This window comes from Aedes aegypti, chromosome 2 (assembly GCF_002204515.2).
Source record: "Aedes aegypti strain LVP_AGWG chromosome 2, AaegL5.0 Primary Assembly, whole genome shotgun sequence".
NCBI classification, from domain to species: Eukaryota; Metazoa; Arthropoda; class Insecta; order Diptera; family Culicidae; genus Aedes; species Aedes aegypti.
The window spans coordinates 172,407,622-172,688,655 of NC_035108.1; the positions used below are offsets into that span (position 1 = coordinate 172,407,622).

Here is a 281,034-nt window from a genome sequence, read left to right on the forward strand (position 1 = left end):
GCACTATTCCTTGATGCCATAAGAGCTGCTGGAATTCAATGCTTCAAACGCACCATTTGAGTATCGTTCTTCAAACAAGGGTAGTGAGAATTAGTATCAAAACTTTCTAAAAAAATAAAAAGAAGGAAGTTCAAAAATTTTGAAATTATGGGCCCAGTTTCTCCATAATAGGATCGCCGTAAGCATGCACAAAAAGGTCCCTGCAAATCTTTTCTGCAAGCAGGGGTCAAGAAATCTCCAGATTCAAGTTTGTTTGTTAGAATTTTGCTGAGTATAAACATTGAAAGCATTAGCTATAGGTTTTATAATGCCATAAATGCATGCAAATTTAAGGACAATGAAGTATTAATTAAGGCAATGTCATCATGCAACGCTATATACCTGCCATCATTCGAATCAATTACCTTTTCTTTTAACCTTCCGTCAGTTGCTCAAAAAAAAAGTTACACCAGCGGTCGCATCGTGTACTGAGTACACGCGGAGCAATTTTGATTGTACATCCAAAGCTAGGCAAGATAGAATATGGATGTCTTCGACAAATTTCTTCAGTCCAACGGTACCAATTGGTCAGTGGACAGAGAACACTTTGGAAACATCCTCATCTTCCTGTGGCCATCTGATTGTGCCCCGGGGGAACCGATGTAGTGGACATTTCGCAATGCAACATCTCGTACACAAATATCTCAGGATCTAGATTTTTAGCAAGATGGTGTCTTCGGCAAAGTTGTTCAGTAGGTCAAGCGCTAACACGTGATAGGCTGCTTGTTTCGAAATTCTACCATCAGATGGTGCTAGTGAGCATTTAATTTTTCAAACACCGATATCTCAAGATCCTGATTACCTAGAAAGATGATGTCTTCGACGAAGTTGTTTATTAGGTCAAGGACTAACATATGATAAGCTACCTATCAAGAAAAACTGCAACAAGATGGCGCTAGTGAGCGTGCAATATTTTAATCACGAATATCTCAGGATCCCAATTTTTTAGAAAGTGTTCAGTAGTGTTTTCAGCAAAGTTGTTCAGTAGTTCAAGGGCTACCATGTGATGATCTTCTTGATTCGGAATTCTTTCAATAGATGGCGCTAGTGAGCATGATATTTTGCGAACACAGATATCTCAGGATCCAGGTTACCTATAAAGTTGACGTCTTCGACAAAAGTGTTAAATAGGTCAAGGTCTAACATGTAATATGCCACCCAACTTGAAATTCTACCATCATATGGCACTAGTGATCATGCTGTATTTTGATCGCGAATATCTTTAGATAATGATATTTTAGCAAGATGGTGTTTTCAGCAAAGATGTTTAGTAGATCAAGGACTATGCAGTTTGATTCAGAATTCTTCCACAAAACGAAATTTTCGAATTAAATTATTTCAGGATCCTGGTTAGGAAAATAAAATAAGATTATAAAGATGGTATCTTTGATGAAGTTTTTCTGTATACCATGGACCAACGAGTTAAGTGTAAAATATACCTATTCAAAATTCTTCCACATTTAATTCAAAAATTAGATTTCAATTACTTCCATTAGACTAGAGAAAGAGCTCCTGGTTTATTTTTTTTCAAATACAGAATCTCAAGTTCCCGATTATTTTAAAACTTGACGTCTTCATCAAATTTATTAGGTAAGGAAAGTGCTCACATGTTATTGGCAATTATATTTTGAATTATGTAACCCTGCGCCAGTGAGCATTTAATTTTCTGAACATCTTATGATACTGATCATTTGGGCTCATCAATACACGTTTTGTCAAATGTTAAAACATTACGCTACCAGTAAATTAATAGATAAGCACAAAATAAAATTAAACATATAGGGTTCATTCTACTTCAAATTCTAGATTCAAATTGAACAATATTATTTTTATATTTAGTAGAAAAGTAGGACGCAAACTTCTCGTTGTTGGTGATAATCAAAATTCGTTGCTGCACATCTCGTGAGAGCACACTCTCGCAGTACTGGTCGGGTTTGATATTGTGGCACGTCTTTTTCCTCCGGAAAATCAGCTTGAGAAATAGGCTTATGATTATCGCCGTGACCGATAAGTTCACTTACTGGTTGTTTACAAATAAATTCAAAGTGCTCTTTGTGCTAGTATAATCATAATATGGTTATACTAGCACAAAGAGCATTTTGAATTGATTTGTAAACAACACAGGCAATGACTATCACATTCGAGGTGATTTGAACAATGTGTAGTGTGCGTGCCATCCCGTGAGTCGCCATGAGAGACCGAGTTTCTCATATCACTTTGCACTAACACACATCCATCTTTGTTTTTGTTTAACAGCTTTCTGCCGCCCATAAGCCTCTGTACGTGCCATAAACTCTTTTGTTCTTTTAACTTTTACTGTGCGCCGTGTGTTGGAGCTGTCTCGCTCTCTCTCACGGGCAACTCGAAAACAGCGCGCACAGAAAAAGTCAAACGTTTTATAGCATGCATAGGCTCATTAGATATTTGATAGGCCTTTTCATTTTTTTTTTTTTCAAATGGAAGTTAAAATGAAAAGCCGCGTGCACTAAGTCTAGCACCAGATTTAAGGCTATTATTCGCATTATTGAAACCAATCAATGTGCTTGAAATATACTGTTTGAAAGCAGAAAAATACTACGTTTACTGCAGTATGCTATTGACAATTTTATCAGAAAATTCAGTTGAATTCACAGAATAGATGTTTTCTAGAAAACCGATTACGCCTTCATAATTATTTGATCGTTATTTTGTATTATTGTTTACCTTTTAGAACCACCGACACGTTCGGCATTTGCATAGAAGAACTATCATCAAAGACTCCAAGACCTTCGGAATCAGCTGATTTGAGACGTCTCGTGAAAAAGCCTATTGCTCAATTGTAACCACCATTGACAGTTCTTTTATTTCAGCACAGACAAAAAGGCGTCACATTCTCATAGGTGTCTATCGATCATTTTTTTAATGACCGATTCGTACATATGCAACCAACTGCAGGCTGCAATGATTTTGATCGTCATATTTTTAAATATAGTCAAACCTGTATTAGTCGATGTTCCATAGTTCGATATCGACTCATGAAACCATACTTAAAACAAAAAAAATCATAATTACTATAATGCTCTCTTTTATCAGCTTTCTAAAGAATATCTGTTCAATGAGTCGATGATCTTTTGAGTATCGACTGGAAATTTGACTGTCCTTGAAATTCTGAAGTATATTCTGATGGGATTTTCATGCTGAAGAGCACCGTTTTCGAATCAAACGGTTTATTACATGTTAAACATGCTTCAGTCTTGGACAGAATAAACAACTTAGTTGAAGACGTCATTTTCATGATTAAGCAATCACAATCCTAGATATTTGGGTTGAAAATTTAGCATACTCAGTGACACCATCTAGTGGAAGAATTCCCAAACAAGTGTGGCCCATCACAAGTTTGTACTTGACTTACTGAACTTTTGAGCCGAGAAGTTTATATTTGGATGTAATCGGGATCGTCAGATATAAGCAATCAAAATATGCATGCTGAATAGCGCCACCAGTTGAAAGAATTTTAAAACTTGGGGTTCATCTTAGAACAACCTCTCCGATGGGGTAATATTTCTTAGTAATGAAAATATCTCAGGATCATTTTTCTAAGCGATCAGGATCCAAAAATATCTGCGTTCAAAAAATGGCATCTTCTGCGTCGTTTTGTGGCAGAAATCGGAATCAAACGGCACATCACATTTTTAGTCCTTAATCCACTAAACATCTTTGCCGAAAACACCATCTTGCTAAAATATCGTTATCCTGAGATATTCGCAATCAAAATACGCAATCTGTTGGTAGAATTTCAAGTTGGGTGGCTTATTACATGCTAGACCTTGACCTATTCAACACTTTTGTCGAAGACGTCAACTTTATAGGTCAGGATCCTGAGATATCTGTGTCCGCAAAATATCACGCTCACTAGCGCCATCTATTGAAAGAATTCCGAATCAAGAAGATCATCACATGGTAACCCTTGAACTACTGAACAACTTTGCCAAAAACACAATCTTTCTAAAAAATTGGGATCCTGAGATATCCGTGATTAAAATATTGCCTGCTCACTAGCGCCATCTTGTGGCAGTTTTTCTTGTTAGGTAGCTTATCATATGTTAGTCCTTGACCTACTAAACAACTCGAAGACATCATCTTTCTAGGTAATCAGGATCTTGAGATATCGGTGTTTGAAAAATTAAATGCTCACTAGCACCATCTGATGGCAGAATTTCGAAACAAGCAGCCTATCACATGTTAGCCTTTGACCTACTGAACAACTTTGCCGAAGACACCATCTTGCTAAAAAATCTAGATCCTGAGATATTTGTGTACGAGATGTTGCATTGCGAAATGTCCACTACATCGGTTCCCCCGGAGCACAATCCGATGACCACAGGAAGATGAGGATGTTTCTAAAGTGTTTTCTGTCCACTGACCAATTGGTACCGTTGGACTGAAGAAATTTGTCTAAGCCATCCATATTCTATCTTGCCTAGCTTTGGATGTACAATCAAAATTGCTCCGCGTGTACTCAGTACACGATGCGACCGCTCGTGTGACGGGCCCGGTAAAAAAAAAGTTACACGAGCGGTCGCACTGGTGTACTGAGTACACGCCAAAAAACTTAGGTTAAAAACACGATGTTTTCGAATACTTTTCGTTGATTTTTTCGAAAAATTTCTTCTCTACAAGCAAGAAAAAGAGTAGATCTTGGAATAGGACCAACACCCGGATCAATTTGAAGGGATTTTCAACGTGTTTTTCGACTTTTCGCAAAGTGCGTGTACTCAGTACACTAGGGCGACCGACGGTGGGTTAATAAATCGTCTGTTCCTTCGAACTTTGTTGTCATAGTGCTTTATTTGAAAAATGTATCTTTACATTCATTAGCAAATTTTACAGGGCACTGTATGGATAATAGCGTGGGACAAAATTTAAATTCTCGCTCCAGTCCACTTTTTGGATTGCATTTGGGTCCCATAACAACTGTGCAAAATTTCAGCTCGATCGGTGAAACTATATTTTAGCGCCAGCCGTTCAAAGTTTGTATGGGATTTACTATGGGAAAACTTACTTTTGCAAAGAAAAATCGCCAGAGGTCGCCCATTGACCTCTATAAAAATTACGAACGCAGACCTCGATAGGTAATTTTACCATAAAGAATATTGCCGAAGACCGCGAATCAATCCGACACTTGTGAACAAAGTTATTCAATGAAATCGTATTGGCAAGGCGATGTTGATTAACACGTAAAGGAATAACAATAATAACAAAATTGGGCAAAATTTCCGAAAAGTATATGCTTAATAACTTTTTTCACAAGCATCGGATTGCGTTGCGGTCTTCGACAATGTTGTTCATCGTAAAAATACCTATAGTGTTCTGCATTCGGAATTTTTATAGAGGTCAATGGGTGACCTCTGGCGATTTTTCTTTGCAAAAGTAAGTTTTCCCATAGTAAATCCCATACAAACTTTGAACGGCTGGCGCTAAAATATAGTTTCACCGATCGAGCTGAAATTTTGCACAGTTGTTATGGGACCCAAATGCAATCCAAAAAGTGGACTGGAGCGAGAATCTAATTTTTTCATATAACCGTGTCCCAGGCTAATGGATAAGTTCCGATATTCTTGGTACTCCATGGACTCAATGGAATATAGACGTGAGAATATACAAGCATAAGCATGATAATAAATCTTCGAGCTGTTTAGTAGAATACCTATAAGTTGATGAATTTAGTACTATCCCATTTAAGTCGAGTCTAGTACACGACACTGAAGACGGCCTTACAGTTGAGGTCGAAATACGCGTATCTGTCAAAGGATACAAACTCTAGTGAAATTAAAGCATAAGCAGTTTTAAATTGATGGTATTTAATAATGGCATAGACTCTTAACCCTACTAATAACTATACGGAGTATTTGTACTGATGTTCATGGTCCTCCAAGGGCTCCATCGAATATAGGCCTCAAGATCTATGAGCGTAACCAGTGGTTCATTGACAGGTTTTAATTGTGACACAGACCCTTAGCCATTTACATAAGTAAACAGAGTATTGTTTTGTTTCGTACCTATGTTTCTATCCTATAAGGATTGATCACATGCTTTGTAATCTACATATATGTAGGTATATAAGCAATTGTTTATTGATAGTTTTGAATTATGGCATATATCTTCTCACTCGTCGTATACTGCGTTTGAATTTTATTTTAGCCCCTCACTATTTAAAAGAGTTGACGTTTATTATGCTTATTTGTACCGATGAAATTGGGTTGCCATCTTGGATTTCAAAATGGCGACGAACTTTGATTTTTGTCATCCCATTGTCGTGTCCGTTCTGATAGCATGGATTTTAAATAATTTACTTATCTTGGATTCAAAAATGGCACCTATTTTTGTCATCCCCTCGTCGTGCCGTTCCGAAAATACCCATATTGTATGTGTTTCCAACGATTTCTTCAAACCGGAATTCGCCATCTTGAATTTCAAAACATGGTCGGACATCGATTTTAGTCGTCACCTTGCCGTGCCCGTTTCAAAATACCCATACAACGATTTTATCAAACCAGAGGTCAGCGTTGCGAGAATTTCAAATTTTCATTTCTCAAACATGAGATTTTTGACGCTTGAGTTGTAACTCATGCATGCTCATTCGTTTACCTCATTGGCTTGTATTTCCATAGTTTTTGAACACAAAGCACATATTCTTTATTCTTCTACTAGAAATAGAACAAACCTTTCTAATGCAAATTATTACATTAGGATTTGCCAGATTTTCGATGGGTTTTATGATTGAATAATTTTTGACGGTGTAAGCGTGAGCGAATGAATGTGCATCAAAATCTCATGCGTGAGTTTTGCGAAAAAGATCTCAAATGAGTTTAGTCTCTCGGGAGAACTTCAATTTTTTTTAATGTGTTTAATACTCAATTAGTTTTCAAAGCACAAAAAAGATTGGTTGAATATTCTTGAAGTTAAGGTCAAATAAGGATGATTTTTTTAGTAGAATAAAGACAAATTTGATGTTCAACAAACTTTTTATTAGACTGGGCCAGCTTAGTATGGGAGAAAAATAAAGTTGTATGGTTCCACGGGGATTATTCCTTGGCAGAGTTTAAATCCTGAGAAAATTGAGAGAATCTCTCACGTATCGCTCTCTGTAACTATCATAACATGCTGCACATTATGAGAGACTGTTTATCGTATACTGCTACAACTTTGATCAGATTGAGGGGATAGTAGTGCATGATAAAACCCCTCTAAACATGTTCCATGCCTTGGGACACTATTGCTATTGGAAGTTCGTGGATTGTTTATCGTACCAGTAAAGAAAAACACCTACCCCCAACGGTAAACAAGTGAGAAAAATGGATTTTATCATCGCTCTCTTCTTGGGGCTCTCGCCCGCTGATTCCATTTATCAGACTTGTTACACCCAGACATCATGTGTACGCGCTTCATATTATGAGCTTGAAACCAGCTTGCCATGAGCGCACAAAACTAATCGCGCGCTTGGGCACGTGCTATGGTGAGACGCATTTTTTAGATCTCATGTAGCAGTGCACTAGCTCAAACGATCACATATGCACTGACTCATGCGCCGTCTCATGAGAAAATCTCAATGTGACAGTGCATTTGAGACTCGCAGGTGAAGGTTTTAAAAAGCAAAGAAAATAAATTGAACCATGGATTAAACTGCCCGTAGGCAGTTTGAAAGCACTAACGCGGTTCATCGAGGTTCAGATTCTAGCATTTGAATTGAAAAAGTTGGCTGGCCATCGAAGAAGCAAGGGCATAGACCGAAGCCGTATGCTTCCGCAGGGTTATTGTACTAGGCAAACATAACTGCATAAAAGTACTCCTAGTAAGCGAATGTGACGAGCCTCACGAGATGTCTCATGAGACTCGCTCACTAAGATATATTTTGTACGTATCTGCATCTCGTGTCTCATACAATCTGTGAGCTGTGCATATCGCAAATCGCATGGCACACTAGCTCATTTGGGTATACATGAGAAATACGACACTCTGGTTACACCTTGCGTGTGACGATCGTGGACCGCAACAGATTGTTTTTCTTTGCTTGCTTTGATCGTGCTTCATACTCAAATGAGAGCGAATCGTGCAATGCCTGTTCCTTGGGGTTAGAGGAAGCCTTTCTGAAAAAATCAGCTGGCGCATTTGAATTGAAATTATTATAGGATTTGCAGCTCAATCATATAGGAAACAGCATATCATCTACTGTTTGGTTCAGGAAAATTTTTAATCACGTTCAGTTGGACCCACAATGTCATAAACACTACTTGATATATTAGCGAACAATAATGTATAATATTGTCATGATTAAAAATGATCAAGTTGGTGTTTTAACTCTCTGAAGTACATCATGCAATAATGCTTTGTGTTTCTTAAACATAGCTTGGTGGTAGCCACTAAGCGCATCATAGCCACCTATAATGGTGGTCGAGCTGCGGCACAAGGCGCATGCATATGTGTGATGTACGGTAGTTCTGATCTAAGCCTAACTTTTAACAACTAAAATGTTATTGAAAATAAGCTTTAATCCAGATTCAATCTTCTGCAATTATGTTCATTAAAGTATCAACAAGTGTATTTGTCATACTGAGCTCAATTGAACGCGATCAACAATTATTGGGAATAAAACAGTAACATAAGGTCAATTTTCAATATATTTGAGACAAACATTCCATACAAACTTAAACTTGAATGTGCCAGCTGGCGAAGCAATCAATTAAGTTGGAATTTTGACACAGTTTTTTCCTTACCCTAAGGCTCATATCTAGGGGGTGCCCCATTGAGTTTTACAACTTTTTGTGGGGGCCGAAAAATTCATCATCAAATCGCTTACACCACGTCGAAATCTTAATATTTTTGGCTCAAACTTTGTGGTTTCTCTTTTTATGTGATTTGAATTTAGAAGGGCACACGTATTTTTGGTTTTGGAAAGTTTTGAAAAAAAGCGCACCTTAATAAGCACTATTACAACATGAATCTTAAATAATTTTATTTCCAAAAAATACACAGTTTCTAACCAGAGTATTAGTGGCTGTTTTCTTTAGCGATAACTCAAAAGAACAGCCTTTTTTAGAAATAAGAGAAAATTTATGATAAAATGCTTGCACCTATGGAACCAATAAGAACAACGTGAATCCAAGAAATGGTCGAAATTAGAGGCAAAATCTCTTATCATAAAATAGAAAGGTTATAACCACAAACAGATTAGCTTGAAAGAATAGATGGTATATTGAAGAAGGGAAGTTTTCATGCATCGTTGATATACACCAGCTCACATTAGAGACGCATACACATACGTTGCACCTTGGTCTTTCCAATATTGCAATACTAATCAAAATTTTGCCCTCACTATTGTTTTGTCTCTACCTTCTATAGAAGTTTATAAACTATTCGGGGTAATGGTTCATTCGAGTTAGTGGCGATCTGAGTAGTGGCATTCAGGGTAATGGGATGGAGCCTGAATTCTCAGTTGCAACGTTCTCCAACACAGTTCTTTATGTTATTTACCAATTAGTTCCTAAGCGGCCTCACAGGTTTTCAAATGGCTACGGGCTTGGAGAAATGGTTTCGGGACAACGCTGATGAACCATCGGAAAACTACCGAGTTTGTGTGATTGTTTTAGCTAAATCAGGAAACTTCCGCCGGGGTCTAACTAATAAACAGATAACCTACCATAAGTGGGCATCCGGTGAATGCAGCAGTTATTTGTGGAAAGACTGTTCACTGCATAGAACTTTGCACTTATACTATGAAATGGAATAGTTATGTTTGCACTAAACAATTGAAATAAGAGTGTGAAAACAAAGGATTTATTATTTTCATCGAGTAGAACATTTTTACGACCAGTTTAGACTAACAGATTCACAAATGTAGCGTAGGCTTGCATCGCATGGCACATCATTCCAAGCTACACCACCCCACCGACCAATCTCGAGACAGTTTTCAATTCCTCTTCCATTGTCTGGTTGTCCAGGTGAATAATTTAGGTATCCCGTCTTGTATCCGATAGGCTCATTGGTAGATATCCAAACAAAGTGTCCTTCATTCCCTAAGTCGGTGCCACCGATAAACCACGGTCCTTTTGAGTTACTTGACTTTGCAATGGTTTGCTCTATGAGCAGGCTATCCTCCTCAGATGTAATAGTAGCTAAGCGTTGACCAACGGCAAGACACTGTCTCCAAGCTTCGAAAAACGTTATCTGCTTGTTGTTGTGCACAAAATATTGCTTCTTCGATTTTGCTGGCGGCCATGTCTCTATGCAAGGTGATCCAAACGAGGAAACTGAAATGAGATTTGTATCTACTAGATTAATGAACATAACACTTGTGCATATTATTTCGTGCAATCATCCTCGTCAACAATAGGACAATATCAACTGTACTGTTACAAAATTGACAGTAGAGGTTCTTATAAAAAAACCTAACATACAGTATCGCCGACTGTTGATTGCATGATGAAACTTTAAATGTCCAACACGCTGTGAACTAGACTATCGAAATTCATACAATTTGAATTATGAAAGGTGGAAAGATTATTGCAAAACGAACGTTTTATGTTTTGTTTTAACATCACCTCACATCAAGGCGTCGATAGGCGCGTCGTGTATGCGCGGGCGTAACGATCGCAAGGTCCCTGGTTCGATTCCAGGTTGTTAGTTAGTTAGTTAGTGTTAGTGTAGTTACGGTATACTTCGTAGATTGCATACTAGCAACATTCATGTTTCTCTTTGATAATCTCATCCTGACTGCTTTCAGGAACAAAGCCGGGGAATAAACCTTGATCTAATCTTGAACAAGAATACCAAAAGCATGAATATAGCTATTCTCGGCCACGCCCATCTTTACCGTAACTTGGGATAGGTGAAGGAAATATTGATGTAGCATTTACTTAATAAATCTATAAATAAAACAAACGAATCGTTTCCGTAGCAGTTATTACGGTTTAACTATGCTCTTTTAAGCAACATTTAGAGAGTATCATAGAACAAACTTAAGGTCCTTGATTTGATTTCAGGTTGCCGAGAAAACATTTTTTGTTTTCAAATTTTGGTTTCATAAGGAAAAGCTATGAATTTCAAACCGATTTATTCTGGCGAATTTTCATAAGTGATTCCTATGTATTTTGATAGTCCATTCGCCTCAGTGAATGGCAGATGGCACTTAGATGCCGAAGGTTGCATATACTTATACGCCCGGTCATCCAATAGACACGACTTGTCGATTAGCACGACTTGTCGAGTCTAGTACACGACACTGAAGACGGCCTTACAGTTGAGGTTGAGTCAAAAGAACACATTTTTCTTAGTATAACACGATTTTATTGCGTTTTAATATCTTAATTTTGATGAAGTAAATTATTTTTTGCATTTTCTCGTAATAGACTGTTTTTAATCACGCTAATCAATAGTAGAACGCTAATTAGTAGTAGAACGCTAATGGCGTAGTTGTCACAAAACTGATTTCAATTTTTTTACCTTAAATTATGGTTTTACATTGTTTGTTCTATACCATGATGTTGTTTTGGTTCTTAAAATTAATCTGACACTTTGAGGCCCGGTACTCACGCTGTCAGTTCGTGGCAAACTAGATGTTGGTAACACGAACAGCAGCGACATTAGCATTCTTAGGTTGATGCTTCTACTCGCTAATCTGTCATGAAACGGCCTACTTACAGAGCGGGAATAGTCATTACGCAACCGAAACCAGTGCTGTAATGATTCATTACGCAACGCTTTCTCATTACGCAACTGTTTTGAGTTGCGTAATGAATAATAACAGAATAATTTTTCAGAAATTGTAAAATAATGATGAATGCGTTCCGATATCATTTCTGATACCTTCAAGTGGTCTTCTACGAAATTGCAAAAAATGTTGTACGTAACTCGTTGCAGAACTCGTTTTTTTACAGCACTCGTCGTAATTACGACTCGTGCTTTAAAAATCATCATTCTGCAACTTGTTCCGTAAACTACTAAAACAAGATTTCAATCCGTCGACTCAATGACGTTTCAATTTACATAATGACAGCTTTTCCCGAAGTAAAATTTGCGGAGGGGTGATTCAAACGCGATTTCCATACTAAATTCAAACGTGTTTTTGGAATAGTTACAAGGCACGAAAAATTGTGAAATTTTGGATTCTAGCTCAGTTTTTCAGAATATGTAAAATCAGGATACCCCTAAACAAGCCAATTAAATGGTTTTGTACTAAATTCGGTTTTTCATTTACCTTATCATTTTTGTGATGATTCCACCTAGCAGTGAGATAGATTTTCCCTTTTTTTATAAAGATAAACACTTTATTTCGATCTATTTTAATTTGAAAGGATATGAGTCATTTTTTGTGAAAGACCCTTTAAAACTACTTTTTTATTAGGGGAAGCTGGTCCAATTCGGACCCTGTTCTAAATCGGACCATCAAGCATTTCTCAATACTGGCGCTATTGTAAAGATCGCATGCACCGTCAGTCTACTAACCGTCTGGCTAGGATCTAACACAATACATTTGACGTAACTCAGATAATTCGTTTGATTTTTATATTAGTTTGTTGTTTTGAAGTGTTCTAGTGTGCTATCGGTTAGCATTATTTCCTAGCTTCTGTAATTGACAATAATTTTCCAATCTTTATGTTTTATTATATAATCAAATCCCCTAAGCCTAAGCTTTCATCTGACTATATGAATTTGATATGTCTATGCTCTGTTTGTGCTCAACCAGTTTGAAAATTTCAAAATATGTGTTGGTCCAATCCGGACCTTTTAATATGGTTCAATACGGACCTCCTGATTTTCAACGAGCAGTCAGTCTATTTCATAAGCTCCACCTCATGAAAGTCTTCTTGACTTGCTAGAAAATCACAGAAGTTGTAATATTGATTGATTATGCCCTTGTTTCCGTTGCTGTCAAGAAAACCTCTTTAAAAAATCTAAGAAATACAGCAGACCACCCAAAAAAAAAAAAGGGATCAGCTAGGGGGGCTGGGGGTAGTTTGCCCACGTTAAGGAGAACAGCATTTTTAGATGTGAAAAACATTATTTTATGATCTTTTTTAATTATGGTTGGATAAACAAACATGTTTTCTACCAAATATTAGTAACAGCTATCCATTTTAACTTTTCTGGGGTTTATAATTTAATTTTAAAAAAATGCTTGCTTAACTGCATATGTATTGTTTTGCGGGGTAAAACGCCCCGCTTGAGTTCGGCGTTAGCCATGCTGTAAACGAACGCACACAATCATGCTTGTATATGGGTTGCATACATCCGGGCGTTTGTTCAGATGTTATTGTTCAATAATAGTATACATGCTGATGCGAAAAATGTACATTTGTAAGGTTCCAATTTGTGCGTAACTTAAACGCGGCATTACGGTTGTTAGAATTTGAATTCAAACGGCTGTTTTGGTGTTATGAAATAGGGGTGGGCGTTTTGCCCCCAGAGTTGATTAAAGTTTAGGTCCTTCAATAAGCTTTTTGAGAGCAAATTTAACATATGTTTTGCACGTAATACAAACTATGACAGTGCACAAGTTGGCTCTCGGCAATAGTTTCAGAAATTTGGTTATTTATCGACCTAAAAAATGACATTGAAAGTCGCACAAAATTGCAACGAAAACAGCGAAAAACGTTTTTATACGATTTTATCGATTTGGTTGAGAAAAACACATAAAAATATATTGGGAAAAGCATTTTTATCCATTTTCTATGATCTAGGATGAAAAAAAACGTTCTAAAACACATCGTTCGTCCAAACCGATGGTGGCGCGTTTTGCCCCCTATGGGCATATTACCCCCAGTTCCCCTACAAACAATGTTTACGAGTGCTGAGAACAATACAATCAACTTTCCCTTACTCGATATAATGTGTTCTGAACTTGCAAATTGATAAGATCGATCAAATACTTATCGATTAGCTGTCAAACGATCCAATCCAAATGTCAGATCGTTCGATCCCTACCAAAAAGCGAACCTGATTATGGTGGCTATTAGTGCTCGTAAAAAGCTGGATAGCGTACTTTGACGCTAAAATGTATGTCGATACTTCTCCAACTTATTGTCCCGAGACTCATGCTGTCTTATTCTGTTTCCCGAATAAGTTTACCTTTCAAACCCGATATTTTCAAGACATGATTGGAATTTTACTATATTCTGAGCAAAAATGTTTTTTTCCAATGAATTTTGTCAATAACAATAAGAACTAAAAAAAAAAATGTGTTCTTTATCTCGATATCTCCCATACAAGATGATCAATTTAAAATCGAGTTAGGGAAAGTTTACTATACTCAATTTTGAACCAGGTTCGGATTTCACCCACGTTTTTTTATAATGAAACTCGCATTTTACTTGAGCTTGTTCTGTTTCGAACGAAATTGAAATTTTTCACGCATTGAGTTAATTTTTTATGCTTGCACTTATAGAAGAAGTTCAACAAGCTTTGAAACCAAACAAATCGGATTTATATTTTATTACTACCATAGCATAGAACGTTAAATATAGGGTGGTCCGAAGAGAGGAATCCTAACAGTTCAGTTCGAGATGTGGCGAAGAATCTGAATCTATCACAGAAAAAAATATTTAATTTTCAATGTGATGTAAATTGAAGTCTACTGTAAAAATAAATCAATTTTGTGTGTTGTTACAGTATCATGTAAATTTAAATTAATATACATTTAATTTTCAACTAAAACTGGTTGAGTATTACATGATCGTGTAAATTTAAAGTGAATTCGATTGAAAAATAATGGATTGGTCGTTGAAATTTGAAAATAAACTTAAATTTACAACATATTTTTAGCTGTGATCAATAACTTTCGAGAAGATGCGAAAACCTGTGAAGGACTACATCTGTACAAAAAAGCGCCTAATCGCGATGAACGGCAGAATACGGTAGGTAAAACACGTGCTCGGAAGCTCTACACTCTGAAATTGACGAAGCCATCTTGCCTCGTTATAGATGATAAGAAGCATATAAGCAGTTATGTCACTAGGGTAACAAGGGATAATCTGACTTTTGGTATATCTTAACTTTTGTAAAAAAGTTTAAATCTATCTCACTGCTAGTTGGAATCACCACAAAAATAATACTTTCATTGAGAAAGACTTCTACATAACGATACGTTACATGCTTCTAAAATCAATTTTACGGACGCAAAACAATTTAGATCACAAATTTAGGCCTTACTGTGCAGTGGACGGTTATGTTCTTTGAAGTAAGCACCACACTAGATAACCGACTAGCATACAACGCCCAGTGGCACAGCCAGAAAACCGTCCACACGAAAAGTTTATCGGGCTGAAGCGAGAATCGAATCCTCACTTCTTGGCACGATGCGGTCAAATGCCATGAAGCCCACAGATAGTGTTGTAAACTTTCGAAACTTTTTGGAGATGTTCGTTTCGTTGTCATGGTTGCAGTCATTTTCTCTGCATTCCTCCGCTACCGTCACCTCTTACAGACAGCACGAGCGGTAGAATGAACATCGAGAAACATGAAAAGCTATGAATTGAATGTCGTCTGACACGATGATATTTTCATAAATCACAAGTTTTGCATATAATTCAGACATATGCTATCAAAAACAACAAGAATAGTTTAATCTTGTTTGTTATGTCGATCCATAGCAGCTCTTATTATGAAATAAGATAGAAATGAGCAAAACCATGCCATTTCCTAGCGACATTCCTAGTGACATTTTTCTTCCGTATGTTCGTTGGATCGCAAGTGGTATGGATATTGAATAGAAGCGCTGCCAAATATTAATGAAAACGTATCGACAATCGTGTTTGCTTACAACACTTTGACTTGAGTTGACTTTGTTAAAATATCTTCTTTAGAAATTTACAACACTCACCAAATACACTTACCAGAATTTTCCTTGATCCATCTTTTATACTTCACAACATCTATGTACGCCGTATAGTCAGTTGAACTGCAAAGATTTTCATCCTGTTGTTTTGCCGCTGTAAACGATGTGATACCCACCAGATACCAATTTCCTTTCACGTTTCTAAAAAATCCACCACCACTGTCGCCATTACATGCATTGGTTCCGTTCCGGTAGCCAGCACAGAACATCTCATTGGTGATAGTAGATGAAAACACCGGAGGGTTACTGTTCACACATGTAGCTCTGGATACAATCGGCGCGTTTGCTGCTTTCAGAACATTGGATATTGCCTTTTTCTTGGTGAAACCCCAACCAACAATGTTACCAACAGCCCTGTCACTAGTAAGTGAAAATGTCGGTAGACATGCTGGCTGTACAAACTTCCCATACTGAACAGGCTCTTTGGTGATCATCAAAGCTATATCATTGTCATGTTTATCAGAGCTAAATCCGCTGTGAACGATTATTGAACTCAATTCTCTCTCGTGTTCAAATTCTGATTTGACATTCAGCAAATGTTTTCCAACTTTTATCACAAGTTCATCGATGTCTCGAGCTATGCCTAGTCCTGGCACTGTAACGCAATGTGCTGAAGTAATGACGACACTTTGTCCAACTAAAGTACCACCACAGATGTATTGTCGAACGGGAACCACCTGGTAGATCGCCGTATGCCACGGGTAATCCCCCGGCTGGACGTCGTACGCGTTTGTAATTAGAGAACGAGTTTTGTCTTGCCGTATTCCACACTGGAAGCACCAAACGTTGGCGTCGTTAAGAAGCAGAAGTGCGATAAGAGCGGTGCAAAAAGCCAATGAAGCGTTCATCTTCCACTTTCGAACTGATGCCGGTGAGTCAAATCAGTGTAGCATTTCACAAGCAAGATTATTTACTCTTTCGTTAATTGAGACGCAAGGGGATTTTTATATTTTTTCGTGCTGGAAATGTATTGTCAATTGAAGCAAACAGGCATACAAGAACAAGATACTTTACTGCCCATGTCGACGTTGCCACCAGCACTGTCGTTGCTTGGAAAATGCGTGTTTGTGTCCCAGCTGCATCTTGAATATTTCAATAATTTCGTTCAAACAATCTGTACATTCGAAATTCAAAAATTGACTGGGGAGACTTTTTCATTAATTTCTTACTTTTGTCATCTGCAAACGCATATATCATTTTTATCCAATCAGTGAGTTTGAAAAACGATTCTATGGATGAATTGACGTAAACACCACTGTCATAACAACCTGGTTTATACACTAAACTATCCGAATAAATACTAGGCAAACCAGGCATGTTTTCGGATAAGTTGGTGTATGTGCTCATGTCAATCTGTTTTCCTCTTATTATTCAAATATTTCAAAACAAACAAGAGCCGTTCGCATATCCAACGAATGTATTATTAGGATAAGAATGCATTTCGGTCATATTGGCACTTACGTCGACTATGCGAACATGGGCAGTCAACTCTCCAAAACACGATATAAAGGTATAGAACATATAATCAATCAATCGAATTGCGATTCCAGGGAGTATCGAGGTAGTCATAAACCCAACTTTTACTGTAGTTCATAATTCGACATCGTGATATGGAACACCGAGTTACGAAGAGTTCACTGTAAATTATTTAAATTTTAGAAACAACGAAGTGTGTGTAGACCTACGATTCACTGGATTTTTCTCCAGTAGATCCAGTACCCAAAAACGGTAAGAGCAAGAAAGTGCTTCTTGTTTAAGATATATGTGTAGTGGCGCAACGTCGAAGAGCGCTGCTGTGGGAGTTGTGAAGAACGCACCAGACATCGCCATCAAGTACATCCTTTGGAGATGGCCCAATTTTGATTGGATTGTTCTTACTTCGCCCTTTTGCCACCACACAAGACATCCATATGCCAATATTGGTCGAACAACTGTTGTGTAAATCCATTTGATATATTTGTGTTTGAGGCCCCAAGTTTTACCAAAGGGTCGCCGGCATTGACCGAAGGTCATGCAAGCTTTTTTGACTCTGAAATCAATGTGAGGTGTCCATTAAAGTTTGGAATCTAGAATGACTCCGACATACTTTACTTGATCAGTCACATTAATCTCAGTGCCAAAAAGACGTAAAGGTCGAATTCCATCGCGGTTTCGTCTTTCCGTAAAAAGAACAATTGATGTTTTATTTGGGTTAACCGAAAGGCCATATTGGTGACACCAACTCTCGACTACCTGAAGAGCACTATGCATCAGATCGAATAGGGTGCTTATGCACATACCAACTATCAGAGCAAGATAGTCGTCGGCAAATCCATAAGTTGGAAAACCGCAATTATTGAGTTGCCTCAATAGCGTATCTGCTACGAGATTCCACAAAAGTGGTAATAAGACTCCCCCTTGGGGGCATCCGCAAACACTCATTTTTTGAATTGCTGCTTGACGCAATGTCGAGAAGAGATGTCGGTTTTTGAGCATTTGATGAATCCAATTGGTAATCATTGTAGGTAGCCCATGGTTTCGTGCGGCTTCCAATATGGTATCGAAAGACACGTTATCAAAGGCACCCTCAATATCCAAGAAAACACCCAAGCAGGACTGCTTCTGAGCGAATACTTTCTCGATATCGTATACAACTTGGTGAAAAAGAGTCACAGTGGACTTTCCAGATTGGTAATCATGTTGATTCACATGTTTGCCAAATAAACATCACGAATGTGATGATCGATAATGCATTCCAGACATTTCAGAAGAAAAGAGGTCAGAATAATTGGTCTAAAACTCTTCGCTTCTTCATACGACGCACGTCCTCCTTTCGGGATAAACTCTACAGTAATATCACGCCAGGATCTGGGAATGTACCCGGTAGCAAAACTGCTTACAAGTAGCTTTTTCAAAACATATTTGATAAAGTCAAATCCCTTTTGGAGCAGAACAGGATAAATCCCATCCGCTCCTGGAGATTTGAAAGGAGCCAAACTATTAAGTGCCCATTGAATCGATTCAGTAGTTACGATACTGCGAGCTGAGGCCAGAGACTCGTAACTACATGAAAAGACATTTGGTTCATCCGTAGATGCTATGTCCACACATCCGGGGAAGTGCGTATTGATTAAACATCTAAAACTTCTTCATCGGAAGAAGTAAAGTCACCATTAGGTAAGCGAATTTCGTTCACTTGGAAATCCTTAGATTTTGCAAGGATTTTGTTCAGCCGACTGACTTCACTCAAACTGAATACATTTGTACAAAGGTTATTCCAGCCGGATCGTTCAGCAGAACGAAGAACCTTCTTGTAAGCCTTGTAAGCCAAAATATGCAAAGTATCTTAATTTCACATACTTTTGACATACAGAAAGTTTCATTAAATTCTGAAGGGGTGCTGCCAATCGCGTGTCGAGTTGACGTGAAATCCGTCAGCTGATGAATTGACATATTGTGTCAATTACGTATACTTCATATGGTACGTGAAAATAATGTTATTTGTACAAAATCTTGTTTTACGAAATGGATATTGAAAAAAATAACGAAAATCTGTTTATAATAGCAGGAAGAAAGACAAGAACAATTCAGCGAAACCCATTCAGATGACGAACAACACACTTATACGTATGTGCGACAATGATCGGACTGTTTTATCATTAATCAGCAAAATCTGAGTTTATGAGCCCCTTAAGATGAAGAAGCAAATTAAAACTGGTCTCTAGTTTCAGCCATGACGTGTGCTATTCTTTTCGCATGCCTCCATCAAAAATATTCAGATCTCCAACTGGTTTTCAGTCGTAGCAGGAATGGCATCGGGTGTGAACAGTTTGTTGAACAGCAGTTCGTGTGTGATTGTTTTGGGGTTTCTCGTTTTAATAAATTTGGCGCCAACCGAAACCAGCGTTAATGATGCATCTTGTGGAAAGAGAAAGATCAACCTGCAACAGTTGGTCACCCACGGGTACACAACCAATCCGGGAGAGTTCCCCTGGCACGCAGCGTTATATATGAAATCTGGTTTTCAAAAGTCTTACATATGTGGCGGGACGCTGGTAAATGAGCTCAGCATCGTCACAGCGACTCACTGCGTTGTGGATTCCAGCTCAGGGCATGTTGTCTCCCCGGAAAGCTTATACGTGCAGCTGGGAAAGTTCAAATTGAATTTGTACGCCGATACAGTACAAGAACACGCCGTCCTGCAAGTCATTACTCATGCAGAGTTCCAGCCGACGACGAGCAAATATGACGTAGCTGTATTGAAACTGGCGACTCAGGCCAAATTCACAGCTTATGTTCAACCAATCTGTGTGTTTCCTCAGCCAATGATAAGCTTTAACGACGGATCCGAAAAAGGAATCGTAGTTGGATGGGGTTACACTGAATATGACGCTGTAGCCGATGCCCTACAGGCTACATCGGTGCCACTGATTAGTTATACCAAGTGTTTGGAAAGTAATCCGGATTTGTTCGATAGAACTATTTACGATGGGATGTTTTGCGCAGGTTACACAAATGGTGAGTAAATATCAACAATGCGTAGATGACTCATCTTCAGTCAGTTTTGTTTATCAAATCACATGATAATGATTAATTGTCAGTATAAAAAAAATGCGTAGCTAACTAAATATAAATATAACGAATAGTGCGGCTTCTGAGACCCACAAAAGCCTCGAAATCTACCTAGCAGCACACACCAACCATGCTAAAGTATAAGTCCTCATACAATCACCTTCTGGATTTAAACTTCATGAGGAGCAAACCTTTCCTGTGGTACCTTGATTATCTGGCCAGAAAATTGACATTTGGAACATCAAGATCAACACCGTAAGGTTTTGTTCTTAGTTTATAGCTGGGAGGGAGAAACCAATACGAAATTTATGTACGTCAAGGTGAGCCGAGATTCTGCTGTCACGAACTGTCACTGTGAGCCCAGATCTAAATCAATGGACAAACATGATAAAAGCGCGTAATTGAATAAAACATATTTTTGCATTTTATCAAATGTGGCAAAAAATCGATTGAAAAACTATTCATGTTTATTCAAAAGTACTGTCACAATAGCTCCTTTTATCCCGATTGAATATAAAGTATTCAAATAGGGTCAATGTACCAATAGGGCGATTCAAATTTTAAAAATGTTCGAGAATCCATTATCCCATATGTTCCTTACAATCCTTACCATAAAAATAGTATTCTGTGACATTGTCAGCTTTCTAAGTGGTGATTTAAAGGTGGCCCAAAGACAATGTAGGTTTATATGGAAATTACTATGAAGAAATTTTGAGAAATGTTCCAAACACGCTAGTACTGTAATGTAAGTACCAACTTATTATCCTATAGTTAAAACTCATTCTTCAAATCTTAATAAAGGATGTTGCTGAAGAAACAAATCCATTTTGAGCTAAAATTGTTTGAGATTTTTGTACATGTTTTCAGGGCTTTAATCCCATATTAAGCTAGATAATAGCAAACTAACTCATGAATATCTCTTCTGCTATCGGTCGGATTGAACTTCTCTCTTCAGCAAATTTCTTAATTATATTTAAAGAATGAGTTTTTACTATGGGATAATAAGTTTTTAATTACATTACAGTTCTAGCGTGTTTGGAACATTTTTCAAAATTCCTCCATAGTAATTTCCATATAAACCTACATTGTCTTTGGGCCACCTTCAAATGACCACCTGAAGAGCTGAAAATTTCACAGAACACTATTTTTATGGTAAGGATGGTAAGGAACATATGGGAGATTGGATTCTCAAACATTTTAAAATTTTGAACCGCCCTAATGAACCAATAGTCGCATAGCTAAGAACAAATATTCGTATAAAATCAAAAATTAACGCTAGCGTCATAATTTTAACGTCATCTGCAAGCTTTTTTTCTTGGATTTGTGGGAAAAATATGAAAACTATTAAAACTCATATGTTCGTATTTTTATCGCTTGTGCCACTATAGGAACACATGTGCCTATGGTAGCACTATTTCTTATTTCTGTTCCTATATTAGCACTAGCATCACGGTGTTGGCAAAATACAAATCAAAATCGTATTTTAACAAAAAATTTATATTTTTCCTATGAAGAGTGGATAAAAAGCTCTCGTTTGCTGTAAAACAAGTTCCTAATTCATCAATTATTTCGTAAAATAAAAAATAGTTTCTCTCAGTAGTGCTACTATAGGAACGATAGGTTTACTATTGGCGCAAGGGAGCTCAAATTTTAATCAAAACTCATTTTTTCGATCATTTTTTGCACAAAATCAAGCTGTGTATTAATGGTACTTAGATAAAAAGCTCCTGACCTTCATGACAAAATATATTTTGAAACGATTTATTGCAAAACGGCCGTAAAAAGCCACTAGTGCGACTATAGGGGACTGTCTACTAAGGGAGCACCGACCCTACGCATCATTTTACTTTTTCCAATAAAAACGCAAATGAAATGCATAAAAAACTTTGGCCCTTTTTCCATTTTTGTCCAGAACGATCGAAGGAACACAACAAAAGAAAACTAGCGATTTTCATCAAGTCTGCTTTGATAGTCGTTGGCAAGGTGGAGTTTTCTTGCAATTCGAAATAATTTTGTGTCATATTTCGTGTGTAATATCGGTGCCTCCCTCCCAGGTTTATTGCACCGTGGGTATCATTCTCAACTTTTTCAATGTGTCCGTTCTAGTGGACAACATTGCCGAAGGGATGCAGAATGTCTTTGGCTACGCTGCACTTGATCGGAATATCCTCTTATGAAGCAGCTTTTTTCTATTAAGGTTGAAGATGTAATTTCTATTTAACTCTGCACATACTTAAGACTTTCGGAACTGGCTGAATTATGGGGCCTTACTTAGCCGAATGGTTGGAGTCCGCGGTCACAAAGCAAAGCCATGCTGAAGGTGTCTGGGTTCGATTCCCGGTCAGTCCAGGTTCTTTTCGTAATGGAAATTTCCTTAACTTCCCTGGGCATAGAGTATCATCGTATCTGCCACACGACAAACGAATGCGAACACTAGATTGAGAAGCAGGCTCTGTCCCAGTGAGGACGTTATGCCAAGAAGAAGAAGAACTGGCCAATGTTACTATAGATAATTGTATCTCTGTCACTGACATCTTTGATAATATACCTTATAAATGATGTAAACGATGTGACGAGCCACAAGGCACAGTTCCATCACTTGTTTGAATTGGCCACCACGAAACTCACGAAACCTTTTACGGAACCACTGGGTGACCAATGTAAAGAAATTAAAATGTTTTAAATGTTTTAAAATGATTGATTACCCAACTCAAAACAGTTGCGTAATGCGAAAGCGTTGCGTAATGAAACATTACAGCACTGGTTTCAGTTGCGTGATGACTATTCTCGCACTGCATACTTCAGTGCAGGAAAGTAGGCCGTTTCCTGACAGATTGACGTGATGAAAAACAGCCTAGTACGATGAGAAATTGCAAAAAAAAACTTATTCCGTCCCTTTCCCGTTATACAACAAATTGATAAACATCTTGATCTACTGATTTGCAAGAAATTTACTAAACTCTACATGTTGGAATTCCACTCGATTCTCTTTTTACACTGGTTTCATAGGCCTTGCTTGATGTTTAGAAATTCAAGCGAAAAACTTGTTTGCACGTGCAAAAATAGAATCGGTTGTGAATTGAAATATTTTAAATATAATGCATCATAAAGCAGGGAACAATTTCACCAAAATTAGTAGTATAATCTTCATTTCTTCAATAAAAATACTCTTCGTTGTTCTTGAAGTTGCAAACATTCGCTTTTTTGCATTCATTGTACAACATTTGCACGACACGGGGATTTGCAGTTTTTCTGGTTTTGCGTATAAAAGTTAAAACACCACGTCACTATATAGTCCCCTCGGCTATGCTCAGTGGAAAAGGGGATCTCCAGGGTCAGAATCAGGGAAATCGGTACAAGACACTCACTTATGTTCACAGGTCTACTTCCAGCAGAAACTCTCTCTTAGAGCATCCTCAGAAGTGTGCTCAGGATGGGTGGCATTCACAAACAACGTCTTAAGGGAAATGTACTCAAAGGCCACACTGCCAATTCAATTAAGATCTAACGCAAAGTGAGGGAGGTTTGAAGACTCCTTTCGAGTTCGGAAACGAAGCAAATCTAATTAGTGGTGAATTATTTAACTTTCTGAAAATCCTTTAAAACATTTTGCATTTACGTGTAACATTGTGTATTGAGTGTTTTTACATAAAGATTCGTGTATAATGACCATTTCTTATGATCTAGCTATAACGTGACGTCACATAGGTCTACTTGCGGTTTTTACTCATGCGTGGTGGACTTTTTGCGGACTAACGGCAGGTGGTCGGGGTGGATTTTGCAACGGCTAATGGCGTATCGGGGCGTCCTTGGTTGGTATTTCCATTGATAGGGCACCGGACCAGCAGGGGATCGGGTATTCCTACGTCGCTCGTGGTTGGCGGTCGAGGACCTGGCTTTTCGGAACTTCGGGTGGAGCTTTGGTTGGAATCGGCTTCCTATTCGACGCGGTTTTGCTCCGCCACTTCAATATCTTTCACCGAATCCCAAGATGGCTTCTCTGGTCAGGCATGCAAGGACCCAAGCTTGCCTTTGTTCTAAGGGAATAAAGATGGCGATCTTCCTCCGAACAAAGCTGATAAATACAAAGAAAAAGGCCCCTTTGTGGACCTACCACACTAATTAGTCACACTTCACGTATTACCGCATTTTCTCCAAAACCGCATTTTATATTAGTATTTAGGAATTAGTTTTAGATCATTTTAGACTAAATAATCTAAAAATGTGCATATCGTTACCTTTTTCTTGCTTTTAACTTCAACTTATTTTGTAGTGTTTCAGATGCGCTGGACCATGCTAGGTCACTCTACCCTAGATTAACACAATATAATTTTAGACATTTGACCACGCTTTTTCTACTAACGTTATTAACTACTTTTGAATAACTTCTTCAGAACTAACACTACTAACTTTAGACTTTAAGACTTTTAATGACACTAGATCTAAAATAAAGAACAAACAAATTATTAAAAAAAACTCACTACTAATATCACTTTTGCATGCGAATATTATAAATTTACAACCGCCGCGCACTTACTGCTCGCTTGTACGTTGAGTGCAGAATTAAACTGGCGAGAGTTAGCAAACCGAGATCGACCCTCTAATTCCCCTAAGAAAACGAGCGAACCCGAGTTTGCCGTATTTAAATATTTATTGTTTCTGCGAGTATCACCGCCCCTTGATCATGCCTCTGAGTTGCTGTTTCGGCTGAGTGTCTTTTACCGGCGTTCAAATCGCTGCCAACAGACTGCTAGTTTTGGTGAGTGATACCGCTGGAAGGGATGAGCCTGTGCATGCTATAAAACGTTTGACTTTTACTGTGCGCTCTGTTTTCAAGTTGCCTGTAAGATAGAGCGAGACAGCACCAACACACGGCGCACAGTAAAAGTCATGAGAACAAAAGAATTTATGGCACGTACAGAGGCTCATAGGGAGTGTATGTGTGAGAGACAGTTTGTCCAAAGACAAATTAAAGACCTCCATGTCCCTTGCAGTTGCCCAAAATTTTATGGCTCATAAGGTAATCTAGAATGCTGTGAAAAGTGTACTGCGATCTGTCAAACTTGGGTACCTTTTGCACTACCGAGGGACCGAATGCAGTACTAGAAGTGGTACCCAATCTGAGCCCGAGTGCGACGGACCTGGTTTGTCTCTCACGTTGAGCATAGTCCAGAGTCACATTAAGGAGTAATATTATTATATTTGTGATGGAGTCACAAACCAAAATCATGAAACCATCGGTTACAATTACGTTTAATCTTATACACGATAAAATTCACTTATTATTAGAAAAAAGAATCTCAGCTTTAGTCGAATAAGCTTTTTTGAATTTCACACCAGCCGATTTATAATTCCGTCAGCCGAATTGAAATAATTTTCGGAGACGAAAAAACGTGACATTAAATTTCAAACACAACCGTTCGCACTCGTGGCTTGCTGCGATCCTTAATTATATTGAAATTTTTAATCAAAAACTTCAAATCAAGATTTTTTGAGATTCCTCCTAGTGATTTTTTAAAAATCGGCCCAGAGGTGCAGAATGACCTCAGAAATCGAGCTCTGTGTTCAGTTTCGATGCTGGGTCTGGCCAAAGACCACAGTTTCACGAATCAAACATTTTTTTTTTGTATCGACAAAAGATCACAAGGCGTGGTCTGTAAACCCTATGAACGAAACTTTTTTTGAATACGATATTAAGAATGTTGGTTTATGTTGGATGTTTCTAAAAGCAGGACATCTAGAAAGTTTGAAGGTTTTTTTTTGATTAAAAAAAAAGGTATTCGGACATGAAAAAATTGAAAATTGAAATGTGTGTTCAAAAAGTAATAGATATTGAACGGGAAAGTCAGAAAAACGGGACTAAACAAAACTGTCTGTTCGTACGAAAATCATTAAGAGCAAAAACAACAAACCAATAAAAGGTTTGTTGTGCCCACAAGATTCAATTTTTTTTTTCTTTCCATACGCAAAATGTGATGTATATACCAGAGGAAGATTTCAGAGTTTATTGGTGCCAATGGGGCAATACTCCGAAAAAGTTCGGAAATCACTAATCTCCTGCGTTTTGTTCAAATTTGGGTGAAGGTCATTTTTTAAATTTACTTCTACTAGCGCCAACCAGAGGACGTATACAAATATACTCAAAAACTCTTTTATTTGTACTAATTACATCAATAGATAAAATCGTTTAATTGACGAGTTTCCTCGAATAAAAATCTGTTCTTCTGAATTGATTCGCAAATTTGGTTTCGATTCATATAGAATTATAGAATGATAGTCAGATCAATCCGTAGCAGCTGTCAGGTTTACTTTGTTATCAAAGATAATAAGCATGAGTGTACAGATAACTGCGCAATAAAATCGATACATTCGCATTGTGTGGTAACACAGCGTAACAAAAACGACATTTTTGCCTGTATCAAGGACCACATTATGTGTCTCGAGTAGATTTTGGGGTTGCTAAATCTGATGCCGTTCTCAGAAATGTTCCAGCACGTCACAATTTTTAGCTACAGGTCACCAAAGTTGTATGAAACACTGATTTAATTGATGTTTGCATGAAATTTTAAGTATGATTTATCAAGCTTTTTTGTGATCTAATCCACCAAGCACACAAAATAGGACTTTAGCTTTCATTTCAGATATAATTTGGGTGTAATTTCAGGATTGAATTTGGATTAAAACGAATTTTTCTACAAGCTTTCAGTCTCCATACAAAATTCATCGTTTCTCTTATATGGCAAAATACAATACTTTTCGAAACCATCACAAAATAGCTTTTGTGCATTGAAAGTATTATAAACTTTGTTCATAAGTATTGTTACACACATGAAGATTGAATTCTGTGGCAAATTAAGCAAATAAATTGCCAAACAAGATGGCGAACTTGCATGCAAGTTGGCTGAAATAGACAAATTTTGCATTTTCAACAGCAAATATCTCTTAAACTAGACGTGCTATGATATTTCTGAAAACGGCAATGGATTCAGAAAACCTTAATTATGTAAATAGCGGTATTTTGGTGCTTGAGATAAAATCGTGTTCTGCAGTGTAATTTTTACCATATAAAAATATCGCCTACACAATTGTACGCATAAGGACGTTTCACAACATCTTATACTTAAAACCTTACTCATTTGACCATAACGTGAAAGGGGATTTCATTATTCGTAAATTCTGGTTGTCTGGGTGAATTTGTCTTGAATAGTTCCCAAGAATTTTCTATCAATTGTATTTATATTGAAAATTTTGCAAGAAATTTTTTAAAGATTTTTTAATTTAATAATTTAATTGTTTAATTCAATAATTTGTTCAAGGACTTGGGACCAAATAGGGGATTTCCATAAAATACGTTGTGTTTTTTCTTTTTACTGCCGTGTTTTTTGTGCAATCAGAAAATTCTTCAATAATAACGAATATTAAGAGATGAGGTGCATGCTCTCAACACCTTTAAGCGGCGGTTCAAACGGTACTTTTGTGTAAAGTGGATTTTTGCGAAGTTCTAAGAATCAATTGAAATTTCCAAGCTGTATTAGCGCCCCGTAATAATATGACCTTTTTTACGCAGAGTTTAGCGAAACAAACCTTCATATCCTACTTCCTTGAACACATAACTTATGTTAAGGACAATCTTGGACTCTTGAGTTCATTTTCGTATTCAACATTAAAAAGACGTTCCTCTAAGAAGTACAAAAAGCTTTGTTCTATGGTTTCTCGAACAGCTTGAAAGGTTCGATAATTTATACGCAGAAATGATCGATTTTTCACTGATTTCTACACCTCCGGCAGACAACGTGTTGGTAACTACCGAATAAAACTGTTTTTACGGCGAAACGTGATGGTTTTCACCGGAATATTTGCGTTTGTTTGCTAGCGAAAAAAGATTCCAGCAACATTTACACGAACATAATTTTGTTTTTTTTTTCTAGATTTGCACTCATATTCATGAATAATATTTTCGTTTTCCGGGATTCGGTTCATTTTCAGTTCAGTTCATTTTCATAACATAAAAACACACTTTATTCCCAAAATCTTGATTTAGATTCCAGATTTTGAGAATGGAAACCCCCAACGGTGGTAATTGTAGTTGCGTTGACATGGTATTCCTACAAGATTGTGAGTGAAATGTTCTTCCAAGTGTTTGCATGGTCGACGTAGCCACCAACACTACCTATGCTGAAAAAATCGCATTCTTCCCAGCTGTATTCTTGAGTCTTTCAACAAATCGGTCGCATTATCTGTGCATTTGCTAAAGATTGACTGGGAGAGACTTTTCTTACGTTTGTCATTTGCAAACGTATACGTCGTTTTATCCGTCCAATCAGTGAGTTTTATGAACGATTATATGGATGGATTGACGTTAACACCAGGTCACAGTCATAGCAACCTGGTTTATATGCTCAACCACGGACTGCACGCCGCGGTTGCTAAGGTAAAATTTTCTAAGTGTTTGACGTTTCGTGGCCTTGTTGTTTACGGTTTGGACTTAGAAAATTTCTGTCCGCGTTGGTGAAGCAACTTAGCTATGCAACGCTTCCTGAGGGTTTTCCTGGGCACATCCACGTGTTCAATGATGTTGATCGGTCTCTATCAGGACAAACGAACGTGATATTTCGGCTACTGGTAATACAGGTAAAGTAGCGGAAAATCGTTCAAACCGCTGATTGGAAATGCTAAAAGTTCGGAAGCATCCACGCATTGTGCGTGGATAATTATAGAGAAGTGTGGTACTATTTACATGCTAAGTACCGACAGGATGAAACACGGTCTTATCAGTAAACTTTGCAATACCATATCTTTGCTGATAAGCGTTGAAGACCGATTGAAATTGTATGCAACCATGAATGAAGACCGTACACAAAATTTGCCCATCTCCCGCTTGTTCCATGTAAGTTAGTTATTCCGAAACTGGCTTTGGGGCCGAACTTTGACCATTAAGATGATTACAGTCTTCGGGAGAGTTGTACAGGACAGTGCTCGCTTCCTTTCAGGATATGTCATGGTAAGAAAAAATCACAACTACGTGGCACTTGATCATATGGATGCAACGTTCGTCCAACAGTCAAAAATCGTTGCACCAACATCACATTTTTTCACATACTTTGTATGATCTTGGGATATTGCTGGCTGCATTCCTGCATCCTGCCCGAGAGCCGAATGTAGCCCTCGAGGGCCAAGGATACAGTCCGCGGAATATTTTTGGATAAGGTTCATCAGTTTTTGAAAATAAAGGCAATGCATTGGATCATGTTAAATTTTTGAATTTAAGTTTAAGTAAAACAATGGTCTCTTATACTAATTAATAATATATGATAATAACATAGAGTTTTGCATATACAAAAACTAGTATATGCAAAATTCTATGTTATAATCATATATTATTAATTAGTATAAGAGACCATTGTTTAACTTAAACTTAAATTCAAAAATTTAACATGATCCAATGTAAAATACCTTGTGATATTTTGTCTAAGAAAACAAAAACAATTTTGGTTGAATAAAAATAACATTTAGCAAGGGTTACCAAAACAAAAATTAACAAAGAATTTCAGCAGTACATTGTACTCTTTCCATTCGTAGTAGAATGAACATGGTTGCTTATCCCTGATTAAAAGCAAAAATTTCAAAGAATATTAATAAAAAACATGATTACGGGCCTGAATACACACTCAATCTGTTCCGTAAAAATAACTGGGTTTTGGAACTACCGAAAAAGTCAGTACACCGTGAGCTAAACTATCCGAATAAACACTCTGCAAACCGGGTGTTTCTTCGGATAAGTTGGTGTATGTGCTCATGTCAATCCGTTTCCCTCTTATAGTTTAAATATTTCAGGACAAATAAGCATTGTTCCCAAAAAATATTTTAAAACTGTTATATGTCTCATATTTCAGGAACGAACGTTTGCAATGGCGATAGTGGCGGAGGGTTGTACATTACTCGAAACGGTGTTTGGTATCTGATTGGAATCGTTTCGTTCACTGCTGCCCGGGAAGAACAATCAAACTTGTGTAGCACCCATGACTACACGGGATTTACCAAGGTTTCAGCCTTCGAAGAGTTCATCGTGAAATCCTGTGGATTGGATGTGCCACCCCGAGTTGACGTGACCGATCATCCAGGTGGCAAAAGACAGAAATATATATACGCGTCGAATTTTGAACCACATGAAAAGATGAACTGGTTCCAGGCTGGGGACTATTGTCGATCGCTTGGGAAGCATTTGGTGGAAATTAAGTCCGCACAGGATAATGCCAAGGTTCAGGACATCGTACGATTGGGTGGTATGGTTCACATGTTGGTTTGATTGAATAGGAAATGATCACTTGTTTATTTTTTTTTCTGTAGGAATGGAGATAGATGTGAATGGAGGATCTAAGAACAAACAGTATTGGATCGGGGCTAACGATTTGGCAATGAATAGAGTGTTCAGGTGGCAATTCAGTGGGAAACGTGTAATGTTTACTCACTGGAGAAACAATGAACCTAACAATATGCACAATAATGAGCATTGCGTAGCGGTCATAGGAAATAAGCAAGCATATTGGTTGGATGCAAATTGCAGAGGGAAACGGCAGGTGCTTTGTGAATATTGGAAATAAATTTGACGATTGTTATTTTGAAGATTGATACTAGTTTTATTACACTCTGGCCGGCAACACAAATGAGAGTAAATCGATTTTACGCTCTGTTTCCTTAAGAATAGCTATTTTCTACCGAATTATCTTACCTCATTTATAATTTCCTATCATAATCTTTCGCGTAAAACTTAATCACTGGTCCAACGAATCGATCACTGCTTCAATGTAGAATCTCTTCATGCATAAATATTGTTTTTTTTACATTTTTACACAGCTTATTGACTTACAACTATTCTTCGATGTAACGCTTGTCGATGGTTTTAAGTTAAGTAATAAGAACATTCGCTTCTTATCGTATAAAGTTATGAACAGACTTGAATCTTTGAAATTGGCTCAGGTTCACGAATGAATACTTAAAATAAGGAAAACAAATGCTTCTGATAAGGAGGATGGTGATAAAAACGATGAGTAACAGATAAAGATTTACATATTGGGAGATTTACAAACAAGTTTCATATTTGGTATGTCCTACGCTGTCAACGTAAAAAGTATGAAACGTATCGAAATAGTGAATCACTATTAGTGATGGAAATAGTTGATGCTTATTTTCGGCTTCAAGCTACGAAGTGGGTGAATGTATTTATTTCAATCGTTTGCTCTTATTCTGATGATTTCGAGAACCTACCAATCAAAACAAATGCAAATGAAGGACATAAGAACGGCCAACCCGAAATGGTAATGGCACAATGTTGAGAAGGAAGACAAAAATAACGATTAGAGCAATAACAGCGTATTAACGAAACATATTTAAAATTGAAGATCGAAACTTTCTTCAGAATGAATTCCTTTGTAATCACCATATCCATCCATATCTGCAAGCCAGTGCGCCCTAAACTTCACAAATAAAGTACGTCTCGAAGCTGCACGGCGTATCGTTCCACTTGAGTCCTTTTCCGTCTCGATTCCACAGCTCCAGACAGTGTTCTTCTTCGCCATTTTCATATCGGAAGTTGTTGGGTTCACCCGCGTTCCAGTTGGTGAATGACAGTGGTCGTCCGTTAGAGATCCAGAAGAAGCTGCCTTCTTCGGCTAAATCCGTACCAGACGTCCAGAAGTGCTCAGCAGCTAGACCTAAAATTAAAAATTAACGATTTAGTACACGGCGAGTTAAAAGTAAAACTAAAACGTAACAATTTCTTATACCAAGTGTTGTTTTTGTAGATAAATTGCCAGATTATCCAATATAACCGGAAGGAACGGTCTGATCGAAGACCTTTAGATTAAATTTCTTACTGCTTCTTTAACATTGGAGTTTACAAGCCAATGAATTTCCATAGCTTGGGATTTATGCCCTGAAACATCCCGGATCGATCATCAAGATACATCCTTGGAATAAAATTGCTAGACATGAATTTAATGTAATTGTTGTGAAAATTCTTGGTGAAATTCTAGGACAAACATTTGAGTGATTTCTTAGAGGAGCCACTGAAAATAGTTCATATATAATCCATCTAGAAATTTCTTTGGAAACTCATAGAGAAACTACTGAAGGAATCCATCAACGAATTCTGAAGAAAATGATGAAAATCTAATGGGAAGATATTTGAGAAAAAAATATAAATCCCTGAAAAGTTTTCTGAAGGAATTATTAGATTATGTACAGAGAAAGCTCTGGAAATTTTCTGAGTTTAGTTTTCAGGCGAAGTCACTTGCGCATTTATGATAAAAAGATATTTAGAGATATTCCTGGAGCTAAGAGACAGATCAGGGCTGAAAATTTCTATAACAACGTAAAAGAAGAAGAAGAATTCCTGCGGAAACCAATGGAGGAATTCTTATACGAATTACTGAAGGAAATCTTTCAGGATATCCCGTATATATCCTGGCATTGATTATGGCGTGGCGAGAAAAAGCAGTGTTTTAGGTGAATAATAAATTATGTTTTCAACGCTAATCGAATCTATGGATGAATTGTTGGTTGCAGGAGAAGCTTTGCAGTAGTTTCTGGAATAATTCTAGAAAATATACTTGAAACATTGCTCCCTTTGGTATTAATACAAAAATCTCGGAAGGAATCCATATGGATATTTGTTGAGCAAACCCTGAAGATTTTTCTTAAGAATTCTCAAACAAACTTTTGTTGGAATTTTTAAAACTTCAAGGAGAAGCTTGAAAGAATTTTTAGATTGATTGTAAAATACACTCAGAAACTTTTGGAATAACACCCCAATTCGGACATTGCCTCTTTGCATAATATGAGCGCTTTATTGAATAAGAAAATAAAACTATATCCGCGATGTTTTATGTAAAAGTTATAGTAACTGAAAAAGGTTAAACTTCCCGTGAAAAAGATTGAACTATAGAACCAACAAAAATCCTTATGAAATTCCACGGAGGATCTAATAGAAGATTTCTTGGACATATGTTTGAAGGAATTAGTGGGATGAATACCTTAAATCAGCGGTTTTCATACCGTGCTCCACGAAGCACTTGTTGCTCCACGAAGTTTTGGAAGCTGCTCTGCGACAGTTTTTAAAATTTGTGCCAATGCCTTGATATCGACATTCTGCATAAGGGCTTATCCGCATTGATTGTTGCTCTCTTTGCAATATTGTAGAAAACTGTTTCACCATTCGTGACATGTTTTTGTGCTGTAAGAGATCACTACATCTTGCTCCATGAGCAAGAAATATTACGAATATCTTTAATTTGGCGAAAGAAAAAATCGATGGAGACAAATCCATTATGATAGTTAAGCACTTATGAGCAGAGTTGGGAAAAGTTCTGAGATTCACACTACAGTAGGCAAGCGTAGCGAATCACAGTCACCGGAGCCAGTGAAACTCACGCGTATCGCTGCTGTAGGCAAAATGCCTTGAAAATAGCAAAACACCCGTTGCTTAGGGCAACTCGAAACTACTGTAGAAAAATGCTCTATTTCCCGCTGCATTTCCCGCATTTGCAGCCTTCAATGACACTCCTGATTTAGAAAATTCATGTATCCAACATAGGCTACTTGATGAGATTCACAATTTTGAGCTACTGTATGGACCTTTGCACGGGTTCACTATTTGACGTTTTAGCGGTGCCATGTTATTTATGTGACCATGGCAACCAGTGAATTCGGCACCGCTCAAACGTCAAATTAGTGAACACGTGCATCGGTCCATAAGGAGAGCCACGTGATTTTCGCAAAAACTCAAGCCTACTACTATTACAATTCCTAGCATTGCTTATGAGGGTATATTGCTGGAATATCTGTTTAAGGAGCAAACAACTGATCTGTTTAAGGAGCAAAAAACTGATCGCGTTTAAAATTTGATCCGATCCGATTGATTTTTTCTCCAGATTTGTGCTCTTGAAATTTTAAGTGTTTTAAGTTCATTTTCACCAAATGATGTTCTCGATGAAATACAGTTAATACGAGTGTTTCACACACGGTGTGAACATCTAACATCGATATCTATTGAACTAGAAGGTGTGCGATATTGAAAGTTGAATTGAATTGAAAGATAAATTTGAATAAGTAAAGATTTGTAAAGTCTATTACACGACACTGTAGACGGCCTTACAGTTGAGCTTGAGCTTGATTGGCCGCCCGTGGTTGCTACTCCAGTTTCGCCAGATCAGCTGCACTTACACAAGGAATCAACCAGATGACTGCTTGAGATCAACAGGCACCCTCAGTGTATAAGTGCTGGTGATCTTCTATTCTATTTTTAGGCAACAATGGTACCTGCCACGTCAGAATGCAGACCAATGTGGGGAAGGGGAAGGAATTGATGATGCATTCAACTAGCTCCCACGGTTGACCGTATATACCACTGCGTCAACACCAGTTTATGCGGGAAGGGTTAAAGGGTGGGGTAATTTTTGTGACAGAGAGGCTTGCTGGTGTGGTTAGCAGACTGCCTAAGTATCAGGCGTAAAGGAAGGCATGCTTTAATGATCAACGAATGGAAGCGTAGGGGGAAACGGTTTATTTCTGTCCGTCTCGGGTTCTAGCAAATGCTATGAACTGTGATAGATACATCAACTGTGATATATTAAGAGTGATAGATAGAAGCAAGTGAAAGATATAACTACAAAGTACAAGGAATGGGACGGGCCTGGGATTGAACCCACGGCCTTCTGCTTATGAAGCAGAAGCGGTAACCATTAGACCACCAACCCCGTCTTACTGAAGACGGCCTTACAGTTGAGGTCGAAATACGGGTATCTGTCAAAGGATACAAACTCTAGTGGAATTAAATGGTATAGTACTAAATTCGGTTTTTTCATTTACTTAAATGTTTGTAGATCGTAGTAGACATGGAATAAACGGTGTCTTGTTTTGGTCGCGATTCTGACGAACAGACGAATTTTCTTTACGTGCATCCGACACTACATTTTGGCGACGAGGTGGATTGGTAAGTGTAGATGGCGTATGGTGGTTATGTTATTTTGGTGCAGAACTCAATGACAAACGACACATGGAAGAAGGTAGGTGCTAGTGCAGATGACAACACCAGCTCAATACTATAACCATCCATAACGGAACGGTAGGTGACCGTAAAACCGTCTCCGGTTTGATATAAATTTCTGGCTTTAGCAAAATCATTTTTCTTTCAAAGATTGCTTCCATTCTATAATCATTTTGGATAAAGTTGAGCAGCAACGGATGAAAACATCGAGCAAGCGTGTCATATTTTCAACCAAACAAAGGCTGCTATGATGTTTGGTGTAATTGGAAATGGCAAGTTTGCGTGGGGTGTGGTTAATGGATTTGAGGGATTTTGAGAAGGATATGCACGATGTAAAGCAAACAAAATATAATATGCATAATTTTCATACAATGTTAGAGAACCATCTTTGTCGTTAAGCTTTTCGTTCAAAAGCGAATGGGATATGGTATATTTTTCGTCATGATACAGATTTTGAATAACGGCAGCGTATCGTGTTGTTTTATATTGAACCAAACCTTTGGTAAAATTGTATGAAACATCAACAAAATATTCAAATCACGATAACTTTTTTTTTTTGCTTTCAGATATTGTCTCACCATTTTTACACATGTTCTCAAAAAACTATTCTTCTTTTCAGGATCTGTGTTGATTTTGAGCATTGCTCATCTGGATCCAAAGATATTCCAAAATTCTTTGGGAGACAGACGCGTAGCCATAACTCACTTAAATATCTCAAGGTACAGATTTTCTATCGTTTTCGGATATTCTATTTTCGGAACAATATAATAATCAGAGTATGTTTTGAAAATATGAAGGAATTTGGTGAAGCAGTATTTAAGTAATAAGCATTTATGTTTCTGGTACCACGTTCGCCAAATAATGGTCTTAAAAACTTCAAAAAACTTTATAACAAATAGTTAACAACTACCCAAAAGCTAAACATTACATATAGTTTGCAATTGGATTAAATGGACAAATTGATGTGAAGTGTTACGAAAAAGTTACACGTCTTCTCAGTGAGAATCGAACTCACGACTCCTTGATCTCTAGTTAGGGCGCGTTTCCCCTACGCCACGAGAGGACTCATGAACGCAGAAGTCAACCTGAATTCGAATTCAGCTCAATAATCACGTGGTCCTTTTCCGCAAAGTGCACCTCTTTCGGAAGAATTAGCTGCCCATCCAAACACAACGCTTTCTATATATATCCAATGCCTAGCCCGAGAGCGCATTATTTTTTAGGCATTGAAATAGCACACTACAATAGCAAATAGTTAACCATTTTTTCAGAGAAGCTCTTTATTACCTGACATTGTATAGCCCACATTTTTTTATATACATTGACTAAAATAAAATGGCTGCCGAAGAAATTTTATAGGGGAAGTGTCGGTCCCCCATGGAATATGGAATATTATATTTTCAAAACCAGATGACGACGGATCGTCAATATCGACACCGATTTTAAAAATATAAGATATTACTCAGAGCTTGTTAAAAAATGGGGCAAAAATATTGAGAAACCAAAAAGTTATTGCAATTTGATTAATATCTTGTGGTGAAAAATTGCAGCTGCTGGTAGATGGGTTGAGGATAATGGTTACTGATTATATTGATTTAGTCAGCGTTGTACAAAGGTAATTAGTTATTTATTCGCAATTCGGCCAAACAACCCTTTCGACCAAATAGCATTCGGCCAAACGCCATTCGGCGAAATTACCGAACACAAGTAAATCAATTATCCCATCCATCAAGATTAATTAAATTCAACTGCATTGTAATTGACATTCACGTATCACCCGTAGCAGAATACATTGCTTTCACGAAACACCTCCCTTATCTCCTTCTTGATAAACCCAAACCATCAGTGAACATTGCATTGAACATTACCATAGTCCTTGACATATTTCTCCAGACGATCGTTTTCCTCCTGTGACTGGATGCTGGCGAGTTGCATTCCATGGTATCGGCAGTACTGTAGGGCTTTGAACCAGTTAGCCTAGAAAGGAAAGGAAATGTAAGACCGTCGACCAATGTACTCAATGAATTTGAAGAATCCGTTGAGCAAAATTTAACAAACTAGTTTTGCCTTTACTACTTTCACTTACAGATGAAGAACATAGCATGAACTCGTATTACAGTGGAGCATAGCAGCAGACGACGAGTAACTTACCTTGAAGAAAATGCTAAGATAGTACCGCTTTTCGCCCAGTTTCAACAGTGGCATGGTCCATCTCGTGGGGACACTGGAATCTTCGACGCAGTTTGGACAATCTGAAAAAAGAGAGGAGGGCCCATCAAATGTGGATTCGTATGTTATGTTGCAAAATAATTGAACACATTCAATTCCATTATTGGATAATGCTGGATGTCTTGCTAAATATATCGCATTTGTACTCGTACGCATAGCCAAATGTGTTTGAGGGCATCAAAGTTCCAAAGGCGAGAAAATAAATTCACGGGTATGTTTGAATCGCGCAAGATTTGCCGATTATTTTTCAATAACAACAATAGATTGGTTTCACGCTGTGTGATTATCGCCGCCAGTAATGGTGGATTGTATTCAAATTTATCACCATATTGGTTCACAGTTTGCGGTTTGTAGCTTGGCAGTTGGCATTTAACGAATGATGTCTACTTTCTGAAGTGCCATCCAGTGCTGTCTGTACCTGAATTCGGGCTAAACTTTTATGACGTGAAGGTTGTCGAACGATATTTAAATTTAGTACCATGAATGACCAAATGTACCAAAGAAATTGAAAATGGTTTCTATATATGCCCTCTTCATCGTTTTGAATTGAGTCACGTGAATTGAGTTATATCAGCACGTGTAATCCAAAAAAAAATCCTGCCAGGGCCAAAAATCAAAAATTAAAGTTTCCTATCCAAGAGAATACGCATTAACCTTTCGTAAATCTGAAATGCATTATTTTTATTACTATTTAAAATACCTGAAGAGTTATAACTCAAATATAGACAGAAATACGATATTTTTCGAATTTCACTATTTTTTCAAGTGTTCTCTAACGAAGCCAAATAAAATTTCAAACAAAAACATCCTTTACACAATGAACTTGAACTCACCACTGCGAAAGATTTTGATAAAAACATATTTTACTAGTTATTTTTTTAACAAAAACAAAATGTAGGGTCTGTGCTGACCTGATAAGAATTGATTTTCTGAAATCAAAATGTCAAATGTTAACGATTATTAAATCAAACAAATTTATCGCAGATGCTGGTTGAAAAAGCCTATAGAAAAATATAAAAATATTTGATTGTTTGGAAAAGTACTATGATTTCCATTATCAAAGTCGTGCCCATACTTTCTGGGACACCCCATAAAACTTCAAGAAATAGGGTAAGGACTGTTTATTTCGTTCTTAATCGCTAATAGTTGGCGCCAGCGGCAAAAATTACACACAACAACCTTTCGAACATTCAGTTTCTCTCACTGGCCGCCGAGCAGCGTTTGTATTCCACTCATTGATCGCGCTACACTGGATTCTCAAATTTCTTAAACTTCCAACACAAGCGCATGGAAGAATGGTAGTCGAGAGCTGTCAAAACGTAGGAGAAATAATGAAAAACGTTAATTACTAGCAATTAGGAAACTGGATCGAAAAATTAGTAATTAGAAATTAAGCGTAATGTGAAAACTTAACTGTTAGTGTTTAGTTCATCTTCCATGGTGCTTTTTTTTGCTTCAGGATTTCGTTTTTACCACACCACTGAGAAAGAGCCATCTATTGCCTTTTCAATTTTGAATATCGCCCTATCCGCTCAATAACCATTACCATTTCGTGGTTTAATGACTACAGCTTGGCAAGCAGACGGCCATGGGTTCAATCCCAGGCCCCTTCGAAAAATTTTGTACAGTCACCCCCCAAAATTTTTCAGATGAATCAAATTCCAATCCAATGAGTCATTTTCCCGCATATTTACCCAAGCATTCATTAATGGATTACACTGCGGAACACGTTTTTATCTTAAGCACCAAAATACCGCTAGTCACTGAATTAAGAGTTGCTGTATCCATTGCCGTTTTCAAAAATATCAAAGCACGTCTAGTTTTTGAGATATTGACTGTTGAAAATGCAAATCTTGACTATTTCAGTCAACTTACATGCAAGTTTGTCAGCTTGTATGACAATTCATTCGCTCAATTTGCCACAGAATTCAAACTTCATGTGCATACAACTACCGAAAAGCTAAACATTACAACTAGAGATCGGGGAGTCGTGAGTTCGATTCTCACTGAGAAGACGTGTAACTTTTTCGCAAATCTTCACATCAATTTGTCCATCTAATCCAATTGCAAATTATATGTAATGTTTAGCTTTTCGGTAGTTGTTAAACTTCCACTCGGCTGGTTGGCCGTAAACCACGATTCATAATTAAAACAAGTATTCATGTGCATGGCAATTATTATAAAAAGTTCATAATACTTTCGATGCTCATAAGTCATTTTTTGGTGGTTTCGAAAAGTATTATAAAATATTGTACTTAGCATATAAGAGAAACGAAGAATATTGTATGAAGACTGCAAACATGTTGAAAAAAATTGATTTTATTTCAATTTAATCGTGCAATTTCAACCAAATTACATCTGAGTTGAAAGTTTAAGTAATATATTGAATGCTTGAGGTATTAGAATACAAAAACGTTTGATAAATCATACTTTAAATTTCATGTAAACATCAATGAAAACAGTATTTTAGACAACTTTGACGACCTATAGCTAAAAATTGTGACGTGCTGGATCATTTCTGAGAACGGCATCAGCTTCAGCAACCCCAAATCTCCAGACACATAATTTGATCCTTGAGACACGCAAAAATGTAATTATTGATACGCTGTGTCAATAAGGTCCTAAAGCCCTGTCCCAATTTTGGTGCCAAACGCTTAAGTTTAGGTCAAAAACATATGTTTACTCAATTTTCTAATGTTTTCCGATAGTTTAAGTCCAAAAAACATTTTTTTAAGTTTTTTTTTAACTTTGTCACACCCCTTGGTTTAAACTCAAATTTTGGGTGTATTTTGTTTTCCGTGTCCCTTTCAAAATGTCAGAAAGGAACAACCCCGGTGTTAAAAAGTTGAACCCCTGTGGCATTTTTGCCGACTAAGCAAACGTCAAACATGATCTCAAATGTCAAGGTTCATTTGTGGATCCATTTTTTGAATTAAAGTTTTAATATGATATATCCGTTATTTGAGCGAGAAAAAATGCTAAAGTAGTTGCAGTAACATGCTCTTTCGTGATATTAAATGAGAACAAGATTTCATTAAACATTTTAGGACCCTATTAAGGAACTACTCCAGCAGGTGAATTCCGGCGCACATTTTCTTCGAAGAGAAGAAATTTTCTTCCATAATCCGCCAGCAAGAAAATTTTCTTTTCTTCGAAGAAAATACGCGCCGGAATTCCCCTACAGGTATCACAAAAAAAGATGTCAAAACATTAGTACATCCACTATTGGTACATCTACCCTATTTTCTAGAAGTTCATTTTGATTCTCCCAAAAGTTTTTTTCAACGATTTTTTCAAAAGTTTCACAAAAATTCAAGCACAGGGTATCGAAATTTGGAAATTTCCAAAAGTTTCAAATAAAAAATATAACCAGAAGTACCTGAAGTATTGTAATCAAATCGAAAACATCTCGCATTCTTTTTTCCAGGATTTCCTCGAAATGTTGAAACATGAATTCCTCTAATACATTAGAACATAGTTGAGATTTTTACCGGACTTCATCCAATGTTTGTTTTGTTTTAATGGTTATATGTGATCTATAAGTATTTCAACGGTTCTCCGACATTACCCGGAAAACCATTACCCGGAATACAATTTACCGGAAGACCTTTACCCGGAAAACCATTTACCGGAATAAACTATTTACCGGAAAACCATTACCCGGAAGGACCGTTTACCGGAAAATTATATCTCCATTTCTAGACTTTTTTTCATCAATGGCCTTTTAACTGATTTACGGCCATTCAGGTCAGTATGTTGACTTAAAAATATTTAAAATGACCACCAACGATAACGTTCTTATTTCAGAATACATAAGCACCAGAGAGGAGTCTAAAATATCTTCATACTTGATCATGTCAATATGCGCCATCTTCATATATTTGCATTTCATAAATGATTCACCCTTCTTTTAAAAATAAGCTGTTCTTTCAACTTATCTTTCAGCTTGTCTAGGCTGAACTGGCTAAATTTGGCTACAACTATGTAATTTAACGTTTAATATACGATTATCAATTCTCCTAGTGTTCAAATGTAAATAAATAAGCAATAATTAGAATTTTTAATACTTTTCGCCCAATGTCATTTCGCCGAAGTCGTTTCTGCAAACGTCAATCAACCAATTTTAAATCCCCCGTGCATCCCTTTTTTTAGAATGACCCATTTCGGGTCATCTGATATTCACCCTTCTTTATTTGGTTGGCGGATCTTTCGAGTTCCACCGATCTAGGCATTTTTGGCAAAATATGTTTAGTCGAAAATGTCCAAATATCTTATTATTTTGATTGCTTATTGTTCTATCTTGTTTATTACACTGGCATTAAATTCGGGGTACAGACATTCAGAGTTATGTCATTCGGAGAAAAATAGCACAACCAATCAAATTCAAAGGAAAAGAAGATCTATTGAGGTTCCAAAGATGGACGTAACAATGGCGAATAGAGTCCCTATTCTCAATCACCAAGGCATTCTTAGTTTTCGTCTTGATTTTTTAGCTTTCACCAAACCATAAAGATGACATGAGAATTGAACTGTTGTATGTTGCTTCCCTCGCAAGATAAATGTTTTTTTATATGTTGATACAATAATAAAATTGGATTCTGATCTGTTTTAACGTAAGGGAATAAGAAATCATCATAAACCTAACAATTTTGAAATGCAGAGATGTTCCATTCACTCAAATGCAACCTACCTTATTTGTTAGGCTTTTTTCGATTTCGATTTATAATGATGGTACCTTCCAAGTGGTCTCGGACATGAAAGAAAATTAATAATCCTTTTCATTCTTTTTATCCTTGCCTGTAATGTTTAGTTTTATAGCCTAAATTTGAAGACATAGTTTTCCGATCTATATCAGGCGGTTCTTTTCTAATTAGGTCGCCAATAAAATTATATGTTCAATCAAATTTTGGTATCGTGATATTCGTTAATAATTTAAAGTTAACGTTGCGGCTAAGTGAAGCCACAGATAAGTGAAGCTATTCAGAAAAATCAAGCTGAAGTTGGTAAAATTGAATACTGCCGGTTCAAAATTATTTCTGGTTGACAAATTTGACAACGTTTCACAGCAAGAGTAATTACATACTTGTCAAACTATGAACGAATGCAAAAATGGTCGGTTGACATAGGCTCTCAGCTATTAACTGTAGTAATGCTCCTAGAACAGCTGAAAAGTAGGTTCTGTCCCAGTTGAGTCGTAACGCTGGCAAGAAGAACAACATATTTGGTCCATAGCTGTTTGCAGATGTCTTATGAAATAGTGTTTATGAAAACCGAGGGAGTCGAGAATGTCCATGGTTAGCGTGACATAATTTGTGCTGCGCATCAATGAAAGGTCGTCGAAAATAAGAGATTTGGCTTTCCGGGTAATGGTGCATTCCGGTAAATGGTATATTCCGGTAAATTGTTTTTCCGGGTAATGGTACATTCCGGTAAATGGTCTTCCGGTAAATTGCATTCCGGGTAATGGTTTTCCGGGTAATGGTATAGAATCATTTCAACAAAATATAACGCTGGCTGCTAAATTCAGCAAAATTATGCCGAGCAGTTGATCGAATCCTTCAGTGTGAATGGATAAACAGGTTTCTACTGAAATTCAGCATTTGATAAGTTGAAAATACCAACTTGGCATATTTCATCAAAATTTTACAAAAATGTGTGTAAAACACCACTAAAAAATATTAAATGCAGAATTGAAAGGAAATTTCTCAAATTATCACTTCTTGGATTCAATAAATTTCTGCAAGGAATATTCATAGAAACATTTCATGAAGAATTCATGAATTTTATGAAATTAAATGCAGAATTCAAAGGAAATTTCTCAGATTATCACTTCTTGTATTCAATAAATTTGTGCAAGGAATATTCATAGAAACATTTCATGAAGAATCCTTGGAGGTTTTCTTGAATGAATTTGTGAAGTATTTGAAAAAAATATATAAATACAATCTATGGATAAAATTTTTGGATGAATCTTTCGAATTATCCTCATAGGAATTCTAAGAAGAGCTTCTGAGAAAATTACTGTAAAGAGTTCTTATAGATATCCACCGATAAGCTCAAATATTAACCTCTGTAAGAATTTTGCTGATCTGAGAGTAATTCTTGGATTATGGTTGATGTTGATTTGGAATTCTTGAATGTATGCTAGAAATAAATTCTGAAAAAGAGTATTATAAGAATGTTTACATTTTTCTCTTTTTTTTTTTAAATTTAGATGTTATCTAAAAAAAAATGTTCCTAACAGTTGGAATAGAATTGATAGAATTCATGAACATGTTTGTGGCAAAATTACAGAAAAAAATACAAGGAGTACTCGACCAGTGGATTACAACAAAATTGCAGCACAGTTAAATAAAAATCTGGTACAAATAACAAATGTTTTATTTTTGATAGCAACACAACGAATTGTCAGAGAAAGCTACAACCCAATTGAAACAAATTCAGTTATAAAAACACATTGAGATATAATTTTGTTTAATTTTAAGCATGATGAGTTATATTTTTGTTTTAATTATAACACATTTTGTTTTAATCTTGTTTAATATAGAGCAAATTTTGTTATAATTTTTGTTATTTTAATTACTAACTAACCAAAATTATAACATATTTTGTTAGATAAACCGTGATAACTGCGTAACAAAATCCGTTATAACTCTGTTGTAATCCACTGGTCGGGTAATGTCTCAAGAAATATCTTGGTTATATAAAAATGTAATATAGTACATTCAATACAATTCTGCATAGATCTGAACGAATCCTGAGTGTGATTCTTGAAGGAATTCACGAGGAAATGTTAGCAGGAAGTTGTAGAGAAATTGAATATATCTTTTGAGAAATTATTGGGCCCAGTAGCCGTAGTGGTAAAGCGCAGCTATTCAGCAAAACCAAGCTGAGGGTCGTAAGTTGAAATCTTAACCGGTTCAGGAACAATAACTTGAGAAATATCTGGAGAAGTTTGCGAAGGTATCATTGCAAAAAATATTAGTATAGCATGCATGATTTATGCCTTATGTCCTAAAAGTTTCACATTTGATGAAATGAAACCAGACAAGAAATTAAAGCAAATCCTGAAGAAATCTCTACAAGAATCCAGACAAATTTTCCGGAGTAATTTATGACGGATGCTTTAGAGTTTAGACCATAAAGGAATGGAAACATTTTTTGGGATGCCAGCAGAAATTCGAAAGTTATTTCTGGATGAAATCATTGAAGAAATTGTATGAACTTGTCATATCCTGTGTCAATGCCTGGCCAGGGTAAAATTGTTCTACCAATTGAATTTCCGAATTTTTTTAAATTGGTAATTTTTCAAACCGTTAATGGACTTGGTTTTTTGATAAATTGAACCATTACCTACTCAGTTAGCCGTAGTGGTAAAGATAGACCAAACTGAGGATATAAGGTTTGAATCCCACGGTTCGAGGATCTTATCGTAAAGGAAATATTCTCGACTCCACAGGCCACAAAGTATCTTCATTCAACAACAGTGTACTTTTTATTTTGGTTGTGTGCACTAGCAGAAAGCTTATAATAAGAAGATCAGAAATATTTGCTCACTATTTCTTCAGTTTAAGGTGATTATAAAACGAAGCCAAACATTGAATTTTCAAGTGCAAGAGACTGGAGAATCTGACAACAGTTCGCGTTGAAAACCAATCAAATTGCATGCTTGTTGGTGGTGACCAATGGGATAGATTTTCAATTCGGCAATTGTGACGACCATCTATGGATTCCAAGATGTTTCACCTTAAAGCCAAAGTGTAATTTAAAATTTCATAAATTTTTGTTTGGCATTCACGGGTTCACCACCCTAATGACGAGAATTCTGTAATTACTATACATTACCGATTTATCCTCTAAAATCTGCTCAAGCATTCTAAACGTTTCAAAACTAACAAGGTGCTAATTACGGTCGAGCAAATTGGGAGGTAGGGTCCAACACATGCGTGTACCTTCATGGCTGGAAATCTCAGTAAAGCAGTTTGCCTAATTGTGGGTTGTATCTGTAGATTATGAGCAATGCGTTCGATCAGTACTCTAATGTTGACTTCACCTTGATTGATTGTCAGTAACCCACACGAGGGTAGAAATGTGTCGATTTAATTGTTCAGGCTGGACGCCAACCATGATACCGATCATGACCGTTTCAAGGATTGACCTTTTTGAGTAGCCACTTGATTGATTAATTGTACAAATAATTTTGTCTGAGGAACACCAGCTCACCAACTTCACGTTTGAACTGCAAGTCTGTGCCCTGTATAGACTTTCGATATGCTGACATAACACTTGAGGTGTCTAGTTGGTTTCTATGAGCTACACCCATTATGTTATTATATGGTGATACTGCTACTACATTCAAGATATTTTTGAAAAGTAACATTAGGAACATGCAAAGTATCTTGCTATACTTCATAGAAAGTGTTCACTATTAAAGCTGTCATTTTTTTCATTCGTTTTACGTATTATGATGAGTACGGAGAACACATATTCCAGACATCTTCTCTATGATCTTGCAGTGTGACTGCGTAACCAACTGATATATCAGTAAAGGATGACTTCGACCATTGGTTACATATGGCAATTAACGCATCCTTTAACCGTCGACTAATTAAAATTTAAATGTATTCATCCTAGCGGATTTAGTCGGCACACTTTTGGCATTGCTGTGCTTGATTATTCAAGAAAACTCACACCCATGGGCACATCTGATTTCTTTTTTGTCATCTGAATTTTAGTGGGTGCTTATGTCACCAAATGTGGCATGCCATTTTGGGTTTTTTATGGGTATCCACCGTTGTTGCAACCCAGAGGTAGCTATTTTTAGCGAACAAACTTTTGCCGAAATCTAAAATTAGCAGCTTGAAATCAGTCGTTTTCTTGCTCTTTGATTTTTTTAAATTCTTTCATAGCTTTTTTTTGTAGTAGACTTGCCCGATTTTTATGTCACGATAGGTTTTTCTGCGATATAACTTATCTATATAAATAAAAATGGAGTGGTGTTTGTATGTCACGAAATGGCTCAAGAACGGGTCAACGAATTGACGCAAGTTTTTCAATGTTGCCCTGCACAAGGGATGCGACGTGTTAGTGCGAAGAAAAAGTTCAGGAAAGTCTCCGGAATAATGGGGAAAACGGAAGAAGACTACGGTATCATTTTGTATGGGGGATTTCTTGACGTTTTCCAACAGCCTACTTGATGGCAAGACGAAGTTTGCCGGGTCCACTAGTTGATAATAATAAGCTTTTATGTAAGTAATATTTTTATCACCACTCAGATTTGTATTAATAACTGGAACCATTATGGATTACCACTTTTCAAACGTAGTAAGTAACCATAGGAACATTTTACTTATAATTAAAGCTCACATTTTGGTGTCTGAAAACACCATTTATACCTTTTTTAGTTATCAATTGGCATAATTCTGACGAGATTTTTGATTAATAAGCTGTTTGGAATTTCAGTCCAAGTAATAGAAATAAAAAGAATAAAAAACAATAGTGTTGAAAATGTTATCAACATAGTACATATGTATTGTTCAACGGTTTATGAACAAAAGGTCGAAAGACAAAAGGTCGAAAGACAAAAGGTCGAAAGACAAAAGGTTGAAAAGACAAAAGGTCGAAAAGACAAAAGGTCGAAAATTAGTGCTTGGGAAAAAATTGTTCCTACTTTGAAAAAAAAATTGACCTTTTGTCCCTTCTTTTAAGTTGTTCGACCTTCTGTCCTTTCGACCTTTTGTAATAAATTCTTGTTCAACACATAAAATTGGAATTCTGTAGCTAATTCAGAGTTGCTCGTTGTCGCTATCAACGCCTAAAATTTGCCGATTTCGACAGGCCGACTGCGATACAATTCGGATCATTTTGTATCCCATCAGATCATGCCGGTTATTCCATCACCAGTGCATTGATGGCGATAGATTATGGATATCACTGATGGGTTAAGTTTAGCCTTAAATTAAGCACATAAAATGGCAATTTATCAGTACGATATTTTTAACAGTGCTTCAGATAGATTGAAACTATATGTTGGTCACTGAAAAACAATAATAGCATGGTTAATTACCACGTGATCACTCATTCTACAATGATTATGATCTAGAGTGCGCTGTCGCATCACTGCCTTTGGTTGTCAAATCAAAGTGATATTGATAGCTCGCAAATGATATTGATAGTTTTAGAGCATCAGCCATCAACTGATATGATTGATATTTAGCAACTCTGAGCTAATTGAGGAAATAAATTGCCATACAAGCTGGAAAACTTGCATGCAAGTTCAATGAATTTGTCAAATTCTGCATTTTCAACATGAAATATCTTAATCACTGGACGTGCTATTGTATTTTTGAAAACGGCAATGAATTGCGTAATCCTTAACTAAACAAATAGTGTTATTTCGGTTCATGAGACAAAAACGTGTTCCGCAGTGTAATTGATTCCAAATTTTGCCACCAGACGCCGCTAGTGACCATGAAGGTAATATTTTGCGAATATCTCAGAATCCTAATCATTTAGAAAGATGGCTCCTTCAACAAACATGTTAACTAAGTTAAGGACTAATATTATTCGAGCCATGGAATTCGAGATTTTGTTACCAGGTGACGCTAGCATTAAACTATTGTTTTGAATATATCACAGTATTCTGGACATTTAGAGGAATGGCGTCATCGGAAAAGTATTTCAACATTTCAAAATCTATCATTATTCCAACAGAGAGATTCGAGATTTTACCACCATGTGGTGCTAGTGACTATCAAACTTTTGTTGTGCAAATATATCCGAATCTTGACTACTTAGAAATATACCGCCTTCGACAAACTTGTTAACTAAGCCAAGGACTATCATTGTTTGATCCATGGAATTCAAGATTTTGCCACCAGGTGACGCTAGTGAACATAAATCTTTTGTTTTGCGGATATCGCAGGAGCCTTTTTTCTTTCTTTATTAACGAAATTTTTAACCCTAGGCTAGTTCATCTCGGGACCATATACTTTGCGAAAATGTAAATGAAATCAACAAAGGAGCATTTTTTCAGAATATGTTGAAATTACACACATGGTGTTCGATTTTAACAGTCATCAACTCAATTTTGTGTTAACTGAACGGACCATGTAACCGCATTCAATCACCATCTAAATAGAATCAATCATCGTATGACCTTACGCACTCCTTCATACAATCGATCAGGCATACGTTTTATCTCACGATGGTCATCAAAGTCAGATACAAAAATAAACCTTCCGTCCGAAATTTAAATACCTAGTTATTCCACGCCACGATTGAACGAACACAGATCGACTATCATTTTAATGGCACTTCAATTGCCTCATTGCCATTGTCATTCAGCTAGTGAGCAAATAACTCTTTTCCGAGACCATCAGCAAACAGATCGAGATAATCTGGTGCCGAAAACGTAATTATTTGCTCTTTGCACTCCCGAAGAAGTCAAATGATGATGCGCGTCTCCATCGAATAGTGCGAGGTGGGGCAAAATCTTCTTTTCAAGATTATTGACTCCATTCAAAGCAAATGTTAAAAATGTTATGATTGTTTGTATACTATTCCAGTAAAATCTTTTAGCTCTAATAATTAAAGAAACCTCTTGCGGATCCGAACAGGAATAAAAAATAGTAGCACTTTTACCCCACGTTACTCTAATCTGATTCGGTTGAAAAAATTGACATTCGCATTCGGCAAACTGAAAGGTTTTTTTTCTGCAATTGGGAAGTCCCATAAGTCCTATAATGCGTGTCGATGCGGCGCCTTGGATAGCTGTTGTGCAATGTACCTGTCATCCGCCCGAAAAAGTTGGAGATCATATCCCTCCCGCGTGAAATGACGTTTGCCGAGCCTCAGTCAGTGCTCAGACCATAGCTCGTAGGTATACGTAAACTGGTTTGCGATATGTGCTCTGCGCATATTTTGGTCATCTTCAAAAGAAGTTGTGGGGCCACTGAAGCAGACCGATGATGTCTTTATGGGATCCACGTGAGCAATATAAATGTCAAGGAGGTGCAATTGTGTAATTAAAATCGTATTTTTGTGTGCCGCTCGAAGTGAACCGGCATATGCATATATAGCCGCCATGGGAGGGAACTGTGACATTAACACGGGGCAAGACCATGCAATAGGCATATGATACCTTCATGATGAAAAGAGTTTGAATTGTAATGATTAAATTATCTGATGGTGATAGTTTCATAAAGTTCAATTTAGGAAAATGCTATTTGAAATTAATTTGGAATATATCGCTTTTACCGCGTTCGGCAACTACATCGTGAAACTGTTGAACAATGTCTGCTTCACAAATACCGATGATTAGAATCCTTTTTGATATTAAGTGCTAGGTATTTCGGCTTGGTTTCGTACGGTAAAGAGTTGTAGATTGTTTTGAATTATATAATTATTTTGCGTTATGCGATGCTTATAAGTGCGCAGGTTCCCTATATGATGTCGAAGTTAGATAAAATCTTATTTACTTTGCTGAGCACAAGATAATGTCTGATGTACTAAGGAGTTTTCATTATACATCTACCTTTCTTATGCTTCAACTTTTTATTTATTGATTAAATCGTAATTGGTTTTCTGTGCATCGTGCAACTATTATTCTACAATGTTATGTGAAATTCAATTTTACAAAATGCTTGAAGACTTAAATCGTTTTTTAAATACTCCCAAGAAAAACAGTTCGTCAAAGTTAAGCAATATTTTTGTATAATTCAAATCCTCATTTTTATGAACAAATTGTATGTTGGTATCTTTTACTATTCAACTAAAGGTAGAGCTTCAAGAACATCAATATTATTACACCATTCTCTGACACTAGGTCATTTATCCGTTATGGCCAAATTTATTAATACACCACCTTTTTACTCCCAGCAAAAAAAGCAAATTAATTAGCTCATTACGCGTGAGTGAGATGGATAAATCATGGCTGAAATTATGAAAACAAAAAAAAAATCACGTGCTTGGTTGGGATTCAAACTCAGGACTCTTGTATGTTAGACGAGCGCTTAACTAACTAAGCTACCGAGCCACTTGGGATCCAATAACTTAAAAGGTTACAAGTTTGGAATTCAAATCCCTACAGATCACACAAACCTCTGCATGAGATGGATGGATATGAATTATAAAAAGGGTCTGCTTCATCGGTGGGGATTTTAATTCGAAATTGGTTACTTTCTAAGCTATTTAGAAGCTCGGTAGCTTAGTTGGTAAAGCACTCGTGTAGTATTCAAGAGTCCTGTGATCGAATCCCAGCCGAGCACGTGGATTTTTGTCCTAATTTCACCCATAACACAGCGTAACAAAAATGACAGTATTGAGTATCCCAAGGATCAAATTATGTGCCTCTGTTAGATTTTGAATTGCTGTGTCTGACGACACAAAAGATTTTTCAAAATGTGAAGGCATTCAAGATATCACGTATGACGAAATTGGGAACCACTATGGCCATAACTGGTACACCTACCCTACGCATATTTATCGAACTACAGCAAATAGCAGGCGTTTTTCTCCGAATATTTTGGTAGATATTTTCAGACTTATACATCATGAAATTAATACAGTGGGATTCCGTTTTTGGCAACAAAGACGAAATTTTCAATTGCCAAAAACGGAACCGTGCCAAAATCGGAACCCTTATTTTAAATTTTATTTTTCAACTTTTGGGGTCGAAAATACCATTAGAATATTATAACATCATCCTTATGGAACCATATGGCATCGAGACTTCAGAACGGTTCACTTCGAAGCAGTTTTCCGTAGGGCTGCACTATGCTATGCATTTATAGCGCCAGCATGTTAATAGTGGCAAACTTTCTACATACATACTTTTTACGCCTTAACATTTTAAAAGAGTTTTTAGAAGCTTTATGTACACTATTTGTATGAGTGGGCCATGTAAAATCAATGATCGCAAAAACAGAACATTTTCCTAAAACTGTGTAAGAATACGAAAAAATAAAATCTTTTAATGTATTCATACAAAGACGTATTTACAAAACAAAAGCGATTTTTTTGATTTTTTTTCATTTAATGAACATTGAAACCAGTTTAACCTTTCGGTTGTCACGTGAATTTTTGTAACGCGAATAGTCGCGCGTTGTACTTTGTACAACACGCTTGGTTTTGCGAATATCCCACGACCCTGACTACTTAGAAAGATGGCGTCTTCGGCAAAGTTGTTTAGTGGCTCAATGGCTTTTGTTGCTCAATCATTGATCGAGTTAGTAAGTTAGTTAATGCATAATTTTGCCATCAGGCGACGCTAGTGAGCATGAATCTTTTGTTTTGCAGGTCTCAAGATCTTGACCACTCAATAAGATGGCATCTTCGGCAAAGTTGTTCAGTGGCTCAAATTCTTTCTTTGTTTAATCCCTAAAGTTCGTGATTAGCTAAAATAATGATGGTCCTTGAGCTACGCATCAACTTTGTCGAAGTTGCCATCTTTCTAAAAGGTCAGGATCCTGAAGTATCAGCAAAACAAAAGTTTCATGCTCACTAGCGCCGCCTGATGGCAAAATTTTTAATCAACTAGCTGGGACAATGATAGTTTTTAACTTACTGAACAACTTTGCCGAAGATGCCTTCTTTCTAAATGATCAGGATCCTGAAATATCTGCTGAACAAAAGTAAATGCCCACTAGTGCCACCTAGCGGTCAAATTCCGAAATAATTGAGGTACCATCAGATAGCGCTACACCTCTAGAACAACTTTGATGAAGACACCATGTTTCGAAATTACCTGGATTTTGAGATATATCGATTTGAAATTGTGGTCTACACATTATTATGCGACTTCTAGGTACATTTGTTGATTTTACCGCATTATAAAGAGCCATACTGTAAACTGTTGAGTATTGTTCTTTAGAAGATTCTTGGGGAATACATTTTGGTTTGGTGTCGATAGATATCTTTGTTACAAAATCATAGCATATAAATCACAACTGTTCTACAAAGTACAACAGCGCGACAGCCCGAAGGTTAACTTTAAAGCTTTAGCGTAAAATTTTACAAAATTTGCTAAGTTTAGAATTCTTCCATTTATTCATTTTTCTGAAACAGTAAAGCATTTCATAATGAATGATTGACTGCAGTTAAAAGGGCAAACATAAACAACTACAATTCATGATGCATAAATTTGGCTCCTAATTTTGTAGAATACACAAATAAGCTGTTATCATTTCTACTTGAAATGAGTTTTAATTGAACTTGATATATGTTTTACACCTACCTTATGATATCAACGGAAATTTACAGGATTCTGTTATGAAACCTCAAGAGCCTGACAGTAATCTTTAAATGCTTGTAAGTAATCTACAGTAAAACTTCGGAACGCATTTTGCTATTAATATTGCTGGGATATTGCCGCAGTTTCAATGAAAATTTTCAAAAGTTTATAATTCTTATGTCACTAGCACTCCTCAAATTCTTCTGGAAACATTTTCAAAATCTACAAGATTTCACCAGAAATACTCAAAATACCATTGCAAATGAAAGGAATTATAGAAATTAACAGAATGCCCTAGAAATCTTAAGAGTTTATTAGGAATCACCAAATTTCGGATTTAATCTCCAATACCAATTATACATTCTAAGTATCCCGCAAGAAACCCTCAGTGTTCGCTTAGAATCTGCAGACATCCTCAAGAATCCATTAAAATTTGTGAGAAGTCCCTTAAGAATCAAGAATCTCGTAAGGATTCTCCAGAGTACAGTTAGGAAACTCATAGACTCAGCTCATAAGCAACATTTTGATTATGTTGAGACGTCTTAAAGAATCTCCAACAAAGAGGGAACGTAGCTCTAAATAGTGACACAGAAAGATTAATATACACACTAATACCACAAACAAAAAGTTAAAATACTCTCAATCGTTTTTATCGCACGCTTCAATGATATTATTGAGAATAAAGTGCAGTTTGGACTGTGTTCGCATTTGTTATGGTGCCGGTATTGAATGGCATATTGCAATTCTTAAGAAATAATATACAATATAGTAAAATACACGCTCTTTTATGGATTATATGAATTCTGCAATTTACTAGAATAACGCAATTTATTTAATGAAATTTCTTTTGACAAAAGATACAAATGCAACAAAATTGACATTTTGCTGCATTTGTATATATTACTGCGGTGTATGAAAACGCAATGTATATAACTTCATGATAATAAGAACAGTGAGCTAAAAGGACAAAAGGTGAGACAAAATTAATAGTTAATAACTCTGTGTGAGTCATAGACTTTTTGTTGCCATTATGTGCTTATGCTTTTTTCGAACAAGCTCTTCCAAATCTGAATAAAAGTGTTTTTTAAGTGTATCGCCTACTGGTAGACTCAAGTGGGCTGGTCACTCAGTATGAATGGCAAAGAGATTGGTCACTAGTTGAGATTCTGGTGGAGATTGAATTTGGGCTCATGGAACGTTGCGAATGCATGACCAATGACCATCCTGAAGTAAATAAGCGCGTACGGGAGCCCTTAGTAATTAATGAGATTTGGGGAAATATCGACGAAAATGGAGCTCTGAAATGTAATCGGTGCGTAGCTGACCTGCTATTCAGATAAATAGAGCCACAGGCACAATCATATTTACCAAAATATACAAATTTTAATAGTATTCAAAAATGTTGCCAAAAACGGATCCATTTTGTTGCCAAAATCGGGGGGTGCCAAAAATGGAGCATGCCAAAAACGGAGCATGCCAAAAATGGATCCCACTGTACACGTAAAATTATTTCCTTACAGCAGTGTTCTCAATTTTATCCATTGTCATTGTGCTTTGAGAGGTTTTCTGAAAATAAAGCATTTGTTTTTCTATTGGGCTTTCAATGTGACGTTGGGACTTAATAAGCAACTCTGTGAAGGCGTTGGTTATTCTTCATGACGTACTTCAAACCTAAAATTTCTACTCATATCAGTTGAATTTACATTTCAAATATTTTTCTCAAACAAAAACGGTGGAAGATGAGTTTACGTTAACTGGAAAATTTCAGCTCCAAAAATAACTTGGTATTCCTCAGCAAGCCTTTTTGAAAATAACGAATATAGATTGTCGAGTGTTCCAGCGAATTTCTAACAACCTCCAAAAATCAACCGTTCTAAACGTTGTTTCTTATTCATGTGAAATGCTGAAATTTAATTATTATGATGGCTTATTTATTATTATCACAACATTGTACAATATTAGTCGAATGATGTACAAAGAACTGATCGCGATTTTATTGGAGAAATAAAAACATATTGCATGTAAAGGTGTCCACTTCATAAAATGAACAGTCTTTATTTTGCTGAGCACAAGATGATGTCTATAATTGCTGAGCTCAACATAGTGTGAATCTCAGATGAAATGCCGTCTAAGCTCGAATCGTATGAATGAATATTTTAAGAACATTTATTTAAAGATTTATCCTCAAACCATCCATATCTTTTCGTTGGAATCTTTAAAAGAAATTTTTGAAAAATTTCTACTAGATACCGGAGATGAAGTAAAGAGAGAATTTTTGCCGGACCAATTGGCGATGATAAATTATGAATATTTTTCATTTCTTGCCTCAGAAAACCTAAATAGTAGGAGCAGCTTATAATCCATGTACAGTAGCTTGCGCCTTATTTTTCGAAAGATATTGAAACCGAAAGTTCTTGTGCTCTTTAAATTCAAATCACTTAAAATGTTTGAGCCAAAAATATTAAGATTTACTGGTCGAAAACGACCCTTAGTAACAATTTTTATTTTTTTTATGGAAGCTCCTCAAGGGACTAGTCAATAATTTTGTTTCCACAAAAATAAAATTTCGCACAAAAAAATAATTACAGAAAATTTTAGGTTATTGCTAGGTTATTTCAAATAAAAAGTTACAATGGATTGAATTTTGAAATGGGTCGCAAAAGACCCAAAATCCTTACTAAAGTTGATATGTCCACGATTATGTTTGCACAAATTTTAAAATTTTATCACCATTCTGAACTTATTTTATTTGGTGTTTTTGCAGAAGAATACAAAACTGTAATCTCATATAGAGTCAAATTGAAGCAAAAAAAAAATGACGATAACCGTGCTTCTTAGACTAAATTAAATATTTTTTCAATTGAGATCCATAATTATAACGTTTTTTATATTTTGCATTAATAAAATTTGATGATATAATAATTTTTCCTACCTCCTCGTGGTTCTGGCCGGGGTACGAGTAACCTTAATGAAGATCGGGTAACCAACCCCGGTGGGACCTCTGGTCATATGCTGACAGGGAAGGAAGGGTTTGCTTTTGTTTTTGCTTCTGCAAACCTGGAGCGTCTGTACTCCATGTTAGGAGCGGCTCACAACAGCGTCTGTTCCCTGTCAGGTCTGATCATCGTCCGAATGCCAGTAAAGGACTCTATGCTAAATTGCACACTATGGTCCTCCGAACATTTAGGGGGAATGGTCTTCCGGAAATCTAGAGGATTGATATCAGGCCCTGCAAGCCAACCGTAAAGAAATCAAGCAACGAATAATCAACGAGAGAATACGAACCGGGACAATCGGCAACGACCGACCACAGCGACGTAAAGGCACTAGCGATTGGAAGTTCGGTACGTGGAACTGTAAATCTATCAACTTCATCGGGAGCACACGCATACTCACCGACGTGCTGAAAGACCGCGGATTCGGCATCGTAGCGTTGTAGGAAGTAGGTTGGAAGGAATCAATGATGCGAACATTTAGAGGTAACCTACCATCTACCAGAGCTGCGGCAACACTCACGAGCTGGGAACAGCAAGTTGAGGCTCAAAGGCCAGTACTTTAACTTCAGCATCATAAACATGCACAGCCCTACTCCGGAAGCACTGATGATGATAAAGACGCTTTTTACGCGCAGCTCCAAAGCGAGTACGTCAGCTACCCAAGCCACGACGTCAAAATCATCATAGGAGATTTAAACGCTCATGTTGGCCAGGAGGAGGAGTTCAAACCGACGATTAGAAAGTTCAGCGCCCACCGGCTGACGAACAAAAACCGGCCTACGACTTATTGATTTCGCCGCCTCCAAGAATATGGCCATTTGTAGCACATACTTCCACAACAGCCTTCCATACCGATACACCTGGAGATCACCGCAGCATACGGAATCACAAATCGACCACGTTCTGATTGATGGACGGCATTATCCGAGCCGATGTTAGCGGCTATCGTGTTAACTCCATCGTTAACAACGTACAATACGGACGGCTGCCCCGGGATTACCTGCAGCGGCTCTAGCAACCGGATGTCGCAGCGGCATACGTGCAGCAACTCGAGGCTGCATTACCGGAGGAGGTTGAGCTAGATAAAGCCTCTCTTGAGGGCTGCTGGAAAACAGTGAAGCAACAATGCAGCTGAGAGCAACGTCGGGTACGTGGGACGGAGTCGACGGAATGATTGGTTCGACGAGGAATGTTGGCAGATTCTGGAAGAGAAGAATGCATCGTGGGCAGTCATGGTGCAGCAAGGGATTAAGGCAGAACGTGGAGCGATATAGACGGAAACGGCAACAGCAGATCCGGCTGGTTTGGGAGAAAAAACGCCGCCTGAAGGAGACGGAGTGCAAGGAGATGGATCAGTCTCAAGAAACACGTAAGTTCTATCAGAAGCTCGCGCATCCCGTAACGGTTTTGTCCCGCTATCCGAGATGTGCAAGGATAAGGATGGGAGCATTTTGACAGACGAGCGTGAGGTAATCGATTGGTGGAAGCAGCACTTCGACGAACACCGACGAGCAAAAGTTGGACTGGTGGTGAATGCGTCCAAGACAAAGTACATGCTAGCTGGTGGTGGTGGAGTATTGTGGCGTGAAATTATTGATTCAGTGTTATATGTTTAGATGTTAACTTAATAAGTGAGGTACCACGTAGGTGTAAGTTGTCGTTAATAAAAATAAACAAACAAACAAACAAAGCTTAAGTTAACCACCTTAAATGGCAGTTTTTATCGCATAATTTTGTTGTGCGTTCATAAGCGTTGTACTCCTCAAATGTAAACGAGAAAGCATCCAATAAGATGAAATAATGAGTGCAGTTTGTATTTACGACAGAAAATATTATTGAAAATCTATGCTTACGTCACATATAAAATTAATTATTTTTAAGAGTGCAGCAAACAAATTGATGGTATTTTTTTTGATCCGTCAAAATGATTCTTTCATTGGACACTTTTTTCAATATGATGTTAAAAAATGAAGTTTCACTTAGATATACCAAATAAATTTGCATAATTTTAAAGTACTTCTGTGTTGAGAACATTTTTCTGAATTTCTCAATCATTATCTGTCATACGATATACACATGCAAAAATGGTCAATTGGCAAAGACAGCTCTCAGTCAATAACTGTGGAAGGGCTGATAAGAACACTAAGCTGTGAATACCATGTAAAAGATTTAAAAGTAAACTTGTATTTAAGTTTTTTTGTTGTATCATTCACTATGACATCAATGCTTATATTTGGATATAAGATTCACATTATGACATCGTTTCAAGTGGATATGAGTAACTGATTTAAAAGAAGAATGATGTTTGAAATATGAATAACTGTTATAGGTGTATTAAACATCGGGAGCAAAAGCTTTAAAAGAGTCAATATTAGGATAGATTAACCTTTTCAATAAAATTTTGATTGCTTCACGGTTGCTTATTAACTAGGTACCTCCCTGCACTGGAATGGAACAAACAGCATTGAAGAATCTGCGACCTTTAAACGCTTTATCCGCTCCTTTCACTATAACCTACGCGTAGCGCTTCCTCTATCGCGAACAGAGTATCATCGTCGGCAGAGCAGGTTTAACATCCACACTCTGTATACTAGGTAAGCCAATTAACCGGGCATGATAGATTTGCCTGAGGCTGCAAAAATTTCGAACCTTGTTCACAGCCATCTGTCCGTCCATCCTCGGCAATCAACGACAACGGATTGCCCACACTATTCGACCTTCACCTTAATGCGTCTTCGCCACCGCTTCAGGGATGCAATGGCATCTGCCAAGTGGGGACTAAAGACATCATTCAAGTACAAGAAGATGGCCATGTTTGCCTCATGGGTTAAACAACGCGATAACGAGAGTTTATTCATGTTTATGTGCTTAATAAGCTCAATGGATAACAGAATGTAATGTACACATCCGGTGATAATGGCATTGATTCACATTGTCTTGACTTCGAAATTTGATGTTCGGTGGGAATCTACACGGCTGATGCTTCTGTTTCTGAAAAATATGTCTGTTGAATATCGTGTTTGACAAAATCCTAATTAGAGAAAATGATTATAACTTTATATTGTCAGTGAGTATCAATGATCATTCTGAAATACCATTCCACTGTTTTCTATTCCATTTTACTCCAGTGCCATTCATCAGCAGTTTGAGTAACATTTGTTTTTCACAAGCTTGATAGGTAGTACTTACATCAAAACACAAAGCTTTTGCTGTTATCCACCGTATGCATATATATGGTACTGGGTGGAACCACTAATGCGTGCAGTCATATCTTTCATCGAGTGATTCCTTCACGCTAGATTACCGGTGCCTACGTCTTAAGGTCTACTGCATCTCACAGAGGAATCCAAGCTAGGAAGGAAAAACAACACTTTGCTAAGATAGCAGGTTTTTCAGGGGGTGGGAAACCGACACCGGTCGCGGTTCAAGATTATGTTTCATAATGTTTGTTTGGGGTGCGATATGCGTTGTTTTCCTTCTGGGGATTTTCTTTCACGCATATCGAGACGTTGTACGGGTGTTGGACCGCGGTTCATGTTACATTTCAATGGACTGTGGAACAACGTTGATTGGCATCGAGTCAACCAAGGCTGGGACCCACCTTGAGGTGGTTCACTGCGGCTGCACGGTACATTATTGGTAATTTAACAACAATGACCTTAATTACCCCTAGAGTGAGTTGATTCAAACCGCGCCACAATGTGGAGTAAACGGTGTGACCGAACGAGCCGGATTGGAATGTTTCGTGCAAACAAAACATTGCCATTTGAGGGTGGATTGAAAAGCGGCAATGAATTAGGATCGTTCACACCTTCCATTTGGGCGAAGCGATCGTCCATCAAAGGGAAATGAGTGGAATATTTTAATTGGGCGGTACTCTATGTGTGCATGTTGCAAGAGCAGTCTAAGTGGGCTTCACCCGCTATTATCTACCCAAGGGGGATTAAATGTAGTGAGTATACGTTGCGCCTTTAGATCAGATGAAGTAAGCCAATAACCTCAAAATATTATAAAATACGAAAAATTGTACAGTTAACTCTCCCTTACTCGATATTCTGTATCTCAATATTTCCCCAAACTCGATGGAATGCGCGGTCACTTCAGTATAGCATACTTTGATCCCTCTGTAAGTCGATACCTCTCTAACTCGATATTCCCTAACTCGATGCGATCTGTTTTAGTTTCCTATGCAAGTTTACCTCTCTAACTCGATATTTCCATGAAAATTTTCGAATATTCTCAAAATGTTAACAAATTTCATAAATTTGATAATTATGATTGCCGTGATAGTAAAATGAAGGTTTACAAGTCATTTCAGGGTGATAAAAAATTGAATATTTGAAGACTATACAAAAAGTGTCACGTTGCTAAATGTACTAAAAATAAAGTTTCTATTATTCACATTTAATTTACTATTTTGAATGTACTTTGTCGAAATAATCAAAATTGCAAATATTAAAAAATTTGTGTTCTGTATCTCGATACCTCCCTAACTCGATGGTCCCTTCAATATCGAGTTAGGGAGAGATGACTGTAATATCAAGTTGGCCTACACCAGAGGCAGGTTTAAATAACCATAGTACTTTCAAATATTCTTATCGCATTTAAAATTGTTACATTCCATGACAATTCCGGGATAGAAATATAATTTCTGTTACAACATCATTTAACATATACACCTCGAAACTAAAAGAAGGTTTAAAAATATTTTAGAGCTGCATCCGTTTTTTTTCAAGAGTATCTCTCACTTAACGCTTCCTAACAATCATGATCCGCAGCACATCATGAGAACCTGTTTATCATCTTCTGCTACAGTTCTGATTATATTGGGGGTATAACAGTGCATGGTAAAACTCATGGGGATGTTTGGTCAATGTTTATCATATAAGTAAAATATAACATCTATTCCCAATGCTAGATATGCGAGAAACATAGGGATTATCATCGTTCTCTCTTTGGGGCTCTTATTTGCTGCCGTTATTTATCAAGCTTGTTACAACTTGCGAAACATTGCTCATCAGGGATCGATAAAGATTATAGCCTGGTCATCATTAAAAATGAGCATGTTCAAAAGTATAAACAAGACATGTGGTTAGATATGGTATTAATACTTTTCAGATGTACTGAAGTGTAATCTTACAATAAATTGAGTGTTCCCTTCAAATGTTATGAGTTGATGTTTTCAATTTCTCAAATATCTACTAGTATCATCGCCCCCTTTGTACACTTTCCGGCCCCCAAATTCAATTTTACAAGTTTTGCCCAATTTGGAAATCATCGCTCACAGAACATTTCACTGCGAATCATTATTGATGAACATTCCTTGGTAAAAGATGGGAAAATTTATATGCAAAATATTGAAAATTGTTTTAGACATTAACGCAATTACAATTTTCTCACACTTTAACTCGAATGAACACCACATTTTGAAAAAATATTTGTGGCAAAATATTTGAATGATTCAATATTCATTTTATTTAATTAATTTATTTGTTTATTATCGTCAATCAAAGTACACTACATGTTAACACTTAAATCTATATACTACTATATCGTACAGAGTTAAAGTATATTCTTAGGTTACTACGCGACATTGTTAAGTCAATTGTTTCGCAATGATGATTGTATAAACTCATCATTCAATTTAGAGGAGAAAATTTTGCATAATTAGTACGACGGTGATTAATAAAAAACAAGTTACGATTCCTCAATTGCCGGGAAGGAGTATAAAAATGTAAACTAGATGTGAGCCTTGAGGAACTCCTGATGTAACATGGATAGGATAAGATTTTTTACCATTATATCTCACTTTGTTGCCGATTTGTTAAAGACGACTGTATCCAGTTTAAAGATGGTTTATCAAATACTATTTTTTCTAACTTGAAAAGTAACATAGAGATGTCAATGCGGTCAAATGCTTTGCTGAAATCAGTATGCAGAGCCTCTACATAGTTACCATTGTCCATTGCATTCAAAGTATAATTGATGAATTTTAGTAAATTTGTAGAAGTGGAACGGCCTCTAAAAAATCCATGTTGTGCATTTGAAATTTTGCTCCTTAATTGCCCAAACAATTTTCTAATAACAATGGATTCAAAGAGCTTTGGAATACAGGAAATTATTGCAGTTCCACGATAATTACGAATATCAGTTTTCTTCCCTGATTTGTAAATAGGCACAAAGAATGATTTCTTCTAGATTTTAGGAAATTTGCCGGATTTTAGTGACATATTGAACAGTCAAACCAAAGGAGATGTTAATTCAACAGCAAGCTTCTTCATAAATACTGGAGGGATTTCATCAGGTCCTGCACTTTTTGTGGCATCCAATCCTTTCAAGCCTGATAAGATGTCTTGTAAACTTATCTGGTGTACACTAATGTCATTTGAGGGAGCAGGGAAGAATGAAAAATAATTTAGGTCCCGATCCTCTTCTGAAAATATCATATAAATTTCTTGGGAAAAGGAAAGTGTAAATCAAAAGAACCGTGTAAAATCGAAAGAAGGGAAAATATGTGTATAAAATAATATTTTTTCCAGCATATCTCGAAACGAGATCAAGTGTTGTACAAAAACGACTTTATGCCGGATGACCTACCACCCTCATTATGCCAAACGAACATTATGCCAAACGACTTTATGGCAAATGATTTTATGCCAAACGGCCGCAAGCCAAACGACTTTGCCAAACGGGGTACAATCCAGAAACATATATCGCGCATATATGCGCAAGTTTCCAGAAAAATCTAAAATTTAAGCCTATTGTGTACCCACATTTAAATCTAAGCTGAAGTTTGTTATGGTTCTAATGAACATACATACATTTTACAAAAGAGGTTAAAATACAAGCATAAAAAAGTAAAGGGACAAGCATGTTGTATATAATCCATAAAAAATCTGTAAAGAGTTCAATTTTCATCTTATCATCATGATATTCTGGATATATACTTTTTGAACATTATGCAAAAATACAAAAATAATTTTGAAATTTATAATGTAAGTCATTATTTTTAATTTGAGATTTCATCGTGTTTTTTTTATATATTTTCTAGTTAGAAACGTTCATGGAGTGTTTTCAATTACAATTTTGAATTTTTTTGGATAAATCAAAAATGAATTATGAATGTGAGGCAGTTATTTGACAATAAGATTCCAAAGCAGCTCTGAACTCCCTTATGCTTGCTGCATTCATTCAAAAATGTTCAAACCAAATCAAATAAATCAGATTTTTTAGCTTGAACTCGTTTTTTCAGGATTCTCTTAAAAAACCTTGGATTTCTCGACAATGATATGCAAGATAATTACGATGGAACCAATAATTTTAAAATATAAAAAAAAATCCATTTTGAAATTTAGGATGAGTTTCATCGAATTGTTTAACACTGTTATTATATGCTTATTTCTGGAATTTCTTTTTCAAATATATAAAGCTGTATAAATGCATAAAGCTTGATATTCGAGCTCGATATTGCTGCACTAATAAGCTGAACTAGACATTTACCTCCTATTGAAGAGCCAATATTCCACTTTACATTAGTCGAACTAACGTTTTGGCCCCTTCGCATTTCAGCTCATTTCAAATGTTTAACATGAACTTGATTGAGATTGAGACAAGTGTTGTATAAAATTCTATATTTATACATTATATGAACAATTGATCAAAAAGATCCTAAAATTAAAATTTGATATTAAATCGTGTACAACATATATGGATTCCCAAAAAATTCGCTATGTTATGTCAAGGACCAATATCAGGTTCTGGCCACATCCGGACACTCCGGAATCGCTTCCGACAGGGCCTCAGTGGGACACTTTTGTAATCCTACTCACTCATACCGTGCGACGGCTCAAAATTTATGATTTCTTTATCCTGATCATTATAGCTATAATGCCATGGACCAATATGAGGGTCTAACCACTTCCGGACACCCCAGAACCAGTTCCGATGGGGCCTTAGAAGGACATTTTTGTAATCCTTTTCACTCATATTGTGCGACGACCCAAAATTCATGATTGTTTATCCTGAACATCATAGATTTAATGCCATGGATCAATATGAGGTTCTGATAATATGCGATTTCTCCAGAAATAGTGCTGATAAGGCTTCATATGCAATCCTCCTTTGCAATCCTAACGATTCATGAAAGTTTCACTATGAAAACCATCCTTATTGAATCCATTGAAATAGCTTCGGATTCAAATCGATAAGTCTAATAGACATTTCTGGCAAACAAGTAACGAAGAAATTGAAGGGGAAATCGTAGGAGGTATTTCTGAAAGAATGTTATAAAGAATACTTTACTATGAGTCAAAAGGAAAATCATTTCAGGAGAAATTCACCAACAAATTTTTATGGGAACTTTTCTGCGGGTTACAATCAAAAATATATTTAAAATTTTGCCACAAATTGTTGTAATTTAGCTAAAAAATTTTCCAGCATTTATAATAAAATTATATAAATATTTACTAAACTTGACATTCCTGAGGTCCTGACAGAAGTATAATTGCAATCTTCTATTAATAAACCCTGTTATTGCTCTTAAAATGCTTGTTAAATAGAAAATAATACTGTAAACAACTAATTGCTTGATCTAAAATTTATATGAAAATTGAATCCAATTGTTATCAAAATCCTCCGATTTTTCCTCAAAACGAAACAAATTAATTCTACCACTGATTTCTTTATAAAGTCTGACAGATATTCCCTTCGGAGTCTCACCCTTAAATATCTATCATCAATGTCGCAAGCAACTGTAAACGCCTAAATCAACTAAAAAAAACAAAAAAACCTTCAAAAACTTTTTCATGCTTTTCATTGGCTCTCACCTATTTTACAATAAGTATCGGCTGACAATAATACAGGTATGTTCTGTTTTTTTCAGGATACAAAATCATGAATTTTGAGCCGTCAAACGATATGAGTGTATAGGATTACAAAAGTGTCCCTCTAAGGCCCAATCGGTTCTGGGGTATCCGGAAGTGGCCAGTACCACATATTGGTTCGTGGCATTAAATCTATGATGTTCAAGATAAAAAATCATGAATTTTGAGCCGTCGCACGATATGAGTGAGTAGGATTACTAAAAATGTCCCTATGAGGCCCGGCCGGAACCGATTCCGGGAAATCCGGAATTGGTCAGAATCTCATATTGGTTCATTGGATTATATCTTTGATGCTCAGGATGAACAATCATGAATTTTGAGTCGTCACACGGTACTGCTCTTTAAATTTCATAAAATGTCCTCTTTGGGTACATTCAGAAACCAGTGCCAAGTGACCGGCTTTCCGAAAAGGCCAAAATCAATCAGAAACAAGGTCATTTGACCTTCTGGCAACTTTTTACTAGAAAGTACACAACGAATAATTTCCTTATCGTCAATCATGGAAAATCGATGTGAACCATCACTTCCGGAACGAATATACCCCATTTGAATCCGGAAAAACTCCGGCACCAAGTGGCCAATTCCATTTCTTGTGAAACATAATGAATCTTGAAGAGTATGCGGTTTGTTAGTGACCATAAGATCCAAAATCGGTCTATAATTTGCCAAGTTATGATTTTTTTAAATTATTTTTTATTGAAAAGTCAGACGTTGGAGGTTTTAGAGTTAGTATTGGTCGAACACCAGCTCTTACAGGAAGTCTTACAGACTTGGAGTTGTGATAATTAACTTGGACTTGGAGTTGTGGATAATTCTAACAATGTATGATGGAAAAATAAACAAACAAACACTGTCGAATAGTCGAAAGTCTAGAAGAGCAAGCCTTCAGATTTGTTGAAACGAATCAAATGTGTTACACCTAAAAGTTGATGAGTGGTCGAATGTTCATGTCGGAATCCAAATTGTTCGTTGGCAAAAATTGAATTTTCGTTGATGTGCATCATCATTCGGTTCAAGATGATTATAGAAATGAATAGTTTTCAGATATTTCTGACGAGTTCTAGCAGTGCTCCTCAAATAATATCAGACAACGGTTCTCATAACACACCGTTTTAAAATTTTGGTCGATTCAATGCTGAGAAAACTAGCCATGTTTTTTAAGTGTTTTTTTTTCGAAAAATATCACAAACTTAAGTAAAAACTTAGTAATAAATTTCATAAATGTTTGTGTTTAAATACCTATGAGCTAAGAATAACTCATTGTCATTCTAATGCGCCATATGGAGTTTTAATTGGGCGTTTAATCAGAGATATGGACAAAACACTTTTGTTTGTTTTTAAATGGTTGATCCCAAACATTTGCTCGAGAGAGTATGTCTTGCATAAAAAAATTTATATAACTACTTCAACTTTTTATACACGTCTGCTGTACTTGATTCCGATGAGTCCATTAAAAAATATTGTCCCTGGTAAAGTGTTAAGCTCCCTTCCCTTACGTTTGGAAAATAACCGAGATTCGTTCAGTCATTTTTTTCGAATGACTCGTGGGTGCCAGCCCATGTCAAGTATTTATGGGCAGTTCATGTCAAAACTCAATTAACTAGAAAAATTATGAGCTATGTCAGGCTACGTCAACATCATGTTACGTATTTTAAAATATTGCCGCAATTCTTTGAAGTTAATATCACGATTAGTATAAACGTTAATAACAATTTATTAATTTTGAATAATTTACCACAAACCGCAACAATGAAATGTCATAAAATCTAATCTTTGACTTGAATACGCAACATAAACAACATAACAGGTACCCTTAAAACGTCAGTTCAACCTCTACTATGCTTTCTTTCTAATGATCATCGTCCACATAGTAGATGCCTCCACTTTAACCACGCACTAATGTGAAGGATCTCCATAAATTAAAGTTAATTTCGAATTCGTAAAATATCTTCATCATCATCAGCATCTCGACCCATAAGTCTCTTAAACGCGCTCACGCGAGTGCTTCGAATAATTTGGCCAGCATCTCTTTCTTTTTTCCCTGGCTGGCCCCCTTATTTCGATCAACCCAGTTCAGTATATTTACACTACTATTGGCTATCCGATTATCTCACACACCAACCGACAGGTTTTGATCGCATTTACGTAACATCGGCAACCGCGACGACGACGACGACGACGACGATCACGGCGATGCTAATAAAGTGGATCCCAGCGACCTCGACGATGGTTGGCATATGGCAGCAGGAACCGCTGTGGAGAGTCTCGCGTCCTCATCAATGTCACACATAGACACGGTGCTCCCACAGACTGTTTTTTTTTTGTAGATTAAACTGTGCTCACCATTCGTTCTCTATGACTAAATTGCATGTCAGGACCAAACAAGTAAGAAAACTTGGGCTCATTTCGTTCTTCAGTCCAAAAAATCAAAGGAAATAATTGATATACCTATAGGGTAGTTCCCGAGTAACACACATGTTATAATTGAGGCAGAATAACTCTTATATGACCAGATCTAGTTATATAAGAGTTATTCTGCATCAAATATAACACGTGTGCTACTAGGGTTGCATATTATTGCGGTATTCCCTATTAATGCGGTATAAGAATAAAACCCTCATTATTAATCGAAAACTCTTTTTTCTATGGATGTTATTGATGATAATGAAAGCTTATACTGTTCTCAAGCTGATCCAAAAAAATGATTTCAAAATTTAACAACTTCGATCAGTGGAAGAACAGTTTTGAGTGATAGATCAAAAAAAAACCCTATATGTTTAACCAGTCCCTCTATCTACGGAACGGATGACATAAGCGTGAATTTCTAGGTTTAAATTTAAAACAATGACATGCAGCAATTATATATGTTCATGATGAATAAAGTTACATGATAGTTGTTGAATTTTGAAGAAAAATTCAAATTGAAAATTGCTTTTTGCATATTATTGCGGTATCTGAAAATCACATTCAAAAATTCAAAATTTCTAAAGTTATACTAAATAAAAATGCTACCAACATTTTTTTAATATTATTATGATATTATTTTGTGACATTATTCTGGATCATTCATACATTTATTCATTCAAACGAAAGATTTCTGTATATTTTTGCTTTGTAGTTTACATGATAAACATAACATTTGTTTGATAAACATAATATTTAACCGAAAATTACGAGAACTGATTGAATATCGGTACACAAGCCAAAAATGCGTTGAACAACTAAGAAGCAAGATGATCGCAGGGAAGCAATCTTTTAAAATTGAATTGGATTGGCGAGAGTTAGTAGAAAATCAATTTAAAAGGCACTGAAATTGTAGAGAATACTCATGTCAACAATTTTATTCCAAATTTAGCGTAAGTGGTCTCAGTTGGAAAAACCTGGACTATTTACATTAATATTGTGCAGCTATGATGGAAGAGGAGACGAAATCAGCAAAAAATCATTCGATTCTGTTGATTTGTTTTCGAATCATGGCATAGAGTAAACAGCTTTCTTTGTAGATATGTCCAAAGTCACACAAACTTACAGTACTGTGCAGTGCCCAGGCCCGGATTTGGGGGGGTGCCAAGGGGGCTGGCTAAAACACAAAATATCGATCCTTTTATGACAGGCATACTTTACACCAGTCTTAAACTTAAGTTTGACGAAAAATACACACTAAATTTTCATCAAAAAATTGCTCAAAACCACGTTAATTTTAATATACTCAAAAATAGCAGTTTTTCGCAAAACTAAGTGGAAATGTAAAATTTTGGTGACAATTTTCACACGATCAGACAAATTTAACTAAATTTGAAGATATTATGTGGATTTTAGGCAATTTGCAATTTTTTCCGTGATTTTATACACGGGTCGAACTTTTGCCCCGCTGATTCGAACTTTTGCCCCACTATGGGCCAAAAATAGTTTCCAAGCATTATGCAAAAATTAATACACCTCAATGCATCCTTATGATAGGCCTAGAAACGCCTTTACATAAAATATTGAAAAAGATTTTATCATCTATTGGATCCATGCAACGAAAGTTTGACCAAAAATTACAATATTCACGTCGAAAAACAACAAATAGCCATAACGTTTCCAAATCTCAATCGATTTTTATGATATTTGGATTGAAAGTCTCTTACTTGAATAGCATTTGAACCATGATGTTTATAAGATTTGTTTTGAATTGAGCTAGAAATCTTAAAAAGAAACTCTTACCCCACTCGAACTTTTGCCCCACTTTACTCTATCCTGTGAAATAAATAACCAAATATGAACTCTAAACAACGAAAATACAGTGGATCAAACAAATTTACTGTAACACTGTGAAATACTAACACTCAATTTTGTAAAAGTTTATTTACAACTTCCCATCGTAATAGACTGGTTTTCATTCACTGTCATGAAACGGCCTACTTTCCTGCACTGAATCATGCAGTGCGGTAAAACGGTAACCAATATATTTTGGACCCTCTGGATCATTTTCCAACAAATTTCCCAGTTCAGTTCTTCAATTTGCGTAGTAGAATTGTTTTTTGACCTATTAAAATTATTTTGTACATGAGATTATTATTGAATTAAATTCCGAAATTCTAACTTCAATTCTGAAAATTCAGTTTATTTCGAACAACTTTTGCGGAATGATATTACAGTTTTCCATTAACAATAGTTAAACATGAATACCGGTATTCGAATGTGGGAAAAATGACCTCACATTAAAAATAATAAAAAATCAAAGCCCATGTACTTTGTTTTAATTCAACTAACACAGAATAAAATATTTAAATAATTCCGAGATGATTGCTTCGTACTAAGAACGGCAATTTAAGAATTATTTGAGATGTTATACCTGACGGCCACTAGCTATTATTTGAAGTAAGTAATCTACAGGTTGGCTTCAAGACAGGCTGTAAATAGAAATTCATAGGGTCCAAATCCATTGAGTTTGATGGACATTTCTCTTCCGTCATAAAGCTCGAAAAACAGATCTCCCTAAGACCAGTCAACATATTTTTATTGGTTTATCAAATATTTGAAATTGTAAATACATCAAACTTAAGAATATGATGGATCAAAATATTAAACCATGTTTGTACAGATTATTTGCGGGCACTCTGTATTTGAAATTAGAGTATATTATAATTAAAAGGTTTAACTCAACGCTCAACGCTCAGATAGCCGTAGCGGTAAACGCGCAGCTATTCAGCAAGACCAAGCTGAGGGTCGTGGGTTCGAATCCCACCGGTCGAGGATCTTTTCGGGTTGGAAATTTTCTCGACTTCCCAGGGCATAGAGTATCTTCGTATCTGCCACACGATATACGCATGCAAAAATGGTCATTGGCATAGTAAGCTCTCAGTTAATAACTATGGAAGTGCTCATAAGAACACTAAGCTGAGAAGCAGGCTCTGTCCCAGTGGGGACGTAACACCAGAAAGAAGAAGAACTCAACGCTTTATATTTTTTCTTTATAAAAACTCCTTTGAAATATTACAAATGACTAAACAAACAATTTTTCACTTTGTTCTGATTGTGAATTCTATCTAATAGTCTATATAAATAAAAATGGAATGGTGTTTGTATGTCACGAAATGGCTTAAGAACGGGTCAACGGATTTGAATGATTCTTTCTCAGTTTTGTTCGTCAAGGGTTCCGACGTGTTTGTGTGTATAAAAATCCCAGGATATTCACCGGGAAAGTTGAAAAAATGAGCTTGAATGAAACTGTCATTTTATATGGGACGATCGGAAACGTTTTTCTACAGCCTACTTGATGGCAAGACGAAGTTAATAAACAACCTTCTGCTTATCTCTAAATTACTCTGAATTTTTGGAGTTATACCAACAAAAGGGTGTAGCGCTTTCAAACAGGCGCAACCATTTTTCAAAATGTTGCGATAACAAGCAGCTCAGCCATAGAAAAAGACTGGTGAGCTAATATTCGATGGAGATTTTTTTTTTGAATATAACGATCTGGGAACAACCGCGATCGATGCTGTGTTATAATGATTGCCTTGCCGAAGGCGACACGAATTGCGCGAGCATGCGAGAAGACTAATACGCCTCGTACAGCTTTTTGGATACAACCAAAGTAGGTTGTAGGTCATTTAACCTAAAGTCGTTGGGAATGGGGTAAATCCTAATGAACATTTGGCATCATTTGACGAGAGTGACAGTAATTTTTCGATCATCATTACGAGTAATGATCATTTGCTCATAATGAAGCAAAATACTCGATTTCAGGATTGTCAACACTGAGGCGCTCGAGTGGAACCAAAGCTCTATTTTTGGCAAAATAATTTGATACTGTTTATGGTCCCATTGCCATGATATTGTTTTTGGAAAGCTGTTGGATTCTTGAGTGGAAGATGATTTCCTTGGTTTGTTCTTGAATTCAGAGGAACGTTTCAAGTTAAATTACGAAAGTTGTTTAAAAATCAATCAGGACATACGTTTGTTGGTCAAATCGCGTTCCCAACGGTGGCAATGTTTGTAAAATCTTCTGTGAATGCAATTCCTATGACTATTCAAATACTTCCTTCATCTCAAATTTTGTTTATGGCGTTATGCCAAGTACACTCAGCATCGTCGTAACCAAATTAATTCTTCTTCTTCTTCTTCTTTCTGGCGTTACGTCCCAACTGGGACAGAGCCTGCTTCTCAGATTAGTGTTCTTATGAGCACTTTCACAGTTATTAACTGAGAGCTTTCTTTGCCGATTGACCATTTTTGCATGTGTATATCGTGTGGCAGGTACGAAGATACTCTATGCCCTGGGAATCGAGAAAATTTCCTTTACGAAAAGATCCTCGACCAGCGGGATTTGAACCCACGACCCTCAGCATGGTCATGCTGAATAGCTGCGCGTTTACCGCTACGGCTATAGGGGCCCAGATACCAAATTAATTCAATGGAAGCATATTATCGTCGATCATCTGATCCAGATAAGACAGGATAGCAAGGATAATCACCGTGGTTGTTGTTACTGCTAAGCGCCTTTGGGGTTGCACTGCCTGTCGTTGGGAACAATCCGCACAACTGCATAATCAGGAACATAAGAAATACTTTAAATTGCCAAGATAGATCCATCTTGCTGGTTCACTGGATTAACTTATCACTTATATCTTCGAAAAGGGAGTACAGCTTAGCCACCTCCAAACAGAACACCACCGTTATTCCCCTCGATGAACACACCGAATTTTGAATTTTACGCGCGAAATGCTTTGCTATGAGCCGCTACGCGCCGAACCGATTACGCATGCTTTCGAGAGATCGTTAGTGATTGACTGTCAAAGCTCAACTAACTGTTGGGAGCGATCGTGAGTCCAGTGAGCATGCGGTGGCTTTTTTTCTGCACCAAAATGCGCTCTCTTACGTGCTCTTGGCCTCTCGCGATGACCAACTGGCCGCTTCTCTGTTATTGTGGGCTCCTACCCTGCCGATGTTTGCATAATCGACGTAAACGCTACCGACGTTTCAAACATAGCTTCGTTATTTGAAGGAACCATACTTCATGTTTTATTTTAAGTATTTGCAATCATACGCTGAATAATGCAGTTGGAATGCTGAAGCAGGCAATGGCGCTTATGTCGACTATGCAAACATGGGCAGCACATGTTTCCACTTAAGCGCACCGGACTGCAGAACTTTGAGCTTTTGAGATTTCTCTCCCATGCGCGCGGGACAGAAAACTGCAGCCGGTTTGTCTTTGGACCGAAGGAACATTGGTGCATCGTTTCGTTTTTCGCGATGATCGTACGCGTGAAGACTCTTCGTCGCGGTAAAAACAAAAAAAAAAACAAAGACGTAACAGCACTCTTTGAACATAGCGACGCGATGTTATATCCAGTCGACGGGGGTGAGTTTCAGGGTTGAATTACGGGAAGTTTCATAACATTTGCGGTATGCACTAGAGATGGCCGAGTTGCGGGATTAAGCGTTCGAAAATGCTTTGAAGAGTGTAGGTCGGATTTAGGTTAGGAAAACCCAACCCAAGTAACTATTGGTACTAACAATAAGCCTTAAATCAGCATTAGAAATGCATATATGCATTATAATCGCCTAGTAACAGCATTTCAAGTGCTTATAGCCCCTATTACTGCACCATTAATGCCCTCGGCGGGATTCAAACGAGCTGGGGTGTTCGCGAGATCTCTATGCAGTTCTGCATACCGTCCATAGTCGCTGTAGTCAGTTTTGTGAGCTTCTCTTCATAGATTTATAGAGTAAAATTTAGAAACAACAACAAAACTTCACCCCTGAGCAAGCACCCCGACCAGATGGCTCCCAAAGCATCCATCACCGTGTGCAAGTTTTTTCGTGAGTCTAAACTCGTTCAACTTGTTTGCATATGTCTCGCAGCAAGAACTGAACATTCCGAACAAGCGTCACTCTTCTCGTCGTTGTTAGCAATAAACGCTGTGAACGAAACAATCAATGCAAGCAGGGCACAAAAAAGTGTAACAAACACTATTATGTCCGCAAAACCTACCACCAGGGCAACCTTGACAAGTGCCAAGCATGCAGCATTCATCTTATTCACAAACGGACTCGAATAACTCGGTAAGGAATTAAGAAGGTATAAAAAAGTGCAGCATGAGGCACAACATATCATTAGCGTGCATTTATTTGCAAATAATTTTAGTAGAGGAGGACCATCCTGGAATGGAAGCAGAGAAAAATTATTTCAAAGCCTTGTGATTTCAAAGTTTTAACATATTGACGCATTATGATTTGTAAACGACATAGTCACTGGCACTGAATTTAGGAAGTATTTATAACAGTCGTTCCCAACCTTTCCAAAGTTTCGGCATCTTTGAAATTTTGCAAAGCTTTCAAAATTTATTTGGGCTTCGTAGCCGTGCGGTAAGCGGCGTCAGTCGTTTAGGCGTATTGTGCTACGGAGTGTGGGTTCGATTCCCGCCCCAGTTGGAGAAAACTTTTAGTCAAACGAAAAATTCTTCACTGGTCCACTGGTCGTTCCGTGTGTCCGTTGTCTAATGTAAGTAATGTTCAGTCTGTGCAGCCTATGGCTGAAGACGGTGTAAATTGTCTTTTGTCTTTTAAATTTATGCAAATGGAGAAATTGCTTGATTTCAATGCACAGGCTTATAGTGTTTAGTAGCAACTTGTATTCAGATTTTTTTTATTTAAAAAATAATGAGAATGCTTCGTAAGAAAATGTTTTCGTTGAAAATGTTATACTTCTTCTTGGCATATCGTCCTCACTAGAATAGAGCCTGCTTCTCAGCTTAGTGTTCTTACGAGCATTTCCACAGTTATTAACATGCGTATATCATGTGGCAGGTACGAAGATACTCTATGCCCTGGGAATCGAGAAAATTTCCTTTACGAAAAGATCCTCGACCAGCGGGATTCGAAACCACGACCCTCAGCATGGTCATGCTGAATAGCTGCGCGTTTACCGCTACGGCTTGTCAGTAATATTTTAGGTATTACGTTGACACATCGAACGATCTTGAAAGGAACTCGTGAAGAACCAAAGGAAGAGTCCACCATACACCTTGAAAGTAATTTCCCAAGAAAACGACACAAATTCAGCTGTTGATTATAATACGGGTCTATCGTCTATTAAACAAATCCTCAAAAAAAAAACTTGATTTGCGTTAAAGATGACGGGAATGCGTTAAATATTCGGTAAATATTCTGCTGATAGTTTCGAGACATATCCGTCAATGTATTACCATTGGTTTGAATGGAATCTGATAAAACTTCAAAGAGAAACGCCCTGAATTTTGCTTAGAATAAGCCAAGGAACTCTCAATTTGTTTATGAATGGCACCGTAGTTTCGTGATTTTTACAGTACAGCAATGCTGTCACAATGTTGAATCCAGTATACGGTTGGCGCTGTTTCGATGCTGCAATTGCAAAAAAATACCTTCTATGATCCATTACATCAAACATTCACTATTTAGGATTTTTAGGAAAAGCAGCAAAGAATTGAACTTAGCGTTCACTTATTACTGATAGAGTTTTAGAATTTCTTTGACAGCTTTGGATGAGAAGTTGATTTCGTTTTTTATTTATTAAAAAGTGTCAAGATCATTATCTATAAATAATATATAATTTCTTAACAGACGTGCTTTGCGGTCATGACAGATTTATAGCAGAAATGACATTTTTTGCGAGTCTTGAAGATCAAATTTTGTAGCTCTATTCAATTCTTTTAGGGTTGTAAAACAGTGGCATATTTTTGATTTAAATTGAAATTAAGAGTATATTAAAATTAATGTTACATATAAGATAAAATGGGGATTAAATTGCAAAATAAATCGATTTTTTACCATGGTTACAGTCTCCATGCAAAATTCTTTTTTTTTTCTCCCATATGTCAAAATACAATACTTTTCCTAATCATATAAAAACATTTTGTTTTACATAGGAAGTTTGAATTCTGTGACAAATTCAGCAAAAAAAATCTATATAAGCTGCTGAACTTGCATATAATTTGGATGAAATGGTCAAATATTGTATTTTGAACAGCCAATATCTGAAAAACATGATATGATATTTTTGACAATGGCAATGGATTCAGAAACTCCTAATTAAGTAAACAGCAATACTTGAGATAAAAACGTGTTCCGTAGTGGAACCTATAGATAACACTGCGGAACACGGTTTTGTCTCAAGCACAAAAATACCACTATTTATTAAATTAAGGTTTGCTGAATACATTTCCGTTTTCAAAAAATATCATTGCACGTTCAGTTTTTGAGATATAGACTGTTGAAAATGCAAGGTTTGGTTGTTTCAGTCAACTTGCATGCAAGTTTGCCAGCTTTTATGGTAATTTATTCGCTTAATTTGCCACAGAATTCAAACTTCATGTGTATAACAATTAATATCAACGAAGTTCATAATTCTTTCGATGCTCAAAAATTATTTTTTGATGGCCACGAAAAGTATTGGATTTTGCCATACAAGTGACTGCAAGCATGTAGGAAAAATCGATTTATAAATAATTTATTCGTGCAATTTTAACCTAATTTTATCTGGAATGCAAGTTAAAGTCATCTTTGCTTGCTTGGTAGAAAAGATCCCAAAGAAAAGTTTGATAAATCATACTTTAAATTTCATGTAAACATCAATGAAAACAGTGTTTCATGCAACTTTGGCGACCTTTAGCTAATAATTCTGATATGCTGAAACATTTTTAAGTAGTTTCTAAGTGGAAATTGGCAATTATACGACTTTATTAATGCAAAAGAATAAATTAAGCAATGAAGAATTGATAATGTAAAGTGCATCAGTAATGTGATGCAACTTTTGTAATACATTATTATCAGATCTTGGTCATTCTTGTATAAAAGCAATGTAACATTAAAAAAGTTGATATGCGGTATATTTCGTGCAATAATATAATGTTTCCGATAACTTTGGTAGTAGGGGCCCAGATAGCCGTAGCGGTAAACGCGCAGTTATTCAGCAAGACCAAGCTGAGGGTCGTGGGTTTGAATCCCACCGGTCGAGGATCTTTTCGGATTGGAAATTTTCTCGACTTCCCAGGGCATAGAGTATCTCCGTACCTGCCACACGATATACGTATGCAAAAATGGTCATTGCATAGTAAGCTCTCAGTTAATAACTGTGGAAATGTTCATAAGAACACTAAGCTGAGAAGCAGCTCTGTCCCAGTGGGGACGTAACGCCAGAAAGAAGAAGAACTTTGGTAGTATGGATTGGCATATGAACAGGAGAATCATCCAGGGACCCCCGAATTGTTGATGGTAATATACTTAAAAAAAAAAATTACATTATTCTAAAGCGAAGAAAAATCTACTGAATTTCTTATTTTGCACAACAGTAGTGGGAAAACCTCGCTTGTCGTACACAACATCAGTGTGGTGGAGGTTTAATCGTCCGGCTGTCGCTAGATCCAGCTTGTTGTTTGCGATAAGCGCAATTTTTCGACATCTCCGTTACAAAAAAAAAGTGATACAAAAAAGCGTCGTATCCTGGGAATTCGGTTTCTTCAATACGTATTTTCTGACTAATTCAGACAATACTTTTTCAAATGTTAAGCATAAAGTAGCAAATTAACTGCATTATGGTTTCCCATGTTATTGGAGGTTGCCCTGATCGAGGTGATGATGATTCATTACCTACAACTCGTATAATTTCCAAAAAAAATGTATGAAAAAATAGGCAAAATTACTAAAGGAAATTCTTATATAATATTTTTTTTTGGCTGAAACTACTAAGAAAAGTTAAAAAAATCGTTTTTTCTCGTTTCGGGCAATATATTCTTATTATTTTAAATAATTTCGCATGAATAAACTTATTGCTTGAATTCTAAAGTGTATATAGCCAAGAAAAAAAATACATTTTCAAGAATTTTAGTATAATTAAATTTGTCATGGAATATCGAAGAGTGGCGTCATATCCTTTGATACAAATCTCTTAGAAGTTAGTCAAATAATATTGTGAGATTTGTTCATACTTTCAAGGTGGATTCCTCATGGAGGACAACCATTCCTTCTATACTTCCTTTTATTCACAAATTGATTCTGTAATGTGTTGCCTGATTTAATTTAAAAAATACTTAACCTTTGAAAAGTTTTTTTTCCTTAGCAATTTCTCAGAAAATTCATTGATTCTGTCAAATTCTTTCATATCGTTTTTCCAAAAAAGATGGTAAAACTTTTACGCGAAGTTCATCAAAAGGCGTTTTGAAATATTTTCAAAACAAATCATAAAATGCGTCACAAATTCTCCAATTTTTTTCTGTTAATTCTACCTCAAATTCTTGGATTATCTACAAAAAGTGGAATATCTATTTCCTAAGAATCTTCAGAAGAAATTTATTGCGAAACTCTTGACGTACTTTTGCTTCCAAAATAAGCAGAATTCATAAAGAAATTTGTAGGGATCCTCTTTAAAATATTTCTTAAGAAAATTCGAATCATTTCTTACTTAAATATTAGGGGAACCTGGTCCAATTAGGACCCTGCTCTAATTCGGACCATCAAGCATTTCTCAATACTGGCGTAACTGTAAAGATCCGCTGTATCGTTTTTCTACACACCGTCTGGCTTGGATCTAACACAATAAATTTTACGCTTTTTAGTTAATTCCTTTGTCTTTTTTTATAGAAGTTTGTTGTTTTGAACTGCTCTAGTGTACTGTCGATTAGCATTATTTGCAAGCTTCTGTAAGCGACAATAATTCTTCAATCTTTGTGTATTATTTTATACTCGAATCAGCCAGGCCTAAGCTTTTATTTGACCATATGGTTTTGATATGCCTATGAACTGTTTGTGCTCAACTAGTTTGAAAATCACAAAATGTGTGTTGGTCCAATCTGGACCTTTTGATTTTCAACGATTACTCAGTCTATTCCAAGAGCTCCATCACGTGAAAGTCTTCTCGACTTATTAGAAAATCACAGAAGATGTAATACTGATCAATGTTGCCTCTGTTTCTGTTGCGGTCAAGAAAAAGTATTCGAAGCAATCTCAGAAATACGGTAGACCACTAGAAAATGAACAACTCAATAAATCAGTTACTTGAAAAACATCTCCATTAATATACCAATGTATCTCCAATACAGCTTTCCAAAACACTTTGACAACACAATAAAAAAACAAATCGTTAGCAATTGCTGAATGCGTAATCCCTTTAAGATTATCACATCACAACGATTTCAAATCACTAGTCTAGAGAGCAAACAGTGCTCTGAGCTGAATATTTGATCGATTTCCAACCAATTGATCAAACTTCAACGCGAACGGTTGCTAGGTGCTCTAGATCTGTGAGCTTGAGAATTTGATGTTTTACTTCATTTTATAATCACTTTAATAAAGCGTACTTTGGCCCCAAAATATAAGTCGATATTTCTCCAACTTGATGTCCCGAGACTTGAGGCTGTATCTGTGAGTTTTCCATACACCTTTTCAAACCAATATTTTCGTGCAAAGTTTCAATGTGTTGAAATTTTACTATATTCAAAGCCAATATGATTGTTTCGAATGTATTTTGTCAAAATATCAAACAGCTCCAAACTTTATAAATAAATGTGTTCTTTATATCGATATCTCCCATGCACGATGGTCCATTTAAAATCAAGTTGGGAGAGTTGACTGTACTCAATTTTGAATAAGTGTCAGATTTCACTCAAGTTATTTTTTTTAAATAAAATTCACATATTATTTGAACTAGTTCTGACTTGAATTAAATTGAAGTTTTTCACGCATTGAGTTTATTTTTATGATTGGACTTACAGAAGAAGTTCAATAAGCTTTGATACCAAACTTATCGCAGTTTTATTTTATAACTACCATAGTAAAATACGATAAAATATAAGCTGGTCCGAATAAGAACATGAGGGGTCCGAATTGGAACGGGGTTGGTCCAATTCGAACCTTCTGGAGAATTTTGTTCAAACATGTCTGGTCATGTCCTGGTAGGAGATATCACAAAACTATCTAAGAGAAAAATGTGAGTACAGAACCAGGCTTCCACGAAAACATGAAACTTGTTATGTCGTTCATCGTGCTGAAAAGATATGACCAAAAAACTGTTACTAGGTCCGAGTTGGATCACTTAAAATTTTTTTAATCATTCCATCCATGTTCTGCAATTTAATTCTTGTGCAATTCCAAGGCAGAATTACTGAAGGCTTTTTGGCTGAATTCTGGAGAATCCAAAAATTAAAGAAAGAATTGTAAGATTTCAAGAATATTTTCTAAAGAAGATTCTGATGGATCTGCCTTGGAAGTTTGCTTTTTTTAAGTCATTAGAGAAATTTCAATTATCCTGTAGTCGTGAATCTTTCTCTAGATTATAAATAATCACTTATCCTCATTGTTTCATTATCCATCTGTTGTTTCTACCTGCTTCAACTATTTTTTTCCTTTCTTCGCATGGCGCTTTCTTGAGCAACTTCGTACATAATATCTTATCAAACTCCAAAAAGCAACATTCTAAAGAATCTGAAGGAAACAAATATTCCAGAAGTTTTGAAAATTTACGGGATTCTTCTATTGTTTCTGATTTGAGAAAGTCCACAATATTAAAAATAATCCCTCAAATAAAGTTTTTTAATAACTTCGGCAAGTAGAAAAACTGGATTTTAGATAAATCTGTCCGCCAAACTAGCATGTAAATTTATGGTTTTCGAGAAACATTTTCTGATATACAAATACCTTCAGTAAATATTCCATCTGTTTAACATAAATCATTGTCCATCATAAGTGGCGAATAAAAATGAACAAGATTTTTTGTAGTTGATCCAAAAAATTCGCATCTCTTTTTTTTCTATGAGGTACATCGTCAAGAATTCGTTATAAAAGTTTCAAAAATTCTACTTCGAATTCTTAAATTTTTTTGACAAGAATTTAGTATTTTTTCCAAGTTCAATTTTAGCTTAAATTATCAAACAAAAAATGTTAGAAGTTTTTTTTCCAAAGCGCTATAAAGCTGATTTAAATTGGATATGGATTTAAAATAATTCGTATTGTTATTTGTGAAGAAAACACAAAATATTTAAGTATTCCTGGAGTGGTGTTTGAGCCAAATATAGAGATAAGAAAGACTTTTAAATATAATTTGTAGAAAAATTTGTGGAAAGTATCCTTATTTTGTGATCTTGAAGACATTTTTGGTGGGAATTGCTTGTACTATATCTTGGGGAAATATTCAGTCATTCCATAAAATCCCCAACCAAATAGTTAACGAATAACTGAAAGATATTTTAAACTAACAATTGGAATTTTGTACGTAGTTCACCTTCATGCAGACATTTTAAAAATTCGGAATTCTTTAAGACATTCTTTTAAGCAATTTAATACAGATTCTTCGAAAAATTGCATGGTAAGGAACGTAAAGAAACTTTAGGAAACATATGTTAAATAATAACTACTAATCCTAGAAATGATTTTCCGTGGGAATCCCCGGAGGAAATTAGTGAAAACTGTTAAAGGCGTTAGAGAATTCACTGGAAAAGTACGTAAATAATTATTAAAGAGAACCCTTATCAGGTATAAGTTCGTGAAAGAATTTCAAAGGGATAACATGTCGCGTTGGTCAAGTGAAAGTGAAAAAATTTCGCGATCCGTTAGTTGTGTTTGATCCTTCGACCTTGACGCTTGCTTCTGCGGGAGCGGGCGAAGAAAACAGGATCAAACATATCACGCGTCGTCCGCGTGGTGAAATTAAAAAGCGCCGCGGATCGTTATTAGTGTTTGATCTATTGATCACGACGTACAAAGCGATTATCGAATTATATCGTGAATCCGATTAGACGTGAAGACGTTATATCATGGATTGCATCACCAACCATTGGTGACTTCCAGATCTTTACCTTATCCCACTAATCCAATATCCTTTCCATGACAACTGTGGAGATGCAGAGGTATACTCGGTCTCTAGTCAACAACGGTTGTTTAACTAACATTCCTTCCCCCTGATGACCGTAAGGACGTGGCCGGCGCCGTTATTGACTTTTAAAGTTTGAGCTCTCGATTTGTGCACATTGAGAATGGTAAGCTAATCCCAAGCAAAATTCACTAGTTCCCTGTGCAACTTAGATTGTTCTGGTCAATCACGGTGTAGCAACTACGAATTGTACGGTCATTTATACTCATGTTCATACTCAAGACCACCATTAAAAATTTCGTAGAGGGTCAAATGTTGCAAATTTATAATATTTCTTTCATTTATTAACAGAAAATCTAAACTTTGTCTTAAGGACATGCTTTTGATTTTCAAACAAATTTTCAGGCCAGCCATGCGATACCTTTATGGACTAGCTGTTGTAATACCAGGGAGAAAGTTCTGCAAAAGATTCAAAATAATTTCCTTTAAATGATTCTTTAGCGTTATAAATTTAGGTTAAGTTTGGTTAAGCTAATCAACAGCGTCTTTTATCTTACGAGTAGGTGAAATCAACTCACCTGTAAAAAAATTGTACTGCTGCGGCATATGAAATGTAATATGTTGGTTACAAAATGTTATTAAAGCATAATTTAGTTTTACCAAGTTAGGATGATAGTGTTGTTGAACACAGAATACCTAGATACAAGACATTAATGTAATATTTGAAATAATACTATTAAAGAATTAAAAAAAATGTTAAAGGCCTTCTGAAAAAAAGGTCTCACCGAGATTCAACATGTTTTCTGTCAGTAATAACCATCATCGTAGTTGGTAGTTATTTTTTGTTTGAATAATTCTAAGCATTAAAATAATAAATGAACCTTTAGTGTGCAGTCCAGTTTCATGCCTAGGTAAGTATCTGTCCACTACCAGGGGTCTTATTTCGAATTTTCTGTGTGGGGATTCCGTTAACGAAAACCGAATCAAATCTAATGCACGACATTGAAATTGGTCTTACAGTTAAGGTAGAAAAACGCGTATCTGTCAAAGGATACAATCTCTAGTCGTAATCAATGCACATTGGTCCACAGAACGAAATTAAGGGGAATAAATTAATAACTTGAAAAATATAAGAGATAGGGTTTTGGTGTCTTCTAAACATTTGTTTGTCTGGTCAAGGCGCGTTATACGCAAAAGTGTCCTAAGCGCCAAATTTCATAGCATTCGAAATTCGCTCTCAAACTTGTTTATTTCAAAAGATAGCGCGACAAAATGTTCTACAATATTAAAGATTATAGAAAATATGAAAACTTCGTAGAACATCATTTTTTTCAATATCTGATAGTTTTAGAGATATAGGCCACTTTAGAACTTTATGGTCAAAAATCTGGTTTTACCTCAATACTAACGTAAATATCAATTTTTCAGGCCTACTATGTTCTGAAGAGTTTTAGATATGTGCAAAATACACATTTCTCGTGCATTGTCTAATCTAGTGAAATATTGGCAGGACTTCTTTTAAATTTGTTCGAATTCGTCGAGTTTTCCTTCCATTGACGGTATTTTATAGCAAAGAACGAATATTTCTGTAATTATTAACGATGTGAATAAAAATACCAATACTAAACTACTTGTTCATCTCAAGAATGATTCACTATTTATTTATGTATTAAAAATTGTTCGACTGTAATTGAATAAGAATCTCAAGAAGTTGAAAAATCTGTTTTCTAAGTAAAATTAAGGGATAATTCAAAACACATTTAAATATACTATCACCAAATTTTCTTAAAATGCACTTTAAGATATGCTTATTCAAGTAACGGGAAAAGTTTTTGATTTCACTTGCGCCATTTTGAAATGTTACGCTCAGAAAAGTGGGTGAAAAAACTGCAAAAACGCTTATATCTTTTCATATGAAAATTTTAGAGGTATGATGTCTTCAGAGAAAATGTGTATTTTGCTCATATCTAAAACTCTTCAGAACATAGTAGGCTTGAAAAATTGATATTTTCGTTAGTATTGAGGAAAAACCGATTTTTGATCAAAAAGTTCTAAAGTGACCTATATGTCTAAAACTATCAGATATAGAAAAAATGATGTTCTACGAAGTTTTCATATTTTCTATAATCTTCAATATTGTAGAACATTTTGTTGCGCTATCTTTTGAAATAAACAAGTTTGAGAGCGAATTTCGAATGCTATGAAATTTGGCGTTTAGGACACTTTTGCATATAACGCGCCATGACCAGACAAACAAATGTTCAGAAGACACCAAAACTCTATCTCTTATATTTTTCAAGTTATTAATTTATTCCACTTAATTTCGTTCTGTGGACCAATGTGCAATGGTACAGTACTAAATTCGATTTTAATTTACCTACTGGTAATCCACTAAACAGTTCAAAAATTAATATTTAGTATGTACCGTTAGTAATCAAAAAATAAAAATCGAGCACACTTATTTTTCATCATATTCTCCAGAGAAAATAAAATGTACATTGTAACACACTGTAGTAAATGAAAAAGACTTATAATCTACTTTAAAAGAAAAGAAACCGTTGAAGACTGTTTTCCGAAAGAAACCAACAAACCTTGCAGTAATTACCAAAATGACAATGTATGTATGTTTAGCAAATATTGAAGAGTCGACAAAAACTAAACATAGATTTTGTAATGAATCAGGCGCCTAAAGTACTTAAATTGTTCAGATTTTATAGTTATATGAAAAGCCTAATAGTTCAATGATAAGTATATTTTTCCGAACATATTCTGGCCTTAACTGTTGTTATCGTTTAGAATAAGAACATCAAATTCCTCAAAAGGCAATTCGACCGTGATGAAATGGAAGCATTCGGGTTGGTATCTTATAGCAGCAGTGTCACCTGCAACAAGTCGGCAAAACAGACCGAACCACTTCTTCTCCAAGCGCAGTCCAGCAGAGCGCTACATTCTTGAGGCCTTTAGAGAATCCATCCGTGATGAAGGAGGCCGGACTGCCTTTCGATGTATGCGCGCTCGAGATGACGTAAAAACCAACTGTAGGCATCGACTGAAAAGGAGATCGACCGTTTGCATTCATGCTGTTATATTTTTTCGATCACTCTCTTGCAGTTACTTTCAATTTCATTTACCTACTCTCAGGTGAAGGCGAGAGTCGTTTGTTTGTTACCGACGATCGTCGGCGGGACAGTCGGTGTCGAGTATCACAAAAATGGATACATGTAATTCAGATAACACAAAAAAAAAGATGAAGAGGAATGTATGCCAATCGTTTTGTCTGATGATACGAATGGAATCTGGGGGGTGTGAGCATGGATCGCAAATTGGTGGTTTACTGACCAACATTACGCATATCTAATGAAGTGGTTCGTATATTTTCTTGCGAAAGTTCACTCCCGTGATGTGAAGTGAAATTGGCGAATAATTGATTAATTATTCTGAAAAAATGGTGTACAATTAATCCTAAACCAACGAGCGTGACATCAATCAATTCCAATTGCGAATTTCACGAGCCACGATATTAGCCCTGTCGATTTAATTTCAATGCTGAAGAACTTGACGGACTGAACAATCTTCAATAGGATGAAATAAAACACAATCCGACGTAGCCAGGAATTTATTTTTAACGCACAATAACAACTCTGAGAATTGTGGAATCGGTTGAACAAACCCTGTTGGCATTTAGAAGAACTGGTTCAAGATGGAACGATCGGTTAATCCATCCGCTTGCAATAATTAATGGTGTCCCGGGGAGGGATGTTTTCGTCTCATCAGACAAGAAGATCTCGGAAACAAGATCGAGTCGTCGTCGTATGTGGTTTCCAAGCAGGTTGAAGTGATTGGGCTAAATGACTGCAAATGGAGAATCTGTTGAAACTTGGACATTGTTTAAACGAGCAATCAGGGCATTGAACTGAGCGCGTGGAACAGCACCTTATCCTTATAGTTACCTAACGTGATGAAATGAAGAAATACGGTATGACGTTTTTGTTTCGCACCATAAAAACGCTGTCCTATTTATATGAGCTTTTAAAACTCTGTTTATTATGCAATAAATCAAGATCTTGTTCGATAGATATTCGTTAAAACGGTATCTTTTATAGTGTACAACATATCATGCACAATTATGGCTTTAAAATCACATAGAGTAAGGTAGAGAAAAATGTGGTCTTAGTAAATGTTCCCAGAAATACTAAAATAGATGCTAAGAAAGTAATTTCTGGAAATGATTTTATAATCTACAGCTATAAATTTTGAGTTATCTCAGTTTTAAAATTTGATGTTAAGAACGTATATTTATTCACTACACTTTATTAATTTATGGAAGAGATTATTAGAGTATATTCAAGAAAAAAAACTACTAATTGAACTTTAACACTTCACTTCACTTTTGCAAAAGAAAAAATAAAATACTAAAAATCAATAGCTAGGCGAGCAAATACCTTCAAACTTTAATATGTTGCTTATTTTGATAGATAGGCGTATTTTGTCTGCGACTTACAGATTTCTTCAGTGTCGAACACTCGACATTTGACAGATTTGTTCTTAATCTGCGAAACTTAACAGATAATGATAATGTTCAATGAACGAATCAAGTATCTCAAAAGCTATGGGGCACGTAATGTATTCTCATACTCTATCTGATGGGTCATCCGCCTTGTAGCTTTTTCTATTAAATATTAAAACTTGTTCTTCAATTTTTCAACGATAGAATATTTTGAGTCAAGGATTTTTTGAAAGTTTAGACCATGCATTCAAACTCTGCGAAAGAATATATTAGATTCATTCAAGTTCAATAATATCGCACGGTTTGTCTTAACCAGACGATAATAAAAATTGAATGTACATCGGGTTTTTTTCTCGCTAGATTTCAGTATTTAGATTATTATTTCATAATTCATTTTCACTTTTAGTTTTTTTATACAAAAACTCATAAAAACTTCGTTTTTCGACCCATTTCACCCCATACAAAGTGTTTGAAAAATAATATAATATATTATTTTTCAAACACTTAATATTTTAAAAGCTTTCGATTATGAAAATATTGACCAAATACTGATCTTTAGCGAGAAAAAATCCGATGTACATTCGATTTTTATAATCTTCTGGTTCAGACATAGCAAGTATCGTGGTTCCATGTATACATCTGGCATCTGCATTGTAGCATTTCGGTGGAAATGCTGTCACTTTGTGTTGAATCATGGATAGGACAATTATTTGACAGTCCTACACAGCTAAAAATATGTTGTGAATTTGAGTTTATTTTCATGCACATATTTGGAGCATTAAAATAAACCTTAAACTCAACGACCAATCCATTATTTTTCAATTTCACTTTAAATTTACACGAATATTGAAGCGTATTTAGTTGAAAATTGAATGTATATTCATTTAAGTTTACGTGATGCTGTTACAACACAAGAACTTGATTTTTTTTAACAGTAGACTTTAGTTTACATCACATTGAATTTTTTTTCTGTGTACCGTAAAACGGGGTAACTTTGATAGTTTTTTCGAAGAAAACTTGAATATGTGTGCATGCTGTTTCGAAGAATTATTATTATTTATATTTTTAAAACAAGTACTGGCATCCTAGCTATCGATTGTAGTTGATAGATTGTCAGAAGATTTATTTTCAATGGATATATAATTTTTCATATAATCGAAAGTCGGTTTTCTGTATTGGGGTAACTTTGATAATGGAACAAAATTGAATGAATTACGGAACATTTATAGGGCATTGCATACCACTACGTGTTTAACGTTATATGGAAATTTCTGACTTAGATTACAATAATGATCCCAGTTTATGAAAATGCTTTTCGCTAAGAGATTTGAGACCATATTCAAGTTCTATGATAACCAGGCTATTAAAGATAAGTGACCAACTATTCAAAACTACATCAAATAGTGATTGTAGAACAGATTGTTTGTAAGCGTTTCGCTAAAATCATGTCATTTTTTGATATTCGTATATAAAGCCTCAAATGTTCTCGATTCAAATGAAAATAGCTCTTACGTGAAATGTCATAGTAATATTCTTTAGTTTTGAATTCGTTTTGCTTAACCGATTAACAGAAATTATGATATTTCGTTTAGTATGTTGTGGGTAACGCACTATCAAAGTTACCCCCGTTTTAAGGTACCCAGATGTTTTGTACGTAGGAAATATCCTACCTATATTGAAGACATTTAAAACAGTAGCGCGGGTAGTGGGATTGACCACTACCCGCGCTACTGTTTTAAATGTCTTCAATGATTTTCATAAGCTTTTTGTATATAATGTGAATATACGGTCGATATAAAACTAATGATTGCAGAAGTAACCTTGATACAAAAATTGGATATTCCGTTTAAAACTATATATGAATATAGATGTACAATTTGACGTATTTCTGTATTCCTACCAAAAATGGTAATCTGAGAATTAGAAAACTAAATAATAAATATTAAATGGACATTAAAAATTAGTTTATCCTATAAGGCAGCGGTTTTCATATCGTGCTCCGCGGAACACTTGCATTTTGAGCTTTAGAATGAAACATTAGACAAAAATGATCTTCTACAAAGTTGTTTGTATTAGTTAAGTCCTTTGTTTGATGTAATTGAAAATAAGGGTGGACCACATTTTCACAGAAATTGTGTAACTAACTTTCTTATTTGAAGAAATTATACTATACTTGCTTCAGCAAACTTGTAGACCATTCATTTTCAAGCAACTTAGCATTGAGCATTTCGCACAAATTCGTAGGTGGTACAGTCCTAGACCATTGTATGAGGGTTGCCTCCTTCCCGTCCGTTACCAAAGTCAGCAATTTGGGACTAATATCTTACTCTTAGACAAGATTGACGCATCCTTCAATAGCCGAGAGAGTGTCCTGGTCACGTCCTTGCGAAAGCTGGGGAATAGGAAAGGATGATTGATTGAACACCTACTTAAGAAAGATGCAGAAAACTCTACGACCTCTCATAAGTGTTACGGGATGTTGTGGAATTTTGATGGAAAGGGTAGTGTCATAGGATACGTTCGGTAAACTTCTGGCCAACAAATGGTTAATATTTACGCATTGTGATCATGCGTTGCTGATCAGAACAAACTCACCCAATTCATTTTTCAAAACTGCTATCCGTCACTCCTGAACAATAACGTGAGCCGTAAATTTCTGCTTATCAAAATGCACGCACCGCAGGAAAAATCGACAAAAACAACTGTAGCTTATAATCCATCCCGAATCGATCATCCACGAACCACATACAATTTTAGTATCAACACGTTTAACACACACCGGAGAAACGAGCTGCGCGGAACGAATTCGATTGCTGGAGCTAACACAGAGTACTCTCGAGTAAAACGCAAGCAAATCGAAGAAGAGTAAAACAATACTCCGCTAATATTTGAGAAAAAAACACACTTATCACTTTGAAAAACATATTCCCACAGGATATTTGCACGTGGCATAGCACCATCCGCCAAATCTACTTGTCACAAGCCGGAACGAAAAAAAAAAGCGGAACGAGGTAAACGTAACACAAACTTAAAAATGCAGCCGCCCACGCGCACGCCACCATTCAATTTCAAGCAACTTTGCCAAAAAAAGTTTTTTGTATTTGTTAAATTAATGTATTCAAAACTTTTTTCCTACGGTGACATAGGGTGGTCCGAACAAAACTGGTTTTCTGGCTTTAGCGTTTTCAATTCAAATATCTCATCAAAGTAGTCTATGAAAAACTTTTAGAGCTTTGAAAAAATCGTAATTTGGTGAGTGAAGAAACTCGCTATCTCCTTCCGTTTGGGAGTTATTGTTGCTTTTTGAGGGCATTCAAAAGACAAAATAAATTGGTATATTATATCAAAATATTACAGATGTGTTATTTTTGTAACTCATATAAAATGCCTTGTAAAACAAATGATTTTTATCACAAAAACATCAATAACTTTTGAACTAAAATAGATATCATCATTTGTTAAGTTCTAAAAGTCGTCCATAGACCACTTTGATGAAAAATCGGAAATAAGAAATCGATGGTTGCGACTAATATATCGAATTTTCATTTAAGATCACTGTTTTGTTCTTTAGAATTTGTGTTCTTGAAATTTTAGAAGTGGCTTCAACTCATCTTTACCTAGATGACGCAATCAAGTTTTTAACAATCTTATACACATGCCGTCCAAACCACGGTCATTGTTGAACTTTCGTGTACCACAGATATTTTTGCAGAATTGGGGTGTCTTGAATTTTATATGGGAAACAAACCTTCAAATTGAAGAAATAATATTTTCTCAGACATAATAATTTGAAACTTTCAAAGTGTAAAAGTTCTTAAAATACGTATCCCTTGTCGAAAAAAAAAATCACCGTGAAACAAAATTAAGAATATTTTACGAGTTTCATCAAAATTATGAATATTTTCGAGAGTTCTGAAGTTATGGTTAACCGGTTGTAGGACGTTCCCCAGAATGGGACATTCCCCAGAAAACCATTCCCCAGAATAGGACATTCCCCAGAATGGGTTTTATACGTTTGTAAAGAGTGGACAAAATGGTAGTTTAGTTTTTTTGACGTTAAAAAATGTACCTACTGAATTCCCAGAAGCTTCGAATTCCGGACACAGACGTCAATTCACCCAAAATATTATTTTGTCAAATTCATTATTATGGATCTCAAGCGAATCAAATCGGAATTGAGTTAAAAAATCTTTTGAACGGCGAGTGTTTGCTTCCTTTTTCTCAGGCAAACCATCTAAGCTGCCGTCCATAAATCACTTGGTCTTCTATGGAAGAAGGGGGCATTCAAATTTCAAAAAGTTTGTACGGTCAAAACATCACGAAGGGGGAAAGAGGTGGTTTTGTGGCTAAGTGGTTCATCGGCAGACCCAACCATAATCTTAGGAGGAAAATGCTGTTTAAAAATTTTCTTAATTGTTTCTTAATTAATTTCATAATTGTGCTACTGTCGTTTCCCTGAATATCATTTCCCTGAATGCCACCTCGCCGAATGACCCGTTTCCCCGAATAGGGATGCAATTCAAACAGGTGCAAGAATAGTCTTTAAGGACTGGGTGCTGAACTAGAATGAATAATTAACAATGAAAAGAAGAAGATAATATAGATTTGAACGTCATCCTCGACTAAATATATCTTGCCAAAAATGCCAATGATGGTGAAACTCGAAAGAACCGCCAATCAAGTAAAAGTAAAGAAGGGTGCATATTAGATGACCGGTTCATTACCACCTCGAAACACAAAAGTTATGATAATTATAAGAGCTAAAAACTTTTCGGAAACTAGGCTATTCGGGGAAACGGGTTGTTCGGGGCACTGGCATTCTGGGAACTGGCGTTCGGGAAAACGACATTTGGGAAACCAACATTCGAGGAAAAGTAGCTCAACCGTTTAACATAAGCTGTTCCTACATATGCCATACTGTGTTTTATGATCAAACTTGATCCAAGCTATTGTTTTTTTGTTTTCAAAGTTATTCTTCCTTCTTTTAAAATTGGCTGTTCTTTCTAATTGTACTTTCAAAGGGAGATTGGTGTAGTGTAATATGTCACAAAGTAAATTAATTAATTTCGGCTTTTATGGCATATTCTCCCTTCTTTTGAACATATGCTGTTCTTCCTAGGTTTATTGTCTAAATAATTAGGGATTGTACACATATTACGTCACGCTAAATAATAACTTTTTCGACGAGAAAATCGTCAAAAAATATAAAAATCTTCCAAATGGTTCGAATTACATTTCCGACCATAGGTGGTTAATTTTGAAGAATTTTTGATATAAAGATTCTCCATTCAATAAATGAAAGACTGCAACAAACCGAAAGTCCTACCGTTAAAAATAAAAAAAAAAAACAATACGAAAATGTTTTACCTATGAAAATTATGGTTTTCCTCGAATTTTCCAGTTAGATGCATTCACTATTTACTATTTACCATTTTCCTGGATTTGAACACCTTAAAGATCTCTTGTTATTTTTTTCTGGGGAATGTCCCATTCTGGGGAATGGTTTTCTGTGGAATGTCCCATTCTGAGGAATGGATTTCTGGGGAATGGCGTTCTGGGGAATGTCATACAATCGGTTAACCCACTCAGACACATTAATAAATGTTTAAAACAGAAAGAAACCACAACAGAAACTCTCTCAATTACTCGAACAAATAACAACATTCGGAAAATTCCCCTACCAATATAAATCCACCGTATTAGACCACAAAATTTGAAATAATTGACAAAAAACCAAACATAGGTTTATTTAGATGCATAATTGTTACAGTTTAACACTAAAATATAAAAGTTTGCTCACTCCAGTTAAGTAAATCTTTTTAGATTAGAAATTAACTTTGTATATTAAATCAAAGGTAATGAAAGATTAACCAGCATCAATCTTATTTCAAAATTGTTGTAGGAATTAAGGGGTCAATGTAAGCGTGTAGGGGGGCATTGTGGTGTAGTTGATGATTTTGATGATGCAGGTAACTTTGATAGTGCGAGACCTTCAAGTTACTAAACGAAATAACATAGTTTTGTTTAATCAGTAAAGTAAAAGTATTCGTGCATAAAGTATTAGTATGACACTTCATGTTAGAGTTATTTTCGAAACCGTAGCAAGCCATGCGCACGGATGGCAGCTTTTTGAATTTCCTGTCACGGTTTTTCTCGGTATCGCGTTATTTTAAATTCGGCTGGTGGTGCCATGCCACCCGGCACTAATTTCAAAATATCTGCTTCTTCTTCTTGGCATTAACGTCCCCACTGGGACAGAGCCGACTACTCAGCTTAGTGTTCTTATGAGCACTTCCACAGTTATTAACTGAGAACTTTCTTTACCTAAGTTGCCATTATCGCATTTGTATAATCGTGTGGTAAAAGTACAATGATACTCTATGCCCTGGGAGGTCAAGGAAATTTCCATTATGAAAAGACCCTGGACCGACCGGGAATCGAACCCAGACACCTTCAGCATGGCTTTGCTTTATAGCCGCAGACTCTAACCACTCGGCTAAGGAAGGCCCCTTATGTATAGTGAAGTGAAAATAATGGATAAAGTGGAAAATAGTGAATAGCAGAACGCCCGGTAAATAAGCAGTGCTATAATTTTGTTTTATTATCTGATATAGAATTGACCGAAAAACTAAACATTACATATATTTTGCAATTGGATTGAATGGAAAAATTGATGTGAAGTTTGCGAAAAAGTTACACGGCTTCTCGGCGAGAATAGAACACACGACTCCCTGTTCTCTAGATAGGGCGCGTAACCCCTACGCCACGAGAGGACTCATGGACGCAGAAGTTAACCTGAATTCGATTTCAGCTCAATAATCACGTGATCCTTTTTTCGCAAAGCGCACCTCTTTCGGAAGAATTAGATGCCCATCCAAACACAACGCTTCCTATTTATATCCAATGTCTAGCCCGAGAGCGCATTCTCACCGAGAAGACGTGTAACTTTTTCGCAAACTTCACATCAATTTGTCCATTTAAACCAATTGCAAAGTATAGGTAATGTTTAGTTTTTCGCTACTTGTTAAACTTCTATTGGGCTGGTTAGCCGAAAACCACGAATCATAATTAGTTAAAACAAGTAATATAGAATTGTTTAGAAGTCTCTATGGACGCAAGAGTTGTAAAGTGATGGACTAATTTGTCTAAAATAAAGTTGCTCGCGTGCTTTTTTTTCTTAAATTTGTTACCGTTTTTGCTTTTCTTCTTTTTTTTTTCTTAGCAACACTACGCATATGATACAATGCGTATTTTAGTTAAAACGCGCAGCACCGTGATTGCTTTGGTTTAGTTCTATCAATATTCAATACTTTATAAACGGACAGTAGTTTTTTTTTATATATATAATTCTTAAAATAATTTCGCAACAATACGATGACCCTAAAGGGATCGTTTCCGCTTTAATCTTACTACTGAGCAGAAAAAAGTCGTTTAATCTATTAGTACCACTCGAAACAAAATTATTCATAAGTAAGTAATAAATAACTTCCCATTTGATTGAACAACAAATGCCCTGGGTCCATCGCTGTTTTTTCAGGCGAATTCTGATGACCCAACTCCGTGGCACTTATGACGAGGGTGTCGCTGAGTCGGAGGCCTCTCGTTATGTAAGTGCTACATCAACATTTCCTTCCCCTATCAGTTACGGTAAAGATGGGCGTTGCCAGGAGTAGCGATATTTATGTTTTTAATATTCTTGTTTAGGACTGGATCAAGTTTTACACCCCGGCCTTGTTCCTGGAAGCAGTACGAATGAGATTATTAAAAATAATCATAAATGTTGATAGTATCCAATCTACGAAGTATACCGTGACTACGCTAACGCTAGTACTAGCGATCAGTGACATAAAATTGGAATTCTAACGATGGGTGCCGATGGCGGCCTGGTTTTAGCGAGAATTGCTCATATGTAGAATGTTAGATAGTCTCTTAGAATATTGAAAGTCATACAAAAAAGGGAACGTCCCTTCAAATAATGAACACTAATATGTCAGTGCGCATCGTACCTTCGTGCTGTGCGTACACGAATTCTCTCTGCTCTTGGAAGTTTTTGAAAACTACCTAAAGCAATAAAGCAGTACACTGATGCACTTCTAACATCTTAACCATGATCCGTGCTGGTTTTATACATACTAGAGTTACATATTTCTCAGGAGCACAAAAATGTACTGACGAGTCTCCCACCAAACCGTCTCTCAGCTCATCGGAATCCTAGTGTGCTGCGCTGGACGGAGGCTCACAAAAATTCTAAAAGCACGCGCTACGTGATGTGCTCTCGGGGAGACTCGTCTCATGCGCTGCTCGGCGCTACGGCTCGCCATCGGTATCCAAGTTGTGAAACAACTGCTTAGTAACGAAGAACCTCTACAACTATTTACGCCTTATTATGCAGGTGTCTAGATGGTCTACATGATATGGTCGAAGACTAGCGATCCAAGAATTACCTTTTCTATCCTCGTTGAAAAATATTGTCTTCACTTCAATTATTGCGCTGACTTTTAAACAGCACATGTGAAGGAGCGCATGAGACCGCAGTGAGACACAAGAAAAATGAGGCGCACCAAAAAAGGTCTCACAATGTACAGCGCGCCCGTGCGCTTGCAAGCAATGAGGCTCCTGCACCTAAGGATACAGCACGTGCACAGTAACTCTAATACATACCTTATTGTGTTTAGTTGAGTAAGGAATAAGTGTAAGTTTAATATTTTTTATGAAGCTATAGTAAAATTCTCTTTTCGCATACCAATTGAATGTGAACATGTTTTTTTTTATTTTGATGGCATTATTAGTTAAGCAAGTTTTTTTTTAATATCGCGTGATCGAAATAAAAAGCAGAAACTATTAGAAAGCAGTTATTTGCAGCGGAATGATGAAAAATTACAAACAGGGTAGTCTAGAGCTTATTATTATCTTATTTATATGCGTGTTAATGTTTTTTTTTTTTTTTGTTGCGAAGCGATACTTTTTCCATTGGATTTGTTTTTAGAGGCTTACTCACCTTGACGTGAAACGATACAGACTTACCATCCAGTCAATAAATGCATTTCTTTTTGAATCAAAATATTGTCACCCGATAATTAAATCGTTTCGTTTTATTCGTATAAAAATAAAAGACCTACAAAAATAGTGGCAATAATACGTAACATCTCTAAACTACATTGGTGCAACGACGATTGTAGTTGTACATAAGCATCCATCGTATATGTCGAGTATTTCCATATTTTGTCATACGTCTGTACGAAAATGCTCTCGTCCTCCAGTACTTCCATCTAAGTGTGTGGTTAGCACGCGTCCTATTTGTTTTGACTAAAGTTGAAATTGGCAGTTCAGCGAACTTATAATATTCTAATTGTTATTAACTCTGAAACAGATGGAAACAAAGAAAAAGTGAGAAATGAAAAGAGATGAAGACTCGTGATTTGGAAATCGAAAAGTACCCTAAAATTTGACTCTGGCTAGACCTGATCTAACGTGATCCGGCTCTGTTTGAGGCCGGTTGCTGCGCTGTATTACGTGTTGAGGATGGTTGTGAACGATACGCTGAATTCACCTGGATGTTGTCCGGAGACATAAACCTTTGATATGGACGCGCTGCTTGGTAGAATCGAAGTTGGAGGTGGTGTCGAGATAATTGGTAGAGCAGGTTCGGCAGCCGCTGAGAGCAGTTGATTTCGCCGTTCGCGTTCTTCTAGGAGTGGCAGCAGAAGACTCAGTTTGTTGGACAGGTCATCTGTTGTAGGCTGAATACGGATCGTAGAAGTGGTGGGAATTGTTAGAGTCTCTGTGATGAAGGAGGTCAAAACGGTAGGTGTGACATCTGTGTCGTAAACAGTTGTAAGAATTTCACGTCCTTGGAATGTAATAGGAAGAACGATGGACTTCGTTGCAGTTACTGTGGTAACAATTTCCTTAACATGAGTTTTGTATTCAGTGGCCGTAGTGACGACGAGCTGATATCGGTTGGGGTCCGGGATGAACTCGGTTGGACGTGGGGCTAGGTTAGGTTCTCCGACACCACCAAGGTTTCCAAGTAGTAGCTGAGACAGGAGAATGTTAGCCAATGGAGCATTGGAAAGAATTGCACTGTTGGGGTTATTGTTGCCTTTGGTCTGAATGAATGGGCTCGCTTCATAGATGGTAGTTGAGATTGTAGCCGAATAAGCTGTTTGACGACCCCGGAATGTATTTTGTGAAATTGACACTGTCGTAGTGGGTGTAGAGCTTAGAATGAACTTGGTAATTTCAAATTGACCATCCCTATTGAAAGAAGTGATTTCTTTGTTGAGCACGTGGACGGGCAATCCGTTCGGTCCTTGAGTGAGAGAAAAACACGACGTACAAATCTCTTCAATACTGGTGGTGGTAGTTTTGATTAGACTGATCTCTGTTTTGGAATTCGTAACCAACGAAACAGTAGTATCCGTAGGTAGATAGAAGGTTACGGTTAACGCAGGAGTACTAGGTTGCAGACTGGTACTGCCCAAACTGACAGACTTTTTTCGCCAATCAGATGAGGTGGTATGTCCAAAACGATTTCCTCTGTAATCCTCATCTTTATATGTTCGGTTGTTTCCTCCTCGTCTGGTATTTCCACGTGACGGAGCTTTATTGTTTCCTCCATAAGCCGATAGCGTAAAAGTAGGTCTTCGAGTATTAGCGTTGTAATTAGGTTTGTACGCAAGCGATTTCAAAGTATTAGCCCGATTTCTCGATCGCGCCGTATTCCTAGTTAAAGTGCTTTGGATGCCAACCGTTCTCGGGCGACTTGGCTTAATTTCATTGATTGAACTTTTGCTCTTTGATTGCTGCCTGTAGTCAGCATAATTGTCTCTCAAATTCTTAGCCATCCTCGGCGTGGTAGTGTAATCGATATAATCATCTGAGTAATAATATCTCGAATCGATCCGATTCGTAATCGTTTGCTCCCGTTGAGCAGTTCTCCGCCTGTTGGTGCGACTATTAATGGCCTGTCGCTTCTCCCTAGTCTTGGTGGGTCGTATTTCATCGGCCAGTGAATTTCCAGTGCTTTTCTTGTTGGCCTCTGTCAGCAGCCGAAGCTCGTTAGTAATTTCGCTCATAACGCTCACCTCCGGATCATCGAAATCGTTATCTAGAGCCGACAAGCCAAGCACGGATCCATAGTCCGCTAGAGGAAAGAAAAAGACAACGGATAGAGAAAAAGAACAGAATTAGGCTAGAGGTGACCATCAGATAGGGAAAGAGGAGGGGAAACTACAGGGCACAGTGTGTTAAATCAGAAGTGTGTCAGTGGGTATTCACGGTAGTTTTAGTCACTGTTCTTTGTACAAGGAATGAACTAACAGGGAAATAAATCATGCAGGTCTGTACAAAATTGTGTTGTGTTACTGACTGTTTTGTGTAGTAGTGTGTTAAGTGTGTAGTCTTTATTGTACAATTTTTTCTATACATTATAATACAATGGAGATGTCCTTCTCCCTAAGCGCATATAATATTCATATCTTCATCATTTGGAAAAAGGCCACGCAATGATAAATGAGCCCGACATCACTGTCAAGGGTTGAAGATTTGTTCATTTTTCTCATCCGTTGCTTGAAAAAGGTTAGAACGCCAACTTGAGTTATTAATAGATCGTGGTAAATTATCACACCACACGCTATGTCTGAACCAGACGATTATAAAAATCGAATGTACATCGGATTTTTTCTCGCTAGAGATCAGTGTTTGGTCTATATTTTCATAATCGGAAGGTTTTAAAATATTCTATCGGTGAAATTTTTTCCATACATTTTGTATGGGCTGAAATGCGTGGAAAACTTGATATTCATGGGATTTAGTATGAAAAATGGCTAAGAAGTGTAAAAAATCAAAATTTCACCGATGGAATATTTTAAAACTTTCCGATTATGAAAATATAACCCAAATACTAAACTCTAGCGAGAAAAAATCGGATGTACATTCGATTTTTATAATCGTCTGGTTCAGACATAGCGTGCACCACTGTTTCCTTTGCCAGTGACATACTTATAATGTTCGCCTTAAACTTCTTTCAATCATGATTGGATTAACATATTATGCACGTGCAGTAATCTCCTCCTTTGAATATACAGTGAAACCTCCACGAGTCGATATTGAAGGGACCATCGACTCCTGGAAATATCGAGCAATGGAACAGTAATCCTTTGAAAAGCTGCTTCTAGGGTCCATCATAGTAACCATGAAATTTTGTTTTTAGTTTGGTTCCATGAGTCGATATCAAGTCATGGAACATCGACTCATGGAGGTATCACTGTATTCTTATATTTTTAAGATTCTGTTTTATTGAGTAAATAATCATCAATTCTTATTCGCAATTCCCGAATTGGAACTTGAATTACACCAGAAGCATTTTGAATTAAATTGAATTGAAAGCAGAAGCACCAAAACGGGGTGGAGTATTCATAAATTCTGTACCAACTAGCGCCGATCACGCTTCTCAGTTATTTTTTTCCCTGACAATAAACTTTTTAATGCTTTTTTTAAATTTAGGTTCAGAAAAATTCTTTCGGTTTTTTTGTTTGATTTATTTTTATTTTGACTTAAATTTGGTAGTACACCCAAATTATGTTCTCTCTGTACCTCCGTGTATCTATAGAAACAAACCCAGTGTCGAAAAGCAAAAACACAGTGGTTTTTGTCGACGAAGTAGACGTCAAACATGATCACAAGTGTAAAGGTTGAAATTTGAACGCAATTTTTTAAATTAAAATTTAATTAAAAATTTAAAAATTTAATGTCATAGAGGATTGCTCCATTAGCTTTTCTAATGGTTAACGTTCAATCACTTTTTGTCTATTGTGTCCATAAATATTTTTTCAAGTTTTAAACGATGAAAATGATCTTTCAGCGGATCAAGTTTCAGTAGTAGTAGTAGTTTCAGTACATTGTGATTATTATGAGCAGTTGGTTGAAAATAAATCGGCATTGCAGGCTTTGAAACATTCCCAGCTCGTAGACGAATATTTGTAATTTTTCAGATTACAAACGGAACCGCCTTCCCCAGTGATCATTTCTAAGATTTTATTTGTAATCAAAGAAAACTAAAGAATTACTTCTCCAAGAATTTGCGTGCTCTCAGGGTCGTAAAATTCGGCTAAATGCTGAGCCAACTAAAATACTGTAGAATCTGTGGGTAATACATCAATCAGTCGTTAAAAATATCCCAATATACCTGCATGTATGTTTGACGAACATATCGTTCAAAGCCAGCAGTAAATTTATCAGTAGAAGTGAGAAATTTACGTTTCTATGAAACTTCTTGAGGCCCTACTTAAATGTAAGACACAAATCAAAAGACTACAACTGTTAATGCACCCTAAATATTGATGTTTGTAGATTACAGTTTTGAATTTTAAAGGGCCGTTAGGTCGAATGTCGTTAGACCGAAAGGGTCGTTAGGCCGAAATAACATTTGACCATTTAAGGCGAAAAACACTTACTACTATTTCAAATGGCTAACACATTCAGCAGTGGTTTTTCCTTCTTTTAAACAAAGTTTCTAAATTCTGAAAGTTTCTGATTTGAGATGCTATCCATATACTTTGCATTGTTATTCAACGCACTGAATCCACAAGTAGACTTGTTTTGTTTTTTAAAGATGCTGTATTCAGAAATGATAAACACAACTTAATGAGAAAAGAGAATACACGGCACCGTAAAACGTCAAGAAAGTGGACTTGCAATTTCATGCACTATCGTTCTTACTTGACTCAATCTCACCCCCATTTTAATGTTATAGAAAACGTATCGAAAAAGAAATGTGGAAAAATAAAATGAATTTCGGAAAATATGAGTGAAGTTTATTGAAAATTATTTCAACCGTCTATTATTACAACAATAGAGGTTAAAGTACTTGCGTGATATTTTGCACAAGAAAATTTGAATGTAGTAAATTTTCTCTAGTTTCAACATACAAATTTATTGATATGTTAAACATAAGCTCCTATTTCTAAAACTGTATAGGCCTTCTGTTTAGTGGTACTTGTTTGTTTACTGGATGTATTCGTAGAAATCAATATTTATCTCAAAATTCATTGAAAATCACGTCCAAATTACGGTGAAGACAAAATGAGAAATTAGGGGGAGCTAGAAAACTCTTTTATTTAACTGTACATCATAATCTCGAAGAGACTCGAAACTTCGAAAAGATTGGGAACCACTGTTCTAAAGATGAAAGTTTGCTCCTCATGATAGGAAACTAGAATGAACGGGATGCAATAAAAATAAGAGAATTTTGCCTCTTCATGCTTACAGCTTGCCAAATATAAAAGAGTGCATAAGAGATACTTCATTAGTTGACCATTTTAGAAATTATGAAATCTATTAATCATGAGTGCCAAACAATTTTTGGATAAATTGGTCATTTGGGAATATGGCGTTCTACCCAAACGACCAAAATGTAGGTGTAACGAAACTACCTATTGCGTTATGTGAAACTAATATGTGCAAAATTTCATGTATAAGATGTCACGAAAAAGGCCTTCTACATACAAAAGTGGAGGCGATATACGTGCATATATTTTGTGATAAAAAATGGCATACAATGCGAGTGTATAAATGTTCTACTGAACTAATCTGTGATGTTATGCGACTTAACACATGATAACAATTGTTGATTTGGCAGCTACTATAGATTAATTCCACTTACTTTGTACGAGTGTACGGGACAGAAAAAAAATGTACAAATGAGACCATAGAATTGCGTTTTATGTGAGGAAACTCATGAATCTGACGATTTTATCCACCGTGTTTAGCGCTTGTATGTAATTTGTACGAGTTATTACGTGAACTTTTATGCGACTTCCGGTTGTCAGGGTAAGAACTTATATTCAGGGAAAAGAAGTTATTTTTCAATAATAAGTACAGAATATCATCAATGACTGTCGGCTCCCATTCATCACTAGGTATAATATGCATTGCGAAATTGGCTTTATGCTGTTCATTTATTTAAATGAGCGTACGAAATTGCTTCACACTTCCTCATTGACCACAACTTCTGACTGGTAATTCGTTCTCCACTTTCATTTGTATAGAATATTAATTACACTCCCGATATTTATAAACCATTTGCCATGCAAATAAATGGATACTGATGCCACGTTATCGCACCATACACGTCAGCACGTTATCCTTTCAATTCCGGAATACTGCTGGGTGGCGGCAATGGCCAAAGGATTATCGATTGATAATGATGTGCTTGCCACATCAGATTATTTTAACACAAACAATTTGCTACTCAATGTGGAAGGCCATTGGCAGCCAATTTAGTCATTCGAATGAATTGTGATTTAAACTTCGTACTCTAATTGACGATTTAAGGTATGAGGGTGCTCGAATTTTCACATCATTTAACTAAGATAGTCTTAGCTATCAATAGATAATGAAGAAAATTATCGTGAAGCAACTTTTAAGGGAGAAATCTCTAAAACTTATTCAAACAGCCGTAAGTCAGAAGAGCAAACAAACTAAGTTTATCAAAACTACGTATTTTACAGACAAAATTCTACACATTCAATTTTGAACCAACACGATTTTCACTTCTATAATGTTTAATTTTCGGAATTTCAAAACGACGTAAGTATGATTTCCAACTTTCGCAACCTAACCACTACTTTCACTACTCTGTTAGGGCCATGTACTTATTTCCATCGTATTAAAGTTTTACCAGTGAGAACCTCTCTCTATTTTCCTCATTTACCAGTGAATGATTTTGAAACAAATCAATGCCAATCAATTATTTTCCAAGACGGCTTTCGTATTGTGCAATAAGATTTTGCAATAAAATGACACCACACTCAGATGATTAATTTTCTACGCCGGATATCACGCACACATTGATGCGCACAATTTCCACAAGTGGACTGGAGCGAGAATCTAAATTTTTCATATAACCGTGTCCCAGGCTAATGTGTATTGTAATGGGCGCGCGGCTCAGTCGATCTGAATTTTTGGGCGCATGATGCTTGCATGTAAATCAAACGATCAATATCAAACGATGATGAAATAGATTTCCAAATAAAGTTTTTATTTTTCTCAATTGTTTCTTCAAACCGTATGTAAGTTATTTACGTCGATTTGAAAAATTAATCGAGCAACTGCAAAAATAGGCAAAAATGGGCAGCAACGCAATGATTTGTGTTATGTGGAAATATGTGAATGTAACCAATTGGTCGGATCTACTTCTATTGAGAGTCTATTAACCAACTTTCACGATGCAATGAATAAATAGCTCGTTTAGTTACAACACCGCGCTTTCCTTCGCATAGACGCGGATGATGATAAAGTCATAAAAACTTTGACATTTTATGCATCATCAACGTCGGTTTCCGCTATATCTAAATTATTTGATGTAGAACACTTCACTCAATCAATGAAGCACTGATGAAGTGGGTGGAGCTGGCTGCTGCCGTCATACTGCGTTCAGTGACACTTGGCATTTAGTCGTTCCCGGAAGAGGGTGGTGGATGAGCGACCCGGATATGAGTGAGCCTGCAGGCGACACAGACAAATTGTTTGATTCTCTCCCTCCATGAGCAAGCAACTGGCAGATTTGGTAAATACGATAGGGGCTTTTTTGCCGGAATGTTTATAAAATTTGAAAAAGTAATTGGAAGATAATTGAAAGCCAGCACTGGTCGTCGGTCCCCAATTTGGCATTTGGCAATTTGGCAATTTGACACCGAAACTCGTTTGAAGAAATAGTAAATAACGATTTGAAATGCAGTAATACCCCGGCTTAAGAAGCATCTTTTAAAATGTACAATATTGTTATTAGAACAGAAGGCTTCCCAAAAAGAATAAATGCAATAAATTTGATGGTTGGTGTACTATACAATTCCAAAGTATTAAATAATAAGTAAAAATTCAGAACAAATTTTACAAGATCCTATTTTTTTCAATGCAATGTTCAATATATATCAATGACATGATTCAAAAGACATTTTCCTTAACACCCACTTATTCTGTGACAGGTTTACCCATAGCAACGTCATAACTGTTCCCATCAGCATGTCGTCAGTCATGAACTTGGGGTAAAGAACTAGTAGGACGCATCACGCGAAAGCAATTGTACGCATCGTCAAGTGCCGCTGGCTGCAACTTCGACCCTCATTCATAGCAATAATGGTGACTACCCGAGTTGGAATCGAGAATGGTAAAATAATTGAATTTCGATTGAGGACATAAACATACTAAGGATTTTTTTACATCTTCTTTCTGTCGTAACGTCCCCACTGGAACAGAGCATACTTCTCAGCTTAGTGTTCTTATGAGCACTTTCATAGTTATTAACTGAGAGCTTTCTTTGCCAATTGATCATTTTTGCATGTATATATCGTGTGGCTGGTCTTTCTTTCTCCCTTCTTGGCATTAACGTCCCCACTAGGACAAAGTCAGCTACTCAGCGTAGTGTTCTAAAAGCACTTACACAGTTATTAGCTGAGAGCTTTCATTGCCTAAGATGCCATTTTCGCATTAGTATATCGTGTGGCAGGTACGATGATACTCTATTCCCAGGGAAGTCAAGGAAATTTCCATTACGAAAAGACTGGACCGACCGGGAATCTAAACCAGACACCTTCAGCCAGTGTTGGGAAACTCGTGCTCACGAGTAAAAAAATACTCACTCTCGTACTCGTTTGCGAGTAATACTCACGCTGTGAGTCACTCATTCCTTACTCTAACTCACGCGAGAGTATGACGTCATAACTCACTGCGAGTATTACTCACGTAAAGAGTAATACTCGCAGTGAGTATGACGTCATTACTCTCGGTGAGTGAGCAAGTTACTCTTTGTGAGTATGGTGAGTAACCAATTTCCATAGCAAAATAAGATTGTACATAAGTATGTTCTATACTAGGTGGAAGACTGTAAATGTAAATAATTTAATGTGTTTACAGCTGTTGTCGACTTCAGTGTGTATTGTGATATGCAGTTTTATAGTATGGTTGTTTAAACTATACCGAATTCAGACCCAGTTTTTCAAAATGGATAAACAAGTTATAATGGCCAAAAGTCCGGTTGTGTTCAAATACTTTCCAGGCCAATTTATTTCGTTTAGTGGCATAAAATAAATACTGTAACTTTTTCTGAACGCGTTTATGCTATTGATATTCAAAGTTGAATTGAAATATTAGTAAAAATGGAATAAGGTACCGTGGGGCAAGTGGGTAATGGAATTCGTATAGTTAAGATTCTTCAAATTCTAAAGACTTTAAATTGAAATAAATGAGGTCGTCTTTATTTTTTAACTTAACTCCCACCAAATATAAACAGTATGCTAAAATTGATTTTTATGTAAAAATGAAAAAAAATACAGAAAAAGCTCATGCAAAATGTTACTTTTCACTTGCTTCACAAGTTTTTGAACAATAAATTGAAATTTAGTTATATTCACGATTTCTATTAACTTCAACATTAGTTAAGGCGTCTTGTTCCTTAGGTAAGAAACATGTAAACAAAGAAAATTTTATTCTTGTCAATTCAATTTTCTCCTGTTCAGTTTCGGCTCTGTAGAATTTTCACCGGTCGTTATTTGTTTCAAAGAAAGTCGGATATGACATAAGATAACTCTTCAAGAGAAATTATTTTTTGGAACGGAATCCTTCAATAGTGTTCGGATTATTTTTTGTGTGGATAGACCCATACCCCATTTTTATGTTTTGGACTAGCTTTACATTTACATTCCATGAGATTCCCGTGCGTTCTCTTTTATTGCAACTTTTCAATCAACGTTTTCCTTTCCAATCTCTTTTAGAGAAGTTTCATGATTGGTAATAGCTTTTATCGTTTTGAGTATTGTGTTTCTTGAATTTAAAGCACGTTCCGATTTTCTATGATAATTGCGAACCTTGTTTACTAATAGCTACCTAAAAAGAAAACACAAAATCAATCTCTAATGAGAAACTTTTTACTTGCCCCACGTGATTAGAAAGTTGATGGTGTTTTAATTTAGTTATTTTTATGTCTAGGTCGAATTAATCCCAAAACTTTTATTTTCAGTTTAAAACTGTCAGAGAGTACAACTTAGATGTGGTACAGAGAATTATCTTCTGCAACTTTTTTCTACTGAAGATATCAATACAAGATTGCACGCCACCAACTTGTAACGGAGTAATAGTTGACAGGTAGACAATCTTTCACTCTATTATGCAATAATGGTTGAAAAATCGCAGGAATCTCTTATCTATCGTAATGCTCTGAATGGCCTCAAAGGTTTACGCATGAGTTTGAAACGTGAATACATATATTCAGTAAAATATTCAAATTATTTTCACTTACCCCATTTACCCACTTGCCCCGCGGTACCTCACATAAATTTGGTTTGCGATTGGCATCTTGGCCATTTCATATGTAATTTCGCTTTGAATATTTTTAGCTAACCTTATGTAATTTTCAAGTTTGTTCTAGAAAACTTGTATGCAACGTTGCCGAATAAAGATTTCTGATCAGAAAAATGTTCGGAATTTATTATATTTTGCTTGGTTTCTATATAGATACTGAATGATAAGTTAATCCTCATTGAACCATTATACGGGCCTCTGATTATTGTTTGGTCATTAATGTTATGTGGTAATAGCAAGTTTGCATAATTTTTCAATATATAATTTTCAATAGCGCTGTTTAAGGAACAGACATTTAAAAATATATCATTTTCAACGTTTTATCTAGTCTCATAATGAATAAAAAATAAATTAAAAATAATTTTCTGAAATATTTTTTTAACTTCTTTTGTTCGATTCTATCTAAGACATGTGACACCTGACTTATTGTTAGATTTCTGCTCCTCTTTTATGATCTATGTGTTGTCAGAAAACCGAAAAAAAGTGAAAATTGAAAAGCTGGTGCTGAAGTTGTCGCACAAAATATTGCTGGCAACGCTGTTTGGCATACCAATCAGCGGCTTATTAGTTTTGGCACAAAACTCAGATACGTTTTGTCGAGTCTCTGTCTCAGGTTTTTATTATTGCAGTAGTGCTGCATATCGTAAAGTAGAGAATAAAAAAAATAGTGAATTGGCAAATAAATCAAGCTCATAGTTGATAAATGTGGAAATGCTCATATCATAAGTACACAAAGCTAAAAGCAGAATCTTTCCCAGTAGAGGTGTAACGTTAGAAGAAAAGAGCATTTACGATGCAACGTGCGCAGCGAAACACCAAACATAAATTACAGCTTGTGTTAAGAATTCATATTATAATAACGTTTTGCGTGCAACAAATAGTTTTCAGAATAAAATTTTCATGTTATCATTTGAATAAGGACACCCCAAGAATAGCCTTACTTATTACTTATTATTTATTTGAGCCATTCGCAAGCTTTTAGAATATTTACAATATTTCAAGTGAGTAAAATTACTCACGAGTGAGTAAATGTTAGTCGAAAACTCACTCACGAGTATGAGCTGTACAACTGAAACTCACGACTGAGTATACTCACGCGAGAGTTCAAGCTGTACAACTCATACTCGCGAGTGAGTTTGCAGTTTTCAATGAGTACTCACGAGTTTCCCAACACTGCCTTCAGCATGGCTTTGCTTTGTAGCCACGGACTCTTACCACTCGGCTAAGGCAGTGTGGCAGGAGTCCTAGGAATTTGAGAATATTTACTTTACGAAAAGATATTTTTTTTTATTAAGGCACTCCGTGCTCGTGGCCACTACTGTGCCGGAATCAGTTTTATCTGTATCTTCCTTACCGATACAGTTCTATTTTTAACTAATCTATATTTACATTTGCTTTCACTCTCTTCTGCTCTTTTGCTCTCACACCGAGCAGGTAGGAGAGTGCTCTGCTGTTGGTCCAATCGATTTCCATAAGCCATAGTCTGTTGCTCTTTTTGCGGTGGTTCGTTTTGCCGTTTTGCTCAGTCGTTTGAGGCTAGCTGCCTGCGAAGTGGGTCAATTTGTCTCAGTCACCATCTGATACTGACGGAGGATGGATGTGCTCCCCCATGCACGGTCCTCCGTGCGGCGTCTTCTGGTGGCTGGACGGTTTATTTTTTGGAGGGGCTGGGAATTGAATCCATGACCTTCCGCTTATGAAGCGAAAGCGTAACCTCTAGGCTACGGACCCCCCTACGAAAAGATATGCTAAGAATTATTTTTCGTTTTGTTTCAAACTTAACAACCAATGTTAACTAAAAACATAGTTTAAACGCTTTAAATTAAAATTTCATCTTATTATTCTGAAATCAAAGCTGATTTATACTTACAACGAAATAACTGCATTACTATCTGACGTAGCTATCACTATCTTACTATCTTCATTTTTTGAATTAAAGTCTCTTACTTGAATAGCAGGTGAATCACAATGACATTCATAAAATTAATTTTGATTTGGGCATAAAATCTAAAAAAACGACTTTATCTAACATGCATCTACATCGAGATGCCACTATATGTGGTTATCACTCAATCTAGCTTTCTTATTTTTGTCTAGTTTTTTTTAAACAATTTCTTATTATCGCATTTAACTGTTAGATTGTGCTCATAATAAAAATCGCACATATAACTGACAATTTAAAAATGAATTCATTCAAGTATCATTTCCTGCTCGGGAATGGCGACAACAAGAATTCTTTCCCATCCCCAATCGACGCGGCGTAAGGAATATAAAATTGAAAATTTTATTAATCATTAAATATACTTAATCAAATATTAACGTCCTTGACATTTTGGGCGTCCAACGAAGGTATGTATGTACATCCCAGACGCTCATTGCCGTCACATCATTCCAGCACTTTATGCGCCCCATAACTGGCGACGCCTCGGCGATAACTTTATTTTGATTTTATTCCATCGAAGCATTCGTAATATGGATGAAGCTCATTGAGAAACTGGAAATAAATTGTCCCATGGGAACAAATATGTCATGGTTTAACTGGTATAGGGAGCTTACTACGATGTTCCACTGTTTCATACGCCTTGATTACCAATTATAATAATTGTTTTGGATCAGTGTTAGGAAATCGCACTCAATATTAACCTGAAATATATGACAAAATGTGTTAATGAAGAAATATGCGTGAGTCTGGGTATGCAAAGAATATTGTATGTTTTTTTCTCTTAAGTAGAATCATATCAATAATCATGATGGGTCGTTCCATACGAAGTGACCTGAGAGAGACTCGCGAAGAGGAAAAATATCAATGTCATATGCAGTCCAGATTCCGCTGTCACGAAACGTCAAATGCAGCCCACCTTTTTAATGGTTGCAAAAGTGAAAAGTATTGTATTCACAATAAACTGTTATTAAAAACCTCAGTCGGTGGAGCAGTATTTTCCAAAGTTGCTGATAAGGGGTCATGCACAAATTACGTCACGCTCCAAGAGGAGGGGAGGTGGTCGAGCCAAGCGTGACAAGTCTTACAAATTTTTTGGAGGACTCATACAAAAAGTGTGGCAAAGGGGGGGGGGTCGAAAAAGTTGAAATTTTGCGTGACATAATTTGTGTACCATCCCTAAATCTAAACACAAGATTAGTTATTTCTAATGTCTGGTACGTTTGCTTTGCTGGCATGAAATTTCACTCAAAAGGCTATATATGATTTGGTGTAATGCAAACGCAATCATATTTTGCTGAGAGGTTCATTTTAAGGTTTCAACGCGTCCTCGCGAGTATCGTCTCAGGAAGTGACCACAAAAAATGAACAAACATGTAATCGACCATATCGCCTTTTGACCAAATGTGCTCTAAAAAGACAACTGTTTTGCTGATCGGATCCTCAATGTTATTCAGAATTCGACAAAAATACAAAATTTTGCACACTTTCTCAGACATTATATTCAAAACCATTATACGTACAGCAAACTCGTGCTGTCTTATTTTCAATTTTGATACTTAAAGTGAAGATACATCGAAGCCAAAGCTAACATTTTGAAGAGCACAAATCTGGCGAATCAGAAAGTCATATGCACTGCAAATTTGAATGGTCAGTCACCCCCAGCGAGTGACCAAGCTGTTCAGCTTTAATGGTTTGCTGATTCTTCAGTTGTGTACTCTTGAAAATTTCGATAAGGTTTCAATTAATCTTTGCCTTAAGGTGAAGATGAATCAAAGCCAAACCTCAAATTTTCAAGAGTACAAATCTGGAGAACCTGAAGAAATGATTCAGCGACCTTCTGCTGTGAAATCTATGCAAAGGAGTCGATCATAATACTTACGGATTCATGTACAAACTCTTATGAAGCATGTTGTATAAACTACTTTGTACTTAATTTGACTGTTCATTTGTCTCTTTTTCAAAGTCTGTACAATGTTTTAGCATATAATTTTAATAATACAAAATGGTCTTCAATTGTATGTGTACAAATTATTTTGAAACTTTGCAAAACTTCATTCCAATTAAAGCTTGGTATTTTTCATATGTTACACTGGATATGATATGAAGTGTCACTAGTGTCAGTTTGATGAGCTCGAATGTTTAGAGTGTATTAGTTGCCACGTTTGCCTTGTGTGGCGCTACAATCACAAAAAAGGGGGTCGCCAGAAATATATGAGAGTGACTCATATTGTTTATATAATATATTTGGATTGGAGTGTGAGTCTATCAACACTGATTAATGTTAGTTATTTTGAAGCCACCTGTTCTAGATGAATGTCGCTTCATCTTGAAAATGCTTTTATCATAACGTCGATCTTGCCGGATTGATTCCAACGTAAACAAAACAAAATAAGATTGAAAACACGTCTGTGATAATTTATTTCGTAGTGAGTTTTATTTGAAGTGATTTATTTGGATATAGTGCTCAAATCTTTAGTGTCGGGTGAGATTTACTGTGAAATGTGATGAGAAAGAAGTAAATTTGTCTGTGCCCCCTCTGAAAGCGGCAAATTTTTAGTTATTTAGCAATTGCTAAAATAAATCGCCAGGTGAAGAATTCAACATTTCTTGGTTTGATTGGGCAGTAATTGTGCTTTAAATTATATTCAGTCATTTAATCATCACACCATAGCATCTTATGAGCGAACTCATGGAGATAATATGATTTGAAAATAGTGGAATTGTGGCAACCGGAGTGAAATTGATATGGCGGAACCATAATTGATAGACTACCATCGACAAATGTTGTTTTGTCATCATAAATTCACAAATAAGGGCACACTGCATTTGTACCATGCCCACACAGTTACGGATCACCCACAGTGACGGATCACTTTGGCGTGCAACATCGGATAACTCGCTCAAAACATAAACGTTGACGTAAAACATATTTTTCTCATGTTATACTATTTGTCTTCTAGCATTTGTAAAGTTAAGCACAACATTCAACCGCTTAATAACGGTGTATTTGACAAATATTTAGTTGGTACCACACAGCTATCATTATATGGTCGTTTTCTGTATGAAGTGCCGTCAGCATTCATAAGCTCCCACAAGTGGTAAAATTCATATGTTATAGTATAAAACATGCTCGTTCGCTTCGATTTAGTGTGAATTCATCTTTAGAAAACAGTTTACTTGATTGTTGATTCTAAATACCAAATATTAGCACTTCTAACTAGTGATCCATAATATGGACCAGGAAATGATTGTTTACCACGGTTATGGATCACTTCCAAAGAATGTAGATTTCTACCATTTTAAGCATTGGATTCGATATTTTCAGCCAATAGCACTAAGGATAAAACTAATACAACATCAAGGTTGGTAAATTTCATTTTTTAGCAGACAAAAATGGGTGGAAAACTTGGTGTGGAGCGAAAACAGTTCATGCCTCAGTTACTACAATGCAGTATATCACAAAAAAGGACATTTTACCCTTGTTTCCAGCTCTAACAATGCTATTTTTTGCAGTAATATGTGACACATTGTTAACTTTCACCAAATCATGCAATACAGATGCATTGAGTTTGAAATCTCTTGATTTTGCGCACTGATCCGTAATAAGTCACAATTTGGTCCATAATATGAAAATTGATCCATAATATGGTTTTCAGAAACCAATGCAATTTTTAATTTTTATGTAATCCTATGTAAATATTACACTCAAAACAGTTTACTAACCGAAGTTCCAATTTAAAGCGATTCAATTCATGCTTTTCAATTACAATTTCACGTTTTCCATGTCATTTTATTGAATTTTATAGGTTGGACTCTACACTATTTGATCCATAACTGTGGTGTCATGGTAGATGTAAAATTCCCTTAAAAAATGTTGATTGAAGATGATTTAGCTTTTTTCCGCTGGTGATTAGGCAGCATTCAACAAAGTTTGCCGTTTGGGTATGCTTTTCTGAAGAATATACGCAAAAACAATGAAAACAGACATTAGTTTGTCGTTTCCCGTCAGGAATAAGTGTTTGCAATTCATCGCAATGCCTCTGAAGAGCCCAAATACTGATTTAAGAGGTATAAATAGGCAAAGTTATCAAGATTCAAGTGAAAGTCAATCAGTTTAAAAGCAGCTTTCATGACAACAAGGTGTATTACATCGATCTTTTATCATAACCGTCACAAATCAGTATCATTCAGCCACCACTAGCAGTTTGGTATGAGGTATTATATGCTGCAATAAAGCTGGTTTTGTGGCCACAAAATTTTAACTTTATAGTTTGTCTCTAAAAGGTTTAGAAAACAACTAAGAGCTGACTTACAAAATATCATCTTCTAGCAACTTTAAATGTCGCCTCTAGCTATCATAGCATTCACGTAACTATCATAAAACATTAAAAAATCCCCACGAATGCAAAATTGCTGTAGAATTGTTACTTAGGCTTAGTTTTCATGTCGTACTTGAAAAAATACTAATAAAAATCCAAGTAATTTCTGGCATGCTGTGAAAATTTTTATTTGAATCGCTCAATAAATAACTGAGAACTGGCCTGCTTAATTTGACCTTTTTGTATGGACGATTGGAAAAGTTGCAAATATATTGTCCAAACCTGTATATTCTAATTATCAGTCCAAAACAAAACAAAAAAATTTGAAAATAAAATTCCATAATTCTTACATATGACATAAAACATGTCAAATATATGATTTAAGCCATTTTAAAGAGGGTTCGAAGTTTGAACCGACATTTGTTTTAGACCGATCCACTCCAGTCTTATGGCCCAGACTACCCCCCCTGGTGGCAAATTAGACGAAATCCCATGGTTTTGCTTACATTCTTCAATTTATATCTTCTAAACGATTCTACCCCATTACCCCGAATGCCATTTCCCCAAATACCATCACCCTGAATGCCCTGAAATGCTACGAATGTAGCATTACCCTAAATTCCATCACCCCGAATGCTATTTCCACGAACATACTTACCCCAAACATAATTATCTTGACATGGGGGCCTTCCTTAGCCGAGTGGTTAGAGTCCGCGGCTACAAAGCAAAGCCAGGCTAAGGAAGGCTCATAAGAACACAAAGCTGAGAAGCAGGCTCTGTCTCAGTGAGGACGTTAATGCCAAGAAGATGAGGAAGAAGATGATGACATTGATGACATTTCTCCAAGATATTGGAATTCGGGATAATGCCATTCGAGGATATGGGTCGAACGGGGATTTGGTATTCGGGTTTATGGCATTCGAGATAATGGCATTCGGGGTAATGGTATTCGGGATGATGGGATTGAATCTTTCTAAACAATTAAACATAGAGAAACATGACCCTCATCACTATTGAAGAAAACCGTTGTTGAAAAAATGATGATCTGAAAACACTATTGTTAACTCTTTTCTTAAAATGTCTATTGTTTCAGTTCTTAATCAGCCCAGAATACTTTAATTTTGTATTGAGCAATTCATTATTCGTTGAAATCCGAATTTGCTTGGGATTGTGTGTTGGAAATTCGGACTTTTCGACCTCAATATTGTCGTAAAGAAATCCAAATCTTTGAAAAAAAAAAATACTCATTGGATGAAAAGTTGATTTGAAATTTTAAAATTTAAAACAGGCATGTTTGGCAACATTGTATCAAACAAAAATATTTCATTCAAAAGTGCAGCCAGTCATTTTTCTCCAGTAAACAAAATCATGTTTTTTTTTCAAATTTACTAACCCGGGAATGGTCTTCCATGCGCCGAGGGGTATTACGATAGGCATGAAAATTGGAATTATTGCATGTTTTGGGTAAATGAACATTTTACTGAAATTTTGTTGAAATCGGTAATGATCAATTAAACATTTGTACTATTTTTTAGCCATTTGGTAGCTATAGAACGACCCATTTTCATAATCTTGTCGTTATTGATGAAAAATCTAATTTGCCTTAACTTGAGATGGCAGTGTTGTCATATGTGCTATTTTTATTCCAGAACAAACATTGATTCTTTTACATTAATAGTTTAATTGTTATCAATTATTATTGACGAAAAGCGGTTCCTACATACATCAAGTGAATTAAGAAAAATTTGGTTGAAAGACGTTATGGTCGATTACTCGTGCTGTGAACATTTGACATGGAATGACCCTTATTCTGAAAACTTTATATCCACGCATTGTAAAAACCAGTTCCCTTCTGTTCAATAAACCAAGTGCAAATTAATATCAATTGATTGAAACAAGCATCTGTGAAGTAAAATAACCTGTTTTCTATTGATAAGTATGGCATGTGTAAAGTAACATACGTCAGTCAATCCAAACGCAGCCCTCTTATAGAAGTGTTGTCAATTAATGGACGACAAGACGACGTTCCGGGGTGGTCTGTTTTATAGCGTCTTATCCGTTCATTGGGTGTGACTTGGTTGGGGGCAAGTTGTGCAATAGATCGGAGGTAGGAATGTGTGCCTGGGTGTATGACTTGTCAGGTCCACTGCCAATGCCCATGCCGAGATATGAAGCGCTCTAGTTTAATACGCGATACGGAGAAGGTCGAACAGGAAGACAAACTAATGGACAAAAGGTAGTTAATGGGCGCAAAACATCTGCGGTGAATGAGCGCTTAAGTTCAAGGTCGCTGGAAAAGAGTTTACGGAAACTGGACCGGTTGTCGAGCCAGTGCACTGCCCGCCAATGGTAGAGATTGGCCGTAAAGACGCATTTCTCGCGGCGTTAAGTGCCAATTAAAGCAGGTGTTTTTGTGTAGATTTTCCCACGCGTATTTTCGTTTGATATAATGAAATTGCTCATCTATGCGGAAACCATTTGTCATCGAGATAATATGTGATTTTTTGGACCATGCTTACACATTTATCTCATGAAAAAAATAATTCCTGATAATAGATATGTTTATTACTTCTGCGGGTATTAATTACCTAAACATTTCACGATGGGGACATATCGGTTCAATTGCGGCCTTCCTTAGCCGAGTGGTTAGAGTCCGCGGCTACAAAGCAAAGCCATGCTGAAGGTGTCTGGGTTCGATTCTCGGTCGGTCCAGGATCTTTTCGTAATGGAAATTTCCTTAACTTCCCTGGACATAGAGTATAATCATACCTGTCAAACGATATACGAATGCGAAAATGGCAAGTTTGGCGAAGAAAGCTCTCAATTGATAAGAAGAAGAATATAGATTCAATTGAGGATGCATCTTCATTTGAATCAATCACCGATTAATGCTGACGTAGATTTAATCCACAATTCAACCCAACACAAATGGTGATTTCTTCTTCCCAATTGACGTTGCATTGTTCCGATCATCCATGAAATTTGCACCTGACTTTTGGTAACATTCATGATCAGCGCTTCATTTCGCAACTCGTGTTAAATGCCCCCTTATGCAAACCAATTTTCCATTGCAAAAGTTCAACACCCAAGTTGAAGCTCTGCACCGACTGGCACTGGAAGGTAATTTGTAGGTACAAGCACCTTGTGAGTTATTCAAGTGCGTGTCTTTGTGCGTTTAAGCCATCGTGGGCTACGCCGTAACAATGACGGGACGAAATATAAACGGCATATGGAAATAAATCTACGTTTTGAATTTTATTTTGAATATAACTACCATTTGGTCGCAAATTCCAAACATTACCTAACTTCAAGTATTTTTAAAACCCTCGATGTGAAAATTATTCAAGTAATTTACTCAACAAATCATTACTTTAAATAGAGTTTTCAGAACTTATGTCAAAACATTAAATATTTCTATTGCAAAGCCTAGTTGACAGAAAACGGAAATTTATATCACTTGAACCCAGACACCGTCCGCATAACTTTGCTATACAATCGTGGATGTTACATAAATCTAAGGAAGTGTAGTGATGCTGTTGCTTAATTTTCTGATTTTAAAAATTCGTGGTTTGGCTTATTTAAGGTGAAGATAAATTCACTTTAAGTAGATATTATTTGCACTTTTTAAAGATCGTCCATAAACCCAACAGTTCCATCCATGGTCCAAAGCATTGGAATGGCGGCATGCATCCGCCTACCGACATGCGTGGCAGCCATTGGGACAATCGTTCACAGCGAGCTGTTAAGTTGGACAACGTTTTTAGCAGTTCTTGCATGTTATCAATGCTTTTATTGGGTGGTTTCCATATTATTTTTCACACCAAGCCATTTCAGACGCATTTACACTGCAATCTATATGAATGTTCTTGCGTTGGGTCTAGAAAACTATCAACAGTGTACAAGAATATTTTGAACGATAAATATTGTATGCAATTCATTGTTCAATTAGCCCCAGTCATATCAACTGTCATCAAGTAAATTTGAGTATATGTTTACTTGAGAAGTTCAAACCACCGAATTCATGTTTCTCATACATTCATTTAAGCATTTGAATTGAAAACACTCGATGCAATCCTGGAAAAACTACGTACGTATTTCTCAGGCAATTAGTATTAGAAAGTAATTCCAAGATTCCGAAATCATTGCAATTATTGCATATCATTGACTTATACCGTTTAGTCTCAAATTCCGAACAAACTCATATTCCGAACACTTGGTTTTTGTATGAAGATTTGGTTGAAATGTTTCGCTGAAATATGTCACCAAATAACAAGGAAATGGTAGTCAATTGCAATTCAATTTTAACGTCTCCAATATAATTTATACCGTGGGAGTAGTGATGATTCTCTAGTTTGAGACTAGTAGAACAAGCTCAGACAAATTTATTTGCGATATTATTCATTCGAATACGATTTATTCGTGCTGTTCGGAATTTGCATCAAGGTGTTCGGAATATGAGACAGAAGTAGCACAGTGTTCGCCATTTGAATGAAAATGGTGTTTCATACTTTCACGTTAAAACAATACTAAAACTAATTAAACCAATATTATTATTGGTACACCCAACAGTTTACAGTAAGACTTTGCGAAGAAATGAAAATTTACACAAATATCAGCCAATTTATGCCAATCAGATGCATTTGAAGTCACTGTTGGCCTTAAGTGTTCGGAATATGAGTCAAAACGGTACTTGGATTTCACACGCATCGCTTTTAAGCACTCCCTTGAGAAATTTCCAAGAAAATCTGTAGGAGAATTACCGAAGATATTTTAAGAAATTCCTGGTGTAAGCTACTTAAAAGTCTCGAAAAAACTCACACAGAACTTCAGGCTACATAAAGAACTTAACGGAGATCTAAGTAACTTTAAAATTCCAAAAAAGCTCCAAGAAGCAGGTTTCAAGCTTAACAAGGATTCAGACATGAACCTTTTTGGGGAGAATTACAAATCATAAATCAATGGAATTTCATGAGCAGTTCCAAAGTTCAAAACAAGTTCCGCATGAGCATGTTCGAGTATATCAAGTAATTAAAATGTTTTGAAAGTCTTAAAGACGTTTGAAAGGGTCGTCCACAAGTTTGTCAACGTTCATTTCAGGTAGCATCACTGCTGAGCGCAAGTCATGATCACAGTTTTACGCTTCAACTAGTGCACTTTCACTTGAATGAATGATGCGGAGCAAAAAATGATGTTTTGAACCACTAATAGTAACTAATTAGACTGCTTAGAGTGCTACATATCAACTTCCAACAGCAATTAAGCTTCGAAATGCCGAACATCAAGTTACTGGGGTATTTTCTATTATTTTTTTTCCTAAAGTGAGCTGAATTCAAGGCCAGAGTTTGGCCATATAGTCTAGAATAATCAGAAGGTAAGTATTTTTTACACTGTACAATAGTTGTGACCCTCATACTCTGTGTTTTTTCACCATTCAGGTGTTCATCGTACTGCTGCTTTTACTTTTCGATTATCTCGTGTCCGTCCGTCAAGATGCTCTCATCCCTATCCCAGCACATTTCCCAGAACTACCGCATTCCTTAACCCATTAACGCACGAATTATTTCACATCCATAGTAATCACTTGATTCTTTTTTGAGTATCGCAATAAGATGAAATATGTGAAAACCGTTATTTGAATGTTAATCTGCGGTCACTTTTTTTCATAATACACAGTGGGTCATACGCACGCAAAATATTGACAAAAAAAGAGTTCAAATTAATTTCACAAATGTCCAAAGGTGGCATGGCGCATTAAAAAGTGACATGATATTGTGAAAAATAAAATGTAACAACATGTTGACATACATATAAATAACAAAACGAACCTAGTTTGAAAATTATGAAAACTACATCACAAATGATATTGAATGATGTTGAACAAGCAAATACACGTACATGTGCAAAACATACTAAATTGCACATACAAACATAAATACATACACACATATAGCCGTAGGAGTCGCATACTGCTCTTCTATTTTATTCCAGGCTCTTTAGTATCAAATTATTCCGTAATACATACTTATAAAACTTCCACAAAATGGTAATGCAATATTTATACGGAGAAAATACCACCATAGGATTCTCAAAGAATATCCACCGTATTGCCACAGAATTCCATTAGAATTTGCCCAGGATGCCTTCAGAAACCTCACGGAATTCCCATAGGAATTTCATAATTCCCGCAGTGTTTCTGCACAATTCCCACAGAATTCCTAAGGGTTTCGCACAACGTTCTCAGAGAATACTTACTTGATTCTTATGGGATTCATACACGATTCCCAAAGTAATTCCCCAGGATTCTAGAAATTCTGATTGTTTGCCACATAACTCTTCCCTGTGAGAATTCACGCCGGGTATTCTCAGAATTTCCAGATGGTATCCACAGGACATGCACAAGAATTTCAGAATTCTGAATGTATTTTCAAAACATGTGCTCACTATTTCCGCAGTATTTCCACACACAAGAAATCAAGCATTTATACTGGAATACCGGGATCCACACTGGAACCCCAAAATCCATACTAGAAATCCAGCATCTATGCTGTAATCCCACGATTAACACTGTAACCCATACTGGAATCAAAGCATCCACACTTAAAAACCAGGATCCACACTGGAATTGCAAACTCCATACTGGATTCCCTGGACCCATACTGGAATACCAGGATCCAAATTTGAATCCAAGGATGCATACTGAAATTCCAGAAGCTGTACTGGAATTCCAGGATCCATACTGAAATCCCAGTATTCAAACCGGAATACCGGAATCCGCATTGAAATACCGGAGTTCACACTGGAAACCCAGGATCGAAAATAAAAAAACAATATCCACAAAGAAATCGAAGGATTCCATAGGAATCCCAGGATTTACACCGGAAGCCTAGGATTCAACTTGGATTTCCATCATCCACACCGGAATCTGAATCATACTGTAATTTCAGGATCCACACTAGAAACCCATCAACCACACTGAAGTCCCAGAATTCACATTGGTTTACTAGTATTTTTACTGAAATTCTAGGATCCACTCTGGAATCCTAGAATTCATTCATGATTCCCACGATCCATACTGAAATCTAAGGATCCACACAGGGGCCTTCCTTAGCCGAGTGGTTAGAGTCCGCGGCTACAAAGCAAAACTATGCTGAAGGTGTCTGAGTTCGATTCCCGGTCGGTCCAGGATCTTTTCGTAATGGAAGCTTCCTTGACTTCCCTGTGCATAGAGTATCATCGTACCTGCCACATGATATGCGAATGCAAGAATTGCAACTTTGGCAAAAAAAAACTCTCAGTTAATAACTGTGGAAGTGTTGATAAGAACACTAAGCTGAGAAGCAGGCTCTGTCCTGGTGAGGATGTAATGTCAATATGAAGAAGAAGAAGAAGAAGGATTTACACTCTAATATCAGTATCTGCACTGGAATACCAGGTTCTATACTGTAAACGAGGATTCACACTGGAATCCCATAATACACACTAGAATCTAAAGATCTACACCAGTGGTCACCTAAGATCCCTGCCGAAATCTACTGAAATTCTGCGTTACCCATTACAATCCCAGGATCCACTTCAAAATCCCACGATCCACGCTAGAATCCCTGGATCTTTACGAGAATCCCAGGATCTACACTGGGAATACAAGTTCTACTGTTCTTACTTTGGTATCCCAGAATCCATATTGAAATCCCAAGAACCATACTTTAGTCCTAAGATTTATACTGTTTTCGAAGGATCCACACTGGAATACCAAAACTCAGGTTTCAATATCAGAATCCATAATTCCAGGATCCACACTGAAATTCCAAGATTAACACTTAAATCGATTTACACTGTTACCGAGGATCCACACTGAAATACCTAAATCCAGGCAGAAATCTCAGGATCCACACTGGTAATCCCAAGATCCACTCTTGAACCCATGGATCTACACGAGTATCTCAAGATCCGGACTGTAAGACTAGGATCCAAACTGGAATCCCAATACCCACACTGGAATCCAAGGATCTACACTGAAAACTCTCCACACTGTCATTCTACGATCCCCATCAGAGTCCCATGTTCCACTCTGCAATCCTTCGATCAATTCTACAATTCCAAAATTAACACTAGAATAAAGGGACCCATGCTGAAAAATCAGAATCCATACGAGAGTTCTTGGATCTGCACTGGTGTTCCAAGAAACACATTGGAAGTCTACGATCTATACTACAAACCCAGGATCCAAATTGTAATCAAAGGATTCACACTGCAATATCAGGGTTCACACAGGAGTTCCAGTTTTTGGTACGGTAAATGACTGAGTATTGCGTAACATTGGTACCTCGCGTACCTATAGGAATAAAATAGACCCCATTATGTAGTCCTTAGCCTCCCAGCAACTCCTATTCCTACCTCCTCGTGGTACTGGCCGGGGTACGAGTAGTCTTAGATCGAGTAATCAACCCCGATGGAAACTCTGGTCGTATGTTGACAGGGAAGAGGGGGTTTGCTTTTGCTTTTGCTTCTGCAAACCTGGAGCGTCTGTACTCCATGTTAGGAGCGGCTCACAACAGCGTCTGCTTCCCATGTCAGGGGCGGCTGATTATCGTACGAGAAGAACTCGAAGCTAAACTGCACACTATGGTCCTCCGAACATTAAGTGAGAATGGTCCTTTGAAAATCTAGGGGGTTGGTGTTAGGCCCTGCAAGCCAGCCTGAAAATAATTAAGCAACGAATAATCAACGAGAGATTACGAACTGGGACAATCGGTGGAGACCACAGCGACGTAAAGGAACTAGTGATTGGAAGCTCGGTACGTGAAACTGTAAATCACTCAACTTCATCGGGAGCACACGCATACTCGCCGACGTGCTAAAGGACCGCGGCTTCTGGATCGTAGCGTTACAGGAAGTGTGTTGAAAGGCATCAATAGTTCGAACGTTTAGAGGTAACCATACCATCTACCAGAGATACGGTGCGCAGCTCGAACGCGAGTACGACAGCTGCCCAAGCCGCGACGTCAAAATCGTGATGAATGAAAACGTCTTACGACTAATTGATTTCGCCGCACAAACCGTCCACGTTCTAATTGATGGACGACCTTTCTCCGACATTTTTGACGTCAGGACCTGTCGTGGCGCTAACATCGACTCTGACCACTATCTGGTAATGGTGACACTGCGCCCAAAATCCTCCGTCATTAACAACGTACGGTATCGACGGCCACCTCGCGGCTTAAACAACCGGATGACGCAACTGTGTACGCGCAGCTCCTCGAGGATGCATTACCGGAAGAGTGTGAGCTGGATGAAGCCTCTCTTGGGGACTGCTGGAGAACAGTGAAAGCAGCCATCAACGATGCAGCTAAGAGCAACGTCGGGTACGTGGGACGGAGTCAACGGAACGATTGGTTTGACGAGGAATGTAGGCAGATTCTGGAGGAGACGAATGCAGTGTAGGCGGTCATGCTGCAGCAAGGGACCCGGCAGAACGAGGAGCGTTATAGACGGAAACGGCAACAGCAGACCCGTCTTTTTCGGGAGAAAAAACGCCGCCTGGAAGAGACGAAGTGTGAGAAGATGGAACAGCTGTGCCAGTCTCAAGAAACACGCAAGTCCTATCAGAAGCTCAACGCATCCCGCAACGGCTTCGTGCCGCGAGACGAGATGTGCAGGGATACGGATGGGAACATTTAGACGAACGAGCGTGAGGTCATCGAAAGGTGGAAGCAGCATTTCGACAACGGATGATGCGTCAGTAATGCGGGCGATGGAAACCAACCAGCCCCCACTTTGAGGGAGGTTAGGGATGCCATTAACCCGCTCAAAAACAATAAATCTTCCGGTAAGAATGGTATCTGAGCTGCCCTCATGAAGATGGGCCCGGAGAGGCTGACAATTTGTCTGCATCGGCTGATAGGCACAATCTAAGAAACATAACAGCTACTGGAGGAGTGGAAGGAAGAGGTAATATGCACCATCTGCAAGAAAGGTGAAAAGTTAGATTGTGAGAACTTCCGAGCGATCACAATTCTAAATACGGCCTACAAAGTATTATCTCAGATTATCTTCCGTCGTCTGTCACCTGTAGTAAACAAGTTTGTGGGAATTTATCAAGCCGGCTTTGTTGAAGGTCGATCAAAAACGGACCAGATCTTTACTGTACGGTAAATTCTCCAAAAATGTCGTGAATACCAGGACCCATCGATTTCAAGGTGGCATACTACCACGTAGAGCTATGAAAATCTTGGATGAGAACAACATTCCCGGGAAGCTCACGAGACTTTTAAGAGCGACGATGGAAGGTGTGCAAAATTGTGTGAAGGTTTCAGGCGAACACGTTCGGATCCCGCCGGGGACAAGGACAAAGATGGACTTTAGTGCATGTTGTACAATATTGCGCTTGAAGGATTGTTATGCGGAGAGCCGGGCTTAACAGCCGGAGTACGATTTTTACGAGATCCAGTCAATTTGTTTGCTTCGCGGATGATATGGATATTGTCGGCCGAACATTTGAAAAGGTTGTAGACCTGTACAGTGTACACCCGCCTGAAACGCGAGGCAGCAAAAGTTGGACTGGTGGTGCATGCGTCCAAGACAAAGTACATGCTAGCTGGTGGGGCAGTGCGCGGCAGGGCTCGCCTAGGTAGTATTGTTACGATAGACGGGGATACGTTCGAGGTGGTCGACGAGTTCGTCTACCTTGGATCCATGCTAACGGCTGACAATTACGTGATGGAGACGCATCATCAGTGAAAGTCGGACCTACTATGGCCTCCACAAGAAACTGCTGTCAAATAGATTCACACCCGCACCAAATGTACCATGTACAAAATGCTCAAGTACTCTCCGGGCATGAAACGTGGACGAAGCTCAAGGAGGGTTTACAAGCACTTGAAGTCTTCGAACGTCGGGTGCTTAGGGCGATCTTTGGCGGTGTGCAGGAAAATGGTGTGTGGCGGCGAAGGATGAATCACGAGCTCGCCCAATTCTACAGCAAACCCAGTATCCAGAAGGTGGCCAAAGCTGGAAGGATACGATGGGCAGGGCATGTTGCAAGAATGCCGGACAGCAACTCTGCAATGATGGTGTTCGCGTCGGATCCGGTTGGTACAAGAAGGCGTGGAGCGCAGCGAGCTAGGTGGGCGGATGAAGTGCGCACGCATCGATTGGGGCAGAACCGAGGATGGAGAGATGCGGTCACGAACCGAGTATTGTGGGGTGAAATTATTGATTCAGTGTTATCTGTTTAGATGTTAACTAGAAAAATGCAAAAAAAATGAACGTAGTTAACGTTAAAAGCTAATCATAAAGTCGTTACTCGTTTATACGATGCTAAGTAAAATCGTTATATATTAAATACCACGCCATTTGGGACAAATTACAATTTAAGCCACATTATAGACTTTCAGTGAACTATGATGGTCCCTAGAAACAGCTTTCCAAAGGATTGCTGTTCCATGACTCGATATTTCCATGAGTCGATGGTCCCTTCAATATCGACTCATGAAGGTTTCACTGTAGTTTATTTTGAATGCAATACATTTCACTTTCTCAGCCATAGAAACGATGGGCCGTATTTGACGTTTCGTGACAGTGGAATCTGGGCTGCATATGACGTTGATATTTTTCCAATTCGCGAGTCTCTCTCAGTTTTGTTCTATTCTTAACGACAGATTCATCTTGGTACGTTTAGTAATGAATGCAGCTAAATTTAAATACTTTATAAACCAGATACTAATGTTTAGTAAATTAAGTTTGAAAAGCAACAGATGTATGAACAAAATTGATGGCTGAACATCCAAGTTCAGTGAAACTATTCTATAATTATGTAAAACACATTGAAACATTGAAACAATAAGTTATCTGTCTAACGAATAAAACAATGATAAATACCACATACCGGTTGATCATTAAGTTCTCACGCTAGCAATACCGCTAGGTACCGACCTGTGACCAATTTCAATCTGCAATCCTAATAACCATCGAAGTGATCGAATCAGCAAAAGTATTGAGAGGGAGCAAAACTGAAGACCGACATAATAGTGTGGAGCTTTAATTATTGATCGCCTCCCATTTTGAGCACCCAGGCTTCGCAAACAAAATTGTGTTGCTTGGATCGACTTCGACAGGAAAGAGCAGCGTGAGAAATAATGTCAAGCACCGCTAGAATACGCATCGACTAGAAGACGATTTTCATCGGAAATGGATGTCGTGAGCGGACTAAAACTCACTGACTATGATTTTAGTCAATAAAATAAGTGTAGATTTGTATTAAGATGCCAAAGATACGTTTTTAAATCGAAGATTAGATCAAATAATCACATGTTCAATATTGGTATAGGGGGATTAGGGGCATAATGAACATACGGGGCGAAATGGACACCCCCTCAATATCTATCTTCATCAAAAGTTCATACACTGCATGGAATCTGTATTGCATTTGAAATGTTTGACGGTATAAAAGTTTGTTTTTTGCTCCAATTTTCCTTCAAAATTTGACTTAAAGTTTTTTTCAGTTTCAAATTGGCATATAAGCAAGGCCGTGGAAGAATCTATATTTTGAGCAAAGTAACGAACCCAGAAAGGTTCTTTTTAGCTATTATGATAGAGGGAGAGCTCTTTTACATATAGGAACGATTAACTGTCATTAAATATATTAGAATCACTAAATGTCATGCAAGTGTTCATTTCGCCCCGATACCTTTTTACCAGCCTTGTTTTCGACCTAATTTTCTATCTCGCTTTTCTGATATATGATATGATTATTATCATCATGAACGAATGTAGCACGTCGTACTAACATCAAATTTGAAAACTAGCCGGGGGTAAATTAAAAACATTGCCATTGTATGGTCTTAAAACGAACATTTGCTTAACGTGTCCATTATGCCCCTATTTCCCCTAATTCCAACAATATATGAGATAGGTTCAATGTCTATGTGAATTGCAACCTAACAGCAGATGAGTCAAAACGTTGAACGTGCGTGCGACTTGTTAGGTTGAACGTGAACAAAATACCATATGATGTAATAGTTATTTTCATACTTAGATCATATTATGTGACAAAGTTATAAATACGACGAGAATTCCATCATTAAACCTCCAACATTTTCAATCAATAAGCAGTGGTTTTGCAACCGAAAGATTTATGCTTTTGCGCAAACCGACGCGAGCATAATCCGTTCGGTGCCTATTACAGGGGAATCAATCTGCACGTTGAGATCTAATGGAAGCGTCTGATGCATGGAAAAATCTGGTGAATATCGTATAAATTGCTCGGCATTTAAATGTAGCTATGCAATTACGGCGCAGAGCCAAAAGAGTCGGCTAGCTACCGGTTTTGTTGGTTGGTGAAAAGTGTATCAGGCCTCGAGAGAGAGAGAAAGATATGGTGAACACGAAAAGTGTGTGGAGGGCATCACTGATGAATAAGGGTCGTAATTCTCTTTGATCTCTAAACATCAATACGGCTAAAGTGATGTTTCCTTCGGTAGCTGTAAATAATTTGGGTACGTACCTGAGAGCTGGGATGCTGTGAAAAAACATAAGAGAAAATGGAAATATAATGTTAAAATTGCGTTGAATATGATTTGATGTTTCTTTAAAGTCTCTGTCAATTAAAGCGTTGTCAGAATCATGCAAAGTGAATTTTACAACCAGAATTTTCCTAAATTTAAACCTAGTTGTACCATATTTAAGTTACGTTAAAATTCAACACCTTCAAGATTGTTAGATAACCATGGTGAAACATTTTAAATAATAGACGTTAAGCCAGCAACAACAGAGCGGTGGAGAAACTGATAGGATCACAGTTGAGCTTCATAGCAAACCAGGAAGACGACCAGTGCAATATTTATGGTACACCAATTACATTAATTTAATAAACTCAAAAGTGCCTATAAAGTGCCTGCTGCATAGACGTTATACTACTTATTGGTCAATGGGTTAAAGCTGAGGTCGAGACAGAGTCAGATTACATTAAAGCGATTTTGCCGGTTGCTGTCAACTGATGGACCCCCGTCCGACCGTCATTCAAACGATGCCAATCTTGACAATCTACCGCAGAAATGCTATATTATAGTTAGCCTCGTCATAGGTTTTCATCTTTTCCTGTAACCACTGACCGAGAGCGAGGAAAAATGTCTCAATAGATTTTTCTAAGGCAGCATCAACCGTCGTCGTACTTTAGCAATGATTATGTGTCAGATTTTTCATCAATCAATCAACGTAATCGGAGAAGAAAATGATGATTGGTGGGAGCTTTTAATGTGCAGAGGTGGTCACATATGGGTTTATTGATTTTTTTTTTCAGCTGAACAAGGTTTCCTCAGATATTGACTTTTGAGCGTAATTGGTTTGAAATTAATGGTCAAACAGGCAGCAGCCGCGTTACATGTTTTGTCTAATGAAAAGCTAAAACAGATTCTTGTTCTCTGCAAAAAGCATTTTTTTAAATAAATTAGTTTTTTTTATTTTTACAATCAATTCTTTATGCCAAATACTATTGAATGCTTTTTCTATGTCTAGAAGCGCAAGACCAGTAAAATAGCCTTCAGATTCGTTGGAACGAATCAAATGTTATATGTAAAAGTATATGAGTGGTCTAATGTCCATGTCCAAGCTGTCCATTGGCAAAAATTGAATTTTCGTTGATGTGGACCATCACCCTGTTCAAAATAACCTTTTCAATAAGGTTGCTGATGGGGGAAAGTAAGTTGACAAGATAATAGCAAAAAGCTTCTGCAGGATTTTTGTCAGGTTTAACAATTGGTTCAAACTTGGCATTTTTCCATTTGTCAGAAAAATACGCCAACTGAAAACATTTATGTCATATTTCAAACAAGAATGATACGCTACTCTCTGCAAGTTTCTTGATGAGGATGTAAAAAATTCTATCATCACCAAGGGTTTTCATATTTTTGAATAAAAGTTCTTACTTCTTCCAAAGTCTTCCAAGAATAAAAAAAAACGTTCTTTTGATTGAGAATACTTTTTGAAGTCCTGAGTAACTTGATTTTCAATTGGATTAGTAAGTCCTAAATTGAAATTGTGATAGCTTTCAAACTATTGTAAATAGTTTTTGAGCTTTTTCGAAAATGGTTAGTAGTAATTTATTTTTATTTTTCAATGCCGGAAATGGCTCCTGAGGGTTTTCTTTAAATGTAAGATGATTTCCAAAAGGGCTTAGAGCCAAGGTCCAATTATGAAATTTTATTTTCAAAATTGTTGTTTCTTAAATGAGAAAAATGTTTTTTAATTTCTTTTTGCAGATTCTGCCATATAATTTTTATAGCAGGATCGCAAGTGCGTTGAAATTGCCTTCTCCTAACGTTTATAAAACGGATCAAGGAAGTTGCGAATTCAGAGATTCACCCTTCCTTTTGCTTGTAGTTGCAATCATGTTTAGTGACTAAACGAAAGAAGAAGAGACCTTCTGAGAGGTTTTTACCCAAGACGGTATCCAAGAAGGATTACTAGCTTTCGCTGACAAGTCCAACGAAAAATCGAAGGCACGTGTTCAAACAGCAACAACAGAATGATGAACTTCATTGATTCATACTTAATTTTTGTACTGATCAAGTAATTATTGAGTTGTGCTAATAACAAGCTCCACACCGATAAACTAACTCACATGCTTACCATTTGCCCCACATCAATGGCATGCAATTTCTGTGTTAGTTGTTCACTTTTCACCAGCACTATCCATTGAACATTCATCATTATTACCCAACATCCTCCTCCTCCTCCCATCATCAACGGTAATCAGTGTCCACTGAACCTGTACATTGCTGTTACACGAGATGATTACTTTCACTTTCCTCTATAGATGTTATTACACGGCGTGTGCTGCTTGTCTTCAACTTGTTAAGTAAAATCATATAAATTGAACTGAACCTTAGTCACCTCTTCCTCCCTCTGTGCAATACCTGGGGAAACCCACACACGATGTGCTCCCACACAAATGAACTATTGCTCAAGCATAAGCAACTACGCCCATGGCTCACAGAGGTCCAGTTATCTACAAATCTGGCGAAAACCCCATTCCCAAACATGTCAATAGTTAAAAAGAAAGTCAAACATTCATCTACAATATCAGATGGTTCATTTTAACATACCCGAAGCAGAATCTGACCCTAAAACTGGTTCCTCGGCACTCTTCGTGATCGAAACTTGTAAAATACTAAGCGTAATGTTTGCTATGACCAGGACCACTGTGCGGCGGAGCACCGACTAGCACTGTGTAACCATAACATGTTTCACAGAAGGTGTTGAAAAGGTAATGTCTCATCGCGTGATGAAAAGACGAATTTTGCCGGTTCCTGTATTGAAGTCTAACGGTAACATGAGTGTGTGAAACGAAACGGGATGCAGGTTGCCTTGCAGGTTGTGCTTACGTTTCGTTATGCAGAGTTGCTTTCCAGTTAAGCGTAACTGGTCTAGCTGGTCAAGGTTGTCCGGTAGTTCCGGAATAGAAAACCGGAGACTGTAATTTGAGGCTATTCATTCTGTCTGTGGTGTGTGATTTCTGGCGAAATAATCTAAGCGTCAACTACACATTTCGCAACAAATGGTTTTATAATTCACGAGTAAACGCATGAAGTGCAATTTATACTTCCTTATTCCGTACTTCCATGATTATGTGTTGGTCGTAGATAAGAGATATAAGCAACATAGATTAAAACGACTTACACACTAAACAATTTTTCTACAGTTTCAGCTCTAAATATTGTTCAAGAAATTATTCAGGTATTTCCTTTTATCGTTTTCAACACTACTCTTGGAAATTATTCGAGAATTGCACCACAAATCATTCCATGAATTCCATAAAGAACTCCCCCTGGATTTTCTTCCTGAAAAGTTTGTCTAAAGATTTTTAATGAAATGTACACAAGGAAAAAAAGGTCCTTCCAAAAATGTCTCTGAAATAACCTTTTTTTTTTTAATTGTCTCCCAGAAATTACTCCAAAGGTTTCTTAACCCCTCTGCCGGCAGCTTCATTTTTTACCGCTAAAAAATATTCAAATCGCGATATTTTTTTTTGTTTCTAGATTTTTTACGCCATTCTTTCACAAGTTCTCAAAAAACTCTTTTAGTTTCAGAAATATGTCATTATTGATTATCTGCTCCGGGGATATTCCAAAATTCCTTTGGGGACCGACGTGTAGCCATAACTCACGTAAATATCTCAGGCTACAGATTTTTTTATCGTATTCGGATTTTCACTCCTCGGAATGACACATTTATGCGAGTATGTTGTGAAAAAATGCAGCAATTTGGTGGAGTCGTCTTTGAGTAATGAGCATTTATGTTTCTGGTACCACGCTGGACAAATAAAGATCTTGAAAACTTTAATAAACATCATATCGTAATTTTCAGATTTCTCCAAGAATACTGAACCGATTTGTATGATTTTTTCAGGGTAGTTTCTTATTACCTGGTATTGCATAGTACACATATTACTTTTTGATAGATTGATCAAAAACAAAATGGCCACCAAAGACATTTTATATGGAGAATGTCGGTCACCCAAGGGACATCGAAATATCTTCAAAACTAGATCACCAGTTATTATTATCTACACGGATTCTCAAACTAGAAGAGTGAAAAAATGGTGCAAAAATATCGAGAAACAAAAAAGTTATCGCAAACTAAATATTTTTTTAGCAGTAAAAAATGAAGCTGCCGGTAGAGAGGTTACCCGACCAGAAGGAAGAAACAAGATTATAACAGATTGTGTTCCCCTGATATGATTTTTTTATATCACCAGTTATTATAAAACATGTACCGTTAGTAGTTAAAATAACAAAAATTCTAACAAAATTTGCACCAAACCAAACTAAAATATAACAAACCCTGTTATAATAATAACAAAATTATTACAGAATGTGTTGCAAGGATGTTACAAAATAACAAAATTATTACAAACTATGTTACTGTATATGACATCGGATGGTATTTGCAACAAACTTATAAATGCGATGTCAAAAATATAACAAATCTTGTTACAAAAAATATAACAAGTTGAGAACAAAGCTATTTTGATAACAAAATTATATCAACTTCTGTTATTTTTAACTGCTGCTGATAGGAATGTGTTATTATCTTGTTATGTGGTTCTGGTCGGGTAAGGAACGACTAGGAAAAATGAACAGAAATTTTCTAATGGGTTCTTTTTGGAATTCCCTTAAGCACAACTTAAGAATTCATCTACAAATTCCTACATAAGTTTTCCGGAGAACTACACGAAAACTCCTCCAACAGATAGTGGTATGCATGGATAAATCCCAGTAGTAATAACTGAAGCTACTGAGCTCCTAGATGAATTCCAGGAATCATTGTAATAATTACTTATATATTCTTTAGGGATTCCTTTTAGAATACATGGAGGAATCCTGAGAAAAAATATAAGGGTAATACCTGGCAAAAATTGCAAAATTTATTCCTAAACACAGGTCGGACTCAGCTTCGTACCTGCCACACGATATACAAATGCGAAAATGGTCATTTGGCACTGAAAGCTCTCAGTTAATAACTGTGGAAGTGCTCATAAGAACACTAGGCTGAGAAGCAGGCTCTGTCCCAGTTGGGACGTAACGCCAGAAAGAAAAAGAAGAAGAAGGTCGGACTTGATTAATTGGCTAATCGAATCCTCCAAATAATCGAAACACTAAGAAAAAAATTGAAATCTTCGATAACACTGCGGAACACGTTTTTGTCTCCAGCATCAAAATACCTCTATTTACTTAACTAAAAGTTGCTGAATCCATGTCCGTTTACAGAAATATCATAGCACGTCTAGTTTCTGAGATATTTGTTGTTGAAAATGCAAAAATTGACTATTTCAGCCAACTTGCATGCAAGTTTGCCAGCTTGTTAGGCAATTTATTTGCTTAATTTGCCACAGAATTCAAACTTTATGTGTATAACAATATTTATCATCAATGTTTATAATACTTTTGATTCGGAAAAGTTATTTTTTGGTGGTTTAGAAAAGTATTGTATTTTGCCATAAAAGAGAAATGAAGAATTTTGTATGGAGACTGCAAGCATGTTTATAAAATCGGATTAATCTTAATTTAATCGTGAAATTTCATCCAAAATATATCTAAAACGATAATTTAAGTCCTCTTCTGGATGCTTGGTGGATAAGATCACAAAAAATTTTGATAACATATACTTCAAATTTGAGGTAAACATCAATAAAACCAATGTTTTATACAACTTTGGCGACCTGTAGCTAAAAATTGTGACGTGCTGGGAAATTTCTGAGAACGGCATCAGATTCAGTAACCCCAAATCTACTAGAGACACATAATTTGATCCTTGAGACACGCAAAAATGTCATTTTTGTTGCGCTGTGTAATAGAACTTCAATATTATCTTTTATCGTTTTTTTTTTCATGTACGTTGTGGTGGCGTAACCAGAAATTATTTCAAGAAACAGTAGGGGTCTTTACAAGAAAAAAAAATGTTTGATCAGCATACAAAAAAAAAACAACTTTTTCAAACCCTCCTTTTCTTAAATACGTTCAAAACTGAAAAACCATGCGTATTCTGTATTGCAATACCAAATATTCTCAGATTTATGCAAAACAAATAATTGAAAAACAAGAACATCAAAAAACAAATTCCGGATAATTGAGTCTAAAATTCCAGATAATCAAATCCCAAATAATCGAGTCACCGGATTATCGAGTCTCCGGATAATCGAGTCCTACCTATTTGTCCAGGAGGAAATCAAAATTATCACTTACAGAAAAACATGATTTTTTAATATTCCAGGAAATATTTTCTGGACGCACTCTTGTAAATTTCCAAAATCTTTGGAACTTGTTCTGAGGATGTTTTAAACATTTTAAAGGCGTCCCGAAGAGAGCTTCTGCCAAAAAATAAGATCTCTGTAACAAGTAGTGCAAAAACCAGACTGCACCCAATACCGGACATCGTTTGGAAATTCAGAATTGTATATCCGATGAATATGCTATATTCGATTTTTTGTAATAGAAAAAATCAGGAATTACAAATGTTTCGAATCCGATAAAAAAATCTACGTATCGCCTTATCCATAAACATACTACTAATGAATATGAAATATCAATATTAAACACACAATGATTGCAAACAATCATATTTTAAAATTATGATGTCTTTTTGAACCACATTGAAAGAAACAATAGTAAAAAAATGGTATTTCATCTTTTGTCTAAAAGTTTCGGAAAAAGAGATTGTGTGCAGGTGTTATTTTTCACTAGTGTCTCGAAAATCAATATATATTCATTGTTTTGACGATACACGGTATGCAATTTGTAATATATGGACGAAAAATAATTATTCAGAGCAACAACGAGTTTTTCACCATATATGAAGCCATTTTCTGGTACCGTCGTTGGGGGTGACAATGGGACAAAAAGGGATATGTGCGATTTATTTTTTGAATAACTATCGCAATTTAACTCCAATAAACTTCAAATTTGGTGTGTATATACTTTGATGGTACATTAACAACTGTTCGAAAAATTAAAGACAAATATTTATTCACAGCGGCACCACAAGTGAATGAAAAATGACCCAATCTCACCCCATAGAGGGGGTGACATTGGGTCACTATAATTGAAATAACTTGTTTTTGAGAATATGATTTCAAAACCATTCACAGCTGAAAAATATTGACAAAAAACGATGCAAACAAGACAAAAAGATATCTAAGATGTTTCACAAGTATGATAAACTCACTTAAAAGAAAGATTATACTGAAAATTGAAGAGCTATGAGAAAAAATCTATAAACCCAACATTTATCGTCAAGTTTACATAAATTTTCCCTCGAACTGTCTTCAAAGTCTCATCCCCATTGCTATAAAGCCCATTCAGTTTCCCCAAAGGTGTACTGAAACAGTGATTAGTTTAAACCTTCGCAAATAGTTAAATTTTGGTGCGACATTCCACGATCAATAAATTTCAGGCAGAAGTTAACGTCATAATCCCAGTATGTCAGCGATCCAACTCATTTGTACTTCCGTGAGATGTTTCTTTAATATGAAAACACTGATAAATAATCAAATTTAGAAAAAAAACACCCTTTTGATAAAAATTAACGATGTTGCTGCGCACGAAACACAGTTGCTGGTTTGAGAAGTTGTCAAAATGCGTTGTATTGTTATTCAATGCACGGAATACTCAAGTAGACTTGTTTGATGTTTCAGAGATGCTGTATTTGAAAAGAATAAACACATCTTAATGAAAAAAGAGAACACCCGGCACCGTAAAATGTCAAAAAAGTGGACTTGGAATTTCATTTACTATCGTTCTTGCTTGACCCAATCTCACCCCCATTTTCAATGTTTTAGACATCGTACCGAAAAAAATGATTTTTTTGTGGGAAAATCAAACAGATTCCGGAAAATACCTGTGATGTGTAATGAAAAGACTTTCAACATTTCACTAATACAACGATAGAGGCTAGAGTACATGCGTGATACTTTGTACAGGAGAAATTTTATGTTGTAAATTTTATCTAGTTTCAACATGCAAGTTTATTGATGTAGTACACAAATAGTAGTTTTTGTATATTGTTGTATATTGTTATGAATTATGTGTAATAATATGTTCCCTAACATATGAATTATAAATTTTAGTAATATCAGCGTTATTAGCTGAATTATTTCACAAAACATATTTTTCCGTTTTGACCCAATCTCACCCCCTAGACCCATTGTCACCCCCATCGACGGTACACAAAAGTTCAAGATGCTTGGTTTCAGATGGTTTTATGAGTCGATATCGAGTCAAGTAACATCGACTCATGGAGGTTTTACTGTATTGATTCCCAAATCTATTTTTATATGAAACAAAAGCGTACATACATTGAAATGGAATGAAAATGGATAGGAAGATTGCATAAACCCAATTATTTTATATATTTGATTTTAACGGCTTAGGTGTCTTATACAGGGGTAAATTAAAAAAAATCATCGAATTATTATTATTATTATTAATTATTTCAACTCTTGTTTCATACCAGATAGTAACAACTTAAGTTATCCGATTGTCGTCTCTCGTATTAAGACTTACTGATGTTGAACTTGTTATATCGCTTGATTATTGAAACACTGGTGATGTGCAGATTTCCATCGTATTAAGCATTGATAAGTGAGAACCTGTTATTTCCTCAGTTTTGATTTTATTCATAGTAAAACAGAGAAAATACGATAAGAGCCAATTACAAATAATGCTTTCCCAAGATGTATTTCTCATTGTGAAATTTTTTTTTGATATATCTTGATCTTTTGTCGGAAATAATACAATGAAATTATTACTTATCGTTGTCTCCATCCAACATAAGTCTAGTTATCACAGTTGCTCGCAGTGCAGCGAAAACAATCTTTCACATTATAATCAAAGGAACTACGCCAAACATCATGTAATACACTGATGTGCACAAGTTTTTTTTATCAGTTCAGACGATGAAATAACTTTGTTTACGTTCTCAATTATATGCGGCCATTGAGGGAATTTCTTAAAACTTCGTGGATTATAGAAGTTCTACAGTGTGTGATTGGAATGAAATCTCTCAGTGAACATGTAAAGGAATTTGGAGTAATATGCACACTTGAGGCAAAACGTCCTACGGTGTTGTCTTAGGGTATTTGCGAAGAAATTGAGGACAATTTTTTGTCAAGGACTGGAAATTGGGATCCTCAACATATTATTTTACGAAACAAACTTCAATAAAAGTGTCTCAATTTTTCTAGAATATTATAGAAACCTCGAAAAGTCGTTTTGCCCCGGTGATGCATATTACCCCAGATACCTTTATGATGATTTTCCGTAGTGAAACCCTGAAACCCGGTGAAGGTGCCTTCCTTAACCGAGTGGTTGGAGTCCGCGGCTACAAAGCAAAGCCATGCTGAAGGTGTCTGGGTTCGATTCCCGGTCGGTCCAGGAACTTTTCGTAATGGAAATTTCCTTGACTTCCCTGGGCATAGAGTATCATCGTACCTGCCACACGATGCAAATGCGAAAATGGCAACTTAGGCAAAGAAAGCTCTCAGTTAATAACTGTGGAAATGCTCATAAGAACACTGAGCTGAGGAGCCGGCTCTGTCCCAGTGGGACAGAGAATGCCAAGAAGAAGAAAAAAAAGAACCCGTTGAAGTAAGTCATACAGGTGTCAGGATGAAATTTGAATTTTAATGAGGCGTGACTCGCTAATCAGATTTTGCTTGGCGCATCTTCGTCCATGCGATTTCGGTGAAAAAATGGATGATTGAACTGGAGTTATTTATATTATCACAGTAGCTTTATTGCATTTTTTTATGAACAAAAGGACGAATCATAACAGCTTTCACAAAATTACACTTGGAAAATGAATCTGTATTGAATATTCGCCGTAATAGAACATTTAAAGTTTGATACGACGGAAATAAGCGCTTGCAATGAATAGGATTATTAACGAGTCAACATTTAGATATCGGACGATTGTGATAACTTAACAACCCTGTACATGTGGATTCATTTCAATATAGAGCACTTCCAGCTCAAAACCTATATCAGATAGATACTTAGCAATTACTAAGTAGCTATCCAACACGACATTTCTCCAAAATTTTCGGATTTTCTTGACCATATTTTGAGAAGGACATACCTAAGAAAAGGATTTTAATAATTTGAAAATAAAGACGGTGCATTTAATTTAAAATATGTCTCCAATTTTTTTTTTGGAAAATAAATGTGCTATTAAAATAAAATAGCGGCATAATGAACACAAGGGGCGAAATGGAAAATTTTTTGTTCTCTGAGAACATGCATATTTCATTAGAATTTTATACACTGTGTGAAATCTTCCTTGTATATGAACGGTATAAAAGTTAATGTTTAACTCAAATTGTTCTCTGAAATTTGAAATTATAGTTTTCGCAGCTACAAATTGGTTTATAAGCAAGACAATGAAAAAAAGTAATTTTAGAGTAAAGTAACCAACCAAGAAAAGCTTTTTCTTACTTATGTGATAGAAAGGGAGCCTTTTCACATATCAGAACGTTAGGCACACATTAATAATAAAGTTCTCACTAAATTCCACGAAAGTATTCATTTTTCCCCGACACTTTTTACCATCCTTGTTTTCGACCTATTTTTTATATCTTGTTATCTGACGTTTGTTATGATTTTGATTCGAATGAAATTTTCACAGAATATCAGATCAACATATGTTTTTGAATATTTTTTTCAATCACTAAATTAAATGTAATAATTACACTGCGGAACACGTTTTTGTCTCCAGCATCAAAATACCTCTATTTACTTAATAAAGGGTTGCTGAATCCATTGGCGTTTACAGAAATATCAAAGCACGTCTAGTTTTTGAGGTATTGGTTGTTGAAAATGCGAAAATTGACTATTTCAGCCAACTTGCATGCAAGTTTGCCAGCTTGTAAGGCAATTTATTTACTTAATTTGCCACAGAATTCAAACTATATATGTATAGCAATACTTATCATCAAATTTTGTAATACTTTTGACCCGGAAAAGTTATTTTTGATGGTTTAGAAAAGTATTGTATTTTGCCATATAAGAGAAACGAAGAATTTAGTATGGAGACTACAAGCATAATGAAAAATTTGGTTTAATCTAAATTTAATCGTGCATTTTCAATCGAAATACATCTAAAATGAAAGTTTGCATGCTAGATGGATAATATGACAAAAAAGTTTGCTAAAATATACTTCAAATTTTAGGTAAACATCGATAAAATCAATGTTTTATACAACTTTGGCGACCTGTAGCTAAAAATTGTGACGTGCTGGGAAATTTCTGAGAACGGCATCAGATTCAGCAACCCCAAATCTACTAAAGACACATAATTTCATCCTTGAGACACGCAAAAATGTCATTTTTGTTGCGCTGTGTTATTTTACTAAAGTGAAGTATTCGACAAAAAAAATCAAAAATATTTATCTCAAAATCTGATAGCCCTACACAACATCTGTCTTCAGCAAACTTGTTTATCTCGTCAAAATCTATGACTTTAGAAAGATACCATGAAGGTATTTCTTCAATATATTAAGTTATTACAAATATAAAAATCGTGAAAAACTGCTACTGCTTTTGAACTCATGATTGGAAAAAGTTGCGAATGTTTTGTCCAATACTGTATATGCAACATAGCGTACTAATAACGAACTTGGAAACAAGCCGAGAGTAACTGAAAATTTAATATAAATTAATTCTTATATTGAGCTGTTCGGTAATCCAATCCGCATGGTTATTAAATTAATTAACTCATTACGCGTGGTAAAGATGGACAAATTATGGGTGAAATTATGAAAAAATCCACATGCTCGGCACGGATTTGAACCCAGAACTCTTGTATGCTAGGCGAGCGCTTTACCAACTAAGCTACCGAGCCACTTGGTGACCCAATAAATGAGTTGGTTACAAGTTTAGAATTCAAATCCATACTGGCCACGCGGACCCCTTCCATAACCCATATCCATCCATCTCATATCACTACACACGCGGAAAGAGCGAGTACGATTTATTTAGTGTTGAAACTGTTTGCCTATCGTACCGACATCGCTTCCACAACAACTGTATTGTGGAAGAGTAAAGATGTGGGAAGGCTATCAACGTGTCGTTCTCACTCAAGTGACGACATGACTACTACAGAGAGGCAGTAACACTCTAATATAAATTGATATTTATATTGAGCTGTTCGGTAATCCAATCCGCATTATTATTAAATTAATTAACGAGCGAGTTGGTAAAGCGCTCGTCTAGCATACAAGAGTCCTGGGTTCAAATCCCAGCCGAGCATGTGGATTTTTTTCATAATTTCACCCATAGCTTGTCCATCTTTACCACACGTAGTGAGTTAATTAACTTGAAAATATAATGATCTTAAAATAAGATTTGCTTAATGTGTCCATTATGCCTTTGATCCCTCTACACTGAGAGAAAAAATACTTTATGGAAAAAGCTGTATATCTAGCTAGCAGTAGCGCAAGCAAATCCTTCACAGCAAACTTTTAAATTTCATCACCGATTTCTAGAGTTCGTTTTATTTGTCCTATATAAATTTTATTACAATGGGGGCATGAAATTTTGTATACTCCTGCTCTATTCAGTTTATTAATTTTATCCTTTGTTGATCCTAATCTAGGTTTAAGCTGACTACTCCTACTGCTGAAAACCAAATCTACTCCATATTTTCGAAATTTCTTAGCCAAAGGCTGTGTAATCTAGGTATCAATGGTATTCGCAATGAATTTGTTCTTTATTGTGCATTGAATTGTATCGTTCATGAAAAAAAACTTGCTAATTAGTAAATGTGAAGCTTTCAATGCCAACGCCAAAATGCAGGCTTAATCCCAGTTCGCATATGTCTTCATGAACAAGTGAAATATCTACTATCGATAACATTGACCTTTGTGGCATGAAACATATATTTAAATCGTAGCACTTGTTGATACAACACATTCAATCTCACTTTATTCATTGTGAGCTAATAACGATGTAAGTTTCTACTACCTTGACAGATACTTGTTGTGGCACATGTCTATGTGTAAAATAGACTTCTTTGTGACCAGCGGCGACAGTCGAATTGATTTAAATTATATGCTACACGATCGTGCCATCCAGCAACGCCGTCAAATAATTTTGCTAGACTCATATGCCCATGTAAACAAAAGCCTGGCTTGACCATTTACATGTAGAAAAAGGAATGCCCAACGAACAAGGTGATTTTCCAAGGTGTATGAAACCACATACCATTGGCTAGTTTGAATCAAGTCCATGGAGTAATGCAATCGTTCCAATCAATGATCAATGATCAGTCGTTAGTATTTGAGCATCGCGGTGCTAGCTAACCTTGATTGATGCAAAATCGATTGGTAGGAATTAAATTTTATGAATGCTTCTACACATTCAAAAACATTGAAATGTTGTTCAGAAAACCAAGTTTGCCAAAAATATAGTATGTCGCACATATCTCTTGTCATAGTAAATATGCTTTTATACACGTTTTAAACTATTGTTTCGGTATAAAGATAGATGCACAGACGTCACCAATTTATGCAGCGTATGGATTTCAATTTCGGTGAAGCCTATGAAGACTTCAACACTTGAGCGAACAGGACCTTCTGAGTAGCCTGAAAAGAAAAGTATGTGCATTTGGATATGGAATTGAAATTGAATGCAACAAACATGGGAAAGTATTCATAACATGTTTTAATTTACTTCCTGAAAGTTTGAAGATGATTGGTTGAACGTGCGAATGTTGCCAAATATTTGTGAGTGTCGCCATTTGATTCCGTAATTAATAATAACATGATTTTATAATAACATGACCACAACAATCCAAAACAAAATACGTGACATGACGTAAGAGTAAGACAAATGATCATGATTTGTGTTAGTTAGGAGTACCTGTTATAACAGATGCAATACCAATTGAATGCAACAATCATGGCAATGATATTTTCGTCCTTAGGTTTTCCGGAGAAAAAAGGCACTTGCTTCCTAATCAGCAAAGGTCAGAGGGCACTTCAGGAGCATAACTATGAAATAATTTTCAAAATCCGATAGATCCTTTTCAAACCAATACGTGACATACAATCTCCATTCAATTTTTATTTATATAAATGAGTAATGTTTAAGAAATAGGGTAGGTGTACCAGTTATGAGTATGATAAAGAATGTATCTTGACGTTAAAAGATTAAAAAATATTAAAAATATGAAACCTATCCAAATTTCACATATGGCCAAATAGGAAACCACTATGGCCGTAACTGGTACACTTTCCCTATATATAAAAGGAAAAGATATATTGAATGATTTAGACTATAACAAAAAACAAGCTATGTATTTTTGGCTGTCAGAAAAAGACGGAGGTTACAAACGAGAGAGATATCATGCACTTGTTAGCATAATTAATCCCATTGATATGAAAGTAATTTTTTCCTTTAAATATTAGAAAGTCACCAAGTTATAGCATTTTTTACTAACTTAGATCTTCCTGGGTATTTGCGGGTTAAAATAGAATATGTGTTCAGTACATAACTAGATCAATTCCTCCACCATTATACCACCGCTACCAGATAGTCATCCGACCTTCAAGTGACTTGAAATTCTTTAGCAGATCAATCGCTCTAATAGTGGCCAAACAAATGTGAAACAAAACTCGTTAGCATAGGAAAATAGTTACCTCTCTGCCGGTAGGACTTGTCCCGATAGAACGAATCGACATGCTCCGATTCGCCCGACTGCAACGATTCAATGTCAATGTGATCATTATCCAAGGAGCCCCCCAGATCCTCATACTGCTCCAAGTCCCCTTCGGAATCGTCGTAGTCCTCGCCGATCAGTCCCTGCTGGCGTTGCTGCTGCTGAATCGATTCTTCATCCCCGTCCAACGAATCGTACTGCTTGCTGTTGTAATCGTTAAATAAACTGTACCGACTGCCAGAGGCGGTACTTCTCAGCAATGGATTGCCACTTAATGTGGTATTCTGTTGGCGAACGTCTCGCACCGAGCCGGGAGGAGGCGATTTCGGAAGGATTTCGTCCACCGATGGCACATGGATCTGGGGCTTACGCTCTGGATGCAATCTTCGCTCGAGGTAGCGCTGGAGGATTTTCTGGGTTATCAGATTTTGGCGCTGAATTTCGAGCACTTGAGGATCCACGTCTAGATATGGACAATAATTCCAATTATCGATGGAAGCATGGGATCGGGAAAAGGTGGGAGAGAGAAAAAAGAAAATTTTGTAGCTGATTGTAATTCAGTCACTTGGGTCAGATGGGTTTTTTACTGGGTTAGAATTTTCAATAGAAATATAGCTATTGTTACGCTGATGCCATCTTATGAACATGTTACACGTACTGAGACGTGCGTTTTATTCAATATTTAAATGTTCCTAATATATATCGTCATATACAGAATATATGTTTGAATTTAATATGCTGCCATTAGTTTGTAAGCCTTTGAGTAGCACTTTGGTAAATCATGAAATCAGATTTTATCCATTCGGCGGTGGTGAAATCTTGCAAACATAAATAAAATGATTTGAAAGATTAAGATGTTATCGAGAAAGCGAAACTAAAGATACATCCGATGGAACTAAACCGCTATGTTGCGCTAGTGTTCGGTCAATTAGTTAAAAATAACTCGTAATAACTCGTAACTCAAAGCTCCTAGTAAAAGCGACAGAATACACAAATGTGGCATAAACATCAAAGTTTTTCAGCAGCCCGTGATATCCAAATGTGGGATGATTGATTAATAATTCGGCTTATACACCCAATCGACATAACACCTCCCTGTTTTTCCAGTGCTACGTGAAAACTGTTTGGCAGATCGTTTTGATATCCACTGTAATATGAGCACACATTAGCTTCACATAAATCAAAGCAATATTGATTTTATTTGTATGAATTATAAACATTTAATTCTGAACCTATGTTCAGGGCATAGAATGGGTACGAAATACCAATGGCAACCCTTGAAATGCAATTAAAAATTTTATTCTGTTATATTATCTTCACAAAATATTTATTTGCACAACAAGAACAAGCGTCGAAGGATAAAACGCCAACAGCAGGTCTTAAAGAAAAAATAATGCAAATGTGATTTTTATTATGAAAATTTCTTCTTACTAAAAAAAAACTAAAATTTTAGCAAGTTTCCAGAACCAACCTTAACAAACATAAATAATTAAAACCAATTAACAAAATGTAGGCCAGCAGATTTGAGTCAAATGTTGTATCGAGGTGTATGTAAAAATTTAAAAGTATTGTTTTTTTTTTAGACTTACATTTTCTACTAGTTTAACTTTTCTATTACGCCACTATCCCAATAACATAATTTTTCAGGTTTATTCTAAATTGTTAAATTTTGTATTTTTACCTCATTTAATTGTCACGGTGTCAAATCTCTGGAGTGTTAAATTGTTGTTGTAGTATTTTCAAATTAAAATGGATTTATTGACATGAAATCCGATAAATTTAATCAAAATGGGTTCAAATTTCTTGCATTATAAAAATTAGGGAGTCATAATTTCAAACTCAGATGTAATGGGAATTTGAGCTACACACAAATCAAAAATATTGGTTTCTTGATTTTAATTGTTCTGACCTCTTTATTGTACAACATAAACACTGTTCAAGAATGTATAGATGAAAATAACCTTGTTATCATTATCTTTAACTTTCTTTAAACATTTCAATGGATGATATCAATAAGTTATGGTTTATCTTTCTATATTTTTCTCAATTTATTTTAGTTCGTTCCAGAGAGCAAGTAAAGACGCTTAAACCTAGGATTTTGAGCCCGGACGAAATACCTGTATCCCACCCCTAGAGAAAATACATTCAGACCTATTAGAGTGTATTTACGTTAACCTTCTTAGCTTCTCCACAGCAACTCCCTAAACAAATTCCCATTTCTCAAAAATGGAACAGTTGGTACCGATAGGAGGTATTAAGAGGTGCGGTCTAAGCATCAAATTAGTATTTTAAGTAGTAATGTCAACTTTGGCGAGTCAAAAGTTCACAAAGTTGCCAAAAATTTTTGAATTAGGCATCTTCCTCTCCATTATTTTATTATTATTTAATTTATTTATTTTCTAACTCTTCGTAACGTACGGCATTGCCTTTTAAATTGTTACGAAAACGAGTGGTCGATTCACAAGATTTAATATTATTTGGAAGATTGTTATAGTTCACGATCCCTCTTACAAAGAATGACTGGCCGTAATAGAAGCAACTATGCCGTGGTACGTAAAAACTTCTTGTACGTATGCCTCTAAGAGGTGATAGTTAAGAAAATAGGAAGTTTGGAGCTTTAGTTTTAATTATTTTGAAAAGCGTCATACACGACCTCAATTTGTAAAAAATACAAATACAACTCCTAAGTTACTCACAAACTCAACTTCAACCCCATCGATATTCAAAGAAGGAGGATTCGGAGGAGATTTCAATTTGAGCAAGAGCATTGCTTTCGTTTTAGATGGACTGATTGGTAGTGAATTTTTTCGTGACCACTGTACGATCTTATACAAGTCGTGGTTGATCTTCTCGGCCATATTACGAATATCAATTGTTCCGTTGGAACATAGATAAACATCATCTGCAAATAGGTGGACAGAGCCAAAATCTAGTACAGAAGGCAAGTCATTTATAACTAAAGAGAACAGAAGCGGTCCAAGAACTGATCCTTGGGGAACACCAGATATTATAGGCTTAAAGGGAGATAATATACCATTAGAAAATACAGCTTGAGATCTTAGTCTGCACTATGTGCCAGGCCATTTTAGTGTTCGTGTCATGTCACTGATGATATGAAAATGCTTCAAATATTTATACTGACAAGACAATATTAGCAGAAATGCTGATATTTCCACCATGCTTTTCATTTTTGGCTGTGCAAGCACTAGAACGGTATGGAATAAAATTGAAAACTTGCGTTTTCATAAAAATACACAATTATTTTCATGTTTCGACACACTTACTGATCTTTAAAACAATTGGAAATGATTGCTCAATCTTCATCCGATATGATTCTGCTGATGAAAACTGGTTCACGTCACATATGATTATTTTCTGTTTGCTTGAGAGTTGATTATGATATTTTACTATTTTGTTCAGGAAATCATGCTACACTGCAGCTGTGCAATCGAACATCACAAACACATACAGCTATGCATATTTTTTTAAATGCACACTCAATTTAAAATGCCGAGTCTCGGATAATTTTAACCATGAACGTATATCGTGTGGCAGGTACGATGATACTCTATGACCAGGGAAGTCAAAGGAGTCTTCATTACGAAAAGATCTTGAATCGACGAGGAATCGAACCCAGACACCTTCAAAAATTCACACCACGACCCGAGGAGGAAAGAATAACTCGCAATAACTTATGCATACCATATTTTGGTATCATACCATAATTAGGTATTGTTCAGTTGTCAATACCTGATTTTGGTATTATAATGGTATTTGAAAAAAATGTTCAAAACAAATAAAAATACTTCATTTTGGTATTCGATAGGTATTGAGGACTGCTGGAGGTATTGAACTATTATTGAAAAAAATCACTTTTATATGGTCGGCGTTAAGTCAGAGTGGACCAAGTACAAAACTTGGAAAAACTGAATTTTTCTTTCATTAGATGCGAAATTACCTAACGTCCATTTCACTTTGATCAGATTTGATAAATCTCGTAAACTTCGAGTGATATGTAATAAATTTACTTTGGATGATCAATAAAAATCGATAAAAGTATGCAGTCAGAGTGGACCAAGCGCTTATTACCATAACAGCGAAAATGATCAGCGCACTGAGAAATGCGAGGAAATTAAAAATATTTCTAGAGATTTGTCAGATCATTCGACATCGAATGATTCTTCTACTCATATATCAATAGGAATTCATTATAATAATAAATCTTCGAGCTGTTTAGTAGAATACCTATAAGTAGATGAAAAAACCGAATTTAGTACTATACCATTTAATTCCACTAGATTTTGTATCCTTTGACAGATACGCGTATTTCGACCTCAACTGTAAGGCCGTCTTCAGTGTCGAGTCTAGTACACGACACTGAAGACGGCCTTACAGTTGAGGTCGAAATACGCGTATCTGTCAAAGGATACAAAATCTAGTGGAATTAAATGGTATAGTACTAAATTAGGAATTCATTAATTTTACTTGATTCGATGCATTTGATTTTGGTTTCTGGCCATTTATCATATTTTGATGGGTGGTCAGAAATTGCAACAATTTCTGTGCAGACAGAGCGGACCAAGTGTTGAAAAGCAATAAACTGATTGATTATTGCATATTTTGAGTCCGATAGAAGTTTATGGTAGTTCTATGGTGTATGTATGGAATGTCCTAGAACCCGCTTATTGGAGCAGCATATTTTGGTCGGTACTCAAGATTTTCACTTGGTCCATTCTGACTGAACGCATATTTGAATATTTCTGGTTTTCAATGCCTTGACCCTGCAAAATCTTAATTTTGAAGCTATCGTAATGCCATTGATTTTTGGATTAACGATATGGATTAACGAAGAACTTGCAATACTGGGGTCAACGGGTCTTGATAATCTGTATAGCGGAATTTGGGGCAAGTGTGCCACCTTAAGCAAATTGTTCTCTAACTTTGCCTAAAGCTTATGAAATTCAACAATTTAGCCTCATGAAGTTAGTTTCACATCTTTTCATAACCACTGTGCCATTTAAGAAGAAAATAATTTAAAAAAGTATTGGTTTTGGAGCTTCTCAAAAACCATCCAAAATAACCTATTTTTCGACACTATGGGGCAAGTGTGCCACCCATATGGGGCAAGACGTCCACCGAATGAACATCGCATGTAATTCTACTTGTAATGAAATTTTCTTTATTTCCTATTAATATTACTAACCAAGTAGACGCCAATCGCTAATTAGAAAAAAAGACAAGTTTACCATAATAAGGGGATGCTTTATAACAAGGTTCAAAATATGCGTAACTCCCTATTACTCAATTCAAATAACTAAAATGGTTATTTTTGTCTCCATTCAATACAATACATGTATTACCCTTATATTACTGCGAATATGTCTAATATTAAACTAGATCAGCACTAAATAACGGTAAAATATTAATGTAGATATGTAATACGGTACTTAATAAGCCGAAAAGCATGTTATTATTGAATATTTTGAGAAAAATCACTTTGGGGGCAAACATGTCAGTTATTCCGCTATTATACTTCAGAAACTACTACAGGTGCCTCGTTTTGGTTTATTATTATGATTTAGTTGATGATGTTTACATTCTTATAAATTTCACTCCAACAAATTTTGTTTACCAAGTAGGTGGCACACTTGCCCCAATAATTATACATTTCAACCAAACTGGATTTCGTATGTAAAACTAAATATTTTTTTCGTTCAAATGCCACAATAACTTACAGATTTGAATAGTTTCACGATGTACAGTACATTAGAAAAATCTGTTGATAATTTACCTTTCACCATGCTATTTTGAAACAACGAAATCTTATAAAAATCCACTCAAATTTTGTTGTCTTTGCACAAGTCGATATAGATACGTGAAAAATAGAGCAATTTTCATCATATTTTGATCAATGTATTGTGAACTATAAGGGAACATATTGTTAAACTCAAAGAGAAAATAAACATTGTAGTTTTTAGAAAAAGCAGGGGTGGCACACTTGCCCCTATGGCACACTTGCCCCAAAGTCCGCTATCTTAGAGATATGCACCCAGTTTGATCATGGAAGTATTAAATGATTGTTATTTTCCAAAAAATTGTTCAGTCAGAGTGAACCAACTCACCAAACGGTGTTCTTTAGTGCAGTCAGAGAGGACCAAGTACACAAAGTCCATCAAAAAATCGTTATATCAGAGGCTTGAATTATGATTTTTCGTGATTATTACTTCACATTATATTGTTTGAAAGCAACACAAAGAAGTGTATAAAGCAAAATTTTAACGAGTTTAAAAATTACAAAGTTTTAGACTTTAAGGGGGCGTCCACAAATTACGTAACGCTCTAGGGGGAGGGGGGGAGTAGGCTCAAGCGTTCTTCTTCTTTCTGGCGTTACGTCCCCACTGGGACAGAGCCTGCTTCTCAGCTTAGTGTTCTTATGAGCACTTCCACAGTTATTCACTGAGAGCTTACTATGCCAATGACCATTTTTGCATGCGTATATCGTGTGGCAGGTACGAAGATACTCTATGCCCTGGGAAGTCGAGAAAATTTCCAACCCGAAAAGATCCTCGACCGGTGGGATTCGAACCCACGACCCTCGGCTTGGTCATGCTGAATAGCTGCGCGTTTACCGCTACGGCTATCTGGGCTCAAGCGTTACGACTCATATAAAATTTTGAAATTTTCCATACAAAAAGCGTTACGGACGGGGGGGAGGGGGTCGAAAATCTCCAAATTTAGCGTAACGTAATAAATGGACACTGCCTAAGCCCATTCTTCTCCAAAAATTAAAAATGTCACTTGGTCCACTATGACTTAACGCCGACCAAATGAGAATCCATCACGTATTATTAAGGTGTTACAATACCTGATCTAATTATCAGCTTGGTATTTGTAGAATATGTGGAAGGTATTATTTGAGGTATTTTACCTCTTATGCAGGGCTCATTCATACCTCATTCAGGTTGTAAGTATTGGAAATTATCTGGTATGGAATATCTCAATTTGGTATTCAGTAGTTATTTTCTTCTGCTCGGGGAGCGATCAAACGAATATCGGAAAGATAAATGTCAATTGAATGCTTCTGACCACGATAGCTTCGCTAGAGAACGTTACGGTTTTGTTTGTTTCTGTCATTTTCCGTAATAGGCGCTGCTTCCTCTGTATGTGTGTTACATTCGACATAATAATCAAGATCAAACTATTCATGTTGTTTATGATTCGATATGTCTGAATTCTATGCAAAACTTATGATTTATGGAAATGTCATCGTGTCAAACCACATTCATTGTGTTTCTTGATGTTCATTCTACCGCTCGTGCTGTGTGTGAGAGGTGACGGTAGCGGATGAGTGTAGAGGAATTATATGACTGCTGACCATAGAAGCGAAAAAAACGTCGCAAAAAATGTCTGCACTGGTCTGTACGCCATATTAGGAGCGCCGCACAACAGCGTCTATTCTCTCAACTGCGTCGGGAGCACACGCATACTCGCCGACGTGCTGAAGGACCACGGATTCGGCATCGCAGCATTGCAAGAAATGTGTTGGAAAGGATCAATGGTGCGAACGTTTAGAAGTAACCATACCATCTACACACGAGCTGGGAACAGCTTTCATAGTGATGCGTGATATGCAGAGGCGCGTGATTGTTGGGTGGCCGATCAATGAGAGAATGTGCTGTGGCTCAAAGGCCGGTTCTTCAGTTTCAGCATCATACCTATAACCCTCATTCCGGAAGGACAAGGACGTATTTTACGCGCAGCTCGAACGCTACCCAAACCACGGCGTCAAGATCATCATAGGAGATTTGAACGCTCAGTTTGGCCAGGAGGAGGAGTTTAGACCGACGATTGGGAAACTCAGAGCCCACCAGCTGACGATCGAGATCGGCCTACGACTGATAGATTTTGCCGCCTCCAAGAACAAGGCTATTCGTAGCAGCTACTTTCAGCACAGCTTCCCATATCGGTAAACCACATCAGACGGAATTACAAATCGACCACGTTTTGATCGATGGATGGCACTTCTCTAGTAATGGTATATCGACGCCAACCTCGGTATAATTTAGGGCGACTAACCCAACCGAACGTCGCCACCGCATACGCGCAGCATTTCGAAGTAGCGTTTCCGGAAGAGGGCAAGCTTGACGAAGCCCCTCTTGAGGGCTGTTTGAGTACCATAAAAGCAGCCATCAACAACGCAGCGGAGAGCATCACCGGATACGTGGAAAGGAGAACATGTAACGATTGATTTGACGAGAATGTGAGCAGCTGCATCGTTCACAAAAAACGCGAAAGTTCTACTTAACGCATTCCGAAAATGCTTCGTGCCGCGAGCCGAAATGTGTAGGGAGAAGGATGGAAGCACGTGACGTACGGACGTGAGGTGATTGAAAGGTGGAAGCAACACTACGACGAACACCTGAATGACACGGAGAAAATAGGTGCAGAGGGTCACGGCAGCAGAGGAAGTGACTACGTCAGCACGGCGGATGAACAAAACAACAAAATGGACCCAGGAGAGATTGGACGCCCGTCTGCACTGGGTGATTGTCAGAATCTGGGAAACGGAACAGCTGCCGGAGGAATGGAAGCAAGGGGTCATATGCCCCATCTACAAGAAGGGTGACAAACTGGAATGTGATAACTATCGTGCGATCACTATCCTGAATGCCGCTTACAAAGTGCTATCCCAGATTATCTTCCGTCGTCTATCACCAATAGCAAATGAGTTTGTTGGAAGTTATAAAACTGGTTTCATCAATGGTCGCTCGACGACATACCAAATCTTCACTGTACTGCAAATCGTCCAGAAATGCCGTGAATACTCAACGTATCACCTGTTCATCGCTTTAAAAGCGGCTTATGATAGCATCGACCGCAAAATGCTATGTAAAGTCATGGACGAGTACAGCTTTCCCGGGAAGCTCATAACACTAATAAGAACAACGATGGACGGTATGCAGAATAGCGTGGAGATTTCGGGCGAACATTCCAGTTCATTCGAATCCCGCTGGTGACTTCGACAGGGTGATGGATTTTCGTGCCTGCTGTTCCACATCGCGCTAGAAGGTGCCATGCGGAGAGCCGAGTTTAATAGCCGAGATAAGATTTTCACAAGATCAAGAAAATTTGTTTGCTTCGCAGATTATATGAATATCGTCGGTAGATCTGTACGCCCGCCTAAAACGAATTACGAAAGACGAGAATACTTTCGAAGTGGTTGATTAATACGTCTACCTCGTGTTCTTGTTAACGGCTGATAACAACGTTAGTCGTGAAATACAGAGACGCATCATCAGTGCATCAAACGTTCTCTATGGACATAAAGCATGGACCATGATGGAAGAAGAACTGCAAGCACTTGCTTAGGATGCGGAGAATGAACCACGCTAGGCTCTACGGCGGCCGCTGTATCCAGAAGGTGACCAAAGTCGGAAGGATGCGTTGGGCAGAACATGTTGCAAGACTACCGGACAACAATCCTACAAAGATGGTGTTCGCGTCGAATTTGGCTGGTACAAGAAGGCGTGGAGCACAGCCAGCGAGGTGGCTTGATAAGGTGCAACAAGATCTGGAGAACGTGGGCCAAAATCGAAGTTGGAGGGACACAGCCATGGACCGAGATAATAGGCCTAACATCGTTAACGAGGTTTTATCGAACTACTTCATGTACCACCAAGTAAATACAATAATGTCAGGAAGTTGACCCATATTATCCACAAATCATTTTTTCAAAAACTCTAGTCAGATTTTACGAAACTGTTATGCTGCAAAGCTTGAGATCATATTGAAAACTAATTTTGATGCTGTAATTTTGCTAATTTTGATAACATATTTTGAAGTCTCCCTGACCGTTAAGTAAAAATATCAAAACTAAGAGCTAAAAAGTGTTCACATGAAATCAAATCTGACACGAATGCCATATCTTTGGTAAAGTGTCATTAATGAAAAAAAAATAAATCAAATTGATAACTACATTTGCTACTAGTGAAAACAAAAAGAAAACTATTTCTGCCAAATTATGATTTCACTGACATTTACAATTTTTTGCATGATATCTAAACGAGCCTGCAAGAAGATAAATGCTTCATGTTTATTTCATTATAATTGTCATACATGTTTCACTAAAAGCATATTAAGTTAAAAAATTTTCAACAAATTAAAATGATAGCAAAATGAAAGCACAGTATGATGTCGAATCAATCATGATTAAGGTCTTCACCAGATCATGCAACGAAGCCATACCTCAAAACTTTAAAAGGACAAATCTATGAAACCAGAATGCGATTTGATCTGAAAGCATGATCGATTGGTCACTGGCTGGTAGTGTTCGATCGATTTAGTTTTCAGCTCGAACGGTAATCTGGTTTATGCTCTTGAAGTTTTGAGGTATGGCTTCGATTCACCTCCACCTTAATTGATATCAAATTATGTCTTAACCTTTACGTTACCGGCCTCCGACAAGGCATTTTAAAACAGCCGCCATTTCGTCCATTTCCATTCGATATTTTTGAAACTACCCTCAGTTTACTTTAAAAAGGTTTCAGTTATTTGTCATAAATGGACAATTTCGTATGCGGAACCATACCGGAGATATTCCGGGTTGTACTGGAGTCACAAGGGTGGCAAATTCTGGAAATGTGATTATTTTTTTATTTATTTTAGCTACAACACTGAAGTTTTTATGTGAAACGTGATATAATGGTCGATTGTCATCATTTCAACATAATTTGTTCCGCCAGGGCCAGTTTGGGGACATTTCCGTTTCATGTCCAAAACATACCGTGTGACGTCTCAATCTTCATGAATTCGGGAGAACATGTTAATAAAGGAAGAATAAATTAAATTTCAATAGATTTGGCCACTCCAGAGCACCTGACACAGGTTCCGCCAGGGCCTCTTTAAGGACTTCTCCGTATTTTGTCGAAAACATACCGTGCGACGTCTCAATCTTCGTGAATTCGAGAGAACTTGTCAATTAAGAAGAAAAACTCTGGTACAAACAGATGTGGCCACTCTAGGTCTCCTGGAACAAGTTCCTCGAGGGCTTTTTGGGGACATTTCCGTTTCATATCCAAAACATGCTGTGCGACGTCTCAATCTTCATGAATTCTGGAGAATATGTCAATAAAGGAAGAATAAACTAAATATCCATAGATGTGGCCACTCCACAGCACCTGACACAGGTTCCGCTGGGGCTCTTTGAGGACATTTCCGTTTTTTGTCGGAAACATACCGTGCGACAATCTTTGTGCTTTCGAGAGAACTTGTCAATAAAAGAAGAAATAGCTCGGTATGAACAGATATGGCCACTCCAGATCTCTCAGCACAGGTTCCACGAGGGCTTCTAGGGGAACATTTTCGTTTTATGTCCAAAAACATACCGTGCGACATCTCAATCTTAATGAATTTTAAATAACATGTCAATAAATGAAAATTAACACGGTAGTAAAAGATTTGGCCACTCCAGAGCTTCTGGCACAGGTTCCATAAGGGCTTCTTTGGGGATATTTCTGCTTTTGTCTCAATCTTTGTGAATTGTAAAAAAAAAACATGTCAATAAAAGAAGCCCTCAACTTAATAACCTGTGATGTGGCCACTCCATAGCTCCAAGCACAGGTTCCACCAGGGCCTCCTTGGAGATATTTAAGTTTTATTTCCATAACAAACCGTGTGACGAGTCAATCTTCGTGAATTCGAAATAACATGTCAATTAATGTAGTATGAACTATGTATCAACTAATTAAGTCACTCCTAAGCACCTGGTACTGGTTCCGCCAAGGCCTCTTAGGGGACATTTCAGTTTCATGTCCAAAACCTATTGTGCAACGTTTCAATCTACATAAATTCGACAGAACATGTCAATTAACGAGGAAAAGACCCTGTGTTACCACTCCTGAGCATCACGTACAGGGTCCAAAAAGGCCTATTTTATGACATTACCGTTATTTGAAGGAAAAATATGTCAATAAATGAAGAATGACCTCGCTACCAACAGATCTGGCTACTCCAGAGCACAAGGGATAGGTTTCGCTGAAAACCTTTTTTTGAAAATTTTTCGTTATTTGAACAAAACATAATGTGCCACGGGGGAAGCATAATGAAAATTCTGAAAAATGTATTCAAATAAAATAATAGGATAAAATAAAATTCTAGGATAAAATACATACAAACTGATGTGCTCTTTCTCACTGATGCAGTCTTAGGCAGAACCTTTCTGAACAGATGTTTTCCACGATTTTTGGAAAATCTGTTATGCAGATCTTCATGAATACGCCTGGAATGCACTGTGCAACTAGTTGAAACTCAACAGAAAGCTGAGAATAAAACTAACAAAGAATCCAACAGAACTTTGTTTCGAACATCATCAAAAATCCAACAAGAATCCTATAAAAGTTTTGGCTAGAATGTTACCAAGAATCTATTGTAAACTTCGAAGAAAATTTTCTATTAATTACTCAGGGTTCTAAATAAATTTGTTGATCAAAACTTAAAAGGAATTCGCGATGGAACTCCTCATGAATACACAATGAAAACAGTCTTAAGATTTATGAAATCCCTTTGGCTTACTGACCTTTGGCATATTTACTGCCAATAATTGTTTTAACAGTATAAAAATAGAACAACCTATTGCCCGTTTAAAAAAGTTAATTCGACCAAACGTCGGTTCCGTCAATCGAACCGCTTATTCATGAATGGAGGAATTCCACGTGCAACAGAATAAAAAATTTGCTTTGAATACGTTAAGGATTTCATCAGAAATTAAACAATAATCTAGTCAGCAATTATCTAATTTGGAATCCATTCAAGATTTCATCTATTTGGGTTTTCCTACAGATTAGTGTTCGGGCCATCGTTTGTGTCGCTTGCCTCTACGGGGGAGAGCGATGCAATAGAAATCAGACGTGTCCGGTTCGCGCAGTGCGAGGAAAAAGTGGTGTGATCCAGTCATAAATATTTAGTCCATCGATTGTATTGCTTGCTCCAGCTGGACCTAATGTAACCCAACGTACTTTTCAATACAATTGTGGATATGCAGAGGTATATTCAATCTTTGAACTCTCGATTCGTGCTCTTTGAGAATGGTTCGCTAATCTCAATCCCCATTCATTAAATCAATATGCTTCTTCTACTGCTTCGGTTAATCTCGGAGTGCAAGTACGAAGCGGTCATCTATGCTTGAGCTCATGCTCATTATCTACAAGGATTTTACTTAAAATTCTTCATGCATTGTTTATTTAATTTTATTTTTGAAGCTTGAAACCTAATTACTCAGTTCATTCGCCTCAATTCAAATTGTATTGCTCTGGAGTGGACAAATCTTCGTTTATTGACAAGTTCCCTCGAATTCATGAAGATTGAGACGTCGCACGGTATGTTTTGGACATAAAACGAAAATATCCCCAAAGAGGCCCGCGTGGAACCTGTGCAAGGAGATCTGGAGAGCCACATATCCCAAGTTACCAGATAGCACTTTAATTCGCCCTCCGTGCTAATATAGGGCTATAACAAAGCTGACAAGCCCTATATTAGCCAAATAACAGCCATATAAACCCAATTAGAGGGCTAGTGGTTACTTGGGATGTTTGACCCGGGGTTTTTCTTCTTTTATTGACATGTTCTCCCGAATTTATGAAGATTGAGACGTCGCACAGTGCGTTGAATGTATGGAGATGCGGGACAAAAATCAAAACAGGAAGATCAAGCCATTTAAGCACCTTGGTATGAAAGGAAAAGTTTTTTTCTGGTGAAAAGAGCTGCAATTTGCATAAATGGCATATAGTATACGCATAATCGCAAAACTGTCCTAAGCGCCAATTCCATTATTTTCCAAGAAAAACCTTGTAATTTGTACTTTTATTGCCTATAATGATGTAAGAAGTTATTTGCAAATATGTCTCTTCACACTCGTAGCTGTAAAAGTGACTTATACGGCATTATGCAAAAAAGGGCATTTTTTTTAAATTTTCTAGTTTTTAACATGAAATTTGAATAAAATCTTGGAAACTTCATTTAAAATATATTATTTCAAACATAAACTTACTCTGGTGTAATGTCTGGTTCAGCTTTGGCCACATAGCCTTGCGAGATTTACGGATTTTTTATCACAAACAACTCATTTTCATACTTGTGCTGGTTAAGGAGTATACCGAAAAATAGTTGAAAATCTCAAAGAGTTGCAGGGAGTTGTAGCTGTATCTTTCAGACCTCTTAGAGGACACTCTGAGAAACATGTCTGTGAGTGATTTAGGGTGGAACTCGGTGGACCTTTTTTTGAATCGATAACCAAAATCACATGTTAGTGTTTAATAAGTTTGATTTCATAGCCAACTCATCGTGCCTCTTTCTCATATACAAAGTTAAAATTGGTGTGCTTATCCCACCAAATATACTTTTTTAACCTTCAAACATGTTCTCTTTCAAATTTTGATTGACTTACTTACTTATTTGGCTTTACATCAATTATCTTGATAAAGCCTCGCCAACAATATTTCGCCAATTCCCTCGGTTCATGGCCGCTTCTCTCCATCCTCGACTGTGACCCACGCTCTCCAGGTCCTGGTGTACCTGGTCCATCCACCTAGCTCGCTGCGCCCCACGCCTTCTTGTTCCGACCGGATTCGTGGCGAACACCATCTTTACAGGGTTGTTGTCCGGCATTCTTGCAACATGCCCTGCCCAGCGTATCCTTCCAGCTTTAGCTACCTTCACGATACTGGGTTCGCCGTAGAGTTGAGCGAGCTCGTGGTTCATCCTTCGCCGCCACACGCCGTTCTCCTGCACGCCGCCGAAGATCGTCCTTAGCACTCGGCGTTCGAAAACCCCAAGAGCTTGTAAGTCCTCCTCGAGCATAGTCCACGCCTCATGCCCATAGAGGACTACCGGTCTTATGAGCGTTTTGTACATCGTGCATTTGGTGCGGGGGTGAATCTTTCTTGACCGCAGTTTCTTCTGGAGCCCATAGTAGGCACGACTTCCGCAGATGATGCGCCTTCGTATTTCCCGACTAACATTGTTGTCAGCCGTCAACAAGGATCCGAGGTAGACGAACTCGTCCACCACCTCGAAGGTATCCCCGTCTATCGTAACACTGCTTCCTAGGCGGGCCCTGTCGCGCTCAGTTCCGCCAACCAGCATGTACTTTGTTTTCGACGCATTCACCATTAGCCCGACTCTTGTTGCTTCGCGTTTCAGGCGGGTGAACAAATCTGCCACCGTTTCAAATTTTCTCCCAATAATATCCATGTCGTCCGCGAAGCAAACAAATTGTCCGGATCTCGTGAAAATCGTGCCTCGACTGTTAAGTCCGGCTCTCCGCATGACACCTTCAAGCGCAATATTGAACAACAGGCACGAAAGTCCGTCGCCCTGTCGTAGTCCCCGCCGAGACTCGAACGAACTGGAGTGTTCGCCCGAGATCTTCACGCAGTTTTGCACACCGTCCATCGTTGCTCTGATCAATCTTGTGAGCTTCCCGGGAAAGCTGTTCTCGTCCATGATTTTCCATAGCTCTATGCGGTCGATACTATCGTATGCCGCCTTGAAATCGATGAACAAATGGTGCGTAGGAACCTGGTACTCACGGCATTTCTGGAGGATTTGCCGCACGGAAAAGATCTGGTCCGTTGTCGAGCGGCCGTCAATGAAACCTGCTTGATAACTTCCCACAAACTCGTTTGCTATAGGTGATAGACGACGGAAGAGAATCTGGGATAGCACTTTATAGGCGGCGTTTAGGATGGTGATTGCACGATAATTTTCACACTCCAGTTTGTCGCCCTTTTTGTAGATAGGGCATATAACGCCTTGCTTCCACTCCTCCGGTAGCTGTTCCGTTTCCCAGATTCTGACTATCAGCCGATGCAGATAAGCGGCCAACCTGTCCGGGCCCATCTTGATGAGTTCGGCTCCGATACCATCCTTGCCAGCGGCTTTGTTGTTCTTGAGCTGTTGAATGGCATCCTTAACTTCCCCCATAGTGGGAGCTGGTTGATTTCCGCTGTCCGCTGTGCTGACGTAGCCATCGCCTTCGCTGTCCTGACCTTCTGTGCCTGTGTTCTCTGCGCCATTCAGGTGTTCATCGTAGTGCTGCTTCCACCTTTCGATCACCTCGCGTCCGTCCGTCAAGATGCTCCCATCCTTATCCCGGCACATCTCAGCTCGCGGCACGAAGCCTTTGCGGGATGTGTTGAGCTTCTGATAGAACTTCCGCGTTTCTTGAGAACGGTACAGCAACTCCATCTCTTGGCATTCCACCTCTTCCAGGCGGCGCTTTTTGTCCCGGAATAGGCGGGTTTGCTGTTTCCGCTTCTGTCTGTATCGTTCCACGTTTTGCCGCGTACCATGCTGCAGCATTGCAGCCCGCGCTGCATTCTTCTCCTCTAAAACCTCCTGGCACTCCTCGTCGAACCAATCGTTTCTTGAGCTCCGTTCCACATATCCGACAACGTTTTCGGCAGCGTCGTTAATGGCTGCTTTGACTGTCCTCCAGCAGTCCTCAAGAGGGGCCCTATCGAGCTCGCCCTCATCCGGCAACGCTGCCTCAAGATGCTGCGCGTACGCATTGGCGACATCCGGTTGTTTCAGCCGCTCGAGATTGTACCGGGGCGGGCGTCGGTACCGTACATTGTTGATGACGGATAGTTTTGGGCGCAGTTTCACCATCACCAGGTAGTGGTCGGAGTCAATGTTGGCGCCACGATAGGTTCTGACGTCGGTTATGTCGGAGAAGTGCCGTCCATCGATCAAAACGTGGTCGATTTGCGATTCTGTCTGCTGAGGTGATCTCCAGGTGTACCGATACGGGAGGCTGTGCTGGGAATAGGTGCTGCGAATGATCATGTTCTTGGAGGCGGCAAAATCTATCAGTCGTAGGCCGTTCTCGTTCGTCAGCCGGTGGGCGCTGAAAATTTTGATTGAATGGATTGGTTTCAACACCCGCCGTACTAGTTGCAAGTAATGTTGAAAACATGCGACAAAATTAAGTTTTTCTGCTACTCCGACATCTGTCACTTTCGGCGCTTGTTGTAGTCGTTTAGTGCTTTATAAATCTTATGAATATACGTTTCAATATTCGATGTTATCTATAAACACTTGTGGATACTTATTATCGCCGAATAAAATAACTTGAAATTTGATTTTTGTCTATGGAGCAACGCACTGTGCGTCGCACGGTATGTTTTCGACAATAAACGGAAATGTCCTCATAAAGGCCCTGGCAGAACCTGTGTCAGGTGCTCTGGAGTGGCCACATCTATGGATATTTAGTTAATTTTTCCTTTATTGACATGTTCTCCCTAATTGAAGAAGATTGAGACGTTACACGGTATGTTTTCGACATAAAACGGAAATGTTCCCAAAGAGGCCCTTGTGGAACCTGTGCCAGGAGATCTGGAGTAGCCACAGCTGATTGTACCGGGGGTTTTCTTCTTTTATTGACATGTTCGCCCGAATTATTGAAGATTGAGACGTCACACGGTATGATTTGGACATGAAACGGAAATGTCCCAAAACAGGCCCTGGCGGAACCGGCTACCATGCCCCGGACTGGTTCACTTATTCGAATTATGTTGAAATGATGACAATAGACCAGTGATGCATTTGAACGCGTTCAGTTCGCGTTCCAGTTCATTTTGTTTAACGCAGCGATCAAGTAGGCTTGAACATTGAGCAGTTCACAAATATGAACCCGTGCGAGCCGAAAAATGAACGCGATCAGTTTTGACTGATTTACGACAAATTCTAGGTCAATGTTATGTTTTTGACATGCATAATATCGAGGGCTGTATGATTTCTATATTCATGATACATTTTGACGATTAATACATTCATTCTTCAAGTGGGACCTCCAATCATTATTGTGAACTGAACGGGCCGTTCTTGAGCAACGGCAAGCTCTTGCTCGTAAGTTCATTGAGTACTACGTTCAAGTGCAAATTTGGCTCGGGCTCCGTTCATTTTTGGCTCGCGTTCAGTTCAAAATGCACCACTGCAATAGACCATTATCTTATATTTTACATAAAAACTTCAGTGTTGTAATTGCAATAAATAAAAAAATAATCACATTTCCCAAATTTGGCACCATCGTGACCTCAGTACAATCCGGAATATCTCCGACATGGTTCCGAATTCAGCATTATCCATTCATGGCAAATGACTGAAATCTTTTTAAAGTAAACTGACGGTGGTTATAAAAAATTGAATTGAAATTGAGGAAATGGCAGCTATTTGAAAATGCCTTGTCGGTGGCCGGTAACGTAAAGGCTAATCTTAATACGTGTTTGTCAATCTTCGGTGTTTTTGGCTTTGCTTTGTGATAGTTGACAGCTGCAAATGCATAAACAATATGCTTACAAGCAAAGCCGGACTGCACAGAACCAATTCTGTTCTATGAGCGACAACACCGAAAATGTAAGTAAATGTTGTAATGTTATAACATATTCATAATTACCAATACCCTGCTGAAAGAATAGTGCCGTTCGCTGCGGTTTGTAACAGGTCTTTAGTAAACCATATACCGGGTGCACGAGTAATGCGAAAAAAGGTAAGGCTCATCTACTTGACGGCAGCCAGACAGACCTGCCCAAATTAGATTCATGAATTGCTTGAAGATGGGAATAAACGGCATAATAATGTGTGAAAAGTAATACGTAACCGGTTCAACCTTGCTGTCATCCTCCTCATCTGTCTGGCAGCGTCTTGATCCGGAATTGAGGTACGAATCTCGTGATCATGGCTCGATTGTAAAATTCGTTTCATTTCTTTCGGGTACGTTACGGAAACGATGCCATTAGAGATTGGAGCACTGATTTGGGTGCGCGCTAAGGTTATCGATGATATTTAACCTGATAATGAATGAGCGTTTTCGTTCCGTTGAAGAGGGTGGACGACATAATGGGAGAAAGTTTTCCCCTTTAACTTCGACCAGGTGTGTCAATATTGCAGCGGATTAACTTTAATGGATTATTTATCAAAATATGTTGATTATTCTTCAGAGTTGTATTAGAGTCGTCCTATGTAATCTACATAAATAAATTCAAATTAATTTAAAGATATGTTATAAGAAGCAAGGCGATTTTTTTTAATATCAATCATATGAAATATTTTTAGAAGAAACAAAATATTGCATATTTTTAAAGGTGATGATGGCAGGAAGCCACACTTAAAATCTGGACAATCGAACATCAATTTAGGATGAAAATTTGATCTGTTGATTACCACTAGTTCTCAAGGCATTTTTGGCAAGATTTTTTTTTTAACTTGTATTCCATTTGGTAGGTAGATAAAAATCAATCATCATACTTATGAAGAAACTAAAAAATATGTCCATGTTCTTAAAATGCAGCTCATCACATCGAGATCAAGATCAATTCGGTAGAAATTATGTACTTAAAATAAGTTGTTTTCATTCAACTCTGGCCAATTCAGATTGGAAACAATGTCAATAAGCACCAACACTTCACAAAAGTACCAAGAAGCCAATGTTTTCAATTTGCAATTGAGTGATTGCCAAACTGCTTAGTAGCGCTCTACCCACAATACCGAACAATAGAGATCGTGACCGGTTTTTGCTACTCACCGTAGTTATGATTGTTCTTGAAACCTGCAACGAAAATCAACAGTTTAATAATGTGAATAAACAAACTCTCGAAAGGAAATCACTTCACCATACGGCACCCAACTGCAAGAAGTGTCATCGTTGTTGGTCTGTCGAGTGTCGAAACGTGTGATCTCTGTCGAATCGGTTTGTCTTCTCTCTTTGCGTGTTTATGAGACATGGTTAAAGTTTTCCCAAGTGGTGCGTGATAATTGTGTAAGCTGACGATCAAAATTTAGCAAGGTCAATAAGCAATGCAGATGATTGGCTCTATGCAATCAAATCTCGTGTAACTTTTCAAAAATACCTATGTAATAATGAGAGATTATCTCCTCTCTCACTTTCTTCAGTACAATGTCCTTGACTAGCGTTGCATACAAAAAAACGCAACATAACAGGTTAATATGCCTCAGTAAGTGGTGTCTGGGTTCGATTCCCGGTCGGTCTAGGATTTTTTCGTAATGAAAATTTCCTTGGTTTTCCTGGGCATAGAATATCATCGTACTTGCCACATAATATTCGAATGTAAAAATGGTGACTTTGGCAAAGAATGCACAAAGTTAATAACTGTGGAAGAGCTCATTGGACATTAAGCTCTGTCCCAGTGAGGACGTATTGCCAATAAGAAGAAAAAGAATTGTTTGAAGAGAAAGTAAACAAAGAGAGCCTCTCAATGTAACGATAAATGTTAAACTATCTTGAAACAAGTATGCCCTGCAGTGCATTAGTAAAGCTATGACTACACGTCGTCAAATATTAAATTTTATTTTTGCTACACTGTAAAATCGTGAAATTGATTAATCATCAATAGATTAAACAAATAGATAATTCTACAATAATTCTATAGCAGCAATGATTGCGCCGAATGGGTGTGGTTTCAAAACTCACATAGAATAGTGAAACGAATTCTGAATGCGCAATATTTTAAACATCATCTATACAAAAGCTTATACCTGTACATCACAATTGAATCTCTTACAGCATAAAGAACTTCTTTTGAATTATTTGCTTAATAAAAAGTATTGTTCTAAAACATACATCACATACTTGACCCAAACAACATCATCTTTCAAAATGTTTCCATTCTTACGTCTTCAGAATGCAGCGATGTGTTCATGTTCTAGTTAGTTCATAATAAATTCCAGTATGATCTGCAGGTATATCACTAGCTGTAATTAAACCACATCCAGTACAACTTCCACGGCAGCATTCAGCTAGCATTTAACTCTGATTGAAAACAACTTCATATTAATTCATCACTCGCAAAGAATGTTGCAAAAGTTCACCAGTTCACGCCGTTGGATTGCACTCGCCTCGTAGAGTTGCAGACGGTGTCAGCCTACCATTTCAACTCATCTTAATGGGCACCACATGCTGATTGGACAACACCACCGACTGCTACAGTAGGTATACGATGATGTTGCCCTGCGAACATGTTAGAATCACTGCTGTTGCACCTAAAACCGGTAAGGTCTATTAGCAGAGGAGCTAATTTGAGCGCAGAGGTTACAGCCGCGGATTCTATTAGCAACTAGTAGGTATGGCAGGTATTTACAGACGAAAGGTTTTTGCAACTATAATATAAATTATCCACAGAAAATCAAACTGCACGATGGAGCAGTTTACCGTTATATATTTATATATTTTTTTCCATAAATAAACGTATTTGCTCAAAAACTAATGTAATGATGTTTTACATGAATCCTTTTAAGTACTATTGATTTACAGCTCGATGTTGTTCAAAAAATTATCAAAATAAATAGTTTCGCATGAAAATTAAGCTTCTTTGTAGACTTTGTATTCTCCTATAGTAGACCTATTGTTCCCACAGTACTACTTAATAAGTACTGTACTTATACTTAGACACTATATTTTATTAAACAAAATAATTGAAAAGTTAAGAAATTTTTCACATCAATCGCAAGCTTTTAATGATTTCCTTGATTATTATGCTGTTTTTGAAGCCATACTAGTAATGGCATCAGTGGAAAACTGTAAAAAATATAATGAAACACTAGACTGAGAAGCAAAAAATTGAGGGGAATTTGTGTTTGTGATGTGAAATATATTGCAATGTCCTGTACGCCAAATACAAAAGCAAGTAAATCTGTTATATATTTGGTAAAAATCACCTATTTTGTGCAATTTGATGTTTTTATGTATAAAGTTAATAATTCCTATGAAGCAATGCTCATAAACCATGGGTACAACGTGTGTTCCTCAGGGGTCGTTCTTTTAAATTTATGGTGTTTTCATTTAATTATTTACTTGTACAGTTTTCCACTTCAAGTCAAAAACTACGTTGATTTACTAGTACCAATGAACCTAATTTCAAAGCAATCTAGTTTATTTATGAAACATAACATAAATTGTAATGATGAATAACTAATTTTATTATTCAGCAATTTTCAATTATCTATGAAGCATTTTAAATTTTAGATTGGTGCATTAACTAGGCTGTATCGTATTTAAAGCGATTGGTGGTGCGATTCCCGCCGCCAAGCAATGGGTTGCCACCACTAGTTCTGACGGCTTGAATAGCGCCGGCTGGAGGGTGCAGGTAGGTGTCGGATGCATTAAGCATAAATTAGTGGAGGAGGTGTACCGACGAAGACGCATAAAGACAACAGAGTTAAAATTGATGCGGTTGGTTAGGTAAATAATGGTTTTCACACGTGAATTTATGATACATTTGTACATTGGTGGGAAGCGAAACGGTATGGTATCGAAAGCGGAGGAAACTTGATATGAAGTGGTTGGTTGAGCGGAAAAATGAAGCATAAATTAAGAAGTTGTCACAAAATTGCACGAATTGCTGTGTAACATTCTGCTTACTCGTAACGCGGGTAGGGTAAGTGTTCCCTTAGTTGTGGGTGTTTCTATAGTTGCGGTAGTGCCGTTTTCACTGATTTTATTACATTAATCACAGAACCGACACTGCCAATCGACGTATTGGCTTGTTGATACGCGGAATAGTTTACAACAGCGTTCAAATTGTTTGAAAACTGATGAAATATCACTAAAATTGCTAAAAATTTACTTGCTTGTACCAATAGTTGCGGTAAAGTGTTTCTATAGTTGAGTATCCCATAAGAAAACAACGGATACCGCAACTATAGGAACACAAATTAAAAATATACCGCAACTAAAGGAACAGTGTACTAATAGTGGAGGTATTATTTTTCACTGACATGCCGTGGATTACTGCGATGAAATCATTTTACTCGTTAAGTCAACGGTCGTTACTTCCCGTTACAGCATTAACATGTACATTAATTGCGCATCTTAAATTTGGACGTTCAAATGAAGTTCAATCGTGCTTAGTACCTCCACTATTGGTACATCTACCCTAGATAAACTCTGGTGTGCTACGCAGTATGATCTATCAATCTTAGTGCGCATCGTACCTTCGTGCTGTGCGTACACAAATTCTTTCTGCTCTCGGCTAAAAAGAGTTACAGTATTGGACAAAACATTTGCAACTTTTTCGATATTCCATACAAAATTACCAACTTTAATAAACTATATCTCAGTGATTTATGGACCGATTTGAATGAAATTTTCACAGAATATCAGACATAACTTGAATTTCAACATATATTTTTGAGTGATTTTTCCAATCACAAGTTGAAAAGCAGTAACGGTTTGACTAAAGTGAATTTTCTGACGATTTTTTATAATTGACATAACTAAACATATTGAAGGAATAGCTTCATGGTATTTTCAGCAAAGTTGTAGATTTTGACGAGATTAATAAGTTTGCTGAAGACAGTTTTTGTGTAGATTTTGAGACAAAAAGTTTTGAATTTTTCGTCGAAAATTACACTTTAGTCAATCCGTTATTACTTATAAACTCGTGATTGGAAAAATTATTCAAAAATATATGTTAAAATTCAAGTTATATCTGATGTTCTGTGAAAGTTTCATTCAAATCGGTCCATAAATAACTGAGATCTAGCTTACCAAAGTTGGTCATTTTGTATGGAAAATCGAAAAAGTTGCAAATGTTTTGTCCAATACTGTACCTTTTTTCAGTGCTACAAAAACAGTGCTTTTCATTACTATTTTTTTCTGCTATTGATCCCTTTAGGATCCTTGTTTGGATCCGTGCCTTCGATTTTTCGTTTGACCAGTAAGCGAAAGCTAGCGGTGGTAATTCTTCTTGGACACAGTCTGGGGAAAAACCTATAAGAAGAGTGAATGTCAGAATTCATAACTTCCTTCCAAAAGAATGAGATTTAAAGCTGTCACAAAATGTGGCAATTATGGAAGAAAGGACGTTTCTCCAAATTTCGCGCTTTCTTCCAAGGGTGAAATGGTTAATGTTGATAATTCCATCGATATGAGAAATTAGGCAAATATTCCAAACATTAAATCGAAGCAGCCTCTACCCCAGGCTATTTGATTGTCGCCAATCAGTTGTTCCGAATTTGGGGAACTTAAGCAGGAGATCTTGAACTCCATTAGAGAATCCAAGGTTTCCTTCCTATTCGCAAAGAAGGGAGACTGTCGTGTTCGCCGGAAACACTTAAAGATCGCGAAAATCTAAAGACAACCCAATCTGGCATTCGTCGGAAAGGGCTTTCTCAAGAATATAGTTTAGTTCACTTTAACAAAAGTGATCTAAATAATATCAACGCTTCAGCAAAAACAAAGCGTTGGTGCCAAAAGTGGGGCCAAACATCGCCGCATCTATGCTAAATGCATGATTTGCAGAGGTCCTTTCATGCTTAAAACTTCTGTTATGTGAAGGAAGATACCAAAAAGTTTGTATACGCAAATTGCGGGGGCAAACATAAGTCTAGCTTTTGGGATTGCTCTTCGCGTAAACGATTTGTTGAGGCTCGTACCAGGCAAACAAACGGCAACACATGCTTTTTTTCTGACAGCTGTAGGAATGTTGCGTTTAGTTATTTGTTCGACAGTTCTGAATGGTTCGTCACTTAAAATTCCCACATTATATTCTCCTCCTTGGAAAAATCTATTGAAAAATATCCTATTATTTATATGTATATACAGTATTGGACAAAACATTTGCAACTTTTTCGATTTTCCATACAAAATGACCAACTTTGGTAAGCTAGATCTCAGTTATTTATGGACCGATTTGAATGAAACATCCACAGAACATCAGATATAACTTGAATTTTAACATATATTTTTGAATAATTTTTCCAATCACGAGTTTATAAGTAATAACGGATTGACTAAAGTGTAATTTTCGACGAAAAATTCAAAACTTTTTGTCTCAAAATCTGATAGCCCTACACAAAAACTGTCTTCAGCAAACTTATTAATCTCGTCAAAATCTACAACTTTGCTGAAAATACCATGAAGCTATTCCTTCAATATGTTTAGTTATGTCAATTATAAAAAATCGTCAGAAAATTCACTTTAGTCAAACCGTTACTGCTTTTCAACTTGTGATTGGAAAAATCACTCAAAAATATATGTTGAAATTCAAGTTATGTCTGATATTCTGTGAAAATTTCATTCAAGTCGGTCCATAAATCACTGAGATATAGTTTATTAAAGTTGGTAATTTTGTATGGAAAATCGAAAAAGTTGCAAATGTTTTGTCCAATACTGTATATATCTCACAAATATTAGTTTATCATGGTCTAATTGCTTATCGAAGTGAAACCTGTGACCCATCGATCCTTCCCATCAACCTTTGTGGAGATGCAGAGGCAAAAACGGTCTCCAAAAAACAAAGGTTACACACTGACACTCCTTCCTTCAATCCCACCTACAAGGACGTGCCTGGTGCCATTATTGACTCTGTTTAAATAGAGGCACTGAACTATGCATACTGAAGAAGATTATGGCGAATCCAGCCAATCTTCTACACAGCTAAAAATATGTTGTAAATTTAAGTTTACCCAGGCAACCAGAAATCGCATGAAAGTTCACGTTATAACTCGTTTATTCATACTAAATATATCGAACTCGCAAAACACCGTGGATAAATTCGTCAAATTGATGAGTTTCCTCGCATAAAACACTTTTTTTCTGAGTTCATTTGCACATTTTGTTTTGTCCCGTACACTCGTACAAAGTAAGTAGAATAAATTCGTAGCAGCTGTCAAATCAACATTTGTTATTATAAGTTAAGTCGCATAAAATCACAAGTTAGTTCGGTGGAATATTTATACACTCGCATTGTATGTTATTATTCATCACATAATATATGCACGCATATCGCCTCCACTTTTGTACGTAGAAAGCCGTTTCGCGACATCTTATGAGTGAAATTTTGCACATACAAAGCCTCCAGGTGATTTCGTTATGCGTACATTTTGGTTATCTGGGTATTTTCATGCACATATTTGGAGCATCAAATTAAACCTAAATTTCAACGACCAATCCATTGTTTTTCAATCGAATTCCTTTTATATTTACACGATCATGTAATATTCCAATATTTTCAGTTGAAAATTGAATATATATTCATTTAAATTTACATGATGCTGTAACAATACACGAATTTGATTTATTTTTAAAGAAGACTTCAGTTAACATTACATTGGAAATTCATTATTTTTTTCTGTGTAGTTGATTTTTTGTGCATTTTCACTGACTTCGGTCAATCACGGAATTGCAATCATTGATATGTGCAGTAAGTCTAAACTAAGCTAAGCTAAGTCATTGTTGATGAAAATTTGCACGATATAAGTTTAGTTTTAAGGTGAATCAAGGTTGCGCTTGAACTTCAAATGCACAAATCTCGCGAAGTAATCTTACAACAGTGCACTTTTTATTTTGGCTTTGTGCAGTAGACAAGAACTTACTATCAGAAGATCAGAAACATTACACTACGCGTGCAATACACGAACGTTCGCTCGAAAAAAAAAACGTTCAAAATTCGCGTCAACTGTTCGAGCAAAGACGTATTTAGTTCTACGACTGATGGTCGTACCTACCTAATTTTTCGTCAAAATATCACTGCAATTGACTGCTGTTGCTGTATTCAAAGTATTTTATATACAAACGATTTGTTACAACTAATCTTCCTTTACTTTCAAAAATTAATTCAGGAGACCCTTCTAAAAATCTATGCAGAAATGTTGCAGCAATTCCTCCTGAAACTCATCTACTGATTTCATTCGACATTTTTCCAAAGTTTCCTTCCTTTAAAAAAGTCAAGTAAACTTCCACAAGTGTCCTCACGGATTCACCCTGATAATTTCAAGACAATCATCAAGAAAACTATAAAGAATTTTGTTCAAGGTTTCTACGAAGAGATTCATATGGAAATATTTCTGCAAATTTCCAAAAGGATTTTGTTGCGTTTTTCATTTAAGGAAAGTTTTATAACAAAAACACAAGTTACACTAGTAAATCCTTTAGATATTCCTTCATGACACTCCTATAAAACTCCTATAAACTCGAGAGATCTACAAAGTTTTCGATTGATTGATCCAATGCTTCGCGCTGTTGCTTAAATCATTCCTTCTGAAATTTCTCCTAATTTTTTTTTCGAGAATTCATTAAAGCATTTCTTATAATTATCCCAGAGTTTGCTATGGAAAAGCTACTCTAGTGTTTGATTCTACGAATACCAAGACCAGACTTTCAATTAAAGATATCTAGAAAAAAATTTCGTTGAATTTGACTTTTCTAAGATTTTTTTCTGGAACGGACTACTCCCTTCCAAAATTCAATTAAAAATGTCGAATTGATTTATTTTAAATGTACTTGTAATAATTAATCTAAAATTACAAACTCTATCATAAATAGTAGAGTACCTGGAGCAATCCCTGAAGAAATCTCCGGAATTATTCCTGGAGTAATTTTGAGAGTACTACCTTGGTAAAACCCTGAGAGTATCTCTGGAGGAATTTCTGGAGAAATATCTTTAACGATCCTAAAGAAGCTGTACGAATTCTGGGAGAAATCTTTGGTGGCAACTCTACAAGAATTCACGTAGAGATTTTTCTAGAGTAATCTTTCGAGCAGTCTGTGGAATAATTTCAAGAGAAATCTTGAAAATCCCTGTAATTTTTTAAAGGATTCCCTGTACCAGCTGCTGAAGGAATTCTTGGAGGAATCTCATTAAAAATATTGCCAGAGCAATCTATGGAGGAATCACTTCAATTGTGATTGAAAATTCTTCTTGGAGAAATCTCTGCCAAAATCCCCAGTGGAATCCCCGGAAAAATTGCTGTATCTCTGTAGAGATTATCTTGGAAAAATGTCTGGTATCGCGGAGAAATTATTTTTCGACTCCAATGTTTTTTAGTCAATCTGACCAAGGCGAATGAACAATTTGGTTTTCTTTCGTACTACACAACTTTCTATGGTTGCATTTTCGAGTCGAATGGTATAGGTGAACATGGTCCCAGACGCACTGATGGGGTAAAATGGCTCACCTCATTAAATCATTCCTACAACGTTTCAATTTGTATTCTTTGCCGAACGGTGTTAAAATATGTTTACCCAAGAGTTGCTGCTACAACCCTTGGACATAAACTCATAGATTTTTGCTTAACTTTCAACATTTTTCACTTTTTTGCCTAAATATTGAGGTTTTCGATGATTTCATAGAATAAGCGTTTCCATACCACAGAGTAAACTCAAGGAGAAAAATGGTTGCTAACTACTAGTTCTTTATACAAAATAGCATTCTACCCCATCCATTTGGTCATTTTGAACCACCCCCATTTTTCAACCAACTTTTCTACACGATTTAAACCAGTTAAAAAACTTTAATTTTCGAAATGTTTTCATGATGGTAGCTAGCAAATATTGTAAAGTTACTGTTAGGACTTCGAATGGTGTTAATGTGGATCTCATTAGGAGAAAACGACACAACTCCTTAAAGTGGCATTTTGGACCATTTGACCCTACATATAACATCGACAGTAATCTTGATGCAATTTTTTTTTAACACGATATTGACACGATATTGCTCTTGAAACATTAACTTAATCCATTGTTGAAGCAAGGGGCATTGTAATACCAAAATGTGAAGTGAAATTCGAGTCCGTGATCATAAAAAATGATCTTGAAAACGTGAGGAGACAGCAATTTCAATGCACTAGTGAACTTTCTATGAAAATTTTATGGCAGGATCTGCTAAAAAAAATCAAAACCCGTTTCACTCTATTAATGACAACAAATAACAAATGATTACCAACTAATAGCGAAAAAGCTCAAAAACTTGTTATGCAGTGTAAAAGAACGCACAATTTTAATTTAGGTCTCAGGGTGATACTAAAAACTGAATAGGCAGAATGTTTGTATTCCACTCACTAATCGCGCTACGCTGGATTCTCAAATTTTTCATACTTCCAACACAAGCGCATGGAAGAATGGTAGTCGAAAGCTGTCAAAACGTATGGAAAGTAATGAAAGACGTTAATTACTTGCAATTATGAAACTGGATCGAAAAAGTAGTTATTTAGAAATCATGCATAATGTGAATAGATAACTTTTTGTTTTTATTTCATCTTCCATGGTGCTTTCTTTGCTTCAGGATTTCGGTTTTACTAACACTGAAAAAAATTGAGACAAAACGGTAAACAATCGTTATCTTATTGAGAATCAAGTTGCTCAGGATTTCGAAAGCATTCTCAATCAAAAGAACATTTTTGAAAATTCCTGGGAGGCTGATTTGGAAGGATTGAGGACTTAAAAAATTAAAATTTGAAGACTCCTGACGCTGATGGAACTTTTACATTCTCATCAAGAAATGTCCAAAGAAATAGAAGAATAGTTGACAATATTCCCTAAGCTCCAAATTCTTTCATTTTGTAAAAAAAAAACTAATTAACAACTAAATCATTATACTTGTCATCTAGGAGGCCAATATATTTCAAACGATTTCCTTCACCATGTCTGTGATAGGTTCTGAAAATGATAAAGTTTGACACCCAAATTTTGATGGTTAAGAGATAAATAAAACAGAGCTATCATCGTTCGATTCTAAGGAGGCCCCATTTATAACCGAAATATTACCTAAGACCAAATCTGGCCTTAGTAACTGATTTAGTTCTCACAATACGTCCGTAATTGAAAAGTTTCGACTCTATTTCATTTTGTTTTTATAGTCCTATAAACACAAATTTAAATATAGGAAGATATATAACAATTAGCTGGGTAATAGTCGAATGAAAAGGAAGTTGGGGTCATTATTACTCTACTTGACCCAGTTACCCACCAGAATAGCTCCGAGTCGGTGGCCCTTTCCAAAAATTCCAATGATTATTGAAAAAAACTATAGGGTCGGTGTTCCCTTAGTGGACAGTCCCCTATAGTCGCACTAGTGGCTTTTTACGGTCGTTTTGCTATAAATCTTTTCAAAGCATTTTTTGACATGAAGGTCAGGAGCTATTTATCTAAGTACCATTGATACACAGCTTGATTTTGTTCAAAAAATGATCGAAATAATTAGCTATATTTAAAATTTGAGCTCCCTTGCGCCTATCGTGAACCTATTGTTCCTATAGTAGCACTACTGAGAGAAACTATTTTTTATTATACGAAATAATTGATGAAATAAGAACTTTTTTTACACCAAACGAAAGCTTTTGATCCACACTTTATAGGAAAAATATAAAAGCTTTGTAAAAATTTGATAAGTAATTTGTAAGGTTTTGATAAGTATTTTGCCAACGCCGTGATGCTAGTGCTACTATAGGAGCAGAAATTAGAAATAGTGCTGCTATAGGCACATGTATTCCTACAGTGGCACACGCGATTATATATACAAAAAATTGAGTTTTCATATTTTTCCCACAAAACCAAGATAAAAAGCTTTCAGATGATCAAACAATTAAAAGACACGGACACCGTCTTCAGCTATTTAGCTGCACAGACTGTAACTTAACCCCCAGACTGTAACTTAAGGCCCAGATAGCCGTAGCGGTAAACGCGCAGCTATTCAGCATGACCAAGCTGAGGGTCGTGGGTTCGAATCCCACCGGTCGAGGATCTTTTCGGGTTGGAAATTTTCTCGACTTCCCAGGGCATAGAGTATCATCGTACCTGCCACACGATATACACATGCAAAAATGGTCATTGGCATAGTAAGCTCTCAGTTAATAACTGTGGAAGTGCTCAAAAGAACACTAAGCTGAGAAGCAGGCTCTGTCCCAGTGGGGACGTAACGCCAGAAAGAAGAAGAAGGAAGACTGTAACTTAACACTAGACAACGGACAAGCATGCTCCAGTGGCACAACCGCGAAACATTTCTAACGAAAAGTTTCGATGGCTGAAGTGGGAATCGAACCCACACCCCATGACACGATGCGCTCACTGCCTGACGACACTAACCGCTCGGCCACGAAGCCCACATGATGTAGAAACAATGACGCTAGCGTTATTTTTCGATTTTAAAGGATTTTTTGTTCTTAGCTATGTTGCTATTGGTACATCGACCCTACATCCAGATAATTCTAATCGAAAAAAAACGAAAGCAATCCATCAAGAATTGCCGAAATGGCAGCAATTTGTACATTTTCCTATATGCTGGCTGGATACGGGTTATAGCCGATGAAATATCTGATGAAACTCATTTTTGGATTTGGTAATAAGAAAAACTTTTTCAATGATTCGTAATGTAGCAATTTGGATAAGTGGATATTTAATTAGGTCTGTTACGCATCGTGGCAGTGGAATGACAATCCCTAATCGTACAACTCCCGTCCAGTTCAATAGGAAAGTTTTCACGTATTTTATTCCCTTCACTATGCCTTGGAGCGTAAACGGAACCCATGAAAGTATGTTATAACAGGATTGCGCTGCTTAAGATATTGCTCCACAGCAGTAGCCACAAAAAGCAACCACCGAAAGGTAGACGTGCAGACTTTGCAGCTGGCGGTCTTTTAATTTTCTGGGAGACCTTTATGAACCTCGTGGCAAACGTCTTAAAAAAGATTATTGCAAATTCATAAAACTATTGTTGCACTTCCGCGTTGCTTGTGCAAACCGGTGCCGGTGTTTAACCTATGCGAAAAAAATGCTCAAGTGAAAACTTAGCCACAAGCGGTACAGTCCTATGTTGGCTTGCCAATCTCAAAGAGCACGATATGAAAGCTTGCTATAGTTTCGATAGGTAGCTGCAATTCCGGACTTCGGGATAACAACACTAAAACGATTCAAAAGTTAACGCATGCCACAGAGCCGACTTCGGTGCACTGAACGAAACTAGATTGGTTCCGTCTAAAAACAAAAGTAAACCCATTGCTCACGTAGGATTTTCAATTTTTGACACCTACAGTGAAAGCTGAATTCGCTTGCTGACGATACTAGTTTTTTTTTTTCTCAGGCCATTGCAAAATTTAATCCAATTTGCCTCTGTTGCACAGGGGTGACATACATAGGGTAGTTTTTTTTCTCGCTTCTTTGTTATTTTCAGAAACTGGTTATATGCAACAGAGTCAACATTCTCTATCGTGGATGACCTTCAGGATCCTGTTTTCGGTGAGTTCGGAAATTGGTGTCTTGGTTAGTCACATTTTTGTACAATTCGGCGACCGGCATTTCATGATTCAGACGAAAGCTCCACAGAATGCTTATTTCACTGATCAATGTGCTATACACAGAGAGTTAAGTAGGGATGTGAAGGCAAAGGTCACGCGTGAGGTGGTTTCAGTAATATACCAGGAAACTTACCCTAGCAGCAATGAATAACTCGCACCTATCTATGCATATCGTATGATAACATAATTAGGTTGCCAATTCTACGCGATTCTGTATCAGGAGATAGGCCGCTAGCGCAATCTTCACCGGATCATCTTTTGTCGTCAAGACTCTTGCTCGGTTCTAAACCGTTATCAAGTATGGGTTCATCATCTTCTGCCTCGCATGAAAACTTAACTTAACATAGGCAATCGCCTAATCTTCATGGTATCTAATAGAGAAGAAGTTGAGACGAGTTTACGAATTGGCATGTATCAGATGAAGAATCATTATCTGATCATCGCTACATCTTCTTTGAACATTCAAATGTAACTGCGCAGACTTTGCGTTTTAGGAATCCCCGGTCCACAAACTGGGGACTCTACACTGAATTGGTTGCGACCAAATTTCATGGATATTCTCCGTCCATTGAAAATCCAAGTGATTTGGATGATGCAGTTGATACTACAACATCCTACATTATGGAAGCTTTTGAAGAAGCATGTCCTCTGCGGTCTGTGGAGACTACAAGAGTGACCCCATGGTGGAATTCCGATCTGACTAGCGGAAAAAAATTTGATTTGCATAATCTGCTGGTTTAGACATAGCGTGTGCTAGCAATCCCCTTTAGTGAAACTGGTAGAAGAAAGGAACTTAACTACATTTTTGAAGCAGGACAATTAAACGGTTACACAAGTACGCCCAATCCTACGAAGATTTGGTTTTGAGTTAGTTTTTACTCGTAGAAACCAGCAACTCCAAACTCTCCTAGGTTCAACAAAAGACCCAATTAACAGTTTATATAAATCAGGCGTTTAGCAAGGTTTAGAGGAAATAAGCCTATCTGTCAATATAAGCAACATATTAGAGTTTAATTCTATTTGCACGCCTTACTAGTTATTTTGGTATTTTATTTTTTGCAAAAAGTGAAGTGTTAAAGTTCAATTTGTAGTTTTGAACATACTCTAATAATCTCTCCCCTACATTTAATAAAAAGGTGTAGTTAAAAAGATTGTTCTAGTGTAAGAACAGGCTTACCTGTTAATGATGTAGGTAATCGATAAAATTTTGAAAAATAAGTAAAAGTAAGATTTTTCAAATCTCTCTTCTTATGAGTTTTTTTCAACAAGGCATCTAGCAAATGTAAGTACCACTCGCTCGGGCAAAAAGAGTACCTGAGTAAAATGCTACAAATTTTATATATTACTATCTCCTTACTTAATCCATACATTCAAGATTAGGTACAGAAAACAACTGTGGGGTGAAAGGTAACTTTATAGTAAAACCGTAATTTTACATAAATAGTTTATTTGATATCATATGAAAAACTAAATGTTAAAAAAACTTTTTCAAAAAAAAAAAAACATAAAAACTCTATTGAAACCGTAAATTATTGATGCTGTGCGAACATTATGTTTCATTGACGTTTTATGGATGTCAAACCTGAATTTCAGCTCCTACATTTTTGTAATCGTTTTTGTTATTTTTCATAGTATTTTTTTACCGTAGTACTTACACAAATCTAGGGTGTAATTTATTCTTATCCTGGGTTTAACATTGGAAAATTAAACAAAGTGCAATGTGAAAATGGAGCTGGCGCTCTTACCATATGCCTCTCAGCTATAAAGGAGACCTTCAAAAAACTGTTCTCAGTTTGTACAACGACAATTAAAGTTTGTTCGATGGCAAAGCGTAATGCGTGACAAATTATTCGAGAAGCGGAGACAAAGTGTACACACATAACTGAAAAAGTACGCGTGGTGTAGACAGTAAGGGAGTTGTGCTACTTGTGGTGATCATTTTTAGGATTGCTCTTGGGTTCAGACTGTTCAATGGCTTTTTCTTAACCTACTAATCAAATCTGCCAATCGTTAAAAACACAAACGCATACATGTACATTGTACATTTCCCCAATTCATTCATATGTTTTGAGTCCAATTATAATATAATAGTCCCATGAAGAGATGCATCCAAAATGCGTGAAGATCACATTTTGATAGATCTTTACAAAACAACATCGGTTGCTAACCTATGCAAGTTCACATTCCGCCGTTCTTTTGTCAAGATCTTCAAATCTTATAAATAAGTAACAGCTGAGCGTTCATCTTGGCATTGTATAGGATTAGATTTCGAAAGATCTAATTACAACTCCTCGGAAGGGCTATCGGTTTGCTAACCATAGCAGGAGATGCTGTTTCGCTTGTCGATAGGTTTGACAGAGCGTGATACTTGCAGCCGAACTGAATTGCTGATATTTTGCAATTGCCCTTCGTAGATCTGATCGTTTTACACGGTATGATAGAAGCATTGATGTGCCGCATCAGAGTCAGATGTACGAAAAGGCACTTGTCGTTGACGAGCTTAATTTTTGTGGCAGGTTAATCGGTTTATAATTAACCTATACACTGTGTTGAAAATAAGTTGTGGACTAATGTGCACCAAGCAAGTAAAATATGACAATAAATAGAGAAAAGCTGATTGATCTCAATTATCAAAAAGTATAAAGTTCAAAAGCCGCAGAATATTTCATGTTACTAACATTCATTCTTCTTCTTCTTGGAATTAACGTCCCCACTGGGACAGAGCCGGCTACTCAGCTTAGTGTTCTTATGAGCACTTCCACAGTTATAACCTGAGAGCTTTCTATACCACAGTTGCCATTTTCGCATTTGTATATCGTGTGGCAGGTACGATTATACTCTATGCCCAGGGAAGTCAAGGAAATTTCCATTACGAAAAGATCATGGACCGACCGGAAATCGAACCCAGACACCTTCAGCATGGCCTTGCTTTGTAGCCGCGGATTCTAACCACTCGGCTAAGGAAGGCCCCTTATTAATATTCATATGTAGTTCTATATGTTAAACAGTGGTACACGATCTGGTAAATCACGTTAACTGAATTTATTTTAGCATAAAGTTTTTTGCACTATACGGTTAGAAAGTAATTACAAAAGGTATATCCACAGACAAACTCACGTCTGACGTACTGACAAAATTTCCATCGACGATCATTTCAAATACTCTATGTTTTAACCTCACAACCAGAGGCGCGCGCGTAATTTTTCTTCGTATTTGATGTATCACACTAGTGCCTTCTGCAGACCTTGTTGCGCGAAACAAGATTTCCTGCAACAAGATCACCAGATGCTACTGTAATATGAGCGATAGGTTTTAATTGTGTAACGTCTGATTGTCTGTGGTATTTCGTGCAACATGCTCGATGATGACGGATCGAACTGAGCTATGGATTTTTAAGAAATTTGTTCTAAGCGTTACGTCTGTTTGTCTGTGGAATATCTTTTCGCATAATTTTATATGGATTGATTTCATCGTTACTAGGACCCCGGTCCGTATCGGGCTAAGTTGAGCACTCAGCAATCCCCTCTAATTAGCTTTTGAGCAATACGCTACAATGTTAAACTTTCGTTTAGGGTACACAGCTTTAATGATCTCTTTGAGCCTCCAAATAGACCAGCAATGAAGGAGCAATACCGACCATTTCTGCCAGCTTGAGCCCATTTGTATCGATTCTAGTCAGTAGTGCACAGGCAACACCGCCGGCAATGGTTTATAAGTTTACATCATCACCAATGGTTGGTTAGCTATTAGGGATCTATGTGCCTTGCTTTCTTTTTTCGTCATTTTACAACATTCTATCTCGTTTTAGTCAGCCCTATGATAACGTTTTTGATCATTAGGGTTAATCATTAGGTCAATTACATTCTATATACCATTCTGATCTAATTAGACTTTATCGCAAATTCTTACTTTTTTTATCACATTTTAAGTGAATTGAGGTTGAGCGTTTTATTATTAATTAAATTAAACTGATTATTGTAAATTATTGTTATTATTATAAATGATATTGTTTAAATTAAATAATATAGCAGAACGACATGTAGCGCAAAATTTGTGACATTTCTAACGGTGGCAACGGATGCAAAAGCCCAAAATTTATTGGGGCTACTGGATCCGTTGCCGCCATCAGAAATGTTACAGCAGGTCACAATGTTTTGCTACAATTAATTTTAGTTGTATAAAAAACATCAATAAAGGTTTGAATGATATTTGAACCATGATTTATTATTATTTTTCATTATACAATATCATCTATTCAAAATCAAAGAAACAGTCATTCGCAAATTCGCCACACGCAAATAATTTTTATCAATATCTCTTCAATTTTTCAACCGATTTTAATAATTCATAGCTTTTTCCAACGAAAATAATAGCGCGTACATGATTGGTTTGAGATTTCATAAATTTTTCGTGTTTTAGGTGAGTTCAGGTGAACCCAAACCTTTGCACGATACACCATACTGAGGGGTAAACCCAAACTTTTGCACGATAACTTGAATTACTGTTTCATTGATTTTGAATAGTTTTCAGATTTTTCCGCAAAATTTTCTTAAGTGCTCTTGAAAGAATATAAGATGACGATTCTAATGACACCTTCTTCTAAAATTTTGGTCAATCCAATGCTGAGGAAATTAGCTTTGTTTTTTCAGTGTGTTTTTTGAAAAATGTCACAACATTAAGTAAACATTTAGTATACAAAAATCAAAAAAAGTTTTTGGAAAAAAACACATACGAAGTAAGAATAACTCTGTGCCTTTCAAGTGCGGATTAGATAATATCAATTGGACGTGTAATCACAGAGATATGGACTGAACACTTTGTATGTTTTTTGGGGGGTGAACCCAAACTTATGCACGGAAGTGTATTATTAAGGATATACAAACTGATTTCCGTAGTATACTAAAGCTGAAAACAAGCTAATAAACTTGCATGCAAGTTGACCTCAATCGATAAATAATGGATTTTTAATCATTAAGGTGAAGATGAATCGAAGCCAAACCTCAAATTTTCAAGAGCATGGATCTGGAGAACCAAACATCCGTTTAAGCTGAAAACATAATCGATTTGTCACTCGCTGGTGGTGACCAATCGACAGTGGCGTAGCTAGAGTTTTGGGGGCCCGGTGCGGAGATAGATTTGGGAGCCCCTTGTAAAGAGGTTTGCAAAATATGTCTTTTATTAGCGAGTTCACACGTACCTTCAGTATATGTAAAGAAAAAACCGTGATTAAAAGCTCAAAAAAAAAAAAAAATGTCGGCCAAGAAATAGTTTTTATTGCTAAGTCTTGTAGAACCTAAAAAATATATCTTCTTCTTCTTGGCATTACGTCCTCACTGGGACAGAGCATGCTTCTCAGCTTTGTGTTCTCATGAGCACTCCCACCAGTAGCGCAACCAGGATTTGGTTCTAGAAGGGGTTTTGTAAATTTAAATTTGAGAAGGTAAATTTAAATATAAGAAATCGACTTAAAGATTTAAGTAAACTTCACTAATAATACGCACAGTGAATAATTTATTATTATTTTTGTTATTTTTTTCAATGAGACCATCCAATCTTGGTTTTGATTGATTTTGTAATCTTATTGATTAACTATCATCATGAGTATCCAAAATAATGTAATATATGATCAACACCTTCAAAATCTCGTTAATGTTGAAATGCCTAATGGGATAATATGCTGAACCCAGACACTTTCAGCATGGCTTTGCTTCGTTTTTCTGAGGTTGATGAAATAATTCAAGTGTATATGAAGCGATTTCTTCAGAAGCTTCTATGTATATGTTTCTATTTAAAAAGATCCTTAAAGATATTCTTGGATACCTTCCTATATGTTGTGCGGTTTTTAGTTGTATGCTTACGGTTATTCCTATGCGATTTCTTTGAAAACTCGTGATAAATTTCATGGGTAAATACCTGGTGCCATCAGTGGACAAATTAAAGTATTGCGCAAAACATTTGAAAATACTTTGTTGTGGTTTTTTGTGCTGATCCAGGAGGCAATCAAAATAATATACTTGATTTTTTATATTTTTTTATAACGAACTCCCAGGAAAATTCACAGAGGTACTCTAAAATATTCCTTGGGGGCCGTCCATTAATTACGTAAGGGGTTATGGGAGGAGGGGGAAGTTGAAAATTTCTTACGCGCCATACAATTTATATTTAAGGCGGGGGTGAAAAATTCCTAAAATTGTCTTACGTGATTAATGGACCGCCCCTTGAAAAACAAAAACATGGACAGATTCTTCTGAAGCAAAACTCTGGAACTTCTGGAACTGCTACCGAAATTCTCTAAATTCTAGGATTAAAAAAACTCCATGTAAAAGAAGTCTTAGAAGACATTTTACCTGAATATTTGGAAGAATTTTTGAAAAAAAAAACTGGCAGAAGTTACTGAGGAAATTTTTTGATTTTATCACTTGAAGAACTTCTCGTACAGGGTATCCGCATAGAGTAGTGTTGGATCCGTTGAATCTGTTGCATGCTCCTTGTGAGCAAGCGACGGAATCCGGATCCATTGTGTCCGGTTTGCGTTTTGCGGAAGAAAAAACGAAGTGTGAAAAGAAAAACAAACGCGTCAGTAGTGTTGGATCCGTTGAATCTGTTGCATGCTCCTTGTGGGTGAGCGACGGAAACCGGATCCATTGTGCCTGGTTCGCGTTGCGCGAAAAAAAAAAAACGAAATGCGCCGGTGAAAAACAAAAAAAAACGCGTCAGTAGAGTTTGATACGTTGAACCTGTTGTATGCTCCTGTCGAGCGAGCAACGAAATCAATATCGTGTCTGGTTTGGATAGTGCGGTCATTCGTGTATATGCTCACGTATTCATTTCGAATTATATATTTGTCGTTTACCAAAACGAATCCTTTCCCATATCCAAACTCCCAGTGTTTTCTTGTGGAAGTGCAGAGGACTCCTCGGCGTCTGTAAAGCAAGTAACACGTCAACATTTCCCTCCCATTCCCAAATTGACCTGCATTCGGACGCAGCCGGCGCCGGTATTGTTTATTATAATAATAAGAGCACCAGTATTTACACATTGAGGATGGTACTGATCCCGAGTAGCGTCTGTTGGTTCCCTGTGTAAGTACAGCTGTTCTTGCAATAACGGAGTAGCAACTGCGGGCGGTCAATCATGCTCATGCTCATGCTCATGAAGAACTTCTCGTACAGGGTATCCACAAATTATCCGTACCAAATTTTAAGACATGAAAAAAACGCCTAATATACCTATAAATTTCAATTCGATTATCTCAGTTTCTTACATTACATTCTTACATTCTAGCATTAATTTTTAAACTATCAATCATTGTATCTTTCGCTATTTCATAGATGTATTAAAAACCATACATCGACATAGATTTTTTATTGTTTTGAATGAGAGATAATCTTTCACATATTTTGTTGTTTTGTAATTTACGGACACCCTGTAGTAAGGCTGATACAAATATTAATTTTCTTTTATGTCACCCCCCCCCCCTTCGAAAATCCGAAAATTTTGAAGGGGAGAAAAAAAAAAGATTAATCATTTTTTGACATCATTTAGGTTTTTTTTCAATTTTTAAAGTAAAAAAAAAAATAAAATAATGATCCAGAGGACGATTAAAAAAAGTTTAACAACTATCATTAAAAATAATAATTTCGAAAAAAAACTTTTTTTTCATTTTTATTTTTTTGTTCCTTATTTATTTTTATCCCCCCCCTCGTACCTTCCAAGTGCTCTCGGACATAAAAGAAATTTAATATTTGTATCAGCCTAATGAACAAATTCAAGAAGGGCTCCCAGGGAAAAATGAAGGACAAATCCAAAAAGATTTCCAATTAACTGTGAAATTCTCGAAAACTACAAAAATGAATACCAGAAAAAAGGTAGCATTGCTCATAATGTTCTTTACATGAAAGCACTGGAAAAAGATTCCTGAATTTGTTGCTGATGTTTTTCTGATGAAATCCAATTAAAATTTCTGAAAAATATCCTGAAAGAATTTCTAAACGAATTCTTTGAAAAATCTTCCCTTTTTTTCAACGAAACCTTGGAGGAATCTCAAAATAAGTTTAAACAAAAAAAGTGGTAAAATTCATGGCATAATTCCATATAAATTAAAGTTTTTAAAGAAAGGCCATCAGAGAATAAATTCAGATGATTTTTGGTAAGTATTCTTTTTTTTTTCTATTTCATCTATTTGAGGCTCATTCGCGTTTAACGCTTTACGGAGCCGAAATTCATTTTTTGTATTGTTTACAAATCATTCACTTTTTTGTACTAAGATTAGTATGGGATGGAGCCAGGGTACTCGTGGCAACTCGAGGTTAATGGTCACAATTTTTGGAAGGAAGGACATGGTGAGGATTGGGTTTAGGGTTTTCTGCAGCACATCCGGGAGGTATATCGTGGTCCGAGATGAGCCAGCCTCGGGCTGCAAATCTCGTTAATAAAGATAATAATAATAATAATAATAATATATCGTGGTATCGCGATGAACGTGTAGTGGCGTTGGTACCAATTTCTTGCCGGTATTCGTCTGCCGGATGGCCAGGATCCTCAATCCAACATACAGGGGACAAAACACAAAAAAAAAACTGGAGAAGAGAACACAGGAGAATTAAACTTTTATACTGGACAAGCGAAGAAAATCGTAAATTGCGACCATGTAAATGAGATCGCGGGTGCCCAACACATCTCTAACAGGAACATAGGGTTGTCTACCTCGGGCCGCAAGGGTATCCAAAAGGTGCGCTCTGGAGGCGTCCATATCCGGGCATTTCCAAACTACGTGATCGATGTCATCATAACCATAACCACACCTATTACAAACATTGCTCAGCGCGAGGTTAATCCTGTGCAAATGTGTACCTAGCGAGTAATGGTTGGACATAAGTCTTGACATCACGCGAATGAAATCTCGACCTACATCCAAACCTTTCCACCACGCTCGCAAGGAAACTTTAGGAATTATGGAATGTAACCACCGTCCCAGTTGGTCATTTAGCCAATCGCTTTGCCAACCGTGAAGAGAACTTTGACGTACTAAATGAAAAAATTCATCGTGTGAAATTCGTCTATCATAAATCTCACCTTCCTCAGCGCCCACCTTTGCGAGAGAGTCCGCCTTCTCATTGCCATAAATTAAGCAATGTGAGGGGACCCATACAAAGGTAATCTTATATGATCTTTCGACCAGTGCACACATCTGCTCTCTTATTTTTGTAAGAAAGTAAGATGCATGCTTAACATGTTTCATCGATCGAAGTGCCTCAATAGAACTGAGGCTATCCGAAAAGATGAAGAAGTGGTCTCCCAAGAAACAATTCAGGGCAATAAATAAACATGTTCGCTTAACTAGCGTTTTATAATCGCCACATCAGTTGAATAAGAGTATGTGTTGTATAATGTGGCGATCAAACGTTGCATATAACCTTGACATCGCTTCAGTTCCTCATTTGTATGTGTTTTTGAAAGTTGATTGAATAAAAGTTTAAACAACGTTGGTTATGAATACACATTATAAATATTTTGGTTATCTTACAGCCTCTTGATATTAATAGAAGAAGAGTTGTTACAAACAAATTAGAAGTTGTTGTTCCATATGAGACACAAAGTTGATTAACAAACTTAAACAATGTTTAACAACACTTGAAATAGCACTTATAAGGCTTACCACGACAGCCAAATAATGTTTACCTCGAAATATTTTGATTCATTTAATATGCTCAAAAATGCAAAAGCAGCACCAACACGCAATCACAACACTAAAATGGATCAACACGGCAATGAATTAATGTTCGCTTCTAAACATTTCGAAGGATTTAAACCGAGAATATTGTTCAAATATGCAATCGTCGCACTAAATTTCAAGCAATTATGTTATTATTGAGTAGAAGAACTGCAGTTCTATTGAAATTGCGTAAACAATTTTATCCCACATTTTTACCACCAATCATTGCCCAAAATTTAGAAGTTTCTCTTCAAAGTTTATTAAGCACAGTTTTAGACATGTCGTTGTTCAACTATCGAAGAAGAGTGTTTGCAGTCTCATATCTGCTGAACAATCACTGAAGCTCAAATACAAGTTTTAATCAACTTTAGTTCCTTTCATTAATTGGACTTAATTGGTATAGAAGATTATTCGTCTACTATCAAACTCTAAAAGGGGATAGTTTGAATAAGTCTTGCGTTTCAGATTATTTACAAGTAATAATCAACAATGTTGTCGACATATAGACAAGTGTGTATTTAAAAATGCGTAAACGATGTTTAAGCAACACTTGTACAACAACATATTCGATTAGCATATCCTATCTTTAAATATTGCTTTCAACCTGCTCATTAACATAACCTTGGTTGGAGCAGTACAGATGAAGGCGCCTATGAATCGGAAGGTTCTGAGATCGAGACCCGGAAATTCAACAATATTTGACAAAACACAATTCATGATATACAATATATGATAATTTTCAAAGTACAAATATGGAGTTGGTAATCTATATACGTGATTTAATTATTAATTAATTTAATATTTTTACTGTTCTAATTTCCTACTGATTGTTGAAGAAATGTTGAAGAAACTACTCTGTCAGCTTATTTCAACACATCTATAAATAAATATGACATCTACCATAGCTATATCTGAACACCAAAGCAAACCTTGTTCAGCATGGTTTGTGATTGAACTATTGCTGAACAAAATTTGCTATATTGTTTATTGGGATCATAGGTAAAACATGGTTTCTACAACTTCTCTTCAACAATTAAGCAATAACATGCTATACAACTCTGTTAAAGAAACGCTGAACAAGCATTTCTGGGCGTTCGGTAAGTTATTAGTGGTATTAAAGTTGAATAAATACATATTTTCGTCACTACTGAGAATGCTCCTACTGTTGAACGGTCATGGTGTTATTATTGAATAAACGTGTATTGTGTTGCGTTGATAAAATGGTTTATGTTGAATAGATTCTCCACTTTTGGGCGAACAAGGCTTGCTTAATAGTTTCATTTTAACTATTTCAGTTATTAAGAAACTAATAGCTTAATAACATAGTTCCAAACAACGTTTCTTAAGGTAAAAATTGTTTCTTGGGCTGCGGGCATGTTTGAGATCATCCCCAATGCGAAGTTGATTGCTGCCAGCTCAGCAACGTAAACCGTGCAAGGTTCCTGAAGTTTTCGGAAGGCGGAAGAGTTTTCATTGAAGACACCGAAGCCAGTGGATCCATTGATGCGGGACCCGTCAGTGAAATATCTCCTGTAGGAATCGACATTCTGGTACTTTGCGTTAAAAATACGTGGAATCGTTATACATCGAAGTTGATCTGGGATTCCATGAATAGCTTGTTTCATGGACAGATCGTATTCAACAGAGGAACTGTCATTGGTGAAGTGTACACGTGGAGGGTTATAACATAGAAGACTTATGTCAGATGACATGTAGTAGAGATAAACTCTCATGAGTTTTGACTGAGTATTCAGTTTGAGCATTTCTTCGAAGTTTTCGATAATGGTAAGTATTCTTGGATGACAACAAAATAAGGAATTTTGATTACCTCAAGCTCAAAGCTCACCAACGCTCCAGATTTTTGGAGGCCAAATCAAAATCAAAATTCATGAAGTAAATTTTTATAAATCCAAAGCCGTGATTAGGCTCGACATTAAAAAAAAAGGTATCTGAGCCTACTTAAGTATTCATATGAGGTTCAGCTGAACGTGGCCCTTTTCGAAGGCTCGGTTCTTTCATGCGCCCAATTGATTGAACAACAACAAGGAAAATAACTTACTAAACAAATATTTGTGGAGGCCCAAAGCGACGATCCACCGGGGCCCCTCTGCTGACTCTAAATATAGCCCTAAAGCATTTAAAATAGGGGATAATCAAGGGGCCTCTGTACATAGCTGATCCAAATCTCCTCCAAAACCTATTCTTATTATACAAATTTTCAGTTTGGGATCATACAAATTGTCGATTTGCTATAAACTAGGTCGAACTTTCAATACTATGAGAAATCTGCATTGCAATTTTGGGGCCCCTATGAGCTCGGGGCCCGGTGCGGACCGCACCCACCGCACTCCCCTAGCTACGCTACTGGTGCTCGTTTACAAGCTCTTAGAGAAATACTTACATTAAGATATCTAATAACTTTGTAGAAGACATGAAAACGATATGGTACTTTCATGATTTGTAAGAGTTGTCTGAGCCATTTTGCGCCGAAGGCAGTTATAGGCACCTAAACTACTCCTTGAAAAATGAGTAATTCATAAATTACTTTATTATTTGAAAAGATATATGTTCAGCAAAAACACTGTTTTTTCATGACAAAAAACTTCGTAGAAATCACAAAAAATGTCAAAATTCTTTGAAAAAGTTATAATTAAAATATGATAATTAGGGGACATTCACATAAAACGGTATATATCTTAAAAAGTATAAGAGATAGAAAAATCATGTCTTTGACAAAGTTGTTTCAAATTGCCAATTCTACAACTTTGCCCAAGACACCTTATGTTTATCTAAATGTTTTGAAAAAAAAATATAGTTTTTCTATCTCACTGCTAGGTAGGTTGATCACATAACTTTTTTCATCAGGAGATGCGCCTAATATACCAAGAAACTTCTCCGAACAAATGGGCTTATTCACGAATTTCATAACGCTGAACGGGGTGGGTGTATGTTCTGCTGGTGTTACGGCTCATACAAAATTTGTAGAATATTCATACAAAAAGCCTTACAAGGGGATGAGTGGGTATCAAAAATTGCCATTTTCAGCGTTATGAAATATGTGAATGAACCCTATATCGCTAAAATCAACGGTTTGGGCGCTATCCTAAAAGCGCATGAAATCGACGAAATAAAACACAGTGCACTGTTAGGAACAAAGCACACTGAGTTTGTTGTTCTCACTCAGAGGAAGCTTATTATTTTGTTCTTTTTCTCACTACCACTTTTAAAAAAAAATTTCCTAATCGCTATATGTAAATACAAGTTAATAGTGGTGCAAGGACAGAAGAGTCTGCTTCCATTGCGAGAAAATGACACACTCAGTGTAGTTTATTTCAAAGAGATCCAAAGTACCAAAAAATGTATGGAGAATTTCAATAATTTTCCATACGTTTTTACATTTTACTACTAGCATTTTTCCCTCAGCTGGTGTTGAAAGTCTAAAAAATTCAAGAACCGAATTGCTTGACAGACAACGACAAAGATCCATATTCTTAGTGTGACAACTTGAAAGTTCGACGAACCGAGCAAAAGCTGCAAGCTCGTATCCATTTAACAGTCCTCTACTTTTGATGTGTGGACATCGTTCTTACTCCACAACGATAGAACCGGTCGACAGACAATAATCAAGTTATTCATTTTTCAATTTGATTTTGATTGCTTTCAAAAGCGACGCAATAACGACTGGCGCAGTAATATGACAAAATGTAGGCTTGACCAAAACGTGAGGGTCAGAACCAGTTCCACATCGATTTTTTGCATGGGAAACTGTCAAACTCTATTTGTAGTGGCGAAGGTTTTAAGCTACCTTCCAGTTGGTACCGGTACAAAAGGCTATAAATATTCGCAATTTGTATGTACATAAAGGTCAGAGAAAGATTGACACTGAGTCATGCTTTAAACAAGTTCCAGATATACCTTGTATTGTCAAAGCAGGGTATTAAAAGTTAGGAAATTTATTTGATTCGTAAAAGCCAGAATAGTAACTGATCAACACTGGGGTGTTTCTATCTGACATAGGACTTGAACAAACGAGAAACATTCAAAAATTGAGCAAACATGTGTTTCTTGTTTAAAGTTGAGCTTTTGGTACAAAAATAGGGATAGGGATTTAGGGCCCTATTATTTGCATTTTACTCTCTTTATAGTTTTATTGATTTTTTCGGAGCAAGTTTTTATTGCAAGCATCAAAATACCGATATTCACTTGATCGTTAGATCGCTGAATCTATTGCCATTTTCAAATTTGTCATAATACGTCTAGTTTCTGAGATATTAAGGTGAAGATGAATCGAAGCCAGACTTCAAATTTTCAAGAGCACGGATCTGGAGAACCAAACACTAAAACTTAATCGATTGGCAGTAGCGTAGCTAGGGGAGTGCGGTGAGTGCGGTCCGCACCGGGCCCCGAGCTCATAGGGGCCCCAAAATTGCAATGCAGATTTCTCATAGTATTGAAAGTTCGACCTAGTTTATAGGAAATCGACAATTTGTATGATCCCAAACTGAAAATTTGTATAATAAGAATAGGTTTTGGAGGAGATTTGGATCAGCTATGTACAGAGGCCCCTTGATTATCCCCTATTTTAAATGCTTTAGGGCTATATTTAGAGTCAGCAGAGGGGCCCCGGTGGATCGTCGCTTTGGGCCTCCACAAATATTTGTTTAGTAAGTTATTTTCCTTGTTGTTGTTCAATCAATTGGGCGCATGAAAGAACCGAGCCTTCGAAAAGGGCCACGTTCAGCTGAACCTCATATGAATACTTAAGTAGGCTCAGATACCTTTTTTTTTAATGTCGAGCCTAATCACGGCTTTGGATTTATAAAAATTTACTTCATGAATTTTGATTTTGATTTGGCCTCCAAAAATCTGGAGCGTTGGTGAGCTTTGAGCTTGAGGTAATCAAAATTCCTTATTTTGTTGTCATCCAAGAATACTTACCAAAAATCATCTGAATTTATTCTCTGATGGCCTTTCTTTAAAAACTTTAATTTATATGGAATTATGCCATGAATTTTACCACTTTTTTTTTGTTTAAACTTATTTTGAGATTCCTCCAAGGTTTCGTTGAAAAAAAGGGAAGATTTTTCAAAGAATTCGTTTAGAAATTCTTTCGGGATATTTTTCAGAAATTTTAATTGGATTTCATCAGAAAAACATCAGCAACAAATTCAGGAATCTTTTTCCAGTGCTTTCATGTAAAGAACATTATGAGCAATGCTACCTTTTTTCTGGTATTCATTTTTGTAGTTTTCGAGAATTTCACAGTTAATTGGAAATCTTTTTGGATTTGTCCTTCATTTTTCCCTGGGAGCCCTTCTTGAATTTGTTCATTACTACAGGGTGTCCGTAAATTACAAAACAACAAAATATGTGAAAGATTATCTCTCATTCAAAACAATAAAAAATCTATGTCGATGTATGGTTTTTAATACATCTATGAAATAGCGAAAGATACAACGATTGATAGTATAAAAATTAATGCTAGAATGTAAGAATGTAATGTAAGAAACTGAGATAATCGAATTGAAATTTATAGGTATATTAGGCGTTTTTTTCATGTCTTAAAATTTAGTACGGATAATTTGTGGATACCCTGTACGAGAAGTTCTTCATGAGCATGAGCATGAGCATGAGCATGATTGACCGCCCGCAGTTGCTACTCCGTTATTGCAAGAACAGCTGTACTTACACAGGGAACCAACAGACGCTACTCGGGATCAGTACCATCCTCAATGTGTAAATACTGGTGCTCTTATTATTATAATAAACAATACCGGCGCCGGCTGCGTCCGAATGCAGGTCAATTTGGGAATGGGAGGGAAATGTTGACGTGTTACTTGCTTTACAGAAGCCGAGGAGTCCTCTGCACTTCCACAAGAAAACACTGGGAGTTTGGATATGGGAAAGGATTCGCTTTGGTAAACGATAAATATATAATTCGAAATGAATACGTGAGCATATACACGAATGACCGCACTATCCAAACCAGACACGATACTGATTTCGTTGCTCGCTCGACAGGAGCATACAACAGGTTCAACGTATCAAACTCTACTGACGCGTTTTTTTTTGTTTTTCACCGGCGCATTTCGTTTTTTTTTCCGCGCAACGCGAACCAGGCACAATGGATCCGGTTTCCGTCGCTCACCCACAAGGAGCATGCAACAGATTCAACGGATCCAACACTACTAGCGCGTTTGTTTTTTTAACCAGCACACTTCGTTTCTTCTTCCGCGCAGCGCAAACTGGACACAATTGATCCGGATTCCGTCACTCGCTCACAAGGAGCATGCAACAGATTCAACGGATCCAACACTACTCTATGCGGATACCCTGTACGAGAAGTTCTTCAAGTGATAAAATCAAAAAATTTCCTCAGTAACTTCTGCCAGTTTTTTTTTTCAAAAATTCTTCCAAATATTCAGGTAAAATGTCTTCTAATACTTCTTTTACATGGAGTTTTTTTTAATCCTAGAATTTAGAGAATTTCGGTAGCAGTTCCAGAAGTTCCAGAGTTTTACTTCAGAAGAATCTGTCCATGTTTTTGTTTTTCAAGGGGCGGTCCATTAATCACGTAAGACAATTTTAGGAATTTTTCACCCCCGCCTTAAATATAAATTGTATGGCGCGTAAGAAATCTTCAACTTCCCCCTCCTCCCATAACCCCTTACGTAATTAATGGACGGCCCCCAAGGAATATTTTAGAGTACCTCTGTGAATTTTCCTGGGAGTTCGTTATAAAAAAATATAAAAAATCAAGTATATTATCTTGATTGCCTCCTGGATCAGCACAAAAAACCACAACAAAGTATTTTCAAATGGTTTGCGCAATACTATAATTTGTCCACTGATGGCACCAGGTATTTACCCATGAAATTTATCACGAGTTTTCAAAGAAATCGCATAGGAATAACCGTAAGCATACAACTAAAAACCGCACAACATATAGGAAGGTATCCAAGAATATCTTTAAGGATCTTTTTAAATAGAAACATATACATAGAAGCTTCTGAAGAAATCGCTTCATATACACTTGAATTATTTCATCAACCTCAGAAAAACGAAGCAAAGCCATGCTGAAAGTGTCTGGGTTCAGCATATTATCCCATTGGGCATTTCAACATTAACGAGATTTTGAAGGTGTTGATCATATATTACATTATTTTGGATACTCATGATGATAGTTAATCAATAAGATTACAAAATCAATCAAAACCAAGATTGGATGGTCTTATTGAAAAAAATAATAAAAATAATAATAAATTATTCACTGTGCGTATTATTAGTGAAGTTTACATAAATCTTCAAGTCGATTTCTTATATTTAAATTTACCTTCTCAAATTTAAATTTACAAAACCCCTTCTAGAACCAAATCCTGGTTGCGCTACTGGTGGGAGTGCTCATGAGAACACAAAGCTGAGAAGCATGCTCTGTCCCAGTGAGGACGTAATGCCAAGAAGAAGAAGATATATTTTTTAGGTTCTACAAGACTTAGCAATAAAAACTATTTTTTGGCCGACATTTTTTTTTTTTTTTGGGCTTTTAATCACGGTTTTTTCTTTACATATACTGAAGGTACGTGTGAACTCGCTAAAAAAAACATATTTTGCAAACCTCTTTACAAGGGGCCCCTAAATCTATCTCCGCACCGGGCCCCCAAAACTCTAGCTACGCCACTGACGAGCACACAATAAGTTTTTCCAAGAGTATCATGTAACATTTTTTCCTTGAACCTTTGAAGAACTTGAGAAGTTTATCATAAAAATATTAAAGAGGTTTTCAGATATTTATTTTGTTAATTTTTATTCTTCGATTACAAGTGTGTTTTTTTTTTTTATTAAAAAAATACAATTTGCAAAGAAGTTGTTGTTTTAGTAAAACTCGAAGATTTTCTTCTGAATTCAAATAGACATTTTTTCATAATTTTCTATAAAAAAAAACAAGAAACAGGAATTTATGTTTATACTATTGGTGATCTCACAAATAAATCAACCGGTTTTTTTTTTAAACTACATTAAGATCAGACACAAAGAAGTAGATTATTGGATTTTATAAAATGTTACTGCACAAATTTACTTTTTTTTTTAATACAAAATTCCAATTTGAACAAAAACAGAGATGAAATTTAAAATGCATCAGGAGAACGGTTTCTTTTTTATTTTTGGTGGACCTTCGTGTGGTCAGTCGTCTAGGCGTATTGTGTCACAAAGTGTGGGTTCGATTCCCGCTCCAATCGGTGAAGACTTTTTGTCAAACGAAAAATTCATCACTGGGCCACTGGGTGTTTCGTGTTGTCCGTTGTTAGTGACTGTTCAGCTGTGCAGCCGTTGGCTGAAGACTGCTGTTCCTTTAATTCAATCCAGGTATCTACAATAAATACATTTCCACTAAGCATATCTCTAAACACTACCACCGACGATGCCCGTTTATTCTACCTATGGGTGCGACTATCCCAACAATTTCTACCAAATTAAGTAGTAACGGAAAAACAATTCCATCCCATTAAGTAGTTTTCTACCATGTATTTCAATAAAAACAGAACAGAACTTTCAAAAATTGACGAAAATATTCATATTTTCGTCAATTTTTGAAAGTTTATGTGCTACTTTTGATTTTGAACATGTTTTATTCCTTTTTACGCTTTTAGTAGAATTTTCAGTTATTATTATTTTCTATTGTTTCTTTCTTGATTGCCGGCATTCAAAAGATTAAATTGAAAACACTTAAACAACAAATGCTCACGGTATATCGCTAGCTTTCTAGGCGAATCCTGACCATATACCTCCCGCAACCTCCAACTCAGTAGCACTTATGAGGGTGTCGCTGAGTTGGTGGCCTCTCGTTAAGTAAGTGCTACATCAACATTTCCTTCCCTTATTCCAAATTACGGTAAAGATGGACGTGGTCGGGAATAGCGATATTCATGCGTTTCGTATTCTTGTTTATGATTAGAACAAGGTATACTCCCCTGTCTTGTTCCTGAAAGCAGTCAGGATGAGATTATTAAAAAGAAACATAAATATTGGGGCATTCCTTAGCCGAGTGGTTAGAGTTTCCTTGACTTCCCTGGGCATAGAGTATCATCGTACTTGCCACACGAGATACGAATGCAAAAATGGCAACTTTGGCAAAGAAAGCTCTCAGTTAATAACTGTGGAAGTGCTCATAAGAACACTAAGCTGAGAAGCAGGCTCTGTCCCAGTGAGGACGTTAATGCCAAGAAGAAGAAGATGAATATTGCTAGTATCCAATCTACGGAGTATACCGCAACTACGCTAACGCTAACTCTAATAGAATTTTCAATTAGTATTAAGTGCGACGTAACTTTCTATTAAATAAACGTTTTCTTCCCGAGGCGTTACGTATTTTATGGTTGATCCCTTATGTACATCATAACTGTACTCAATATTAAAAATCAATGATTTATCAATTCTATTATTGGAATGGTTGACTTACTGATGTAGTTTGACGCATGAACCTGGATGTGTCCCAGTTGCCCCGTTTAGCGAGGTAACTGCGTCTAATGGCTCATTCTGAAATTTTCTTCTAAAGTTTTCACAACTACGAATTTTTTCGATCAATTTCAACAACACACCATCAAATATGTTGCCAATACATGACCGTGTTGTTGGATTTGAAAAATATTGACTTTTGAAAATTATATTGAACTATATGTACGAATTATCGTTTTCTTTAGGTCCCACTTGCCCCAGGATACCTTATATTTCCAATTTTTTCGTATGAATTCTACTTGCATTGCCCAAACTTTTTTTAAAACACATTTTGTGCAATTTCATTACTAATTTACAGTGGAGAGTTTAGGCGGCGATTTTATAAATCGAGCAGATTCATTGAATAGTTCGCAGTCATTGTCGATCAAAGCAAGGAATATTATTCATGAAGTTACATGTCGACTTCCATGGACCAATGCACGAGCTCACTAATTTGATGTTTGAGCGGTGCCATATTCACTCGTTGCCATGGCCACATAAATTACACGGCACCACTCAAATGTCAAATAGCTAACTCATGCATTGATGCATAGTAAACTGGTCACATAGAGTGACACTTACTGAAAAAGAAATTTTTGATCGTCAGTCGATCTTTAGAATTAAGAGCACGATTTAATGAAAGATTATTTTGAATTAAACTTGTTGACATCAAATCATCTCGATATTTCCCGTTTTATTTCGTTAGTTAGCGATAAATCTCGGCGAATTTGTTTCATCTTCTCGCAACGTAATGAAATCAGAAAATGAAAATTTCGCTTCATTGGATTCCGCGGATTTCCGCGGTATTTCGTTTCGAACAGGTTGTGACGAAATCATTCGAAATACCGCATACCCTTATTCAGTAAGCATCGCTCTCAGTATTTCATAATAATCTTTCGAAGGAATTTTATTCAAAATCACGTCCTAGTTTAGCTCAAGAATCATTTGTAATTCTTCTCTAAATTTTGCCCTAGTGTTATAAAAATTCCACTTAGAATTTTGAGAATCCCGTCATTATTTAGATATCGTGCCTAGGGTTGAGAGCCATATGTGACATTTAGCAGAAATTCAACGCATGTTTCTGTTAGAATTGTTTTTGTAATACCTTCGGAATCTTTAACTTCATTCTCAATTATTATCTTCATTCTCAAATTACGTTGTGGAATCTGAGAGATATCTGTCCAGGATTTTATATGAATTCTGTTCAGAATTCGGACAGAAAACCACTCATGATTATTCGAAACCCTGCTCAGAATACTAAAAAAAATTGTTTTTGAAAATTCTGAGAAATCCTACTTATGGTTTTAAGAGAATTTTGCCAAAGTTTTCCGCAAAATTAATATACAGGATTTTGAAAAAATCAAGACTTTGCAGTGATATTTTAATGAGTAATTTAACTTTTTACCATCGTGTTCTGTTCCAGCTTGATAGACGTTCAATTTTTCTTACCATATATTGAAGAAAATTATAACAAATTGTTCTTGTAATTCATAAAAATATTCCATACTATCTGGTTTGCTCTTGTCCACAGTTGATCAGCAGAAGTTTTCTTGTTTTATTTGGTATGGGGAAAGGAATCTAACTTCAAATATCTAAATAAATGAAAGCTTTAATCGAAAAAAAGTATTCTCGTTTCATTTTGTATGGGGAAAAGCATCTAACTTCAAATTTCTCGTAGATGAAAGCATTAATCGAAAATATTTGGTAGGCGTGATACTCATTATCATCACATACAACCGGTGCCGAATATTTTTTTTCAAAAATAGTTCCCAATTTTGAGAAATAATTAGTTGGATGCTGTTTGCCATACAAATATTTTTCTCGTTACCTTTTAGCGATTTTTCGGGCATAGACACTAGCGCATGTGCGTTACTATGTGGTGAATAGCGAATCAGGCCATGCATATAACTTATTGTTTCTCGTAAGCTAGATTTATGTGCAGAATATTTTTAACGCTTATTAATTTCAAAATAGAATACCGCCCAATTTCCCAGTACTTCAAAAATTCTTAATTGGATCATTTATAAACTTTTATGACATCAAGTAAATTTATAAAAAAAAATTGTTAATAAATCCGATACTGAAATATTAGCTTGTAATTCAATCGAAGGTATGTTCTAACCAAAGATGCTTGAAAGGAAAACGATAAACGACTCTTTGTTTTGCCATGTATTTTACCGGCGACACGCAATTCAAGTAACACTACTGCCATCTGTTGAGTGAAAAGCGCGTAAACATTATTTACGGCTACATTCAAATCATCGTGGAATGAACGCCCATGCGCTAGTGTCTAGGCACGAAAAATGGCTAAAAAGTAACGCGAAAAATATTTGTATGGTGAAAAGCATGTTTGGGAACTATTTCAGGAAAAATATTTGGTACTGGATGTACGTAGTGGTAATGACAATTATGCCTACAACATATTTTTTCGATTAATGCTTTCATTTACGAGAAATTTGAAGTTAGATGCCTTTCCCCATACAAAATAAAACAAGAAAACTTCTGCTGATCAATTTGGACAAGAGCAAAGCAGGTAATTCATTAAGAAACGACGATAAAACAGGAAGAAATCAAAACATACACGACTTTCACAAAATCCGGCTCTTATGAACTAACACAAAATTTGTTTTTACAAAAATGTTGTTTTAACACATGCTAAAAAAAATTGCTCCAGTGCTGATTTCTTCTTATTTTTTACATTTTATGGCATTCAAAGCTGATTGGCAATGTCGAACAACCCCGTGTTAGGTGTGTAGCTTTTTTGAGCGTGAATGTCATAAACGAATACTTATTCATCTGGTGCAGAGTGGATTTAAATAAGAGTGGTGTCAATGTCAAAATTGGAACAGCGGCGAACTGTCAAAGCTGGAACAAGACATCACTCTTGTTTACAGGCACTCTGGTGGGCACTAGGAGAACGTTACGTATTAGTTTGCTTTTGATTCACTAAAGCGGCGCTTTTCATGTCGCCTTAAAAAGACGGGAGTCGGTTATCTTTTTTCTTCTAACCATCTTTGTTCTAACTCTAAATCATTTCTAAGGAAAATCAAAATTGGAATTCTTTAACAAAGTATTCATGTAATCCTTGAAAAATTCCAAAACAAAGCCTTGAAATACAGTGAAAACTCTACGAGTGGATATTGAAGGGACCAACGACTCATGGAAATATCGAGTTATGGAACAGCAATCCTTTGGAAAGCTGTTTCTAGGGACCATCATAGTAACCATTAAATTTTGTTTTTAGTATGGTTCCATAAGTCGATATCGAGTCATGGTACATCGACTCATGGAGGTATCACTGTAGTTTATGGATGAATCTTTGCTTAAATTACTGGAAATAGGAACCTCTGATGAGCTACTTAGAGGTTTTTGGTACCTAGACTATTTTCACTTTATTGACTTTATTGGAGGAAAAATATAAATAATTTTTTACATTATGCCTGCAGAAATTATGAAACTTTTATTGGATGATTTTTAGAGATATATCTATTCAAGCTTCTTAAGAATGATTACGGATTCGAGATTTCAGATAATTTTTTTTCTCAATTTTTACGAAACCCTCGTCGAGAAAATGAATCAAGTCGCATGTTGAACTCCACTTTACCATCTGTAAAACGCTAAAGATTTATGTCGCATTCAAAAGATCAGTATAATATCTATTTATTTATTGTACTACGTCTTCAGTTAAAAAACTCTACAGACTGATGCTTAAAACTGTAAAACATTACGGATGCGACATTTAAAAACATTTTTGGATAGGCCAAATTCATGTAGATGAGCTATTTCATTGACCACTGTCATAAGACATTAAGGTGATTGCCCAATTTAAGAACCGAGGTTTAACATGTGGCCGAAACTGTTTATTGACCAACGCTATTTTCATTAAGAAAATGAAGTTTATGCTTGGTTCCGAGTTCCATACATAATATGAATTGAAATTTTATTTTCTCTTAAGCTGACAAACATCAGCTCTACTACCCTATGTTGAAATTACCGCCTCAATCAAAACAACCGGACACAACGATGATTGAGACTTAGATAATGTCCGAACAAAGCCAAATTTTGTTTATTTATTGTAATTATAAAATTACCACCTTTTCACGTGAAGATTGCCGAAACTTAAACGAGTATTTTTAAACACAGTTCGGAGCCTAATTGATCAAGGCTTTATAATTCCCATATGTTCATTATATGTAATGCATTTGATTCCAGTGCACGAAGTCACACATTCTAAACCGCAACAAATTTAGCTCTACCTAATTCAAACAATCTTTCCTCAATAAAGGAAAAAAGAGCATAACCTTCATTCATAAAACAGAAAACTGCATCCCAATCAAACAAAAAATGTACACGTTTCCACCTTTAGTGACCTTCACGTTGAAATCGAAAGATTCAAACGCACCGACGGCAACGACTACCGAAGCCGCTGCAAAATGCTACATATAGCTCACGCTGACTGGTAGCGCCGGCGTCATAAGTAAATTACACTTTCATTGGGGGTATGTAGACGGACGTCTAGACCAAGGTTACCGGAGGTGGAAAACCATTGACTCATTAGCACCCAAAGAACGCTCGAACCGAAGAAAGTTTCCTTTCCTGATTTGCTGAAATCTATTGCAATCTCGCAGAGGCAACGTCACTCCGAAGAAGTGACGTCGGTCGATCGATCGGCTTTATTGGAATTTGATGTCGCATGGTCCCACGACACCTGTGAGAGATAACGTCGTCGTCGCCAGTCAACTCGATATTATGTAAACACATAATCGGCTTGACCTGGAATTCGAATACTACATGGATTGCAGCCGATCAGTCCCATGTCTGCATTTATCTGCGGTATCTCCAATATGCACCAATGTGCAATCGATAGGTTTGTCGTAGTGCCCAGTCGTCCTTACGAACACATTTAGTTGTTTTTACCTAAAGGGGGGTTTTACGGTGGAAATGTCACTAGCTGACTACTTTTATTTCTTAGAATCCGAAGGACAACTGGGTCAATGTTGGAGATTCCCCACTGTGTTGGTCAACTACGTAGCATATCTGAGTTGGCAAGGATCGTGTGCTATGGTTTAGAGTGCCACCGTTAGAGTCCAAGTTGTGTTGGTGGTTGTGCTTTGGTATATACTAGTCGCAAGTCTTGTTACGTAACATGTGACTCCAGCTGTTCAGGTTTAAATAGATTTCTATAACGAATAAGTAATTGGAGTTTCTGACTCACCTTTCTCTTTGAAACTGAAGCTGCCTGGCTTCTGAGTGGTTGTTATGGAAATGCACAGCAGCAGAACTAGTAAGCGAACCATTTTGTAGCTGTGTTTGTGCGTGGGGTGCGTTAATATGTTAATCAATTGGCTTTTCGGATTTTTGCGCAACTTTCCTTCAATGTGAACAACTATGAGTTGTTGGTTCGATGTCACTATCAAAACGCATGCATCGGTTCACTTTCCCAATCCAACACTATTTGCACTTGATTTACTATCAATTTGAACCTTTCGCTTTCGAGCTAAAAGAAAATAAATCATGAATCACACAATTTTGGCAAATCACAGGGTCTTCTTCCACTACGGCTTGTCTCACTTGGTCAGAGGCACTCACGATACACGTAGTAATTAAATTAACACGCACTACCAAAAGTTAGGTCATCCAATCAAGACGGCATAGAAATTCACCGCACACACACTGAACTTCACCGAAAGATGACCCACAGGTTCAAGCCCTCGTGCGTCCGGTTTTTTGAGTCCCTGAGTGGGGAGTCTACCAAGAGCCAGGACTGTATCGCATCGACGCGGATATTCCACGCTCCTCAGTGCAACTATACGAGCTGAACAGTCAAATTGAATGTCGATGCAAAAATTACGCGCGCGCGCCCAACTTCTTCTCACTTGAACCCAGACTATGGACGGCGGAGACCAAAACTAGCCCAACCTGATCAAGCATCCGTCCTTAGCTTCTACACATGAGATGGCGAGCCTGAGAGAGCGAAAGAGCACACGCTGAGGTCCAGTCCAGTGTCGACAGCGGCTGAGATCTCGAGGTTGGGCGACTGGTGGCTCAGCCGAACGATGGCTTTGACTACTACTAGTATAATTAATACTTTTAGCTCTTGTTTTCTTATATTTTTTTTTTGTTTAAGAGGCTGTGTTTAGTATTCGCATAGCAATCGAAAGTGCTGATCTTAGCTGACCACCCTGGCACGGTGCTGGTCAGATGTTTCGGGATACTGGAGCAGAACTGGCGGAATAGAACATCACGTCAAAAGCCTTTAAGACTTCATATGACTTTATTTTTAAGAGAAAGTTCAAACACAACCAAAGCCAGCAAAATATGTAAAACAGATCTAACTATGAATTGATAAATCTTGAATTTGATAACAATTATTATTATCCTAAAGACGACATCCACATAACATAAGTGGAAATCGAGCTCAAAAAGTGGTACGAAATTCAATATTTGCCTGCTGGTATAAGAACATCGAAATGTCAAAAGACTTATACCCCCAAGTGAGTGTATGATTTCCATTACGTTTTCCAGACAATATGCAAATGTTTTTTTCCAATGCTTAATGATGCAAATAATGTAAAAAATAGTACTGGACATCCAACAGCTTTAATATAAGAAGCATTTGGATATTGCTTAAAAGTCCATTTGGAAACTTGTGAATTTAAAAACTTTGATGATCTCAGACACATAGTTTCGTAATTTCTGAATTGATATAGAGTTCTCATTTAATAAAATTTTGACAATAGCGACTTTGAAGATAATTTTTGGCATTCTATAAAACAATCTCATGGGATCTTGCAACAATCTATTACGGTTTCAAATCAGTTCACAAGTAATCGTACAGTCATTTATTAATATGCACCTTGCAAGATTGTCAGCTTCTACACATTGAAAATAGACCATTTCCGTCAAAAAATTTTATTTGCTCATGAGCTTTCTTTCAATTTACTGAACAAACTTCCCTAAGGAACCCATATCGTTTGAAGCCTCTAACTATTGAAAAACAATGAAAAACTGGCGGCACGACAGTTCGCCCCACGGTCCTCTACATTTTATTTCTCTCCGATTTTTATCAGGCCCCTTTTTCCCCTATGATTTTATCTCCACGTTGTGGTGAATTTTGATCAGCTGTTCCTTTGCGGTCTCCACTCAAGCTTCTGGATTTACTCCAATGATCAAGATTTACTAAGGTGGGGCAGATCATTGATGCGTGACACTAGTCCTCTCTTTTATTCTTTCGCTATTCTTATGCAGAGTAAACAGTGACGTCAGCCGGAAAATAAAAGAAAGAAATAGTGGCACGTATCAATGATTTTCGCCACCTAAGTAAATTCTGAACATTGGTCTCTACTTTGTTGATCTTCGGGTTTGGATGCCTACTTGTTCCTTTTTTGGTAATTGTGATGACTGCAATCCCCACATCCGTCCCGGAAACTACCTTGGTGCTGGTGCTGGCCATTCAAATATCTATATTTGAACATCGGAACCTTAATGTTAATTACATATATATCCCGTTTTATTTTCAAGACCCCCAACAAGTGGAAAAACTATCAAGAAGAGAGAAGTTGCTGTGGTGCTCCAGCTATATAATTTTCGAAGAGGCTCCTACTCTCCTGGTTTTGCGGCCAGTGGAAAATTGGCAAAGAAAAATTTCACTGTATGGCAGCATACCGTCTTTTAAGCTATTTGATCCCAACTTTAAATCCGGAACATTGCCGCTTTTAAGGTTGTAAGAGCTGTTCGAATAATATATAATTTGATTCGGATTCCGCCCCGGCTTCTATGGATATCCGGGAATAAAAATGATACGCTTTCGCGCAGTGAAATCTTCGTAAGCAGTTTGAAGCCGGCCACAAAACCACAAGAGAGCAGGAAGCCATCGCGGATCATCCGGCGCACCACAGCAGCTTCAGGCCATGAGATAAATCGGTCATTTGTTGTGGTCAGGAAGGATTTCAAAGATGAATTTGTCCAGCTACAACGACGGCCATTTTTCGTGGAGATCTTGTGATTTCGGTGCGACTGTTTGAGGGCATAGAAGCAGCACGCTAAACCAGATTCACGCATCGCATGTGTTCGATCTACACAAAATAAAGCAACGAATGCAAAAATGTCTGCATAAGTGAAAAATTTGTGCAAATCGCACTCATCCTATGTATAATACATATACAGTATTGGACAAAACATTTGCAACTTTTTCGATTTTCCATACAAAATGACCAACTTTGGTAAGCAAGATCTCAGTTATTTATGGACCGATTTGAATGAAACTTTCACAGAACATCAGATATAACTTGAATTTCAACATATATTTTTGAATATTTTTTCCAATCACGAGTTTATAAGTAATAACAGTTTGACTGAAGTGTAATTTTCGACGAAAAATTCAAAACTTTTTATCTCAAAATCTGATAGCCCTTCACAAAAACTGTCTTCAGCAAACTTATTCATCTCGTCAAAATCTACAACTTTGCTGAAGATACCATGAAGCTATTCCTTCAATATGTTTAGTTATGTCAATTATAAAAAATCGTCAAAAAATTCACTTTAGTCAAATCGTTACTGCTTTTCAACTTGTGATTGGAAAAATCACTCAAAAATGTGTGTTAAAATTCAAGTTGTGTCTGATATTCTGTGAAAATTTCATTCAAATCGTCCATAAATAACCGAGATATAGTTTATCAAAGTTGGTCATTTTGTATGGAAAACCGAAAAAGTTGCAAATGTTTTGTCCAATACTGTACGTGTTGGCCATTGACTAAATGCAGATCGCTGTAAATGGAACTGTCAGTCATCTTCCGCGTGGCAGCAAACAGTTGACCGTTGGTAAAATGGAAAGTTTTCCGGTATTTTTTCCATCGAATAGCTTAAAGATGGCCGCAAATGCGAAATTTGTTTCCTCATTTGCTTCAGCTTTAGCTATTCAAATAGAAATCAAAAATCTAAAAAACATAAACATTGTCATGTTTTTATAACCAAGAGAAAAGTGGAAGCCAATTCTGCATTTCGAGCGTTCTTTCGCTGTGCGTAATTTACTCTCTAATTTTTGTTTACAAACCCTTGCTCAATAATGAATACAACCTATTTGCACAGGAAACGTGCTGCATGAGAAGAGGCCGATTTTGTGCACCCGGTACTCATCTTTGAGTGGAACAAGTTTAACGTGAGCTTGATAAGCAACAAACCAACGAGCGAATCAATTTTGTTGTTGCTGGATTTGACATTTTGTTGTGTCTACAAACATTCAATGCAGGGTTGTTAAAAGTTTTGGAAAAATCTCCACTTTCTATGCCCATAGGGTTGAAACAACTGTGCCGCACGACAAAATTCACCTCAAATTCCCGAATTTTCAAAAAATTGTAAGAAAATCAGGAGTGCATATAAAAAATATCTAAAAGCGTCAATAATCATTAAAAAAAATCGCCTTTCGAAGAAAAATATAAAAGTTGGGGGTAAGGTCTGACGGAAATGGTCTATTGAAGTTCTTTTATTCGTAGATCTAATTTTCATCATATTTTCCAAATAACAGTAGCTAGCTTTATAAACCAGAATATACTTTTTGGTAAGACTCTATTTGCTTACAAGATAAGGTAAGATATTCATTCTGAGGAAAAATGACCGATATCATGCTCGAAGTTGTTCCAAACGCAGTTGACAGCACATGATCACGAAAATTAGAAAAAAATAATACCTATTTTTGCACTTTATCATTATTTTCATAGGTATAGTAAAATGATTATCAAATGTAGAAGATATTTTTTAATGTACGATGGTTAACATGTAGTGTTCAACATACTTGATTCGTTAAATCATGAAGTTTGATATGTCGCAAGCTCTGCTTCATAACCGGTCCATATATGGCCACTTTCCTGAGGGGACCAGGTGCCTGGAGGACTTCCGGAACGTGGCCAATGTGTCCAAAAACGATATAAATAGTCTCCAATATAATTGGTTCGTGAAATCTTGAAGATTGATATGCCGCAAGCCCTGCTTCATAACCGGCCCATATATGGCCACTTTCCTGAGGGGACCAAGTGCCCGGAAGTCTTCCGGAACGTGGCCAATGTGGCCAAAACCAATTGATATAGTGTTCAACATACTTGATTTGTAAAATCTTGAAGTTTGATATGTCGCAAGCTCTGCTTCATAACCGGTCCATATATGGCCACTCTCCTGAGGGGACCAGGTGCCCGGAGGACTTCCGGAACGTGGCAATGTGGCCAAAATCAATTGATATAGTCTTCAACATACTTGATTCGTTAAATCTTGAAGATTGATATGCCGCAAGCCCTGCTTCATAACCAGTCCGTAAATGGCCACTTCCCCAGGGGAACCAAGTGACCGGAAGACTACCGGAATGCAGTTAAAGTGGCCAGAAAGGCCCAAAGTGGTTTAAAGTGACCTCCTCTTGATAAATCATGAAGAATGACATGTCGAAGTCCAGGTTTCTGAAGCACTTTGTAAGTGGATCAACATCCGGGAAAAAACCTACCCCACTGCACCCCGGAATAACTCCGGAACCATGTGGCCAATATCATATTCTAGATGACATATGGAAACTAGAGAAGTGACCGGTTGCATTGGTGGTAAAATTTTAAAAATCGCTCCAGAAATAACGGAGATATGATTTTTTGAGTCTTTTTACTAATGCTCAAAACGTATCAAGAGAGGATAAGGGTTAATGTACCCGGATAACATGACGATCGACCAACGGCAAGGAACAATGGACTTCTCTCTGGACTGAAAAAAAAGCAACATCGCAGATAACGTCGGATCAGATCCACAAATAGATTTAATCGATAAAGCTGATAAGAATACGGACAATTGAGCTCTCGCCGAGCGGTGTCACGAACACGTGCGCAAATTTCCTTGTTGAAAATACTGCCGATTGATTTTGCTGGGAACAGCTGATCTTTGTTTATATTTTCCACCAGTACTCTTTAAGTAGTGTTGGTGACATGTAACGTGTATGTACATGAGCGTAAAATCCACTATGTACTTAAAAAGAACAACTGTCAAACTTGAATTCGCTCTGGTGATGCCCAAGCTGGCGAATAAGAGCTCAATAAGTTAAGCAAGTGGAGAATAAAAAAAACTTAACCCAGTGGTTGGGAAGTTGCGACACCCAAGTTCAAGCTCAAGTTCAACAAACAATCCGCGGATCCCTGAAAACAGATGTGCCTGATATCACAGTTTGAAAAAAACTGCTAAAAATATCAGAATGCATAAACAGACAGGTAAAGTGTACCAGTTATGGTGGTTTCCTATTCGGCCGTACATATAAATTCAAACGCCTGACATCTCACAAATAAACCACACCACATATGGCTATTCAAAATTTAAAAACTAACAATTTCTCACGTATCTCGGAATAAGGAACCACTATAACATAAACTGGTACACTTACCTTATACTTAGTATTTTTTTTTTTTTTTTTTTTTTTTTTTCCTTCTAAGCAATGGGGGGATAATCTGCTCAACAGACTCCGGACCGAGGTCCGGGAGTGTGGGGTTGGGGACCATTTACTACGTACAAGCAGTAAACAGGACTACACCCCCGACCCACTAAACCATTTCCATTGCCGCCAAACCCTTCGTCTCTCCGGGACCACCAAGAAGGCATTGCTTCGGAGAGGGGCTATTGCACATCGCATCCTCCAGGTTAGCTGCGTAGCCATGCAGCAACGAACATCGATGACACGCTTATGGGGGTCCACCAAGGTAGCATGCTGGCGCATTGCCAGCTTCCCGGGTGGTCCTCACCTCCCGTTGTCCGCTGAAGGCGGGCAGGGTCGACCACTAAGCCCGCGCCCAGCTGCACCGCAGGTATCAAGAACTGATACTGCGGGCTTCGCAATTTGACCTACTGAAGGCTCAGGCCCTATCAGCTAGCACGAGCTGGGATTGCTGACGAAGGGGCCTCCACCTGCCCCGAACAACCAGAGGCTCGTATCCACCCAGTAGGCCGGCGCCACGACAGCAGCGCTACCAGGATGTTCTCCCCGCGGCCACTTAATCGCTGTAAGGGTCGATTTCGACCGTAGGGCACCGGTATGACCTACGTAGCCGACTGCGAACCCTTGGACCACCTGTTGATTAGCGTCTGCACTAGTCACTCCTCGAGTCCACACGCCACCTCCTTTGGAGTTCCGAGACGATGTGGGTGATAGCCGATGAAACGGCATTCCAGCCAAACTCGTCTGCACACATCCTCTGGACCAAATTATCCGGAGTCGTGTCCCGACCGCATGTGGCAAACATGCGGTCACGCATTGTGCGGAAACGCGGGCACACGAACAAAACGTGTTCCGCCGTTTCCTCTAAACCTGCACAAACTGGACATTCGGGAGAACCCGCATGACCGAAACGGTGTAGATATTGTCTAAAGCATCCATGACCCGAAAGGACCTGTGTTAGGTGAAATGTTAGTTCCCCATGGCGCCTATTGACCCAGATATCTAACCTCGGAATCAACCTGTGAGTCCACACTCCCTTGGTGGAACTGTCCCACGCACGCTGCCATTTGACCATGGAGGCCAGTCTGGCAGTCCTGCGTATGCCTCTTGTGCCGCGCATTTCGAAGCACTCTATGTCTTCCATGATAAGGATACCAATAGGCATCATACCGGTGATGACACAAAGTGCATCGTGTGACACGGTACGGTACGCGCTCGCAACCCTCAGGCACATTAGCCTATAAGTACTCTCTAGCTTGCTACGGTAGCTATCGGTACTCAAAGCCGTGCCCCAAGCCGGGCCACCATACCTCAGTATGGACGAGGCGACACTGGCCAGAAGCTTACGCTTGCTGGCGTACACCGCAGAGCTATTGGACATCATCCGGGACAGTGCCACAATAGCTGTGGAGGCTCTCTTGCAGGCATAATCGACATGGCTACCGAAGGTAAGCTTGTCGTCGATCATCACCCCCAAGTGTTTGACGGAGCGCTTCGAAGTGATTGTGCAGTCGCCTACACTGATCACCGCTTGCTGCACCGACTTTCGGTTGTTGACAACAACAGCCTCAGTTTTGTGGTGAGCCAATTCCAGTTTCCTGGAGCTCATCCACTCCTCCACAATTGCGATCGAGTGGGCTGCAGTCAATTCCACTTCTTCGATCGATTCACCGTAGACCTCCAGCGTAATATCGTCGGCAAAGCCAACAATAACCACACCCGCCGGGAATTTTAATCTCAACACCTCGTCGTACATGACATTCCATAACACCGGACCCAGGATGGAACCTTGCGGGACTCCTGAGGTTATGTGAAAGCACTTCCGACCCACCTCTGTGTCATAGACTAATACCCGATTCTGGAAGTAACTTCCGAGAATCTTGTACAGGTACTCGGGTATCCCCAGACGCAGGAGCGCATCAGCAATAGCCGCCCAACTGGCACTATTAAATGCATTCCTTACATCCAGAGTCACTACTGCGCAGTAGCGAATACCCCTCCTCTTACGCTGGAGTGCTATCTCAGCGGTTTTCTTAACCGTCAGAATAGCGTCTACAGTGGACCTCCCTTTCCGGAAGCCGAACTGGTTGCCTGAGAGACCATTTACACCCTCGGTGTACCTCGACAGTCTGTTGAGGATGATCTTCTCGAGCACTTTCCCCACCGTGTCAATCAAGCATATTGGTCTATACGCCGACGGGTCACCGGGTGGTTTCCCCGCCTTTGGCAATAGTACCAGGCTCTGCCTCTTCCACGCATCTGGAAATACTCCCTCGTCCAGGCATATCTGCATAGCAGATCTGAACATACCGGGAGCCTCCAAGATTGCGACTTTGAGGGCCAGGTTTGGAACTCCGTCCGGACCTGGTGCCTTCCCCATGCTTAGGGATTTTGCAATCCCTACAAGTTCCTCATCAGTTACTCTATCCTCATCGCCAGCCCCAATCCCCGGCTGTCCTACAAAAGGAGGCCATGGGCTAGGGTTGTGGCGCGGGAAGAGCCCCTCGATGATCCACTCCAGCATCTGTGGAGATTGCTCCGTAGGAGCAATTGCACCTCTTGTCTTCGCCATTACGATCCTGTAGGCATCACCCCACGGGTTCGCGTTGGCACTCTGACAGAGTCCCTCGAAGCAGGCCTTTTTGCTTGCCCTTATCTCAGACTTCAGCGCGACTTTGGCAGCGGTGAACACCGCCCGTCGTTCTTCACGCTCCTGCTCGGTACGTGCTCGCTGCATCCGTCTCCTGGCCCGTAGGCAGGCACGGCGCAGGTTCGCAATAGCTTGAGTCCACCAGTATGTCGGTGGTCTCCCATTCCTAGGGTGGACTTTTCTAGGCATGGTCGCATCGCATGCACGCGTAAGCACCGCTACCAGTTCGTCCCCGCTTAGGCCGAGTAGGTTACGCTCACGGCGGAGCGCCTCCCTAAGTACTTCATCATTGAAGTACGATGTCTTCCACCTACGAGGGCTCGGCCTTGACCTAGCCGCTTCCTCAACCCGCTGCCTGCTGTTGTTGTAGTCGATACTGTAGCGAACCGCCAGGTGGTCGCTGTGAGTGTAGGCATCGTCTACCCTCCAGTTCGAACTACTCGTTAGGCCAGGACTACAAAAAGTAACGTCGATAATCGACTCCGCTCCGTTACGGCTGAAGGTACTTTTGGCACCAACATTAGCCAGATCGACATCTAGCACGGCCAGTGCCTCTAGCAGGATTTGACCTCGCTGGTTCGTGTTACGGCTTCCCCATTCCACGGCCCAGGCATTGAAGTCACCCGCTATTACAACTGGCCTTCGCCCTGTCAGCGCGGTCGTCATACAGTCCAGCATCTGCGTGAACCGCTCGGTCGACCAACTCGGAGGCGCATAGCAGCTACAGAAGAGGACCCCGTTTACTTTGGCGATCACGAAGCCCTCGTAGGTAGTAGACACCAACTGCTGGACAGGGTATTTACCCGTTGTCCATATCGCCGCCATTTTTCCGGATCCATCCACGACCCAGTTGCCGTTGCCGGCGGGTACTCGGTATGGGTCCGATATGATGGCGATGTCCGTCCCCCACTCAGCAACTGACTGGTACAGCAGTTGCTGAGCTGCGTCACAGTGGTTCAGGTTCAGCTGCGTTACCTGCACTGTGACTTTTCGTTGATGGCTCGTTTGAAGGTCGGGCACCTTGAGCCTCCCGTTGGGTGATTGTTGTTCACGGACTTGCCGGAACAAATCAAGCACTTGGGAGGGTTCTTGCAGCCTAGTGCCTTATGACCTTCCTCACCACAACGCCTGCACAACTTAGTCCTATCAGGGCCTTTACAGCCCCAGGACTTGTGTCCAGGTTCCCTGCACCTAAAGCAGATCACTGGTTGCTCATGTATGTTCAGTGAACATACTGACCAACCAACCTTGATCTTACCTACCTTAGCGGACTTATTTGCGTCTGCCACAGGTAGGTGTACTAAGGCCACCTGAGTACCTGCCGGACCTTTCCGTAGCTGAACGGCGGTGGTGGGCACCTGCACTTCGCACTGTTGCCGCAGTGCCGTGACGAGCTCTTCTGCGTTAGTGATCTCGTCAAGGTTCATCACCTTCAGAGTCACTGACTGCGTCAGAGCCCTCACTTCAACACCAGCGCCAAGGACCTCTTCCGCCAAACTTTTGTAGACGGCGCCCTTGCGCTCCTTGTCGCGCTTAAGCTCGAGGATTATTTCACCTGTACGAGTGCGTCTGACACTGCGTACGTCGGCTCCTAGATCCGCAAGCTTCGCGTCACTGCGCATCGCCTTCAGGACTTCCGAGTACTTGGACTCTTCCGTCTTGATGATGATCGCATCACCCTTTTCGCGCTTGGCACCTACCCTCCTACCTTTCTTAGGTCTGGTATCCCTGCGCTCCTGATTCTCCTGTTTCTTCTTCTTCTTCTTCCTCACTACGGTTGTCCAGGGGGCGTCCCCCCCCCCTGCTCCGCCCTGACCTGTGGTGATGGAGGACCTCTCAAAGGTCGCAACCCCCTGTTCCCATCACTCCGTGAGGGGCCAGCCTTTTCGGGCCCACCCTTCTCGGCTTTCCGGGACGCCTGGCTGGGGTCCGATTTTCCGGCACTTCTGCCGGTTTTCGGGGTCAGTATCCGCCTGGCCTTACGAGCGCCGCCGGGTAGCTCCTCCCCTGACGGCTGCCTCGCGCGCTTCTGCGATTGCTTGCTGTAAGCATTCGCTTCCACGCTTTTGGGGCTGCCCGCGAAAACGAAGGGTTCCGTCTGGGTAGACTTCGGCACCTTCAGTTCCACGGGTTCTGCCGCAGCCACAGTCACCATGGGTTCAGCATGGTTCTGCTTGGCCGCCAACATTGACTTACGAAGTCTAAGCAAGGCCTGCTTGAGGTCCTTGCTGATGTTAGACTTCGAGGACGCAAAGTCAATTATGGAGTCGAGCTGCTGTGCAGCCACTTCCATCGCAGAGAGCCCATCTCTACTTTTATTGATGGCCCTCATCAACCACGCTCCATCCATAACTTCACCCGATGCGTTAGCCGGGGATGAAATATGGGTTCCAGCACTGGCACTACGTGCACTGCTGCCTCCTCCTGCTTCTACTCTCCTCAACGGAGATCTAGCTAGCCCACTTCTTGCGAAGGGGTTCGCTTCCCTACTACTGCTACTACCTGCACTACCACTACTAATCTGATTGTTGTTTGAATTTGTACTCATTTTGGATCCCACGAGTAGCACGGGAAAAGAGGTCAACCACGCCAGAGCCCTGCATTAACGCGGTAAGGGACAAAATACTGTGAGGGGTGCCCAGGTGCCCCACAGGCTCCGTTAATGGCCGAACATCTTTTTCACCCCTTCGACCATTCATTCCTCAGCACGGTTTTTCGCATCACACCTTGAATTGGGGTTACCCCGTTTGGTGGACTCTTACCACCGGAACGGGTTGTCCGTAGTTCTATTCTGGACGCCGGAACTACACGGCCAACCTTATACTTAGTATGCATGTATGGTTATGTACTACAAATAGTGCAAAAATTCAGCTATCATACATTGGAGAAGTCCATGGAAATTCGAGTCAGAAGTCTACCAAATATTTCTCGAAGAATCCTACAAGGAACTTTCCAGAAGGATCTTGCCAAGTCTTACAGAAAATTGAACATGGCAAGTATTTGATAGATCTCAATTACTACGCAAGCAATTTGTCAAAAATATGTCCATAAGTTCCAGAGGCGCGTCCACGTTCGAAATCCTGGGTAGGACAAATGTTGGCAAATAATGTGTGCACAATGAAGCTAAGAAACAAATTAACCCTGGACTGGAATTTAAAGTTACTATATTTAAGGGGCTAAAACGCAGGTGAAATTTCGTTCAGTTTTGAGTTGATTTGAGTTAAGGAATCTCTACTGTTTCCAAGCGTTCTAACGATACTTTCAAGTGGTTTTTCCGCTCAACAGAAAAAATAGCATAATTCTGGCTTATTTTACTGACTCCCATACAAGTTGTATAGATTGAAAAAAATGCTAAAAAGACTTCAAAACTAGTTTTTTATCACTAACACTTTTTTTGCTGCTACCTCTTATTCCATGCCAATTGTTACCACAATACTAAGAAAGCTTTTCGTCTTTAGTAAGCTGGTAGCGATTGAGTGCTTTAAAAATAGGAAATTTAAGATATCTTGCCCGAAAATAGAGACCTAAATGAGGCCGGAAAAAGACCAAACAGGAACCAAGAAAATAAAGCTAAACCTAATAGGAGCCAAGAGATACGAGTTTGGTTCATCATACCATTACAGCAGACATTTATCTAAGATCTAAGAGTTTTTCTCTCGTGATATCATGACAAGTATTACTGTTGTATTGTTTCATGATTTTCTCTAGGAATTTCATTAGAAATTGATTCATGTATTTTCCCAAATGTTCAGATATTACTCCGGAAGTTTCAAAATTAGATCATTTAGTGTTTATTTCCTAAAGAATCAAACCTGGAGTTTGCCGAGGAGAACCATATAAATGATTTTTTTTTTCCGAAATCAACTCATTTCATTCAAAAACTCATTGAGAAGTTTTTCTGGAAAGTCCTGACTCCACCAAGATTTTATCCAGTGATTGATCCACCGATTTCTCTGAAATGTCCTCCAAGATTCCCGGTCAAAATATCTTCTAATTCAATCAAAAACTTCTCCACATATTACTAAGTCTTTCTTTTGAAATTTTCTTTCAAGATTTATATTAGATTTCAAATAGAAATTTCTTTTAAGATTCCTTCAAAAATTTCCACATAACTTCCACAAGTAATTTTTAGAATTTTTTTGAAGTAAGTCTTGGAAGTTTTTTTCGGGAATGCCAAAGATTTTTTTTTTTTAAATTGAACCCGTGAGGTTTTTCTAAAAAAAATCGTCTGATAGAACTTGGCTAATTTATAAAGTCTCCCTTAATAAACAAGGATCTCTGAAATCACACCTGGACTCTTAAGGAAGTTTTAGAAGATTTGTTAAGATAATCGAAAAAAAAATCGAACCTAGGGATAGTATTCCGCAGGACTTTTCGAAGAAGTTCGACAGAATCTCTATAGAAATTTGCGTAGGAATGATCGGAGAAATTATTGGAAAAATTGCTGCAGTATGAACTGGTGGGAAAATTTCAATAAACTTTTGAAGATTGCATGGGATTTTTTGATAAACTTTTTAAGAAATGTTAGGTGAAACTTCAGAAGTAATAATTGGATGAATTGCTGGAAAAATCCTAGAAAAAATAGAATTGTTCGAAAAACCGCCCAAGGAATTTTGGATTTCCGCGAAGAAACGTAGTTGAATTCTTGAAGGAACACACATGAATAAGCGAGGGAATTCTTGAAGGGTTTCTTGAAAAAAAAAAACACTTAGCTGTTTTTTCAAACATTCTAGAATAAACCTTTGTATATTTTCTTGGAAGAAATTCTGTAGAAATTTTTGGAAGATCTCATAGATCAACTAATGGACAATTCTGAAGGATTAGTGGAAAATTATCTAGATGAGATTCTAGGACAATTTTGGAAAAAAATCACTGCGCCAATAACTGGGAGTAGCCGCTTTGGTGTTCTCAAGGATTTTTTACAGCATATTCTGAAGAAATTCTTCTAAGCATCCTTTGAAAAATCGCTGAAAGTATTTCTGAGAAAATTGATCGAGAAATATTTGGAAGAATTTCTGATGAGATCCCTGTAGGAGACCCTGAGAGTATTTCAAATAAAATCACTATGAGAATTCTTAAGGCTGACCCAGTTTGTGCGTATATTAAACAGAGGATGAATAGTTTAATTTGTTCTTCAAGCTTTCTGCCGAACTTTTTTTTTATGAATCGTGGGTAGGACAACCCTTTGGCTGTCCTACCCAGGTGTTTTTGTGCGTAGTACATGTCCTACCTGTCCTACCCACTTCCCGCGCCACTGATAAGTTCACATAAGATGTCCTTAGCGAGCACCTCGAAAATTAACTCTAGAGCGGTCGCGCATTCAGCCATTGCCGACACCACCTCGCTCGAGCTGTGCATGAGAAGCGAACTTTTGTCAGGGTGCGTGTACTCAGTACACGCATGCGACCGATCTTAGGTTAAAAAAAATTTCATGGATACCCTCAAAAATTATACTATCAGGCTAACATGGAAGAGCGTGTTATTTTTCATATCGTTTGTCTCACTCTAACAATTATCATCAAAACTTTGTAGAAGCAAATCTCGAGTTTTAGTGAACCGATGAAGCTGATCATTCAATAGGTTGTACACTACAAATGAAGAATTAATAGTGATACGTTTTCACATCGATATATGAAATTGTACTTGTTTTTTTTTTATCTTAAAATGAATAGGGAGATTATGATGACGTCCGGTGCGGCCTTAATCTGGGAAGATCGCACCAAGAAGTATTCTAATAATACTGTTAAGTATATACCCCTCGAAACAGCTATGAGTTTTAGCTAATTAACCAATTAGCTTTATTGGAATTAATCAGGAAAGAAATCACTGAAAATTTAACAGAAAACTCTTCGGAAAGCTTATCTGACAAAATTCTTGATAAAAATCTACAGTGGGTCACTACAGGGAAATTAGTCGATCATCGTTTAGGAAGCCCTACCTTAATCCAATATATATTCAAATCAACATTTATTTCAAATACTCTGGACAGCAGTGTAGCTCCGACATTCACATGCTAGTCGTACACTGGTGGTCACTCATGTATAAACACCACAATGGACATTCAAACGTCGCAGTAGTAGCACAAATCTCGCGAGAAAAGGAGAATGTGAGACCGGCCACCACCGTCGCCTCTGTCCTCAGTGATCTTTGTGCTTGCCTGACCGACGTCACTGACATGATCTTAGCCATCGCACAGTGGCGGGCCTACATACAAAAGTCGGACAAAACCATATTTTTTCTATTATTATTAACGTTATTTTTAACCCTGGGCTAGTTTAGTTTCTAGACCAACGGATTTACTTTCCTTCCGAAGAAAGTCGTCGTCAAAAGTGACTTCGGTTCGGTGAAAAACTTGGATGACTATTCACTACTCAGTTTGCTTCTCCCTGTTTTACAAAACAAAATTTTCTAACCCTTCCACCCACTTCAGTCCAAGTTGTAATTCAACGTCTTTGTGAGCCAAGATTAGACCAATAACTGACAGTCTGTTTGTTTCTTATTTTTCTAAGCCTACTTATTTCTTATATCTCTAAACCTGCCTATCAATTCAATTACAGTTCATTACTTCCTCACATTACTCTCTTTTCCTACTCCTTTTTAAATCTAATTCAGTGTTTAATGTCTCTTATTATTAGAAATGTAAGAAATACTCTTATATCAGATATAATTCATTCTATGTTTTTATTACAATTCTTAGAAAAATGTATTCCAAATTTATCCAAATACTACACAAAGTCACTTGAGAATGTCAATTTGAAGTTCGTTTCAACTACAAATTTAGTCTGTCAATGTGCCATTTTCACTTTAAAAGGCTGAAGGATATACCCAAAAATCAAATATTCAGAGGTAAACTAGCCGAGGGCTGATAACAATGTGATGTGAAATTTGTTACATCGGCATCGATTTGAAGGTCTCTCAAAGCTAAATTGGCTAATTTCCAAGCATAGTAGCCACAAAAATAAGCTCCGCAGAACGTGCTTCCGTAGCATTAGATTGCAATACTTTACATTTAAACTTTGTAGGATGAACAATTTCGAACGTTCTGAACAACAGAATGGCTATTTGTTAGATATTAACCCGTATTCAAATCTCCACGATATCTACATCATTTCTTCGATTCCTGCTTTGATCAATTTTGATATTCTACTGCACCAACGGTACTGAAGTTGGTACCATTCGTAAGAGTCATTGTAATCACTTCAAGCTTCATAATACTGATGTACTTACACAAATCGGTAACGGCTTTTTCATCAGATTGCTTGTTTGTAAAACTAAATATACTATTCATACAGTCTAAACATCCAATGACGTTTCATCAGGCATCCTGTTCTGAAACCGTTCCGTTGAAGTTTCCAACAGATCTTCTCCAGCTTTAATTCTAGAAATTCTACTTCTCAACCGTATATTTATCTGATTCAGCGATGCTCCAAAATTTTCTTGTAAGTGTAAGTCTGCTTGCTTATCCACTTCCATCTCCCTTCGAACGGTTAAAACTGTGGAGCGTTCTGCGTTATAAGGAATGCTGTTCATAACGGTATTCTTTAGCGATTGACACAACGAAGTTAGTCGTTCAATGTGGATTTCATTAATCGTGTCGTTGAACAATGCTCATCGAATTTCAACATCAAAGATGCTTTACCGTATTAAATTTTAGACTTGTTGATTGTTCCGTTGTCTACAAGATTATCTTTATTTAGAATCATTTTTACTTACAAGAAGTCTTACAATCATTGAATTGCTTATGTTCTAAAAGTGTTCTAAAAGAGGCGGTACTTGGAGTTAACTTTTGGTATGTAAATATAAGCCAATCAGAATTTAGCACTATGCATTATAAGCGAAAAGAAATATAACCATTGGCCTCTTGCATCGTGAGAACGATGCACTTGGCGTAGGCAAGGAGATCGAATTACGCTATTGCATATATCGATTGTCTGGAATGATCGTTGGCGTCAGAGTGTAGTGACAATGACATGGGTCATTGCCTGAGTTGTAATTTGGAAAAGGTTGGCAATAATTTGGTTTGAATGTTAGCATGATATGAATGCTTGGGAATTGTGAAGTAAGGTTTTTATGATCGTGGGAAGGTTCAGCATTTCAGTTGATGTGAAATTTAGTTTTACTGTTTTATGCTTTTCACACTCTTAAGGATTTGTGAGAGCTAGGAAACGTTCTGTAATTTGATATTCTTTATGAACATCGGAACATGAACATGTTCTAATGCTTGAGATGAATTATTTATGTTTTTTGAATATTAACTTTGTAATGCAAGTCTATCATGCTACACCTCCACCCTTCGGGAGAGTAATGTATCGAAGAAAAATTACTCGTGTATAGCTATGCTCCAAATACCGTTTACATAAAAAATATACTTATTTGATCCTATCGAATTTCAAGCTTCTTAGTGTTATACTAAGAAATTTTACCTACCCCATTTGATTGTCATTTTTTTTTTGTGTTTTATTCTCTTTTTTATGGGTGTTAGGCTCGGTGGATCTCTTTTGTATTAAAATTTATTGTTAGTTATCGATACAATAATTAAATCAAAACTTTGTGTTTTTTTTTTTTTTTTATTTTTATGCTTTAATAAGTCGATTTTTGTGAACTGTAATATTCTCATTATTTTGTGTCAAATAGTGATTAATTTTACAATTTGGGTCATTGATTTCGACTATTTTATAAGGTCCTGAATAAAATGAATCAAGTTTTTTTCTGTTTTCTACGGTTAAATATACTAAATCTCCAATATTTAGATTTATTGGGTTGATATTTTGATTTGCTTGATTTGTTCGTATTAATTTTTGATCAATTAATTTTCTTCTAGCGATTTCATTTGATTTCTGAATTTTAAATTTAAGTTCATGATAATAGTCCTCGTAATTATAAAGTGGTTCTATGCCTTTTTCGTATATTTCGTTGGGTAGTTGAGCTTTTCTGCCAAAAACTAATTCAAATGGTGTAAATTGATGATCTGAATGTGGAGTGGTGTTATAGGAAAAACTGTAAAATTTTAACCAATCATCCCAATCTGTATGGTGTTCATTTGTAAAAGATCTCAGATATTCATTCAAACATCTGTGATTTCTCTCTAATGAACCAATAGTTTGGGGATGATAAGCCGTTGAAAAGTTTTGTTTAATTTCCAAAATTTTGCAAATTTGTTCTAAGGTTTGATTTTTAAATTCGGTTCCTTGATCTGACCTCAATTCAAGGAAATTTCCGTACACTAATATGAAATGATCGACTAATGCCTTGGCAATGACATTAGCTTCTTTGCTTGCCGTTGGTATTAAAACAACATACTTCGTTAAATCACATTGGATTGTAACTATGTATCTATTTTTGTTATTACTTAATGGAAGTGGTCCAACTGTATCAATTGAAATCACTTCAAATGGTGTGGAAGGTGTTGTGGTAACTATCATATTTTCTTTAGTATGTTTAGTAATTTTATTTTTTTTACATAACTCACAGGATTTTACGAACTGTGATATGCAACCTTTCATATCCTTCCATTTATATTTTTCTCTTATTTTGAGATAAAGTCTATGTTGTCCAATATGACCTCCTAATGGGATCTCATGGTTAATTCTTATTATTTCATGTATTTCATTTTTATCCGTTATGAATTTTGGCGGATTGTAAATTATTATTTGCACGTGTCTAACTTTTTCATTTGTTATTTTTTTGAAAATATTTATAGGCCATAACTTGAAAAGTTCATTATCCGAAGATAAAGCAATCTTTTTAATTTTCATCGTAAGTAATAATTTTTCTAATTTCAGAAGAGCAAACTCAAGTGTTTGACTTCCGTTTGTTATAAACTGTTGTTGCACTGATGCAACACGTTTTTTACTGTTCTTTGAAAAAATTATCATTTCAAGAACATTGTTATCATAACTAATTCTTAACTTATGCAATTTGTTGGTAATGCTTGGATTTTCAGTTACGTAAGTAGAGAGGTGATCAGGCTCTTTACTAACAGTAACCTTTGGTGTTTCTGCGGGTGTTGTAGTTTGATTTTGTTCTCGGGTCATTGCTCTTGTATTAACCTTCAAAATATTTATATTTTTCAATTCTTCAGACGTTGTGACAATGCGTGACAGTGCGTCTGCGATTACATTAGCTTTGCCTTGTATGTATTCTACGACAAAGTCAAATTCTTCTAAGTCTAAACGCATATTTGTGAGTTTCGAGTTTGGATTTTTCATTCCAAACAGGAATACTAACGGTCTATGGTCTGTTCTTACAACGAACTTTTTTCCATACAAATAAGGTTTAAAGTAGTTAATAGCCCAGTGTATCGCTGTTAACTCTTTCAAAATTACTGGTTTATTTTTTTCTCCTTTCGTAAAGGTTTTACTTGCGAAAGCTATCGGTAGCTCGCTATTTTCAAATTGTTGAGACAGTACTGCTCCACAAGCAATGTCTGAAGCATCTGTCGTCAAGATAAATTGTTTATTAAAATCAGGATATTGAAGAATCATTGGTGACATTAAATAATTGCGTAATGATTCGAATGAATATTGACATTCATCCGTCCACATAAATTTTGAATTTTTCTTAAGTAAATTATTCAAAGGACTAGCAATTTTTGCAAAGTTTGGAACAAATTTCCTGTAGTAATTGCAGAAAGCTACAAATCGTCTAACATCATCCGCATTGGATGGAACTGGATAATTTTTAATTGTATCAAATTTAGAAGGATCAGGTAATATTCCTTTATCAGTTATTTTGTGACCTAGATAAGTCACTTCTGATTGAAAAAATTTACATTTACTTAGATTGAGTTTTAAATTATAGTGTCTCAATCTGTCAAAAACTTGTGTAAGATTCATTAGATGGTGGTTTACTGAACAACCAATCACAATGATGTCATCAATATAAATAAAAGCTAATTCGGGTGTCAATCCAGCCATGGCGATTGTCATCATACGCTGGAAACTATTTGGACTTATATTTAATCCAAATGGTAAACGCGTAAAATGATAATGTCCAGACTGTGTTGAAAACGCTGTGAATTTTCTTGAGTTCTCATCTAGTGGGATTTGATGAAAACCAGACATCAAGTCCAACGTGGAAAAATATTTAGCTCTTCCCAATTGATCCAAAATAGTATCAATCCTGGGGAGAGGAAATTTATCAGCAAATACGAAATTTGAATTATATGCCATTTCAAATTGTGCTCTAATGGGTAAATTTTCTGCTGTCTATTTTGGCGCTCTTTGTTTCGTGTTGTTTTTTTACCATCTTGGTCTGTTTTTTATCTTTATGTTGTTGTGTCATAGTATACAACAATATTCTAGTAGTATTTTAAACAAATACTGACAATTTTTGATTTAGATGGCATATTTAACTCACCATTCGAATTTGGAAGCTTTCTACGAAGAACAATTTTAATATCTTTGAATACTGGAGCCTAGTAATCTACAGTGCAATGTACTAAACATACTGTAGTTTTCAGTTCTTGGGCTGTTTCTGCAGTTATAGTAATTTTTACACGATACTTCCGACGTGTCCACAGCAAAATTTATTTTCTGATATCATACATCGTACATCGATATTATGAGCAAAAACATCTATAGCACTGTTTCATAAAGCTGTATTGAAACACAAAATTGACTGGATTTTGTTCATTAGATCAACTCCGTTTGCACCGAACGATCATCAAATACTATCAAATTTGAAGCGAGACGTGCTGATCTCAGGTTACATGATATGACAAGATTATTGTTAATCTGATGGAAGTGACTACATAGAATAACCTTGATTTATTTTCTGCAACAACCGTATGCATTCAGTGGTTTATCACTAGCCTATTGAAAAAAAAAATCTCAGAACTAGAAAAATCAATATATACTTTTCGTAACAATAAGAAACATCGTACGCCGATGACAGTAAGTTTCTGGATACTTACTGTATCTTTCTGGCGATTCTTTTCCACGGAAGATTGCAAAGTTTCATACCTTATGTTTCTAGAAAATACAATCTTACTATCTTCGAATAACAGAATGTTTTATAAGCTAGGGTACCTGACCTCGGACCCAAATTTCTGTGATCCTTGTTTCCACTATTCGGAAATCAACGCTTCTCGTAGTTTCTGAAGTTCTTCGTCTGATTCTGTTTTAATATGAAACCTATTTTGTATAAAATTTCCATCATGTCCACGTTAAGAATAACTTTTTTGCGTATCCTTGAAAGATATTGGCAGCATAGGCTGAATCTATGTGTTAAAATAATAAAAAATGTTTAAAAAAATATGAAGAGTTTTTTTTTCTCTCTTTTTCTCTCTCAAGTAGGTATTATTGCCCTGGCTTCGAAAAATCTTCATATGATCACGCAATGATCCATACTTGGTATACTACCAAACTGTACAAGCATAGCCATGCGAGATATTTTGTGTCTTAAACTTAAAGCACTCATTGAACCATATGATCAGAACATTGTATCGTAAAATGTTGAAACTTATAAGTTGATTTCATTCTTTACGTTCATTTTTTTTTGTAAACACTGGACGACTCACAAGTATAAGTGTACTGGACTTTTCTATACCTTCTATTGCGAATGCTTCCAGTTGTACAATAGCATAGCTGTTGTAAGTGATAAATATTCTCAGGATTCGATGGAGATCGGAAGCATTTTTCATAACTGTTGATTTGAGCGCTTTATTTAAGTTGGAAAAGAAATTCCAAGCATTTTAGGTTAGCCTGGTTCGATACAGTGTGTTAAGTTTTGCGTTTATTCATAAACATTCCAATTTTATCGACCTTTAACGTAATCTTGCAGTCGTGCAAATGTCGATCATGAAACTTGAAAAACTCTCGGTATTTCAAACGTTTTTATCGAATTAAGGTTATTTCTTCTTCAATCGTTCAAAACAAGATTCCATTCATCGATGATCTTTGTCTAACCAGAGGTCAGTTTAATACAGGATTTCTGCCCATTTCCGTCAGAATCCAAGTTTTCGGTTCTCTGCCTTTGTCCATCAGAGACCTTTTTTCGCTGGTTTCTGCCTATTCCTATCAGAAACCGTCAACAGCCTCTTCATTTCCCTCAATGCCATTATGTCCCGGAACTCAATTCAAACATATCGAGTTCTCTTGGCATACTTTACCTACGAGAACGAACATTGGAACCTCAACATCCCAAGCCATACACGTCGTGTCGCATACATTTTAAGGGATATCAGAGTTGTTCACAGTTTTCATTCAGTCTTCAAGCATAGTAATCACTGGCCCACATTGAATGTGTTGAGAACAGGGGTTGAATTCTGACAAAATTGAGAGTATGTCTCTCTTATAGCTCTCTGATCATGACAATCATGATCCGCCACACATCATGTGAGCCTGTTTATCGTATACTGCTACCGCTCTGATTAGAATCCTATTGCTATAGGATTTTCGGGATTTTTTATCATGCCAGTGAAGTAAAACACCTACCCCCAAAAGTAAATAAAACGAGAAAAATGGGTTTTATCATCGCTCTCTCTATGGAGCTCTCCTTCGCTGCACCTATTTATCAAGCTTGTTACAACTTGCAAAACATTGCCGATCATAGACCGATACAGATGTGATGTTTTTTTTTCGCTATACGAAATACAAAAATACGCTATACAAATATCAAACGAAAACGGATCTCAAACCAGATCATTAGGAGCTGTCGTTTCTAAAAAAAACCATGAATAGTTACTCTGGAACATAAGAGAGAAAACAATGTACGATAATAATTTCTGGTGAGGTTAATTTAATCCACTATGCTATGTATCTTTTATATCTGTCTAAAGATAATCATTCACTTTTTCTATTGCACCATGCCAAACAGTAAACATTTAACTTCATAATTAATCTCAGTGAATTAAGAAAACATATATCATTAAATATAACTTTATATATCCGCTGCTTAAGTGTCCGGATTTCGGAGTCAAAACAGTATAGTGATACACATTGAAGGAGTGTCACTACATCACCCAAATTTGCAATTTTCAATTTTCATTTAATTTGGTTGAAATGTTGGTCTTTTTTCAGTTAAAGCATTTGAAACACAAAAAAAGAAGTTTGAAATTTTCTTATCAATATTTGAAGATTTGTCCGGCTTTCTACCACTGTGCATCGTCGTCGTCGTCGTCGCATTGCACAATATTCACAGTCCAAGATTCAGCCGAAGGCGACACTAAGCAGTGGACCAGTCGTCGAGATCGGACACCACCCCCTCTCTATCTCTCAACCGGCACAACAGTCACAACAATCACCACAACCACAACCACGTTTCACTGTTTAGTAGAGCAAAGGAGCGAAAGATCGCGGCCACGCGCGCGAGCCGACAGTTTTTTTATGCTTTACGCCACCTGGTAGAAGTGTCCAGCCCCGGGAGAGCCGAATCGCGATGCTATGCTACAGAAGGTCGAAATAAGACTGCAGAGGCTGAAATCAAATCACTTTCGATTTTGAATAAAAGACATAGCCTGTGCTCTCGGTGTTTCCATTCCGTGCATCTCGGCGAAGCCCAACCGTACATGTGGACTTGTTTCACTCTCGAAGCCCGACGAGCTCAAGATGGAAAATATGTGTTGTGAGCTGAGGCTGAAGCACATATGAGAAGCGCTCGAATAACCAGCCGTGTTCAAGATGAGGGTCTGAGGCAACGACGAAGCGACACCGGCACGGCAGCTTGGCAACTTTGGGAACATCGCCCGAAAGTGTTGGCTCACTTTCGATCTCGCACGGATTGATGCTGACGCTAGTGATGCCAAACTTAGTTGGGAATCATGCTGATAATATCTTATTATCTGCAATTGATACGAAAGCTAACAGATACCTTAAAACTGTATAACAAATAATCATACATATTCTCCCGTGCAAAAGTTTGAGGTCACTCCCTAAAAAACATACACAAGATTTTTTTTTTCAACTCTTTTAGTAGTATCATTTTAAACATAACATTTTTTTTTATTTTAATTCTTTATTGGTTTCATTCCAAACATTACATTCATTTCTTATATCTAGGTGTTCTGTCTAATAACACAACACTATCATCCTAATTTGGTAAAACAAATTAAAGCTTTTATTAACATTTTGTTTACAACATATTACATTTCGTTTGTCGTAGCAGTTGAGAATTTTTACAGGTGAGTTGATTTCACCTGCTCATAAGAAAAAAAAAAACGCTTTTAATTTACTTAACTACGTTTGTTAGCATAACCAAAACAAAGAACGCTTTTATCGTTGCAATTTTATGACATTTGTTCCAATGTTCTAACATTGAATATTCTACAGTTGTGTTCAGAATAATAGTAGTGAAAGCCGATTTTCATACAAAATGCTCAACTTTGGCATGCTGTAACTTTGTTTCCCTATAAGCAATCGGCATGAAATTTTGACAGAGAACTACAAATATACTCAATTTTATTATCACAAAATATGAAATTTTTCACACTACCGGTTAAAAATTTAAGCACCAGGTGAAATCGCTCAAAATAATAGTAGTTTTTCTTTTGCAAATTTTTGTTCAGTAACAATTTTCTAAAATATTGGCTTGTTCACACATTTATAGCTTGAGTGGAAATTGTTGAAACGATGAGTGAAGAAAAATTTTAAAACTCAAAATACAGAAGATATTTGAATTATTAAAACTACTATTATTTTGAGCGATTTAACCTGGTGCTTAAATTTTTAACCGGTAGTGTGAAAAATGTCATATTTTGTGATAATATAATTAAGTATATTTGTAGTTCTCCGCCAAAATTTAATGCCGATTGCTTGTAGGAAAACAAAGTCATAGCATGCCAAAGTTGAGCATTTTGTATGAAAATCGGCTTTCCCTACTATTATTCTGAACACAACTGTATGTAACTCATTACACTGTTCGACAAAAAAAGTCGATATGAATGCACAGAGACCGGACACCCCGGGCTTGAAAGTATAAAAATAAACAAAAATAATGGCGTTTTCAGAATGTTCGTGTCTGCCCCAGGTCATTTTTAAAATATACTTGAACTTTTTGCATTTTTTATTTAAAAATCTAATCTAATCAATAAACCGGCACAGTGTTTTATATTCAGGACAGGGGAATTCATGTGCCATATAATGTTTTCAACTTTAAATACAATATGAAGAGTTTTAATAAGATTTGCAGGGAGCCCTCCCCCCTTTTTTGTACCCTCCCCATTTTTAAAGTATCGCAAATGATGGAATATTTGATATACAGGGGGTTGTCAAAATAACTGAGACAGGCAAAAATTGGGCCAACTTTTTTTGTCGAACAGTGTTAGTACTATTATAATACCAATGAGGACCATGCATCAGAATCATTTTCAAAATTTTATTTTGAATTCTCTGCAGAGTTTTCTTCCTGGTATTACAACAGCTAGTCCATATTGGTACAGCATACAACATTGCTGGCCTGAAAATTTGTTTGAATAGCAAAAGCTTGTTCTTAAGACAAAGTTTTGATTTTCTATTGATAAGGGGAAAGAGACATTTCACATATTAACTACATTTGGCATGAATGCCCTCAATGTGATTTTTGAAAGTTAAATTCTTATCTAGCAGGACTCATACAAAAAGTGTGACAAAGGGGAGGTTTACTTGAAGGTTTCAAATAAAGAGCTTTTGATTTATGTGGGAATATTATTACTTGAGTTTTGGAAGCATTAGGAGAAATCTTCTTTGGGGTCCAGATAGCCGTAGCGGTAAACGCGCAGCTATTCAGCATGACCATGATGAGGGTCGTGGGTTCGATTCCCGCTGGTCGAGGATCTTTTCGTAAAGGAAATTTTCTCGATTCCCAGGGCATAGAGTATCTTCGTACCTGCCACACGAATATACACATGCAAAAATGGTCAATCGGCAAAGAAAGCTCTCAGCTAATAACTGTGGAAGTGCTCATAAGAATACTGAGAAGCAGGCTTTGTCCCAGTTGGGACGTAACGCCAGGAAGAAGAAGAAGGAGAAATCTTCCATTTTTGCAAGTACGAAGAAAAAATATCCAAACTTTTTTGCAATCGACTACAGATGACACGCAGACTTCGTCCTTTGGCGGAGAGGTCTGTGTCATCCGCAAACAAGAATTTTTGACATCACTGAGGTAACCCAGGTAAGTGAGCTGTGAAAATATTGTATAATATTGGTCCCAAAATGCTGCCATGAGGAATACCAGCTCTTACAGGAAATCTATCAGAATTGGAGTTCTGATAATTAACGTGAACCGTAAGGTTTGGCAGATATCTTTGGATAAATCTAGCAATAAATGTTGGAAAATAAAAGTTTTTTAATTTTACGATCAAACCTTCATGCCAAACACTATCGAATGCTTCTTCTATGTCTAGAAGAGCGAGACCAGTAGAATAGCCTTCAGATTTGTTGGAACAAATCAAATTTGTTATAAGTAAAAGGTTGATCAGTGGTCGAATGGCCATGGCGGAATCCGAACTGTTCATTGGCAAAAATCAAATTTTCATTGATAGCTAGAATCTTCTGCAGGCTTTTTGTCTGGTTTTAAAATTGGTACAACCTAGTCAGGAAACATTTGTCAGGAAAATATGCTAACTGAAAACATTTGTTAAATATACCAACTAAGAATGATAAGCTACTTTCTGGAAGTTTCTTGATGAGGATGTAGAAAATTCCATCATCGCCAGGGACTTTCATATATTTGATTTTTTTTTTAATAATAGTTCTCACTTCTTCCAAATCAGTCTCTCAGAAATTTTCGAAAACGTTCTCTGGATTGAGAATGTTTTCGAAGTCCTGAGTAACTTGATTTTCTATTGGACTAGTAAGTCCTAAATTGAAATTGTGCGCGCTTTCAAATTGCATAGCAGGTTTTTGAGCTTTTTCGAACTTAGTTAGTAATAAAGACTGGAACGCGCAAAAATTGTTCGACGAAGAAATCGCATCATTCAGTCAAAATTCATAACACAACAACCTTCTCATGTTCTTTTGGTATTTTCATTCATATATCGAAGGAAAAAAAATGCCTTCAGGTTAATCCCTTCCATAAAATTTTGCACGGTGGTCTCATCGATCTTATTCGCCGCCGAAAGCCAGTTTGATTCAAAATGCTGCTCATTGTCCATGGATTTATTAGTTGTTTTAAAATTCCTTCTGTCCAAGGCCCAATACCGTTCGATGGAATGAAGTTCAAGGCCGTTGGGAGGGTTGTGGTCTTTGGGTACCAAAACCACGGTTTTCGCATCGTACCACTCGATTGCCTTTTTCCCATAGTGGAAACTCGTCAAATCTGCCCAGAATAGTAGGGGGAGATCCCCCAGTACCGGACACTTAAGCCACTAAATTCATTATTCGAAAAATATTGATTTTATGGGCTCGTGTTACCCATTTATGATAAATATTATCATTTTTATATTGTACAAAAATAAATTTTAAAATATAAATATGAATTTTGACATTGCGTTTTGATGATGTATTTTAGTACCAAATTGATCGATCTTGAAAGGTGGCACCCAATACCGGACACGATCTGGAAATGCCTCGAATTCTGTACATTTGAACATCATTGAATGTGTACACTAAAGGAATAGTTTATAATTACCAATTCAATGCAATTGCAACATTTACAAAAATAATTTGAGTTTTTCTTAGTTTGCAAGATGTCTATCAAAAACCTCTTTTATATATGATGAAAAATAGCACATTTTACGATGTTGTTATGAATGTTCATTCTTCTTAATTTTATTGCATGTTTGATACCATGGTCGACGGGACCCATGAAAAATGAAAGTATTTTGAGACACTGATGCAATAACTACAAAAATATCATATAACAAATCAAGCTGTCCGAAGCTGAGGGACAGGAGGTGCTTAACCAAAATTGTAATTTGTCCATCTTTACTTCAATTATGGTACAAAATACATTCATACTATCAAATTAGGATTATGTTCGATCATGCTTGCGGGATCCAAAGTATTTTTTCATATTCGAAATAATTACTAAACAGCCTCAAAATTAAGAAGATACGTTAATTTTTTAAAGATTTTCAAACTTTTATACTTTTTTAAAAAGGCATGCATATTTCAAGGATGTGTTCTACGTAAACATTAGTCTACATAATAGCTTTTTTTGCTATTAATACACCATCTTGATTGGATCATGATTTCTCAATGTTTCGACTTTGTCCGGTATTGGGTGCTGTCCGGCACTGGGGGATCTCCCCCTACAGTTTTATTATGTTACTTCAGGAATGGTAGCAACTGCTTTTCGAAGCATTCCAAGACGAAGATCTCTTGGTTGATTGATAGAAATGTCACTTTTCAGACCACACGTGCATATGGCATGTCAGACGACGTATTGTTTCGGGAATGACGATAGTTTGAAGGGTTTGAAAATTTCGGGCACCTTCCCTTTTTCTGATGCGGTACACTTAAAACTCCTGTCCTGGAATCTTCTTGAAATTCGCCTTCATATAAATTTCGTGCGAGAACGTCAAATTGTGTTGCTGTGCGAGCAAAATTTTGACACACTGCCCTCTTACTCGGACGTCATTTTGAAAACTGGAGATCAAAAGGTGAAAACTCATCATAGCAACCATTGACTTATATACTTAACTCCCAAATGTAGCATTCCATGTTTTTTTTTTAAATGCATTTCCAATGGAAATACCGTTTTGTCTCAAATTCCGAACAGACTCATATTCCGAACACTCGGTTTTTGTATGGCGATTTGGTTGAAATGTTTCGCTGAAATATGTCACCAAATAACAAGGAAATGGCAGTCAATTGCAATTCAATTTTAACGTCTCCAATATAATTTATACCGCGAGAGTAGTGATGATTCTCTAGTTTCAGACCAGAAGAACAAGCTTAAGTAAATTTATTTGCGAAATTGTTCATTTCAATACGATTTATTCGTGCTGTTCGGAATTTGAATCAAGGTGTTCGGAATATGAGACAGAATGAACACAGTGTTCGGCATTTGAATCAAAATGCTGTTCCGTACTGTAACGTAAAAAGAATATTCAAACTAATTAAATCAACATTATTATCGGTACACCCAACAGCTAACAGTTAGGTTTTGCGAGGGAATTGAAATTTACACAAATATCTGCCAATTTATGCCAATCAGATGCATTTGAAGTCACTGTTGGCCTTAAGTGTTCGGAATATTAGTCAAAACGGTACATCAATTTGAAGTTGACCAATTTTTGCGCGTTCCAGTCTTTAATTTGTTTTCCTTCTTCAATATCGGCTTTTGAAATATTTCAAAATTTTAGATAATTTCCAAAAGGGCTCCAATTGGAAATTTTTATTTTAAAAATTGTTGTTTCTTAATTAGATCGCGAGTGCGTTGAAATTGCCATTTTCTCACGTTTTAAAGACGGATCAAGAGTTTAAGATCATCGTCTATAATCACGGATTTAAATTTTACTTTGCATTTTGAAATTGCAATGCTCCTGGCATCAACATTGGAATTTGTTAAAGTTTCAAGAGCATTGTCAATATCAAGTTTTGTTTGTAAAGAAATGTTAACGTCAAGATTAGAGTCAATTTATGTTTCTTATATATTCCAGTCGGCTCAAAAACTATTAAAAGTTGAGCTGATTGGACTGAGAATCGCTTCATGGGATATTTGAAATGTAACAGGGACATTATCAGAATCAAAATCAGCCTGAGTAATCAGTTGGCTACAAAGATGACTAGAGTCGGTTGAGACCAAACGAATAGTAAAAGGATTTCTAAAAGAGAAAGAACATGTAGGGCTATCAGGGTATTGAATTGAGAAATATCCTGAAGAGCACTCATCATATAAATTTCTGCCGTTGGAATTACTTTGAAAGTTATTCCATGACCGATGTTTGGCATTAAAGTCACCAATGACAAAAAATTTTGACTTATTGCGAGTCAATTTTCGCAAGTCAGTTTGGAGCAAATTAATTTGCTGTCCAAAGCATTGAAAAGGCAAATAGGCAGCTATGAAAGTATGTTTACCAAGCTGTGTTTCAACAGAAACACCCAAGGTTTCAAAAAATTTGGTATCAAATGACGAAAACAGTTGATGTTTTATACGCCTATGAATGATGAATGCAACTCCTCCACATGCCCCATCAAGCCGATCATTACGATACACAAAAACGTTAGGATCTTTTTTAAGTTTGGATCCAGGTTTTAAATATGTTTCAGTGATAACTGATATGTAAACGTTATTAGCTGCAAGAAAACTAAACAGCTTGTCCTCTTTACCATTCAAGGAACGAGTATTCCAATTTAAAATATTTAAATTATTATTTATTGTATCCATTAGAAAAACGTAATCCAATAACAATTTGATTTGTAAATTTTACACCAACTTGGATTGCATCAGTCATAGTGGTGGCTTTGAACATTGCATCAATCATTTGATTCAATTGTTCAGTTAGAAAAATAAAATCAGAGGCAGACATATCACTTGAAGTGCGTACATTATCTGATGTTTTTCCGTTAGAATTTTCGGTAGACGAAGAGGCGGAGTAGAAGTTTCCTGTGCCGGCAGGGTTTTTTTCCATTTGATTTGTAACAAGTAGAATGGGTACTCATAGTACGAATGGGGTAGGAGTTCAAATTACCTGCTACAATATCGGCAGCCCAGATAGCCGTAGCGGTAAACGCGCAGCTATTTAGCAAGACCAAGCTGAGGGTCGTGGGTTCGAATCCCACCGGTCGAGGATCTTTTTGAGCATTGCTCGATACTCTATTAGGGAAATTCCGGAAATGACCGTTATCGTAACGGATGTTATCTTTCATCTACCTGGCACGAGCTTCGACGACTCGTCTACGTGAAGGGCAAGCCCAAAAATTTGACTTATGATTGCCCCAGTAATTTGCGCTTATGAACTTATCGGTATCTTCCTTCACTGGTCAGACGTCCTTAGCGTGAGAAGAAACTCCGCAAATCATGCATTTAGCATCCATGCGGCAATTTTTTGTTGCATGACTCCATTTTTGGTAACGACGGCACTGAGTGGGGTTCTGGTAGTTTCCTCCAGGTTTCTGGAAATGTTCCCATGTCACACGGACATCGAACATAAGTCTTGCTTTTCTAAATCTTTAATATTATTTAGATCTTATTTTGTTGACTTGAACTAAATAATATTCTTGAGAAAGCCCTTTCCGAACAATGTCAGATTGGGTTCTCTTTTTCATAATGATTACTTGGACTGGGGAAAATCCAAGTAAATGATTTATTCCATTTTTGATCTCTTCAGGTGACTTATAGTCACTAGACACGGTGCTCCAATTACCGTTATTATCAAATAAAATATACCATTCAAACGGCAGTCAGCAGTTGATTCCTGACGTTGTTCTGCACCTCTGGGCCGATTTTGAAAAAAATCCTTAGTCAGAATTTTGAGTTACGCCCTTTTGAAGTTTATATGATAGAAATCACTTAAAATATGCCATTTTTATTTGTTTAAACAAAGAGATTATACAAAGAAAGTAGTTATGATTTTTTATCTGGTTTTAGATATTGAAAAACATTTTCATAAAAATAATTCTAGACCGACATTTGAAAAGGGCCAATGCTATGTTTAGTTATTACTTATCAACCAATACACGAACAATTATATCTAAAAATCTGACGCCTGATAGTGATTTTAGGAAATTGTCCAAAGCATTCAAATATGAATGAATAATTCTTGGACAGGATATGCAGGTACGCCCTTTTGAAGAGTATGGTGAATTCCATTTCATCTATAATCAACGGTTAGGTGCATACATAATCATTACACCTCTGCGGTTGTTCTTATTTCATTCAATTTAGCAAGTCGCACAAAATTTACACGTACACATATTGTCTAGATTGACATTATAAAAGGGCCAAAGTATAATTGAAATATATACACATCAATATAGCTGAACATCAAAGTTGATCGCAACATTCGAACATAACATATATGTATCTACATAATTCAATATTCTATATTCTCTTCAATTCTATATAATTCTTTTCTATTCTAATCTGTTCTATTCTATTCAATTCTACGCTACTTAAATTTATTCTATTCTGATTCACCCTACTTGTTCTTATACATATTTTTACAAATGCCAATGTTTTAATCAACAACTGCGCGCAAAAGAATTGAACGATACACTTTCGATGTTTGTTCGACTTTATAGCGCTGACAGGTCTGTGAAACAGCGCTATGCACAGACTCCGACGCCAGCTCATTATGTCAGCCTTGTCCTCGACCAGTTACATTGCAGAAGTCTTTTACATTAAACATGGTGATATGATATTTCGAAGGCTCTTCCCAGCTCTCGACAAACTTGTTCAAATTACCTTTAAAACGAGGATCCAGCTCAAATGAAAAGCATTCAATACAAAATGCGTAAGTTCCTTAAAATAAATAAAAACTATCATATATAAGTTGAAACCTCTATTTGGATTTACTGTGAAATAATAATTCAAATCTTCATTTTTGTGGATCATATTAGAAGCACGCATTAGGAGTCAGAATCTGTGAATAGCAATTTTTTACAAAGCTGGGAGCGCTAAGAAGCCGTTCAAATATCGAAAGAGTACCGTTCAAATCTTTTGCGCGCAGTTGTTAATTTTTACAGTGTCCATTTGTAAAACTATGTATAAGAACAAGTAGGGTTGATCAGAGTAGAATAAATTTAAGTAGAGTATAATTGAATAGCATAGAACAGAAGTATGTATGTATGAATATATAATATAAATAAAGATAAGTGATGTTCGAGTGTTTCGGTCAACTTTGATACAGTCATTGTTCAGTTATATTGAAATGTGTATATTTCAATTGTACTTTGGTCCTTTTTCAAAGTCAGTATAGACAACATATGTATATGTAAATTTGGAATCGTTCAAATATTACGTAACGAGGAGGTTCGCTAGTGTTACGGTTCATATATTTTCCATACAAAAGCTGTAACGTGGTGGAGGAAAGGAGGTCTCAAATTGGAAAATTCTGCGTTACATTTGAATACAATTTGAATCATTCCTTCTCTGCAACTTGCTAAATTAAATGAAATAAGAACAACCGCAAAAGTGTAATGATTATGTACACTCCCGTGCATAAGTTTGGGTTCACCCCCTAAAAAACATGCAAAAGTGTTCTGTCCATATCTCTGTGATTACACGTCCAATTGAAACTCTCTAAGTCGCATTCGAAAGGCAAAGAGTTATTTCTACTTCGTATGTATTTTTCCAAAAACATTCTTTGAACTTTGTATACTAAATTTTTACTTAAAGTTGTGACATTTTTCAAAAAACACACTGAAAAATCATCTTTAATTTCCTCAGGATTGGGTCGACCAAAATTTTCAATCAAAGTGTCATAAGAATCGTAAACTTATATTCTTTGAAGAAACGCTACGAAATTTTGGCGGAAAAATCTGAAAAGTATTCAAAATCAATGAAACAGTCAGCCAAGTCATCGTGCAAAAGTTTGGGTTCACCCCTCAGTATGGTGGATCGTGCAAAAGTTTGGGTTCACCTAAACTGACTTAAATCTGTGAAATCTCAAACCAATCATGTACACGCCATTATTTGCGCTCAATAAAGCTTTAAACTATTAAAATCGGTTGAAAAATGGCAGAGATATTGACAAAAATGATGTGCGTGCGGCTCAGGTGAACCCAAACTTTTGCACGATTTGCATCATACTGAGGGGTGAACCCAAACTTTTGCACGATGACTTGACTGACTGTTTCATTGATTTTGAATACTTTCCAGATTTTTCCGCCAAAATTTCGTGGGGTCTGTTCAAAGAATATAAGATTACGATTCTAATGACACTTTGATTTAAAATTTTGGTCGACCCAATGCTGAGGAAATTCAATATGATTTTTCAGTGTGTTTTTTGAAAAATGTCACAACTTTAAGTAAAAAATTAGTATACAAAATTCAAAAAATGTTTTTTGAAAAATACATACGAAGTAAGAATAACTCTTTGCCTTTCGAATGCGGCTTAAAGAGTTTCAATTGGACGTGTAATTAAACAGATATGGACAGAACACTTTTGTATGTTTTTGGGAGGGTGAACCCAAACTTTTGCACGGGAGTGTATGCACCTAGCTAACCGTTGATTACAGATGGAGCAGAATCCACCATATCCCATATTCCATATTCTTTCCATACATTTCAAAAGGGCGTATCTGCATATCCTGTCCAAGAATTTTTCATACAAATTTGAATGCTTTGGACAATTTCCTGAAATCACTAACAGGCGTCAATTTGGTAGATATCATTTTTTGTGTATTGGCTTATTAATAATAACTAAACATAGCATTGGCCATCCATATAAAAAATGAAAACCGCAAAATTTATTATAATTTTATTATAATCTCTTCTTTATTCGTCAGGAATCAACTGCTGACTGCCGTTTGAATGGTATATTTTATTTGATAATAACGGTAATTGGAGCACCGTGACTGGAGAGACATTCCAAGACGACTTCTGTTTTGTCCTGAGAGAGACTCGCGAAGAGGAAAAATAAAAACGTCATATGCAGCCCAGATGCCGCTGTCATGAAACGTCAAATGCAGTCCACCGTTTTTATGGCTGAAAAAGTGAAAAGTATTGTATTCAAAATAAACTGTTATTAAAAACCTCAGTCGACGGAGCAGTTTTTTGCAAAGTTGCTGATAAATCTAAACACAGGATTAGTTATTTCTTCGAGCTCTTTAAGAGTTTCCGGTAGTTCACGACAGTCTCCTTTCTTTGCGATTTGGAAGGAAACATTGATTCCCCTAATGGAATTCAACATCACCTGCCTAAATCCTGCAAATTCGAAAAAACTTTTTTTTTTCGTTCAAAATCAAGAAAATTTACATGAAAATGTGTTCACTATCAGTGCTGTTAAATATCATAAATATCACGTGACTTTGACAATTCAATATTGCTAATATTATCCTTCCCCGTGGATGAAGTATTCGAAAAATGTTTTTCTCAGTGACCTTTTCCGAATTACTATCGGTTGACAAAATTTACTGGGGACGGACCTGGTGTAGTGGTTAGAACACTCGCCTCTCACGCCGAGGACCTGGGATCGAATCCCATCCCCGACATAGTCACTTATGACGTAAAAAGTTATAGTGACGACTTCCTTCGGAAGGGAAGTAAAGCCGTTGGTCCCGAGATGAACTAGCCCAGGGCTAAAAATCTCGTTAATAAAGTCAAACCAAACCACAAAATTTACTGATGGGATACTTCACATAAGTCGGTGCTATAAGTACCGTAAAACGGGGTAACTTTGATAGTTTTTTCGAAGAAAACTTGAATATTTATGCATGCTGTTTCAAAGAATAATAATTTATATTTTTAAAACAAGTACTGGCATCCTAGCTATCGATTGCAGACGATAGATTTCCAAAAGATTTATTTTGAATGGATATATAATTTTTCATATAATCGAAAGTTGGTTTTCTGTTTTGGGGTAACTTTGATAATGGAGTAAGAATCGAACAAAATTGAATGAATAACGTACATTTGTAGGGCATTGCATACCTCTAGGCGTTTAACGTTATATGGAAATTTCTGACTTAGATTACAAAAATGATCCCAGTTTGTGAAAATGCTATTCGCTAAGAGATTTGAGACCGTGTTCAAGTTCTATGATAACTAGGCTGTCAAAGATAAGTGGCCAACTATTCAAAACTACATCAAATAGTGATCGTAGAACAGATTGTTTGTAAGCGTTTCGAAAATGCTAAAATTGTGTCAATTTTTAATATTCGTATAAAAAGCCTCAAATGCACTTGATTCCAATGAAAATAGCTTTGACATGAAGTGTCATACTAATACTCTTTACTTTTGCATTCGTTTTGCTTAACTGATTAACAGAAACTTCGTTATTTCGTTTAATATGTTGTGGGTCTCGCACTATCAAAGTTACCCGCATTATCAAAGTTACCCCGTTTTACGGTATTCTAAATTTTTCAAAATTTTGATATTTAACAGCACTGTTCCTTGTATTCTATTCTCCAACCGAAACACAGTGAACACTTTTTCATCGAGCAACTTTTAGTTTTGAACAGAAAAACTGCTTTTGAAGTTTCGATGATAACGATGATTACGATGACGGAGCGTTGATCGTTAACAATTTCACCCTTGGAAAAAAGTGCGCATTCCGGAGAAACGTCCTTTCTCCTATTTTTTGCCACATTTGGTGACAGTTTTTTAAAACCACTGTTTTGGAAGGAAGTTGGGTATTCAGAAATTCACCTTTCCTTCTGTTCGTGGTTGCAACCATGTTCAGTGAATAAATGGAAGAAGAAGAAGAAGAAGATTTTATAAGAGCATTTTTTTCAAGATCCCAAGTGTCCAAGAAGGATTACCACCGCTAGCTTTCACTAACGGGTCCAACGAAAAATCGAAGGCTTGAGTCCAAACAAGGATCGACAATTATTATGCATTACATCCAATCCCCCTTTTCGATAACTTGACTAGTAGTGGACTAATATGTTAGCCTCAGAGCATATAATTTACAACTAGCAATGAAAATCAATCACGTGACAAATCTAATCGCATTTATTATCGCAAGCTTTGATTGAACAGTCTAATCTTAAAACATGTTCCGTTGGCATCACTGCTATATAGTGTATCTATGGGAATGTTATAGCACATTCCCGTCATATAGTTCGAAATTGAAATTTGCGAATTTTAAGCTAACGAATACGTTTGCTATCTCCTTTGTTACAAATATATTAAAAATGCGGAAAAAGCTTTCATTTTCACATGGAGAGTAACAGGCACGTGATGGCGCAAAAAGCACTAAATTTCCTTATTCGAGGGCGGCTGCCGAGTTCGCATCTCAATAAGTGAGCACGTTATTTAGTACGCATGCAAACTTGGAACACGAAACTGAAACCGGTACCAGAGCAATCGTAGGCCTAATTTTGTTATAAGTGCATCTGAACTGTCTGCACCGAGAACAGTCTTTAACTGATGCTAAGCGTGGTGTGCAATAAAATGCAGCTATAAGTAGATCTCATCAGATTGCTGGTTGTGGTCTGAAAAATATACACGTCAAAGGACGAGCTTAAATGGTGAAGCTCCATGCGCAAACTTATTGCTACTCTGACCGCTATATGGTTGTAACGATGATCTGCACATGATCAAAACGGGTAACTGCATATTTGTATCCTAAACATACTATTTTGAACACTAAAAATCTTAAAAAAAAAACTACAGACTACAAAGGTTTTAGGTAAAAAGAAGTCGAAACTTGATTTCAAATGAATCGAGGGAGTGTTACATAACCTGATATCCAAATTTGAATAATGAATGATTTTAAACATAATATGCTACCAATTCTTTTGCAGCTTCTAACCTCTCTACAGGCAGCATAGTTTTTTATTACAAAAAATATTCAAATAACGTAAATCTTCCTTATTTTTTCGATATTTTTGAACCATTTATTCAAAAGTTCTCAAATTGCTTTTCTATTATTAGAATCTGTGTTGTATTTGGTCACTGCCTGGATAACAATATTATATCAAGTATCAAGTATTGCAACAGTATAATTTGAAATTATATATTTTATACAGAATAGCATACCGTTTTGATTCATATTACGGACACTTAAGCCCTCAGTGAAGTATAACCCAGCATAAAGCATACAAAATCAATCATTCTGTATTATTCCTTAGCTTTATTGAGCGTCGGAAACCCTTAACTTTCGAATGGTGGGTAAAGAATACGCTTCCGCAACTTGAACAATTTTAAATAAATCAAAGGCCACACGCCTTTTCATGATTCTTATTCCGGACGCTACCTCACTTTTGCCTCATATTCCGGACACTTTGATTCAAATTCCGGACAGCTCATTATAATCATTAATAGAACAGTCGAATCATAAATTGAAATCTTCAATCCACTTAAGAGACGTCTAAGGTAGATGGGCATTTTAAATTTGCATAGATATTAATGGAAAAAGCTTATTAAATCGAGCCTCGAAAGTGAGAACTTTTGAACGGCAAAAATTGAAACATTTCGTGTGAAATGTTTCCCATACAAAGTAGAGTGTCCGGAATTTGAAGCTGTCCGTAATATGAATCAAAACGGTATAAGCAATTCACGCTGAATACTCATCGCTAGAATTCCAATTTTATGTCACTGATCGTTAGCTTTTGATAAAACTAAAGTGTGGTCCTTTCGGTTTTCTCTAATCTCAGGTCGAATGATATGTCTCATATTTCCCATGGAACACGTAGCAAACTTAGGATTATCTTATAGAGGGAGGGTAAAGTTTTCATAAGAAGTTAAAAAAAATTGGCGGCCATTTTGAATTTGGCCTTTTTCTCACCACTAGCGGACCACTCGTTTTGAATTCTGCGATTATCATCAGAAAGCTGAGAAAAAGCTGGACATATTAATAACACAGCGTAACAAAAATTACATTGGATCAAATTATGTGTCTCTAGTAGATTCGGGGTTGCTAAATCTGATGGCGTTTTTAGAAATGTTCCAGTTCGTCACAATTTTTAGCTTTAGATCACGATAGTTGTAAAAAACTTGTTAGTTTCATTGATGTTTACATAAAATTTAAGGTATAATTAAAAAAAAACTTTTTTGAGATCTTATCCACCAAGCATTCAAAATAGGACCTTAGCTTTCATGTTACATATAATTTGGTTGAAATTGCACGATAAAATTTCGATTAAATGGATTTTTCAACAAGCTTGCATACAAGTCTCCATACAACATTTTTCGTTTCTCTTATACGGCTAAATACAATACTTTTCTAAACCATCAAAAAATTTATTATTATTATTATCTTTATTTAAGAGATTTTCAGCCTTTGGCTGGTTCATCTCAAATCCATCAAAAAATAACTTTTGAGCAACGAAATTATTATGAACTTTGTTGATTAGTATTGTTATTCACATGAAGTTCGAATTCTGAGGCTAATTAAGCGAAAAAATTGCCATACAAGCTGACAAACTTGCGTGCAAATTGGAAGAATCAGTCAAATTTTACACTTTCGAAAGCAGATATGGTCGGTGTTCAGACGAGACCGGATTAGATGATGTCGTGGCGTTCTAAAGATACGTTAAGGAGGTTCCATTACTACAGCAAATAATGCATTTTGTTATTTCGAATGCTTTGGGTACATTTGCTGAAACCATAAAAAACGCTCGCTTAAGTCTGCCTGAACAGTAACTCCGACCATACCTCAAAAACTAAACGTGCTATGACATTTGTTAAAATGGCAATAGATTCCCCAACAAACATTTTAGTGGAATAAGGGTTGAACAAACTACTGCAGTGGTTCGATCTAGAGCAAATGTCGGCCAAAACTTCAAACTCTCTTTCAAATAGCTGAAATCATAAATTTGACATATTTTATGCCATATTGAACTATTATGGACTTTTATTTTTGATTTTTTCTTGTTTTGGACTGATAATTAGAATATTCAGGTTTGGACAATACATTTTCAATCTTCCATACAAAATGATCAATTTAGACAGGCTACACATTCAAAAAGAGTGTGAGAGTTCGGTAAATAAAATCACCGAACTTGATCTGTAATTCACTATATTATTGATCTGTCGGTAATCAAGCAATTTTTGACAGCAAAACTACTGAATCTCGGTAAATCTGTCATTATTTTTACTGAGGCGTCTGTGATTCGTCAGTTTTACCGACAACGGTGAAAAATTCAACCGGTGTTTCGGTAATCCATCTGGTATTTTGCCGAAATCGGAGTAGTGTTTGATCCTTTGGTCGCGTTGCTTGCTCCTGCGGGGGCGGGTGATGCGGTCAGGTTCAATCGTGTTGCGCGTCGCTCGCGCGGCACGATAGTATATAAGAGTCGTGGATCGCGTGATTAGTGTTAGTAGTGTTTGATCCTTTGGTCGCATTGCTTGCTCTTGCGAGGGCGAACGATGAACACTTGTTCGGCATACAATTCATTTATCGAATAACACGCGAATCCGGTCAGGCGTGAATATATCAAGAATGACATCATCAACTAAAGATGACTCCCAGATCCTTACCTTACCCCACTAACCCAATATCCTTTCCATGACAACTATGGAGATGCAGAAGATTCTTCGGTCTCTAAAACCAATGGTTGTCTAACTAACATTCCTTCCCTTCCCCGATGACCGTAAAGACGTGGCCGGCGCCGTTATTGACTTCTAAAGTTTGAGCTCTCGATTTGTGCACATTGAAGAATGGTAAGCTAATCCCAAGCCCCATTCACTAAATCCCTGTGCAACTTCGATTGCTCTGGTCAATCATGGAGTAGCAACTACACGGAGAAATATTTTTACCTAATTTTTGAGTTTACTTTACCCAAAATTAAGTATATCGCTTATAGTTTCAACCCAAAATCTCTCGGTTTTCTCTTTCTCCCACACGAATGTTGTCAAACATAGAGAGAGCTGCATCTACCCAATGGGGGTACTTTGGCCCAATAAGCCAAATTTGGGTAAATGCAACTTTTCTTATGTTTGGGTCGAAAGAACTCAATTTTGCGTTAAATCAACCCAAAATTGAGTATATTTTTCTAATGGAATTAAAGCCAAACTACCTAGTGGGGACCTTGGAAATTTAGCCAAAATTGAGTTATTGGGCTCAACTACGGAATTGCGTTGAAACAACCCAAAATTGAGTTGAATTCCGTCTCCGTGTACGAATTGTACGGTCATTTATGCTCATGCTCATGCTCCATCTGGTAGTTTACCAAAATCGGTAAATAATCAAATTGACAACACCATGCTGTCGTGTGCGTTTTTTTTCTGGTGGGCTTTTGGAAGTCACAAACATTTCATGTAAAAACTATTACGATCGAGGTAGGCATGATAGTTTCTGATTGGATTATAAAATAACAAGCAAAATTATTTGCAGTACGGCTTCTAGGAACCGCCATGCACTAGCAGCTCTCGGGCTTTGTCCGTCCCGTATTGGTAGCGACGCAGCCAGCTTTCTCCAAAACCAACGGCGACTCCACCCAACTAACATTCACTCATTTAACAAGCACCATTATGGCAGTTTTATCCAGCATCATGTTTTATAACATTTTAATATTTTCTATGGCCAACCTTTGTTCAAGCATTGTTTACACAAATATGGAGAAACTTTAAAGCATGTCGTTGAATACCAATTTTATTTCTCAGCTCTAAAAACGTTTTACAAGCATTTTGTTCAGCTTTCATGCGGCTGGTCCGCCTTGCCATCTCCCGGTCAACCAGTCAGTGATTTTCGATAGCGATCGATATAAATTCGTTTTGAACCGTTAGCGATCGCCATCGTTGGTCAAAGATCTATAAAGAATTATGAAGACTGCACTGAGGCAAAAAAACTTAATAATTTCTTAAGGAATAATTATGATTTGGCGCCACAACGATTATTGTTGAAATTTTTAAGTTTTACTTATGATTTTGGTGAAGAATTTCAGTAATGAATTTCATAAGTCAATCAATGAAATTCGGTAATAAACACAATGATAATAACTCAAATCAAACTATCAATCGATAATGATGTTCGCCTTTTATTTCAGGCGTGCGCAAAAATTGACATGTTTTGATAACATGTGATCTGTTTTCGATTAACTTGTAGCCAACATCGAAAGCGGAGTAGTTCTTCTAGCGATTGCTATGATACATATTTCAAGTAATTGTTATTAAAGAATTCAAAGCTCTCACTTATGAAACTTATGATCCCATTTTCGAAATTTTTAAGCGTGCAATGAAACCATAATTTGGCTGGTTCATAAGTCTTGATTTATGGAAAACCTAATTATTTTTGCCTCAGTGTGGTTGGTCGGGCTGCGCCATCCTACACTGAAAATAATCCTCACGTTCGATCCAAATTCTTTTCAACGTGGATCTGTCGTGTCAAATGGCAAGGTAAAATAACGTGTAAAACTTGTAATTCTGTTAAGGTTTGGCTTTGATTCGATAGCAAAGGCTTTTACATACAATTTCAACGCGTTTTACAATTGCGATATCAATCACTAGTAGAACTAGTTTGCCTAACATGACAAGGACTTACATTTGCCATCCATCCACTCGTGACATGTTAAATAACATGTTACTTTTGGAGAAACCGTGCGCCCGTAGTGGGTGCCTGGACTCAGAAAACCAAGCAATCGCTAATAAATTCTACAGCAAACTTTACGTAAATTTGTAAATCAACGTGTTTTACATTTGAATTTCGATTGCCGATAGCGACTGATTTTAAATCATCGTTTGATGTGTTTTACAATTAGTGAAAATTCACGTGTGAAACACATTGATCGAGCTTGTAGAATGTTTTCAGTGTAGTATTCTCGCGGAACATTACTAAAGGACCTATGTTCAAATGAGAGATTCTCTCCTCTCTCGTTCTCTTTCAATTATAACAGTGGAATACTAGAGATTTTGGGAAGTTTTTCACTATAGATCGAGAGTCAATTTCCTTGACTAGCGTTTCATACAAAAAACGCAACAGAAAAGTGTAGTATCCGTAATTTTGAGCTGTACAGCTTTCGGCAGATTCGGCCATCAGCCGATTTTCCACTACGGCTGAAAATTACACTGCCGTTTTCTTCCACAACTATCATCCACAACAATTTTCACTAAACTGAAGTCTGGATTCAAGCCAAGCTGTTTTTCGCGCTCATTCAAGCTTTCGAACTGTCAATTGTTACACTCTAATAATATAGTGCTCATATACACCATGCACGCTAATATCAAAAGGCACGCTAATATTAAACATGCACGCTAATATCAAACATGCACGTTAAATTCAAATATTTATGCTCAACTAAACCCAAGTAATATTTCAATTGAAATTTAATAGACCAGCTCTAGCTACCACATCCGCCCTCTTCTGTACTCTGTTATTTAACAATCGGAAAAAAATCCATCATCATCATCATCATCATTCATCATCATCATCATCATCATCATCATCATCATCATCATCATCATCATCATCATCATCATCATCATCATTATCATCATCATCATCATCATCATCATCATCATCATCATCATCATCATCATCATCATCATCATCATCATCATCATCATCATCATCATCATCATCATCATCATCATCAATCATCATCATATCATCATCATCATCATCATCATCATCATCATCATCATCATCATCATCATCATCATCAATCATCATCATCATCATCATCATCATCATCATCATCATCATCATCAATCATCATCATCATCATCATCATCATCATCATCATCATCATCATCATCATCATCATCATCATCATCATCATCATCATCATCATCATCATCATCATCATCATCAATCATCATCATCATCATCATCATCATCATCATCATCATCATCATCATCATCATCATCATCATCATCATCATCATCATCATCATCATCATCATCATCATCATCATCATCAATCATCATCATCATCATCATCATCATCATCATCATCATCATCATCATCATCATCATCATCACATCATCATCATCATCATATCATCATCATCATCATCATCATCACATCATCATTCATCATCATCATCATCATCATCATCATCATCTCATCATCATCATCATCATCATCATCATCATCATCATCATCATCATCATTCATCATCATCATCATCATCATCATCATCATCAGGCGTTGCAGAATTCGCTCTCATTTGAGAATGAAGCACGATCAAAGCAAGCAAAGAAAAACATCCCATCTGTTGCGGTCCACGATCGTCATTGTATCGCAAGGTGTAACAAGTCTGATAAATGGAAGCAGCGAGCGAGAGCCCCAACGAGAGGGCGATGATAAAATCCATTTTTCTCGCTTGTTTACCGTTGGGGATAGGTGTTTTTCTTTACTGGCACGATAAACAATCCACGAACTTCCAATAACAACAGTGTCCCCCAGGCTTGGAGCATGTTTAAAGGGGTTTTATCATGCACTACTATCCCCCCAATCTGATCAAACTTGTAGCAGTATACGATAAACAGTCTCTCATAATGTGCAGCATGTTATGATAGTTACAGAGAGCGATACGTGAAAGATTCTCTCAATTTTCTCAGGATTCAATCCCTGATCATCATCATCATCATCATCATCATCATCATCATCATCATCATCATCATCATCATCATCATCATCATCATCATCATCATCATCATCATCATCATCATCATCATCATCATCATCATCATCATCATCATCATCATCATCATCATCATCATCATCATCATCATCATCATCATCATCATCATCATCATCATCATCATCATCATCATCATCATCATCATCATCATCATCATCATCATCATCATCATCATCATCATCATCATCATCATCATCATTTATCGTTTAATCATCCGCCAGCCTACTCCACTGCCCTTCCGTCAGGGAGCCTACTGGGAAAATTTTTCCATGTTTTTTTCACCAGCCTACTCCACTGCCCTTCCGTCAGGGAGCCTACTGGGAAAATTTTTCCATGTTTTTTTCACCAGCCTACTTCCGTCAGAGAGCCTACTGGGGAATTTATTATTTATTTTTAACCGCCAGCCTACTCCACTGCGCTTCCGTCAGGGAGCCTACTGGGGAAATTTTCCCTAGTTGATTTTTTTTTTCCACCAGCCTACTCCTCTGCCCTTCCGTCAGGGAGCCTACTGTGGAATTTTGCCTTTCAGTATTTATTTTTATCCGCCAGCCTACTTCACTGCGCTTCCTTCAGTGGGGACACTTCCTGTTTCTTTCATACATTACTACCTTTTTCATATATTTCAAACCTTTCCAGTACAATTACTGGAACAATCCTACCATCTGCGCCATTGTAGTATCCGTAATTTTGAGCTGTACAGCTTTCGGCAGATTCGGCCATCAGCCGATTTTCCACTACGGCTGAAAATTACACTGCCGTTTTCTTCCACAACTATCATCCACAACAATTTTCACTAAACTGAAGTCTGGATTCAAGCCAAGCTGTTTTCGCGCTCATTCAAGCTTTCGAACTGTCAATTGTTACACTCTAATAATATAGTGCTCATATACACCATGCACGCTAATATCAAAAAGGCACGCTAATATTAAACATGCACGCTAATATCAAACATGCACGTTAAATTCAAATATTTATGCTCAACTAAACCCAAGTAATATTTCAATTGAAATTTAATAGACCAGCTCTAGCTACCACAAAAAGCACAGACAAACAGACGTCAAACTCTCATCATTGCCCATCGACCACCTTTTCAACGGTCGATTGAAAAATATGGTAGGTGGCCAATCCGCCACCCGCAGCGCTCGCATCGTTTTTGTTCGTGTTTGACTAGCGCCATCTATTGGCCTGTCGGCCAAACACACCGATTTTAGCATTGGGCGTACATGTTCTCGTGACTATGATTTTGATCGAGATTTGTTCTAAGTTTTACGTCTGTTTGTCTGTGAGAAAAGGTTAATGTGACTCAGTTATTAATGAAAGAGAAAGTAAACAAAGAGAGCCTCTCAATGTTAGATAGGTCCTTTAGTAATGTTTCGCGAGTATTGATGATTATACGCCGTCCAGTGCAATATAAACCTCTCATAGCTGAATATAGATCATGTTTGAGCTTCTATTCGACAATGTCGAATCAACACATGGTAAGCTAATCAACAACTGAACAAGCATATTATTCAGCTGCTGTTTAGTGCTGATCCAAGCTGAGCTGAGCTCGGCTATTTTTAGCGCACAGTGGGAAAATTTATGTCGTTGATGATCATTTATTTACACTAATTAAAATCAGTCTGAAATGCTTAATCTTATTTCATAATAAGTTTTAGTTTGTTTAAAATTTTAATTTGAATGATTCATTACTTGAATAATTTTATAATTTGTAGTTTTTATAAACTTTTTTGCAATAAAGAAATAGTTCTCTGTATATTTAAATCATTTGAATGGTTCTGAGGACTATGCACCTGAATAGAAAAATATTCGAATATCTTGATGCGCGGGATTTTCATTTTCAGAAATCGCCAAGTAAATCATTTTCATTAGATAGCAGTATTCATTCAGTTGTAAAGAAATGTAATTTCAACTGTAGCTCGCTGTAGACATTTATTAAATCCATTCTGTCAAAGAAATTTCCACTTTTCTTGTGCAGAACAACATCCAGAGCAGGCGAAAAAAGCTTAGCAATAGTAAATTATAGTATGGATAGCTAAAAGTGATATTAACTTGATAGATATATGATATAAAAGATCTGGAAATGATAATATCATATCTAAAATAATCTGCGTACATCAAATTTTTCATAGGTTTCTAAGTTCCAGAAACAAAATTTTGATATTGTCTTCAGATATTTTATCTCTTAGGGCCCATTCACAAATTTCATAACGCTAGAGGGGGTGGGTGGGTGTCCTAGCGATGTTACGGTCCATCTTCTTCTTTCTGGCGTTACGTCCCCACTGGGACAGAGCCTGCTTCTCAGCTTAGTGTTCTAATGAGCAATTCCACAGTTATTAACTGAGAGCTTACTATACCATTGACCATTTTTGCATGTGTAGAGTAAAGTGGGGCAAAAGTTCGAGTGGGGTAAGAGTTTTTTTTAAGATTTCTAGCTCAATTCAAAACAAATCTTATAAATGTCACGGTGGTTCGAATGCTATTCAAGTAAGAGACTTTCAATCCATATATCATAAAAATCGATTGAGATTTGGAAATGTTATGGCTGTTTGTTGTTTTTCGACATGAATATTGTAATTTTTGGTCAAACTTTCGTTGCATGGAACCAATTGAAGATAAAATCTTTTTCAATATTTTATTTAAGGGTGTTTCTAGGCCTATCATAAGGTTGCTTTGAGGTGTATTCGTTTTTGCATAAATGCTTGAAAACAATTTTTGGCCCATAGTGGGGCAAAAGTTCGAATCTGCGGGGCTAAAGTTCGACCTATGTATAAAATCACGGAAAAATTTGCAAAATGCCTAAAATTCTCATATTATCTTCAAACTAAGTTAAATTAGTCTGATCGTGTGAAAACTGTCACCAAAATTTTACATTTCTACAGTGGGATTCCGTTTTTGGCATGCTCCGTTTTTGGCATGCTCCGATTTTGGCACCCCCCGATTTTGGCAACAAAATGGATCCGTTTTTGGCAACATTTTTCAATACCATTAAAATTTGTAAATTTTTGTAGATATTATCGTGTCTGTTGCTTGAAAAGCATGTCAACTCCACACCGATTACATTCCAGATCTCCATTTTCGTCGATGTTTCCCCAAATCTCACCAACTACTAAGGACTCGCGTACGCGCTTATTTACTTCAGAATGGTCATTGGTCATACATAGGCAACGTTTCATGACACCAATAATCTCCACCAGTATCTCAACTTAAGACCAACCTCTTTTCATAGGCATTCATATTAAGTGACCAGCCCACTTGAGTCTGCCAGTAGGTGATACAATAAAAAAAACACTGTTCTTCAGATTTGGAACAGCTTGTTCGAACAAAGCACCAGCACCGACATAAGAGCAACGAAAAATCTATGACTCACACAGAGTTACAATCATAAATTTTGTCTCGCTGTCTTTATTATTAAGGATTTACATACATTGCGTATGTAAAAACACACCGCAATAATAGATACAAATATGTACAGCAAAATGTCGTGTATCATAACTTTTTTTAAATTTCATTAAATAACATGACAAATGCGAATACAGTCCAAACTACAATTTATTTTCAATAATACCATTGAAGCGTGCGATAAATACGACTGAGAGTGTTTTTTACTTTTTGTCTGTGGTATTGGTGTGTATATTGATCTTTCTGCGTCAACTATTTAATGCTACGTTCTCTCTTTTCTATAGACTCTATAAGGCGTTAGATTTGTTAAGAGTCTATCCAGAATTCTGTACAAGATTGTTAATCAAGGATACGGGTCTCAACATCATCAAAATGTTCCTTACGAGCTGAGTCTATGAGTTTCCTAACTGTACCCTGGAGAATCCTTGAGGATTTTGAAAAGGTTCCCAGAGGAATTTGAGGTGTGCTAGTGGTAGCCTTATAATAATAAACTATTAAATTTTTTCATCGGGGTCTTGAGAATTTTCGGCAACATCGCAGCGGAATTCCAAGATGTTAACTCATAGCAAAATCCTTAGCAAGATCCTGAGAACGCTCTGCGAGATCCTACGGATGCTTGGCAAGATGCTTCAGAGCTCAAGCGTTTTTTGTTTAGATTTCTTATGAGAACCTGAAGATTCCTATAAGGTTCTTGAGGTTTCATAACAGGATCCTGTAAATTTCAATTGATTTCATAAGGCAGGTGTAAAACATATGCTGAAATAAAAATTATTTCAAGTAAAAATTAAGGTAAAGATGAATCTAATCCAAACTTCAAATTTTCAAGAGCACGGATCTGAAGAACCAAACATCCGTTTAAGCTGAAAACTTAATCGATTGATCACTAGCTGGTGGTAAGCATTCGATTAGGTTTTCAGCTCAAACGGATGTTTGCTTCTCCAGATCCATGCTCTTGAAAATTTGAACTTTGGCTTCGATTCATCTTCACTTTAAATTCTACACAATTACAAGACATTTATGCATCTTCTCATGTTTATGTTTGCCCTTTTGATACTGTCAACCATTCATTATAAAATGCTTCACTTTATTAGAAACATAAATTGAAAGAGCAATTCTAAACTCACCGAATTTTTCAAATTTTACGCTAAAGTCCAAAAGTTAAACTGATTTTAAATGTTCATTTAATTAGAAAAAAGGTTATGCCGTTTTGCAATACCCAGCGCTTTTGATTCGCAAATACGTCTTTAAAAGTAAACATTTTTTTTCGTTTTCTCTCATAGTTTTAAGAAAATGTCCAGTTTTTCAAAAAAAGTCACTTATGCGATTATTGGTTTTACAAGGCCCTCTTATACAAAAATTATGCATAAAGCTTCTAAACAAAATTGAAGACGTTGAGGCGTAAAAACGTGATCAGAAAATCGTTTGCCAGATTTAATATTACGGAGCTATAGATTCATAGCATAGTATAACCCTCCGGGAAAATGCTTCGAAGTGAACCTTTTCGAAGTCTCAACGCCTTATGATTCCATAAAAATGATGTATTAACATTGTAATGATGCTTTCAAAACCAATATTTGAAAAATAAAATTTGAAATATGGGTTCCGATTTTGGCACGGTTCCGTTTTTGGCAACTGAAAATTTCAATGTTGTTGCCAAAAACGGAATCCCACTGTACTTAGTTTTGCGAAAAAACTGGTATTTTTTAGTATATTACAATTAACCCGGTTTTGGGTAATTTTTTGATGAAAATTTAGTGTGTATTTTTCGTCAAACTTAAGTTTACGGCTGGTGTAAAGTATGCCTGTCATAAAAGAATCGTTATTTTGTGTTTTAGCCAGCGAACTTTGCCCCACACTAGATTCGAACTCTTGCCCCACCGGTGGGGCAAAAGTTCGAATAAGACAATCCCTTTGAAACTTTTATAACTAAAAATGGGTAAATATTTTGACACAAGTTTGTTCAGCAAAATTATAGCCAATATATTGAAGGTTCACTGTATGGTATTTGTTTTGTATTAACTGCTATTGTTTTTCTGGAAACTTTGATTATACCACTAAGGTCGAACTTTTGCCCCACCTTACTCTATATCGTGTGGCAGGTACGAAGATACTCTACGCCCTGGGAAGTCGAGAAAATTTCCAACCCGAAAAGATCCTCGACCGGTGGGATTCGAACCCACGACCCTCAGCTTGGTCTTGCTGAATAGCTGCGCGTTTACCGCTACGGCTATCTGGGCCTCAATATGTTACGGTCCATACAAAAATTTAATAACATTCATACAAAAAGCGTTACAAGAGGGTGGGTGGGTGTCCAAAATGGCCAATTTCAGCGTTATGAAATAAATGAATGAGCTCTTATGTCCATCTAGTCAATATCACGCTTTGTTTGTCAGTACTTCGCTCCTACTCAAAATACTTAGCTTAAATATTTATTTTTGTTTTTCAAAATAATCCTAAATTTCTGGAGGCTTACCATATTAATTTTCTGAACAGCTGTTTATAAAGTTTTGAGAAAGCATAAGTTATGAGCTTTTAAATGCATTCGCAACTCAACACGAATTTAGGATACTTAGTCCATTTTATGAAATTTAGCTACAGTGTGATCTCTTTTGCAAGGCTCATTTATTGCTGAACAATGTGTTTGTAAATTGTTATGTTGGCCTCTATTGGACCAACTGTTCTTATAATATGAAGCTGAATTAGGATTTTATAAAATACCTATTCAGCTCTTAATCATGTTTATGTTGAACATGTGGCAATAACTAAAGTACGAAGCAAATAAAACGTTAGTTCGTCTTCTGAATATCCCTTTATACATATGAATTTGTTTGGTGGAATAATGACTTTATAATTGGAGGAAATGTGTCTTGTTCAGCTCATTAGTAAAACAATCTTGACTAGTCCAATGAGAATCTTTAGAAACTTTAATAAGTGGCGATTCAGCTTTTGTCCATTCTAGTGCATAACGTTGAACATTGATCTAAGTTTGTGTTTATGCAGCATCTTCTCAGCTCCTTACAGGGCAAAAATTTTATTCAGCTGTCACTACCATTATTAAACAATTATTAAATATGCATGTTTATTTGTGGCTCTGAATCGTTAGTTGGGCATCTTCAGACTTGGTTGGTTCTTGATCTACCCATGTCGTAATGCAGATTAATGAATAACTACAATAATACAATCATGGCGATGCAATAAAATATGAATGATAACGTTATATTTTGTCTATGTTTTGGATGTTGCTGATACAGATACAGGAGAATTTGAGCCAAGTGTGTAGTTCGCAGTTATTTATTGACGGATTGAAATGAAATTTTCACAACATGCCAGGCATTACTTGAATTTCAAAATATATTTTGAGTAATTTTTCCATGCATAACTCCAATAGTAAAAACAACTAGACTAAAGCGCAATTTTTGAGAAAAAAATATAAACTATTCATCCAAAGATATGGAAGCTTTACACAAAAACCATCATAAGTAAATATCTTCATCTCGTCTCAATGTCCACCAAATGTGAAAATTTCATACACATTTGTCCATAAATATCTCAGATCTAACCCTGCCTTTATGCAAGTATCATCCATTTAATCAGTTTCAGCATGTCTATACCGTGTACCCCCGCTAATTTGAACGGTACCTCATGCAAACCATCGGGGTTCATTTTTAATTTGAACATCTAGTCACCCTATAAACGTGTTTCTGGTTACCTCTTTATCTGTTTAGTTTTAATTCTGCGTTCCGTTCCACAGCGTTTCATTTCACTTTACTCCGTTCCATGAGCTAATATCCTAATAATATCAAATAAAGGTGTAGACGATATATAATTAAGGTATAACACCAAAATATTGGATACATAGGGGCCCAGAGATTCCTAGCGGTAAACGCGCAGCTGTACAGCTCGACTAACCTGAGAATCGTGGGTTCGAATCCCACCAGTCGAGGGTCTTTTGGTAAAGTAAATTTCCTCGACTTGCCAGAGCATAAAGTACAGGGTGTCCGCACATTATCCGTACAAACTTTGAAGGTATGCCTCTATGCAACCAAGATAAACAAATTGAGCATTCCTACATAGCTCAATATCATGACCTATTATGTTCATAAGGAATAAGTTTGACACATTTCTGATATCAACTTTTTGTAAAACCTAGCCAAATGTGATAGGCGGTCTTAGCGACCGCCTTTTTTCGAGCTTTAAGACGGATGAGAAATGACCATCGATCTCAAAGGATTTGAACCTAATAATTTTCTACTTCCAGCCTATCCTAAAGCCAAGTCCTGTAATGTAACCTAAAACGATAATTGGAATCATCTTTTTAGAATTTAAGGAGAAAAAATCTCTAAAATGTTTAGCGGCCCTCAGGAATAACGTCTCCGATAACTTTGATTATCTCAGTACAAATCAATCACTTTGAAATTATTAGAAATCATATTTATTGTCAACATATAGATGTATCTTAGATGGTACATTGACATTGATTTTATATTGTTTTCAATGAGAGATAATCTTCCCAAATTTTGTTGTTCGGATAATTTGCGGAACCTGCCAGATGATATACACATGCAAAAATTGTCAATCCGCAGAACCAGACCAGAACCAGACTAAATTTGCATTTATTTCAAATATTTTGTGCATTCAATTTTACCATGGCACCATTTCGACAGTTAAAATTACTATATCATGGTTAAAACTTGCAGCAGGCCAGAATCGAACCGTGGATCTTGCGATTGTCAAGCGCGAACGCTTACCGCTCGACTATCGCTAGGACAGGACGTGACAGCTCAACTAAGACTGCCCCGATGTTTTACAGTCGATAACCTTGACAATACAAAAGCCAGTGCTGCTAGTATTCTTGTTAAGCAAATCTTGTGAACAAATTCAGATATCAAGACTCATAAGTTGGTTGTTTCTTACACGCTTTATTCGTTTAGTGCAATTGAGGGTGTTATCTCTTTCAAAATTGAGGTTTATATTCAAAACAATTCAATTCAAGGTAGGTATTCAAAACAGGCAAAACTTTTAGAGAAAATTGACATAATTTCCATTGTTTTGCTCTCAATTCAGTATTTTTTTTTATTATTTTAGTATTGTAAGATCACATGTGGTACACTTAACATCGAATGTAACAGATTTGAAACAAAAAGATTTTGTGAAAAATTTCCAAACTTTTGATGAAAACTCCAATTTATGAACTAGCAACACGGCCGGGCTAGAAACAAAGTGCCCTGTTGCAATCCAACACAACGATGTGGTAGTAGGCCTTTGCCAAAACGACCAATGAGAAGTGGTCTTTTTTGACAGGCAATAGGGTCCTAAAGCCCTGTCCCAATTTTAGTACCAAACGCTTAAGTTTAGGCCAAAAACACATGTTTACTCAATTTTTTAATGTTTTCCGTTGGTTTAAGCCCAAAAAACATTTTTTTAGATTTTGTCACATCCTTTGGCTTAAACTCAAATTTTGGGTGTATTTTGTTTTCCGTGTCCCTTACGAAATGTCAGATAGGAACAACCCCAGTGGTCGAACTAAAACCCCTGTGGTGTTTTTGTCGACTAAGCGAACGTCAAACATGATCAAAAGTGTCAAGGTTCATTTATGGACCAAATTTTTAAGTTAAAGTTTAAACATGATATAGCCATTATTTGAGCGGGAAAAAATGCTAAAGTAGTTATAGTAACATGCTCTTTCGTGTTATTAAATAAAAACAAGATTTCATTAAAAATTTTAGGACCCAATTGGTTTCATTTTTGTACTTTGACCTGACACGTCTTGTCTTAGGACTATCGATGCGGCTGGATTAAGAGGAAACAAAACGCAAATGAAAAGCGTTCTTGATAGCTCAATCGTGATTGGAATAGAAAATTTAAAAACTTGTTCATGGTTATCATTACTCCAATGCTTATTTCAGTGATACTAATGTTTCTTGGGTCAGCAACCCTCAATTGAAGTAAACAGCGGTATTTTGGTATTCAAACGTTGTACGCCATTTTTGAACGTTACCTTTTAAACGAAGCATCGCTTTCGTCACATCGATCGAATGCGACGCGACGCTGTTTCTCGTTCATGCCACGCTCGTTCAAATCTACTCAAAAGAGAGTAACTTTGACTCACTTTTGAAGTTTCAAGTTAGTTGTCAAAAGTGAGTAACTTTATTTTATCAAAGTGAGTAACTTTTTACTCAACCATGAAAGAAAACGACCTTACTCACTTTTGAGTAAACACAAACATATTTGACTCACTTGGTAAACGTCAAAGACTTGTGAAAATTTCGCGCGCTCGAACTGACAAATCCTCCGTTGTGGTGAAAATTTTTCCGTCGACGTGATGTCGGACTGTTTTCAAAAACAGTCGAGACAAAAGCCGAGCCGGCAGAGCAATGACAGTTAGTTTGCTTGAAACTTCGCTTCGGAAGTCCTACCGGCGAATTCCAGATTAGTGCTGCGAAGTCAATAATCCTGATATCAAGTGAAGCGAGGTCGGAGTGAAAATGACCAAGTCCTGGTTTTGATCGAACAACCGCAAGAAAAAAAAATATAAACAGTGAGTTTTACCGTCGTACTTTTTATTGGACTAATTATCAATTCTTTACAGTCTAACCGGGAAGGCTACTGGCACGGTCAAACTACATCCTCCATGGTTTCATCAATCCCCCAGAGATTTATAACATCCGGGGATCCATTCCAGAGCAGCAAAATTTTCAACACAAATATCATTTTTTTTTACTTGTTATCATGTATTATTCATATAGTAATGTAAGAGATAATGAATAAATGTTATGTTTTTTTGTATATTTCTCCTGATTTTATGAATAACATAATAAATTTATTTCCAAAAATATTATTTCCTGAAGTGAGTGACATCTACTCACTTTCGCAAATTTCAGATTAAACGAAGTGAGTAAGTGTTACTCCCATATTGACATTTGACATTGTTACTCTAAAGTGAGTAACGATGGTGTTACTCACTTTTGAGTAGTTCCACTTTGTTCCGAAGTGAGTCGAAATCTACTCACTTTTGAGTAGATCTGAACGAGCGTGGTCGCACAGCTCTATCGGTGTTTTGTTATGACGTTTTCGTCCGTTCAGGAAACATCGATGTTTGCAATGTTGTGGTACCGCTGTCATCACTATCAGATTCTGATAAAGTTACGAAGTTTTACTCGGAAGTTTTAATGGTTTTGCAATATCCTGCATTTGATAATTGAAACATCATTAGTGCATTTTTTTTGTGATCTCCGCTAGAGGGGGTTCAAATTTCAAGTGCATTCATTATTGAACAAAATGTCATCCTTCACGGAGTCTGGTTTGGTGAAGAAACTGCTGGAATTAAACCCCAGTCAGCAAAGCATTCAAACTCTCTCCCTTTGGTTGATCCATCATCGGAAGCACCATTCGATTATCGTTAGAACTTGGCTGAAAGAGTTACAGAAAGGTTTGGGAACAAGATTTCCCAATCCATGATCAGTTTTTAATATTTTATACTTTTGATTTCAGCTCCAACATCTAAGAAACTCACTTTTATGTATTTGGCCAATGACGTGATCCAAAACAGCAAGAAGAAAGGTCCCGAATTTGGAAAGGAGTTTGAAAACGTTTTATTGAAAGCATTTAAAGTAATTGCTCAATCTGGCCCAGAGGAGAAGACGATTCACAACTTAAATCGCATATTGCACATTTGGGGCGAGCGCGGAGTTTACGAGGAAGCCAAAATCAAGGAGTTCTCTGGAGCTTTGAACCAAAGAGAGAAAAGTCCCGCAGCACCCAAAGCGGTTGTTGAGGAGAAGAAACGAAAGGCGGAAGATGGACACGAACCTAGCCACAATCAGAAGAAAGCGAAATCTTCAGAAAAAAGCCATAGCGCCGAGAAGAAAGCCAAAAGTGAGACCATAGAGGTAAACGGAACAGTTGAGACCCATGTTACGCTGAGTCCTCACCAGCCGGAAGGTGATCCTCCTGAGCCGGAAGAGCTGATAAAAGTGCTGCAGGATCTGGAGAATTCGGCCTCGAGCGATGCCGTAGTACGGGAGCGGATTGCCAATCTGCCACCGGAAGTATCCGAGCTGTCGGCGCTGGCAAAGTTGGAAGATAAGGAAGCAGCTAATCGTTTGGCTTTGAAGGTTGGTATTATATCTATATAAATTCTACAAGCGTTTAGAGTAGTAGTAGGATTTTTTTTAGATGCATTATTGTAAGGTTTTTAAAGTCTCTTTTTTACCAAATTTTGTCTCTTAAGTAACTCGTTTTACAATCAATTCTGAGGCTCTTACGCGACTGTTCCATAGGTTGTTCTGAAAATTTCCATCAGATTCCTCAAGGAAAAGCTTCTGGATATATTTTAGTGATTTCTCTGGAGGTTTCTATTGCAATACTACCATGCACTCCTCCAGGAATCCTTCGAAGAAATTTCTCCGCTAACTCTCCAGGAATTCGTCAGTAAATTTCTCCAGCGATTTTTCACGATATGCTTCAAGAGTTTCTCTAGAATTTGCTCCACGAAATCCTTGTGAACTGCAACCAGTAATTTCCATAGGAACCATTTTTTTATCTTCATCTGTAGAGCCTTTCGACCACTTCTTCCATTATATAGGAATATTGTGGTATGACCCATATTTGTGGTGCTCATCAAATATCCTTTCACAATTGAGATGTGATAGACATTGGTTGATGTGGCACACTGTCCCAACTGGGCCCAACTCGTTTTATAAAGTCTATTACTCTAATAACCGTTCTCCAAATGTTAACATTCTTTTATTAAGCAATGTTCCGCAGTTTCGTTTTCAGCTTGACAAAAACGACATTTAGAGGATTGGATTTTTCCTATCTCTTTAAGATGATACCTACTTGGGCAGTGACCGGTCATCAGGCCAGTTATTACCCTAAGATTTCCTTTAATAAGATTCAGTATAGCCCGGGATTTTGCTAGACTGGGTTTTCTGAATCTTTTAGCTTGCTTAGATGTATCCGTGGCGTTCCAATTGGATTCTACCATGGACATTTCCCAATATTTCAGTTTCATCCTGAAAGTGCACTCAGGAACACCAGAGAACGGGCCAACAAAGCTCGAAGCTGCCCCTTGTCTTGCTAGCAGTGCTGTAAACATTCGACACTTTGCGCGACGTTCGTTTCGTTGCCATGGTCAGCAGTCACAGCACGAGTGTTAGAATGAACGTCGACAAACGCAAAAAAGTGTCAATTGAATGTCGTCTGAAACGATGATATTTGCATAAATTATAAGTTTTGCATAGAATTCAGACATGAATAGTTTGATCTTGTCTGTTATGTCGAATGTGACACACATACAGTGCAAGCAGAACAGAAACAAACAAAACCGTAACGTTTCCTAGCAAAGCTATCGTGGTCCGTGGCATTCAATTGACATTTTTCTTTTCGACATTCGTTTGATCGCTCGGGTTGTGAATGTTTAAGGGAAGCGCTGCTGAATATCACGTATCGACTAACGTGATTGCTTACAACACTGCTTGCTAGATTGTCGACGATTTCATTCCACTCAATTCCACAATGACCGGGCACCCAGTACAATGTAACTTCGTTCCTACTGGCCAATGGCTTCAGAGAAAGAATGCATTCCCCTACTAACTTTGATCTGCATGTGAATGCCTTTAGAGCAGGGTTTCTCAACCGGTGGTCCGCGGACCCCTAGGGGGCCGTGACGACTTTTCAGGGGGTCCGCGAAGCCATTGCAAATGAATGTCGGTTTTCTTTATTGCTGAATAAAAGTGAAAGGTATTTCTTACCTTGTTTGCTTGCAAAAGTTTATGATTAGCGGGTTCAGGCTTTAGTAGTCTATTTTTTTTTTCTTATTTACACAATTGCTGATGATTCAATATCATTCATTCAAATCATGTGATTATAGAACAAAGCCACACCTCAAATTTTCAAGAGCACAAGACTGACTTGAGAACCAAACAGCGCTCCGCGTTGAAAATTTCTCCCATTGCTCACCATCAGCAAGCAAGCAATTTGATTGATTTTCAACGCGAGCTGTTGTCAGATTCTCCAGTCTTGTGCACTTGAAAGTTCAAAGTTTGGCTTCGTTTGATAATCACCTTAAAGCATAACAGCCTAATTTTCCTTACTGGTTCGAGTGAAGAGCTATTAAATAGTCAATTACAAGTTTTGCATGTTTTTTTTCACTGTTAACAAACTCTCACATTTTCATATCTCATGTTTGAGATTGTTCATGCAGGAGACTTCGTTCGTGCAACTCAATAATCCCAAAATAATCAATGAGCTGGTTCGTCACTTTGACTTAATGTTTTGTTTCTCAAAAGCTTCCTTGCACCAAGCAGAGATTCGTTGTTTGATTATTAGGATTACAAAGTAACAACAATAAAAGAATTGTATGGGTTTTACGACAGTATTATTTTTGTCATTAATTGAATTTGGCGTGAAAGCTCAATAGCAATATGTCGGAAAATAACGAACATGTCTGCTGAACGGGAATAAAACAAAATTAAATGCTCGCGAGCCTCAGAGTGCTGAATTACTCGCATCTGCCGTTCTCTCGGACAAACTAAACTAAAGTGATTCGTGAAAGTGTTCGGAGATGTTAAGAGTCAATTACGCTTTCGGGAGAAAAGCTGTTCCCCTCCAAGTTTTCTGGTTTTCGTGTCGATTTAATAGATATAAATTTGATTTGTCTATCATTACCATAATAAATCACTTTTTGTTCGGTTACTCTTGAGTAAATGTTCGCAAACCTTTTGCGATTTCTTTTGATATGTTCCCAAGAGCAGACGGGTGCGAACTTACTCACACCAAGGTTGTTCGCGAATCTATCATGCTTGCGTTCGTTTACATTTGTGAGGTGCTTCGTGATACGAATACCTCCACCACTGCTTAATAGTGAGATTCGTGATACAAAATTCGAATGACGTTTTTCTTTCCAGAGAGCTCATTGATTGAGATTTTAGTGTGAGTCTACCAACTCTTTAGAGATATTCATTAGAAAAATTCTTGCATTATTTCGACTTAATCCTTGCCAGATTTTTACAAAATGTCTGGTGAGATCTTTAAAATCAATCCTGGAAGATCATTGACAAACTATTATTGAAATTGAACTGACTCGACATTCTTTACCATGTCACTAAAACCATCTACGAAAATTCTTGACAAATAATTGACAAGTGTTATTAAGAAATTTGGTGAATTCTCTGAAGAAGTCTTCCAAAGATCGTTATTTGGCTCCTAACCAGTTATGGAAAGAGGCTAACATCTCTGCTGAACTGAAACAAAAACAAAACCAAATTCTCTCGAGCGTCAGAGCGCTGCTTTACTCGCATCTGTCTTGCTCCCGAGTAATCGAAGCTAAAGTGATTCGTGATCGTGTTCGGAGCTGTTCAGAGTCAATCGTGCTTTTGAAAAAAAAAAACAGCATCCCCTCCGAGATTTCTAGTTTTTAAGGTTTTTTGACTACAAACTGGTAGTTGACTGTCGATATGATGGTTCTACAATTAAAAACTATACTAAATCACACCTTGCTCGGTTACTCGCGAGTAAACTTGGTGCCGACGGGTGCGGACTTAGTCACACCTAGCCTGTTCACGAGTGTGCGAACTTTTGCACCACTGCTCCTAACATGCCAATTAGAAAGTTTCTTAAAATATACACTTTGCACTCCTAAAAATAGCTTTGACAAATGTCTTTCAACAACCTGTTGATTTTGTTCGGTTTTCGCAACATCATATAGAATATAAACATGTTTGGTAGACTGATTTTTACTGGACCCTGATGATCAAAGCAACATTTTTGTTTTATCAATGGTGGATTACATACGTGACTTTTGGGTTGCCTACTACGAATATCTTCATATTTATAGTGAGATCTTTGCATGGCTTCCATTACCATGCATTTCGAGAATATTCATTTCAAGAGATCCGCGGGATGGTTGCAGACCTTCAAAGGGGGTCGCAGCTGCAAAAAAGTTGAGAACCACTGCTTTAGAGCATTCAATGCTGCTTAACTGTCTGATAAAATACAGATCTTTGCAAACCTATAGTTTCTTTTGAGACAAACATTTAAACAGTCAATGATGGCTTGTATTTCTGCTTGGAACACAGTGGGATTGCGCCCCATAGCGATTACCTTGCTGATACCAGGACCGAAAACTCCAGCTCCGGTATTCTCGTCCATCTTTGACCCGTCGGTATAAAATACAATAGAACCTGGACGTAAACTTGACCCACCAGAATCCCAAATATAGCGGCTTGGTTTAAACACTTTAAACGGAACATCATAATTGGTCTTCGTTGTCATCCTATCTTCTTTTTTTCCATATCCGAATTTAAATTGAATTCCTTTATGATCTTCAGGTGACCAATCAAATCACCATCTAGTATTTTATTATAACGAACAAAATGTAAGGCAATGAATTGATGCAAAGGCAGTAAAATAAAAAGGGCATTCAAGGCAACCGATGCTCCTTAGAAAGCAGAATACTCATTAGTACTGTTATGTAACAAACGTAACGCAAGAGTGGGTGTGATTGCGCTCTGCGTTACATAAATTGTTCGCATTTGACAATTGGGACAATAAGGTTAAGATGAACCGAAGCCGGGCTTCAGTTCTGTAGGAGCACAGATCTGGAGAGCAGGACAACCACCCAGATTGTAGACATGGTCGATTGGTGATGGTGATCAATCCATCAGCGTTTCGGTTCTTTGGGTTTGGTTTGTGCTCTTGAAGGGTTGAGATTTGGCTTCAGTTCATCTTCACTTTAAATTAACCTTGGGAGTCAAAAATCATTACTGGGGTTCAACAATAGTTACACAGGTAGTTTAATTGATTTTTATAGGGATTTGGACGACAGGGTGGATTCCAATTTCTGTAACAACAAATCTCGAAAACTTATTCAAACAGACTCAAGTCAAAAAGTATAAAAACTTACTTTATCGATTCTACGTGTTCCGCAGACGAAGTTCTACACGTTCCACTCTGAACCAACTCGATTTTTCACTTTTAGAACGTTTAACTTTCGCCGCTCCGCTGTATGAGCTTGAGCTTGAGCTTGAGCTTGAGCTTGATTGGCCGCCCGTGGATGCACTCCAGTATCGCCAGATGAGCTGCACTTACACAAGGAACCAACCGAATGACTGCTTGGGACTAACAGGCATCCTCAGTGTATAAGTGCTGGTGATCTTCTATTTTTAGGCAACAATGGCACCTGCCACGTCAGAATGCAGACCAAGGGGGAGGAATTGATGATGCATTGAATTGGCTCCCACGTAGACCGTATATTCCACTGCATCCACGTCAGTTCATGCGGGAGTGTTTGGATTGGGGGAAAGGCATAGCAGAGAGGTTTGCTTTTGTGGTTAGCAGACTGCCTATGTATCAGGCGTAAGAAAGGCGTGCGCGTGGAAGTAGGAAGGCGTTAGGGAAACGGTTTCTTGTCCGTCTCTGGTTCTAGCGTTTGCTATGAACGAATAGTTTGAGTGTGATATATTTAGAATGGAAGATAGAAGCAAGTGAGAGATATACAACTACAAAGTACGAGAAAAACCCATGACCTTCTGCATATGAAGCAGAAGCGGTAGCCATCAGACCACCAACCCCGTCTAACTTTCGCCGCTCCGCTGTATGGAGAGACAAAGTAGCTTAACCACGAATCGAAATAAAACACTACTTGAGCCGATTTTACACTGGTAGAAAAACGTCGAAAGTAACTGAATGAATCGGCTTATCATTTTGTAATGAAATTTGTGTGGGAGATAACAGGAACTCCCTAGTTTTTGAACGCGAACTTATTGTATGCAAAATTTAAGCAATGTATGTTAAAAAGGTGATTCATTTTAAAACAGTTTTAGAAGACAGGTTGTGATTCTTCTGAATTAATTTTCTCGAAACCTTATGGAAGTTACTTACGTCGATTTGAAAAAGTAATCGAGAAATAACAATTAAAATATACAAAATCTGACAAATAAATTTTTAATTTGGGTTTATCACAAAACTTCAATCAACTTAGTTTCGATGAATAGTTACGCAATGACTGATTAATTTCTTCATCACTTGTTTCGCTACATAAGCTGATATTTTTAATTTAATATCTCTCATGTTGCTATTCTAAGTTTTGTTTTCAAATTTATTAAATTTGATCAGTAGTTTTCATATATTTTGTTTTTTCCTTACATATCAAAATTAATAGCGATAAGGGCCTATCTAACAAATCAATAACAATGAAAAAGTAAGCAGTGAAATTCTCATGTGCAATTTTTAATCCCAACTGGAGAAAATATACTCAAACTTAAACCTTTTCACTTTAATTCACATTTCATAAATCTAGTTTTACAGCCACTATGAATACTACAAAAATCTCCTACAACCCTTGCTGTTTCGTACTCAAAAAATCTTTTCGCCTAAAACATACTTGAGAATGTTAGTATGACCCAATATTATGAGCCAGTCATCGATATCATTTTCTATATACTGTAAGATCAAAGTACTTTTCAATGGGTAAAAAGTACCCTCTTTGAAAGAAACTAGTTTAACTCATAAAAGGAGTAAAGGCCTCTTTAAAGAGTAAACGACTTGTACGTCAAATTAAAATTAGCATTATTGTGTCATGTAGACATCCTAACCTATTTACCTAACACCCAGACCAATCATATTCTCCTTCTCCCATGGCGTTTGCGTGGTCACCATAGACTATTCAGCCATTACCCCTCCTATCATCGGCTTTGGATTGACTTGCGCTCTTATTGCCCTACCAAACGCTGCAAAATGAAAATGAAATGAAATATTGCCTAAAAAAGGTGTGAGCTTGCGATCTAATATTCTGACGGAACATGTTTTTCAAAAAATATTTTAAGCTTTTATATTACACATGCATTTATAGATTTCACCAACAGAGCTCTTATATAACAAGATATTCACACTGCGGTTGATAAAGAAGCAGTTGGTGTTACTTGGGCATGTTTTCAACGTCTGTCCAGTGGCGTAGCTAGGGTTTTTGGGACCCGGTGCGGAGTTCCATTTAGGGGCCCTCAAAATAAACGCCGTCTAAATGTAAGGAGCTTATGTGAAATCGATTTTTGAAATACATGATGACCAAATAGGTTTTGTAGAATTATGACTAAATTGATGGAATTTATGTTGATAAAAGTGACCAGATATGTTTGGCTTCAATGCGGGACAAAAATGGTAAACTTTAGAAAATAAGTATAAGGAATATTCAAAAGTACACATTTTCTTATTGTTCATGTTTAAAATTATAAAAAAATAAAATGTTCGAGAAAAAATATTAGATTTCTCATGTTATATCTATGATTTTTTTCAATTTGACAGTTATTTTACTGATTGGGGGCCTTCCTTAGCCGAGTGGTTAGAGTCCGCGGCTACAAAGCAAAGCCATACTGAAGATGTCCAGGATCTCTTCGTAATGGAAATTTCCTTGACTTCCCTGGGCATAGAGTATAATCGTACCTGCCACACGATATACGAATGCAAAAATGGCAACTTTGGCAAAGAAAGCTCTCAGTTAATGACTGCAGAAGTGCTCATAAGAACACTATGCTGAGAAGCAGGCTCTATCCCTGTGAGGACGTTAATTCCAAGAAGAAGAAGAATATGTGTTTTCTAATATTCTAGTGAGGTTTCCAAAACCTGTTCTTTTAAATATTGAGCAGATAAATAATAACAAAAGAAGTCCCTCCCCTTGGTTATGCGACCTTGCCGCGATGGGAGGGCATAATCCATTAGCCCATATGATGGAAACCAAAGGCGTAACCTGTAGTGGTGGTATCACATTTTGGCACTTTTTGCTTAAAGCCGCGTCATAATTCATATGGCATAGATGCAATAATATCTCGGATGTGATCCAACGGACATTCTGCGTGATTGATAGAATTGATGCCCATTTCAAATAATTAATCTATTCGAAGTGGACATTAATACTATTGGTGACGTTCAGTTTGCCTTTTGCTAACCAGAATGATCCGTAGCCACTCTTACTATTAGCTAGCTAGATACATCGTTATCATATACGACGTAGGGAATACATAGGAACTCTTAGGAAAATGACTAGTAGATTCACGAGTAGAAATAAGTGGCGACAATCTTATTTTAATATGGTTTTTACATTGCCATAATAAGAAATACCTCATTTGTAACAGCGGTATAAATAATCTAATTCCAGCTTCATTTTCGCAAAATTTACAAGTAGAAAGTAGGCGTTGTGAAGCATTGCATTTGCCACCAAAAAGTGAATCTTGTAGGAGACTGTAATAGAAGCCTAAGGTAACTTTACTCTTCATTATTCACTATAAAAATGACTATGGAAAGTAAGACGCTGAGATCGATCATTACGGTACACTTGCTAGTTTCGAAAAATTGTTGACCAGACAAAGAAAGCGACTTTTTTTCTTTAAGGATATATGAACGTAATGACCAATAAATACTTTAAACAACAACAAGTGAAATTAACTAGAACTACTACTAAACAGCCTAATTTTGTTAAAATTTGACGACAATTGACATTTAAGACTCTCATCTTACGTAAAAGACAGGAGTAATCAGAATAGCACTTGAATGACAAATTATTCAAAACCATTTCGACTAGACAGTATTAGTAATGACACTACTACACTACTATTTCAAACAAATTCTGATGGAGCTACTGATTTTCACAATGCTTCCTTTTCTCAGAAGCAAGGGAATATGGGTACTTTTCAAAAACTACCACGTCACAATACGAATAAAAAAACAGTGTTCATGTGGGCGCCATTGCCTAGTCCGTCTGAGTATTGGTCCTGGTAGAGGGGAAACTTGGCAAAAGCCAGACCGAGGGTTCAGCCTTGACAAGTTAAGCTGTCAGGCAGCTCCAACTGAATACCATACAAAAAAAAAAAATAATAATAATAATAACAAAAGAAGTATAAGTTAAGTTCTGAATCACGTGATATTTTCGATTCACAATTTTCAAGATGTTGAAATAAAAATCCTTGTAAGTTTGTGAACTTAATATAGTCCAAGAAATAATCTAAACCTAAACGAGTTCTTAATTTGTTTCAGGTAGGTTTGCTTAACATAATCCTAAGAATTCAGAATTGATTCCAGGCAAAATTTGTACAGGAATTCAGAAAACATTTTAAGAACAGAATCAATTCAAATTATTGGAAGATTCTGAACAGAATCAACGAACAGAAATCAACAATTTTGAGTGCGAAGAGAATTATGTTAGGATGCCAATAACATTTTGAAAATATTTTAAATAATTTATGTAGGAATAAGAACAAAGTCCTGTTAAGATGTTAAGATTTAGATTAGAATCTTCTTGGTCCATGGAGAAAGCCGACCAGTATGTGGAGGTTAATATTAAATGTCCATATAACAATGAATGACATCAAATTGTTTATTTTTCAAGTATAAATTCTGTAATTTTTGGCTATCTCTCTACAATCCGGGACATTTCCCGGGACGCTTGGTGATGCGGGGCAGGTTGCTCAAATCCGGGACTGTCCCGCACAATCCGGGACGTCTGGTCACTTTATAAGTTGATAGTGTTGTTATAGTCCTTGACTAGCAAAAATGTCAATTAATGAGCCTACAGTTATTCTTTTCTTGATTCTTTTTAAAAAATACATTAGTTAACTGAAAATTATTGAGAGGACTTCTAGTGAATTGTCATGGAAGTGGAAATATTAGCTGGCGAAGTATCTCTGGAAAACAATGATTCATATACAGCTTACATTGAAAATTCTAGGAAAATTTTGACATTTTCCTAATTTTGTGTTTTTGAGTCAGAATTGATTTTGAAATTTCTGATAGAAGAAATGCCTTAAAAATCAATAAATTTGCCATAAGTTTTCTGCAAATATATTACAGCATGAACTCTTTTTTCATGAATTTCACGAACTTCCAAAGGGTTCTGTTTAAGATACAGTATGAATTCATCGTAGAATATTTATAAGGATAACCATAGAAGTTACCTCAGAGATTCCATCACGGAATTCCTTCAAAGCCTTTCAGATTTTTTTCAAGAAAATCATATGTACTCCAGGAATGTATCCAATGATTTACCATCGTTTTCTCAAAACTTTCACCAAGATTCCTTATTACAACATCTTTAAGATTTCGAAAAGTATTCCCTCAAAGGATTTTCTAGAATTTCCTTCAAAATTATCGTTCAGATTTCAATTCCTTCAAGAATTACTCCAGAGATTGTTCCTACGATTCCTTCGGGCATACGGAGAAGTTCCCCGAATATGACTCCAAAGATTTTCCCACTCATTTTCCCAGGGATATCTACAAAAAATATCAAGGATTTGTTTTTAGATATTATTGGTGAAATTCGTCAAAAATCCAGGAGATATTTTAGAGGTAAATCATATGATGATATGTATGGTGTGGAAACTCGGATAAATTTATGAAGGAGCCATGAAGATTTTACTATAAAAATACACGAAAAATTGTGTGGAAGAACTACAAGAGCCATTTCGCATAAAATGTTAGAGAAATCTTTAGAGAAATTTCTGATAGACCTTTATGAGGACTCCCCAGTTAATTTGAAGAATAATTCCAGGAAGAGTATTAATATATTTCCTCGGATAATCCCTGGACTATTTTTTGAAGCAATTCCTAGGGTAAATGTAGATGAATCCGTAAAATCCATGTGATAACTCTTGAATGGCAAACTGGACAAAATGGCATTGGAAAAATCCTTAATTGAAGTTCTTCAAGAACGGCAGAATGATTTTTTTTTTCTTAAAAGTATACACGAAGAACTCTTTGTAGAAATCACTAGAGGAATCTCTGTAGTTTTCACTCGAGGAATCTGAAAAGAAATTCCCAAAGAACCTGTGATAAAATCGCGTAATACCCAAATAACTAACAGCACCATAATTCGCCCTGCGTGCTAATATATTCCATTTCAGTCGTATAATAGCCCTATAATCTAATCTAATCTAATCTAAGTGCTTGCACAGCCAATATTGAAAAGCATCCTGGAAACACCAGAATTTCTTCTAGTATTTTTTGTCAGCATTAATATTGGCAGCATATCAAAAATATGATATAACTCCATATATCCACGAATATATAACGCGATAGACGACAATTTTTCAATTTTTCGTAGGAAGAAACGGGTACAACCGTTTCATTCTGAGAGAGATAGGTAAAATCGTTGGAAATGGCGTTGCTAAGAAAGTTAACATACACTCCATTGTTGAGATCGGTTTCCTGGGATGGGACAAGGGTATTTCTTCCTTATGTCCTGGCATTGCAGCGCCGTTACTCGCTCTCTGAAAAGAAAAATTGTCCTCTCCCATTATATAGAAATTTACTTTTGTAAGACAAGATCGTCGATCAACTTTTATTTACCTAGTGAGAAAATCCGTCTCAGTCGTATGCTAACCCTATACGACCGAAAAAGCGAATAAGCGGGCTAGTGGTTACTTTAGTAGTCTCTGAAGGTCTCTCTAAAACCTCGTGAAGCAGGATTCAATGCAAGCATATTAAATAAAAAAGATTTGTTTTGAAATAGAGAGTAAGCCTCTAAAAAGAGATCTGCTACCATAGCTGATTGTATAAAACCATGTACCGAAGATGGTAATTGATTTATTTTCTCAATTATAATTGAAATGAAAATCGGCTTGTTTAAGAATATTGCCAGTAACATACCTCCAAATCAATTTGAGATACGATTATGAGCCCCGCACATCTAGGTAGATCTGTAGGAATTACAACATTAAACAGAGTAATTGAGAATTTTACTTAACCTTCCAGTCGTCGCGGGGTTTGCCAGCGACAGAACCACCGCGCTGCTGTTGTGAACGAAAAGCGAGGTTTTCTCAGCTGTGTTGTACAAAATACAACAGCGCGACGACTGAAGTGTTTAATTGCTATCTAGGCTTTTCTAATCACTAATACCATTGATTATGGGGCCCCTACACATTGATCAAGGTAACCTTTAAACTGAGTTTTTACCTGCTTCTAAACGTGTTAGTTTTCTATAAATCAGTTTCATAATATTAAATGAAACTCTTACCACTAAGGAGTGTATCGAAAAGTAGTCGCAAACATTCAAAACGGTATATCTCAGAGCATAGTTCATCTTTTTAAAAGCTTTTTTCACGCAAATCTTCATCATGTCATCAAATATTGAAGCAGCTAAAAAAATATTGAATAATATGCAGTCTTAATATAAATACAACAAGGTTTATAGATCATGGAAAATAAAATCTTGCACAAAATTACATTTTTGAAGTGTCTTCTGAAGATTCGATGATTTGTATTGAACAAAATATATATCAAACAAAATAGGATGAAAAACTTATTCTATCGGAAAATATGTTTACTTCACACAGCACGTAAAAATAAATTCAAAAATATAAATTATTGCTCTAAAAAAGCTCATTTATTGGAACAAGGTCGGTTTTAGAAAGGCACTTTTGTTTAATCAACTTTTGAAGCTCTGTCATATACAGCGGCAATTATATAGAATAACATTTTTTGCTTAGATTACTTCATAAATATGCAAAGAAACTTTTCCAATCAAAAAACAATTTTTTATTCATTACAATCGTTCGACATTACCATTAACGTGTAGAAAGAAAATATCAAAAAACAAGGTCCTTAAAAATCGACTTTTTTCGATTTTTGTATTTGCTCTCAAAAGCTTGTTAATGAGTTTTTCAACATATTTTTTACACTATGTCATGAAAGTTGTGGCACAGAATATATTAGCATAAACAAAAATCAGTTTTTCTAAAAATTTTACACATTTATTAACATATCAATTTTTTCAGAGGTGTGCAAGATTTTCATCGACATCTGTTAGTAATTTGCAAAATTATCATGCAAAATGCCACTTTATTGAAACAATATCACCACATCATCATTTTTAAATACATTGTAAAGCATTTCTGATCAAAAAATTGTTTGTAGGTTCAACCCATTATTTTTGAGACTGTTTTGAAAGTTTGCGACTTCTTTTCGATACACTCCTTATTTGGGGGGCCCTATGAATTCGAGGCCCGGACCGCACCCACCGCACCCCCCTAGCTACGCTACTGCGTCTGTCTTTAAAGTTGCTTTAATCACTCATTGCCGAACACGTAAATCATGCAACTAAAAATAGATATGAAGTTCAGTTTGGGAACACTGCTCTAGAAAATCTATAGAAGTTCTTCCATAAATATCATGAAAGGTTATATTTTAAAGTGACATTCGTTTATGGATTTTTTCAGGAAACCTTACAAGAATTCCTCCAGGAGTTTTCATGCAGTTCTCAAACCAATTTTCTTAAAAAAAATAGTTTCACTTTCGCCAAATAGTTGCATCAAATGTTTACCCAGATGTTATTCCAGGAAGTCTTCCAGGAGTTCTTTCAAAAACGTCTCAAAAAATCAAAGAGGCATCCATCACAAATTTCTTCCAAACATTTCTCTAGGAATTTCTTTAGAATTTTATCTGGGAATGCTCTTCCACTTCTTCAAAACATTTTTCGAGCCATTTCCCAAGTTATATGGTAGATGCATTATTCTTCATCCCCGTCCTAGGATTTAATTTTATTTCCGTCCATGGAATAGTAATGTTTTCAGCCAGTGCTCACGGTACAAAATCAGCACGTTCGATTGAATAGATTGATCACTTGACTCAATTCAAAACACCAATCACCATGATTTGAAGGGTTCTAACCTTGGATTTGCTCTACTGTCTCTAGAACTAGACTCTGAAGTGGAAAGTCGTTGATTTTGAACATCATGTCTTTTCTATGAAAGCAATTAATGACAGCTCGTTGTAGAATGTGATTGAGATCAATTCAACCTCTTTCAACAGATGGGGATTTTTTTTATTATCGGACAATTTGGGCCGGAGGTTCTCCGATTTGCATGAAATTTTCACCAGAGGTAGAGCTCGTGGATACATGACCAAAAGTGAAATTCAAAAAAAATGTAGTGGCCTAATTTCCCGGAAAACTCTAGATGAATTTTCACGATTTTTCTATATACCTCAAACTTTGAAAATTCATATCTCCGGAACTGCATCGTAGAACAAAAGTTTTTTTGTGAAATCGAAAGGAAATTTTCTCAGCAATCTATAAAAAATATGAAAATAAAAACATTTCCCCCCCCCCCCCCATTTCATTTCTGCCTCTCAGTGGTAATAAACCTGTTAAAGTGAAGCCGTTCGCCTGATTTGCCGTCCGTTGTATCGTAAAAGACACAACGTAGGAAAGACGTCCTGGCCGAAACAACATATTAACAATATATTCATAAGTTTTCAAAGAAAGTGGATCTTGAGATTTGATCCTTCAAACGTTACCATAATGATTGATTGTAACAAGAACTTCCCGTGCGGCTTTCATAGAGGCTGTTAGCTTTAATACTAAATAACGTTGCTGATGAAGGGCACACAAAACACCCAACTGACCAATGGAGAGTGGACCGATTGACGAAAAGCTTCTTCTGACTGGAAAGGAAAGGATGGTTTACTGCGTTACACTTACAATGCGTGTAAATTACTGCCGCCGTTAGCGCACGGTTATGATGCAAACAATAGAACACATTTTCCTATTGGAAGCGTGCGGGTGGTCATCGGTTTTTCAGTTCTGTCGCCTAAACAATAAAAAATACCACTTTGGCGTCTATGGACGAAAGTTAGAGTATGGATTGATGAAACAAAACATATTTTTTTTTTAATTTTTCATGATACAGACGATAGTTTTTTCGCTATTTTTCCGACAATCCATGGTGAAAAATTTTCCGAGAAATGTTTTTCTTTTCATATTTTTAATAGATTGCTGAGAAAATTTCCTTTCGATTTCACGAAAAAACTTTTGTTCTACGGTTTCTAGAGTTTTCCGGGGAAATAGGCCACTATATTTTTTTGAATTTCACTTTTGGTCATGTATCCACGAGCTCTACCTCTGGTGAAAATTTCATGCAAATCGGAGAATCTCCGGCCCAAACCTGTCCGATAATTTAAAAAATTGCCCAGATGCGAGTTGGTGTCGAGGTAAGACACTAGACTTGAACTCCGAAGATTGGTGGTTCAAATCTGGGTCAGGCGGAAATGTTCATTTTAACTTTTTTTCAATTTCAAATCAAAACATGCAACTTTGGATTCAAGTGCTGTTACCTTGATTTTGTCAAGATTCAACAGTAGTGCAAATCCAAGTGCAGAACTATTGATAGCATGGTGTTTATTTTTTACCGTGCTGTAAACACTGTGTCCGAATCCCTTTTAGCATCATCATGAATAAAGGTCCAAACGCAATGATAGCAGAAAGGCAACGGAAAGCGGAACCGGTTTTCCACATCTCTATCCTTTTTTGTTTTTTTTTCTTGAAGCCCAAAAATACCGATTTTGATAAAATTTGAGTTTTTACGGTACTTATTTTCCGTGTAACAAGAGAAGGCACAGTTTCAATTCAATTTTATATCAACGAGATGGTTGGATGGTTGCGATAAATGCGACTCAAACAAGTGTAAGTTACAAAATAATTCAATTTATCAAACTTTAAAAAAAGACTGACAAAAAAATCCTAAGTCTTACAAAACTTTCAAAATATGAGGTATTGGTGTAAGAGCGTTTACAATTTATCTATAAAACCCTCTAAGACTTCTTCAAGAGTTCTTTTAGAGATTCTTGTAAGAGTTTATCAGTATTTATTTACAAAAATTGCATAAAAAATTACTTAATGGTTTGTCTTGGAACTGCCTCCAGATTTTTTTTTCAGAAATTGCTACCTTCAGTGCACCAGATTCCGCTCATTTAAGGGGAGTTATGTGTTCAAATCAGGCTTGGGAACTGTGATCATAATTTGCCACAGTTCATCGATTCTGCCAGTCAACCAAAACACAAAGCAGCAGCAGCATCAATACCATCAGGTGTTGCGCTGCCAACGGTTCACACACTGCTTGACTGTTTTTGTCTCTCCTCTGTGACTATTTTCGGGCAGCCATCTCGAGGTGAATGATTGAAAAAAAAAAGTTAAATAATACAATCGCAAATGTTTCGCTTGATTCTTTAACTAATTGAAATCTATTAGCGCTAACAACAAAAGCACAATCATTCCGTTGCGATACATATATACAAGTTGAATTTCATGCTGCCTTTATCGAGCAAAAATGCAAAACCCCGAAAACCGGAAAAATCGTGTCACCACTGTGCTCGAGTCATTTCGGGTTTGAAAAAACGTTGTGAAGAAGAAGATTGAGCAATTCTCGCTGAAACCAGGCCGCCATTGGCAACGAATTCCAATTTTATGTCACTGATCGCTAGTTTTCGATAAAACTTAATGGTGGTCCTTTCAGTTTTCTCAAATTGGTGGACCCCTCGTACGCCAGCTAGCTAAACAGTTTGCGAAAAAGCACATTTTTGGATAAATATAGGGTATTTCTTCACGTGATATGTCTCATATTTCGCTTGGAACACATAGCAATTCAGTAATAATGAATAAATAAATTTATTGAATAAAAACCGTCCCAACACATTGATTGAAATAAACATACATATTTTTACCATATGCATTTTTGTCATTGAATGAAGTTTATAAATTGCGCGTTTGGACATAAGTAGGTTTTGTGGTAATATCTGTAGTTTTAACGTAAAACATTGCCAAAAGTGCATTAAATAAGAATAGAAATATTAAATTTTTATGCAAAAAAAATCCTTGATTTTCTGAACCATATAGTATCGTTTTTACTACCGCCCAACATGCACGTGTAAAATAGCGAAATTGAAAGATGAGAATCAGGATTTGTTCTAATGTGGACGTAATGCCGAAATGCAGGTGTATCATCTTGAGGTTGGGAAATATGGTGGCCATCTTGGATTTAGACGCCATCTTAATTTTTAGCAGTTGAATGATTTTTACCATCTCAATTAATTAAATTATAAGGCCTCCGTCATCACATCAGATTCTTTATTACTTATCTAATCTCAACTGTTCAACTGATTGTTCATTTCTATCATAGGTTTTAGACCAAATAAATGAAAGAATTTATGCTGTTTTTCAAATCGAAGATAAGCATAATAATCATTCAGATAGCAAATAAGCGTTAAAAAATCCTACTTGATAATTTGTTTTTGAAGAGGGGCTGGCTGTGTTCCATTAGGGACGTAATGTCAGGAAAAAGAAGAAGAGTAAGTGTAACGGTAGCATTAAAATTCAACATGATGAGTGCTAACAAGGTGAAAACTCATTCTACTACTTAAACCCAAAATGGCGTCAAAATCCAAGATGGCCGCCAGATTTTTTCACTCAAAATAATACTTTTATTCTTCACTCGACTCGAACGAAGCATCAACGATTGAAAACTTGTTTCTTTGTTGTACAATAAATAATGTTCGCATTGATTGCACTCGCCATATACGTCAAAATCATAGAACATGATTTAGAAAATCGTTCATTTCATAGGGTAAATACCATTGCTCACCTAGTTTCTGTACCCTACCTTACGCAATTTTTCCTCAGCTTTCTGATGGTGATCTCAGAATTCAAAACGAGCGGTGCGCTAATGGTAAAAAAACGACTTTTCTAACAAAATTCAAGATGGCGGCCAAATTTTAAATGAAAGCTATATTCTTTCTCTATACGATGCCACTTAGTTTGCTATGTGTTCCAAGCGAAATAGGAGACATATCACGTGAAGAAATACCCTATATTTATCAAAAAATGGGCTTTTCGCAAACTGTTTAGCTAGCTGGCGTACGAGGGGTCCACCAATTTGAGAAAACAGAAAGAACCACCCTTAAGTTTTATCGAAAACTAGCGATCAGTGACATAAAATTGGAATCCTAACGATGGGTGCCGCTCTCACACCAGGTAGGAGAGTGCTCTGCTGTTGGTCCAATCGATTTCCATAAGCCATAGTCCATTGCTCTTGCGGTGGTTCGTTTTGCTGTGTTCCTGAGTCGTTTGAGGCTAGCTGCCTGCGAAGTGGGTCAGTTTGTCTCAGTCACCATCTGATACTGACGGAGGATGGATGTGCTCCCCTATGCACGGTCCTCCGTGCAGCGTCTTCTGGTGGCTGGACGGGTTATTTTTTGGAGGGGCTGGGAATTGAATCCATGACCTTCCGCTTATGAAGCGAAAGCGTAACCTCAAGGCTACGGACCCCCCTAATTTACTGGCCTTGTTGTTTACTAATTCCACGGAGGAGTGAAGGAGAGCGAATGATTTTTGTGCAGAGCCCCATTGCTCATTACAGTTTTGAAGAGCCGTGACATTTTTTTGTTTTGAACGGTCATGGTTTGCTTTGGATTTTGATGGTGTGTGTGTGTGTGTGTACAATCCACCTCCCACTGACCGGCAGTGCTTTTATGGAAGAACATTGTATGCATGTATTTGCTTTGGATTTTGATGGTCGTGTAGAAAAATGTGAATGTCGAGGTGGTAAATGTTTGCAACAGTACATTTCCCATCCCTGGTTCAAATATTATAAAATAACAATTGTGTCGATCAATACTATTTTTATGTCACAATGTAGCTCCAAGTATAGGTAATCAGCGGCAAAATGAAAAGAATTTGAAAGACTTTCATAAAAAAATATTTAATTGCATTTATTACTGTATTCCTATTTCCGCTCAAAATAAACACATTTCGTGATGAACTTACTAAAAAAATGCATTATTTTGAATTTTGTTATTTATCCTGATATTTTTCATGGTCAAACCATAGCTACTACTTCAATGAAGAATGCTGTATACTAAAATCGACATTTCTTTTAAATTATGTTTTTTTTTTTGCATGAGCGGTTATTGGAACACACAAAAATACCTACTGACTCAATAACCGCCCACGAGGTCTTGTGTTTTTGACATAAAGAATTATTTTATCAAATGAAAATAATGTCAGACGACTTCATTTGTGAAAAATGTTGGTTTTTGATACGAAAAATCAATTTCTACACTAGTGAGCGGAAATAGGGACATGAGCGGATAGTGATGATAGTGCACCACTGATAGAACAATAATTTTAGAAAAAAAAATCTCGGCGGTTTGTAGATGACATCCCGGGAAGAATTCCTTGATAAGTTATTACTTAAAGTATTTCCTAGGATAATTCTTTAAAGAATTTCAGGTGCGGAAAAATTCCTAGTTTAAATATTGAAGAATTTCCGAGCAACAGTTTTGAAAGCAATCCTAAAAAATAGTGGAGGCCTCTCTGAGGAAATTACTGGTTAAATTCTCAATATCCTAGATATCAGACGAAAAAATGTTTGGAAAGATTACTAAACAAAATTTTGGTGGAATCGTTAATATTTTTCTTGTGTTCCTAATACCGGGTTCAATTGCTGAAGGTATCTTGAACGAAATCGGTCTCTTTGTGATTTCTGTTTGGTGTTATTTTTCAGGAATGGGGCCTCCAACGTCGTCCATATTTTGAGGATACTCAGTCGCTAGGCGCAAATGTTCAAATATTGACCTCTTTTCAACAATTCCAGGTAAACGATGCCATAAAGATTCTTAATGACTATAACGCTCGTCTGGCTACAGAAATGGATGATCGCAAAAAGTTAACTACGATGTTGAAAGATTTCCAACGCGAGCAACAGGAACTTCTCGTACAAGCTGAACAGCGATTACAGGTTTGATATAAAAAATTCAGTTTTAGAGCTTCTTCGATTTCTGATTTTTTCATTTATCATACATAGGAGTATCAATCGAAACTATCGAAAATCAAGGAAGTCCAGAGGGAAGTTCGTAACCATATGAATAATTTGCCAGATCTCACTACGCTGCCAGACGTTACGGGAGGACTTGCACCGCTACCATCCGCAGGCGACCTTTTCAACATTCATCACTAGGCATCTTGAGTAATCGTTTGTAAATGTAGTTTTTGCCAATTGACATTTTTTTCTGAATTTTAAAGAATGGAAACGAAACCTAATCATTGACCAACGGTTTACCTACGAATTGTACAAAAACTTGTACATTGTATTGCATCATAATGTTTTCGAGAAACCACAAGACATTGTAGTACATGATTGTTGAGACAAAGCACACCCTACATTCAATATTGTATAGAGTTCTTAACAAGATGATTTGAATCAAAAGAATGAAAGCTTAGTCGATAGTTTTATCTAGATACAATAAACCTAAAGTGTGTTGCAGCAGAAAATCCGTTTGTTTCCTAATACACTAAGCAGTTTATTTTCGCGCGTTTTTTACAACGAGTTATTTAAAAAACACGACGTCAAAAACCGGATTTTTTTTTTCATACAAAACAATGTTATTAACAACATTATGATTCATACGGCCATGAAACTTAAAAAAAAATATGGAGACTTATTATACGTCGTTTTTTGAAATAACGCGGTACGTCGGTTTTTTCACATTACGCCTAAACATTGAATTCCTAATTGATTTTACCTACAATAAGTCAAATTTTGGTAAATTCATTTTTCCCAAGCTTGATTTGAAAGAACTAAACTTCAGGATAATGGGCTCAACAGTTCGCTTTCCGTCTTCGTCCGAATCAGACGTGTTTCGAGACAGTGAAAGAGTGCTATTGTGGATATTGTTTCCCATTTTTTGTATTGATCATCTTATGATTTTTTAGAATCCGGCGGCGGTCGTACTCCCGCAGGTTACAGCGAACTGACACCCGCAGGGTGAAATGAATAGAAAAGCTTTCCAACCTAAATTGAAAGCATGTGGTTTTCGCAGTTTAACAGCACTGTATCTATGTATTAGCGATAGATATCAGGAGTCACTAAACACGATGAGTGTGCTTGTTGTCTAGTCCATGTAATGTTTCGAAGTTGAAGGTTCTGTATGATCAGTGGCCGCTGCGCTCATATTTGGAGACATTGGGAGATAATTGCGATAATTGAATTTATTTTGAGGCAGACAACATTATCTAATAGTGTTTAGAGGAACGAACATCTGAACAATGGAACCGAAACGAGAAAACACCATCAAACATCGCTTTGGATCGCACACGCAGAATCCGTACAACGAAGAAGTGTTCACGTTTTTAATCCCTCTACCAGCAGCTTTATTTTTTACCGCTAAAAAATATTCAAATCGCGATAACTTTATTGTTTCTTGATATTTCTGCACCATTGTTTCACAAGCTCTTTAAAAACTTTTCTAGTTGTAGAATATGTGTCGATATTGATAATTGGTCCTCTTGATCCGGAGATATTCCAAAAATCTACGCTGGACAAATGAAGATCATGATAACTCTAAAAAACCTCATATCGCAATTTTCAGATTTCTCCAAGAATACTGAACCGATGTGTATGATTTTTTTTTCAGAGTAGCGCCTTATTACCTGGCGGTGTACTATAGAATTTTATTTTATTTTCGATAAATTGACCAAAAACAAAATGGCCACCAAAGACATTTTTTATGGAGAATGTCGGTCCCCAAGGAACGTCGGAATATCTTCAGAACTACAATGATTAATATCGACAGGATTCTTAAACTAGAAGAGTTTTTTGAGATCTTGTGAAAAATGGTGCAAAAATATCGAGAAACAAAAAAGTTATAGCGATTTGAATATTTTTTTAAGGGGTAAAAAATGAAGCTGCCGGTAGAGGGGTTAAAGAAAAGAGGATGGAGCTGTGATGAGCTGAGTGCTATGTACCGGGCGGATTTCAGCTTGTTTGTGCGCCTCCAGTCGGAGGCACGTATAATGGATGGAAGTTGGGCACGTATGTGGGTTTCAAGTACGCTAACGGAGACAAGGTAAGAGTATCATTGAGTTTGGCGAACGGGACGTTCCGTTATGTCCGCATTTCCGGTTTGCTGCCAGAGGTGAAGGACGAACAGATTGCAGCATAAGTGCTTCGTTTGTGGATCTTTGGATCACCTAAAAGCGCCTTGTCCAAAACGCTAGATGGTGAACGCGCGGATGAAGCTACGGAGGAGGTTTCTGGCCAGGGAGGCGCAACTCAGCCAGTGGAAATAAGGAACGTAGTCGTCAAAGGTCTCTTGGCACAACCAGATCCCCTGCCAGGTATTGCGGTGCTAACTAAATTGGCAGTAAATCGGAGGAACAATTGGGTGCCTCTAATATGAACAGCATCGTGGTGCCATCCGAACCATCGGTCGGTGAATCTCCCAGAAAGCCTGCTGCGTTAGAGTAAACAGAGGAAAGGTATGGATCCAATAAACAAACACGTGAACTGAAACTCGTAGACTCTGAATGGTCTGAAGGTAATATTCATTATTCTTTATTCATTATTCATTATTCTACCTTATGACACTACGAGAATTCTGTGTTATAAATACTGGATGCCATAAAATCAGAGTGGAGATTTCCCGGACTGTGGACCGATAAACAAATTATTTCATTCTTTATTTACAGGATATAAAAGTCATGTGGCCGTGGCTACTGGAAAATTAATCCTAGTTTTTTACATCGTGTTTACCAAATCTAAACTAATGGATCTAGTGCAAAGCAAAGTACAGAATTTAAGTGACAAAATTTCTACAAGTTCGATTATAGAGGATGAAAAAGTAACAACACAGACAAACAGACGTCAATCTGTCATCGATGTCTATCGATCACGTTTTTAACGGTCGATTTCGCAGCGTTCGCATGTTTTTGTTCATGTTTGCCGTTTACACAGGTGGCGGTTGGTCCATTACACTGAACGAAATCTCCCGCCACGAATTGAATGATTTATAATTCACTTGTCTGTTAAACGTCACATTCCTCCTTTTGAAAGAAAATTCAACTATATGATGAATCCATCGACAAATAAACGAAAATCATCCAATTCTGAGATGACTTTCGTTGTACATCCGTATGACATTAAGTAGATATTTGAACTATGCTAACGCAAATGAAAAACATCTAACTTATGACGGATTTTAACTTCTACCATGTTCCAAATTGAAAATCATTCAATTACCGTCCGAAACAACATATGGAAAGCTTACGATCATAGCTGTCAAATTATTGTTGTGAATCGTAGTGTAAATATGGCGGCAGAAGCGTGGCGGATCCGAAACTCCCGATTGAATATAACAGGTAATAGACCATTTCCGTCAGACCTTACCCCCAATTTTTATATTTTTCTTCGAAAGGCGATTATTTTTAATGATTATTGACGCTTTTAGATATTTTTTATATGCACTCCTGATTTTCTTACAATTTTTTGAAAATTTGTGAATTTGAGATGAATTTTATCGTGCGGCACAGTTGTTTCAACCCTATGGGCATAGAAAGTGGAGATTTTTCCAAAACTTATAACATCCCTGCATTGAATGTTTGTAGACACAACACGGACTTGATATGCGACAGCCTTTTCGTGATACTGATAATGGCATTCTTGACTTGATAGACGCATTGAATAATGCATATTTTGGTGAGCAAAGAAACTCGCTATCTCTTCCCGTTTGGTAGGGTAGAAGCACCGGTTTTGGCCATACGCCAGATGTAGCCATAGTGGATTATACACCGATTTACATGGCCAATCAGCATGAAACCTTTTATGTTCAGTAGAAAAAATTCACATGATAGAGACACGTTCATATACTTGTCCGAATTGATTCAAAACACAACAAAAACAATTCATTTTCCTCATAATTTTAACTCCCATACATCTAATTTGGCCAGGTTACTCCTAATTTGGCCGCTCTTATATGAAATCAATGTGATTGGCCAATTAAGGAACCGAAATTAAATCTCTGGCCGAAACTGGTTCTGGTGGCCTATATTGACCAACGAGATTTTCAAAGCGAAAAAATGATTTTACCTCGGATCCGATATTTTATATACGTAATATGGATTGAAAGCTTGCATTTGACATATTTGTAGTATGAAAAGGGCGTCTCATTTTATTTTTATTAACATTTTCCCTTGGGCTGGCCAAAACCGGTGCTTTTAACCTAGTTATTGTTGTTTTTCTTGTAAAAATAAACCTGTTTTGATTGTGGATATCTCCTGAGAGAGACTCGCGAAGAGGAAAAATATCAACGTCATATGCAGCCCAGATTCCCCTCTCACGAAACGTCAAATGCAGCCCACCGTTTTTATGGCTGAAAAAGTGCAAAGTATTGTGTTCAAAGTAAATTGTTATTAAAAACCTCAGTCAGCGGAGCAGTTTTTACCAAAGTTGCTGATACATCTAAGCAGAAGATTAATTATTTCTAATGTCTGCTACGTTTGCTGGCATGAAATTTCACTCAAACGGCTATTTATGATTCGATGTGATGCAAACTCAATCATTTTTTGCTGAGAGGTTCATGTGAGGGTTTGAACGGCTTGCGCGTAATTGGTATAAACACAAAGGGGAATTAGAAAAAAACTCAGCAATCACAGAAAAAGAAGACCGTCTTCGCGAGTCTCGTCTCAGGATATCTCTAATTCGGGCAAACATAAAAAATATCGATGCTCTAGGAGTGTTTTATAGACTACTTTGATGAGATATTAGAATTGAATACTCTGGAGCCAGAAAAACAGTTTTCGTTGGATCACCCTATGTCATTATAGGAAAAAATCTCTAAATTGGTCATTTTAAGAGCTATAAAAAAAATTTTTTTTTGGCAAAGTTGCTTGAAATTGAATGGTTTATAACTTTGCTGAAATATGTACACTACCCGTCATAAATACGGACTCACTAAAATAAGTATTGCAACACTCAGCTGAATATTGAATCACCCTGAAAAGTTTAGCATCACCTCAAAACAGGTACATTCACATTGCTATATCTCGAGATCCTTACGACTTGTAAAGAAGCGATCTTCAGCAAAGTTGTTCAGGGGATCAAGGACATCCTGAAGGCAGATAGTTTAGTTCGCGATTTTGCCACTAGGTGGCGGTAGAGAGCATGTAAAATTTAGCATTTTAAACTAGTTCTAGCATATGATTCACAAGAGATAGAAAGTTCGGGTCTTCGGCAAAGTAGTTCAGAATGTCGTGGACATTCGGAAGACAAATAGTTTAGTTCGAGATTTTGCCGCTAGTTGGCGGTAGTGAGCATGTAAAATTGAGTATTTCAAATAAGTTCTAGCTTGTGATCCACAAGCGATAGAAAGTTCGAGTATTTGGCAAAGTTGTGCAGACGGCTAAGGACATCCGGAAGACAAACGGTTTGGTTCGAGATTTTGCCGCTATGTGGCGCTAGTGAGCATGCAAAATTAAGTATTTCAAACTAGTTCTATCTTTTAATTCACAAGAGAAAGAAAGTTCGAGTCTTCAGCAAAGTTGTTCAGAAAGTCAAGGGCATGAAGTGAATCTCACCTGAAACACTTGAATATGAATCGAATTGGACATGAGTCACTGGGATATGGAGCTAATCAAATCTGAAACACTTGAATATAAAGTGAATGAGACCTGAATGCCTTAAATTTACTTCAAAAATCAAACATCAATCACTTGGATATTGAACTAATCAAACTTGAAACACGTACATAAAGTGATTCAAGCATGAATCACTTGAAAATGAAGTGAATCAGTCCTAACCAGCATGAGCATGGAGTCATATCAGAAAAAGTGGAAAATGCACCTACATTCTAGCTGAATCAAACCTGAACAACTTGAATATCAAGTAATTCGTACTTGAAATAGGTGAATATGTAGTGATTCAGACCTGCAGCACTTGAATATAGAGCGAATCAAACCTGAATCATTTAAATATGGAGCGATAATATTGTGCATTTAGACAAAAATTGTCGGAAGGTCGTTGGGAAACTGGCAACTTTGCTTACTTCCGATACTATTTTCTGTTCAAATCATATGATCTCGCAACACTGCACCTAGCAAATCAAAACAAAAACATCTTGCAGGATGACACAATAATGGTTGTGAAAAATCTTCTGTGGAACTTTTGCCTTGCTTCTCCAAGGAACAGGACAGGATCACTGCGGTAAAGGTCCACCAGCCATTCCCTCATTCTGCCACTGAGTATCTCAATCACCTGCTTTCGCTGTTTTTCTTTAGATTCCGTTTTATTCGTAGGCCTGTTGGCGGCGCTCTGCTATCGGACTTCACTTCGCTTTTCTTCTAGCCATTTGGCTTGTTTTGAAACAAGTTCATTTTCATCATATTTAACGAAGCTGCCAAACGCAAGTGTCAAAAAACTTCGGAAGTAAGTTCGGAAGTCAGAAGTCTGGACTTCCGAACTTCAATTTAGTGCTGGCGACACAATAGCGATAAATCAGACCTGGAACTCTTGTACATAAAGTGAATGAAACTTGAACCATTTGAAAATGAAGTGAATCAAGCATGAATCATTTGAAATCATTTGAACATTAAGTGAATCAAACCTGAAACAGTCATATATGAGTGAATCAAGTAAGAATCACTTGGATATGGAGCAAACTGAATCACTTGAATATGAAGTGAATCAATTCTGAATCACTAAATTATAAAGTGAATCTGGTGTAAAAAACTTGCGGGTATGGAGCGAACAAAACTTGAATCTTTTGAATATAAAACGAATCTATCCTGAGTCACTTGAACATGGAGTGAATTTGACATGATTTTTTGGCTCCATATTCGAGTCAAACCTGAATTACTTGAATACAGAGTGAATCAAACTCGAAGGACATGAATATAGAGAGAATCAGACATTAATCACTTTGGTATGAAGTCAATCAAACTTGAACCACTTGTATTTGAAGAGATTCTGACTTAAATAATTTGAATATGATGAATATGAGTCCTGACTAAATCACTCGCACATGGAGTTAGTCATACCAGAATCGCTAGAATATGAATCAGATCTGATACACTTGAATATAGAATTGATCAGACCTAATAGGATTCCGTCCCTAATCACTTCAACTTCCATATACCAAAGGCTTTCTGAACAGCATGAATCACAAGGTAGAACTAGTTTAAAAAGCTCAATTTTACATGCGGTAGTGACCACCTAAGGGGTCATGCACAAATTACGTCACGCTCCAAGGGGGGGGGGGAGGTGGTCAAGCCAAGCGTGACAAGCCTTACAAAATTTTCAAAGGACTCATACAAAAAACGTGACAAAGGGGGGGGAGGGGGTCGAAAAAGTCGAAATTTAGCGTGACATAATTTGTGTACCATCCCTAACGGCAAAATCGAGAACCAAACTGCTTGTCTTCAGGATGTCCCTGATCTTCTGAACAACTTTGCCGAAGACCCGAACTTTCTATTTCTTGTGAATCATAAGCTAGAACTAGTTTAAAATGCTCAATTTTACATGCTCACTACCACCACCTAGCGGCAAAATCGCGAACTGAACTATTTGCCTTCAGGATGTCCATGATCCCCTGAACAACTTTTCTGAAGATCGCTTCTTTGCAAGTCGTAAGGATCTCGAGATATAGCAATGTGAATTTACCTGTTTTGAGGTGATGCTAAACTTTTTGGGGGTGATTCAATATTCAGCTGAGTGTTGCAATACTTATTTTAGTGAGTCCGTATTTATGACGGGAAGTGTATACCATAATTTCTATCACCCAAAAAAATCCAAACGTCATTGCTACGTGAAAAATCACGTAGATCATTCCAAATTCATTTTGCCTCCACTTTACCTGACTAAGATAAAGATCACTAAGCCATTCATAATAATCAAATAGTGAATCGGTAATTGTTACTGAGGTTACCTATCGCACTTACGTGAAATTCACGTAGGTGCCTAAGTTCATTTTGACATCTGCATGTTGTACATACATTAGGTGTTGAGCGCAAATCCTAAGATGGCGCCCGCTTGATTTTTGAGGAACTTCAGAAGCTGCTGAATTTTAAACCCAAGGTAAATATGCTTTGAATACCGAAGAATCTCTGCATTACTTCATTTTTTATACCTGATTTATAACCTCTATCAATTATAGCACTCGAAGGCGAAGGCTACAACAAGACAGAACAAACTCACAACATTTGGGAAACAGGATTCACAATGCCCAGATTGAATATAAAAATATCACAATCTTTTAGATCTGTTTACATTTTCCAATTGGGAATTAGTTTTCTTCCAAAGCCTATTAGAGGTAAGGTTGGTCTTTATTCCAGTTAAATTTAATGCAAAACCATCTAGGTCCTATGGAAACGCTTCGTAAAGGCTACCGGAAAATCCACGTAGCTCTTACGTGTAGCGCCGGTGGAATGAACGAAGTTCAAAAGTTCATGCGTTCATTCTGGGCTACCTCTGATTAACGTAAGAGCTACGTGGAAAGGGATCGTTCAAATATTACGTAATGCAACAGGAGGAGGGAGGGGGTCTTGCATAGTGTTACGGTCCATACAAAAATTTAAAATTTTCCATACAAAAGCTGTTACGTGGGGGAGGGAGGGGGTCTAAAATTGGTAAATTTTACGTTACGTAATATTTGAATGAACCCAAAGTGCGATGGAAAAACCCACGTATGTTTTCACGTTTGGATTATTTTGAGTGTATACAAATAATAAATTTAGTTATACCATTTCTATGAAAATGTGGACCAACCTAATTTTCGATAACACCAAACAAATGGCCTTACTAATACAAACAACTTTGTAGAAGATAGTGTTCGTCAATTCTCGATTACTTTTTCAAATCAACGTAAGTAACTTCCATACGGTTTTGAGAAAATTAATACAGAAGAATCACAACCTGTCTTCTAAAACTGTTTTAAAATGAATCACCTTTTTAACATTTTTTCGACGTGTACATTGCTTAAATATTGCATACAATGAGCTCGCGTTAAAAAACTATGGAGTTCCTATTATTTCACACAAGAATTTTATGACAATATTACAAGCCGTTTTATTCAGTTACTTGCGACGTTTTTCTACCAGTGTAAAATCGACTCAAGTAGTGTTTTGTTTTGATTCGTGGTTAAGTCACTTTGTCTCTCCATACAGCGGGGCGGCGAAAGTAGTGGTTAGGTTGCGAAAGTTGAAAAGCTTACTTACATAGTTTTGTAAATCCGGAAATTAAACGTTTTAAAATTGAAAATCGAGTTGGTTCAGAGCGAAACTTGTAGAATTTCGTCTGCGAAACACGTAGGATTGATAAAGTAAGTTTGTATACTATTTTGACTTGAGTCTGTATGAATAAGTTTTCGAGAATTGTTTCATTCTAAAGCGAATAATGCACTTCAACAGAAAATTAATCGCTTATCTCGATGCATGGGAAATTTCTTGCAAGAAATGCTCAAGAAAAGCGTTTTTCTTTGATCACAGTACGCAGTTGAAAAGAAATGTCAATTCAAATGGAGCTCACTGTAGGAAATTTCTTGACCATTTCTCGGGCAGAAATTTTTATTTTTATTGATCGGAACAGCATACTTAGCTTAAAGCTTGATTCGCTGCTGACAAGTAATTTCTTGGCCTATCTTGATGCATGGAAAATTCCTGCAATGAATCGATGAAGAAAACTCATTTTTCTGATAGCAGTACGCAGTTGAAAAGAAATGTCAGTTCAAACGGGAGTCGCTGTAGAAAATTTCTGCAAGGAATCTGCGAGAAATTTCTTTGGCGATTCCTGTTCAGCAGCAAATCAGGCTTGAAGCTAAAAATGCATCTTTCGTGTAAAATTGGTTTTAGAGATGGTCGGGTTCCACATTTTTCAAACCACAACCCGACCCGTACCCGAATAATTTTATTTCTTCAAACCCGAACCCGAAAAATTTTTGCTATTCAAACCCGAACCCGACCCGAAACCCGAAAAAGTTTTATAATCAAACCTGAATAAAACCCGAGTTCTAAAAGATGATAAATTCATCATTTCTAATACATAGAGAAGGTCTCAGTTTATTACTCTGTTTTCAATTACCAAACCCGACTGTTTTCATACCGATAATTTT

General features: G+C 37.0%; 4 protein-coding genes across 13 annotated transcripts; 2 read left to right on the plus strand and 2 right to left on the minus strand.

The window, feature by feature from the left end:
* Positions 1-9,830: 9,830 nt before the first annotated feature.
* On the minus strand, positions 9,831-16,777 carry LOC5575054 (plasma kallikrein). The gene is made up of 2 exons (XM_001661728.2): positions 15,906-16,777; positions 9,831-10,325 (listed from the first exon to the last, which is right to left on the minus strand). The coding sequence occupies exons 1-2, from the start codon at positions 16,753-16,755 to the stop codon at positions 9,880-9,882; spliced, it is 1,296 nt and encodes a 431-aa protein (XP_001661778.2). The 5' UTR covers positions 16,756-16,777; the 3' UTR covers positions 9,831-9,879.
* A 2,833-nt stretch (positions 16,778-19,610) lies between these two features.
* On the plus strand, positions 19,611-31,437 carry LOC5575056 (chymotrypsin-like protease CTRL-1). The gene is made up of 3 exons (XM_001661726.3): positions 19,611-20,404; positions 30,352-30,741; positions 30,806-31,437. Exons 1-3 carry the CDS (start codon positions 19,696-19,698, stop codon positions 31,057-31,059), a joined length of 1,353 nt encoding a protein of 450 aa, XP_001661776.3. The 5' UTR covers positions 19,611-19,695; the 3' UTR covers positions 31,060-31,437.
* Positions 31,161-219,307, minus strand: LOC5575057 (collectin-10). 10 transcript variants are annotated; one of them, XM_021843163.1, is made up of 8 exons: positions 219,227-219,303; positions 196,002-196,283; positions 159,077-159,100; positions 139,478-139,960; positions 124,793-124,807; positions 37,653-37,753; positions 37,370-37,478; positions 31,161-32,169 (listed from the first exon to the last, which is right to left on the minus strand). In XM_021843163.1, exons 2-8 carry the CDS (start codon positions 196,081-196,083, stop codon positions 31,928-31,930), a joined length of 1,056 nt encoding a protein of 351 aa, XP_021698855.1. In that variant the 5' UTR covers positions 196,084-196,283; positions 219,227-219,303; the 3' UTR covers positions 31,161-31,927. The 10 variants fall into 10 exon arrangements, 3 of the variants coding, with proteins under 3 accessions (XP_021698855.1, XP_021698856.1, XP_021698854.1); XM_021843164.1 differs by lacking the exon at positions 159,077-159,100; XM_021843162.1 differs by lacking the exon at positions 219,227-219,303 and having other exon boundaries at positions 196,002-196,827.
* A 31,105-nt stretch (positions 219,308-250,412) lies between these two features.
* On the plus strand, positions 250,413-271,429 carry LOC5566031 (regulation of nuclear pre-mRNA domain-containing protein 1B). Its single transcript, XM_001650348.2, has 4 exons — positions 250,413-250,774; positions 250,837-251,459; positions 270,753-270,896; positions 270,963-271,429. The coding sequence occupies exons 1-4, from the start codon at positions 250,624-250,626 to the stop codon at positions 271,113-271,115; spliced, it is 1,071 nt and encodes a 356-aa protein (XP_001650398.1). The 5' UTR covers positions 250,413-250,623; the 3' UTR covers positions 271,116-271,429.
* Positions 271,430-281,034: the final 9,605 nt, after the last annotated feature.

Coding starts and splice junctions, on each gene's coding strand:
- LOC5575054 (XM_001661728.2), bottom strand. CDS start 16,755: ATGAACGCTTCATTGGCTTTTTGCACCGCTCTTATCGCACTTCTGCTT. Junction 10,326..15,905: donor ATGGATCAAGGAAAATTCTG/GTAAGTGTATTT, acceptor ATCTCATTTCAG/TTTCCTCGTTTGGATCACCT.
- LOC5575056 (XM_001661726.3), top strand. CDS start 19,696: ATGGCATCGGGTGTGAACAGTTTGTTGAACAGCAGTTCGTGTGTGATT. Junction 20,405..30,351: donor TTGCGCAGGTTACACAAATG/GTGAGTAAATAT, acceptor CTCATATTTCAG/GAACGAACGTTTGCAATGGC. Junction 30,742..30,805: donor GGACATCGTACGATTGGGTG/GTATGGTTCACA, acceptor TTTTTTCTGTAG/GAATGGAGATAGATGTGAAT.
- LOC5575057 (XM_021843163.1), bottom strand. CDS start 196,083: ATGGTTCGCTTACTAGTTCTGCTGCTGTGCATTTCCATAACAACCACT. Junction 139,961..159,076: donor CAAGAACAATCATAACTACG/GTGAGTAGCAAA, acceptor GTCCATATCTAG/ACGTGGATCCTCAAGTGCTC. Junction 37,479..37,652: donor ATCTTAGCATTTTCTTCAAG/GTAAGTTACTCG, acceptor TTTCCTTTCTAG/GCTAACTGGTTCAAAGCCCT.
- LOC5566031 (XM_001650348.2), top strand. CDS start 250,624: ATGTCATCCTTCACGGAGTCTGGTTTGGTGAAGAAACTGCTGGAATTA. Junction 250,775..250,836: donor GCTGAAAGAGTTACAGAAAG/GTTTGGGAACAA, acceptor TTTTGATTTCAG/CTCCAACATCTAAGAAACTC. Junction 270,897..270,962: donor AAGCTGAACAGCGATTACAG/GTTTGATATAAA, acceptor TATCATACATAG/GAGTATCAATCGAAACTATC.